Raw genomic sequence first — 286,054 nt, 5'->3', positions numbered from 1 at the left:
ACTTAGTTGGGTGATGCAGTAAACGCATGCAATTACAGCAGCTCTCTGATTGAGGCTTTCTCCTTTAAACATTTTTTTTTTAAGAGCCAAACAACCTTTAAGCTGATATGTCACTCATTTGTAGAATATTATACTGTATATGTGACCAGGTGTTACAATTTAAAATCAATATTGCGGAACTTAATGTTCTCGAAAGTTAGTTGAGGCCATCCTTTTTTTTTTTTTGAAGGAATGTGTCACCTTGACTCACATGGTATATCTTTAGTCATTTAAAAAAAAATGGTATCATATAAACGTAAAAGCATGCATTAGGTATGCGGCTGTAGAGGCTCACATAAAACCCATATTTTTGATGGACTGCAGACTTTACGCAGTGCTTAAATGCAGTAGCGTATGTAGATACGTAGTTACAGGTTTGGCCCGAGCTGTTGCGGCTCAATGGCGGAAATGACACGGAGAAAGGAATTTACAGGTCAGCAGGGATCACAGCTGAGATTTTATGGTAAGATTTACACCCTGTGAGATTTTACAAGCAGGAGATGATTTGTTAACCCTTAGTTGAACAAAATGGAATAGGCTATTCCTCTCTCTCTCTCTCTCTCTCTTCCTTCCTCTCTGTCCAAATGCATACTGAGGTAATCCAGAATCCACGCCTCTATTACACCAGGAGGAACATGTTTGCCCAGTGCACAAGGCAATTAATCTTGACAATGTCAAGTGCATTGGGAGGGAGGATGAAACAAAGATTTGGCCTGATTGGCTATGAAAAGGTCTCACATTTGAGTCCAGTAGGAAAAGAGGAGGGTCATAGAAGGATGTTTTTGGCCCATGCAAGGACAGATTCACATAGCTTTGATTTATCTGATGGACTCTTGTATTGTCCAGAGAGCTCCCAGTATGGTTACATCAAAGGGTGTCCAGAACAAACACACATTAACCAGCCACTTAATTACAGCAATGAATGCAGGGGGCAAGACTTTGAGCGCGCTGCTTTGATCACACATTGTTCACTGGCTTTTATAATTACTGTGTTCATTTCTGTAAGTTGCAAACATTTAAAAAGCCTGCGTTCAGCAAAGGGTAATGTAGGTCAACACATCCTCTGAGGATCAAGCGAGGTACATAGTGGGCCGGAATATGAACCTCATTCTCACATCTCCACCCTCATGACTTTCTCAGGAGACAGAGCTGCGCTAGGTCAACAGTATATGTGACAATGATGCTGCAGCATTAAAAATCATCAGGGCCTGCCGTCCACTTTAACTGTCTCAACGCGTGAAAATGTTCCAGCAGTGTTATGTCGCTCATAGGGTAGAGGACCGAAAGTCTCTTGTCTCTTTGAGTTATGTCAGTAGAGTGGCTTTGGTGACTGTTATTAGCTTCAAAGCCCACAACACTGGCCTCAGGCATCCGCACATTGGCTCCAACGGTCTGTTAATCTACAGAGATACTCGGATGGCTATTTTATGTTATTTTAAGATGGAGACAGTGGTAGAGCAATGCTGAGCATGCATATACCTTCAAATGGCCATTTTAGGTCCATGATGCTTGGTTGGAGGCTTGCCCCCCCCCGCCCCCCCTGAGTAAGCTTGATTGATGTCTGCTTCGTCCTTGGTTGAGGAGAGGCACAAGAGGCCAGGAAGGCGAAAGCTGGTCAGGAAGGTTGTCTTTAAAGGAGAAGATCACCAAAAAAGGAATGTTTTGCTCTCCATGTCGATCAAAAAGGTTTGGTGAAGTGTCTTAAGTCGTTTTCACACTTAACCAAGAGAACTCCGGTTTGATTGGGGAGCTGAAAGTCGCAACATTGTTGCATTTATCACTTGTTTCGGTTTTGCTTTCACACTCTAATTTCTAAAGCGGACCGAACATTCTGAGCAGCATTGCATGGTTGAAAGGGACGCTCGTTGATTGGACAAAGTAGGAGGGGAAATCCCTCCCTCTCCCATGTTTGTTTTGATTTGGAGTGCTTCCTCCACCCAAGATGCACTGTGTATAGTGTTACTACATACATTTGGCCCTGTGTTTGGTCCGGTGAGCTTTCACACCGTATACGAACCGAACCAGGGCTCCCTTGTTTGGTCCGCACCAGAGTCCAGATGAGCTTTCACACCTGCCCAAACAAAGCGGACTATCCGAGGAAACAAACTCTCGTCTGTTTAAAGCGGTCCAAACAGTGCTGGTGTGAAAGCGACTTTATTCTGCAGAACAAACTGTAGGAACTCTAACATTCTCCTCAACAACTGAAGAATATTGCTTTAAAAGATTTGAAAAAAAATAAAAATAACTCCATACATTTATACTTCAGCAGCCCTGAGATCCTAAGTTGTTAAGTTGTTGTTGTTAAAGCCCACATCTTTACTATAACTTCTTAAAGTGCAGCCAACATCTTTGGTGATGATGCACAACCTTGAATGTGCATCATGTAATAGTTAAGGGAATACATTTTTTTGTTTTTCTTTATATCCTTGCAGTCTGAGATAAATTTGGAAGAACACTGTAACAGCGGTTTGCTGGGTACTTCCACGGCTGTTTGACAGATTCAGAAATATTGCATGGCATTCCATTGTCATTGAGTAGACTGAAATTTAGAAACATTTGAACGAACTGTTCCTTTAACAGCAAACCTTTAAAGCCTGTGATCCATATTCTGATTCTTCACACCGTCATCTGGCCTGCAACCAGTTTAGATACATTCATCTGTGTCCACTTTAATGGCATGCCAGCAAGCAGCACATTTAAAGTGGCCTGATATGCAGATGGTAATGTGTGAGACCTCAGTGTAATCTGTTATGCATGGTGAGTGATATGAAGCACAAGACTTGCCGAGGGCTGCAAGCGCTCAGTATGTGCACCCTTATGGATCATACCAGAGTATCCTCTCTGACCTCAAATATTTGGTTTGGAAAATGAACCAGGGTTTATTATAAAGTAGATTTTCTGCCTTTCCTTTTCACTCGTTGGATAATGCATTAATGAAACGCTCTATCAGTAAACACACGGCAGGAGCAATCTGCTCTGGATGAATAATATGGCCAACAGTCCAGATGAGACTGTGAAATTTCCAAGAGCCAAGACTAATAGCGTCATCCATTAGGAGATGAGAACATTCAAGAGGCAACGCCAACCTAGAGAGGAGCCAAAGCAATAGCTGGCTTAGGCTACATGCAGACACTGCAGAGACATGCAGCTGATGGGTGAGAGCTGCGCACTTGGTTTAATATAGATTTATCTTCTTCACCACATAAAAATGCAAATTCCAATCATATCATGAGCCCCTTTTCCTCTCCTTAGGAGTTGTTAAAGTCAATGAGCTCTTAAAACTCATGGCTGAAGTTGTGGTAGAGACGTGGCTGTTGTAAAGAGCTACTCTCAGGCTCTCCTGGGACCGCCTTGGCTTAGTTTCCAAAGACATCCCCTGCATGAATCCCCCCCCCATGTTTGCCTTTGCCTCTAGAATTTTTATACTGTGTGGATGTATGATTTTGATATTTGCTGAAATAGCTCCATAATGGTCCTTCGACGCGTTTATCTGCTGCATCGTACATCTGGCTTCCCTTGTGATGCCACCTGTGTGCCTTTTTGTATTGTTTAGCTGTTGAAAGGAGGCATAATGTGGTGTTAAAAATGTTGCCTCTCTCCTCACTCTCATACAGCGCCTTCTACTCATCGTTGTAAGCCCTCAACAGAAAAATCTCCATCGCGGTATTCGGTGCCTAATTGCCAGATTGCCTAATTAGGAATGTTACCCAACACACATCATATATTCATGCACTTAGAACATCTTTCTCCTCTCATGGAGAGCTTACAGTTGCCTCATTCTGCGCCCCCCTACACATGCAGAAATTTGCGATGAAGCTAGTTTGCCATCTAGTGGCATGTGAACAAATCACCATTGAGGCACAGGGGATCCGTGTTTGAGTCTCAGCGAGCAAGGTTTTCATGGAAAGCTTCAGCCAAGAGACTATAGGTGCAACCTTGGCCAGCTGAGCTGTGTCTGAAGTCAACTGCGGTGTCAGCCTTCTCTTTGTACGTCCCTGAATATTTAGATGGCTTGGAGTTAAAGAGAGCACTGTGTGCAAGTCAGAATGGGAAAAAATACTAAGCTGCATTTGAGCCCCCGCCAGGCAGCTGTCGGCTTTGCTGTTCTCTTCCTGCCCCGGCCGCTCCTCTTAACCCTCAGTAAACAACTGGAACAAATCCTATTTTATTGAGGCTTTTACCAAGTGCAAGGGATCTCTGCAAGCTCTGATGCGCAGGCATTTTTATTTAATTTTTTTTTAGCTTGCACCGTGTCCTAAGATGGCATCCAGCGGGGGCAGTCAGATGTAGGGAATCTGCACTCTCTCTAATTGGATGCTTAATCAGAAGCAGGTGAGGCTGCAGTCTCTGCAGTGTCTTTTATGACTTCTCCAGCAGGCAGTATAATCGATATTGACCTCTGACATCTTGATGGATGATTTGACATGCTGGAAACAGATTTAGTGAGAATTTATTTATCTGCAGTATATAAAACTGCATAGCTGATTTAAATCTGCTAAATGTTTGTCCCCTTTCCCTGCTAGCCCAGAAACAGCCGGGCTAATATGTGAGCGAACGTGCCTCTAAGGTTGATGGGGGAAGGATGACTCACAATTAATTACATAATAAATGAGCTTTTGCTGCCAGAGTGACTCATTTCCTGTGGGTTGTCTGAATCTGGACCCCGTAAATGTTCCACGGTGACTTTAGCCTTGACCGAAGGACCAAAGGGATCAAATGTGTCTGCTAGGAATGTCCTTTATTCCATTAATCACAAGCTGGAAGTAGACACGCATTTTTCTCGGTGTCCATGTGTATTTTTAGAATGTGTCCATATCATTATTTTAAAACTTTTCTGTCTTTGGCCTCATCACTATACCACCAGGGTACACCTTGGACACAACAACTTTAGGATTATTATTTGCTGTGTGAGTTGTTAGGCGGCGTGCAGTCATTGTGATGGTGCACCTATTTGCCATGCAAATACAGAGCAGCTTCTCGCAAGCTACAATCTCAGTCCCAGTTAAATGCAGCGCATCAGTTTGACAAAGGGCTCAGGTGACATGAGTGCATGTCCCCCACAAGGAGACAGGACTCATCTCAGCCAGAAAGAGGGGGAGTGGCAAAGTGAGTTTTTCCGTCAGGAAAAGGTCGGGCCTCCCGTGAGCCGAATGACATTGTTGCAGACCAACTTGGTAATGTCATGTAGTTCTCCCTTCAGGATGTCAGTGTCACACAAGCAAAAGAAAAGAAGCAGTGCACCATAGATTAATGGCTACCATTGGTTCCAACAGTGAAACAGAATGCATCTGGTGTCGTGGCCAGAAACTCATGAAAATGATTGTGGCTCATAAGTCAAAATCTGAACAAAATCGGGATGCATTCACAGTCAAGTAGAGAATCGAAGAAAAAAAATAGGAAGAATGGATTTGATGTTGTTGGATCTCCAGTGGCCCTTATCTTTTGAGAGAAGTGGATTAACAGAAGTCGCAGATGAGATATCATCTTTTTATGCGATAAAAAAATTATCTCTGCAAGTAAAAGGAGAAAAATATATATACTCCATGTTGTGCTGTGTGTGTGTCAGGTTTGAGTCGGTTCATGCTGTGATTTCTTTCGGCTTATCCATTGACCCCTCTTGACAGGGACTTATGTTTTGTGGCAGCGTATCAGCTTTATTGTGAAGAATTTGTCGCATTTTCTTTGCCACCCTCTTGTCCCTGTATTGGAAGCCGGACATGGAATGTCTCGGGGAACGTGTTGACATTTGGCCTAAGGATTATGGAGTCATCATACATGAGTGACTCTGCTGTGTGTCACTGTCGCTGTTGACTCTGCTCTCAGATAGGGATTGTGTTGCAGGATTGAACCCACCTTCTGTGGGTTGACACCAGTAAAGGCTGGGATTCATCTGGATTAAACTGGAAGTTCAAAAAAGTGCTGTCAGTCTCCTTACTTTATCTGACATGTGTTCTCTCTCTAACTGTAATAACATTTTTATTGAATTAATGTGCTTTTCAGCCATCTGGTGAATAGTTTGCAGGCTTTAGAATGGATCAGAGAAATACAAGTGGTGAATATGTGTCTGATCTTTCTGCCCCATCTTTCATTTAGCAGTGAAGCTAGTTCATCTTTTACTCCCACTCTCTGCTAATAAATCCCTTCATCTTTTCTCTGTCTCCTTCCTTCCCTCCTGTCCCGCATTTCCTACCTCACCTACCCCTCCAAATCTTGTGCAATGACCTGAAGGATGGATCCATACTGCAGCGCTCAAAAAATAATCAAACACTAGGATGTTGTCAAATTTATAGGACACTGAGGGTTGCATAGCAACAGAGATAGCTGAGGTGATCCAAAAAGGAGCCGAAAGTTGGATGACGGAGAAACGGGGCAAATGACAGGAAGCATGAGAAGGCAGGAGAGATGACAAGAAAAAAAGGACCGCTGAGAGGAAAGGGAGGAGAGTAATAGAGGTTTGATGTGATACGCAATAGAAATTAAAGCTTAGCGATGGAGAAAGATTACAAAAGTTGAAAGAAAAGATCTGTAGATACTGTTTGCCAACATGTGTTGTCTTTCTTTCTTTCTATGTTTTTTCTTTCTTCTCTCTTTCATTTTTCTGATGCTGAAATCCTCCATATTCATTTATCCTTGTTGCCTAGAGACTGCATGCCACCTCTGGTACTAATCTGTGTTCTGGTGTTGTGTCTATAGCATCGTTATCAGAAAAAAAGTCAAATGAAATATCTGCAATAAAGCTATGGAAAAGTCCCAAATGCATGACATTAAAAGCATGCTAGAAACTATCATTATCTTTCTATGAATATTTCTACTAAATGTTTGACTCTAAGGTTAAGCTATGAATTAGAAAGAGTGTTTAGTGAATCGAGGTCTCAGAAAGGAGCATGTGTTATATGCAATTCAATTCTTTAGCTTGTTCAGCACTTCAATATTCATATTTTGAAGTGGCTATTAATGCATGACTAGTAATGCTTGATAAGTTAGTTTATTTATTCATAAACACATTTAAGGTCACTTTTGCATTGACAATCAGAGATTTGTGGTTGCAGCAGTATTTGCCAGCATCTCAATAATCTAAACGTTTCACAGCCAGGGTTATTCTGAGGCAGTAATCGCTGGCAATTGTTTCATTTTGGGAAGTCAACTGAGTGCAAATTGGGATGATTGCTTTGCTCTGGAGTAATTATTTCTTGTCACTGTGAAGACATTTGATGGGGATGGTGTACTAAGTGGCCAGGGTCATCTGGTGTTTTTTATTTGGATAGAGAGAATATGTTTGGCACATTTATTCCTATGAATCTTAAAGTTCCTTTGCAAATTAACACACAATCTCCTCTAATAGCTTTGCTAGCCAGCTGTATAAGGTAAAATAAATAAGTAAACAAAAGACGAAGTAAATTAGAAAAGCACTCAGGGAGTGCAGACCTCCGCCGAGCAGCTCATTCCCCTCCTAATTAGATTTACACTGTCCACATGGTGATCTGGATCATCATCAAAAGGTTATAAATTGTTCTTGGTATCTTTATTCACCAACCATGAAAAGTAAAAATGAATCAGAGTTTGTGTATTTTTAAGTGGTTTTTGAATCCATAAATTGATATGTCAATGTTAAAATCAAATATTTTTTCTGGATCCAATCCGGATAAAATTCGGTGGTGAGAGAGGTCCCCACCCTACATGACTATCAAATTCCACAAACATCAGTCAATAATCAACCGAGATATTGAGAGACAAATTGTGAAGCTCCATTGACTGCAATGTTAGGTCAAATTTCAAACTGATCCATAATCTCTTCTGGGAAAGAATGAACATCATCCATCATCAAAGGAGACGATGTTAATCTACACTAAGATACAAAAAGTTCATACTGAGAGGTGCATCCACCTAATTTATGTAAATTAGAGATAGTTGAATAGAAATAAAAAGCACTTCTAAATTCAGCAACACAAACTGTCGTCTCCAAATAATAATAACGTTGATTTAGCACCCTTCCAACGAAGCCTTATTATCACCTTAACATTAGGATTTATACTAGGGCTTTTGTTCAAGCATGTATTTTAAAGGGCCGTATATAATAAACAGACAAGTGGGTGTAAATCCACGAATAAAGGCAGCAGTCGAAGGCTAAAATATGTTTCTAGTGTTTCTATAGTGAATATATGACACAATTATAGTTTTTGAAATGGTAGGAAAGGAAATGCTAATAAAAAATAATAATTTGGGAACTTGTATGCAGTTATGAAAATAATCTTCAGGCCTACGTTTAGCAACGTGGAGTTAACTCCAGATTGCCAGTTAGCTGTTCTGAACTCAAATCCACTTTTTCATTTGCAATTTGCCGACGCCCGGAGGGTTAAAAGATATTTAGGTAGAAATGTGTAGAAATAATTTTGAGAACTGCATAATTAATGACCTGCTTGGAATGATAGCAAATTAAATATTAATTAGCTAAATTACTTATCTATGTAATCTTCTTTTGTTGTCTACTTCAGGGGAGAAAGGGCTGAGGCTAAAACAAACACTCTGATCTATTTTTCAGTAGGTAATAATTCAAAGTCAGTCTATTCATTATCAGGGAAAGAGGAAAAAGTAAGGAAAAAAGTGAAGGAACAATAACTGTCCATGTTCCTCGAAATTAAACATTGCAGCCACAGTGAATACTTTGTATTCAACATCAAACAGATTTCAATAAGTTACTCTTACTTTATCAGGATGTCAGAAAACTGAAGGTAAATATTACAAAGTTTTAAGGTGTTGCTCCTGCACATCAACACATTTGACATTGTGCACCTCTTCTCTACGTAGTGCTCAATCATTGCCATTAAAACCATGTGCAGCCTCCGAGCTACATTAACAACGATGATCAAAAGATGCCGACCGAGGCAATGCCAGTGTATCAAACAGCAGCACATAGCTCCCATGAGGAAGCACACACTGAATCCACTGTGTCATTAATAAGGTTCATATTTACGATACCACACTTTGCTTTCTTCTGTTGTCGTAATCCTCTATTCTGTTGACTAGAAACAGAGAAATGCACACGGCGCTATCTTATAAGCAACATCTCTCAGTGACGTACTTCTTGGTCTTCCTTACACATGTCAAATTCGACCCAGTTAATCAAAGCCTGCAAACATGGAGTGTCAGAGGGAGGAATCGGAGGCGTTGCGTTGTGATGTTCTGCGTTTCTCTTGGCAACCACTGATTCTTTCCTCTCCACAGATCTGCACAGCCGCTAGTTCAGTGGAGGCAAGAAGTATAATTTCTGTTTCACCCATACTGACATACAGTAGGAGAAAATATTTCAATATGGAAAATGTGTCGGATGATAAAACTCCTATTAGAATGAGGTAATCACATTTAGCCGAAATAGAGATATCCCCTTTGTCTCGTGCCTCTGCCGTTGATTACGGTTCTGTACAGTGAATTGATATTGGCCAGAGTATTAGAATCTCTTAATTGAGCCGATTTTGCAGCCGCCGTGTGTGTGTGCGTGTGTGTGAATGCCAGTTAATACCAGACACTACTTATAACACATAGCCAGAGATGCTTTTGCCAATTTATCGCTGTAAGGATATCCAAAGAGCTTCATCCTCATCTCTCCAGAGGACCTAAACCCTCTTGATGTAAATTATACAAGTTCGGCTTGGTTCAGATAGCATTACATCTCATGAAGATGTCAGATTTTTTTAAGCAGTGAGGCAATTCAAAAAATGTCCAAAAAAGAATTGAGATAGTTGCATCGCTGTGACCTGGATTTGCAAAGCTGGACAGCAAGTGAGTGGCCTGCCCTGTTTGCTGCTATACTGCCTCTCTGGGTTGATTAACGCACTGAGGGACTCACACAGCTGGAAAGGAGGCAGTAAACCAGAGGAGGGAACAAAGACTAGTGGGCCACACGGGGGGCAGCAATTAAGCTGTTTTCTTGTTGTTAATTAAAAGCAAATTAGAGACAGCGACAGGAGTCGCTATCTCGCCTTAATTGCTGACAGGATGTATGTCTAGATACACCTTGCATCCTCACTCATCTTAATCTTGTCTCTCTGTGTGTGTGTGTCTTCCGTAGGGGCGACGAGGAAAGACTGGGGAGCCTGGACCAAGAGGCCCACCTGTAAATGATGCTCACACTCAAACACACACCCACACACCTTGCACAGACGGTTTACTTGTTGATTTAAGGCGAAGAGGTGAACTCTAAAGAGCTTGGAGAGAACAAGACAGCAACACCTTTCTTTTTCTGGCTTTTTCTCCATTCCGAATCAATTTAAATTTAACTTTATTTCACTGCGACTTTCCCTTTGATTGGCAATGCATCTTTTTCAGTGCCTTCATTTGCTTAAGAAAGTTGCAAAGTTATCTTGATTATAAAAGGATATTAAAACCCAACCATCATGGCAGACATGCAACGCAGTTTAAATAGAGCAATCAAAAAGGCTTCATTGATCTCCTTTAAAATCTTCTCCCATTCCAACACACTGCTGCAAGCAAGCTGTGTTATTAGCACGAAACCACAAGGGGCATATTAAGGTAGCACTTGAGAATTCTTGTATTGATGAGGAGGATAAGTTTGCCTTTCAGGCCAATTGACTCTTTGAGTTATTGTCTTTTTCCTCAGGAGTCCAAACCAATCCTGGACACTGATTGTGTGTTTGTGTAGTGACCCGTGCGCTAAAGGGCACAGACGCCATGATGCCTTAACGGAGACAGCTTGTCAGACTCAACCGTTCGATGTCAGGACAAAAGAAATCGTCTTGCTCTGACACTTTCTCCAATTATTTTCATGCCCTACTACCCTGATTATACCCTTAATCAAGACGGTCTTTATCTTTATTTCATTCCCTTCAAAAATACCAAAACAATTTGGTAAATAATAGGCTTAATTATCATTAGTATAATAAACTACTGCCCCACACCACTACCACCACCAATCCTGTAGAGCAAATGAAGACAAGATAGTGAAGGTGTGACATTTCTAAATGTCCTGATGTGTGAGAGAATGAGGCAGCTTCGCCTCGATCCCCTGGCATTGGCATTTATGAGTCACCTGTTTTTCTGAGGTAGATCTCGGGGGCAAAATGTATCTATTCAAAACGCATACCAGGCCATCACTCTCTCTTGTCCACCGGCAGAAATACAGTGCTCGCAATTGAGAGAGGATGGGTGATTTTTCAAAGTCAAATTTGCTTTGCAGTCTGTGAAAGCTACCTCACAGAGAAACGCTCTGAGATCATCTATAGAGTGCTGAGGGAGGCCCATGTCCACATGAGAGTTAGTGCAAAAGTTAAATAAAAAATATATAATGGGGGGGGGGGACTTCAAATCCGTTTATCATCTGGCTGCATGAAAATACCGTTTTTTCCTTTTATTTGCAAAATTAATTTGTATTAATTAATTTACTGTTGATGGAGTAAGACTCAAGGTATCACTGCTAGTCAGTTAACATTATTGTCAAGATGGCTGAACTCTTTGTCATCCATCGACACAAAGGATTTTGTCCCCAGAGAACCTGCACGACACGTGACCAGACTTGCTGTTCTTGACTGCCGTTTTTGAGCGCCATGGGGCTGATCTCACTCGTTGGAAATGGAACCCTTCAGTCAATAGTAACCTATCTCCTGCGCAAGTCAAAAAGCACTTCCTACTCTGCACCTCCTGCAGCGTGGCACAGCGTGGCTCGGTGCTCACACTCCAAACAGGCAGATGGCCATCACGTACAGTGCTTTGGCAAAATGAAAAAAACAAAACTCAGCAGTCATTCTCATGAAGCCCGTGGGTGCTGTAGCTCGCTAGGGGCACATGAGATATGTGGTTTAAAAAAAAAACCTCTCTCAAGCATGGACCTCTAGCAGGCCTCCCACCGTCTGCTGCCTGCTCCCTTCACAAACCTAACCTCAGCCCCCCCATCTGCCACCCACCAAGCCTCCAGTGGCCCGTTTGCCATCATGCCGAGAGTGAAAGCTATTGTGTTGCGGGCAACCTCTTGACTGCGGCTGTTCATTTGATGTATGAGCACATTGTTTACTTGTGTGTCATCTCAGGCCACAGCCTTCCTACTGCGTCCTCTGTCCAAAGGAAGGAGACGTGTCAACTAAACAACCTTGAAAAAGAACGTTGTCTGAATGAGAACACAATTATTGTGTCAGAAACCAAATGTGGAGGTGTACCGTAAAGGGGGTGGCTCAGGGGAAATAGTTTTATTTTAATACAGAATGACATACCTGTCCACTTAGAAGGTTTTGCCGTATTTTCGTGCGGGAAATTCAGATTTTTGAGCTCTACGGCGTACTGTTGATATTAGTATGGCGTAAATCCGTCAATACCGGAGCAAAATTTTAAACGCAGCCGCGACGGATATTAGACTTGTATGCGCAGAAGCAGATTTAGCCACTATAGCCCCCCCCCCCCCCCCGCTCTCATATAGGGCCGCTAGTTTCTCCCACATACAGGCAACAGTTGATTTGTACGTTTTTTTGTGTTATTAGTACGGCAGACGGTGAGTGAGGGTTGACAGGTATGTGATTTTTATGATAAATTATATTAGGGGCTCAGTATCTTTGCAAGTGTTACTTTTCCACTTTCAAAGCAGGTTTAATTCTACAATGGTTTCATGTTTTAACCCTAACACTAAGCTGCATCAATAACCACACTTTCCTGGCAGAGAATGGGGCAGTTTAAACAAGCTTTGAATCCTTTATTTCCCTCCCATTCTCTCGTTCTTCAGAGTGATGAAACATGGTGGGCCTAAGCTATTGCCTGCGGACTCCTCTTGTCCCTTTCATTTTTGTTCTTTATTTTTCTTCTGTCAATTCGTGTCTCTTTCTCTGGTTCCTCAAAATCAACCTGAGCCACAAAATGTAATACCAGAAATACAATTCTCTGGAGGAAAATCTCCTCTTGCTTCCTTTTAATTCTTTAACACACGACTACATTCAAACTGCGAATAATTTGAACGCAGCTTCATCAGGTCTGCATGCTTTTAATTATCTTGTATTCTTATTTTTTTAACTTTAATTTTTTGCATATCAGAAAAAATATTACAATGAAGATGTGCTTTTACATCCATTCCATCCATTTTCATCCACTTATCCGGGGCCGGGTTGCGGGGGCAGCAGCCCAAGCAGGGAAGCCCAGACTTCCCTCTCCCTTTTACATCTAATATTATAATAATTTTATAATTTCATATTTCATAAATGTTGTTACAACATTACCGTGAATTTAGAAATACTGTTAGCCTCATAGCATAATTGCCTAAGTCTTAGGACTTAGGCAATTATGCTATGAGGCTAACGATATGAAAATTATACTAATGCCTGCAGGAGCTAAAAACCTAGATTAGAGTTTAGATGATAGTTTTAGAATATGACGGAATATTTTTTTAGACCTCTGATTCATACTGAGGTTGTTTGTCCTGACAGAAATGTTGTTTGCAATGCTTTCATGCAAAGGCATTAAATGTGCATGACAGTCTGACGTTCCATGAATCTAGTCCCTTACATTACAGATCTTCACTTTGTCATTTGTCAGAGGATGACAACAAAACAATTTTGCCTTTGAGAATCCATTCACATTTGCACCTGCTAGTGAAACAAGTGTGGCCCTCCCTTCAAAAGAATTTACACTATCCATTATAAGTGAGAGAGGCTGATCTGTCACACCTCAAAGAGAACTGGAAAGTAACGGTTTCCACATGCGGCAATAATTGAGTGGCGTGAGGGATTCTTGCTGCTTCTCAGCAGTAGTCCTTGTGCATTTTTCTTAGCTCAAACAAAATAGTTCCTGGTTAGACTAAACTGCAGCTTGTGAAACGTCTGTGTTAGCTGAGCCCCTCGCACTCACTCAGCGGTGTGAAAGTCTTATAGAGGAGAAAAAAGGATGTGTTCTCATGAATCACGTCTCAATAGCTGTGTCTCCCACTGACAGTCTGGAAATGGGCTCTGACAAAACGCTGCACTGATGTTGATGGAGAGGGGCGCAGACAATCTTAATTGCAGTTTGATGACTCGAGGCGTCTCAAAGTCAACACCACCCCTTGATTTCCACAGGTGGACTGGGGTCCCTGTCGTATGAATCATCCTGTACTTTTTCCATGGTAATCTGGATAAATACGGAACCTGCTGCAGTTAATCTCATTAAAACGCTTATTCAACTCCCACGTGTCATTCTGCAAAATAAATCGACTTTGAAAGATCTAACAATGGTAACGTCAAAAATGCTCTGCAGAATATTTTATAAAGCGCAATTTACAACGGATTTCACTGAAAGCTTCACAATATTGGAGTGTCGCCTACGAACTCATTGAGGCAGAAGGAGTGAGCGTGAACACAACATGACGTGCCGCATTCTCCTCAAACATCATCAATACACCCTCCCACTCTGGAGGTTTATTTATTAAGGTTTATTTATTACCTTCTATGTGCCCCTACCTTTAGCCCCACTACCATGACGATTCTCATCACTACCCAATAGATTCGTGCAAACTAATCTGCAGGGATTGATGAGGGCCGATTCAAACGGGTTCTGCTTTTGTCATTGTAAACATTTCAAACTCCGTATTTGTCTAACTGGACTCTTTGGTAAGATGATGCTGATAAACTCATAAGGACAAATGCGTTTGATAAAGCTGTCGAGAATTAGCTTCATACTCAAAGTCAGTTTTGGTATAGTCTGTCATCCGCGCCTAAAATAATAATAGGACAATCCATCTGTTCCTACATGGCAGCAGTCTGCTGACTTAATAGCAACTCACAATTTGGACAAGGAAACAGTCACTGTCTTATTAAATGAATCACAGCGGCTGTCGTTAGCGAGTCGAGAGACCGGGGGAGGCGCTGGAGTCTCTGGCTGTCGGTTGAAGTCCAGATGCTGTTAAGGAGTGTGCAAATCTGCCGCAGCCTTTCTGCTCAGATGTCCCTTTGTCTGCTCAGATTTGCTGAGCAGTTACTGCAGTGTTCTCGGCACATCCTCACATCTGTCACAAAAATAATGATTATTGAATCCTGCTCTGTGTCAATTTGGTTAATTGGTTGCCATGCTGGGCTAAAATGTCTAAAAATGACAAGTTGGGAAGTGCATTGAATATGAAAAAGTCTCCTGTGTGAATTTTTTTTTTTTTTACACATTACTGTTCTAACACAAATCTTTCTAATTATTCATTCACTGTGTGTCTTGACCAAGGCGCTAGTACATTTGTTTTACAGTTATGTTTGCTCAGAGTATTCTTCACATTACTGACAGGAAGAAATCCTATTTATACAAAAACAAAAAAAACAAAAACAATATAAGAGCAGCTCAGACGCAGTCATAAAGTGCCATCTATTGGCAGACAGGGGAATGGTTTTCACATGGAAATGTGGAAAAGTGCTGCAATGCAACAGGGCTTGATTTTTTTTTTGCTTCTTTTCTCATTATTCTGCTAGACTTCCCACAGTCTCATGAAGCCACAGTTCTCAGCCATTCTTTAGTCCTAGCACAGTTACAAGCGGTTATTTTCCTGAACACTTATTCTTACCATTTGCCCTTGCCTGAACTTCCTTCTCTGAGCTCTCTGTCATTTCACCCTGCCTTTGCTGTCAATCACTGTCAGTGATGAGCTCTGTTCACATACAGGGCGGCACTGGAGGCCCAGTGGAAAAGGGAGAGAGGGGAGATCCTGTACGTATTTTCCTGCAGTGACATTTCCAGTGCCTTCATGTTATGGAGTCATTAACTAAGGCCTCCTCCCACAGGGTCAGCCAGGTGCTGAGGGGACCGACGGAGGGAAAGGACAAAAAGTAAGTCATGTCAATGTCAAGTGTAATACTTCCTTCTGTCTTTGCGCGTCCATTGTGAATATCCAGCAGAGAAAAAGGTGGTGGAGGTTGGGCAGCTGACATTTTATAAGGGAATAGCAGATTCACAGGATGTACTCTTTTATGAGTTGATTATGTATTTATTTTTACTCAGTGATGAAGCATAGAACCCTCAGCTATGGTCATTTAGTTACATAACTTCTGATTAACTTCACTCTGCAAATTCCGTAGAAATAACCAAAAAGGATTTTGTTACACTAATTAAAATTAATATATATTTTATAAATGATTAGGAAAGGTAGGGGATGTGTCAATAAATAATATACCGGCAGTATTGTTCAGGCAAAATACCCCCGTTTTTTTTTTTTTTGTACTTGTGCATTTATCATCATAAGTAATATATAGTTGCAATCAAAATGCTACTGTGCAGAATAGATTAGCAAAAAAAATTGTTGATTAAAAAATAATTTCCTTACAAATTGATCAAAATCCAGAGAAAGAAGTAGCAGTGCTAACCACATTTAATGTCAACACATTCAATAATAATTCCTAATATATGTGTAAGAATGAAAACGTCATTGTGGTGCTAGTGGAAAATATAAGGTATCATCAAAGTCATTAGAATAAATCATCAGATACTATGCACGTGTACTAATCTATCTCATAGATCTTGAGTTTCCCAAGTTTAGTGACCTTTTTGATGAAACGTCAGAGCATCACCAAAGTCGGCGGGATTCATCCTCTGGGAACCAAGAATGCCTTTATAAAATGTCATGGCAATTCATCAAAGAGTAATATTTCCATCTGTATCAAAGTGATTGAATGGCTGATGCTGTCTTTCCCCGAGTGAGGCTGCTGTTTGTGTAACATGTGATTTAAGCCCAGTATATGGGAGGCAATGATGGCAAGGTAAAAAATAAAAATAAAAAAGACAACCTCAATGGTCCATCTTATTTGTATTTATTCACATGGAGATGGAGATTATATTCTTCCAAACCTCTTCTTCCTCTTTCGGCGAGTCTGGTTGTATTGTTGTTTCTTACATCGTTGCTGCAAACTCTATGGATGTAGCTGTTTCAGGTCATCATTTGAAAGATGCTTTCACAGATACCTTGTCAAAAAGGTATATTTATTTTCTGTCTTTCATTACCTTATTTTCTATTATTTGAAGCATGTCTGTCTGTCTGCCAGTTACTTGTGACTGATCTTTTATTATTTTTTTTTGTCTCTGGTATTTTCAGGGTGATGTTGGCCCGCCTGGTCCTCCTGGTCCTGTAAGTACAAGACAGTAATCAAATTCAACCTTAAACAACAGTATTCAATGACAATAAGTAGTTTTTACATCAAGGACACCACATTGATTATTTTCGTGTTCTTTATTAAACCAGACAGTTAGTTATCTGCATTTAAACAGTTGCATTCATTTTCCCAGACAAAAACAATCTAGTTTAAATGTAATTAACTCACCAATACATTTGGGAACATGCTCAGACTGTTTACGTACACCATAAGGGCAATAGTCTCGACTGGACTGGAGTCATACATTTTTCAGGTTTTCTTCCTTTCCATTCCAGAAACATGAAGAATGATATTCATATGTATTTATGTAATTTGACTCAAGGATGAACTGATTAATATTTTATGACAGGTCAGAGGTCATGTAATACAATAATACATATGCTAATTCTGAAAATTTACACAAATGACTAGTTAAACAAAAAGATCAAGCGATGAAATTTTATGTTCAAAAGGTCAAAGGTCAACATTTTGTCATTTTAATGATCAGAACTATTTTCTGGCAGTTTTTCCACACTTCTGAAAATATATCAACGACACCCCACATCTAGCTGGCTCCTGAAGTGACGACGATAATCCTGGGTATCCACCTTGAAACTGTAGTAGACAGCAGCTGCTCGTGGCTGGTTAGCTCTGACTACCAGCTGGGTGTCCCTGCTACACTGAGTGCTGGTCATTCTGTCACACTGCCTCTCTGGCAGGTGTCTCCTTACATCTTGCATCACAGTCATCCCCACAAGGCTTTCAGCAGTTGTCCTCTGATGCTTATTTTTTTTTTTTTTTTTGCATGAAGGGTTGGAGCAAGCTGTATTTGGGTGTGCAGAATTGAACGTTCTTCAAAGCCTACTGGATACCATATATAATATGAGTCTGGACAGACATGCAGGCTGCAACTCTGACTGGTAGATGGAGGCATGCAACGTCAAGGAATTAATTCTATTTTAGCCTTTATCGCTGCGGGAACATTCAACTCAAACTTCTCTGGTATTAATTCAAAATATGATGTGATTTAACACTGTTAAATTAATGGGGAAAGCAGCTCATGACCTGTTATCATGTTCATGACTATGAGTTCTACTTTGCAGTGGTGCTGCTTTCAGTGGAGAAGCAGACATAAACAGAGCAAATCTGGCATCACTGTGGTTTGTCTGATATAATGGAGGTGACACAGAGTGGCTGTGACATCGAGATGGCTCTGTCCTAATGGGTTTGTTTTAAATAGTGGCCGCCTGTTGCACTTTCAAAGGCATCAGACATCAACTTGCAAACAAAGTCTGATAGTTTTCCTTTCGTATTCCCTATTCTTTGCTTGATACAAAGTGATCCGTATGGAACATAGACATCTGAATTATATGGTGAACAAATATCAGTCACAGTTCACTGGTTTATACTGGTTTCTGTCCTACCAACAAAAAGAGTCCTCTCCTATAATATATCATTGTAAAAAGGTGTTGCTTCTCCATCCATTCTGAGAAGCTGTCTCTTTTCCCTATATTTCATTTCAGCTAGCGGAAGTAGCTAAAGAAACATTCTATCAAAACTGAATACTCATTTGTGTTCATTGTTGTGCAGTGAGGTATGGGCCACAGGATATAGGAGTTGCATACTGTGGTACACAGCAGAGTGGAAACATTAGTCATTTGATAAATGAGGCTGTTTGAATTTTAGTGGCAGCCTCTGTCTGTGCTCTTCTACTTTCCTATGGCAGATAATTTTGCCAGTTAAGCAATGATTTCCCTTACACAGCAGAAGCAAGTGTTCAGATCATTACCTTCTCTTCATAAACCTTCTTAGGCCTCTGTTTAGGTGGGTTTAACTGATGGGATGAAACTAAGTGTCCAGTTGACTAACGATAGTCATCTGGGACCGTTGTCATTTAGGTCCCCAATGAAGCCTAATATGCCGTAGTGTTAAAAGTTGGACAACTAAAAGTTTGAAATATTGTTAAATAGGAATCCTAAAATGTTGAAACTGATAGCAAGGTGCAAAATGTTTATCCACCAGGATGTGACTTTCACTTCCGATGCTTGGTTTATCTCACTTCTTTTATCATCAGACTGCAACTGCCCAAGACTGTATAGTCTAAAATGCCATCAATCGTTCTTATAGCTCAATTTTATTTGTTTTCTTTGACAGTGGTGTGTGTGGGGGGGGGGGCATTTTAATAACCATTAGTCCTCAGGGTGTTTTATAGAATTTAATTTAATTTGTTTAGTTAGGCTGTAGGATTTTTCGGATCCACTCTCATATGGATTAATTCTAGGTGGAAATAAGACCTTTTATTTTATGAGCTACCTGTGCAAAGAACAATATGAGGGTAGATTTATTTTTTCCTAGAAACACTTAAAATCTTTTGGTTTTATTTGAGTTTTTGAAACTTTTCTCTTCTTACTTTTGACCTTTTTCCTTTGATGTAATTTAACGTTATTGTAGAAGGTTCTGTCCATCCTCTATATGAGCTATATTTGAATATATAAAGCAACCATGAACATAAATAATGCTAGATTAATCCTACCTTAACTCCAATTGGTGAGAAGTGATTCACATCAGGTAAATTAGTTTGTAACTCAATACATTTTTACTTACCTAATGAAAAGACAATTCAGACACATTCATTCTGATGTCAAATTAGTAGAGACTGTTGTGAAAGCTGTGATTTCCATTACTTCCAGGTGATGACATCTCATGGATTAAGACAGCTCTCTGGAAATGTGAGCAGCTGGATACATCACAATTTGAGATGTTTGCATTCTCTGTAATGCTAATTCCACACGTGACAAGCATAAATCAGATTTCTTTCCTCGTGTTCCAGGATGATGCAAGGAAGGAGACTCAAAAGGGAGAGAAGGGAGATCTGGTGACTATTCTCAACCAACAGTATTACTACTACTACTACTACTACTGTACTTTCTGCTTGTCCCGTCGAGCTCCGCCTCCTGTCTTTTCCTCAGAGCCACTTTCTCTAAGCCGTATCATGGCTGGCCTCACCACTGTCTTGTAGACCTTTCCCTTCATCCTAGCTGACACTCTCCTATCACATAACACACCTGATACTTTCCTCCACCCGTTCCAGCCTGCCTGCACATGATTCTTCACTTCCTTTCCACATTCTCCATCACTCTGCACTGTTGACCCGAGGTACTGGAAGTCCTCTACCTTCTTTATGTCTATTCCTTGTAACCTCTCTGTTCCCCCTGAGCCCTTCTCATTTACACATATATACTCTGTTTAACTCCTGCTCACCTTTTCTAAAGCAGACCTCCACTTCTCTAAATTCTCCTCTGCTTGTTTCCTGCTCTCACTGCAGACCACAATGTCATCTGCAAACATCACATTCCAAGGAGCATCCTGTCTCACCTCATCTGTTAGTCTATTATGATCATGCCAAACAAAAAGGGGCTCAGACATGATCCCTGGTCCTGCTGTTGCCAAATTAAAAATATATATATATGAATTGCATACAGAACTATAAGGCTCTAAATAAAAAGCTCATCATTTGTAAAAGTGGGATGGAATAATAAAATGTTCATGTATGGCATTTCAGAAGGGAAGGTTTTTAGAAAAAGTTTCAGCTTTGATTTTACACACATTCTCAGAACAGAGAGGCGAACTTGTCAAAGAAAACACGGTGTTCGTAACCTTCATGCAATATGAAAGTCGACTTCATGAAGGTCCTTTAGAAAACCTTACCCCAGTCAGCAAGAGGAATGGCGTACTAAACTTTTTTTCCCCTTCACATCTTAGAAATAATGGTTGTCTGTCTTCTTTACTTTCTACAGGGAGAGAGAGGAGTTCAAGGACTACAGGGCTTCAAGGTAACTTCCTTATGACGAAGCACTCGCACAAAAGTTTCTATATCCTCCACCAGCAAAGTAGTGCTTAAATACATTTGTTTGTCAATGGGAGATGTTTTCTTGCCCTTCACAGTGCCTAGCACTAGTGTTTGTGACGTGATAGGGCTGTTAAGAACATTTAAAGAACATTTCTCAGACATGTACTGAGTATTATACTGAACTGTGGCCATGCATGCATGTTAACAGACCTGATCCCTTTCCTACAAATCACTGGAGCCATAGTTCTTCCACATCTTACGATGATATATAATTACATGTTCATATATTCATAAATACGCCAAGCCTTTTCTCTGTAGTATGCAGTTGTTGTTGTTTTTTTTAAGCATTTTTATTCACCCCTCCCTGTCACCTCTCACTCACCTCTGTGATTGTCGCAACAGGGAAACATAGGACCCCCAGGAGTAAAGGGAGAACAAGGGCCAGGGGTAAATATGTTCTGTTGTGAATGTCCTGTTTGCTGTGCCACTTGCAGTCAGTCAAAAGGAGAAGGCTAAAATCCTGCTGAGTACAATCAACAGTAAGATAAAAGCTGTAGAGTTGGATTTCGTCAGCAGCATATTACATAGTTTGACGTTGTCACGAGCGGAATTTGTTTGAATTGGTTTATGTTGTACAAAATGTTCTACAAACCTTCACACCATGCAAATGCCTGCAGAATCTCAGACATGGAAGAGCAAATATAAAGATAGCAGCCAAGATACTGGAGCTAGCTTAGTCCTTTCTCTGTTGGTATCATTCTGTGTAATGCTCAGTTTCCATGGCAATATTGTTCAGTTCATTCATATAATACAAAGACTGTAATGAGTCAAAAGGGTGTTTGTGTATAAGCAGCTGATCTAACAGCACCAGCAGAAAATAAGCTTTCATTTGAAATTCCACATGCACAGAAATCTGCAATAATATTCTTGAAATGAGCCCTGTTTTATTATAAAAGCAGCAGGGTTAGCACTTCAAAAACACTGCAATTTGAAATACTGTGTGCCAGTGTCTATAGTGTCAGTGGGTTATAAGATTTTTTTTTTTAACCGTTATTTAACAAAGTATGTTCTTTGAGAACTAATTCTGGCCTGGACCTAAGTTGCATGTTTTTGGGAGGAACCCGGAGAGAACCCACGCAGGCACGGGGAGAGCATGCAAAAACAGAAAGGCCCCAAGTCAGATTTGAACCTGCAAGCTTCTTGCTGTAAAGCAACAGTGCTATGCAGTGGATTTGAAAGCATTTCTGTCACCATACAAAGGGGGAGAATGGCCTACTACAGTATTGGTTTTCCTTTGTGTTTTTCCAGGGGAAACAGGGCCTGCCTGGACTCCTAGGACTCTCAGGCAAGCCTGTAAGTATATTGGCTCTTTATTCAAGAGATAAATGTTGTCGATAGGCAGAGACAGAAAGGAAGTGCAGAATATTTGCACATACGATCAGTAATCAAATTTAAGAATTAATTAGTGCAAAAGAGAAAATCTAAGTGCTTTATGCCAGTAACGGAGGCAGAGGCCCAATCTGTTCATCGCACCTGCTTTGGTAATGAGCATCTGTCTTTGCTCAAAAGCAGGGAGGGAAAAGAGGCATTTCATAAATCCTGGCTAAGGCAAACTATGTTGGAACACGGCAGCCCACTGAAGCAGTGAGGAGGGGGAGGTAAATGTGTGCGAGGAGATGAAGGCCTGGTGATAGATGTGTCTCTATTAACCACTATTTACAGGGCTCACCAGGAGCGGGCGGGGTGCCTGGGAAAGATGGCCTGAAAGGAGAAAAGGTTGGTAAACTTCAAAACTTGTTCCCACCTCAAAGAAAAACCTGTGACTTGTCTCTTTGAGTCGCATTTAAAAACTTTCGCCCTGCAGGCCATCCTCAATCTTGTTGTAATGTTGTTTTCTTGCCTTTTATTCATCTGACTTCTCTGGTACATGTGTATCCATTTCTTGCAGTGCAGTAGAATTCATTCCAAAGGAATTCCTGAAATAACACTGACGTTCATTTTTGAGGGGGTTTGTCGCTGGTACGACACGTACGACCAACCGTAGTCACTGTTACACTGTAGGGCAGAGCAAATCAACTGGAGGCGCTTTAGCGGCCTACATCATTCATATTTAGAACCATCCTTTGTCCTCTTTGCTGTGCAGATGCAAGAGGCAGTTCTGCTTGTATATACATGTGGTATTGTATGTCTTAATAAATGAGAATTACAAAAAACAGCTGTATGCTAAATACTGTATGAAGCTGAAGCCAAGATAAATCACTTGGCTTTAAAACTGGAGCCTAATGCAAGGGTAGATACATGAAAGTAATCTGACTCACAGCACATCTAAAACATTATAATTTATTTATTTTATGCTGGAAAAAAAACCCCAACAAGCTGCCAAGATGCTTGACCAGACTGCGCCCTAAAGTTTAAAAGCATAAAACATAACTTTAAAGCTAAATTTTTTTTAAAGATATTTATTCACAAACTGCAGTTTTGGCCAAATGTTTGTACAAAATTAGCAGAATTTGGGGTTTAAGTCAAGAGTTGCAAACACCGTGCCAAAAGAGTGATGGCATAAATAAAAGCCATCAATTTAGTCTGGCTATTATGTGTTTTTTTACAATGTTATGGTTTTAGCATTTATATTTATTTATCACATTATTTTACTCTCAGTCACAATTTATTTAATTTGAATGTTACTATTTATCCTACGCATTTGAAGACCAGAAGGCTGCCATTGTTTTATTGTTGTCTCTACTGTTTGTGTTTTCCCATATTATCATTCTTTTTCTAGCTCAGCTATTCTTTTGTTGTTTTAGTCTCTAAATGGTGAGCTTTGGTCTCTACATCTTTTTTAAAACGTCTTTTTTTTAAATCAATCACTCGTAAAGCTCTTTAAAAGGCTTGGAAATTGTTTGAAAGGTTCCATATAAATAAAGTCTTATTGATTGATATCCACAGAGTCACATTGCTATTGCTATTGTCACTAAAATACGACGACACAGAGGCTCTAAAAGTGCTAAGTGCAAGTATTTATAAATATTTATTTAAAAAGTGTTTGAATGAAACTTATCCCTGACTAGAGTCCCCAATTATTTTAGGCAGGAAGCAGAAAGACGCCACATTTGTCTCCGCTTCGTAAAGACACAAACTCGCTGTAGTAGTACTCAAACAAATAATGCGAATATTATTTCCATATTGATTTGCGGAAGGTTCCTGGTAAGCGGTGCCTGCACCTGATTTAACTTCCAGAATCTTGCAGGATATAATCTACAGATAACTTTTTGCGTCCTTCATTCGGCTTCTCTGTCTTCCTATCTGAAGGGCGACTCTGGTGGTGTTGCAGGAACGCAGGGACCTCCAGGTCCTAAGGGTGAGCCTGGAGAGCCTGGAGGAGGATATGTGGTGGGTACTATATTGAGTATTTCTCTGAAAACGAAAATCTTTTTGTGTATATTTGGAAAACACCTGAAGAAAATTCAAGCTTACCAGACAGAACACCTGCAGACTGCTGGGGAAGGCAGATAAATTTAACGCAACTCGCCCAGATGTGTAGCTGCATCCTAGATGCAACACCATTAAGTCACCCACCACAGATTAACCCTGGTGATGGGAAATCACCTATCCTCCCATTTTAGAGCTAATAGCTGTTGAAGAACTCTCTGTAAATGGGCGCGGCTTTAGATATAGAAATGTTCATTACAGCATCACCAAAAAAACATGTATGTGCAAGCGAGACCTCACACCCAGTTTACAGCGCTTGCACTCCTCAATCACCGGCGAGTGCTCTATGGCTTTCAACAATCATGTTTGTTTGCGTGTGGGAATGCTGAACTGAACATTCGGGCCGACAGCAGGCACCAGTCATCAAGCAGAGCGACTGTGTTCAGTTGAGCAGAGTAACAGAGGAAGATTGTGGTCAGGCACACATATTTAACCGGCTTTAATGTACTCCAGCGATGTGAAAATAGGGCTGGCTGCATGTTTGTGTCTCAAGTGGAGGTGTTTGCTGCAGCCCAATGACAAAGACTTAGCTAAAGAGAGACATCTAGTGTTGCTTGGATCCTATTCTAGTTGTTTAAGAATGGCATCCCTGCCTGGTGGCATTGTAGGAAATAGATTCCAAACATTTTATAGAGACAAAGCAATAAGCAATGCAGATGGTCAGGGCGTCTTTAATGAGTCCGCCTGCTAAAGCAGTTCATGTCACTCTACTGATTTTGCCTTTAAGTGAATAATGAGGCATTTACTCATTGATTTTTATTCTTGTCATGGATTTTCAGTCTCCCGCCACTCTTTGGTTGTGTTTTAAGGGTTTTGTTTGCATAATGTCCAATTTAACCGTTTACTTTTCTCTAGAAAATGCTGTCGCAAGATCAAATTCTTCATCTCAAAAAGTTCTGCTCCCCTCAAACATTTTCCATTTCAGTCAATTTGAATTGTTGCACTTCTGCTTGGTACTGTATTGCTGTGTTCGGACAAATCCAAGTTGTGTGCAGCTAATTTACATTGTGCAATGTAGGACTTGTAACACTAATACGTGCTGACTACGGAAATCAATGTCTCATCTAAACTGTACAGTAAATAATTCTTACCTTCCTCTTCATTTGCAGTCGTGGTTTTTCTCTGCAGTGTGGTATTATCAGTCTGCCCCTGCATATAAAAAGCAGGAGGTGAGCTTTTTTGGGCCTGTGAATCTCTATTGTGCTCCCTGTTGTTTTGCAGGCTGATGGGATATCTCTGACCAGAGCGTCTCGTGGGCCCAAGGTAGGAAGCAGTGTGGTCACCAACACAACAATCTATACAGCCCTTTATGTTACCTTCTGCAGATAGATCAGCATTCATGATTACCGTGTGTTTGATGTTAAACCGGATGGTTTTTCACCATTAATCTATTAGTAATCTACTACTAATGAACGTGTTGAGTTAGGGTTAGCTCAGATAAAACTGATCGTGTGCACGTTGGCCTTGAACATGTAGTTATGTTTCATATCCTTGAAGCCACTGAAGGCAGAAGGAAAAACCAGTCTACATACTGTACGAGTGCATCATGACCATGTCATGAAATTCCCTCTGACTGCTCGGTTGTCTCCTTGAAAGGGTGAGAGAGGTATTTCAGGATTGCCCGGAGACCATGGTGAAAAAGGTGAACCTGGAAAGAGTGTGATCGGCTCTCTTGTAAGTATGACTTGTTTTGATTGTTCCCTCTCCATCATTGTGCATTGTAACTTATTCAGATCCTCATCTTTCAGTGGTGGAATAAAGTAATCTTTGAATCAAGATCAGTGTTCAAATATACTTTCGATGATCTTTATTAATGTGAAGTCTTTGTATATTGCTCTCTGCCGATAGTTTGAACCTACAGATTTGATTGTGAGTGAGCCTGCATTCATTTTTGAGATACAGGATTGCTGAAGACAGAGAATCAATAGTGCAAAAGGTGTCTAACACTATTCCTTTATCAGATCCCGGGGGCTAGAGGGCAGATGGTGTTAACAAGATGTGTGATGTGTTCTTAGGGCCCAATGGGACCCCCCGGATTGCCAGGAATTGAGGTGTGTGAAAATGTATCTGAGTCTGCAAAACACAATGATCATTTTCCAAGTAAAGATTTGACTGATTGTCAGCGCAGCAACGCCATGTCCAACAGTCTAACAAGTATTTTACTATACAAATAGCACTCCTGTGTATTTAGTTGTTTGCTGATCGTACACTATTAAAACTGTAAAAACTGTTTTTCAGGGCCCTCGTGGACCTCCAGGTTTATCTGGCACTCCTGGAGGTGCAGGAAGAGAGGTGAGGGGAGATCAGTTTGTTTATTCACTTCCTTTCACAACTGCACATAAAAGATGGCTGCAAGCATAAAATAACATCAGCAACCCACTGTGGATGTACAAGTATGATATATCGCAGCTGCTGAGCACAGATCCCCAACAGCCGAGCCTTTCATGTCTGCTGGATGTCCAGGGGGGACATTCTTTTCTTCTCCGCTCTCTGTCTTTTACTCCTTTTTTAAAAATGTCTTAATTAAAGGGCCCCCCCGGTAGACCAGGCACCCCAGGCCCTCCTGGACCCCCAGGTGAACCAGTAAGTATCAAAATCTGTTTTCTGATTTGTGCAGTTCAGCATCACTGATCTGCATTGAGTAGTGATCTCACCATAAATTTCAGCTCACTCAAGTCAAGTCCAGTTTTAGAATAATTAGCCATCTTCTCTTTCAGGAAATGTTGAAACAAATCGTCAGCGCCCTGCTGTTGGAACATGTTTTTATGTTGTTCTTGTCTTTCTGTGGGCTTCAAGTTAGACGCGGACAGCATAGTTCCGCACTGAGATGGGCGTCAAACGCTCTTGATGTAGCAGCTGTTGCATCAAAGCCTTACAAATTTAGCATTTTAACCTATTTATATTCATGTGCTGTAAAGACCCAGGAAGCCCATTTATTTAGCATTTTATGGTTTTAAAAAATACATGAACTGCAATTCAACATGTTTCTCTCAGCATCAGAGAACAACAGTATTGAAGATGTGAGGATTCTGTCTTCCAGCAATAAAATCATTAAACCATTTCCTCAAGTGTTGCAGATAAAAGAGACACTGAAATGATGATGCCATTCTAAATTAACGTCTTGAATTGATGCAGTTGCACAAAACAAACCACAGCAAAACATTTCTAAAATCTGAAAGACGTGCCAGTTTAGCAATGGTTTTTCTCCCTCTGTTTTGACAGACCGCCCTGCCAATCGTTGGAGACATGGGTGCTTTACTCAAGGTATGTCATGCTCGTAATTAATTAGAATCAAAGCTTTTCACACATGATATCGCTTGGAAGGGTGTCTGGGTTAGTGTTTAGAAAGTATCAATAGTCCTGCGTTTGAAAGGATACTGTACAATGGATGCCATATTTTGGAAAGTTAAAGTCTTGAGTACCGCTTGAACGACCTCACGAGAAATCAAGGTTCACTCATTTGACACAAGTGGAGCACGTACCTGAGTCACACTGAACTCTAGCAATAATCGCACGGCAGTTGTGCAAATATTCAGAGACTCGTGGTTCAGAAAATAAAGATTCAACACTTCACATTGTTTCATTATGTCAAAATTAAAAAGTAGAAAAATACCAAATAGTCACAAAGCTGAGAACTCTGTGACAGATTATCTGGAAAATGTAAAATGCATTTCATGCAAATCTTTGATTAATTTGGCCTCTGATGCATTGGTTAATAATAGATTGTTTGATTAAACCCTGTGAAACCTGTTATGCACCACAGCTGCATACAGCTAAAATACAATTATATATTTTAGTAAATGAGAAAGGCTTTTGATAACAGTGCTCCTGCCTTATTCAGCTTCCTGACCGCTTTGTCCGTTACCGGGTCGTACTGGAGCCCACCTCAGCAGTCAACGGGCGAGAGGCGGAACCGCGGGGTACACCCTGGACAAGCCGCCAGTTCATTGCAGGGCGACACAAAGACAGACAATCATTCACACGTAATGGGCAATTTTAGCATAACCAATTCACCTAATTTGCATGTTTTTGGTGGTGGAAGAAAGTCAGAGAACCCGGAGAGAACCAACGCAGACACAGGGAGAACATGCAAACTCCTCACAGAAAGGCCACAAGTCAGATTCAAACCTGTGGCTGTGAGGCAACAGCGCTTACCACTGCGCCACCGTGCTGCCAGCTCCTGTCTTCATAAAAATATCTGTTATGATAATCAAGAATAATGCAGTGACATAAATTAACATTCAGGAATTCATTATGGATGATGATGCAAATGTCAAATTTGCTCTAGAACTTAAAGTTGAAATTTGAAGCACCTAAGATTACAGGTGAGGAGATTTATGAACCTGTTACCAGGTTCATAAAGGCTGTGGGATATAAGACTTCAAATATACAGCATTGGATTGTTGCATGTCAGCCCTGACAATAAATGTGATGACTTCTCAGTACTAATCACTGACTAGTAATAACCTGATGCCAGCATATCTGCCGCCCCATCCTTTACTGTGAACCTTTTTATCCGTGTTCCGTTCTGTGTCAGCTAACATTCACTCAGAATTAATTAGTGGCACTAATAATTACTTTCCGCAGCATAATGACGGCTCCATCAACAGTTAACATATGATTGGGTCTTTTTTTATCTTTAAAATATTGGCACGGTAGCAGAAGCACTCACTTCCTTTTTGTTTTAGTGATAAGTTGGTGTCTTATTAGTACATCAGATGGTCATACTGCATCGATTACATCCCATTTCATATTTCAGTTCTGAGAAGTTCCCATCTCTGTGTGGATTCTTTCCGACAGCTTCCCACAAAAAAATAAAATGCAGTATTGATGATTTTTTTTTGTTTGACGCTCATATGGCCTGGCGACTTGTCCAGAGCGTACCCTGCCTCCCTTCCAATGTCAGCTGTGATAGGTTCCATTCCCCCCCCATGACCCGAATCTGGTGAATGAAATTAAGTTCTGATGAGACTAATGGGGGGTGGCTGTAAGGCACTCTGGGCACCATGAAGGTATAGAAAAGGCATAGTGCAGTCCATTTACCACTTAATGAGAAGTCCTTATTAAATGCCATTTAATTGTGCACTATACCAGTTCCTGCTGCCTTCTTCCTACTTCTGGGAAGGTGCAAAGCCTATATCTAGAACAAATCATATTTAATATTCTCACCTAAATGTCACATGCAATGAGTTTGAAAAAGTTCACCACTCACACGTTTGGGAGACACTCCACATTTTTTACGCTCCGCAGACATTTAAAGAACTCCTTGTGTTAGTTGGGGTCTTGTCCTCCACCCAGGGGACGTGACATAATTGAGGACAAAAATGCGCCGCTCCGGTTCAGCTTAATGAAATCATATCTGTGCAACCATGTTTTGCTTCCTGCCTCTTCTGCACTGGCAGAATGCCTGCAGTGTGTGCCAGACAAGGGTCCCTGGGCTTCCTGGGCAGAAGGGAGAAAAGGGTTCCCCTGGAATGCTAGGAGTAGAAGGCATGGTGGGAGAAAAGGTAAAGGCAACTCATCAGCATGGCACCAATTTAGAACAGTCACTATAAACATGTTTATCTTATTATATTACCATGCTAAATATTCATACCCATATGTATTGTTCACTTCCACTGTAAACAGGGGGACCCAGGTGTTAGGGGTCCAATGGGTAACCCTGGAAAAGAGGGCCCAAAGGTAGGCAAAGAAAATCTGACCAAAAGCTCTAATCGTGTAATTGTTTAGATCAAAGTTAATTATTAAACTAAGCATTGCAAAATAATGTTTAAAATAGCATTATGTAATAATATGGTTTATTAGAATGTGCGTTTAAACTATTACACAGAAATCTATATTGACAAACTTGTTGCGTCCCGTGGGGCTAACGAGCAGAGGAGACCCCAAAAATGCGGAGACAGAGCCAGGAAACAGAATAGAGTCTTTAATCGCTCTTTAAACAAAAAACACTCAGTCTAAAGGTATACTGGTAATTAACTCAGACAACCAAAGATCAATGCAGGGGACTGACCGGCATTACGAAAGTACGGGAACAGGAACAGGAACGGGAACAGGGAACAGGAAACAGGAACAGGAACCGATCGGAGGAGACGGGAAACAAGCACGGGAAACATTCTGGTGATCCGGTAGTTGTAAAACTGGTGACCAAGGGATTCTAAACAGGTGGGTAATGGGGATGATGGGTTACAGGTGTGTCTGCTCTGCCAATCCGTTCCCTGCCACGCCCACTGCCGAGAGAGAGAGGGAGAGGGACGAATGAATACAAATCAAGCGAAACGCAGAACCCCAACAAATCTCGCTCCATAAATTATTTTTTGGATTATTTCTTGAAGCCTTACCAGTTGTTCTGCAACTCATATTATTCCGTGCACTCTTACTGTATGTGCTCCCAGTGGATGTTGTTACTATGGATACTGTTTTGTGCCAGGGTGTAAAAGAGCAAGGCAATTTCAAATGCATTTAGTGTGGCAGAGATATTTTCACATTTAGGCCCGTCAGGTTTTTAGTTGTTCTATTCCTTTATGTGAACAACACTCCCTTTTCCCTCCATCACTGGTTTGTGCTTTCCTTCAGGGGGTAAAAGGAGAGAGGGGGTTCCCTGGACCCACGGGGGATAAGGGTGATGAGGTGAGTGTGAGAAATGGACAAGTAAATTCAGTCGTTGTAAAGAAGTCATTAAAAAAAACCTGCCATGTCTAAAAGCCCATCTACGCTTCAAGTCTGTTTTCAAAAGGAGCCATAAGAAGCCATTCACAGCGCCTTCGTGAAGATCGTAGTCTGCTCTGCGTGTTTGTGTACTAATTGATAACCAAGGCGCTTTCATTCTAATTAGAAACCACTCTTTAGAGGAGCTTCAGAAGCATTTCATACAGTAGGTCGATTTCTAGCAACGAACTGAGATGGCAGGAGATTTTCCATTTTCAGAAACACTTGAAAGATGGTGAAAACATGTTCCATAATCTTGTTTTTCTTGCAAACATGCAATGAATTCAACCATAAAATACGACAAACACTTAAAATGAATGCCTTCAACAGTAGTGAATAAACATTTAGCAGTCCATTATTTCTCCTGTGAATGTTGTTGCCACAATATTCTTTTGAAACTGTTCAAGGCATGAAAAAAAAAAAACAGGTCTTGGATCGATGAATTATACGGTCATATTCCCAATTTCTTCCAGGGGTCTGCAGGAGTACCAGGCCTTCCTGGTGTGACTGGTCGTACAGGAGCCCCAGTAAGAATCATGTCATTGATTTGGTTTGATGTAGAGGATATATGTTACTGTTTAATTAAGGTGCACTGATTTTGTGAAGTGCCTAAAACAGATGTTGCTCCGTTTGCAGGGGCTTGTTGGGAGACTGGGGCCAATGGGCCAACCAGGAGTGAGAGGAGAAAAAGTACGTTGTTTTACCACTTAAGAAATTTCATTTATAGTGTCAGTAAGCGCTGATTCCCTCCCAGGTTTTAGATGTATTTGGATGAATGTGCTCACTATTGGACTTGACAAGTCTATTTCTGTTAATTTTGCCTGCAGGATGTTCATATATATTTTATTGAATATTGTGGCTTAATGCATCTAATATATTAATTATTTTGACAGGAGTGGTAAATAACCTTTTCCACTTTTCCCTATTACTGTGGTTTTATCATGCATTTTTAAGGGATATTGGTTAAAAATAAAATAATAATTAATTTACTGAATTATAAATTATACACAAAATTGTAAGTGCTCGAAAGTAAATTTCATGAAATAAATTCTCCTGGTTTGCATTTGTCAGGGAAGTGAAGGACCACCAGGCAGACCAGGACTCCCAGGACCTCCAGTAAGTTCCTTCAGGTGGCCATTAAAAAGTCTAAAACATGTTGGATTCGTCACAAATAGTGTTTTCATCAGCACTGTACAAAGGTCTTTTGTTCCTAAAAAAGGGGGTAGTAAATAAGGATCGGTCTCACGACCGGCGGGACGTAATTGGCCTATTTTCTTTTCATGAGCAAACCTATCATTTTATTTAGGCTTTCTTTTATCCTGCAACACTTTAGTTTTTAGTATTCCATTTTATATATGTTTTATGTTAGAAAAAGGAATGCATATGAATAGAATTAGCCTGGAAAAAAACATTATTAAGTCATAGAATAAAAAGTCACAAACACAAATCCAAATCTGTACATGTTTAATGTTTAAGAATAGTACAACTGGTAAGTTTTTGGGAGTTTCCTCATGTTTCTTCTTGCTGTAATATGCACCGAAGGGATTTGAAAATGCACCACTTTATCTATATGCAAATTTGCTTGAGTAGTTTGCAATGTATGAAAATAGCATATGTGTTGCATTTTGTTCCTTATTAACTTTTTATGATCGACATATTTTAATCAGCTATAAAAAAAAAACTAAGAGAACAACACTCAAAAAAGTAAGCAACATGAATTTCTGCAATGCCCCCCCATCAGCATTGATTACAGCAGTAATCAGCCTCTGGCACAGCCTCTGGACGTCATCGGGGCCTGGGCAGTTTGTCAATGTTTCTCTGGCTGCATAGTGTTGCTGTGGATGCATTTTTGTTGAGTGCTGAATATTCTTTGACCTGGCGACTCCTCTGGTGGGCAGCCCTGCCTTCAGCATCCCAATAGCACCGTGTAGGTCATGTACAGCCAATGTTATTTTCTCCCCTGTCTTAACGCCTGTTTGTAGAGATTAGTTAGTATATGGGAGACCGTATTTGGGGTTAGTTAAAGGGGCAGTTGCTTCAAAAACAAAAAATGAGTGGTGCTTTTTAAATCCATTTATTTTTTGTTTTTTTATTATCCAGGAATGGATACAAATGGTTTATAAAAAATGTATAAATCACAGTTGATTTTTTTTCCCCCTCTAGGGCCACCACTAGAAAATATTGAAAATCTAAAGACATGTAATTTTAATTTTAAGCAATGTCTTCTCTATATATTTTATTCCCTGAGGAGCTTTGTTTATGTTCCTTTAATGATGATGATGAATATATTTATTAGATAGAATGTTAGAGCAGTACAAGTACAGTCAACCAATAGTATGTATTACAGTACAAGTACAGTCCAACACCCTGTCTAAGAGGAGCATTTCTTGTTTCCGTTGAAAGTCCTTCGTACGTAATTGCCAGCAGAATAATTAGCAAGATTACGTAGGACTTTCCATGATTTACACATTTTCTATCATATCAAACCTTTCTGTTCCAGAAGACATTTTGCATGATAGTTCATATCGGACCCCTTTATGACTGTGATTTTTGGTGTTGGAATTGAATCCATGTTTTACAAGATGTTATTTCTTTTTACCGGTAAACACCTTCATTCTAAGTAAAAAAAAACCCGTTTTGTATCCAGATGACTATCCGGATCACGCTCAAAATTTAAAGGGATCTAAGTTGCACCAAAATCTGTCTCCAGATTTTATTTTTCATGAAGATCCATCCTGCTAACAGACAGACAAACACACTGGCAAAAACATATCCTCCTTAGTGGAGGTAACTATAATGTTGTTGTTTATACTTGTACAGTATTTATAGCAATAGCAATATATTTTTTTTAAATCCATCAAGTCTTTTGTAAAGGAATGTGCATATCAATTTGCCTGCTGTTGATATTTTAGTCTGAAGCCTTTTTCCATAGATACTGGGTGATATCCCAATATAAACCCCACTTTGGAACGATATGCTTATTTACTGTATATTTTAGTGATAACTTCGACAACAGAAAATGTTTAGATCTGTGCAGTGTTTGTATTAGGATACCCTCTATATTTATTACCATGTCTAAAGACATTAAATTTAAAATAGACAGACGCTGACTACCATAATAGCAACACGAATGCTGGGTTACAGTACTCGGGTCAAATTCCTACCAGAGACGGTCTAGCAGTATTTAGTGCAAGTAGAAAAACAAAAGTGACAAAAACATGAAGAAATTGTTACAACCTGCTCGCTGGCAGTGAATCATATTCCCTTCCATTCAAAGGCCAGTGAGTAAGCACGCCCAAAGGCAAATCTATAATTCATCTGCCATGTCCTTGAACCTGCCATGGCCCTTGGTCCTTACCCTGGTCTCATAAACTTCAGCCTGAGAACGGCAGATGGTTCCGCGGCCTGAAAAGGGCACAGGCATCCACTTGCTTCTAAATGAGAACCTTGACTCCTTCTACATTTCCGATAGCTGCCCTCTACCAATATATCAAGGGAGAAAACGTTCTTTTATGTCCTAATACTACCCAAGACGTTCTCAGACCCCAATCTTTTTTCATCGCTGTGCTCTTTGTATTTCTTTGTCTCAAGGATTACCAAGTCTACTTTTCTCTGGTTGCCTCGTCCTTCTCACCGCTCTCTCTCTCTCTCTCTCTCTCTCTCTCTCACCGTCTTCCCCTCCCATCGTATAATCACCAAATCAGCTATTGATCCCTGTCATGTCACTTTTAAAGGCTTGACCATGTAGAACGCTCCATGTACATGCAACAGTTTTCTGTTAAGCATCTTGGTGCCTAAAACACACTGAAAAGTGATTTAATGTGATTTAATTGTGTTTTAGGACAGTGGGATGAGCAGTCTGTACAAGCTGCAGGTAAAGAACTTAAAGTGACTTTAACTGGTGCTAATATTGTGATCCATTTGCTGTATGATGCGACACCTCAGTCTTATTGATCAGAGTCTGTGTGTGTGGTGACGCTGTTGTCGTTTTAGAGCGGTGGAGCTACCTTGGGATCTCCAGGTGCGCCGGTAAGCATAACCTCTGTTACACCTTAAGAAAATCTTTCCTGAGTGTACTAAAAGGAGAAATATCGAGTGCATGGGAATGTTGATACAGCAAGAAGCGTTAAAAATAACAACCTCGCCAGCCCTCCAGTGTTAGCTCGGCTTCTGAGTTTGCTGGTCGCTGGCGAAGGTCAGGACACTTCATGACTCTCAAACAAGAGTCTCTGACCTGCCGCCGGACACACGGTGCCATTGATGTCCAAAATGGAGTTAGAGGTTCTGTTGCTCTGTGCGCTGCCAAGCAGAAGTGACCCGATTAGCTTATCAGCTTCGAACTCTTCCGCTTATCAGATGTCTCGGAGACAGTCCCTCCCAGGCCTCACAGGGACCCATCCACCACAACAAGCATTCAAGGGACGGTCGTAAAAAAAAAAAAGATCCAATATCTCCTTTGCACAAAGCACATGAACCGGAGCTAGATCAGGAGACTGCTCCTCGCTGATCCGCAGCCATCAGGGCCCGTCAACTCCTCTGGAGCAATCAATGAGACGCCATCGTTATCGGTGTTAACGGAATGAGGGCCTGAAATTCATCAAATATTCCGCTGTTTTTATTGTGGAGAAGTGCTGAGATTTTCTGCTAAAGATCTAATATCCACATCTACACTGTTAAATATGTGTGATAACCACAATGTGCTATATCATCATCTTCAATCTTGCTTGAATGCGGAGAGGTGCACATTAAAGATTATGAAGATGATGTACAGACAGAAATTCTGCAAAAAGAGAACCAATAAAGAACGCTGTTCATTTTATTGACAATAGCCGTGTTATCATAGAGCGTATGATTTGTATGGTAGTGGTTGTCACATTCGTATTCATTTCTCTCTATCTTTCTCTCTCTTTAAGGGTCCCAAAGGAGATGAAGGCCCCTCTGTGAGTTGAGGCTTTACGTTCTGGAACATATTTTAATGAAATATTTGTCTTATTTTCTCTGCTGCCTCAAAAATAGAGAAGTAATAGTTGCCAGTTTCTTTCTATTATTGTCTCTGTGGATCTGTACTCCATGAGTCAATACACCTTACAGCCTGAGCACTTAGCTCTCAGCAGAACTCCAAAATACAGCAAAAGGAATGATCGTGTCTCCTACAGACTGTTCTACTATATTGTCTCATGTACCATATTGTCTTGCCTCTGGGTGCATGAACTGTCTCTGCGCCTCAAATGCCCCCCTCCCCATCCCATACTGATGCCTGAAGACAAGCCGCGCAGACGTGGAAACAATTCCACGCTTCTGCCATCAGCTTGAATTCTTTATTCTCGCCGGACCAATTGCATTTTTTATTGTTCTGTTGCACAGTGATTTTTCACCATGATGTTAATTTGACATCTTAATAAATTGTGTGAACGGCTCTACTGCTGCTGTGGAATTGCCCCAATCCGTCTCACAGCTGATCCTCCGGCTGGGCCGCTCTCCCCTTAGTCGCACTTGCTTATTCATGACAATCTACATGTGTGACAATTACCTGCACAATCTGTCTATGTCAGCACCGGTTGCCCCTGCATTCCGTGTAATGACATTACTCTATGTGGCTTGGGTAAGAAGAGGTAGATGGAGGCCATCACTTGCTAACACTGAGAATGGGGTCTATTTTTAGTGTAGAAAGTGAGTCTGCTTGTGCTTGTCAGTGTGGGCTCTTTTTCTCTCCCATCTGTTGTCTACAAGGTGTGACAGCAGATGCCATAGATGATATAATATAATGTACTTGGGTTGAAGTGTTGGCCTCATATGATTATCTTCTTATTGACACATGAATGTTTGTCTAATGCCTGACGGTGAATACGAAGACACAATTTAATTTACTTGTGTCCATATGGTTCTGATCTGTCCATGTTCATGTGTGAGGTTTTCTGACAATTTTTAGTCAGGTAGTTTATCACGAAACTCTCCTAACTGAGGGATGTGAGGCAAAAAGAAATCAACAACTGATCATTCTTAAATGGGTTAAGCAACATGCAGCTACAAGTCTGCATCAAGGGGATTTTTTTGTCTTGACAAAAGTGGTGCTTTTTTCTCTCGCAGGGGGAACCGGGGGCCATGGGATTACCCGGGCTTGAAGGCCTACCTGGTGCCAAGGTAAGCAGTAGTATCAACCCAGAGATGCATTACATCTGCTGATACAACCTGATTATAAAGTGCTTTCTCAGTAGTTCGCTCTCACTACAAAATATTTGAAGAGTAAATTAAAAACAATGCTGGCAAATATAAAAGCAAAACGCATGCTCCTGGTGATGCTGATGTAATTAAGCAATTTAATTTTATCCTTAAAGGATTTTATTTTTTTAATCGTTAAAGTAAAATAAACTCACTCACTCACTAATATTTCTTTGAACAACCTTTAACTTAGATTTCAGCACGTATCTGACATGGCTTCATTTTGATAAGCAATGTCACAACATTTATTTCTATCCAGAGTTGTAGTCAGGCCACTCTGTCAAGTCTCCTCCAGCAAATCCCAAAGGCTCTTAATGGGGTTAAGGCCTGGGCTCTGTGGTAGCCAGTCCATGTCTCATGCCCCGTGAACCATTCTTTCACAATGTGATGAATCATGGGACATTGTCATCTTTGAATATGCCCAAAGGGGAAAAAAAGCGTGTCCCTTTGGTTATTCATGTCGTCTGCTGACCTCATTTCTTTTGGGCTCATTACATTAGTTTTATCCAGGTGGTGACCATTTTTTGTGGGGGGGGCGAAACAGTGTAGTTTACCATGTGTGCCACCTTCACCTTCTGCTGGACACCTTTTCCTTGATGCAAACAAAACTAGCCCTGCATGCAACATTTCTCAACATCTGGCATCAAATTCTGAATGTAAACGTTGCCTCTGACCGAGGGTTGAGTTGTGTATTGTCTCGATCTCTGCAACCCCAACAGTAACCTTTAGAGGAGTGCTGCTGTTGAAATGTGAATACAAGTTCCTAAAGAAGTTGTTCATCATCATTATTCTCTATTTGTAATTTTTGTGAGTGCAAATGAATTCTCTTTTTAAGATGAACATTACATTTTTCCAGTAAAGGACCAGGAAGCACCAGGTTTAGGCTTATGATGTCAGTATTCATGTATCTGCTTGACATGACGGTGATTTATTTGTATTCTTCATGTAATGTATTGATTTATCTGACATCGCGCTGCTTTGTTTCCTTCAGGGTGATATTGGTTTGACTGGTCCTCCTGGAATACCAGGTCTTCCAGTAAGCAAGATTGTTCTCTCTTTTTTTTTGGAAATTAATTCCAACTGACTCATATTCTTCCATGATCAATCATCTTTGTTGTTTAAATCTGCTGCTGGCAACAATCGATGATGTTGAGTGCACAGAAAAGCAGCAATTAAAATGAAGTCCCATAACACAACAGTACTTTCATTAAGAACTCTGACTTAAACCTGTGGTCTGCTCATTGGATTTACTGTGCAGCTATAGTGGGCTGGTGTCTTTGGGTTTGCTGCAAAGGTGCTGCAGATATGACAACAGGAGGACCTGTCAAGCACTGCCTGTTCTCTTCCTGTGTTTCTGATTGACAGGGGAAGCCCGCCGCTCGCGGAGAGCCGGGGATCCCAGGAGAGCCAGTAAGATGCATCCTCCGACTCTCTTTGAACTGTCAATCCATGTGTCATTGCTTTGTCGCTGCTGCATGGCACACCGGCTGTCTCTGTTCTCTGATAGGGTGAGCGGGGGCCTCTCGGAGAGACAGGATTTCCAGGACCTGAGGGACCCCAAGGTGTTTCTGTAAGAATCCTACATGAATTTTCTTGCTCCTCCAATGGTAACCTGTTGGATGTTACCAAAGAGCCTTTCAGTAATGTCCAGTGTGGATACGGGGAATTGAACGCATTCATGTTCTTCCGCATCAGCAGTTTTTTTTCCATGGTTCTTTTACAATTACCGGTATATTGAAAAAGAAATCAGAACACCATTCAAGGACAATATGAGCAAAACATGTATGTTAGCAATCACTTCATCTTGTAGATGATTACATTTGTCTATGTAATTGCTACCAGAGAATGGTTGCTGTAATTTTTTGCTGTAAGCGCACAATGGAGCAATGTTCGCAGAGCAACGAGAATCATTATCCCTCGGTTGAGATATCTCATTAACTGTGGAAATTACGAGCAGTGCAACAGTGCTGATCCAATCGAAGGTGGAAGCTAATGCAAAATGTCTCTGTTTATGTTGCATTCTTTGAGCAGGGGAGATCTGGAAAAGATGGAACCCCTGCAATCAAGGTTAGTTGTGCAAACAGTGTGCAAATCCACTTAAAGAAGGTGCTTTACATCAGCCAAGCTACAGAAAGATGCCACAGCAGATTTTTATCCATCTTCCTCCAAGTAACGGCAACCAAAGTCTTGTTAAACCATTTGCATATTTGAGATGGCAATGATAAAAAGTAAATGAAATCCAGCAGATTTAAGGCTTTGTTGACTTGTAGACTTCTTTTTACCCAAATTATCCAGTTAATGCTTTCAGGCAATGATAAAATGTGTAAAAGAGAGGGCAGTAGACGGTTAGATTAAATATTAATATTTCTGCGTGATGAACCTGGCTATAATTTAACTGCAGCTAAGCCTGTTTTTGGGTTCCTAATCAAATATGGATCTAGTTAGTAATCACGCAAAATGGGCTCACAGCATGCGGAACGGATATGCTAGGAATACTCATTATGAACAAACAATACCCTAATAACATACCAAATTGGTTTAGATCTTGTATTTACATGATTCTTGTCAACCCACGTCTTAATGACAGCCACATCGGTTTATTGTCTTTTTTATTATTATTATTATTGGTTAATAATCTCACTCAAAACTCTCAGGATTGCATGGAACTGTACACAGTTTGATTCTCATGTTTTTCTGCTAATGGCGCCTGGCTTTTCAGTGAGGCAACAGTGCCATCTAGCAGGTGGTTTTTTTTTACCCCTCAGCCCAAACTGCTCGCACAGTCACACTGCTTTGAGGTTTAATGTAATGCTCATGGAAGCACATTTCAGTGGGCAAGATGATAGATTTAAGCCTCCCATCAGGCATTGGGGAATACAGAGTACTGCAGATTAAAGCAGGCTGGGGAGAAGGGCATCACAAAGAGATGCACGTTTTAAAGCCACATCATGCCAGATTGTCTTTTGCATGGCTCCAGTAATCCAGCAGGAAATTGATACAAAGCTCCCAGAGGTATCGGTGTGTAGTAAAGAGGAGCAGTGACAGGGAGGGATCGGAAGACATGGGATGTTGTGGCATGAAGTCGGAGACAGGTATTTTCTCTCTCGGCTCCTCTATACAGTCGAGACGGCTGGAGGGAAAGCATCGCAGATCAAAACAGTAGTGATGCAGAGAAGCCATGACATTGCAGGAGGTGAAAAGATATATGGAGACATGTTATACAAGCAATATGCCTGAGCTGAGTAAAAAGCAATCAATGCATGGTCATCTGGAAAGTCTGTATTTTTCAGTCGAGTCATTCAGTGGAAGGTTGTTGTTTTTCTTTTTCTTCTTTCTTTAGGCGAGACAACAGAAAGTTAAATAGTATAAATATATAAATACTGGTGACACTGTGATAATTCAAAATAAAACACTGATACCATCTTAATGGGAATGGATCTTAATAGACATGCAAATTATCCAGCACAGATGCTCGATGTTAGGTTTTTGGTTAGCAATTAATCTGCTTGCTTTTTCACTTGTTTAATTATTCTTTTTTATGTATTTGTACAGTTATGATCTCAGACTCTCTCATCCTCCCAGTACTTGACTAATATGACTACTATCAATAACCATGCTAAATAACATATAACTTATTTTTGAATCACAGTCTATACCTAATACATATGGAATAGAATAATGGAATATTGTGTATGCCCCTGGATGTTAGTGAACATCAGTAAAGCTGGTTCTTAGCATGCAGAGCTAAAATGTTATGAATACAAAATAAATTTGTAGTAGGAGCAAAGCTCCAAGGAGTCGCCATCATTTCTTTTTCCAATTATGGAACTTGTTTTTCTTCTATTTCTTTTATGGAAGCAAAGACTAAAATAGATTGTTTCTTCTTCTTCTTCTTTTTGTCTTCTAAGGGATCTACAGGTAGACCAGGGGACAGAGGATCCAAAGGGGAGCGTGTAAGTAGCATCGTTTCTCTTTTATGGCAAGAAGCTGTTTCATGATAGACTAAAATGCACAAAAATGTTTTGATGAATAGCAATGAAAGTCTTCATGTGACTAATCCCCATGAGCGCATAAGCTCTAGATATAAAGGCATTTTACTCTCGCTGCAGTTTCCTATTGTATTTCCGAGGGAGAATTAAAGAGCTCTGTCACACTTGGCCTCTAATGTATTGCAAATAGATGATGCAAAAGAAGGCTTTTAGCTGTATAGTTGGCAGCAGAACCTCTTGACAAGTAACTGAATAGTCACATTAGCAGAAACAGATCAGTGGACAGCATGTTAACTGATACATTTTTGATAGGAGTTCCTGAAAATACTGACCGTCGTCCAAATAATTTTAGCCAGGGAACACAGCTTTTATTATTACAATATAGATCTCTGATATAAACTGATCTGTCCTGCATCATGTGCAACAAAGAGAGACATGTTGGGGCTTCATCACTGCAGGGAGATCCAGGAATTCCTGGTGGAAGAGGTGTTCAAGGCGAGAGAGGTCGCACAGGAGATTATGGCCCTATTGGACCCATCGGACAAATTGGGCCAAAAGGTGATCCTGGTCCTCCGGGACAGCTGGGGAGCACACACTTCATGGTAAGAATTATCTTTGCAGGTACCCCAGAGTGAACAAAGACTATCCTCCCTGATGATTAATCATCCCACTTCCTTCCTCAGCTTTTATAACTCGCTCATTTTTTCATTCCCCATGTGGAAAACTTGCGTCTGCATGAAACATCAAACAAGACTGTGCAAAGGGAGGCTGCTGGGTTGTTTTTTTTTTTCTCTGCTCGACGCTTCCCACTCCTCTTCTTGGTGCTGCAGAAGGTCAGAGAGGGAGAGATATGGAGACACGGAAAGAGAAAAAACTGGGTGTGCCTCAAGCTCTGCAGCGCGGTGAAAACTCCTCCGTGTGTCTCGCACAGCAGTTATATAGCATTCACAGCAGAAAGGGAAAGTGTTTTACCGTATATGCAATAGCTCAAGGTCCGTGGCTACTGCTGTCGGACGCCAGTGTTAGAGCAGATAACGTTCATTTCTGGAAACGAGCACCAAAATATCATGCATTGTTTTGATAAAACCCACCTTGATCGCAGTCAAAGTGTGTTCAACAGGGGAATAACAGAACATAGTTATTGTAAAAATCTGATAAAGAGACTTTTATTATTGTAATGCACGACATGGCTGAGATTTATTTTAAATATTGACGTGTAAACTTGACTTTCTAGGCACGTATGTTGTGATGCAAAATAATCTCCACTTGATTTCAACACAGATGGTTTCAACAAACTGTGTGCTGCTGAGACACGTCGGGCATCCACTTGATTTTCATGCTGTGATTCACTATGAAGGAACGATGACTTACTGGTGCAACGTTATGCTCAAACTGTTCCAGTATAGTTTCTGTTCTTCCCTGAAAACGTACAGGCTGATCCAGGCTTCATGCAGGAGCTCAGAATGTTCATCAGAAACGAAGTTCTGAGGGTCTTTGAAGGTACAAATGGTTCCAAATTCATTTTTACATGTTCACTTGCCATCATTAGTCTCTTCTGGTTCTTCCCCTTTCTAAATGTGATTTTTTCTTACCCCTTAGAGAAGCTATCGAGCCCTGCCAGGTTGCAGAAGACACCTGCAGGCATCTTAGCATCACAATTCCAGGGACCTCCAGGACCTGCTGGCAAGGACGGATTTCCAGGTCCGCCGGGAGAGCCCGGGCCTCCTGGTCCTCAAGGTAGGAACACACTTTGCCAGACTGCACTGCTGGACATCAATAAAGCACGTCTGTTAAAATATGACTTAGAAATAAAGCCTATAACCTTCGATCGCTCAAAGCTACTGGTGAAACGTTATCCAACTCTTTAGTGTGTGGTGTAATTGCAAATTATTTATACAGCCATGCCATATGTTTACATCTTATTGTTGTTTAAAGAGAACAATAAGTCCAACCACCATATGCTATCCCATATATCTATATTAAAAAAAAGGGGCATCTGAGGGAAGTACAACAGCCTTCAGTCAAAAACGTTTCTCTCACTTTTAAGAGTTGGGATGGAAGAAACAGATTGGCTGTGCTGTGGTGGGGGCACCAATCGAGGATATGTCTTGCAGGGATTCATGGGTATTTTTCTCTCGCTCAGACCCATATATCAATGCAGACTGAGGGGCGGGAAGCAGAGGAAAGGCCAGGAGTGTGGTGCACAGCGTCTCTCTGGGAAATATGAAGACAAACTGAAGAATTGGGTGTGAATAACTGAAAGCATTATCATTGTGGACAGGAAAGCGCCCCAGTATTGATACCTCACTCCAGGAGAGAAGGAACAAAAGGAGCATAGTGAGGAAAGAAGGCGGAGGCTCTTTGTCAAACTGATAGAGCCTCCTGACTGCTCATACAACTCTCATGGTTTGCTGGTCAGGCTTTTCACCTCCAACTTGCTTCGATTTGTATCTTGCTCGCAGCAGAACTCGAGTATTTTAACGTTTGAAGAGGTGGAGTGCGTTACGCGCTGGTGCAGATTAAAGCACTGCTGCATTGGGCTTTCTCTTTGAGCTTTGTATCTACCTCACATTAAGACCATTTAACCCATTGCTAAATAATAAGATGCTGCTTCCATTCTTGAATAATGGACTTAGTTATAAGCCGCTACTTGCCTATAAATATTGCTGTGTTAACATGTTTGTCCACTTTGTTCTACTTCTTTGCTTCAAGTGTGAGTGTTTTGTAGCTGATTCCTGATGTGGGTTTACAATAAATATTTATTTAAAACAAAGAGGGAGGTTATTTCCCTTGGTGAATCAAGAATTGAGCAACATTAATTTTTTCTTTGTTGCCTCGTGACTCCGTGCTGCTGGGGAAAGTGTTTTAGGTAATATTTCCTCATTATTTCCTGTCATCCTCCGCTGGAGCCTCTGCTGCTCTGGAATATCCAATCTGACTTCCTCACCAAAGTGCCAAAATGAATTGTTTATGGAGAAAAATAACCCCCCTTTGTTGCATTCACAGTCCATTTTTTTTCTGCTTTCACAGTTTGATTTCATATGGGTGAAAGTCTCAAGCTGTTCGGGACGCATGTTGAAGAGCATAATTTCTTCTTTTGTTGTTACCCCCTTTGTCAGAGTAATTAAGTGCTCATTTGTCATTCTGTTCATCCTTTACTTAAAGTTAGCAGTAAAAAAAAATATGTGTTCATGTTTAAGGGCCTGTTTCAAAAATTCTTCATTTTGTTTGAGTATTAATTTTTAATTTTGTATCCTGGTGCATTCTGTATATTTATCAGTGCTCACTTTAACAAAGTGTATTTTCTTATATCTGGCTGTAAACTCTGTTTCAGAGCTGCTTTGGTTTGTTCTGTACAACATGAAAATAAACACGGAGCTGTGTACAGTAGTGTGCAACAGGTGCAGGGCAACAGTCCTATCAATCATGAAAAACCACTCTGTGGCAAAGTTATTTTATCCTGAACACATTTTGTCCATTAGTGCCCCCAGAAATATTGATTTTTTTTTTTCACAAGTACTGAAGCATCATGGTATTTTCCATTTACCAGAGTGCACTAACCCAGTGTGCCAGCCAAGCTTATTGCCCTCTGTGCTATTCAGTATAATTTTGCTCAAGGTACAGTGCTCTTATCTCCACGGAACGTCTCCTCCCTGAATGAATGCCCCAGGCTCTGTGAGTGTTGAAAGAAGTCTCATTATCGCGGCAATGTGTTGCTCGCCCCTCTCTCTTTGAGACTCATTTTTGGAGCATTCATAAGCCTTTTTTTTCTTGGATTATCTCCGACATGTAAGCATTGAAGCGTTTCCCCTTTGGGCCAGGCGTTGCAGTGCTTGATACTCCTGTCAATGTTTCTGATGCGACCCATGCAATCCCTGGTCCTGAGACTCCATTACTATTAGTGCCTCATGGGGAGATATTTTCACATCGCCTTGAATCCTTACTTGGTGTGTGGCTGTTTGGGACTGTAAACTCCTGTCGGCTCTGCATGGATTGAGAAAGCCTCGTGCATGTTGGTACAGACAACAGGCTTGCTGGCCTGACTGTTAGATTAATGCAAGCATTTTGCTTTTGTTTATTCTTCAGGCTTTATTCTTGACAGACTTCCGCATGTTCTTGTGTTCATCACTGCTTGTTTTTAAGGTTTTCTTTTTTTCCACATCTTAGACGTAGTCATGCACCAGTCAGTCACCATCATAGAAAAGACGGGGCCAAATTTCAGCATATAACTTTCCTTTAGTGGAACTGTGATGGACTAAATACTTGATACTGTATACGTACTTGAATATCCAGTTACTGTGAGCCCAAAAATATGCTGCAATTGCCAATCGCTTCATTGATCAAAAAGGGGGGGTAATAAACAAAGTAAGACAATAGCAAATGCATAACATTATCATGAACAAAATGCATACCCTGAGTTGCTTATGGGGTGAAGTCCATCGAGCGATGAACCCTCGTTGTGAATCAGTAGGAAGCTGGCATTAGTCCAGCTAGCCAGCCAGCTGAGCCCAATCCAGGGATCACCTGAAATGTATTCTCGGCTCATGTTAACGAAAGATGTTGCGATGTCCCCGAACGCCGACTCAATGTGCAGCTTTAAAATCCAAAAGCTACAGCCATCAACAGGTCAAGTGACAAAATACACAAACAAACAAATCACAAGGTCCTTAACGTGATCCTTTTCTGTGAGATGTCCTGAATGAATGTTCTCCACCCTTCCAGGCCCCTCCAGAAGATTCATAAATCATAGAGCTCTCCATACCCTTCTCAATGATCCATGATACTTCAGGCCTGACTAGTAATCATGAGCAAGCATGATTGTTTTTACATTTTATTCAGAAAATCCTACAATTTATCCTTATTCAAACACGTCTTTAATTGTTTTACTTTAGTATATACTTTAAATATTCAACAGTTTGGAATTGACAGGAGATCCAAATTAGCCTGTCTCAACTTCACTACCAAAGCTGCTCCTGATGTGGGTGTAGGCATGGTGTTTATCACCGTAGTGATGTTTCTACTGTCAGGTTGTTCATCTATGAGGTCTCTGCACAGATTTCAAATGTCTGTCCTCATGCTATGGCATCTGTACTAATCAAACTAACAGTATTACACATGCTACCACACAGTTGCATGTCATCTTTGCAGTATTTGTACTCAGTCAGAGCTTTGTGTCTGCCTTTAGGATACAGGGGTCAGAAAGGAGAACGCGGTCAGCTCGGTCTGGGGTTACCAGGAGATCCAGGACACATGGGATCACCGGGTGAGAACACACTATAAAGCTGCGTTCATCAACACCGCTGTGTTAAGAATGGAAAATACGACTGTGTGTGATGAGAAATGGCTCATAGACTCTCTGCACATCAGCAATAAAGCTAATTATTTTGGTTTATAGGAAGGGTCACTATATTTCAGATCCACTCTCATGACTGTTCAATCAGCATCACTTCAAAATGCAGCAGTTCAGCAGAAATGTGAGAAATATAAGATATGTTTCCTTCCCCTGCACAACACTGAAGGCAGTAGCAACTGTCAGATGGGTGTTGCACAGCAGCATCAAAGCAGGTTCTGTTCTCTGTGACCCCTTTGTTGCACCCAAACTGGACCAGCCCAAGGCGATCGCAGTGTGTGTTGTTCCACGATATCGAGCGGCGTGGAGTCCGATACGACAGGGAGCAAAGCTGACATATTTTCCGTTAGTGGTCATCTCCTGTGCTTGTTCTTCACGTAATGGACTTGTTGTTCCCATATAGTTAAATCCCCCGGGGGGGGCAGTAACACACTTCAACACATTGCTACAACGTGGACGCCTGTTTCCGTGCTGTTTCCTGCCTCCTGAGGCGTCGCAGGAGTAGAACAAACTTGCACTCCATTAGACCTTCACTGTGTTCATACAGATTATGACTGAGCAACACACAGTTTAGGACCCAAAAGGAAAAATCTAAATGTATCCTTAAAAACCATAAAAATGTATTTTCGGTACATTGGTAATCATCATAGCTCCAAGAAAACAGTCCAAAAGTAAAAGGTTGGAGCATGATTCAAAAATGATCGGTGGCAAAACGAGATGAAACCAGGAAGACTGATGTGACTGTCGCTGTCCATTCATCAGCTGGAGACGATTGTTATCTCGCTGTCGGTGCTCCTTCAAATCTTCATTCTCAACATTGAATTTTGACTGAATTTATTGTGATATTTTAATTAGCACATAACTGCTAAATAATGACCCAGTAGTCAAACGTGCTTCAAACGAGAAATACTTTTGGTCTTCAGGTCACTCAGTTATTCTAAACATTTTATTTATTTTTATTGACAGCTCACATTTACCGTTTATCCGGTTGTCTTACTGATATGAGGGACGTTTGGTGCATTATCATTATCATATGAAATGATATCCAAGCATGTTTTTAGATAAGCACCACTTTAGACATTTTGTTTTTCTAAAGCCACGGCCATGAAGTAAATGGAAGCCTAACAGAGTGGGGGGGTTATAACTCTCCATATGCTGATGGAGTGAGGAGAAATGGGATTACCTCCCTGACTTCCAGCCTGTGACAGTAGTTCATCACCGAACCTAAAGGTGCTCATCTGGCAAGCATCTATGCATGCCGATAACGTATGTGTCGCGCCAAGGTTACCTGGCTGTAGCGTTTCAGGAGATGACAAATCATCCTTTTCTCAGAATCTAATCTGGCTCTTACTACTACATCTGAATTTATGTAGCAAGTCCCTGAGAGGAGGATAGAAGAGTAAATAATAGTAAATGGTCAAAATCAGATGGAAATAGCTGTGAACCGGATCAGTGATGCTTTGAATAATATTCTGGATTTAATCTACAAGAAAGCACAAATAATTGCGAAGTTGATTAAGTTTCTCCTTGCTCAACAACTCACAGAATTAACTTTAATTATAAATTATTAAATTAGAAGTCATTAGTCAAATTTGCTTACTTTAGTTTACTTTACTTATGGAGTTATTGCAGCCATTATTTTTGATGATAAAATCACAATAAAGTGATTTAAAGATATTAATATCTTTGGAAGTGAGAGATAGTCAATATTGTTGGTTCTCATTACTACAGAGAACTGTCTGGGAACGTCTCAGGAAGTGGAAACTGCTCATGAACAGCTTTGCTCTGGCATCGACAGTAGGAAGCACCACTGCATGGTGGCAGGTTTTATGTGGGAGCGGTTAAGCAGGAGATGGATGTGGCAGTGACGAAAAGGGCAAGTTGTGTTTCCAGAGGGAGGAAAAGGACAAGGCAGTAATCATGATACCCTCTGGATGAAATGTAGAGGGGGGGGGGGGGGGGGGCAGGGCTCCCTTGAGCTGTGACTGCTCTGATGCCTCTGCTTTGACTGCAGCAGAGTTTTGTTTTTATTATTGTTTTCCAGTCATTGCAGGAATTCATATTTTCTCATTCTCTTCTAAGGCCCTCCTGGGGTCAGCTCTCGGGGCCATCCCGGTTCTCCTGGGCCCCGTGGCCCATCTGGGACCTGTGACCCCAGAGACTGTGTCCTTCACTCCTTTTGAGCCCAGCAGAGTCCAGCTCCAGGTTGAATACTGCAACCACAGAGCAGAGGAAGGGACAGCCTTACAGTGTCTGACTCACTGCTAACCTCTTTTGTTCCTTCACTGTAACTTTTGGGTGTAATCGGAATGGTTTTGTTTTCTGTTTTGTTTCAAATTCAACAGAGAACCTTGTTTTGTTTTTTTGCAGTCGTGTACTTTTAAGTTGTTTCTTGTTTTTATATCCCCTGCTGTGATGCAATGCATTCCTTGTCAGCTCTCATTGTGTCTTTTTAGACCATGAAATGACTTTGTTTCATGCAGTTCAGCCCTGGCTGATAACATGATCTTAATTATCTTTTTGCCTCCTTAATGGGAATGCCTACTTACTCTGCTGTTCTTATTCAGATAAACCATCGTGCTGGCAGGAGAAATATCTCATGTTTGCATGCGTGTGTTTGTGGGGGGCGGCGTGTGTGTTGAGTAAATATACTTTATGTATGGGTGTTAAAATATAACATTTTTAAAACTCCTTATGCAACCAAAGTGCAGCAGAAATGAAAATTATTTATTTTTAATTGTGTTCTCAAAGAATGTATTTTAATGATGGTCTAATTATTATAATAAATGTAGCACCAATATTCAGTCAATTCATTAATAGGAGGTGGATTAATAAATTTATTTATCATTGTGAGATAGGCTTTGGGTTGTAAAATGTATCACTCAATAATGATTATTATGACACATTTGCATTGTACATGAAAATCATTATTTAAAAAAACCATTGTGTGACCATTGATAAAGACGTCTTCCTATTTTCTCTAGATACGGTTTGCCATAGCTTTTGTAATTCATACCTACGTCTCATACGGTTTAACACAGATGTAAGATTTCAATCATGAAAAGAATGTACCTTAAATTATGTTTATTTAGTCAGTGTGACCTCGCGTTGACCTTTTCTTTTGTCAGTTTGACGTGTAAATGGGTTCGACAAGTGGTGGGACCTGACAAAATCATCATTGCGTAGTTGTAAAATCACATCTAGTTTTTTTTTTATGTCAGTAATACATTGCTGTAAACGACAATGACGTATGTGTGTCTGTGTGTAACTTGCATTTAGCGTTTCCATGGTGTCATGTATGATGATTCCTCTGGTTTTATTTGTATATTTTTGATTTTCAGCCGCATATAGGAAATCGGACTAATGCACTATGTCAGACGTTTCATTTTGATGCAACAGGCACTGATAAATGTACTTGAACTTTCTTGTTGTTTGTTTGTTTGTACAGGGGGTTGTTGACTTACAACCGCAATTGGTTCCGAGGGTTTTGTCATTGTAAGTTGTTAATTTACCCTAAGCATATTCTGCTGTGTCATGATACGGTAAATGTCAGAGTCGAAATACACGTTTTCCTCTCGGAAGACATCGTGGCTGAGACCGCAGAAACTGTCGCTCACTCGATTCGCTTGCTCATTTTCCGGTATGTCGTAAAAACACCATCAGACGCCAAACAAAACAGACAAATGTGGTTGTAAAGTCGCATAGGTCGTAAGTCGACGACCCTCCCTGTATCAGCATCATCGACATTGTGGCTTTATATTTGCTCACCAGCTCTGTGTCACTGTGTAGTTTTGGGTTTGTGTGATGTTATAAGACTGGAGATTTCATTTATTTATTTTCTATAACAAGTTTTGGAGTCATTTTAATGTTTTCACTTAATTTCTGATAGTTTTGAGTCAACTTTAATTAAAACGGCCATGCAAATGAGCAAAAGGCAGAATCCCTCACATTTACAGATACAAGTATTTTACTTAATGCCATCTTTGAATGATTTGAAGTAAATACATGTTTTCTTTGGCTAAACTGTCATCTTAAATTGCATAATTACATTAAATACTGAAAATTAGTGTTTTAGAAAAAGATAAATGGGTTTTACGGGAATATTATTTTCTTCAAGCTTTAATTTTGAGCGCAGTTTAATTAGTTTGACTCAAAGGCTGTAATTTTACTTTTAAATGTCCTCCTTTGATTAATGTTTGAAAGGTTCTGTGGGCATATCTGAAATTATGTGACAACACTTCAATCTGCAGCTCAGCTTTAAGATCTGCTTGACGTGTTCTTTTTCTTTTTTTGTTATTTACATTTCACATCATGCTTCTTTTACACGTGCAACTCGCATCTTTGAAGCTGCACAGCATATTTAAAAAATATTTTCCCCAGCTTTCAGGGACGGATTTATCTCTCCTAAATTTGATCTGTGTGTGGGAGTCTAATTTTAGTGTTGAATCAAACTTATTTCATTTGTGAGTTGAAAGAGCCCCCTGCTGGATGTTTATTTATTTTCTCACGCCTTCCCGTGTGAATAAAAAGCCGTCTTTCTCTGGTTTATAAAGCAACAGAAAATCCCTTCCCTCTTCTGGCGTCTGTCCTTTAAACACACTAAGTTTCAGGGTGTGTTTAATGGGATAATAACTCCAACCTTGACCAACTTCAAATGAGGCAACATTAGCAACGTTTTGGTGCACTGATGAAAGCAGCTCGGCACATATTGAATTATTTTGAATTGCTATTAACATGGGCTGTCCTGAAACTTCAATTTAGCGCAACAGTGATAACTATAGAAAGGACACAAAACTGTTGATGTGACGACGCGCTTCACTAGCAAAATTTGCTGCCAGACAAATTTAAAGTTACAATCCATTTATTCTAAGTAGGAAAGGATGATGGTTAAATTGTTACACATTTTGAATATGGGGATTTCATAAATCACCATATTTCATTCGTTTTCACAGTGATGAAACTTGATCTTGTTGCCACATATAATCTCATTTTGTAAATAAGATTGTAATGAGAGGGATTTGGGTCAGCCTCTCAGGATGGTCCCCTTGGGATTACAAATGTCTCTCTGCTGCTTTCATTTGAAAAGCCCAAATCACCCTGACTGACTTTTATTTGTTTATGAAAACCTTTGTTTTGTTGAATATCTACCTCAGTCTTGGTTTACCACATCTACACGATTAGCCAAATTGCAAAATACCAAAATAAATAAAAAATTAAATTAAATGGTTGCCTTTTACTAAAAATAACTTCTTGTAAAATCATAGATAAAACATTTGGTGCACTTGAAGATATTGACATCAGTGTTCCTCCAATAAAGATTCGGGGTGCTGCTGTTGTGGAGGATTATCTTGTGTGTTTGTGGTTACCAGCTATCAGAGGTAATATTTTACCAATTTCTTTGCATCATCTTCATCATTTACACTGACTAATGTCACCTGCCTTTCACTTGTGCAATAAATGTTATCCAGTGCTTTATTTTTGTGTTCCTGTGTCATATTTTAACACAATCTGACTCTTTTTTTATGTTGAGTCCCTGGTAGTTATGCTAACTGCTTAATGATATTATACATAATGAAAAAAATCACAAGAATTATTTCTCCAACTACATGAGTAATATTTGCTAGTTGTTCTGTAAATCAGTAGAATTTAAAATGAAAATGTGTTATATTTCATCGTAACATTAATGAGTGTCTACCTCATCCCTTTAGTTTATTTCCATCTATGCAAACTCTTGTCATTGTGCACAATGAGGCAAAATCTCACATTAGGTTGTTTTTTTGTAGGAAATATAATTAACCACAGTTCAAACATTTTTTACAGATTTACAACATAAACTGAAGTCAGCGTGACTTGATGATGTTTTCATCCTCTCTCCTTTTTATTTTGAGCTGTGGGGCTGAAAGGAAAAGTCAGATATGTCCAAATGTACAATAGAACAGGGGGCATTTGTCTTTGGTACACTAGCACACACAGAGCAAAGTAAAAGCAGAGGGCAATTAAGACAATGATTTGATACAGATTAATTTTTGCCGACGCTGTTAAATGTAGAGTGAGAAAACGGGGGGAGCTTTTATCTCCGGAAGCAAAGACGAAAATACAGGCGAGGTACTCGGAGAGTGGGATAAAAGCATTTCTCCTCATTTCGGAAATGTGGAGGACAGCTTCCCCCAAAAAAACATCTGTCAGGCAGGAAAACACTGCAGAATGAGCTGCATGTCTGCAGCACATGAAAGGTTTCTTTTGAACTGGAAGAAGCTGGCTCATTCTGGTGGAGAGGTGGATGGGTGGATGGCACAAACGCTCTCACAAGATAAGTGAACGAATCAAAGGTGGCTGACCAACCAAGACCATTTGGAAGTCAGTGTAAAAAAAAATGGTATGTGCTCAGGGAAGCTAATCAAAAAGTTTTTCTGTCACTGCATGCTCGAGTGGCTATTAGTTCCCTGCAGGTCCTTTCACATCCAGAGACTGGTGGGCGGCACCCGCCTGGAGGTTGCAAGCTGAAGGATCACAGTAACCATTAGGACCGGCTGCACCAGGAGGCCCAGGTACACCGGGCTGTCCAGGAATGCCAGGTGGTCCCCTCTGCCCGTCCCTGCCGTCCTGACCGTAGCCGGGTTTGCCCGGCTCACCTGTGATTACAACTCTGTTTCAGAATGGTCATTTCTACATTTAAAGGATTCAAGAGAGAAGGAGCGGTCTGAAGAGCAAATTATATCATAAGATGTTTGAAACATTTGGGTTTAAAAATGAGTGGATTTTACTCACCGGGAAGTCCGGGAGGTCCTGGCTGACCTTTATGTCCTCGAACAGTCGGCCCTCTGGAGCCTTTGTCTCCCATTTCACCTACAACATGTATTGGATAATTCAAACATTGTGTAGATTATATAAATGACATTATTTGTCATACTAAAAAGTGACAACTTCATTACCTTTTGGTCCTTTGACTCCTAAAGTTCCCAGTGGTCCTTTAAGTCCTGGGAGGCCTCTTGCTCCCGGCTGCCCATGGAAACCATTGTTGCCCGGGATTCCAGGAGGCCCCGGAGGTCCAGGTTTTCCAGGTAAACCTGCTGCCCCAGACTCGGGCCTCCTTAAACTTGCAGCTAACTGGCCAAGTTGTTCTGTTCAAGAATGACGAAAAGGTGATGTTAAACCTAGTGAAAAACTGTAAAAAATAAAACTGAAACAAAGGTGCTAAATGTTTCCAAGTAGTTGACGTTGCCTGTTATCAAGGTGTAGCACGAAAATACTTTTTTTTTTTACTTCTGAAAACCCAAACCAGCTACTGCGAAAAGATGTCCAACACCTCTTGTTCTGGAGTTCAGCGTGAAGCAGAGGTGAAACGGTGGTTACAGCTTATTCTCCTTTTTGGTCTTTTTCAATTGAATCTCACTGAAGTGAGCAGAGAGGAGATAATGCTCTTTGTTTCAAGCAATCAGCAATAGAAAATTTATGTTCATGGTGAAAAGGATCAAAAAAATGAATATCCTGTGGCTCCTCACTGGATAGCAGTGATTCCAGTTTTCTATCTCCTGATGAAAATTAATGCAGTTGCTGCTCAACTGCTTTTGTTTTTCCTTTTTCAGAGCAGATTCTTTACTATGAGAAGAGGATTGCAGGTCTGCTGAAGGTGAAATAATTTTTTCAGCACATTGGGTATAAAAAAAATCATGAGTGCAGGAGATGAGTTGCAAAGAGGTATGAGCAATAGAATGAAGAGAACAGAGGTTGTGACTACAGCGAGACATTTCCTAAAGCTCAGAGGAAGAATTATTCATCCATCAAATAAACAAAGGCTGAAGCTTATTTCATCTCTGGGCTATGAGACCTTTCTTTTTTTTTTAGCTACAGAGAATTCAGCAACCATCCAGATCAATGAGACAATGCAGGGGTGGCTCTGTATGTGGCTTGGTAATGAGGCATTTTGAAAAAGATTAAAGTCAAGGAATGAGGCACAAGGGAATGATAAATGGGGATCGTAGGTCTATTAGATCTTACCTTGCATGACTCGCATGCAAACTTGTTTGATGTGCTGATCGCTCGGCTCTTTCCCCTGGAAAGAAAAAGTTGTGAAAAGTTATCAAAAGAAATGTTGTTGCAGTTATCAATTGAAATCGTCACTTGTCACATTTTCTGACTTGCACTTGCAATAGTTGAGAGATTATGCTGTTCTCTTTGGGAGGAGAATATTCCGCTGTCGACCTTGTTTATTAACCAAAGTGCGCCGTAGTAAATCTGGGATTTAATCAGCCTTAATGAGGACATGTTCTCTTCCCTTGCCTCCTCTGCAGGGACGTCAGAATGCCGGTTAGCTATTCGGCGGCTGCTAACATAATAAATTCCCAACAACGTTTTCACAGCATGTTGCTCAGTTAGTTTTCTAGATCCCCTGCTACGGCACAATATTGAGATTTAGTGCTATATGTATTTAGACAAATTAAAATCAGTTCTATAGAATAGAAAAGGGTAAAAATAAAATAAAGAGATTTGTATAAAATGATACAAGGATAAATATTACGCCTAAAATTACTTTAATAACTGGCGTGATTCTTTTTCTTTTAGTTTTGCAGAACTCAAGGAATATAATATACTGCGTCAAACTGCTTCACAACGATCCATTATATCCTCAATTCTGTCTACAGTTTTAAAGTCATTTACATACCGCCGGACCTTGAGTCCCTCTGACTCCAGGTTGACCCCTGTCCCCCTGCATGCCCCGCTGCCCCGGTGTTCCGGGGGGGCCCTCGATGCCAGGCTGACCACGGCTGCCCTCTGGACCCTTTTTTCCAGTCTCTCCGGTAATACCAGTCTGAATGGGAAATTAATTAAAAGAACATTGAAAGAATATAAAAGTAATGTACTCCTTTGTGATTTGACCCCTCTAGAAAACACTGACTTATCAGGCTAAAGTAATCTGTTTGATCTCACCTCTCCTTTAGGTCCAGGTTCTCCAGTATCACCCTTGGACACAATTATAAGAACAAAAAAACAGAAGATGGAAACAAGGACAGTTGTGTTCTTGTGAATATGAATTTTAAATAGTTAGAACAATAGTTAGTGTCGGTGTCTTACAACATCTCCTTTGTCTCCAGGGTTTCCCTCGTCACCTTGTTCTCCCTATGAAAGCATGCTCTGTAAATTATTTACTTTTTAAACTCATTTATATAAATTTTTAAATTATATAGAATTTAATGTTTATAATCAGGATTACCTGATCTCCTTTGGACCCTGCCTCTCCACGCTCCCCCTGTAATAAAAAAAAATAAAAAATGAATGTGCTGACTCAACTATCGTGCAAAAAGAGCTTGCTCAAGTTCAGTTTGTCAACACCAGAGGGAAGTGATGAGCTTCTTGTTAGAATCATTAATTTCGTGAACTAGAGATGTGTCTGAATGTGACTGTGGTCATTTCTTACCCTGTCTCCCTTCACCCCGGGCAGACCAGGAGGACCTGGGAGACCAGGAAGGCCGGGGTCACCTTTGGGTCCCTATAACAAATGAACACATATTTAAAACTAGTATGGTATACTAAGATGCTCAGACGACTTTGAAAGACAAAATGATAAACCTTTCTTTTTGTTTTTAAATTAGCTCATGATGCAAAACACCTCTTAAAATTAAAATTTGTCGAGTAGTTATTTTGAATATCTCTTAAGGTTTTTGTTTGTTTTTTCTTGGAGATTTTTGCCATAATACAATTTTAATGCAGCTTTGCATTGTTGCTTATTCAGGAGGGGCTTTTTTTTTCTATCTTGCCTATTCAACCTTTGATCACTGACCGACTATCTGAGGAATGCCAGAGAACAAAGAGCTCATTCAGCCTGCTGCTGACAGGTCTCCTCTTACTGTGAAAATAGACCTTAGGTGAGATCCGGCCTCAGCCCATTCTTTAAGATATTCCAGTGGAACAACAGCTAGGACCATACACCTCAAGGCTTTCCTCATTTTCAGCATTTTTTCGCTCACAGTATCAAAATGCAAGCGGTGGCATATTGTTTGTTGATTATCTCTTTTTTCTATGTATTTCTATGTTGTTTTGTTTTAGTAAAACCTTATTTTCCCGCGAATAACCATACCTAAACATTAGAAATATGTATGTGAGAGCTGTACAACTCATGTTTATAACCCACCCTGGCACCTGGCTTGCCAGCTGGACCCACAGGGCCATGCTGTCCTACATCTCCCTGTTGAGAGTAAGAAAAAAAACATGAGAAAGTGACAAGGGTTGACAATTTGGTTCAAATTAAAACTGATGCAGACAAAATACTCACAGGTTCACCAATAGGTCCGACAGGTCCGACCTCTCCCTGTTCTCCACGCTCACCCTGCAGGGTGACAGCAAGAGGAAGCGCTGACGCAGCAAAGGTGACACAAATACATGACAGCGCTTCAACACATGTGGTTTGTAATTACCGTTTTGCCAGTAGATCCCATTGTTCCAGAAAGGCCTTGCTGACCAGCATCCCCCTGTGCAGAAACAGATAATTAAGGACAGGATTTAAGTAAATAAATAAATAAAGGTGAATAATAATAATAATAATAATAATATTGTTTAATGTTGAGCTGAAAAACAACCTTAAGTCCACTTGAACCTTTTTGTCCAGGTGAACCAGGCAAGCCCTAAAAACAGAGAGTCGTTTCAAGCAGGTAATGAAACATTTAAATATATGTAGCCATAAAATAAAAACAAACCTCCCTTTGAGAAAAGTCAGAACACAAATATGAAAGCCTTAGCAGATAAAAAATAAATGTATGTTTTGACCCAAGAAAGAATACCATGAAAGAAGTGCTCTGGATATCAAAATCATGATGGCATCTATAAAATCACTCTTAATGTTGCCATATTCAGGCTGTCCTTGTTGAGTAGCTTTAGCGTTAGACTAACAACAGATTAAACACCTGGAAAAGCCTTGCGATTCGACGAGTCAGAGTAATTTCCCCCTCACATCAAGGAGAGACAGAGCTGTAGCATTAGCATATGTTCAAAAATAGGTCAGTTTAATTATGCATTCAAAACTAAGAGAGGGAAAAGTATTCTTCTGATTCCTGATTGCAGACGGAATACTGCAGCGTGCATGATCTCCACCGCTTCAAACTAATGTTTATTCAGGTGCATCCAATCAGAGTCAATCTTCACAGTTTGGTTTGGTGCTCATACTCACATAAAGCCCCTGAGAGCCGACCTCTCCAGGAGAACCTGCCATCCCGATGCTTCCCTGTAAGAAGTTAGACAATGAGTTCAGAAGCTAATGCTGCTCCTAATTGTGAAGCATCATTAGCTGCAAGGTTAAAAGTTCTGCTAAAGGAAATGGTGATCCACCTTTGCTCCTGGCATCCCGGGAATGCCCTCACGTCCATCCACACCTGGTAGGCCCTGATGGTTATAAATAACATTCTTGCAGACAATAGATCATCAAAATTCAATTTGTTATCCCTGATCAGCCACTCACAGTTTCTCCCTTTGGTCCTGGAAGACCGTTGTTTCCTCTCCGCCCTTGAATACCCTTAAGAAAACAAGCAACATTATATTCAGTCCATTTGGTAAAATGTATTACACAAATTCCAGAATATCCCTGCATCTGAAAACGTCTGTGCTGTTGATGTACTGCTAACCTTTTCACCCGTAGGCCCGAGCTCACCCATCACACCTCTCTGGCCTTGGTCTCCCTAAAATAATGCAATGAATCAGACATCAGTCATTCAGACTTCACTTGTAGCACAAATAAATCCATTTTGAGCTGTTGGGCAAACTCACAGTTGCCCCTGCCACACCCTGGGGACCTAGGGCTCCATCAAGGCCTCTTGCTCCCTGCCAGAGAACAATATCAGTATTAGTATTTTAATCTGTTTCGAAGAATAAAAATTTCAATAGGCATTAATTGATTAATGTCATGTTAAAATTTAAAGTAATGAATTAATATAAAGTGATTATTACTTACCATCTCTCCCTTGAGGCCCATCATTCCCACGGCTCCTCGAATTCCCTGAGGACCCTAAAATAACAAAGAGCCAATAGGTGCCACATCTTATAAAGATCATGTTGTAACCTGAAATACTGTAATTAACGCAATGAACAGCGCCTCACTGTTGGTCCTTGGGATCCGACGTCCCCTGGGCCTCCCTGGTCTCCCTCTTCACCCTGAGGGAATGAAGCAAATGCAACATTAGTGGTAGAGAAACAGCATGTAGTCAATCAGACGAACAACTAATGCAACTACATTTAAAGAGGACAAACAGACGATGCTTCTCCAATCAACGCTTTGTTAATTACAAAATGAGGCAGCCAATCTACAATATGTTTAATACTCACTTTTTAATGGCTTGCAAGAGGGCAAACACAGACGATTTAACTCCAAATTACTATTCCCCTGCTTGCGAATTACAAATAATTTATATGCTGACTCTGTTAAACCTGAGGAGGCAACTCCATTAAGATTGATGGCCGTGCGAGACTGAGGCTGTGCACATTTTCTGCTGTTGCAAAGACAATATCTAAAATTATGTGTGTTGTAATTGGCCATTAAGGTGAGTAAACACCACATTGTTGACGCTAAAAATTCACTGAACAAAGACAAATGAACACGCTGACTTGTTTTCATGACCGAGACAAATGAGAACATTCTTTATTCTGTTTGATACGAGAAAACAGACTTTATGTTCCTCTAATGGACACAATGTCTCTGTTGTCCTGGAGGAGGAATATGAAACAACAGGAGAGAGACAAACTCTTCAGTCATTAAGAGAAACATCTTTGTTTATTGTTATAGATTTGTATGATATTGTTGCTATGTACTATGCAAATATATAAACATTGTGTAAGTCCTTCAGAATAGATCATGCTTTACTGGGCCATGCAACACTTTTCACAATGTTCCTAGCCGCAGACTATAAACTGAATACTTATTGTATATTTCACATCACTGTACTTTCATTGCCAGCACAGCATCTGATTTTATTGTTAACTGTAGTTCAAGGTTAGATTTAGGTATTTGTGCAGGGAAAACAAACAGAAGGGTTCTGAAAGCAAACTTCCAATGAGGGACGATGTCATTCTCGGAGCACAGGGTGGGAGACTGGGAGTGAATCACATCCTGGCATTGGGTGATAGAGGGACATGGTCCCAGGCTCATTTCCATTTATATAGTGTACAGACGCATTACAGTGCAGTTGTACCTGAGCATCATTTCAAATAAATCATCCTCCTTGCGTTACATGGAGTCAGAGGCATTACACAAAGGCTTGTATCATTACTCCCTCTTGAAATAGAGCATCGCACATAATACTTGTCTCGGTAAAATCCGTTTTCATGTTTAAATCACGCATAATTGTTTTCTGGCGTGGAACGTTGTGGCATGTGAAGGTAAATCTGTGTTTTTAAGTAGAATTTATCTCAATTGACGTGAGCATGAATTCACCTTGTTGCTGTTGCTGCTGTGCATAACATTTCACATGACTAGAAGTACAGAGGATTTCAGCTTCAAAAACAAAGGGTTTATAGATTTTACCTTGTGCCCTTGTTTCCCAGGTTCTCCTGCTTCACCTTTCACTCCTTTGTGACCCTTGAAGCATACAGAGAATAACCTGTTGACCACATTGTGTTACACTTTAATATGATTTTAAGATACCAAACACCTCAACACACCTTCATACCGGGAAGGCCGGGATGGCCGGCGGTTCCAGGCGGACAAGAATTTGGGCACTAAACAAAAAGATACATTTCAATAAATATTCCTGAAATTTAATAGTTACCCAAACAAATCTGGTTACTATTTTCTATTATCTCCAGGAAACCTTTACCAAATCGGCGCTGCCCAGCATTCCAGCTGCACCCTGAAGTGTAGCAATAAAAGAAGTTAACAGTTTAACACTGATATTAGCCAACATCATCAAACAATGAGCGGTACCTGCATAACAACTAACAAGGCATCTCATGCTAGCATCATCTGTAAATAATGTAGCTTCATGACTTACTCTGGGCCCTGTAGGTCCACGTGGTCCCGGCGGCCCCCTCACACCCATGGGTCCCTGTGAAAAGATGTTTAAATCTGTCAGAAACACAAAGAGAATAAATGTGCTGGGCTCTCCACAAGTGCTGAGCGCTGAAGCTTTCGTTCAAAAAGAGCTTTCAGCAGGAGCGCTGGCTTTGTCAAAACATTGCTTTGGTTCACTGTGAATTATTAACTATAGGATTGTCAAATGTGCTACAGCAGGATTGGACTAGAACAAGAAAAGATAATATTTGTATTAGAATTATGAAACTTTCATGTTTTAATTGTGACTGGTGTTTTTTTTTTTTCCAAAATAAAACATTGTTTCAAATCAGTGTCCTCAATGCTAAAAGTCACTCAGCACTTAAGAATCATCATAAAATTAACCGCAGAAATCATTTTCATTTTTACGTTGAATGTCCATATTTGTCAGTACAGCCAGAGGCATTTCTAATTTAAATATACTCCAACACATTGGGATTTAACACCCAGATAGTGATCTAACTTTTAATCAAAATGTTGTACTTTGATTTTAGGATGTACGATGATGCTGAAAACTATAGCTGAAGGGAAAAATTCAAATGAAACTACATTAAAATACAGCAATACTCTTAAAATAGTCTGAGAAAATATGTCAGATGAAGGGATGAATATTTGACTACTTGGCTTAATTTCTTCAGCCATAAATACATTTCCTAGATTTTTTTTAGAATGTGTTTGGAAGTCTATCTATCCTCAAATGTGTTACATTTATGTTCAAATAAAACGTACTTTGTGCAGAGACTTTCTGTTAATTTGAACGAATGTGTGCATAAATATGTTTTGTCATCGATTCTTAGATTCCTAATGTTCATTTGGGAGGCAGCACCTCTTACACTGACACTCCACATGAAGTTGAATGCATGAAATTATGACTTTGTAATAATGGAATATGCCTGAGAGCATCTGCAGGCTGATTTAACCACTAAACTTACATTGAACTATTAACTAAATGGCATTCTTCTATCCTTTCAGCCTTGAATGAAACATGTTCTGATTAAAGTAACAGTCTTTTCCTACTCACAGGTGCTCCAACTTTTCCCACTTCACCTAGAAGTCCTCCGGGTCCAGACGTTCCCTATTCAAAATCACATTTCAGGTTATCACGAATAGACAGTTTACTAAAATGTAACATATAATACCATATTTAAAAACAATTAAATGCTGATTATTATTGTTGTTGTTGTTGTTGTTATTACTTACATGAGGTCCATCTGTCCCAACGCCCTAAAGAGACACATAAAGAGTGCGACTCAGTGTGATTTTTGTGTGCTCAAATCAAGCAAGATGGTCATGGTTGATTTGTCAGGTCTAGAAAGAAGCCACCACTCACTGCTGCACCACGAGGCCCAGGTTTCCCGTGTTCGCCCTGAAGGACAAAGATGAGAACATAAGGTGCATGTAGAAATACTGAAATGATGTCCTCCGAAGCTCTGGATCCGAGTTTACATTCCTCCAGCTCATCACATGACTGTGCTCCACACAGTTGACCCAGCAATGTTTAGCCTAATGAGGGACGATTCCAGGGATCTGTTCCCCATGGAGATTACAGGGAAGACTTAAGTCTCATTTGTCATGAGGAATTGGTTTATGCACCATGGCTCCTGCTGCCATGCCAAAAGCCTGGACAGCAGCTTGGCACCATTTTCACTCTGAAGCAGGGGAAAGTGAAGGCTCATTAGTTACTCACTTTCTGTCCAGGAGGACCGTCGGGTCCAGGATCTCCAATCGAGCCGGTCAAACCCTGCAGAGAACAGACATCACCCCTAATTGTCAGGACATAGGAAACACGAAACATGCAAATACAAGGTTCATACTACCGCAGGAGGCAATGGCTCTGTAATTATTTAGAAATGTCATAATTTGATATCAACATTTTGCATCATCATAAAGCAGTCCTCCTCCAATGGGAGGAGTCTAACATATTGGCGCTGCAGTTTCCATCATATTGGCATTCCAGCTCAGTCTCCAAAAAGGTCACAATGTCCTCAAGAACCTGTTCAGCACAGCAGACTCAGAGGAAAACTCAGTGCCAGGGCAGAGGCCAAAAGTCTCGGACCGAGCAGACGGCAACATTCCTCATGCTCATTTCAAACAGGCTCACAGAAAGAAATCATTCCACACCGCTTTGAGGATTCTCAACAGAAGATACTAACAGCAGGCTGCTGACAAAGCTGCTATTGTTTTTAGACTACTTAGATGTGCATCAAGGTATATCTCATCACTATGGAAATTTGCATTTGTTCATCCTGTTTCATAAATTCCTCACATTTTTCACTCATATTGCAAAGATTTTCTGCTCAAATTTTAATGGACACTGTGCAGGCAAATAAGTGTGGACATAACTTAAAAGGTGGGAGGATCACACTTAGAACTCTTTGCTGGTTTGTGTAGGTTGCTGGCCTGAATGAAAACACCAAGTATATAAAATATAATAGATATATTATATAAAATGGAATAAAGTACTCACATCATTTCCTGGAATTCCAGGTAATCCTGAAGAGCCGGGTTTACCTGCATCTCCATCAGGTCCCTAATAACAAAGATTCCACATACACACTAATTATGGAAACAAATTCCACAATGAATTCCATCATTTTAAGTCATTATTAAATATTATAGTTACTGGAAGACCGTCGTCGCCATCGTCTCCCCTTTCCCCCTGAAAAAAACGAGATTTTATGTTTTCAGGTGGGTAAATCTTGACATACAAGGTAAATAATATCACTGAACAAAGACCACTCACAGCAACGCCATTAATTCCTGGGACACCTGCAGGTCCAGGAGGGCCAGCAGGTCCCTCGGTCCTCTAATTAAAATAAAGAGTAATCTGATCAGGGAAGTATCAGGTCTGAAAACGACCTGACAATATTTGTTATTTTTTGTGCTAACGTGCCTTTGTACAGTACAGGCAATGTGAAATAATGAGAACAGGTGCATATTTGATACAAGCATTGCAAAGCCTTACCAACTCCAGAATTAAAATATATTTAAAATACAAGATAGATACGATAGATCCTGCTATTTGGAATAAGCGAGGGAAAACACTCGCCTATGACTTTGTCACATCAAGCTATGGAGACAAATAGAGAGACAGGGGGTAGAGAAAAGCAGCTCATCTTACTTGAGCAGAGCAGATAAGGACAAGCTGGAGAAGAAGAACCAGGAGAGGCCCTCTAACCCTCGGGGCCCAAATCATAATCTCCTCGTGGGCAAGAAAAGAAAAGTTTTAAGTCCTTTCTCTGGGATTTGATGGGTTGGTGGACCCCCTGACAAAACAACTCAACTGATTCCACTCCAGCTATCTAGTTAATGTGATTTCCCATGGCCTTCAGAGGTTCATGCATATTCATAGATGGCTTGGTTAGAGGAAGGGGATTGGAGGGGCTTCAGTGGTGTCACAGAGGGGAGGGGCCACGGCACAGACACCATGCAGAGTCGGTGAGTTATTTGAGTTCCGCCTTGATCCAAGTCAACTTTACTGAGTCTATTTTTGCTGTGAAAAAAGTAATTTTGCTCAGCCAACAGTTTTGATGATGCTTAATTCTAGGTCCCTCCCCTTTATTAATAAATCACATGCAGCTAATCCAGTTCCTTAAACACAAATCTGTGCTTTAAAATACACACATGGACAAACTTAAACTTAAACTTAAAAATCATATAACAGCAACAAATAAATCGATGTATAGGCTCCAGAAACCTTTGTAACATGCAAAGTGGTAGAAGATGAATTAACGAATGAACTTGTTTTGTATTAACAATGATCTTTGCCCTTCATTATTTTTATACACTGATGAGAGACTTGAAAGCTTATTTATTTGGAAATTCTTTATTAGTGAAGACTCCCTGCAGTGCAAAATGACATGATCCAGACGAAAGAGTTATTGTTATTGGCAAAAATAAAAATAAAAATAAAATACCTTTGGAAAAACAACATAAGCACAAACAATGGACAACTACCTGTTTATATTTTTGTTATGAGGATACTTTACTGTTTATTGTTGTTTAAGTAATTTATTGTGTCTTGCACTTTATTGTGTTTAGAATGTTTAATTCATATATTCATGTAAAATGTGACATTTGTGTAATTTGTTTACGAAGGCATTTTATCAGCACCATGGAGAGGGTAAATGTGTTGTACCGTTTTAACCACTAGGTGTCAGTGTTCACCTATGCAACGCCATACACGTAGCTTTATTCTGAAATTGAACGCTGTACCCAAGTAATTAGTGACATTTTAACAGTTTGAACAGTTTAACAGTGGCCCCTCTCGCCTCAGCTCAGCAACGTGGGGCTGGTACATAATCTAAAAGCCAAAAGAGCAGAAGATGGATTACCACAGTGACTAATTTGCTGCTACTTATGCTGATTTTAGAGTGCTCGGACTATTCCAAATAAATAGCAACTTGAGTTCAAAATCACACAGCTGCAAGATGGAAACAGAGAGCACGCATTAACATTTGAAAATGGAGACACAGGAGTAAGTGTGTGTGTGTGTGTGTGTGTGTGTGTGTGTGTGTGTGTGTGTGAATAAAAGATCAGTGTTTGCTAAGGATTTCCTCTCTAATGATTAAGATCAATATTTCTCCTTTTTTTACACATCTAGAAAGGAAATAAAAGGTCTTTATCAAGTGTGGATAAATTATAATATTTTGTACACAAAAGATTATTCATCTCCATTCTCTATTAATTGTATTAATAAGAATCAGAATAATATAAGTGGTCAAATAAATTATGCTCAATGCTCCATTTACGGCGTAGCGATTTTGCGTGCGGCGCCCACTGCGCCTCTGGTATGTGCAGTGACGCGCAATTAAATGTTCGTAAACGTGTCGCTGGAGCGGCGCCTGCTGTCAGCGCTTCCGAGAGAACGATCAGCCCGACGGCTAGCAGAAAAACACCGTTCTGAGATATAGTTAGCCGGACTTCTCTGTGTACCATTGGGAGGATGTTTCTCTGATGAAGTTAAGCAGAATATGAAGTGAAAGAGTCGTCACAGTGTCAGAACCTCAGAGCGAAAGGACTGACATTAAAAGCTAACGGTTGTTAGCTAGCTAGCTAATGTTAGCTCTCCTACGCAATGGTAAGTGACGTTTACTAGCTTGCGCAGCTAATGTTTGTCCCGGTAGCATACGTAAGATGGGTGGCTAATGTACCGCTAGCCGCGGTTGACATTCGTTAGCTCGATGATTATTATCGTGTGAGTTTTTGTCTTTCTTCTGTTCGGGCATTTTATATCTTCGTCGTAGCGTCCCCAGCCTTTTTGTAGGCCCTTAGGAAAATGTTCGTTTCCCCCACCTGTAACTCAAAGGATGTCATTGCTGAGATTGTGCTCGAAAGGGCGAGACCTTTACCAGCCAGCTGACATTAGTGGTACGAGCAGAACGGTGTCGTCCAGGGTTCCGCTTCTATACTGCTCTGTTATTTGTTTTTATAAGTACGAAACAAGTGCAGCTGCTGTCTATCAGGCTGTCATGTATGATAACGCTATCTATTTAGTAAGTAGTACTTTGTATTTAATTTCACTTTCTCTGACATGTTAAGGCAAATTGTCTTCAGTGGCATTTTCATTTTTATTATTAGCATTTGCACGTTTTCAGCAAAAGAAATGTGTTTTTGCACGCTTTTCGAAATCACAGCTGTATACAGTATTACTCTTTGTACTACTCCGTATCCAGGAGTTGGAAAGTTTAAAACTTTTCTGCCTTTCTTGACTGTTCAACCAGTAATTTGTGTGATTGTTGTAAACAATTATAAATCTTTTGCTATTGTAGGTCTTAACTTTGGTAATTAAGATACAAGTAAAAGAATAAATGTGACCGAGTCTGCGCTGCAATTTAACTGTGACTGCCAGTGGCCTTGTTTGTCTCTTCTGTCATACAGCTCCTTTTTTTTGCCATAAAGAGAGGTTGAATATTTTAATTAACATAACCTGGAACTATTTGCTCTGTAGCAGGCTTCTGTGTCAACAGTCATATTCTTGGTCTCCTATCAGTTTTAAGTGGTCTGAACACATTCACGTTGTCTCTGACTGGCTGATTTATTCATTTCATTCATGACTAATTTATGGAGTGTCTATTGTTTTTGCCAGTGTTATTTTCCACAGCTTGCTAAAGCGAGCCTGCCCTTTTATTTAATTCTGTTTCGTTCATTCATTTTCCAACCCCTGTATCAGTAACCGGGTCGCGGGTAGTGCTGGAGCCGATCCCAGCAGTCTACAGGCGAGAAGCAGGGTGCAGCCTGGACAAGCTGCCTGTTCATCGCAGGGACACACACAGACTCACACCTATGGACGATTTAGTGTAACCAATTTGCCTATGTTGCATGTTTTTGGTGGTGGGAGGAAGCTGGAGAACATGCAAACTCCTCACAGAAAGGCCCCAAGCTGGATTCGACCTTCTTGCTGTGAGGCAACGGCGCTACCTGTTGAATTTAGTCTTTAGCTAAACATATTTTGCATTAATTAACTCCTTGTTTATTTCTAATAACCAATTGGGGACTTAGTTTCAGGCTTGATTTGTTACCACTATAATTGGCATGGCTGGTAAGTGGTTATACCGAGAAGACAAGGTGCCTCCTATGCTTAAAGTCTTGTCTGTTACATTACTAGCAGTTGCCCAGGAAGTTTAGCATCAGCAAGTTGTTAATTTCAGCCTTTTTTATTTTTAAATTCTATACAAATATGTCGGTCTGATGGTTTGTTTGGTTGTGTTTTCTACATGAATTGTTTTGCCCAGGTTCTTCAAGTTATTTCTGGAGATGAAATAATGAATTTGGTGACTCTAACCCACAGGCCGCCTGGTGTATCCTAGATGATGTAAGGCACTTCTGCCTGTAGAGACCAAGATGACTGAAGTCCAGGCAACAGTGGAGTTCTCTGTGGAGCTCCACAAGTTCTACAATGTGGACTTGTTCCAAAGAGGGTAGGTATTGTCTATAGATGGATGTCTATAGTGCCTGGCACAAAAGAAAATCTATAGAAAAGGTTTGACTGTAGCTTTCAAGGGGCTTGAGCAAGCTTTTGTTGGAGCCGCTTGTAGAGGGGCTGTGATGTACTCTGTGAGATTCCCAGCCAATCAGGAACAACTGCTGACCCTGTTCAGACATTCAGGAGACTCAAATGGTCTTTATGCTTTAAGCGTAGGACAGACTTAGCAGTGCTCGAGGATACTATTTGAATAGTATGTTATCTGTGTGTGTTTTCAGTGTTTCTATATGATTGCTGTTATTTCTCTTACATTAAACGGTGAATGTTAAGAGTAAATATTTGGTGGAACTGTGTTTTAGTGGTGCTCTGTAAAGAACCTATATGCATTCAAGAAAAACAATGTCAAAGCTACATGGACGGTGTTAAGAGGGAGTAGGTAGGAAGAACTATTTATATTTAGAGGAGACTTGAAAATGTGTTAAGACTGTCTCAATGTAGTAAACCTTACTTAATATTTACCCACTGTTTGCTAATGTTTTAGGTGGCCTGTTGTTTTTGAATATGAATCAACACAAAATAATTTGCTAAGGAAAGTGAGATTATGCCGCTTTATTAGAACAGCTGCTTGAGCCAAACTGTATGTGTGTGTTTAGTAACACCTATAGAGTCTAAACATTATCATATCATGATAGGTTGGTTGACGTCGCTGAGGTCACATTCCTGATTAGAATAACATATTACACTAAAGTATGCAGCTATCACTTTTTTTTTACTTTAGTAGTGTTTAAGCTCTTCATCTGAAATGCACTACAGCCTGGACTTCCTGCTCCCGTATTAAGGACCCGGTAGGTCCTTAATTGTCTGTTGTCTACCGGGTCCTTTGATTCTCTATCATCGTGACGATGATGCACCAAATAAAGATAAAAAAAAAAAAAAGATTTTTTTTTATAACAAAACTTCAGCATGATATCCCACAAATAGAATTGCCGTGTTTTGTGGAAATCAAAGGTAGAAAATGATTTGCATGCTTTGAACTGCACAGCGCACCTGAAAAATACCTTTCACAGCAGCAATGTAATGATACTGCTCAATATTCCCAGGTCATCAGCACTTTTAAGAGCTTAGCTTTACCGCACCAGTGACTACGAAAGAAAGTGTTCATTATTTATTTATGAAAGGTGTAGTGTCATTTTGCAGAGCCACTTGTAGATAACCTTTGTGGCTTGTTCTTATTTCACAGCATCTCCAATGAAGCTTTGGGCGAAGCTCATAGTGCTTGTTTTTCATAAGAATAATCGATTAAAACATATCTACATTTTCAGGTTCTACCAGATTCGTGCCAATCTGAAGGTTCCACCTCGGGTCCCACATAAAGTTGAGACCAGTCTCCTTTACCCAGCAGGTAAATATATTTTTAAACATGTGTAAGATATCTTCTTCTTTTTTTCTGACCAACCCCTCTCTTTTGATTCAATTAATTGTATCCACTAAACAGAACGGCACTTCTCTGCACTTCAAAATGATTCAGGGAACAGTTGTTTTTCCAGTTAGTCTGCTGGAAGCCCCCAAATTGTTGTAGTTGTTGCAGACTAGCGTTGCTTATTTTTGTGTAGGCCTGCCAGGTAGGCACCCACAACAATTCTTGTTCTATGCATTTCTCAACATGTCTCCCAAGACGTGTGTGTGTGTGCCACAGTCCTGCACTGTTGCAGTAACATTACTGTTTTGTTTTGCTTCATAAATATACAGTATCATTAACGTAATGTCTAATTGTGAAACTTAAATGTTTTATTTTCCTTGGTTTTTTGGCATGTAAATGAATTAGATCAGACATCTATACATTTATTAGTAATGCCGATCGAACAAGAGAAGCGTGGTCAAATCTGTGTGTGACCTATCACCTGGCATAGGAGTAAGCCTGTGTCTTCTCAGTACATGTTTTCAAAAGCTGTTTCAGAAAATATGAGAGGAAATTGTTATTTCTCATCCATGCGGTTTATAATATTTTTCTTTTCCTTTAGGCTCTGATCTTGCATTTCCTGCTTCAGTCCAAGATGATGTCATCTGCAGCAAAACCTTTCAAATCTTATACAAGAATGAAGAGATTGTGGTCAACGATGTCCTCCTCTTCAAAGTGATGATGCTGCTGGATGAGAAGAAGGTAAGAATGGGAGGTGCTGATTTTATTCGTTTTTCCTTCAGCCATATACATTTTGTTTTAAAAATGTGGCTGTAGATTTCAAAAAAGCACATTATCACCACAGTACATCTTGTAAATGTGACTAAAATGGAGACAAAGTTGTTTTACATAGCTGTCATGATGAAGGTGATTATTTCTTCATACTTTTCTTTCATTCCGCGGTTGACTTACTTGACGAGACTTGCTTTACGAATGTTTAAGCTCAACATATTTACACAGATTAAAGTGCTAACAGCTGTGTATTTAAAGCAACAGGTTACAACATGTAAACGCTTCATAACATTATCAGGCCTCTGCTGATCAGATTTGGGGGGGGGTTAAACACACATTGACATTACATGAAAGATCTTACAAAAGGAACTGACGTCACTTGCTTTTGCTTGGCGCGTGTAAATATGAATGTCTCCTGTGTTATTAAATATCCTCAGGTGGAGGAATCCCTCAATGATATGGATTTCCAGCTATTTCTAGATTTATATTTCACAGATGGCGATTACACGTAAGTGCAACTTGCTCTATGCTTTCATTTCTGTCAGTGTTGGAGAGTTAGATGTTCGCATGTCTTACAGAAACAAGGCAATAAGGGGCTTTTGTGTCTTCCTCTGATTTTCCACAGGCCAGATGATCCAAGCTCCCTACAGAATATCAGTGGCCGTACACTTCGTTTGCACTTTAGCCTTCAGCGAGGCATCCATCAACATGTCAATGTCATGTTTGACTACTTCCACCTGTCGGTCATCTCAGTAGCCGTCCATGCCTCTTTAGTGGCACTACATCAGCCCCTTATCAGGTCAGACTGCAACTGAACCCAAAACCTATGGAGACAATCACAGTCGAGCCTTAATTCTTGCACTGAATATAGATAGATTAAAAAAAATTCCTATTTAACAAAAAGGTCCTATGATCTTGTGGTCGTTACCTGAGTCTCTTTTCACTCCTTGTTTACATAGTTTGCCTCGGCCAGTGAAAACCACATGGCTTAACCGCAATGCACCAGTACAGAGCAAAGACTCCATCATCCCACCCCTCGAGAACGTGGTGTTCGGTAACAGCTACGTCAAGCAGGTCTCACCAGAAGTAAGTATAAGCCCTAGGATAATGTCTGTAAGTCAATTTCTTTTACAACCGCAATAGCTACAAAAATCCTGAGCTGATTATTATAAAGTCTGAAAGCTGCTTAATAAAAGTACTTAAATACTAATAAAATGTAAATTAAACTTGGAAAGACTTTTGCATCCTGTGGAAATCAGCTTTCTTTCTATAATGCAGAAATAAAGTTAAGAATTGAAGGAACCTGAAATGCAATGTGGAAAAAGTTGCCTGCCTCTGACAGGTATTCATTATGAGGTGGATATGTCTCGGGTAGAATGGTCTGGTACATTTTTTGCATGGGAACATCCGTGACCCTTTCTAGTGATGGCCAGTTAGATCTGTGGTGAATGAACCTTGGTCATCCAGGCAGAACAGAGATAATAACCCTCATCACTTCTGGGATGTGTCGGTAATGGGCAGTTTGTGAATGACAAACTTTAACCGTTTCATTTCACCACAGGGATCTGTGCAGCAGCAACTATGAAGCATTGCCTTGCAGTCATTGCACACATTTTAAGTAATTTATTATATTAAATTATGTATTTTCTTTTTTCTGTTATTGTAGTTTTAATGCAGCTCATGTCATTTAGAAATATGAACTTGAACAAGTTTTGGTTTGTGGTTACAAACTAAACATTTTACAATAACGTAAATGTTGATAAAGTCTAAAATGCTTATAGACGTGAATCACCTTCCCTCTGTGTGTGTGTGTGTGTGTGTGTGTGTATTTCTTTTTTTTTCTCCTCAGGGCAGGACGTTTCTGGTATCTGATCCTTGCCTCCAGCATGCCTTCAGTCTGCACCATGGTCTTTGCTCCAGTCTATTACTGGCCTACCAGGGTCTCTTTGACTACTTCACCTCTATTACTAAAGACCTGCCCCCCTCCTATCGTATGGAACTAGGTATGCTGCATCACATCTTCACATTAACTCATGTCAGAGTCTCATGTCATTTTTAGTAATGCACAGATACTGATAAATATTCATTTTGTGAGTATTTTTTGTGTGCTTTGGATTGTTTTATTGTTTCAGCATTGAGGTTTCGTTGTAAATTTTCAAGCTTGTTGTGTTCTCATTTCATTTCACCTGATCCCTACATGTTAGTAAATTTCACCCTTTAAACCGAAAACACAACCAGCAACATATAGGTTTGTTTCGTGAGGTTTGCTAATCATTGCAGTCACATTTGCATTCAATATATGAGACCTAACCATTAGACTAGATTAGCTGATCCAAGCATCTTCCAAACACAGCTCACCCTTGTAAATATGGCTCACCAAACCTAATTCACACAAGTGGCGAGCTATTAACCCATCCCAAAGGACCAAATAATAAGAAGGTTAAATATACCTATATGTGCAATCTTACTAGCGAAGCCCAGCATTCAAGTCCTATATGAGCGAGTACTCAGAAGACCCTATCCCCGAAGTCAACGGCACGTCTACATAGGTATGTCCCAACCATTGCAGCACCTCCAGTCAGCCTGACTCTCACCCTCTCCCTCTCCCTTTTGCTTTTCATTTCAGCTTCCTTCTTTTAGAAAACATAATGTCTTCTATGTTGCACTTACCAGAGACGATACACTACGTCTTATCTGTCACTGTATGTGCACCCCATTTTCTTTTCCACCTTTATAAACCGTCAGGGGGTTCTGCTGTCTCTGGTCATGTCATAAAACTACTCTCTAACACCAACACACAGATTCACACGCACATTTACATGCATATGAAACTTACTGGTAATCTTTCCCCTCAGAGCAACTCGACTTGGATGCCCGTCTGGCTGACTTGTGTGAACAAGTTAAGGTGAGTGAATTGCTGCTCTTATAATTACAAAGGCGAGGCAGAGGTTATGTAATCCCCGACATCTGTCTGTCTGTTAGCAAGATAACTCAAATCATTCTGGACAGATCTGGATTACATTTTCAGGACATGTTGGGAATGTTGTTGGGAATATCTTACTGCCAAATTTCATCCGGATCGGATCCAGAATGGAGTCAGGATAAAAATCTTAAAATTTAACATGGAAAACTCAATTTACGGATTCAGAAATTCAGTTACGAATACACATTAACGCTGATTCACTTTTACTTTTCGTGGTTGGTGTATAAAGATGCCAAGAACAATTTTCTAACCTTTTGATGATGACCCAGATCACCGTGTGGACGGTGTAAATCCAATTATGAGGGGAATGAGCTGCTTGGCGGAGGTCTGCGCTCTCGGAGTGCTTTTCTCGTTTTTAATCTACTCTATATACTCACTTGGGCCCTCTGGTGGTTGACTAGTTTTTTGTTTTTTATACTTTTAGGAGAAAGCAGAATCTCCAGATGAGCTAGCAGAACTGGTCAATATGAACCTGGCCCAGCTCTGCTCTCTGTTAATGGCACTCTGGGGACAATTTCTGGAAGTAGTCTCTCTGCAGGAACATGTTGCTGCCCTTCTAGCTATGGAGCACCATACGCTTAGAGTGAGTGATTAATTCATTTGTCTTTTACTATCAATCATTTATTGTTTTCGCATTGATAGTTTCTCCAAAATGTAATTAAAATCGTAGACATTTTAACAGTTATAATCGTGACTGTTTGCTCTTTTAATGTGGTGTTATTTTAGGTACGGCGGTTTGCTGAAGCTTTCTTCTGCCTCGAACATCCAAAACCATCTGCGCTGGCTTATCAGGAACTTCAGTATGTTTCAGTCCTGCTTGTAAATTATAGTGTTGTACTAGTATGCATTTATCTGAAATACCGTATGCCAACTACGGAACTTTGTTTTTTTTTTTTTTCCTTTTGTAAATCACGATCAACTCAACTCCACCACATCCCCACCCTTTAGTGCTCACAGTCACCAGCAGATGACTAATGCTATCAAAAGCTCCAGCTACTTCCTGTCTTTGCCTCCACTTCCAGTGGAATGTGCAGACCTAGATGGTGACGTGAGCTCCCTGCCGATAATCTTTGAGGATAGATACCTAGAGTCCATCACTGAAGGTCAGTAGCAATAGAATTGCCATTTATCTGCATAAGAGTGTTTTATTTTTAACACAACCATGTTTTTTTTTTTTTTTTATGTACACATGGATGTGATTCTGAAGATCGTGATGGACCCTGGCTGGGTTTGCACAATACAAGGACTTGCTCAATGTCCAACAGAACAGACAAACCTAACTTCAAGGACTGCAGTGCAGCAGCCAGCTCTATGCCTGAGTCTCAGTGTGCGCCAATCGATAACACTTGGACAGACGGCTATGATCCACCACCTAAATCTAAAGGCAAGTCAGTCAAACTGAAGAAAAGTTCAAAGACTGAGAACTCCAAGAAGTTGATTAGGCAGGGCTCCAAGGACTCTGTTGTTCTGGTGGGCTATAAGAACCTCAAAGCGCCTTTTGGTGACACCAGCACAAAATGCAAAGAAGGGGAAGCTTTCCTTAACCAAGAAGGGGATCGAGATGCCTTGCAGGAGGGCTCATGTAACGATTTAAGGACTAATACCAACTCTGGTGGGATATCAGCACGTCTTGAACTTTGTGCTGTTAATTCTCTTGCAGATACAGATACTACAACTACTCCTGCTTCACTTCTTGACACACAGAGTAATCCTCGGGCAGGTACTGGGGCTTTTGCTGCCTGTAGCCAACCACTTCATAAAGATGATCAAGTTGACCAAAGTAGGCAAAAGCCACTGCACTGGTCTGAAGAGCTGCCGCAAACTGAAGTGAACCCAAGTAGCAAGGGCCCATACCAAGGGGACGGAGTAACAGTTCTTCCATGTCGGACTGATGGAAGTCTACAGAGTAATATTCCTGAGATTGCAAAGACGGATCTATGTCTTTCAGAACAGTCTGTGGTGGATAATTTGTTTGAAAGCGCTGGTAAAGAGACAGCAAAGCATAGCAAGGGTTGTCCTGTCTCAGCGCAGGTGAAGACCGACTCTATCAGGCTACCGGATGCAGGAGCGCCCAGTGCCTCTTCCCGCCTCTCGGACTCTGGCATTGAAAGTGAGCCCAGCTCCTTCATTACTCAGCTTGTTCCTGGCCTGCAGACCTGTGCTGCACCAGGTTTCGCTGATTCGGTTGCCCCACAGTTTGAGAGGCCCATCCTAAATCCTGCACCCTGGCCTCTTAAGCAAACCACGGTGCAAAAACCCAGTGGAACACCAGATAATCTTTACCCAGAAAATACTAGTGTTGTTAGTGGAGTGCAGTCCTCCCTTACCTCCATCAATTCCTTGCCTTTGGATGATGAGGCCGAAGGTTCCTGCAGGGTGTCCAGAGGGGCTGAAGGCCAAAGCAGGAAGTCCAGTATCTTGGTACAGGAGCAGAGTGTAGTCTTCTCTGGAGATGCCACCAACAGACCATCCATCGAGGTGAAGTACACCCCTGACAGTGCTGCTAATGATTCCCAACTTACAAAACCTGCCTTTGATTTGGAAGCGTTCTCCAAAGTAATGGATATTTCTGAACTTGGATTAGAGGTAGCAGGTAGTTCTGGGGCTGTGAAAGAATCCCATAGTGAACCCCATATTGCCTGCCCCTCTAGTAACTCTGCCACCAGCAGCACTGATTTAGTAAAGCATGGGATGGTAGAGAACTACTTTGGTTCTCGCTCGAGCACAGATGTGTCAGAGATCAGCCCTTTAGACACGTCTGCTGTGACATTGGGAATCCAGACAGGACCACAGGTTGAAGAGGACGAGGATGAAGCGGAGCATGAAATGATCGAGAACGGTTACTATGAAGAAGGTGATGGCTACGCTTTTCTGAACGGTGTCACTGACGTGGAACAAAGTGGGCTTGGCGAGGCAGCGGCCCAAGAGACAAGTTGTCTGTTTGAGCAGCTTGGCATCGGCTACCTCCACGAAACAAAGGATTTATCAAAAGCTCCCATATGTCCCAGTTTAGCCTCCGGCAGTCTTGGGCATTCCGTTGGGCGACCTCCTTGTCCCTCCACTTCCCTTACCTGCAGCCTGCAGTGGTATGAATGTGCACCCACAACGCAGATGAAAGCGTGAGTTATCTTACACAGTTTCAGATCCCTCATAATGTTGTACTTTATGAGCCCGTCTCACACCAAACCACTCTCTTTTGTTTTGATGCAGGTTCATTAAGGCCAAAGAAGAAATGAAACAGCTAAAGCTACCTGGCTTTTTGTATAGTGAGGTACCTGAGCTGGCATCCACTGTGCCCTACTTCAGCTTAGAGGAAGATGAAAGCTGTGAAGAAGGCATTCATCTTATTGTCTGTGTCCATGGCCTGGATGGTAGGAAACAAGTTATCATGCGGTTTTTGATTTCAACTCCACGTGTGCATTGGTTTTTATCTCCCACCTAAAAGTAGTCAAATACTTGTATTTGATCTTGTGATTAGTCATTAAATGGTAATTTTTTGGCATCATTTGAAAGCATTAAAAAAAATAATGTTTCTCTCACTTGAATCAGGAAACAGTGCAGATTTGAGACTGGTGAAGACTTATTTGGAGCTTGGACTGCCAGGCGCTCGTATCGATTTTCTAATGTCGGAGAGGAACCAGGTGAAAGGAAACGCACACATTTCTCACAGTAGCTGTCATTTAATACTAGCTTCCAGGTGCTGCAATGACTGAGTGAATCATTTACAATCCAAGTTGTATTCTTTTCTTTGAACAGAACGACACCTTTGCTGACTTTGAGTCAATGACGGACCGATTACTGGATGAAATAGTCCAGTACATTCAGCTGTACAACCTCACAGTGTCAAAAATAAGGTAAAAATGTACTCCAAAATGTAATATATCGAAACACATTTCTGACTAAGAAACATTTATCAGTGATTCATCTCAAGCTTCATGTAAAATGACCCCAAAGAAAATATGTTGCCTGAGCAACATGTTCCAATTTCCATTTTGTTAACAGCATGACTTCGGTGTTAATTTTTGGTGTCTCTAAATCTTTGTGACTTTCAGTTTCGTAGGTCATTCCTTGGGGAACCTCATCGTGCGCTCAGTGCTAACTCGGCCTCGGTTCAAGTGTTACCTGAGCAGGCTGCACACCTTCCTTTCCCTATCTGGACCCCACCTGGGCACATTGTACAACAGCTCTGCTCTGGTCAACACAGGTATAATAGAATATAGCTCATCTCATAATCTTCAGCTATTTCAGTAACGCTACCACAGTCGGCTAGTTGCTATGCTCTGTTTTTCTACTGTGTTTTTAGGCTAAAACTATTAACTGTATTCTGTTTGTTGCCAGGCCTGTGGTTCATGCAGAAATGGAAGAAGTCAGGTTCACTCCTGCAGCTGACATGTCGCGATCACTCTGATCCTCGGCAAACTTTCCTCTACAAGCTCAGCAAGAAATCAGGTTAGCTTTACTGACTGCTTTTTTTTAAAGGCTTTTCGTGTGAGATATTAGATTGTTTAATAAACAACTTTTTTTCTGGATTTTCTTTCGAAGGTCTGCAATTTTTTAAGAATGTGGTGCTGGTCGGGTCACTGCAGGATCGCTATGTCCCCTATCATTCTGCCCGAATAGAAATGTGCAAAACTGCATTAAAGGATAAACAAACAGGTGAGTTGGAGCAGCAGTCTTCGTCGACACATTGCTTATCCTTTAACTGTTATGAAAAAGAGGACAAACGCAGTGTAGACTGAATTAGGATTGATTTATTACATCTACATTCTAACTGCTCATGTAGTTTTACACACAGTTTGGTACGTTGTCGTCAAAAAAAAAGACACTATGTCCTGTTCAGCGTGTCACTGTCGTCTGTCCCAGGTCCTGTGTATGCTGAGATGATTGAGAACCTGCTGCTACCTGTTCTTCAGAACGAGGACTGTAATCTCGTGAGATACGATGTCATCCACGCCCTGCCCAACACCGCCAACTCCCTCATTGGCCGGGCTGCCCACATTGCTGTCCTGGATTCTGAGATCTTCCTGGAGAAGTTTTTCCTCGTTGCAGGCCTCAAGTTCTTTCAGTAGAACTGTGACGGCATCAAACGCACGACTGGATGAGAGGAGTGTGGAGCTAACACCTCACTGCATTAAACCTTACACTTACTATGATATCTGTAGGATTTCTTCTTGTTTATTAAATATTCACATATCTATTGACTTTTCAAAGACATAGGAACAAAATCACAATTTCTTTAATTTCATCTTGCTCGTTTTAAATTCAAGGTAGACGCAGTTTGCCACATTTTATTTTTCTAATACCATTTCTTGGATTTGTGTTTGACGATATTTTCTTTGTTGTATGCTATATTTTCAGTGTTATTTATGTGATTCTATTTTACTTACAAGTGTTTTTTTTTTCTGCAAGTTATTCAATTCATTTTAGATACTGGAAATGTAACTGCTACAAAACTGAAGTGGCTGTTTTGGTGAGCTGGCCCAAGTAAAGTGTGCCCATCCTAATTGTGCTCACCATCGCTCTCCACCAATTTTAAAAGGCAATGCGTTGATTTGCACCACAATACATTTTACAAGCTTTTGTACTGAAAATGGTCATTTGTCCAAGTTACATTTATATCAACAATTTCCATCGTTTTTAAAGGCAAGGATTGCATTTCAAAAAGGATTGTTGCTTGGACGTCGCAGCCTTGGCTTCATTCTGTCCCATTGGAGCATTCTGCACAACATTTACCCAAACTGGTGTTGGGAGACTAAAGCTTTGCCTATGACATAACATTTATTACAAGGGTTTTAGGCAATGGTCACGATTCAGCTAAAGCACATGTTGGTAATATAAGCTAGATTTCTAAAGTATCAGTCTGGTTTCATCACTTGCTGATTTGTTTGTCCAAACTGGAAGGTGTTGGTTATAATTCAAAATGTTTCTTGGAAATGTTTGTATATTGTCATACCATTAAATATGCATATTTTGAAGTTCTGATAAAATGTGTATATTTCCTGAGAACTGGAAGACTAAACTTAACTCTTCATGAAAAATGTCTGGTATTTGGTCTAGTCTGCTAATGTAGTAAAAATATGGAAAATTATATTCTTGCAGTTTCTACAGAAACTGGTTAGACTAATATTGAATTGAACATGTTACACTGAGTTATGATTTTAGAAAGAGCTGTAATTTTGATTTAGATTTGTATAAATTTCTTCACTTCGGTGGATAATATCCACTGTGACTGAGCAAAAGTTAAAACTGAGGACAGTTCTGGGGTTTATTCATTATTGGTTTTATAGTTCTCTACTTTGATGCTTTATTTCAATGGTTCTTATATTCAAAGGGGTTTTTTGCTGTGCATCTCTGTGACCTGAAGATGGCAGTATCGAGTTAAAATGGTCAGTACTATTCAGTGTGCATTTTTTAAGGGAAGCAGAATAATTACACATGTCGCTGAAAGGAAATTTGACAGCCATAATATTTATGTTCTTTGTTGGATAGGGATTATTTCTAAGACTGAGACGAGGTAATGCCAAACATGTTTGGACAGAGGGGATATAGGATGTGGATTATTTCCACGATACTGTATAACAGAAGATCAAGATCTATAATCTTTTTCTAAATAAAAACCCCAGAAGAACAGTTCATGAATATTTAAATCAAAAAACAAGCAAGTCCAGGAGGAACGTTTCAATTTACTATTTAATAAGTAATCTGAAAGCAAAATAGTATTCGCGGTAAAGCTGCGATGATTTTTCAAAAAATATAATTATAAATCAATTATATTTAATAAAACAATGAAATCATTAGTCAAACAAAACGCTTTTTATTGCTGACAGTCTCAATCATGGTTTCATCGCACTTTATTTGAATCGCTAATTAGCCTGAGAACCCTCGACCAACACACTAACGAGGGCATATTCACAAATATTGTCTGGAACAATTGTAATGTTTTTATGAATAAATATGTGTTCTAATTTTTTGTAGTTAATAAGCATAAGAAATAAACTTGAATATCTATTCAAAAACAAGTGAAAATAGTTACAATATTTCCAAGAAAATTCCAATGACAGCATAGCACACCCCCACAATAATTCATAATGGTATAGCTCAGTCGCTCGAGCTTCACCTTCGTGAAAGAGGTTAGAACGCTCAGTCAGTAGAGGAGTGGAGCTGCCGTGGAGTCCGACTCTGTAATCGGTTTAAAGATAATCGTTATTTCTGTAAAAACAAGCTTTCAGAAAATCGTCAACCTTTTCCGCCTTGTACAGCGTGGTGAGTAACTTTATAGCTCGCAAAATAAGTAGCGAGACACTTGTTGCCATGAATTCTAAATTAATGTTATTGTTATCATTACATCCAACCAAATGCACTTTTTTTTTTTACAAAGGGAAAATGTAAATATTTCTATAATTAGGATGTTAAAAAAACAACAACAAAAAAACCAGAACGCTATTACTGTTGAAGCCCATGTGTTGGTGATGGCATCTCCTTATTAATCGAAGTATCTGGCTCCTGAACGTGAGACCGGCGGCTCCCTGCTTTCAGGTCAGAGCTTCTCTTTAAGTGGGAAATGATGCACGAGCAAAATAGTGCGTCAAAATATAGACGTGATCAAAGCATTAAAAAAGCATTTCCATTCTCGCCGCAGCCTGTTGTGTTCCCGTACTCCGCGAAACGCAGAGTTCCGTGCTCGCCTCTCGCTGATGGTTCGAGACCCTAACCCTAACCCCCCCCCCCCAGCTCGGGACATTGTTTTTCCAACAGTCAGCAGTGTGCTCAGATGTAGGATCATGACAGTCTTCAAGGGGAATTAAAGGCATCCAGATGGCTGCCCTCATGTGATCCCCGTCTGGCCCTGGGGACTGTCTTGCAGGCTCAGCCAGCACTGCTGGGTCGAGGTGGTTTATAGGAGGTGGAAGGCACTGAAGTCATGTTTGTAATCAAAAGGTTCTATATTGTTCTTATCTTTATACACCCACCACGGAAAGTAAAGGCGGGTCAGAGTTTGTGTATTTTTTAATCTAAATGGGTTTTTACCATGTTAACATTTCATATATTTTTCCTGACCTGATTCTGGATCAGATCCAGAAGACATTTTGCATGATAGTTCATTTCAGACTCCTTTATGACTGATTTTTGGAGAGTGAATTAAATGCATATTTTGCCACGATGTGATTTTTTTTTTTAAAGCCTCCATTATAAGTAAATGGGGGTGAAATCCAGAATAGTTTTATATCTAGACGGGTATCTGGATCGCTCTCAAAATTGAATGGGATCCAAGTTAGACCAAGACCCATCTTTAGATGTATTTCTTTTTCCAACAAGATCCATCCAGTCGTTTTTTCATGAATCTAACAAACAGACAAACCCTGTCAAAAACATAACCTCGTTGGCGTAGGTAATAATGTGTTGCAAGTACGGCTCAGATGTCTGACAAGGTTTGTACCTATTTTTGTACAGAAGTGTTTTTAGTCTTCAGAACAATCAAATCCCTGTCAAAGAATCTTTTCCCCTTTGTGATTGCATCGCGTGAGAATGGCCTAAAAATGGCTCTCAGATATCCGCAACATCTTCTCAAACTTTAAGATAAAATGCGTGATAATCAGTGAGACCGGAGTAAGAATCATTTCTGTATTTGAGTATCTGCTGAGTTTTTGTGCAGCTTGTTCTTGTCGGTGGGAACGTGCTGGATATAGTTCGGCTTTGTCATAAACAAGTCGGATGTTTAAGCCACTGGAATTTCAGGTTTTCTGCTCTGACAAACCGATAAACGCGAGGCTGTGTTTCAACACGTCCTCCAATCCTATTTGGTGAGACGAGCGTTTCACCCTCTGAGCCAAGAACGTTCGCTTTTTGAGAACCCAAAACTTGTTTTGTAGGAGGGGAAACATCTACCTTGTGTTTTTATCAAATAATTGATGGTTTCTGTTGTGTGTGTGTGTGTGTGTGTGTTTGTTGGCTGCTTTGTTTGTTTGGAAGACTTCATGAATTCTCTTCCATATGTAGAGCTTTATTCAACATTTGTAATTTGCACAAAAACTACTGACCTCCAAACCTTCTTGGGGGGGGGTGTGGCACGACTCAGACGATCTAAAGCCAACGTGTGCTGGATCGTTGAGCCCTGGCTGAGGTTTGTGCTCTGCAGCGTGCCACTTTTCTTGTCCATCTCAGCGGAGGCCTCTTCTGTGCTGTTCCAATACTGAATCTCTGAAGCGGTAACGGCAGTTTGTTTGCCAAAAAGATTTCGTATCTGGATGTTTGTTTTCTTCCCTTTTCTTAAAGGAGGTTGCCACAAGATGTGGGTGATTTAGTTCAGATTGTGTCCTCTCTATATTGGTTAATGTCCAGACCAGGATTTAAGGGGATCAGAGTCGGCGCGCTGCAGTAATTAACCAGATTAATGGCCGCTGAGACGTTAATCACATGAACCTTGTACCGGTTGGGGCCGAGGGTCAGCATGTTGGGTCGACTCTGTCCAGTGTCACTGCGGCTGCGGTTCTTCTTCTTTCTTTTCTTTTTGGTTTGAGCCGAGTCGGCAGCGATATTATTCCTGTTTAGAACTTGACTCTGTGCAATGTTTGATACATCAGAAAAGAAATGAACAAATACTTTCCGATTGTCTCAAGCTGACTATGAATAGAACTGCAGTATGATAAGATCACTGACTCTTGCAACATTTAATCCCAAGGTGACGATCGCTTTTAAACTCCCTTCTGACGTGTTGATCATTCACACTTGACTTTTGTTGGGTCCTGTATTAAAAGTAAAATAAAAAGTTCTCTCAATAATGCCATCTATTTTTCCAGATGCAGTATGGACAAACTGCCCTGGAACAGATAACGCGTGAGGGAGGAGAAGACTGAATCAGTTTGACAGTGAGCTTATCGCAGAGACGCAAGACGTGATGTCCGCCTCCGTGAAGCAGGAGAGAACTATATGTGTTCTCCTGCCCAACAAAGACCAGCTGGACGTTACCGTGGGGGTAGGTGTTCACAGGAACACGTCTCTCGCTGTTCCCTCAACCTCCACCCGGATGCTCTATTTGCCACCGCAGTGTTTCGGCTGTACCGCAAACCATTAGGACATTGTAAATACACACTAAACCAGACATGGGCAAACTAAGGCCCGGGGGCCATATGCGGCCCGTTAGGCTTCATAATACGGCCCGCCGAACTTGTCCAAATTATATCATAAAATTGTATTTAATTATAAACCTCATTCATTTTACCTTTCCCCCTGTAATGCTACCTGTAAAAGGCCAAATCCTTTCATGTCATAGCTTTTACATGTCATTTATATTAGTTCACATAAACACTCCGTCCATCTGTTCCTGGCCCGGCCCCTCTGTCAAATTTTAGAACCCATTGTGGCCCGCGAGTAAAAAGGTTTGCCCACCCCTGCACTAAACGCACTTCTTCTTTTTCCACCGGCTCCAGCCGAAGTCCACCGGGCAGGATGTTTTCCATCGCGTGGCACAGCATCTTGGAATCAAAGAGCTGCACTTCTTCGGCCTCACTCTAGTGAAGGGTAAGTGCGCTCCCCGATGAACCCTAAACCTGAATGGACTGCTAAATCCTGAGCGCAAAGGAATTTGAACAGAAGAGCAAAATGGCAGGGCAGGAGGTTTTGTGACGCATGTACAGCGCTTACGCCGGGAATTTGGGGGTTATTAAAACCATTTCCTCCCAGTCTGGATATGTGAATGGCGTAATCCACTTCAGCCACTGGGCAAAGGTTTGAACTTTCTGTTTCCTTGGCTACACCCAGTTCTCCTTCTTTGTGCAAATGCATAGAAAGAGCCGCGGCAGTCTCGTGTGGCTCGCCACGTCAACAAGCAGCCTTTTGTTTTTGTGCTGTTGGTTCAGCGATCAGTTCGGCCTACATTCCTCCAATATTAACTTCATTACGCCTGGAATGCACTCCTGCATTCCTCTTCTTCGCTGAGGGGAGGAATGGATTGATGATGGGAAGAGGAGGGAGGGAGTGAACTTGTAGGGGGGGGGGGGGGGGGGGGGGGGGCTTGTCATGACGTCACACGCTGCCTTACTCAGCTCAGCTTATTCAAAGGCCCTGGTGAAGGATGCGAGGTGAATGAGTTGGAATGAGAAGCTGAAAGGAGTGATGGATGGCTGGATGGTGTAAAGAAGTGGTGAAAGGACTCGGTGAGCATCATTTGGGTCACAAAATTGAGCCAAAGAGATAAGACATGTGAAATAAAGAATGCCCGTGCCATGACTCACAGGGCCAGGCTGGGAGTAATCCTCTCTGAGTACATTTTGAAATAGTCTTTGCATATTCAGGGGATTTGTAATGCTACCGGTATATTAAATGCATCGCCCCAGCCCTCACACATTTCCTGTCAGCATAGTTCATCATGGCACCATGCTACCAGTCAAATCAGGAAATGGTTAAATTAACAGTGTTGTCATTAGTTTCCCTCGTTCACAAGTGGAAGAACAGCCCCCCCTTCACCCTAATGAATGCCATTGTGGGCCAAATTTTCCGCTCTGCCGCATCAACGTTCTGTTTGTGTTCTTGTGTCCTGATTTGTCTTCCTCCGTTCCAGACAATGAACACACATTTTTAGACATGGAGGAGAAACTCATCAAGTACTTTGCCAAGGAGTGGAAACATGATTCGGGAAAGGTAAGGCAAGCTGGGGCTAACTTCAGTGTATGTAGATGCAGGAAACTGGAAGCCTCCATGCCAAACTATTGTCGGCTAATTGGGACTCAGTGCAGTGGCCTACATGGCACTACTTTTTATTCAGCAGTGAGAAAAAGAATCCCTTTTCTAACCTTTCTCTCTGCCTCTCTCTGCTTGCAGGGATTGCAAAAGCGATCGTTGCCTCTTCTGCTCTGCCTTAAAGTGCAGTTCTACATAGAAAACGGTCGACTCATTTGGTACGTGCTTCTTCTGTGTTCTGTGTGAACCTTCTTCACTACTGGTCAAGTTGAAATCATGGTCCTCCCATGTGACATCTTTTTCGTGCCCCTGTTCTCTTTGTTTTCTTTTTGCTGTGATGTTAAGTGAACGGAAGGCTCGGCACCTTTACTACTCTGACTTGCGGGAGCGGGTGCTTCGCTCTGAGTGCCGTCAGCAGGAGGAGGTGTACTTCCAGCTCGCAGGCTACGCCCTGCAGGCTGACCTTGGTGACCACCGGCCGCCGAGGGAGGATCTGGAGGTCACTCCTTACTTTGAGCCCAAGCAGTACTTTCCCCCCTGGGTAGGTGTGACATGTGGAAACGGCATTTATGAAGTTGGAATCTTATCTATCTTATGTTCTATTTTTGAAAGTTGAAGACGTTTGATTTTAATGCGCAGATGGTCCTCAAGAAGATTTTGTCGTTGACATTTTGTGTGGTCAAAAAGGTTTATATTTACATACGTATAGGCCATTTGTACTGTAAATATGTACACGCTCACAACTGCAGTGCATTCCGCTCATCGTAACAGCAATGCCTTGTCGCCGGCCTCAGACTGTTAGATCTCTGAAAGCCTGCCGTGACGCCGAGTCGTCATTAAGTGAGGACCGTCTGTATAATATTTTGAGGTGGTGCTGTGCTCTAGTGTCTCTGTACTGTCTTCGCTCTAGATTTTAGCTAAGCGTGGGGTAAACTACCTCCTCTGCCACGGACCCAAGGTTCACCAGGAGCTGTGGGGCGTGTCTAAGCGCGATGCCGTCCTTCTCTTCATCGGGGAGGCGTGTCGACTGGAGGATGTTCCTGTCACGTTTTACAAACTGCAAAAGGTGACTGGTCAAATTTCATCCTAAATCAAATATGCCACACTTGATCAGGATTTTGTAGCTTACAGCATGTGTGTGTACGCGAGATTGGTCTCTGCAGGACAAATGACTACGGGGTAGATTTGCAACCCATCCGTCCATTCCAGTATGTCATCCTCCCCATCTCCTAATCGCTCTCGCACAGAGTGATGTTTTGAAACCCGTCCCATCCATTGCATAATGTGCTATTTGTTGTTAGCAACAGCCCGGCGTACCACAGGGAACTAAGAGAGGGGCTAAATTGTGGAATGGCTATCTTATCTGAAGCGCTCAGATGCCTCTCTAACATCTCATCCTTCATTTGGCCAGGACAAAAAGGCAGAGAGAGGAACGGCACTGCTCGGTCTGACCCTCCGAGGAATGCAAGTTTATCAGGTACGTGCATGTGTTGTTGAAGTATAATATACGTCAACACGTACACACATCAGAGGAGTCTGCTTTTGCTCGCTGTGACAGTCTTTGTAACTGAAGTGTTATAAAGCCCCGACTAAATATGTGAGTAATGCTCGGGACTGGCCGGAGATAGAGCTGTCGGCAATGGCCGTTAGCTGTTTGATCTGTCCGTCGGGGGGGGGGGGGGGATTAGGGTTTCAGGCCTAGCTGATTAAAGAGCCAACAGACCGTGAGGTACCTCGAGAAGCCCCCATGGCCTCTTCGCCAAGACCAGATGGCTCCAGCACACAGAGACAGTTGATTATCGATTACTATTTTTAAAAGAAAGTAAGAAGATTACACATCATTGAAATAGGTTGTGTACGTCTAAGCACTAAAGGTCACAAATGGCAATGTCAGATGTTTTTTTTCTAATCGCAGGAGGTGGACAACATGCGGCAGCTGGTGTATAACTTCCCCTGGTCAAATGTGGGACGGCTCACCTTCCTGGTAAACACACGTCTCATTTCGGTTCTGTTAAGCTAGGGCGGAATGGCAATTATTTAATGCTCGTTGGCTATGTTACATCATGCATTATATGTTGGCGTATTCAGGGTAAGAAATTCGAGATCCAGCCAGATGGCTTGCCATCAGCCAGGAAGCTGGTTTACTACACCGGGTCGTCGTTCCGCTCTCGCCACCTCCTGCTGCACCTGAGCAACAGCCATCGCATCTACCGCAGCCTCCAGCCTGCCCTCAAACACCTTCGCCAGCTGGAAGAGAGCGAATGTAAGGGAATATAAGGAGGCCGTTATTATCACTGATAGTGGGAAATGTTTCGTTTTCTGTAATGCACGGATTTGAAACATTTCAAATTGACTTTTATCTGTGCATCACCATCAGCTTATTGCATTTTTCCATTACCAAGGGCAACTAGTATATTTGGTAAATGCACTTCTTGTCAAAAACAGCTTCTGTTAGTGTCTTTATAGGAGGGACAGATAAAGTCCACCACAGACTCAAAGTGCCTATTGAAACAATTATTACAAGTATTTCATACATAATATATTTTACTGTTTCATCTTTGTCAGGGACAGGATTATTCCTAACTCGTTTAGATACGTCTTGTGTCGGGAATTATTGCGCGAGAGGAATTTGCTTCCCATGTAATCATGTTTTAGCTCTGCCTCTGTTCATGTTGAGCTGTCCGTAGAAAGTTACGGGGTATACAGAAGAGGCCGGTGTAGGAGTGGAGTTGCTTTTGATCGCATTGCAGTCATGGTGTGACAGAATGTTATCACAGCTTACATGGCTTCAGATTCATTTCTACACTGAAAGCCCTTCTTGTCTTCAGCAACCAGCACCGAATTCGAAAGCGGTCATATTTGAAATGCCGGCGGGTGAAAGGAAGGATATTTTCCTTGCTGATCGAATATGGACTGTTACACATGGTTGTCTTCAATGGTGGATGCTTGTCACCTCACCCAGGTCGTGACTCAATCCACAAGAATCTCTTCAACGGTTGGTGATGTCAGTGGCAACTAACATTCAAGAGCTGTGTTCACCAGCACTATCGGTGGCAATGGAAAGCAGTGACCAAAATGTAATAGTCATAACTAGTACAGACACGAACAAGTCTGGAGTTGGTATTAATTACTGTAGATCATACGAAATGTATTTAAGGCTGACTCGGGGTGGACAAGCATATTCCTCAGAAAAAGATCTGTAAAGGTGAACAGTACGCAATGGGTTAATGAAGAGTTGGCCTTGTCAATGCTACAAAGGAATGCAACTGCTCTGAAATCAAGGTGTGTATTATAATCATTCTAGTGGCCATAAAAAAGCAACTGTAGGAAAGCGAATGAAATGAAGTAATACTCAGAAGTATGTGGAATGTGAGGTGTGAGTTCATCACCGGCCAAATTATTTCAATAACTTATTCATCAACAAGTCGGAGGTTCTCGGATCTCAAATGTAAGCAGATGGTGATGGTGTGAATGTATTCTTGGAGCGATTTCGCAACTTTGTCGACAGGATTGTGAGGAATGAATCGTGTTTTTTTCTTTTTTTTTTTTTTACATTTGACAATATGAGCCTAGATGGAGGAAAACATGAACTCTCTTAGAGGAGATTTCTCCGGGCGCTGATGATCTGTGTTTCTGTGTTTCAGTCCCATGAGACAATTTTCCAGACGTGTCATATTTTTAATAGATGTATACCTAGTGGCATAATAAGAAATTAGAGGTTACTTTTTAATCAGATTTTAACTTATTTTAGTACAAATGAATTGCTTATTAAATCCCATCATCCTTAGTTCACATGATTGATCAGTGGCGGGTGATAAGAAACTAGTAGGAGCTGCTCTTTTGGATTTTACTGCAGAATTTAAATGAGTTTATCCTTTTCACAAATGTCTCCGTACTTTCATTGTTGTTCGATTTGTTTTGTTTGATTGTTTCTCGCTGACCCCAGCAAGACTAGAAAGCCCTTTTGCGGAAGCATAGTGGGGGATCCGATTCAAGAACATGGTTTTTGTTCTTTTTCTTTGTAGACACAAAACGATACCGAGAGTCCTACATCAGCGATGACCTGGACTTGGACCCTCCAGGCAGTGAGAGCAGCCCGGGGCTATCCCGACACTCCACCAGCAGCTCTGGGATTGAAGCTGACGCCCGCCAGCACAGCTTCTCAGCAGAGATGGCTTCTACGGAGGAGGGAATTCAACGGCAGGCAGAAAAGTTGTTCAGCTCGTCTGTCAGCCACGACGGCTCATCCACCTCCATGTCTGATGCGGACACTAAGGCTGGATTGGAAGGTGAGAGTATGTGTATGTGTTGTGTATTTGGACACTTGTTTTTCTGATTTTCAGTGAAATCAGATGGTAGTCCTGACGACAGCTTTCTGTTACGCTGCTGTTGTTTTCAATCTGCAGCATTCAGATTCCTAGTGACGACATAGTTGCCCTTTTAGTCACTGCTTTGTCAAAACTGTGCAAAACATTTTGCCTGGTAAACAGTGTGATGTCGTTACACCTCATTTGTTTGTATTTGTGAGCAAATTGATTTTAACGTCTCCGTTCAGCAGACAGATGAGATCATTCTTGTATTTTTGATTGTTTACTTTTCTCCAGGAATCGAAACCAATATTGGAAGTCCGATGGAGGTACTTGTGGATTATCCTGCAGAGATGTTCCAGCTGGCGGATCTTCTTGAAGGTGTATCTGTGGATTTTGGAGCGCTCCCCTCAGAGACTCTCTCACCAGGTATTAATAATTTGATCGTTACATAGAAAATATTTTCTCTTTTTTTTTTTTTTAGTTCCTCTGATCCCATCAAATAAAACGGTAAACTCAAAAGTCAAACTTCTTTTGGCTCTACAGAAGACAAAGTGTGTTCCCCAGATAGTGATGAGGCTCTTGGGAAATTAAGTAACAAGGATATGTTAAAGCAGGTCTGTCATGCATCTTCTACCTACTTGTCTTTGCCTCCTTTGGATTCCCCTGCTGCTGTTTCTTACCTTTTTATTTCTCTCTCTCTTCCAGATTTTGAAATCGAGGACGCAGCTTTGTGTGGATTGTCACAGCCACAGTCTCGATGACGTCCGCCTCTTCCCACCTGCAGCGCCATTGGGAACGACACTGCCACCTGATTCCTCGCATAGCTATACCTTTGGGCTTCCAGATGCTTCAACAAACTCGAAGGGGGATGTTGAGCACAGCCATTATTACCCCTATTTGCACTGCCAAGCCAAGCCTTCCTTCTACGGTCACAGGTCTTCCGACTGTCTCTCCCTGGACATGTTGGGTGATGAGCAGTTCCTGGAATTCATACTTTGAGCACGTTGCATGTTTGTCGGGCTGTTCTCTTCCTCCATTTGCTGTGCAACCTGTGGGACGAAAGCACATGGACGTTTTTGTGGCGACGCTTACTACAACAAAGGATGAGTGTGTCACACAGCGGCGATGCAGTGAAAGTGACGGGACTATTCATCCTAATAGAAAAGCTGTGGATTATCATTCTACACTATTTCATTTAGTATACACAGCATATTTATTAATGTTGTATATTGTGTACATGACAGTTTTATAGCATTATTTTATCATTTCAACTTCTCTGAGCAACACTTCTGATCAATTTGTACTTTTTTATGTATGAATGTCCGTTAAATGTTGAAGGTAGCAGATTTGACATTTTTAAAAAGCATGCAGTTGTCCTGCATTGGACAATGAGATCGGTATTTCTCATCTTGCTGTTAGTGTATAGCAAATGTAAACAATGTGTTTTCATTCAAGACTTGCTGGAAGCAATAATTTGCTCTCCTTTATTTTAAATCGCATGTTATCATATGCTTTATTTTTGGATAGTGTGCTCTGTCGTGCTTTTCTGCCACAGCAGTGTTGCTCCTTTAAAGCTGGACATGTATTCATCCCAAGCATCCTTGTTCTTCACTCTACCCGCTGTTGTAATTATAACAGAAAAGTATCATCAGTAAGCACTATTTCTGTAATTGGTAAGTGTACAGAATCTGCAGTATTTTTGCATTATGTAACCATCAACAAAAAAAAGCCTTTCTGTATTTTTCTGAGACTGTTTTTCAAATAAGTGTTACACAAAAAGAGCTGATGTCTGGACAATTTTAATTCGCTTGGAAAGACGGTCAGTCATTAAATGGGAAAAACTTAAACTCTGCCAATAATGTATCGACAACTCTGTGTTACAAATACTGAACAACTTTTTTTTTATCAAATGTTATAATTTTTTATGATGGTGAAAATAAATTTTTTATACTCTTAAATGAAAATTGGCATTTTACTTTATGTACGGTTTTAGTTATTTTATGGAGCACAACTCACAAACTAGCTTTAACAAACATTGCAACTATATTAATCAGTATTTTTACCTGTTATTTTCATTCTCTGCTCTTGTGGTCATGATTTTTGGGAGATCCATTTTAAACTAGAGTCAAGCTTGACTAAACTTTACACACATACAACACCACATGATTTCGTAATGTAATTTTTAAAATCATTTTAACTTGTTGGGTGCGTCTAAAGGGGGGTCGTTTTGTCAGGATATCAAATTATAATAAACAATACAACATTCTGGGGCATATTCAGATAACTGTTATTTAAATTTGTGAAAAATGTGAGGAATATACCTTGTTTCTGAAGTGATATCCTACAAATGCAGTATATTTGTTTAGGCACCACTCTGTATTCAGAGAAATCTGTCAGAATCTCTGAAAATGCCTTTTCTCCTCAGTTCTCAAAACCCAAAGCAGCTTTTAAGTATTACAGTTTACATTTGATTTTTATCCTCACAAACTATTGTATTTGCATGGGTAGTAGTACACTTCTATATTTATTGTTTCTATTATGTAAAGTTTTATTCAAACAGTACTGTTACGTTCATACATCAATTAATAGACCTTGTCACGCCCACCTCTCGCGAGACTTTGGCATTACGTTTGCGGAAGTTTACGTTTCGGATGAAACAAGCGTGTGGTCCAGGCCGGACGCGAGTGTCTTTACTCTGCGTGCTCCCGGTGGTGTCGCCGCGGCTCTAGAATGTATTCGGTTTTAATCCGGGCGGTCTTGTCGAGCTCTCCTGACTGTGGGCTTCTGTTCGAGTCTCTCTCCTGGCCCAGCGACGCGTGGCCTGGCACGGAGCGGGTGGAGGCGCTGACGGCGTTCATTGAGGGGCTCGCTGCATTCATGGCCGACGCGGACGGGACTCGGTTGTCGGCTGCGAACCGGGCGTCCATTAAAGATAAAGCGGACTCGGTCATCTGGACGCAGTGTCTCCCTCTCCTATCCAGGGTGCCGTTAGAAGCCGGCGACGCCGCCGCTGTCTGCCGCCTGGTGGGCGTCTGCGTCCCGCTGTGTGACGCGGCGGTCCCGGGGCGGCTCGCTGCGTCCGTCCTCCCGTCGCTCCGGCTGTCGGACGAGGAGCTGCGCGCTCCGGGGCGCCTCCCTGTGGAGGTCGCAGCAGAGGTCATGGCTGTTCTCATCCCGTCGCTGTCTGACGATGAGCAGCTCACGCTCGCCACCCTGACGTCATCCGTGTCCTGCATCAGAACCCTGCCCGGCCCGCTGGTCTCTAAGGTCCCGGTCCGGATGCTGATGGCTCTCCTGAGCTGCTGCAGCGGTGCGCGGTTGGGCAGCATCCTGGCGTTGCTCCTGGATGACCTGTGCGGCTGGCACGCCGCCGATCACGCGCCCGCGGTCACGGAACGGGCGCTGCTGTGTTTGACGGCCCTGTCGGACCACCTGCTGGCGCCCCGCGGCGCCTCCTGTGACCCTCGGCTGTCCCTCCGGTTCTGGAGGATAGTTCAGGATGGGCTCACTCACTCGGACGGCGTGTCACGCAAGAGGGCGCTGTACCTGCTGAAGAAGTGCGTGTCCCTGTCGGAGGACGAAGGAGGGGAATGTCCTCCTGCGCCGTCTCTGGAGGGTAAAGACTCTCACGTTTGTTTTTCATCCGCCGGTGTGTTTCCTGACTGCCCTTTGAACCTGTTGCAGAGGAGATCTTGTTCCGGTGGACGCCTGACCGGAGCAAGCTGCTCAGGGAGTTCTGGGAGGATTACGTTCTGGTGATGGAGACGCTGGAGGAGAACCAGGTAAGGAACCCCGCGTGTGGTTCGGTTCAGAGTTTGGCATGACGATGTGCGGATTTGAATTTGTGCCGTTTCCCTTCGCAGGTTCATGTTGTCCGACCGGTTCTGAACAGAATAGACACTTTGATCCAAACGATGGTGAACAACAGTCAAGGCGACGCCAGAAATGGGCAATGTGATGCTTTTTAATTCATGTTCAGAAATATAATGTGTTTATTTATTCTGATTTTAATTTGTGCTGCGATACAGTTGTTAAAGGTGGATTATAAATCCGTTTCATTATTTGTCCGTGAATTATAAGGGCTAAAATGATATTTTAAGCTTCTCATCAAATATATTTGTTTGCTTCTTATCTCAACTACTTTTACAGAGACTTTTGAGTTGCATTTAAAAAATGCTAAATATACACTGAACAATCATCTAAAAAAAACAAGTGACATTTTTCATTTGCAAAATGTATTTTAGTTTAAATTGCAGCAGAGTTACAAGAGTAGCAAAGATAGAAAGCTAGTTTCCCGTTGTCTTTGTCAGTTGATAGAAGGTAGAAGGTAGATAGAAAGCCTTTATTGTCATTGCGTAGTGGACACACGACGAGATTAGGAAGTTCTCTCTCTCTCCGGTGCTGCAGCGCCGGCTCGGGGCCTCCTCCACCCCTCCTGGCTGCTCTGCGTCTACCAGCGCATATTCCACAGTGAGAATAAATCCTTAATGCGAGAGGGCGTTTGTCATCTTCTGGAGCTCCAAGTCCTTCAGCAGCCAGACTTCGCATTGGCCTTTTCCCAGGTACAGACTCGACTGCAACTCGGTTAAGGGTCACGTACACAGATTTGAGCCTTGACGGTTTCTCCTCCTCCTTGCTTTTGCTTCTCAGTTTATTGTTGGCCCATTTATGGCCGTTCTGTCTGAAGCGTCGCTCTTTCACAGGTGAGGGTTAACATCAAAGTACATGAACTATCAAGTCTTTTTTTTTTTTTTTCACCAGTCCTCACTAACCCACCTTCTGCCATTTGAAGGTCACTTAAGCAAAGGCTAGGAGAGTGTCCTGAACTTGGGGTCAAACTTCAGGTCTTCGTGGTGAACTTCTTCAGGAGCCTGCCATCAGATCACAGAGGTAGCCGCAGGGTTAAAGCAGCAACACACTCCTCTAAAGCAAAACATCCGTTCGCCTTTCACTATTGTTCTCGTCCCTGAAGGTCACATCCTGCTTCAGATGATCCAGCAGCTGTACCTGAAACACTGGTGTGCGGTGCCCCTCCTCTTTCTGGCTCGGGCTCTATCCAATCTCCCCTCAGGTCCGCTGCTGGGGGTCGAAGGGCTCGGAGCGCTCAGGTGCCTCATCACGCGCACGTCGAGACCGCGTCCTCGCCACCCGCGCTAACGTGCTCTGCTGTTTCACAGGGAGGTGCTGCGCTCCACCATGATCACTCATCAAGTTGTGCTGCGAGGCGCCGCTCAGTGCTTCTTGTTGAGTAGCGCCCTCTGTCTTACAGAAGTGGTAAGACGCAATAAGCTTTTCTAGCGCTAACAACTGTCAGTTTAGCGCCGCTCTTTACATTATTGCTTTATCGTTGGTTTTAATTTAATTTGATTACGTTTCTGTTGGTAAGTTGTGACTTCAGCGATGGTTGTTTGATTTGCAGCCGTGCGTCATTTATAAAGGCATGTTGGATTCAGTGAGTGGCTGAAGGGTGATTTTTGTATTGATTCACTAAACTCACGTTACAATAGTTGCACTGCACGGTCGGGTTGCTCTGTCCATCCCATTCGCTTCCATACAGAGCTCAGTGAGTTGAAATGTCTCCTCTGCAGAGCTCTGTGAGCCTGGATGATGTTTTCAGTTTCCTGATGGATTTTCGCGTGGATGAGTCTCTGTGTCGAGGCACACGGATCTGGAATCGGGTACGCTGCGTTAAATATATCGGAACGCGCGCACGTCAAAGTTTCAAATTGGCACAAAAGAGAGGTTGCGTGACGGAGATGCTACCGTGTTGGGGACGTTGCTGCAGGTCTGCGCCTGGCTATTGGACAATGAAAGCCGTTTCAAGCCAAAGATTACTGCTGCTACCGCCACAGAAAAGGAAACCGTAAGAAGCTACGTTCAGAATGAGATCTGCGCCTATCTTCGAGTCCCAGCCAGTACCGGTAAGTCGAAGATGGATTTGTTGCTGATCACTTTGGCCATACTTCCTGGGCTTTTTTTTGAAGTTGGTCTCCCTTTTCAGGTCAGACTGAGAGGTTACCTGACTCCAGAGAGGCTGATAAATTGGCAAGGGCTGTTCTGCTCTGCGTGGACATGGAGAAAAATCAACCTGAGAGAGAGATGGGCGACACGCTGGAGGATTTACTGGCTCCGCTGTTGGACACCTTGAACAGAGTCGGCCCCAGTATCTACTTACCAGTTCGTAAGAGTGACAAGAGCCTGCAACTCGTGCTTGCCCTACTCCAGCTCGGGAGAACACCAAGTTGTCAGTCTGCTGCAGAGAAGCAAGGTTTGAAAGGACGATAGTTATTCATTGTTGTAGCTGCCAAGTCAACCCTGTAGTAGTAGTTTGATGCTTTTGTTGTGCTCATATGATTCCCTCTAATATCATTCATTCATTTTTATGGATTTTGCTACCAAAATTACCTCAGTGACATAATTTGGTTCAGATTTTGGGTCAAGAAAGACTAAACACAGAACAATTTGGCATTCCTGAGCACCTTCTGGTATTCCGGAGATTAACTTGGGCTTCAGTATCCTGAGCCACAGCCGCCCACTCAGAATATCTTAGAATCTAAAATGTTTAGCTTCTAGTATTGTTCTCTATGGCGATAAGTGACTTTACGGTGTGCTGATTTTCCTCCTGTCACTCCTTTCACAGTGGATAACGTGATGATGGCCTTAGAGAAGCTGATGTTTAAAGTTGCTGATTCAGTCCAAGAGTTCATCCTAAGGTGGCTGTCCGAGGGGCAGCAGGAGGTAAACAGCAAGTCACCATCCCTTCAATTCAAAAGAAATGCCCCTTTGACGTACGCACGTGTCGTTCCGATACACAGTTGTTTGATGTGGAGCGAGCAGAACTGTATCTTTGCGTCCTGAGGCAGCTTGTGGTTATGTGCAGTCCCGCAATACAACGCCACAATGAAACTCGGCAGACGTATTTACCTAAAGTCGTCAAGAAAAGCCTCAAAGTCCTGCGAGAACCAAACCAGCAGGTACAGAGCGGCGCACCAACGCTTCCTTAGACGGGCAGAGAATCCAGACATCAGTTTGGCTGTTTGACAGCAGTGTTTGTTTCTTCCAGATCCATTCGGTGGCAAACCAGGTGACCAGAGCGGTTGCTATGGCATCCCTGGCAATGGTTTGTGGTCTTGTGGAGCAGGAAGTGATTGACATGAGATCAGAGACCTTTTGTGTCTTGAAATCACTCAATGACTACTTCTACAGCTTGACTTCACCCTCCTCCGTCAGTGCATCTTCTTTTACAAACTTCAACAAGCGCCTGCAGAGGCCGCAGACAGGAGGCGGTTCAATGTCAGTGCAAGTCTGTTTGCTCTGTAAGCTTTCAGATGTTCAGTAAAATCCTTTATCGAATAAAGATCAGAATCTAAAAACCCAGGCCTTACGGGGTTACAATGCTTTTTCTTTGTCTCCCTTTTCCCCTTTAGTGATGGCGTGCAGGGTCCTTGGCTGCAGGACTGGGGGCGCATTGCTGCCAGTTTCCTGCGAGACCAATGGATTTGTCTGAGCTTCCTGATTAAAGCCGTTGGGATTCCAAGGTCTGTAGAGAATTCCAGAGCATCCGAGACTCTCAAGGCCGCTCTGAGCTGCGGTGTGGAGGCTCTGGCTCTGCTGCCCAGTGACCTGGTGGTGCCTGTGCTGTCCTTTATGGAGACGGTGCTGCCACAAGTGAGTCAGATGTTTGGGTAATAGAAGTTCTGAGCGGTTATGAGAGGATGAATTTATTTAAAAAGGCTCATTTTAATACCAGCGTTGGCTAAACACCTTTATTCTGAATTAGCTCCTTGACGATCTTTTGATCCCAGTTGCTACCTCATGAGGAGACCCTCTGCGTGGAGGTTGTGACTCTGAGCTGGGAGCTGGTGCAGGGGCTTAGCACCAATGCTCATGACTTCTGGTTGGCCCTGAAGGCCTTCGTCTCCGTGGCGTTCCATCAGAAGCTGCTCGAGCTGACAGAGCTTGAGGCGCCAACACTCGTCGCCACCTTGAGACAGGTGAATGAATGTAGGCTGGGGTTAACCTGGTGTATTTTAGGTTTTAAACTTTTACGATGAATTTTCTATCAAGGATGTGATTGTTTTTTTTTAGATCGCCTCTGAGTTGATGGCGCTGTCTCAGTCGAAGAGCGGAGTGTTTGGCGTTCTGCTCCAACACTGCTGTCAGACGTGGCTGCCCACAGCTGACGCGTTCACGAGTGTCTTCAACCACCTCGACATTCTCACTGAGGCGTGCGTGTACGGGCCAGTGTTCAGGAGAGACCAGCGGTAACTCTCCTCAGCCTTGCTCCTATTCATATGATTGTTTTCTCGTTTCCATTGAACCGCTTTATCATCTATTCTATAAAGACTCATCCAAGATGTCCAAACATATGTGGAGCAACTCGGGGAAGAGTGTTCCACCAACGTGGCAGCCACAAGGTGAGCGTTCGCTCCGGTGGAGCACCCTTTTTCCTTTTTTTGGCTGTAATGCACACTAATAACACTGGAGGCCTCTATTTGCTGTGCAGATTATTGTTATTTTTAAACAGACTAAGGCATTTATTTTGCAGTGGCAGCAGAGACGATCAGTTCCCACGCAGGTGTGCGTTAGCTTTCCTCAGCCGCTTGGACTCCTCTAATCTGCAGCATCAAAGACTGATGGAGGAACTTGTCGTGGATTTGTTGAAAAAGGTGAAGTATAGCTCGGTTTGATAAGATGAAGTGAGTCACAAAATCAAACGTTTAAATATTGTCTTATGTTGTATCAAATGTAAAATAATTCCCCCCCCCCATCCCATCTCTCAGGATAATAATATATCAAAGTCAAAAGTGCGTTACTATAGCAACTCCTTGCAACATCGCATCAAAAACAGAGTTTGGCAAACACTGCTGCTGTTGATGCCCAAACTCAGAGAGGTGAGACAAAGATCAATCAATCAGCGTTTATTGTCAAAGGGATGATACGTTGGAGCGGCACTTACCTTTCGCATCACACAGGAAGTAAACACTCAGGAAACGGCAGCTTGTGTTTGTCTGTGTGTGCGTGATGCAGGAGTTTGTCACCTCCGTGGTGAGCCGCGTGTTTGAGGCTGGATTCTGTGCTAACCAGGCGTCCGTCAAATACCTGATTGAGTGGCTGATCGTCCTGATCCTCGTCTACTACCCACAGCACATAGACCACTTCTGGTCCTGTTTCAGCAGGGTGAGTTTCCACGCTGTTAGGCGATCACTGGGACTCCTTGGCGGTTCACCTGTTTTAGCTTTCACTATGTGTATACTGTAATCCTCCCTGTACTAGGCTGTAAAGGCCCCCCTATCAGGCCTTTGCTGCAAACCATCCCTTCTCTCCCCCCCATGTCTTTAATTTTTCTCCCTGATATCAGAATAAAGCATAAAAATACAATAAATTGATAGATTACACGTGAACTAGTTCAATATTTGGTTGATTTCTGTGTTTTCTCTGCAGGATCATGACAAGACCAAAACCAGCAGCTGCACCTTCTTGTCAGTGCTGGTACACTTCAGCGTCATCCTTCCTAATCTTAAGGATGAGGTGAAGCCCGTGAAGTCTTTTTTTATTTTCCTTCCAATCTTCTAACGTCGTTTCGCAGCATCTACAAGATCTCTCTCCTCACATTGTGTTCTTAAGGGCGTGCATTTAGGTAAAGCACTGGACGTCATCTTGCAGTGGTGCTTCAACCACAATTTCAGCGTGCGCTTGTATGCCTTGCTGGCCCTGAAAAGGGTGTGGCGCTTGGCAGAGGATGGGGCCGATGATCTTGGCGGGCTGTCCACCGTCATCAAAGCCTGTCTGCACCAGGCCGAAGCCATGCAGAGCACTGGGTGAGAGAGAGAAAGCTCCTGCAGCGTCTGCTAAATATTTCTGTGTGTAACGTACTTATGGATCGTCTATTTCACTATTCAGGAATGCCAACAAGAACTGGATGAGGATTCAGGAGCACTTCTTCTTCGGTGCCTTTCATCCCATCAGGGATTACAGTGTTGAGGTGTGTGAGTATGTTTCCTCTGAACGAAAGCCTAAAACACATTAGCACTGCCTAATAAGGTTCTTCTTAACTTTCCCCCGTTAGACTCTATTTTATACTCTCCCCAGTCTGTCCGAGCTGGCTGATGATGAGTGGATCCCACCTTGGAAGTTTGAGAAACTGTCAAATTTCTCAGAGACCCCGTCTTTTCCTTTGAGGAATCCTGTTGCAGACCTGAGCCAGCTCCAGCCCGGAGACTGGATCCAGCAAGACCAAGGTACAGAAGCAGCGGGACCGAAGACGTAATGCACCGTAATCTTAAATAATCCCCAGTTGTGCGATCGTGATGTTTGCATCTTCCAGATGAGCAGAATAAGGTGGACCGCTGGGCTGAGGTGCAGAAGAAGATCTCTCCCTGGAGGTTGGGGATCCAGGAGCAGGAACTTGAACTCCAGCTGGTTCCGCAGCAGAGGGCTGCTCGACTGGGCAAACTGCACAGCGCCCTGCTGGTTGTGGCCTCGCTTATTGACAAGCCCACAAATTTAGGAGGTCAGGAGCAAATACAGCATATGATGTCGCTTCACTTCCATAGCAGGAAGTACGAGCAAATGTCAGTGGTTTCCCCACTTTATTTGACATCGCACGCTTTTATTTGCTTTCACAATGATGAACTGGGGAAAGAGTTCAAACACAGCTGCAGTAAAAACCAATCACTCGAGTCCTGTTATCGGCATTCACAACAGACGCTCCTTTTTTAGTGAGTCTGCGATGCTTTTTTTCTCGCATGATAAGGAGGGGAATCAATCTGAATTTGTTGATAGAGCTTAAAACCCATTTACAAAGCCAAATATTGAACCTAGATGATGTAAGCGAGAACATTAGTTGGTCTGTAAACAAAAAGCTGTAGCCTTTTTATGTCTGTCTCTGTCCATAATGACAGATCGGTCGTCGTGACAGCTACATATGCAGAAGAAGGGCCCCTTCCCCCTTGAGGGTTACCAGTTGATGCGGTCTAAAGGTCATGTGTAGATAAGTTGCACTCTCAAGGCACTGATGCTATGTGTTTGCTGCTGTTCCAGGTCTGTGCAGGACCTGTGAGATCTTCGGCGCCAGCGCTCTGGTTCTGGAGAGCCTCCGCCATGTCAGCGACAAACAGTTTCAATCCCTGAGCGTCTCTTCTGAGCTGTGGCTTCCTCTGATAGAGGTGAAGAGCATAAATGAATTTAATGTAATCCCAGTGAAGCAGGATTTTTGTTTTATGACTGTCTGTTCTGTTGTGACTGAGAAGACTGTGAATGTCTTCATGATGATTTGGTGGGGATTTATAACTCTTCCACATTATTTTTTAAAGGTTATATTCGGTTGGATTTGAGAAAAATAGAAGATTTAAAAAAAAAAGAATCAATGGATTTTGAAATTGGAGAGAAACTTTCAAACTTGCTTGTTTTCAGTTTGAAACATACCAACAAGTGAATTTAGTTTTTTTATTTTTTAATCATCTTCCAGTGTCACCAGCTGCGTCAGAGTCTCACATGTGAAGTTTTATCCCTTGTTTAAAGTTGCACACTGTCCACATTCTTAAAAGTATATTGACTGGTTTTTTGCTGACATAATTAGGTGAAACGATCATTTGACTAACTTGTAGGATTCTGAACTATCCCTCAGGTGAAGCCCGCCGAGCTGACTGACTTCCTGCAGGTGAAGAGGAGTGAAGGCTACTGCGTCGTCGGGGTGGAGCAGACCGCAAACAGCCGGAGCCTCCAGGACTACCGGTTCCCTGAGAAGACCCTGCTTCTCCTGGGGTACGACTGCACTGACAGCCCTCCTCTTATCTCAGCCGTGTTCGCCCCCCCCCCCCCCCCCCCCCCCCCCGGTTGTGCATGAATGGTTCTCCTGTGTGACTGTTGTGGAGATAAAGGTGTGAGCCGACAAGGTAATTTAACGTCCCCCGGCGATGCGCGTCTCCCTCTGGAGCCCCAAGCCCTCTCCGTTGTGAACATGTTGGAGCATGTCGGCCTTTAATTGGTTTCCCCCAGAGGAGAAGCCCAAAACAAATAACTTAACCGAACCGGTTATCTTTCTGTTTCGTGAGTCGTGTTGTTGGTGTGAGGGTTGGTTGGGTCAGCGTACTTAGAAGTTTAATATGTTTCCACAGTAAACGAGGGAGGGGTTAACATTTGTTCCCCTCGCCGTGTCGCTGTTCTGCTCCGTTTCAGATGTTTCAGGGACGGAGGTCTGAGCTGTGTTGAGTTTAAACCCGCTGTTTGTCTGCTCAGCCGCTCACAGCGGCGTTCTCTCCAGCACAGCAGGGCTCGGCTATAATCTCTCATCGGGCCGCCGTTATCTCGCTAACGATAAGTGTTAAGCTCTTGAAATCACGCTTTCCGACTGCGTAGCAACGTCACGCTCATTACCGCTGCGTGTTTCCTCTGCGCGTGTCGCTGGATCCTTACTGGATATTTAATAGATTGAGCTCACAAGTCATCTGTGAAAACAAAAAAAAGAAAGGCGTGCGTCTCAATATCATAACCACGTTATAATATGGATTAGCATGATTTTTGTTGGCAAAGGTTCCTATATTAGTTATCCTGGATATCATTAAACCAAAGTAAAAAAAAAAGCTTATTATGGGATGTATGATAAACATGGTTGGACTGATGAAAGGTCTGGTGTCTTGAAACGGTTGTCAGATGTTTTAACAGATGCCTTTTTATTAATCTGATATTAATCTGACGTTACTACAGTTTGTTTTTGAATATGTTTAAACGGTTTTATCTTATCTTTCTCCACCCAGACTACAATGAATATGAGGTGAGGTGAGGTGGGTGGGTGGGGGCGGGGGGGGTTCCCCTATTGGGCAAGAAAGTGTTCAAATTTTAAGTCATTAAATTTTCGGGGAAATACACTCTCAAAGGCTGTGAATGGTGGGAACAGCTCTGTCCAGACACGAGAACTTCTCGCTCGAATTACCACGTTGTAGCTCTTTATTGAACCTGCTCAAACAGTAAAGGTTTTGCTGCTAACCCAAGCGAACAGCCGCCTCATCTAGCCTTGAATCAGAGTCGCGTCTGTCCCCTCAGAATCTCTGCAAGAAACAAAATGGATATATTTTTACAAGTGTTAATGTAAGTCTTAAACGATATCACATTTGAACTCCTGAAAGCAGCAAACATGAAAGCCTTTCCGATGTTCCCGCTCCACGTTCCTGTTACCTCATCCCGTTCTCCCGTTTGGTGTTTTGTCTTTGTCCCTTTATTACAGCAACGAACGAGAAGGCATACCTGCCAATTTGCTCCAAATGCTTGACGTGTGCGTGGAGATCCCCCAACGAGGCATCATCCGTTCTCTCAACGTGCATGTGAGCGCTGCCCTGCTGATATGGGAGTACACCCGACAGCACCTGAGATGTGGTTCTACGGGGGGGGGGGGGTCCAGTCACGGTGCAGCTGAAAGCAGCCCACAGCACCAAGGACGCCGCATCTGACCTCCAGACGTCGACCTTCCTCTGATAGCGATGTGCAGGGTGACACACTCAGTTTGGTGTTTGAACCTTTGAGGGTGTTCTGTCAGCAGGTCAGCTGTTATTACATCTAAATGTTCCACTGGGTGTGCTGTTATATTAATGGAGCCAGTTCCTGTGTTGGCAAAGCAGACGCACATGAGCACAGCTTTCCCCTTTGAGGAGGATGAGTCTTGTTTATGAGGGCAATGAGGGTTTTTTTTTTTTGGGGGGGGGGGGGGGGGGGTTACCTGAGAGTCAAGACTTTCTGTACATAAGCAATTAATTAAACAACGCTTGTGTCAAAGCGCATTTTAATCACAGTTCAAGATTTTAAGATGACATTTTTATTGAGATAAACAATTAAATAAAACTTCAGTTACCATTTTCTGTCTGTGTGTGTGTTGTTGTTGTTTTTTTACTTCATTTTGTTGAGCGGTTCAAACACTGGAGGCACCGAAAGGGTTAAATGAGCGCAGGTGTTCCGTGCGTCCTCCTCCCTCTCGTCAAAGACCGAAGGGGGTTGATCACCAGAAGTCCGTCCGACCTGACGGAGAGCCGGTAGATGCTCGTTGAATCGCGGCTGTGCGCGGCGCGTCATGTGAGGACGGGAGTTCCGGATGGAGCTGAGCGGCTCCTGGGCGTCCCTGCGCGCTGTGCTGCCGGTCAACGCGACCTGGACGCAGGCTGCAGAGCTCGGGGGGGCCGGGCGCGTCCAGCTGCTACTGGAGGTGCTCATGGTGCTGATGTGTCTGGGTGCCGTGACAGGTACACGATTACCTGTGTGTTTAACCTTTGAAGCATCAAAGACGCATCCGACTTGTTCTCGTTTCTATTCTGTCGTTGATTGAAGTAATGCGCGCTTTAGTTCGGTTGGTTATTGCCAAACGGGTAAAAGGCAATTGTACTTTTTTTTTTCTTTTTTTATCAGTGTTAAAAGTATTTTTAGATTTGAATTATGTTAATAATTTATTTTAAAAATGCGCCTTAAATAATGTAATGGATTTATGCTTCATAACGACATCCATTGTTAAGAACGATTTAATCTATTCCTTTAAAAGCTCTTGTGTGGGTTATATTTTCTGTAAGAAATAAAATAAGGCAAATATTTTGAAAAATAGATTCCATATGCGTGATTAACAGAGAGGGACTGAATTGTTTTCGGTTTTATTTTTATTTTTTCATATAACCAGAGGAAAATAAACTTCATGCAGTATAATTAGTCTGACTATGCCTTGCTGCAGGGACTTCAACTTGTTTAATTTACATTACATTGCATAACCTCTGCCTCCTCTTGTTTACCTTGATATGTAAAATATGGGTTTATAAAACAATAAGGCAAAGATAGGATGTAAACCGCATGAAAAACAGTTAGAGAAATCAACATGTCATTTTTAAGCAAAATTCCAATCATATAATGTGCTCTGATGTCAGATGCATCAGAATTCAATACATTCTAAATGATCTGAGTTACACTTGGATAAACTGACTTGGTTACATTTATTTCACAAACGGAATGACTTGACTGAAGGATAATGTGCTCAGAATGTTGTGTCGGGCAAAATGTCCATATTCAAAATTCAAAAGAATTAAAAGCTGATACTTGGTCAGGAGTCTGACCCGCTGACCTCTGTCATGGTGTATTTCTCTGTGTAGGTAATATTCTCGTCATTGTCATTGTGGCCGCGACCAAGACCTTCCACTGCGTGACGTCGGTGCTGATCATGAACCTGGCCGTCAGCGACCTCCTGGTGGGCGTCGGAGTGATGCCCTTTGTTGCCCGGTCTGTCATGAACCACGGATGGGTAGATCTAACTGTACGTCATGTTGCAGCCGTGTATGGCGGCATCATTGTGACCTGAACCGTAACTTCTCCCCCCCCCCCCCTTTGCTCCAGTAAGATTGCATGTGATGAGATCTTGTCTCCCTCCTGACAGAAGCTGTGTTTGTACGTTGGTTACACCTCCTGTGTGTACTGTACAGCTTCTGTGCTGACGTTGGCTGCGATTGCCCTCGACCGCTACCACTCCATCATGGACTGCCTGCGCTACAGCTCCCGCTGCACCGTAAGGAGGACCTGCGCTGTGGTCCTGTGGATCTGGCTGCAGGCTCTGGCCACCAGCTGCCCTCCCCTTCTGGGCTGGAGCTCTGTCAGCTACATGGATCCCATGTATATCTGCGCAGTCAACTGGGCCAGGAGCCCCAGCTACACAGCATTCATGGCCACCCTCTCCTACCTCATACCAGCGGTGGTCATCCTCTTCTGCTACGTGAACATTGTCAAGGTGGCCCGCGGCCACGCCAGGAGGATCCACACTTTGGAGGACTCTGTTCAACGCAGCAGCAATCCAACCGGTGGCTTCGATTCATCTCACCAACGCTGCGTGAGTCTGCATGGCCCCTCGAAACTGATCTATCACGTCAGTGGACAGTTTGTGTCTGAGGTCGGCTCCGCTCTGCCGCATTCTGAAGCAGAGCAGAACAGCCCTAGGTCCAGAGGTTTATTCTCCTTCCTGGCCCAGAGCACCTCCCAGCCTGCACCCCTGCAGAGCTCCCAGCAGCAGCAGCAGCAGCAGCAGCAGCAGCAGCATGGCGTGCGGCGTCTCTTTCTGGTCATCTCAGCCTTCTTCCTCTGCTGGACACCTTACATAGGAGTGGTCCTCATTCAGGCCACAGAGACTGCTATCTCAGGCCATGCCAGCCTCGTCCCCCCCTCCGCTGTTACCTTTTCTTATTGGCTGCTGCTGCTGAACTCCGACATCAACCCGCTGCTGTATGCTCTGCTTAGCAAGCGTTTCCAGGGTGCTCTGCTGGGACTGAGGCATAAAATAAGAGCACGCCTCGGGAGTGTGGTGGGTTTTGTCAGGTCAGATGGAGAGGACCGCAGGAGCAGGAACTCCTGCTCGCTGACTACTGCCCATCCTAGACCTCCTTCTACGGCTGAGATTTCAACCGGTGCTGATGTCGGCTATTCCTCCTCAATTTTTACTGTTAGCACTGAGTTCCAACATAATTCTGAGGAGCATTTATTTCACCGTGAAAACGCCTCCCCATCCTGCTCTGTGTTTCAAGGCGCTGCTTGTGACACAGGTTTGGACTTCCTTCGTGTTCCATCCGGGCCACCAGAGGGAAAGAGGCTGCCTTTCTCGGCTCTCACCAAGGAGCGCCAGGCCACCTTCTTCTACGGTCAGATTACAGTGAGAGTAGAGCATGACGTTTGCTAATGTTCATTGTCCACTCAGCTGTAGTAGTTAATTAGTAATAATTAAGAATTAAGTATTGTTTTATTACTTGGTACCTAAAATGTCAGAAATTCGGCCAAGCAAGAGTCCACAAGCCAAAAATGTTTAATCTAATACAAAAGGGAAGCAAATATTTGCATTTTAGGAAATGCAATAAGGGAATTTTGCCATTCTAAAAAAAGGAAGAATCAATCTTTAAAATAGTTGTTGGCTAATTTAAATGTTTTGCATATCAGTTAATGAAGTAATAATTTCAGCTGTAAAAACATAACACATGTTCATGCATATTATCTGACCTATATTCCAAATATCCAGTTTACTATCATGGAAGCCAGCAAAAAGATTCAGATTCTCATATTCGATAAGCAGAAACCAACAAATATTTCCCTCTCCTGAAACTGTTGCATCAGCAGAATAACGGTTCCACAAAAATATCTACTTTTATCATGCTGCCTGCTGTTATTTGCAGCGGCGCAGAGGAAAAACAAACCTGGACAAAGACAATATTGAAAAGAAATATTTTATATAGTACATGTGATTACACTCAAAGACACTCCACATTTGATCAAATAAAGCCGGCCTTCTTTCACCATCTATATACTTCGGCCTCAAATGTGATCATCATCTTTGTTTGCATCTCAGTGTAAAAATCATCAGTCCTTACAAAGGTTTACATTTATATCTAGCAATAATTCCAGAGGAATACCATATTATTATTTATTGTCATCGAGAATGACAATGGGAAACAGTGCCAGCGTGCTCTGTTGCAAAACAAAAGGCAGTGAAGTGTATGAGCTTGTATCTGCTGTTCATACCGTATGTGCATGCTCATCCTGCAGATGTCTCTGTCCGATCAAGGTTAGTAAGCAACCAGATGCAAAAATATTCATATAAATAAAAAGAGTTTCCTTCTAAACAAAAAACAAGGTGGAGCAGTCTGTGGAAGCGCTGTAAAAAAAAAAACAGAGAGCACATAGCGAGCATGTGGGTGATGTTCATACATTCACAACAAGGCAGAATTTCCAGCAGTCCCTCTACAAGGCGTGCGCCTCATCGGCTCACAGGGTCATCTCAGGTCATAACTTGCCTCAGAAATGTGGTTCATAAAAACAAAATCTAGAATTTGTTGTTGTTGTTTACAGATATAAGCCAGTCTTTTTCCAGAAAATTAATTACGGCTAACTGCTTCAGATTTCTTTATGGAAAGTCAAATGTGATAGGAAATCAAAGGGTGGCTCAGTTTTAACAACAGTAGGTGTGTCAGGGTTATTAAAGGGGTAGTTCAATGTTTGAATGAAACCTGTCCGTCTTAGTATAAGCTGTTAGTGTTTTTAGTCCATCCAAAGTGTTGGAAACCTGCAGCATTCCTTAAGTAGGTAGGCAATGTAATAGTTTAAACAGCTAGGTTAGTTAAAATATAAATTCTATATTATTTGAAGGGTAATGCATGTTTTACCTGCTTTGCTTGGATAATAAAATGTTGCTGCCAGAGTCACAGTAACAGAAAATGTGAATTTTAGATCTTTTTTTTTTTTAACCATCTCATATATTGAAATATTAGGCAACAGAGAACCCAATTTGAAATCTCTTGTGACTTAACTCTGTTAAGTCGTTAGGAGGTTCAAAAGGGGGCCGAGTCTCTCAGGGTGGGGAGAGTGATATGTTGTGAAAGCTTCTTCAGCTCAGATTGATCCTGAGGGCCCATCACAGCCGATGAGCCCGTTGGCTTCACGTCTCCAGGACATCCGAGGTGTCAAACATGGCTATGTACAGTGCATGAAAGGCGGACATGAAGTTTACACCTGAGGGACGCTGCTGTGGGCCTCCCCTTTCGTGTTCAGCATTTCAGGCAGAGTCTTCTTTGGATTTTAAAAGTGTGTCAATGTGTACGTGTTAAAAAAAACGTCAAGTCCACTCCAAAACTGTATCTTGTTTCTCAAAAATGAAAAGTATCAGGCAAGTTGGCAAGTCTTCCCAGGTATAAGAATGGAATGGAATGAGGTACAGCAAAAAAATAAAAAATAACAATACCTGATCATTTTGAAGGGCAATAAGGATCACAACTGTTGAGTCCTTGCACCAACTCAGACAACTTCTAAGAGGTGTGGACGCTAAATAAATACACAGTCTGTGCCTCCTCAATCGCCCAGTAGCCAAAAAATGAACTGATCAGATCGCAGGCTATAAATCCGTCTTTCATTTGGGAAGCTGCACAAAAGAGAAGGAATCGTGTGCCTGTCTCCCTGCGTCTGTGTCCATGGTAAAATGTCAATGTGCAAATGTCGACATGGAGGTCGTGGCCCTCCCTCTCCAGTTGAGCCCTGTGGCGGCCCCTGCCTCTCCGCTGCCCTCTGCTGGCTCGTCACGTTTGCGCAGCTTCGCGCTGAGCTGGATGAAGCACTGGTCCCAGTCCTCAGGGAGAAGCAGCATGAGGAAGCCCAGGCAGATGATGAGCACAGCGATGAGGCGCACTGTGTTGAAGTCAATTTCACACGTGTAGTGGTCCACCACTGCAAGAGTCCAAAGACGCATTCGTAAGAGCACGGGAAGGAATTGTTATTATTATAATTAATAAGAAATAAGTAGTAGGAATAACTGTAACAGTCGGCATCAGCATGAACAATCATTTTATGTTATTTAAATAAATCTCAGATCAGACAAAGAGAAAAAAGAAAAGTAGGAAATGTATATTAAATATAGATGCTGTCGGATATTAAATGGTGGGAAAATGCATGGAGGAGAACATGCTGAGACACTTACTGGCATTTACAGGGACACTCAAGACGATGCCAAGAGAGATTAATTTTGGATATGTTATTGCAATGCCAAAGTTCACCAGGATGTTAAAAGCTGTGAAAAGGGACAGAATAGAACAACAGAATGTCAAATGTAAAAAAAAAAAAAAAGTCAATAGTCATTTTCATCTTTATGCAACTTTTGGTTCATGTGTGTTCCATCCTACCAAAAAGCAGGCCTGCGACCCCACAGAGGTAGGCCCAGGGGATGTCTTCAAGTGAGCTGATGTACTCCACGTGTGTAAAATAGAGGATGACCGGCACAAAGCTGATGAATACAAAGTTGGCACTTCCAACGATGCTCAGAAAGAGTGCAGCTTCCCCAAATTTGGCACTGCCCAGGACCATTTTGAAGAGCACCTGAGAATAAACAGGAAGGACGGTGATGAGTAGAGGGATGCACCTGCAGAGCGTCCGTCACGTCGCTGGCTCAGGGTCACGGCTCTCTGTTTATAGCATTAGAGATTAGACAGCAGGGCTGAGGCAACCAGAGCCTCATAAAACCATTTGTCCCGTGACCTCCTTGATCAGGACACCACAGCTCACGTAGCACACATTTCTGTCATCTGAGTCTTATGTTTCATATAATCTCCTGTCTTCTGCAACCTGGCTATATCAGTACGAGGGAGGCATTTTTATATAAGACCAAGTTTATCTTGACGCATGTTGTAGGTCTCTGATGTAACAATGTTCTCAAATGCAAACACACACCTTGTAGAGCGCCGACATCGAGGCGGAGGCCACCACAAAAGTAATGCCGATGACTGAGTGGCTGTGGAATCCGTCAGCGTAGGTCATCATTACAATGCCTGCTATGGCCAAGATAGCAGCTACGATCTGTAGAGAGAGAGCGAAAATGAGTGAGAAGGGTTCACAGCGTGGTAATAAAAAAAAAAACACCTGAGACTTACCTGCTGTGCAGCTACTCACTCGCTGCAGAAATCACACGCCTCACATAACAGGGCTTGTAGTGGTTTAATTAGAATGTGCTCAGTTGATATCTATATTTACTCCCACACGGTCAAACTATAAGCGCATGCACGAATGAAACGCGCGCTCACATTCACAGCACGTGCAAACACAGGGCAGGCCGCCCCTTCTGCGTCGGCTTGACTGTCTGACATTGATTACTGTTGCACTTTCTTCACGTTTACAAATCACACACACCTCTCCATCCACTAACCCCCCCGCCCCCCACAAACACACTTCCATGCCTCTGGATGATTTATCACAGCTGAATAAAAAAAGCATCACCCTTCAAGAATCAGCACCCACATATGTCATCTCTGCTTCATTGCATTTTCGGAATTTGACTCTTTGCTGTATGTTTGACGCGGTCATAGCTGTGTGTGAAAAGGCTTTGGGCAGAATAGACAGGGTGCAGTCCAGCTGACGGGATCAGGCTGCATTAGGAGGGTGTCAGGATGATAAATGAGCATGTATTTTCCGCTGGGCTAATGCCCCCCCTCGGTACCTTTGGCAAAACGGCTGTTTCTGCACTGCAGCCCGCCTGTCAGTCAAAGCTACACCTTTCACTTCGAGAGACTTGCAAGCTTAGCAACCCCTGCCTGTGATGGTGTTTTCCGTTTCCTGAAAATGCAAGATATTCCAACAGCTGTGCACAGAGCAGTTTATGTTATTACGTAGTTATTACTGTTGTAGATTGATGTGACCTGAGCATTATCTAACCATCTATACAACTGAAAGATCCAAATGTTCTCGTCGATCAAAAGCAGAGGAAGCTTGTAAACCCCACATAGTCCATGACAGCGAAACCGAGCCAACACAGCAGAGCCTAAAACCCCATCCCCGAACAAGCACCTGCCATCTCTTCACTTTCATGACAAAGTCACCCAAGATCCCTGCATTGCTGCAGCTATCCAAGCACTGCCAACAAAAAACAGACAGAGAGCAAGAGAGAGCAAGAAAGAGCAAGAATAATTACTACAAGATTAGTCTCTTTAGAGGCCTTTCATTGCTGAAAATGCAGCAGGGAGACTTTACACTGTGACAGAAGAAGAGGAGAATCCGTACTGGAGGGTGTCTATAGACATGAAAGCAATCACTGGTGGGAAACACCACCGTCACGCAGGTGACATGCTCCCGTGTCGTGCGTGCACTTGTTCACATTTTGCCCTGGAGGATGGAAAATGCTGCATTATTGTTTTAATCTCTCCTGCTTGTCCCAGTGAATGCATATATGCAAAGGCTATGTTCCCATTGCCAGGCCGCAGTTATTCAATCCTTATTTTATTCTTTATTTTATAAAGCCGTAGGAACACAAAATAACATATTTTCAAATCAGATTTGAGTTACTTTGATTTGCATTTATATCCACCTTATTCAACAGATGCTGCAGCAACATATTCTCAACACAACAAGGACTCACCCTGACCCCCATGAAGCGGTCTCTGAGTACAATCCAAGACAGCAGGAAGACGAAGGCTTTGTTACAGCAGAAGAGCGCTGAGACGTCTGTCGTGTTGATCTTCCTCAGGGCCTGCAGATACAGGTAGTTGGTGAGGATCCACAGGAGGCCAAAGGGAGCCACCTTGGTGAAAAACACCTTGGGTGTCAAACCGTCATCCCCGAAAAATCTACAACATTCCCTGTGCGGAGAGAGACACAACGCAAAGCAAAGTGTTAGCATACCGAAAAACGCTCCTTGGCTGTTTACAGCTACAAACAAAGAGGTAAATAATTCTGTGTTAAAGTGAAGTCTCTTCATCATTTAGAGTATCTCCTCAGGTGTTTTAAGATCATCTGTCTTTGCTTCTCTCTCGTCGTGTGCTGGAGTGAAATCATGGAAATGTCTACACACCCTTAGAATGCAAGAAATTAAATCCAAAATGCAACAAGGTATGGGCAACACAACAACCTTTCCTGCATTTACTTTCTGGTCCATAGAATGTAATTCTGGAGACATGTCCGTATTGAAGCAAACACAGGAAGAGACTCTGTTTCTGGCCCTTGAGCATGTGCTGTATATCGATATCAAGGTTAGGTTGACGCAACACAGAGAGAGAGATTCACAGTCAGCTCAGAGTTGCTGAACATGGAAGGCAAAACTGAAACATTCTGACAGTTTGCTAAATGATTCAACTCGATGACCCAGTGGGAGTCTCAGTCATATATAATGGATGCGTTCCGTCTTCATTAAATCCTCTGGTCTTGATTCCCCGTTCGGGAAAAGCAAACCCAAGGAGCTGCAGTGTTTTATATGAATATTTGAAATGGATGAAAATGCCCTTAAATAAAAGCAGCTAGTCTCGGGCTATTACGGGCCTGACAGACAATGTGTCACCCTCAATGTACTGTGTGAGAAAAGCCAAAGCCGTGGCATCAAGATACTCTCCTGCTGTTTGCCGAGATGTCACCCGGTAACACGCCACACTGCAACCACTCTACTGTGTTGGACAGAATATTTACGGTTTAGGGTCTTGTTTTAATCACTTCCTATTTTATTTTGTAATTTCTCTCCTGGTCATATTTCTGGTTGCTTCCAGTAGTAATTCCACATTGCATGTTTCCACCTTCATTTCATCACTCACCTGCCTTACGTCAGGATGCCTGCTGCCGGTGTGCTTTCCCTCTATTGTGAGTGTCTGCCCCGCCCTGATTGAGTTTAACTGTGCCTTGGTTTCCTTCCAAAGAATATTTGGTCTCTATATTCCTCTCCTTATGTGACATTTGGTGATTTCAACTGTGTTTCACTGTTCAAACTTATAAGCATAAATGTCCATCGAGAGTTTTCCTGGTTTTGGACTCGGGTTCAGTTGTGTTTTTAACTTTGTCCTTATTTGGCCAATGTTTTGCTGAAAACTGTAATTTTTTATTTGCTGTTTTAAAAGGTTCTGCATTCCTTTTTTCTTACTGTAATATGTGAGCAACGGCAGCAGTTGATGGCGTAACTTTTCAAAATAAACAACACAGAATAAGATCAGGGGGTTAATAAGTGTGAGCAGTCATGTCTAAAACACTACTTGGATCATGCGTTACAGGCTGCTTGTATAACCTCTATCTCAGCCTCCTGGTTATGAACCATCTGCGTGTCTGTGGCGTAATATGCAAATTAGTTGAGGCAAGTCACACACACCTCTTTCCAGAAGTGGGTGTGGTTTGGTCTTGCTTGGGCATTGCTTTAGTGCGAATGCGGGCAAAGCAAATTCTGATTATCTGTTGCGTCTCCTCCCTCGATGAGGTGCAAAATCTCAAATCTGCAAAGTACTTTTCAGGATATATTTTCTGATAGGTGGAGCAAAGAAAGAAAGAGGCGGTTTTTTCCTCAGGTCTGGGATGTCTTTCGATAGGCCAGGACCAGATATATATGGTCAACAAATGTCAACTCTGAAACTCTGTTTCCACCTTTTATCTAAGGTTCAGCAGCGTGCACATTTTGAAAAAGCCTCCAGTCTTGTGTGTTTTTTTTTTTTAAACTCTCTTGCTTGCATTGCTGTGGGCTTCTCACCTGAATCTCTGCCGGGGCGTCTGCCTCTCTGTATTCTTGCACAAGTGGCCAATGTAATAGAGGGGGAAGAAGAAGCAGTTCCAGGTGGTGGCAAACCAGGTGAGGGTGAAGGGGGCATCAAAGTGCTTGAAGGTCAACTTTGCTAGCTGGGTCGTGCCGGCCCAGGAGGAACATACGCACATCACCATGGCGACTCCCCACAGGGCCTTGCGCACCTGTAGCGTTGTGACTCTGATGCAGCAGTGGATCCTCCGTCTGTTGGAGGCAGACTCCACCCCTGCAGCTCCGCCAGGCGCCTGCGATTCTGTGTTGCCCACCACATTCTCCCTGATGCGATCTTCTCCTAGAGATGGAAACACACGTCAAATTACAATTTGGACACACCAATATTGCAAATTTATTCTGTGAGAAGGTATATTTTTTGGGGGCTGTTGCCTAAAGCAACAGTATTTTGCTTTTTTATGTTTTTTATATCAAAAATATTTTGGTTTAAGCACATTTTAAAATAAACATGTAATATTTAAGGAAACAAGAGAGAGAGAGTGTGTGTGTGTGTTGACTCAAGCACACAAAGGTACAGACTTAACTTCTCAGTTCCTCCTGACCAAACCTGAGACCCAGCATGCCTCTTCAGTAATGTGTGAATTGAAGCAAAGTGTAGATCGACTGCTCTCTGTTTTTTACGTCAATACAGATTTATTTACCAAGGACATTTTGTTGCTCTGAGTCACTAACCTTTGTTCAGTCGGGCGAAGGCGAATAATTGAGGGAGAAATAATAGGAGCTCAAATGTGACAATCAGAATGATTTCCCACTTGCTCGGGTCCTTTAAATCATTTACTGTGCAGCTAACAACAGATGCATTATTCATGTAGCGGATCTTAACACAAACAGGTTATCTGTTGCCCTTCATGTCTCGGTGATACCGGCAGATGCGTTATCAAATCCTGGCTGAGATAAAACAGCAACAAAGAACACTAGCCTGATCATCAATAAAGCCTCAATCAACCACCGTGAAGAATGGAGAACGCATAGTTACAGCAAAAACCACTCAAAGTGCACCATAAATGTGTGTTTAGTTGAAAAAAAAACGAGCGATATCCCTGATGGTTGTTCCAGCGGTGCACGGGGAGCCGTTTGCCGATTTATCTGCACTGCACTCTACCCTCCTGACTAGAATACTTCAAAGGCCTGAATGAGACAAGAAAAAAAGTAGGTGTTCTGAAAATGAGCATCATCGAGGAACCAAACTTTCTCATGTCAGTTGTCCCGTGTTCATTTTTACCGTCTATGCAGCACAGTTGGCACGATTTATCTTCATGCCACTGTGATCTATGCTATCCGAGGAGCGACTCTCATTTAATATAAGTGGCTTGCTACATAAGAAGAATCCCATTATGGCCAGTGAGGAGAATATTCCTTGGAGAGCTGACTTTGACCTTGAAGTGGTCTCATTAACTTCGCTGATGAATAACGCCTCCCATGATAATGCCGTTGGCTGTTCCAGGGTCTCCTGCAAACACTCATTCTTGCATCACTTCATCAACAGCAGCAAAATACGCGCGTGAAAATGATGCTGCATTTATTTGAACATCCCGACCGATACTCCGCTCTTCTGAGAGTCCCTGAGGCAAAGGCGGCAGCAATGACAGATGATTAAAGATCATTGTCATATTGGTCACAGCCATGAAGTGGCGAATCAGCAAAGATCAAAAAGGATGCCTGTCAAAAGCCTGCGTGCGAGGGTGAGATTTAAGTTTCTCTATTCAGCGCTTTCAAGCCTCTTTGTCTAGTTTTGAAGGTCATGTCGTGTTTCTGCTGCTCAGTTCTTTCCTTCCTTGGCCTTCGTCCCATATCCTGTAGCTCTGGTCACGGCTACACACTGCTGCATAGTTTAATCTTCAAAGTGCAGCGCTGGCCAAGCCAATCAGTTCAGAAAGAGCAGCTGAGCATGCGCAACTCTGGCACGTGTGAACACACATACTGAAGTGTCAGGATAACATTAAACAACATGGTTATTCCTGTCACTCAGCCTGCGCTCAATGAGACCGTCCCCAGACTCCTCTCATTGATTAAAGGGAACACACTTGACTGCATAAAATATTGATTCTATGATGACATGCTCTGTATAAATATAGAGTCAAACACTGAAAGCTTACAGGATCTCACACGTAGTCTGATGGTGACTGATATGATGACATCATATATCACATCATGATGTATAATAATTGATAATGTATCAATCCTGCCTGCAGAAGAAGAACAATCTGGAGTGAAGCCAACCTGCTTGGTGAGAGAATGCTAAGTCAGCAGAGCATCCGATTGGGACTCCTGACATTGACTAATGACATTTGGATCCATTATGACTCAAACACCAACAAACCGTCTCCTCCTGTAACGACTACAGGATTAACTGGAAGCTCTTATCCTTTTCAGATGGTAAACAAAAGTCACCCGTCAAGGTCAGTTGATGCCAAGATGACTGCGGTGAGCAGCCTGTAACGCAGCTTGTGGTTTGATTCATTCATTTATTTTCCTGACCTTTTGATCTGAAATCCAGGTCGCAGGTAGTGCTGGAACCGAGATATTGAGGAACACATTTTGAAGCTCCATTGACTGCAATGTTAAAGAGAATTTCAAAGTGATCCAGAATCCAGAATCTCTTCTGGATCATCATCGACCAAAATGTAAGCATCCGTTCCTGGTTCCCAGCATTTCCTGAAAATGTCATCAAGATCTGTCCGGAAAGTTTTGAGTTAGGGTCAGGACGGACAGACAGACAGACAAACGCCGGCGATTACATAACCTCCGCCTCACCTCAGCGGAGGTAAAAATAGATGAATCAGTCTGTGAACTTCCACATCTTTCATGTGTTGAGAAACAGAAGACCTCAGTGTTTATTCAATGTTATACTTCCAGTGGGGTCAAAGCATCCTGCCTGTTACTGAGAGGTACCTCCTCATTTACGCAACAGGTTTCTAGTTTTTCCTCAATCTCAGTCCATGTCATCGCCCCCCCCCCCCCCCCACCCCACCCCACCTACACGCCTCCTCCAACCTGCCCCCCCCCCTCTGTAGACGCTGCAGTGCAGATCCCTCCTGCTGATAGCGGCCAATCCCAAATGTGAAATGTGCCAGCAGCAAACCCTGCCTGAATGCTGCTTCTCACACTTCACAGAAGATGGCCATGACCATCCGAGGCACTCCTGTTACTTCCCTCCATATCTCTCCAAACAGGCCACCGCCAGCGCTGTCCACTGCTCCGTCTGATTCCACTTCCCAGAGCGAGACCAAAAAGTCTCAGCAGTATCAGGCACAGGCTGGTCTGCCAGCGTGGCTACATAACTGTTTGAAGTTCTTCACGGTGACCTCAACTCCTCTGAAGACCCTGAGGAATGAGAGGTTGATCCGTTTGGCTGTCTGGTGACACCTCAATGGGACTAGCAATACGCTGCAGCGCGCCGCCTCAGTGATTCAAGACAGTAAACAGATCAATCATTGGTTCACACTTCAGAGGAACTCTTCTCTTTGCCTTACTGTCTGCTGGGTCTCTGCTCGCTGACGAATAAGATATGATGTGCACAACTCACTCATTCTGTCATACTCGTGATCAATACAGTGAGAAATCCTGGATTGACATTTTATTGTTTTTTTAATCCACTTTGACAAATACAAACATCAAATTTAATTGACTCAATGTATTGATTGGGATTGTATCCCTCAATCACATACCCAAGTAGGATTATAAGTATTATTATACCTGCAACAACAGCATCGATAATATATTCACAAATATAACTGAGGGAAACATAATCATCATATATCAGTGATATACTGAAGATTTAGAGGAGTCTTATATAACATTTATTTCTAGAATATGCCAACTATATGACAAACTCTGTCCACTTGTGGCTAAAAGGGTAAACAAATCTAAAGATAAGGGATGTATAACAAAGGGATTACAAAATGCATGCAAAAGGAAAACTGTGTTACATCAAGAATTCCTGCGGTTGAGAACCAAAGAGGCGGAAAACAAATACAAGACCTATAAAGCTAAACTAACCAGTACTATGAGAAAAACAAAAAGGCCTTATACTAAACTACTAGAAATAGAAAAGATATACCGGGTAATGATATCATTTCCAGGAATTTCCACTTTAACTATAAAGTTCGAATGACATGTTGGACAGAGGAATGGGCGTTCCATCAGTGGACGAATAATCAGCCGGACAGCCAGCCATCATTGTCTTTGTGATGTCTTTCCCTGATGGGCGGTGGGCGTCTGAGATACTTGGTGGTGGCAGCATGGTCGGGTCAAGCTGTCGGTCAGAGGCCTTTCCAGCACGCCCGAGCAGGCTCGCCTGACAAGTCTGTCTTCCTCAGGAACACAACAGAGACAGGCAGAAAACACACCGTGCTGCATCAACCTGATAGGTGAGACAAGTTGGGCTCGGAAGACGAAGGCCCAGGAGGGCAGACAAGGACGGGACGACTGTTACTGATCCTCGTCTCCTTCAAAGGAGAGACTTCCTCCCTGAGCAGCAGACCTGCTGTTCGTCCTGACCGGGCCAGGCGGTTCAACAGACGCCGTCCTCCAACGTCTCAGCGAAACTCTGCTGCAAGCTGGTCGGAGCTTCTCATTGTTATTACAGCAGAGCGACAACAGTTACTCATACTTGGCACCAATAGTATAACCCCCACCCCCCCGCCCCCCATCCCCACCCTCTTTCATTCCCCTATAACAGGGAATATAACGTGATGGACCTTCAGTTTAACACGCTGGCAGGAGTCCCAGCGCATTCCGTGACAAATCAATTCCTAAAAGATTGGCCACAACATTCCAACAACCGCAAAAGTGTGCTCATCTAAACAGCAGCTTTACTTCCACTCCCTGCACCACAAGACGACTGATGATTGCACCAGGTCTCTCACAAATATGACTCACAAATTCATCATTTTCAGATTTACATTACTTGTGAAGAAAAACGTGCCTCACAGTTAAACAGCTCATTAATTCTTTAAGGCTTCACACGCAGGAGCTGGAGTTAGCTGCCAGCTAAGTCCCTTTCACAGATGAAATGCTGCAAAGCACACTGCACACGTTTTTGCTGACGCTGCCCCGCAGGGTGATCACAATCAGTATGGCTGCTGTAGGCATAGTGAAAATATTTTGTTGGTTTTAAACTGTGTATAATTAGCCTTCTAGGCACACCACAGCTGTGGTGTACATGTGGAGAGGATATAAGACAGCGCACAATAAAAAGACATCTGCTCCCTCTTTTGACTTTCGAACTTTATCTTTTGTGGAATTGCGCTCAAATGAAATACACACTTAGAACAGAGGGGAATTTTCTTACACCAAATCCAAGTGAGATCAGCAGCATAGGCCTCGCGTCTCAGATAAATGAACCGCGAATCAATTCAACACTCAACTGCAGTCCATCTATTCAAATTTCACTCGTTACCGTGAAACTGAAAGCTTTGCACACACACTCGGTGTCTAAAATAAAAGCCCTGTCACTGTGTATTCATTCCTCGACTGAATAGAGAACGGTCTGTTTCACCTGCTTATGAAGCGATCCCTGACTGTTTTAACAAATCGGTCTAAAAACACAAGAATATACCTTCACTTTAAAATTAATTTAGACAAAAAAAAGCTTCACATTTACTGTTCTGGCTGCCCTAAAATGAATTATATTAAATGTTTGCCATCACTTGGGTGGGTGGAAGACGCTGAGGACACTATACTGAATCCTGTGAAACATACGTACAATGCTTGACCTGTCTTTCTGCTGTGTTATAGCCTCATCTCCATTCTGTCATGGCTGCTTTTTATAAAGGCCTGAATGTACATTTACATACAAATAGGGCTCATGCAAATATTACAAGGTACAAAATCCTATTTATGTTTTCCACCTCGAAAAGACAAATCCCTTCAGTTTTAACGTTGTTCATTTTAGAACTCACTCTGAGGTAAAGATGAAGATGTCCTCCACTGTGCACAGAGAGTGGTACTAACAACATAGACCAAACTCGAATCATCAAAACAGCACCCACAATGTATCCATCTAATAAGTGTCATTTTTAAACCATTACATTTTTTTTCCAAAAATCTTTCAAATCTTGAAGCAGATGAAGAGAAAACTGCTGGACCTTCTGTTATTAAATGATCATCATCTGTACAACCCCTTGCAAGGAAACCCTTTTCTTTTTTTTTACTTGTGATCCAAGGCACCCTGTCAGGATTTCTCATCAAATGATAGATCTGTGTTCAAGCTGCGTGGAGCCCCCGCGGAAATGTTCAGCGTGATCGCAATATCAGTGAGTGAATAATGACCATGCATGTGCTAAAATCGCTTTAAAGAGGTAGCTGTTCTTTTTTGAAGCGCACAATTAAATCACAGGGCTGAAGGGACTTCTGTAAACTTTAACAGAAAATAAATACACACATTCAACACAACTCATCAGCAGAGTAATCGATGACTGTGAGTTGAGTTCGTTTTTCAAGAGAACACATCGAGAAAGAACTTAACAGATGAAGACAGTGAATCAAACTCGTGGCTGCAAGCAGTAGCAGAAGTGAGCCTTTGTCACTGAACAAAAATCAAACAACGTTGAAGGAAAACACAGGTGCTGTTGTTACGGCACTGGCCTCAAGGTGATGATTACATTCAAGCCTGATGCCAAAAATGATGAGAAATTATGCACCAGATATCACAAATGCTGAATATCACAAACTAAATATTTGACTCCCCTCAACAATCCACCCACATCACACAGACAATTATTATTATTGTCTAAATATTTTTTTAAAAACAAATATTTTCAGCTAACATTCACACTAATAAGGTTAAAATTGTTGTTAATCCAGCAGCAGTTGTTATTCTGAGGTCAAAAAGCACATTTTAAGCAACTTCAGCATCTTTTTCACATTTCAATCATACAAAAATGCATCAAATAATGATGTTATAGAGACGAGTCTGTCCTACTAATGCAACTCTGTGAATGTCCATCATTTATTCATGCACCTCAATCCTTATTTTTTCTTACTTGCAAGGGTATAAGCGTTTAAGTAGGTGAACGCCTAGGACTCGCCAAAGCCACCAGGGGGGCCCCAAAGCTGCATGTTCAGCCTCTTCTGAGGATAATTAAAAATGTCGTGCTTTTATCTGTAGCTCTCTCGTGTGTTCATCATACCCCTGATATGCTTAAAATAAACTTTGGATATAAATAAAATAAACTGCAATGATAAGCCGTAGCTGGAGTTTTTGTGGCATTATTAGGTTTTTGGACCGCACCGTCACACATTTAGTGACGCCACGTAGCTGACAGGCATGACGGGAATGATTGACAACTATACCTGTCATTCCCGTCAGCGAGAGCATGAAGCACAACAAACCGTAATGGCATCAAAAAGAAAACTGACGAAGAAAAACATTCAAAGGATGAAGATAAGTCATTTGATGGTGATGTGGGCTGGAGAGGTGTCGGTGAAACGCTGTTTTTGTTGTTGTTGTTTTTTTTAGCATGATCAGGAATTGTGCAACCAGTGTGACAAACTCTGCAGGACATTCTAATCTAAAGGGTTAGGAATCTCTTAATCAGTTTGACAAACTAGGGGCCCCCCAAAGAGCATCTTGCCTAGGGCCCCCCCACGAAGCTAGAAACGGCCCTGTGTTTACTTCACAGGCAAGATGATGTGAAATGGTCAACAAACAAACAAACAAACAAACAAACACACACTCTCTCTTAGTCAGAGTAAACGGGTCCCTCAGTTATGCAGGTATTTCCTGTTTTGTAAATGAGCTCCTACAGAGCAGAGCCACCATGAAGCCTCTCCAGACTGAACGCTCGGTTAGGGGCCGATAAAGTGTTTGCTGCTGAGCATCCTGCAGCTGCTCTGGCGTGACTCCAGTGGTGCGTGTCAGGCAGAGATCAAGAGGGGAATCCCTGCTGCAGAAACTACAGCTGCAGAAACTACAGCAGCAGAAACTACAGCAGCAGAAACTGCAGCAGCAGAAACTACAGCAGCAGAAACTACAGCTGCAGAAACTACAGCAACAGAAACTACAGCTGCAGAAACTGCAGCAGCAGAAACTACAGCAGCAGAAACTACAGCTGCAGAAACTGCAGCAGCAGAAACTACAGCAACAGAAACTACAGTAACAGAAACTACAGCTGCAGAAACTACAGCAGCAGAAACTACAGCAGCAGAAACTGCAGCAGCAGAAACTACAGCAGCAGAAACTACAGCTGCAGAAACTGCAGCAGCAGAAACTATAGCAACAGAAACTACAGTAGCAGAAACTACAGCTGCAGAAACTACAGCAGCAGAAACTACAGCAGCAGAAACTACAGCAGCAGAAACTACAGCAGCAGAAACTGCAGCAGCAGAAACTACAGTAACAGAAACTACAGCTGCAGAAACTGCAGCAGCAGAAACTACAGCAGCAGAAACTACAGCTGCAGAAACTGCAGCAGCAGAAACTACAGCAACAGAAACTACAGTAACAGAAACTACAGCTGCAGAAACTACAGCAGCAGAAACTACAGCTGCAGAAACTACAGCAGCAGAAACTGCAGCAGCAGAAACTACAGCAGCAGAAACTACAGCAGCAGAAACTGCAGCAGCAGAAACTACAGCTGCAGAAACTGCAGCAGCAGAAACTACAGCAACAGAAACTACAGTAACAGAAACTACAGCAGCAGAAACTACAGCAACAGAAACTACAGTAACAGAAACTACAGCTGCAGAAACTACAGCAGCAGAAACTACAGCTGCAGAAACTGCAGCAGCAGAAACTACAGCAGCAGAAACTACAGCTGCAGAAACTACAGCAGCAGAAACTACAGCAGCAGAAACTACAGCAGCAGAAACTACAGCAGCAGAACTACAGCTGCAGAAACTGCAGCAGCAGAAACTACAGCAGCAGAAACTACAGCTGCAGAAACTACAGCAGCAGAAACTACAGCAACAGAAACTACAGCAGCAGAAACTACAGCAGCAGAAACTACAGCAGCCCACTCACAGCAGCAGCGATCTGCGGGTGGCGCTCATTAAAAAAAATAAAAGAAATCAATGCGTCAGTGCCAGGATGACGGCTTCGATTTTGTTTTTTCCTCCCCCCTTTGGGCAACATCATCCGATGAAAATATTAATGCACAATGCGATAAAATGCCCCCCCCCCATTTACCATCTTATTTGACGGATTTGATCACCGCGGTTGCGTTGCGTAAAAGTTGATCCATTCAGAGCCACGAGCCGCATCCCGCACGGAAACATTCCGTCTGAAACGGGATGCGTCTATTTCTGAGGACGCCTGTGAAGTGAACGCGCCCCGGTCCCGGTCCCGGTCCCGGTCCCGGCAGGCTCCCTACCTTCCACCCTGGTGAGGGTGAGCACCGGACTGTTGCAGGCGGACAGCGGGGCGACCCTCGCGGAGTGTTTCTTCATGCTGATGAGCTCCAGCGGGCTGAGCTCCGAGCCGCTTCGGCTACATCCCTGAAGCGGATTCGGTGCAGACACCAGAGCCGGTCTGCTCCCTGTCCCCTCACATCCATACAACTCCCTTTGTTTTTTAGAACCCCCCCCCCCCCCCCCACAAGCCCCCTTCCTCGTTCCTCCGCCTCCCCCCCCCCCCCCCCCCCTCCTCTAATCTGAGTGTGTCCGGTGCGTCCCGGCTGGTCTCTCCTCACGTACAGTTTGGCAATTGCTGCAATTCGCCAACGTCACACATCCATCAGTGCCCCACTTCAGCTTCACAACCATCTCGCACTCACCCGCCGGTCCCTCAGCCTGCCCCCCCTCCCACACACACACACACACACACACACACACAGGGTGAAGCACCTGTCAGGTGGGACCAGCTGCTGTGGAACTGTGCAGCTCATAAACGCTCTGATTGGGACTGTAACCAGTGACTTTAATGATATTGCAATTAACTAATATCTGCTTTATCTGGGGACCCCCCCCCCCCCCCGCCCCTCGATTAGAGTGATTTTCTCAACGCAGGGTTTTAATTTTAAAGTTGATACTTTTTAAGCTTTAATAACAATTTCAGAAGTTGCCTTTTAGGTTTTTATTTATTATGAAATTACAGGCGCTGTGATACGACTGTGGCGTTAAAGACAACACACCTACAAGCTGGTTTCACTGCATGCACATATTTGCATGTTGGTTGTTGGTTATTAAAATAATTTTAGTAATATTAGGCTCGTTATTTTCATGGCCTCAATTTGGAAAATAGATTTGTTTCATTTTTGATATACTGAGGCATGACGATGTATGATATCCTAATGCATTTATTATTTCATGTGACCCACTCTGCTTTAATTCTTCTTCTCCCTTTTTTTGTCAGGTTGAGTTTGATTAAGAGTGATATGAAAGGGAGTGATTTATTCTGCTCATTTTCTCTAATTGTCAGATATTTGTAATGAATGCATATTAGGTAGTGACACAGATTAGGCACGCAGCCAACAAGCCAATCCCATACCTGATGTAATCACTCAACTCATGGGGTAATGATCCAATACCTGTGCCTTCCTGTTCTACATTTAAAATCTGCACTGAGTAGAACTCACTGGAGACATTTTTATGTTAAGATTTTAATGTAGGGTAAAGCAGATGAAAAGAAACGGCTTGATTGCATAATGACATTAAGACAAAATGGAAAGGTTAAATGATTGATGGCCCATATTATAGCTCAATATGGTTAGATTGTGCTGCATTAGATTTATATAAATATCAACTGTCATGGAATTCAGCATGATCTATGTCAAATCTTGCTGTGCTCTGATTGGCTGCAGAGGGAACATCCTGCATTAACTGCCTTTTACAGACTCTAACAGCTTTTATTTGTTCTCAGGATCCTGCCAGATATTTTTCACTTAGTGACTAAGATCTAAATTCCAGCTGGCTGAGAGAATGCCTGAGCGAACAGTCTAACGGTCCTGATATTGTCCAATGCCACGCACACATTATAGATCAGTCTCTGTCACAGTCCTAATTCTATGGGTGGACGTGTTGAATGGGGTTAATTCTCATCCTCATCTGTGAGGCTATAGTGAGAGTGTCTCATTCCTCCTGTTTGTAAGACTTTTTCTGCCAAGAGCACAAATTGGGTGTGAAGCCTCCGGTACCCATGCATCAGTTTTTACTTCGTAGCCGTCCAGCTCAGTCTGCGGTAGCAGCTGGTCGGCTCCACTCGTGCAGGACACGCTTTCTGCGTGTCATTGCTGCACACGTCATCTGTGTTTTACTCAGAGAAGGCATCCCATTCAGCCAGATGATACACCAGGGGGAAGCTCATTGCTATTAGAGGTATGATTCTAATTGCCCACTATTGATCGAGCAATGTTTATCCTGGAACCCTGCACTGATATCTTTAAGGACATAAACGTGTGTGAGTCTGCAGTGGATCTCCATGTGTGTGTGTGTGTGTGTGTGTGTGTAAAAGCCGCTGAGTGTGAGCATGCCTACTGAATAATTAACTGCTTATACTCTACCTCAGAAGTAAAAATCCCCCCCACCCTGCCTAACTAGGACATGGGGCTCTAAAACACTCTACCCAATCACGCTCTATCATCAGCATCTGGATGGGTCATTATTTCCCATTGCTTCCCACTCCTTTGTGTTTATGTTTGAAGATGGGAAGTGCCAGGAAGAGTTGATGGGAGTGGATGAATGAGGTGAGGCTGAGCAGACTAAACAGCAGCGCAGGATATTTGATGTATAAACATCTTAAACACGTCACCCTTAATGAAACATGTATGTGTGTGTGACGATGAAAAACTCCGTCACTTATTCTGCAGAACCATTTGGGCTCAGCAGCTGCCAGCCGTGCTGAGGCGAACAAGGAGATTCAGTCGTGCTGTACATGCTATTATTTACTGAAAAGATTAGGGGGGGGGGGGGGGGGGGTGAGATCATTAAAGATCCCCAGTCAGTGACTCATAGATTTTAATCTGAAAACAGAGAGGGAGATCAAACCAGCGCATTGAAGACGCTGCAAGATGGCTTTCTCTTCAGCACGCATTCACAGGGATGAGTGTGTGTGTGTGTGTGTGTGTGTGTGTGTGTGTGTGTGTGTGTGTGTGTGTGTGTGTGTGTGTGTGTGTGTGTGTGTGTGTGTGTGTGTGTGTGTGTGTGTGTGAGGGCCATAAAAAAAGAGTATAGAAGAGTGAGTTCCTGCACATCTTTCGGAATCCCCATTTCTACAGATTGAGCAAAAGGAGTTTCTTCCTTGAAAATTGAAAAGTGTGCTCCAAGGAGATTCCTGTACTTTTCTTGAACTTGTATTCATTTTGAATGGAGGGGGGGTGCAGCCATTTTCTAGTTAAAGCAATCATTGGCTGCACCATTCAGTGATGAAGGTGGAATCAACCAAACATGGAGATATTTCATTTAAAACCTGTGCAACTATAAAATCTAGTGATCCTCATGCAAACCAAACTACATAAGACACACACACACTACACAAGACACACACAAAATGCCACGTAACCGGAGAGACGATGCGGCTCCTCCAGGGAATGAGTAATTGCCTTGTGTTGCTTAGTTAATGTATTTTCTGGAAAAGATTATCCTGCATTTAAGACTTTAATCAGATCTGACGTGTTTTTTAGTTTTCAATCAACAATTCTGAATGTGTACATTGTAAACAATAGTAATAGTAATAATAGAGAACAATATGACTATTTGTTCCTTCGAAGTCTTTGGATTTTTGTTGTTGACATTTGTGATCACCCTCTCCCTCAAAATATACTACGTTAACTGAATATCAAAAGCGAGCACGTTGGAACGCGATGGATTGCTCGATAGCTTTTCTCTAACTGAATTATTACTTATCAGCTGATGTAAATGAATTTCTTCTCAGAAATGTTTCAGCTCTGGTTTTTACTAAATATATTCAAGGGGTGCGGGTGAATACATAAATTGCTGAGTCATTGCAACATTGCTGTATGTTTAAAATTGAATGTGCTACTATACTGAACTCACCACTCAGCGCATTGATCTTTTCATAAGCAGCTTTTTTGTGAAAGCGAAAACTAGTTGAAATGTGTATATTCGTACATACGAGTATCTACGAAACAATCTACCAATTTGGTGCTTCAAACAGTAGTCAAATTAGATGACAGAAACATCTTCTGTTGTATCGTAGAGTGTGTTGTTTAAGCACTCAGAGAGCGCAGACCTCCGTCATAATTGGATTTACACCGTCCACATGGTGATCTTGATGATCATCAAAAGGTTCTAAATTGTTCTTGGTATCTTTATACACCAACCATGACAAGTAAAAGTGAATCAGAGTTCATGTGTATTTTTAACTGATTTATGAATCTTAAATGGAGTTTTCAATGTTAAAATTCAATATTTTTTTCCTAACCTCATTCTGGATCCGATCCAGATGAAATTCGGTGGTGAGATAGAGATCCCCACCCTACATGACTGTGTCAAATTCCATAAACATCAATCAATAATCAACCGAGATATTGAGGAACAAGTTTTGGACCTCAATTAACTGCAATGTTAACACAAATTTCAAACTGATCCATAATCCAGGATCTCTTCTGGATCATCACCAAATTTAATCAACAATTTTGACTTAATGATGGCGCTGGAGTTCAAAAACACAAAACCGTTCAATGGAACAACTCTGACACACAATAAATAAAAACAGAAGTCTACACGATTAATTGATCAAATGTAGTTTAACTAACGGAAATTGACATTAACAGCATCCGGTATTTTCATCCACTGAATTCAAACGGCATTTGCTGCTTTCACAATTACCTATTTAGTGAATTCCCACAAAGCGGGACGAGCAAGAAGGAAAACAGGCTGATCTGTTTTATTGATTTTGCATAAAAGTGCTGTGAATCAGACTGTTCAGAGAGTAGAGGGTAATTGACTCCTTGTGTAAAACGGAACGATTTCTTGTTGTCTGTTCTAAACTAACTAATGTTCCAAATGTGGCTAAATGTGGATTCAATTGGTAAATTGTGGCACTGCTGTTGTAGCTCTTCTAGCCATTGTATATCCTATTGCACAGATAATCCTGGTTAAACACCAGCAGAAACTACTGAAAATGAACCAGAAATTAAAAGCAAATAAATAACATTAAAAAGAACGGAATATCTGCACAACAGATATTGTGGAAGTTGGTCAGTTTTATTTAGCTTAAACTGTCAATACAGGGAAAACACAGATATAACATACATAACAGCCTTTCAGCATACTTCACATCTTCACATCTGTGTTGTCGGTCTGACAATGCCCAAATTCTGCTAGGCTACTGGCCATGCTTGCAACACTTTGCCCAAAATGAAAATATCGGATTGCAATCACATTAGGTACAAACGGTACCTTCAGGGACCACTCAGAATGAAACCGGCCACATTCCTCCTCGTGTGCTGCCGTCAGGTTGAGATTGTCAGATTTGAGAACTAGTTGGGCTTGGTTCATGGAACCCAGAATATATAATGTTGCAGGAATCCTATTATGACTTATCAGGTGACAAATCTCAAAACTTTCTCATCTGGCAGAAATATTTGTCCATGCATTTAAGTTTTAAATGGTTTTTGGTTAGGACCATGATTGTCTTGTCAACTGAATGGACTTTAAAAGATTCACATCCTCTCTGAAAATGAATAGCATCAGCAATCCAAATTTTTAATTTGTCATTTAGGCCCAAATACTGAAATATTCTCATCTGTAGGCCACCCAGTGTTTCCTGGTGATTAGGAGCTGTAAGCATGACAACAACATTTCCTTTATCTCTGACAAAATAGCAGCATACAGTTCAAGGCAGAGCCCACAGAGATACGAGCTGTGGACTTGCTCAATTCAACTTTCAATGAAGGAATTAGCTTGAGCAGTTTTCTTTTTGCAAACTTTTTCCACCAAAATATTCTCAACAGATGATTATGCACACAAAGAAAAATAGGCCAATTCATTTTAATGATGCTGTTAATATTAATGGTGCTGTGATTTAATATTAATATAAAACACAATCAGACATCTTATAATTAAACGGAAGATGTCAGCATTTTCTTTGTTTGGGGGGGGAGAACGTTTACCGAAGGAGCTTGGGCTGCCCTCACACCCATTTCTGAGGGACTGGAGAATAACATCCTGTTTCACGAAACAGAAAGGTCATGTCAAATTGACTTTCCCTTCTCGGGGCCAAAGCTTCCTTATGGCAGACAGATACAGCGCGTCTGTGGAGGTGAGCGGCTGTCACGGCGCTTATGGGAATAAAATCCTCAGTGGGTTCTGGGACGACTTTCCTTCAAGTTTTAAAATGCTGCCAATAGGGATTCCATTATTCAACAATTAAATCAACAACAGTAGGTTTTCTTCATCTATATGTGTAATATTCTATGCTTAATGTTCATTTTGTTAATGTTAATAAATTCTGAATATTAATAAATAAATGCTATCTTCATTGGAAGTCTGATATGGAACCAAGATACAAGTAAATTCTGTGGAATGTTTCTATTTCATTTTTGTTGCAAACGACTGACTGTCTCAGCTATGGATTAACTCTACAGCCTTCAACATGCACTGGCTGACGTTAACACTCAATAAATAGCCTGTTAGGGAACCTGGAGAAGAGACCACATGGGTCAGAGTGCTCTTAACCTCCCATTCAAAGCGCAGAAAGGTCCACAGGGAAGAGAGAAAGAATGGCTGCCGTGTAAAAGAAAGTCAGACTTACAACACAAGCTAATAAAGTCCAGCAGCATCGAGTAAATGCTGCTCAATGGAGGACCTGGTGATAACCCTTATAATCATGCTCTAGCCTGGTGGCCCACACTTAATCAGGAAGAGTAACATTTACATCCCACTGAGGGAACTCAGCTCCTGACAGCAGTCTCTCCCTTCCAACTAAGGTTGTTTCAGAGCTACAGCATGAAATGTGTAAAGCTTTTGTTTGTGGTTCAGAGGCTTTGGACGCTGTTACTGTGAGACATGCGGGTAAAGATGTTTAATCTGATGATTTTAACCAGTACCTGAAACAACAGTGCCACACAAGAAGGTTATAAAATTGGACTTGAGACCAGAGCCAAATTGGAGACAGCTGAAGAACTTCATGTGTATAATACGTTCAAGGAGCACTCCTTATAGTACTACTGGTAATAGTAGTGCTTGTAGCAGTAGTAGTATTAGTAGTTTATTTTTCTCAAGAAATTTAAAGATAATAAAAAAAAGATCCTACGTTTGATCATTGATTTTTTTGTGCTTTTTCTTAATTTTTTTAGCAAAGTCACAAATCAGTGAGCTTACTTCCATTAATGCCCAATGTAATTAAATTAATGTCACAAATAATCATTTATAATTATTCAGAGCTAAAGAAAGACCAAGAGGTCACTTTGTTCGAAGGTCGAAAAACATTATTATTTTCACAATTTTCCTTTGGACTATTATGACTCTAACTGAGTTAATAACGTAAATCAGTTATACTAGTTTGTGAACGTTAAGATAAATGCATGATTTTTTTTTTATTACAGGTTTTCACAGTAATGCCCAATGTTATAATAATAAAGTGATGAAGACAGAACAGGGCAGCACTTTATGCTTCACTGATCATTACAACTGATTAGTGTTGTAGTCGAGACCACACCAACCGAGACCAGAGAGCATCAAGCCCAAGACAAGCCCGAGACCTTTTGAGGTCGAGGCCGATACCAAGACAGTATAGCAAATAAAAATCACAACAAAACAGAACAAAACAAAAACAAATTCTTCTATTTTGTATTTAACCAGCAAAATGGAACAAAACTCAAATTTAAGCAAATTTGTTGTTTCACTTCTACAAATTAAACAATGCTATTTATTAAAACTGAACTGTCCTGACAAGCCACAATGTCATTTTACAAAGAAAATTTTAAAGAAGAAGTCAGGAATAGCGCTCAAGTATGAAGTGAGTGAAAACATTTCCAAAACATTTCTTGTGAAAAAAATTCCGAAACATTTCTTATAAGCTGCATGTTTTTAGTGGTTGGAGGAAGCTGGAGAGAACCCACACAGACACGGGGAGGACATGAAAACTCCTCACAGAAGGGCCGCAAGCCGAATTTGAACCTGCAACCTTCTTGCTGTGAGGCAACAGCGGATGAAGGCACGGTGTGCCAACATACTGCCGTGCTGCCCAAACTTCTAACATAATTTTCTTGAATATGAGTCTTGAACTTTGCATTTTGGTGCTTTGCCAGGCAACTTATGTGCACAAGACATGAACTTTCACTACTCACTTATCACAGTAGTGCCAGTCTGGTCTCGAGCAGTCTTGAACACAAATCCTGAGTCCACCCTGTCCGAGACCGAGTAAAAATGCCTTTGAGACCGAGACCTTTAAATAGTGGTCTCAAGACCGATCTTTTTATCCGGTTTTAATTCAAGTCTTGGTCCCGGTCTCGAGATCAAGACAGATCTTGAGTACTGTAACACTACAACTGATTGCGCTGCTTGAACTCTTATTTCAAGTGTCAACTTTCTGTGTGTTGCTGCCTCATAAGCTGTCATTTAATTATAATGACATTTAGATATGAATAGTTTTTAATTCAACATTAATTAATAATTTATATATAAAAAAACTGGATAGTATAATAATAAATTTGAACCAGATTACATTTTTAAAAAAGAAAACTGGCCCCAGATGTTGGTTAAAGTTTCTTTGAGATGAACAATGGCCACAGAACGAGACGTTTTCATTGCAGTACATGGCACTGGCTCCCTCTGGTGTCAAAGTGTGGAAAACTATTGAATCTTGTTTATTGGGCTGGAAACGCAGTCTGAGCAAATTTAGGATCATATAATGTAATGTGGTTCTGATTTTACAGCATCTCTCCAGCTTTGATTAGCTGAATATTTAACATTCAGATCTGTGTGTTTAATAGCCTGCATGCTGAGTTGATTTTACCCAAATGGTTCTCAATTGATGTAATTACTGTTTCCAAAAGCTTCTCTAGCAATTTGCATTTTTAGCAGGCTTTTACTTGTTCCAGAAAATGCGGCTCCAACCTATTATGTTATTTAATCTTTTCTACTCTATATTAAAACAGTTTTTGCAATGGCTCGTGGATTATGAATTTTGTTCCATCATTGATAAAGTCTTGCATAAAAACCAGACAAAAAACAAATCATGTTCATTTTACATTAGTGCTTGATTTGATACAAAAAATAATATACAGTATGTTGTTTTAATTTGCACGGGTGGCAAAAGTGCATACATTTATTATTCATTATACATTAATTATAAGTACAGTGACTTGTAATAAACAAAATCTGTTCAAGTGATACAATTTTAATTGCATAGCACCAGATGTCAACAAAGGTAATTTTAAGCCACTTTCCACTACGAGCACGTCAATAGCGACTCTTTATTCTACAGAGACCCAACAATCCCTCATGAGCAGGAACATTTGGACAACGGGTGGAAAAACTGACTTTTTCAACCAAACATTCTGCTTTGAGCAGTTGGTTAGAAAGTATTTGTAAGTAGTAAATGCAAAATTCTTGATTCAACTTCTTGAATGTAGAATCTTGAATCTATTCGACCATTCATAGGCAAAAAATGTAATTTGGATAAATCAAATCCTGACATGACCTTTTTGTTGTGGTCAAGTCTTGCGCATATGTTTATGTAACCAGCCTTGATGTTGGAAAAGTATGTAATAATGCAGAAACAGAAATGTCATGTCAAATTAACTTTCCCTTCTCGGGGCCAAAGCTTCCTTATGGCAGACAGATACAGCTGTCACGGCGCTGATGGGAATAAAATCCTCAGTGGGTTCTGGGACGACTTTCCTTCAAGTTTTAAAATGCTGCCAGCTCCATTAAAATAGGGATTCCATTGTTCAACAATTAAATCAATGACAGTAGGTTTTCTTCATCTATATGTGTAATATTTTATGCTTAATGTTCATTTTGTTAATGTTAATAAATTCTGAATATTAATAAATAAATGCTATCTTCATTGGACAGTCTGATAAGTCTGATAAGTCTGATAAGGAACCAAGATACAAGTCAATTCTGCAGAATAAATCTCCTACAGACAAAATATGAAAAGAAATTGACAGACAAAAATAAATAGATGAGTAAAATATTTGTACTTTCTTACTTTCCACCTTTAAAATCCGTTCTTAAAGAGACTTGTAGTGTCCCGTCGGTGCAAGTCCTCGGCTGTGCCTGTAGGGGGCACTGTGGTCACACGTGTTGACTGTGACAACACCAGCTCACACAGTTGATGACCAAAACACACAAAAGACACAGCTCAGCAGTGGAGTAAAAAAGTGGAACAGCAGCAATGAAAAAATGATGACCTGACCCACATGCACACCTGTACAGTACTCTGTTAGGAGCACGCAGCCCCACTGAGAGGCTGTAGGTGGATACACCGCCCCTGCCTCAGGACGCTGCTGGAGCTGCACTGAGATACACCCTCTTATTTTAAATAGAAAAGAAGGCCTCAGAGTCCAGAGTGGCCAGACAAACTGGTACCAGTAATAATAAAACAAAATTAAAACATAGTAAATAAATCAATAAAACAGAATTACTGCTACACAGGTGGAAGGTGAGCGTCAGTGATTTCAGTGTCTCGACATTGATATGACTGGCGTTGTGAGAAAACAGTCCTTCATTAACTGAGGTCCATTTTTCTACTGCTACATTAACAGAGGGAAATAGTGGAGTTTTGGGGGAGGAATATTTTCACCCATGGCTGAAAACACATTTGTTTATCAGATTAGTTTTTTTCTGTAGCAGAAGTAGGATGAATGTGGTGCCCATATTCATTCTGATGCAATATTGATGTTCTCAGTGTTTTTAGAGCTCTGACATAGAGAAATAAGATGTATCGTACGGTTGTCAGTCAAATTGTTTCATTTTTTTCCTATACGGTGTTGTTAAATATAGCCCTTGTTTTCTCTGAGGCATAGAAAGGAGTTGTGTTACTGAATATATAAGAGTAGCGGCAACATTCATGTACTTTTGCTCTGCAGGTTCATTCATCCAGGTAGTTAATGAAGGTCAATTAATAAGAGGTTCAATTAGACAATCTAGAATTTCCTCTTCCCTCAATTTTTGCTCCACTTTTTGCAATCCTTCAAGCAATAAATTATCTTTCCCTGTATCTAGTTGGGATGCAAACATTGCACACCATGAAATTTACTACTGATATAAAAGATTGCAGAGGAATTGAGGATATATTTATGCTGCTGCAGGATGCTTCAACACGTACGGCCACACAGGGGATCAGAGCAATAATTATTGTTTCCGACTGCCAACCTACTGCCAGACCAAATCAGGTGCTTCATTTAATTACCTAAATGGCACCAGAGTATTACCTGTGCCTGACTGGTGCACAGGTCCAAAATCTGCTGCTGCAGCAGATGGAAGAATAAAGAACAAAAATAAAAAAAATAAACATGTTTCCTCTTTTCCTTGTACCCCCTCCTGCAGAAGCAGCTGCTAGTGACGCAGGAGCTTAAATGAGGGATTCAATTGTTTTCCATATTTGTATATCTTTGCCATGGAGACTGCCTTCAAAAGCCTGAACATTCAGAGTACAAATGATGACAAATGATTATGACAGTGACATATTGCACCTGAGTGGCAAATCAGTTGAACAAAGCATTGGCAAAATGAATGAATCTGCGTGACTGTATTTTGTGGTGAATAATTTAAAGCTAGAGACTAGTTTCCAGACACCAGAAAAGAGGCTGGCAGTTAAATGCTGTTGGCAGTTCCGACAGTAGCGATATGACAGTCTTTATCAGGGAGGGTGGAATGGTATTTTATTGATTGCCAAGTGGGAAGAGATCAATTCAGGCCTGTATAATCACATTATTGTTAAGATCGGTCTTTGAAATGTTCAGATTGAATGTCAGGTCACTTTCATCACCGATCAGATGGTTGCTGCTCACTTGCGGCCAGCCCTTCGAAAGGCCAGGAGCAGGTGTGCCTGCTTTCAGTAATGCAAAATCCCCCCCCCCCCCTCCATCTCTGCTCCTCAAACAACAGAGGAGCAAGCAGGCAAATAGTCAGCCATCCACGCTGGACAAAAATAGAATGTGATGCTGTGGTGTTCACAAAGCTGTAAGCTTGTTATGGGGTTTATGGCAGCGCCTTTCTTTGTCATCGGGTGATGGAATCGTCATCATTAGACAAGTGAGACCGGTTATCATTAGAGGGAAGTCTCATTATAAGTGTGGTGTAAGCAACATGGATAATAAATGTCACCTAAAATCACACTCGATTCCTCACAGTAATTGTACTGAGTGAATTCGCACTGAGGAAAAGAAGATCGGTGAGCCGCATCTGAGCGTTGCATTGTCTGTTTCAGACCATTTGCGGTGGTTGGACAGGATATAAAAACCTACTAGCTACTAAATATTATTATACTAATAGATGTTCTCAGGTTCTTGATCCATAGCCATTATAAAATCTTCAGTGCATTTCATAAGATGGGGAGCTACTGTGTAAAGTAAAGCAAATACAGGGCTGAGTATTGCTTGATTTGAATAAGCGTTGTGGTTAAGTGGTTGTTCTGGGGGATGTGGACCAGTCAGCTCCCTGAGGGGGGAGAGGAGGTTCAAGTCTTCCTAACTCCTTCTGCACTACCCCATTGGCTGTCAGCTCTCATCCCCGTCTACAGCTCCCTTAATTGCCTGATTTCCTGACCCCCATGTTGAATGCTTTGTACGCTCGGTTTTATAATCATGACTTGCAGTGACAAGCGTGGGAAATAGCCGCTCCCTTGGCTATCAAAACTTTCACTGACAAACTGTAGCTACATCACAAACATTTGATTTTCGCCCCCACCAAGGAGATCATGTTTTTGCATTCAATTGTTTCTTTGTTTCTTTGTGTTTTTGGATTGTTAAACAGAATTCTCTAGAACTTGGTGGAAGGATGAACCTTGGCCTGGAATAAATTATGTTTCAGATCTGGATAAAGGGTTGGATTATATAAAGCACAAGGAGGTGAAGTCTATTTTCTACACATAGGCTATACATATTTATCGTTGCTTATTTCCAGTTAGATTTGTGTCTGTGTATCATCGCTTTGTGCATGTGATTTTATTCAGACAAAGCAAAACATTGGTGTGCAGCCATCGAACCATAAAAACCTGCAATGCACTTATCAATGTTTACAAAGGCAAAGCGCCTTCTTGCATGCAGTGAGGAGCAAGATTATGCACTTGCTCATAGTTTACGGCTTCTTGAGGAAAACAACAACTTGCACTCGCTCCGTGATTCGTGATGCTCCTGTGAACACACCAATAATCTATGAGATGAAATGAGAGACTAAACCCACAGTTTAGAAATGTGATTCTGTTATTATTGATAAATTGGTACAATTAAATAAATCCAGTAACAAAATACGATTTGAGCCTGCGGCGACTTTGTTAATTAAATTGATCTAAGTGGCCAACCAAAACAATATATGCAGTACGTTGGAGCCCAGACTCTTCAGTAAGGATTATTCTCCTTTAAACAGTCTCAGAGAAAAAGGAATGGCTGTCAAACATTCTCTGAAGGTCTATTTTTTGATGCACTGACAGCGAGCAGCTATCCTATCACAGTCGAACCACAACAGAGGCAGCGCGGGACCTACTATCATCTAAGGATGGCTTCATCCGGCTGAAGCTCTTTAAAGTTGTTCCTCATCCTCTTTCTGACAGGCCTGTTCAGACTTATTGCTGTTTTATGATCTCCCTCAGGAAGCAACTTGTTCTTGCACACACACATCAGGCTGTGCGTATGCAATCTGCATCCAGAAAAAGCATCACCTGCCTCACCTTACTGTTTTATTATTTCTAAACTGGTCAGCATTCACTTTCTTATGGAGATTTAGATGAGAGGATTAATATCACTGGAATAGATTTGTTTGAGGCTGTAATATCACGACCACGTTGATCATCCAGCACACAGGGAAAAAAACGAACAAACTGTGTTCCTGTAGGATGGCCTGGAACACCCAGATGTGAATAACTTTTAATAACGTGCAGTGAAACCACATACGGCACCTATAGCACCGTATTTAAGCAATAAATTCTGCTGTCTTCCGAATGTGTACAGTTCAAATGTTTAATAGTGACTTTAATTAAGCAAACACTAGAGAGGAGCGTGTCTTTATCCATTATGCATGGCTGCTCCCGTTTATTTCTCCCTTGCCCCGCAGTCAACAGAAACTCTCTGTCACGACACTCTCACTTTAGCAGCCTGCTCTCGCTTCCTTTTGTTATCTCTGTGTTTATTTGTTGTTGCCTCGTAACGAGTGTGACGGCGAGCAAGTGGCCAGTCTTCTGTTCACAGCCTTGCTTTCTCTCCTCACGTCTTGGTCACTCACAGCAGCATAAAACTCATGCCTGTTATCACTTGGACATTTGCATGTCACCACTGTCCGCCACACATCATGACCTCAGTGTCTGTTTTTGGGGGGTTACTATGTCGTGTCGGACATTTGTAAACCTTTTAGCTTTAAACCACCTACCTACTGTTTTTGTTTTTTTGCCATGGTTCATGATGCCCACTCTAAATTCATGTCAAGTGGCACATGCTGAGCTCATTTGATTTTTGCTGCAGCGGTGGCAGAAACGTGTTTCTCCTCCATTTCCAAGACTGAGAAAAGAGGGTCACCAAGGAAAGAGGGACTGAGACTGGGAGGGTTCAGCTGCAGAAGGGTTGATTGGTTTGATTAAAACTTTCCTTCTCTTGTAATAATGTATTGTGTGTCAGTAAAAAAAAAAGCAGAAATAGACAAATGGCAAAGAAAATAATAAGGTGGCATAGCAGATCATGCAGCATTTGCTTTCCGTTTCACAAAGGATTTGTAGAGAATCATACACATTATACTCCCTGAAAAAGTCCATAATACAGACAAAGGAGAGCGGCCTAAGGTTAAAAACTGTGGGTTTGTGCAGCTTTGCTACAAGCAAAGTCTTTTATTTCGACCGTGTATAATCCTAGTATGTCTGCCTGCTGGTACTTTATTCAGCACAGCAGCCGATATCAGCAGGTCAATGGATGTGCTTGCTTTCATGACGCACTTTTAATTTGTCTTTTTTTCCCCCAATATAATTGGTGCAGCATAAAACACTCCATGATCTGCAGCTTGGATGGGGCAAACTCTTCTGTTCACATTAACACAATTCTTTCTATGAATCTTAATTTTGACAGGAAGCACTATACTTCAGTGGGGTTGAGCTTTTTTCACCTCATCGTTGCAAAATATAAGATATCGCAGCGTCCCCTCAGTACTGTTGCACCTGCTCAATGCTGTCAGTCTTCTTGGCCACTCAACATTATTGCATTTGAGTTGTTTCCACATTTTATCTCCTTATAATCCCGTTTCACAGCATCTATCTGGTGCCGTCAGTGCCAGGCAAAATCTGCCAACAGCTTTCAGACTCTGTCACTCGCTTCCCCCAAACCAGCCGCCATCATCAATAAAATCATCTCTGCTTTCATAACGAACTTTTACTCGCATCCAGACCATGTGTCTGTGGTTTTGTTCGCATTGCCAGGCTGAAGACACTCAATTCAGACAAAAATCAGATTTGCGTTATGGAACACAGAAATCAGATCTTTTCAAACCAGATTCAAGTCATTTTCTATTGGTTCTATTGGTCATGAGTAAAAACAGAATTCATGTTTAAGGTTGCTCATCTATTTCAGATTGAATAGTATGATTTGTCTCATATATATGATGCTTTTTGCTGTCGGTCACGTAGATAACTCGCGCGCAAAAAAAATAAATAAAAAAAAATAAAGGACAGTTGGGAGGACAGTTGGGTTCCTAATAGAGCAAGATCCGCCTTAAGTTATGAATGCGAACCGACAAGAAACAAACACAAATTAACACTTGAATAATTGCTCATCATCTCTTTGCTAACGGCCTCTGGACACCATGAGTCAATGATGCTGATAATACTGATGAGAGCAGCTTTGGCAAGTGTGGATTAGAGTGTGTGTGTGTGTGTGTGTGTGTGTACGTGTGTGTGTATACGTGCGCGCAATGCATTTACTCACAGTTTACAGTCTGCTTGCTGCTCAGCCTTATAGGAAAATGGTTCATTTTGGTCACTGGGCCGTGAAGCTTTGACATTTTAATATTTTCTCTGATTTATGAAGGACTGCAAGATGTTCTGTTTGCATTGTACAATAAATGTGAAGCTGCCTTTTAATGCATCCACTGCACGGGCTTTAAAGAACGCATAAAAACCAATCACTGTCCAACCGAAGGAAAAGAGATTTTGAATCAAAACTATGTGCAATTTTGAGCCAAGTGGTACAATTTAAGGTCCCTGATGAACCGTTAAAACAACACTGGCATGCAGCAAATCACAACTTGCATGACTAACTAAACTGTCCTATGTGTTCTCTTTGCTATACGTACTTTCCCTTTGTGCCTGCTTAATCAGCTGACGAGGAAGCAGTGTGACTAAGACCTGTGGCTTAGTGCTGAATTCTGCCTGACACTCCCTGCATAACACTAAGAACAGCATTGAAAGGCAGCATCATTACAGTGAGCTTAAAGTGGTGTTGAAGCGTTATGTAAAAGAGGGAAGCTTATATTTTTCTGAGAATTTATTAAGATTGAAAGAATACACGGAGACGAGTAAAACAAGATGCATTTTCTTTGTGCTCGCTTTCTCTCCTGAGCTACAATTGGCTGATGAAGACAAAGGCTCAGATTCAGAGGTATCTGATTTAGACCATGTTTCTCTGTGTGCCTCGTGCATCTTAGCATATCGTGACCAGTCAAGCACTGAGCCACGCATGAATGTTGTGAGAGCAGCTTCATAATGTGTGTGCGGCACGTCATTTTTCTTGAGCAGCTACATAATTACCTCTGCCAAGGATGTTATGTTGTTGACGCCATTTGTCTGTCTGTTTGTTTGTTAGCAGGATTCCGGGAACAAATGGTGGATGGCTGTTGATGAAAAAGAATCAAAAGATACGTCTTGATTTTAGATTTTTTTTTAAGAAATTTTGAGAATCTGTATGGATCCAAAAATCCAGATTTTCCCATTCCCATTTCCCATCCTCCGTTTTAGCTAGAATTAAACTACTTTATAGAAAATGTGTTTGTGTGTATCAGCGCCACAGGCTGCCGTTGCTTCTTTTCCTCTCTTATCAAATTGGCATCCCAGTTACTGGAGCAGCCCCGTTTACACTTTTCCTCTTCCTGTTCCTGAGCATGCAGTCATGTGCAATCCCTAGAAATAATCACACAGAGGTGGGAGTGAACTCTTCACAACTTGTAATTAACATCAGATCAAAGGATTGAGGAGGAGAGAAGGTAGAGAGCAGGGACAGGATTTAGTCTTAAATTGGCAAGATTTACATTACAAGGAAGAGTGAGCACTAAGAATAGAGCACTGCAGCTGACATTCAGTTAACACAATTCTCTTCAGGATTAATTACGAGAAGCACAAGCACTACCTTATGAACCTTTTGTCTCTGATATTACATTACGTACACAACTTCAGGTTCATGCATGCAAAATGTTTGATCCTTCCATCAAATGAATGTCTCTTTTTGCTAGAAATTTAAAATGACTCTCCTAAATGAAATATCCAGCCCTGGATAGACTGAATCCCTTCAATACTGTTTAAGCCCCACTGAATTGGGGGTCTTATTAATTCCCCTTTATCCTCTCTTTGTACCATGATAATCTTCACCCCTGTGGATGGCACTTAGAGACAAGACGAGAGGGCTTCTTCTTCAGAGCTGGTCTGCAGCTCCTGCAGTCGGCTGAGCTCAAGCAGGGCTTCAGAAGCAGGTAATGATCTATGCATCCCTCTCAATTATTGATGCAACGTTACGTAACAGAAGCTACTTCTACTGTACTGAAGGAGATTAAAAAAGAGCCTAAAATCCACTTGCTTTCCTTGCACAACTTGTACAGAACATGCAACGCATTGGTTGGCTCAAGGGGTGTTTTTCAAACACAACAGCAAAATTATTTGGGGAGTGGTTGTCAGAGTGACCGCACTGGTGTCCTTTGCGATGTGGTAACGTGACAACCTTGAAGGCTTCTCCTGTGATGGGTCCGGCCCCACAGTTATTCATACTTCAATGTCGGCAAGTGGAAAAGGACCGTGTGAATTATCCTGTGAAGATAACATGACATTATGTCTGCTGTACATTTTGATTCTATCTGGGGACTCATGAATGAATATATGTCCCACCACCACTTACTCATTTACATAAAATATTAATTGCATGCAAATAATGAAATCTTCCTAGTACAAAATGTATTTTTATGTATTTCTCTCGGACATGCAACAATTTTTAAAACTGAATGCAAGAAAAAAGATGGATTAGACATGATTTACCACATACTGTAATGTATGTCATCTGTATTGCTGTTTGACTTGCATTGCTCTGTGCAGATGGCAGAATTGTGAGTTGATCTTATCTCTTGGCTGAACGTGAGCTTGCATGAGAGTGAGACTGGTCTGGGTGTGTGAGGTTGTTTGGTTATCAGCCTCTGATTACATTTAAAGCTCAGTGTAACTATGAAAAATAAATACATATCATTTACAAACCATCAGTTGATTAATAAACAGTGGATCTGAGTTTGGTTAAAAAAAAGTTTCAGTTTAACATTTATTTTGGGGCCACTATCTTTCGCCAAAATCCTCTTTTATTTGTTTACCAAATGGAGGACTACATTTCCCAGAGTGCCTTGGACCTTCCCTTAGTCTACATGTGCCAGGTTATTATTCTCAGCTTTGAATTATAATTGAAAGGGAGTGATCACCAACACAGAAATGTGCATGCTTTAATTCATCCACAACATTGCATTCTGGTTAATCAAATACTGTGTTTCTCTTATTAATGGCTGAGACCTGGTGTAGAAAAGGGACTTTTGGAAAATGTTCCTGTTCTCTGACTTTGAGAACTTATAGGCTCTGCAGGCAGGACGGATCCGTAAGGAGCTGAGTGAGTGACAGCGTGAATCTGCATAACTGATCCTGTCTTTCCCCTCACCACCAGCTGATGGCTGTCCCACTCTGGCCAACATAGAATATGCATGGGTCCTCCACAACCTCACCATGTCTCACCATGTCCAAACCCCAAGCTCAAAATAGAATCCGACCTAATTTCATGCCTCACGGAGCTTTAAATTTGCACCAGAGGGGACGTTACACTGGTGATAGATAGTAAGAGCAAATCAGAAAAAGAACAGAGTCTGTTTGTCTGACAAACATTAAGGGACAGGAAAGCTAGGCCTAATGTCAGAGGAAGGGGTTTCTAAAATAAAATGTTTCAGGGCATGGGCATTGTTGAACTCTACAGAAAACTGACTTCAACAAAATAATCTTACTTTTAATTATGCCTTTTAAAACTAGAATGGCACTCAGCAGATGCGTAGGCTGAACAATCCTGCATGTCACTTCATCTTGCCTGACCCATGCCTCACCATGCAGCATCAATCCCTCCATCTTCTGCCATTTTCAGGGGACAGCAAGTGTTTTCTCTCCACTAAAGTGTACGATGATTTGGCACCTCACGCACCAGGCACATGATACACAGCCAGCTGATCACAAAATAAGGTGCGTTCAATCATTCTAAGCACAGCATGAATGCAGAGCGATGAAACTGTGGGACGAAAAGGACAGGCCTGCAGTATAATTAACTAGCGTCTGCGTCATCAAGAGCAAAACTCTTGATTTAACTCCACTGTGAGATTGCAAATGGACCACTCAAGGGAAAGTGGATCACATGCGGGTTGGATTAATGAGGAGGGTTTTCATGTTTTATCAGACATGCTATAAAAGCACCTCGCTTGTTTGCGATCTCCAGCCGTTTCATAACCGTTTAGAACTTTAGATGAACCATTAAATCGCAAAGAAAAGCTGAGTCATGCAGTCGTTGTCCATCTTCAGCCCAAATCCTACCCCCCTACCACGCAGCTCCATTTTCCCACTCAATCTGCTTACCGCTGCATGAACGAGCACACCTGCCAGATATGTTGCATGTTGGGTGTGAAACAAACAGGTGACTCTGTACTCCACTGAGAAGTATTCGGCTTCCTGCCTTCCTGGGATTGGCTGGCATTAACATCGCTCATCCTCTCTCCAGCCATTAGCATTGGCGTTCCGGTTTTCAGCGGCTCCTGAGCGGTTAGATGGCGCACGCTTTAGGGAACATGGGAGGCAACTGTGTGCAAAGTGAGATTAGTGGGACTTTTGTTCCCATGAAGCAACAACACGGTGTGTGTGTGTGTGTGTGTAAAATATATAGAAGTGACATTTTCCTGAATGTGATGCACGCAGAAAAATATCTGATGCAACAGTGTGATGAAACATGACACAATATTTTATTCACAGTATAACTGCAGTCCACAGAGTACTATTATGGAGTGCAGACTGCATTGGGCCTTGAGTGGGGACAGTCTTGACATGAACTTTGTGTTTCGGGACTGAACTCGGTTTATCTGCATGCTTTAGGACACACTCAGCTTGCTGCAAACACAACTGCTCTAGGAAGCAATTATTCCAATTAGGCGACACATGGAAAATTGACTGTTATATTGGGCACTCAAATCAGTTTCACGGTTTGCTCAAGGAGGCACTTAATTTGCCTGGATATAAAAATACATCTTAAAATTTGGGTTTGGGTAATTTATGCCAAATTAAAGATGGAAATCCCATTTGTCACTGTTACATCAATACATATGAGCAACAGCTATTGATCTCTGTGATATTAGCTGTAATCGAACCAGATCCCCCCCCCCCACACACACACTCAGTATGCATCTGCCAAGACTCCCACACATGTCTACTAAACTAGCCTGACCCAAGTTGGGAGGTGGAGGGTGGGGGGTTGGTGGCTGGACTTTTATCCAGATGAGTACTGATTAAATTAGTTATTTTCAATGATTATTGTCAACCTACCAGTAAAGCAACCAACTAACCAACAACCATCATCCAACATGCCTGTAAATCAAACAAGATGACCACCTCGGAGGGGGTGAATGTATACCAACAGATATAATACAGCGTACTTTAGCTATACTTGCTCAGATGATCCATCCTGCCATCCATTTTCTCGTAGATGAGACGATCACAATCGTCTCGTCGTACAGTCACTTACTGCTGAAAGGCGGGGTACAATGAATGCACCCCGTACGTACCCCAATCGATCAACCTATATTACAGAATAGCACCTTACTTTTATCCCTGGCTTTGCAACAGAGCAAGTATAAAAGTAGACAATCTCTGTGAAATCTGCAGCATTCAGCTGTTATCTATAGGCCTATGAATTTGGAAGTAGGCTTGCAGCTGTTTAATATTGCAGTTTCATATGAAATGGACAAAGTTTTCCATGCAGCAGCTACTAGCTAAAGGCCACCCGTCAACAAAATCATATTGAATATACATGTATTCACAGGAGCAACCATTTACCATTTAACCAAAAGCACATGCACATTAATTAAAAAGTTGTTGTTTATTGTGACACCACAACAACAGGACACAGAGCTGACTGAATGAAGCGAGAAGCCAAGATTACCAGCAGGTACAGCACAGATACTTAATGCTGTTTAATTGTAGTGAAGGGGCAGAGGGGGGGGGGGGGGAATGAAAGAAGCAAGTAAAAGCTGGCGGCTCTTTTCTTCAAAGCGCTGTCTGACTGCGAGCTCAACAAGCTCCAGTGAAGCAAACATCGCCTCCAGTGTCTGCGGCAACCAGCAGAAATACTGATGCTGCAAGAAGCAATTCTCACAATGCTTCAGAGTTAACGTTCAATACAATAAAGAAGGTGAGTAACCCACAGTTTAACTTTATTCCTTATATAGTTGAATCTCTTCCTCTGTGTGTGGGACACATCTCACTGTGCTACTGCTTTGACACCAAAATTATGTTGACTGTAAAAATATTAAATAATTGAACCCTTCGCTAATTTCACGAGCTCACTTCCTATACAACATATATATATATATATTTATTAAAAATGCCCCGTCTTTACTATGATCATCATTAAAGTTATTATATGAATGCATCAGTAATTTAATTAATGAGCTAGAATGTTATCCTGTATATCAAGCTTTTTTTAATATCAATATTTTGAAGCTTTGTAATTAAAATTCACCTTTACAGATAACTTTTTTTAATGTTATATTTTTTAATTGTCCAAAAAAATAAAATAATTAACAAGCTGTTTTAAACCCCAGTGTTCCCAATCCATTAACTCTATCCACCCACACTAATCATTATCCAAAGCTCCGTCTCTGTATGTAAAGTGACTCACTGTTGCAGCTCGGGCTCCAGGGCTGATATCCATAATAACCAGTGATTCTCAGTATCCTCTCCTCTATGGACGCGCTGTTGATGTCCTCCACCGAGCGGGAGGACTTGAGGTCTTCTTTGATGGCCTCGTCCACCACCAGGTACCTGAGCTGTCTGAGCTGAGGGCTGATGTCCGAAAGCCTTCTGGGGCTCACGTCGGGCGACTTGCGCATCCCGCTGAGGAAGGGAGAACAAGGGGCAAAGTGAGACGGCTCGGAAAGGAAAAAGGGGGCCAGCTTTAGACCCAACAAGACAGTCCTTCTTGGCTCCTAAGAGGGGAGCCGGTGATGTTTGATCCACAGGGACATGCGTTGAGGGGCCCCGCTACAGCAATACAGAAATCATCATCCTTCACTGGGCCCTGTGTCCGCCCCTGAGAAAGACACTAAATGAAAGTGACTGCGTGGCTTTGCGACTGTTGTATATGATGCAGCGTGCAAGTCCCATTAAAGGCTTAAGGAATTTGAAAACCAATCAATCGATCATGAGTGATTTGTGGAGACGCAGCAGGAACACTGGTGACAGATTCAGTGGTGCACAAAGCTGCAGCATCATATAGCACAAGAGATAAACGCTGCTTCATGTGAGTCCAGTGTATGATGTGTGTATAATAGTGCGTCAATAAACAAGGGTTTATTGGTGCACTTTTTTTTAATAGATGAAATAAAACCATCACAATGTGAAAACAAAACCTGATTAACTGTTCACTGAAAATCACAGGCTATAGTCAGATCCTGTTTCAACAATTACTGTTATCATTATATCAATAAGTTAGAATGACATCCTCAAACAAGAGGAGAGTACTTGACTGAATATTCTAACGCTTCTGCTCAATCCAGTCAGATTACTGGATCACTGATCAAGCGCACGCCAGGTGTGGCCCCGCCTCCTGTCGGTCGCCTTTGTAAAAGTTTAAACGTCTTACATGGGCATCAGAGTAATAGGAGGTCCAAGGTAGCACATGCAGTCCCGGTGGGGTCGTCCGACCCGGTCCCACACGGCGCCCGCTCCCTTCCCGTACATCCTGAAGGCCACTAAAAAGGGTCTCTAAGCTCCCATCAAGGTGGAGACAAGCGCCATCGTCCTGCTCCTTCACACCCTGCCAAGCATATGTCTGGTCTCTCCAGTGCAACAACCAGAAGGTACGCTTCTCTCCAGATGCTGCCTTGGACGCTGAGGCGCTGCAACAGCGCCATCTGCCGGTTTTAATGGAATCTTCAGCAGCAGCATTCTGCTGTGGAACCATTTACCTTTGGGTCTCAGGTCAGTGAGCAAGCTTTAGAAACTCTATTTAATATTAAACTCTTTTTACAGCGACTATTCTATTTATATTATTTATTTATATTGGGTTTTTAATCCACTTGCAACTATGTTGTTGTTGTTGTTGTTTTATCCTGACTTATTAAGACTTCTGATTGTCATTTATTCAAAGATAAAACAAAATATTAACTGTAATACAGAATAATGAATAATAATTATCCCTGAATTTCAGTCTGAACAGTTTTCAGTAGCTCCAAAAGGTCAGTTAGAGGAAGCACACATGCAAATCAGCTGCTCTAATGGGCTCTCTCCCACCACGTTTTCCCTTCAAAATGTCATTTTTAGACAGCAAGTCTCACAAAAACAAACATAAAATTGCCGTCCTCTGAATGATTGAGTATGTGTTTTATTTGTGATGTGTTGGTACCAGTGTTTTGTGCCTCAGAACAATGGTCTACTTGGTCTACTATTCATTGTCTACATTGAAAAGCCTCTATTTTACATGTCTGAGTGAGGAAAGGTGTAGAAAATGTTGTTTCTGTTCAACACCAGAGAATACGATTATGGTGATTGGATCCAAACAGAGTGCAAAATGTGCAACCGTAGCAGTACAAGTTGTAGGTTTTGAGAGTCTCTCTCTCTCTCCCATGTTTTTTGGGGTAAAAAAAAAGGAACCCTAAATGTCAACATATGGAATACATTTTTGTTGCACTTCTGAAGCCAAAGAAAACCTACCTTTAGGTTTGGCCGACCCCACAGATGAAATGTTTTCTGGCCCTAGACAGACCAAAGCAGCACATGTAGTTCCATCAATGAGGATGAGTGCAGCTCTATCTTGCATGTATGGGGTCACGCTGCCCGTAGGTCCCAGGTTTGTAGTCCACCTGCTGCATTGCGTCGGCATCCTGTGAGCACTGACTGCAGAGAGCAGCACAAGTACCCCAACGGACAGGTTTCGCATCGATCAATTACCAGCCACAGCTCACCCATCCACACAGTGTTGGGAGCAACCTGTGCTTACACGAGCAGAAAACGTCTGGAGTCCAGTCATCAATAAGGGGGTCAACACCTCCCGCAGAGACTCCCAGGGAGGGGAGGATCATGTTCATCTTCATGCTCCTCTCAACAAATGAATACCCTGACGGTGATACAAATTTTACTTTGCAGGCAAGACGAAAGAAACGGATGATTTGACAGTTAACAGGAAAGTATCAGAATTGTATCACTTTTAATATGACAAACCTTTATTGTTTTTGTAAGAATTAAAACCACAATACTTATTTGCATACCACACTCAAAATAACGTCAAAATATGTGTGTATTCTTGTGTAATGAAAGCATTTGTATAATATTTCTATTACTTGCTCTGTTAAGGATTATTTAATGAAATTATGGGATGGCTCCGTTCTGTTCAGAGTGTCCCAGTCAGTCTAAACAGCCTCAAAATGAGGCAGCATGCACAATATCAGGAGACTAAGAACAGCCATTGTTAATTTTAAGTATGTCAGTGATATTTATAATTCATCCTCCTTCATCATAACCTCCGTTTTAGCCCTTCCCTTACAGGTTTTTTTTTTTTTTTTTAGCATTCAGTCAGAGACAAAAGCCAGACACAAAGCAACATGTTCTTTTAGCCATTTCCATTATTTCTGTGTTCACTTTCATGCAGTTTAAAATAATATGATGCAAATCCTCTTGCGTCTCACCATCAATATTTGATGCACCTCTCAGCCTGGAAACGGTGTGATGCTCGCTGCTGATTGGCCAGTGCAGGAAGAGAGGTGAAACTCTCATCCAATGAAAAAAGGCACAATCCATCACTGTGAATTTAAGCACTTGGATGTTTTGTAAACATTTAAAGTCATTATTCAACTTTGATTAGTGCCTTTTGTATATTGCGTATTCCAACCTGAGGAATAATTGATAGCAGCGACACACACACATCGACTCCTCACCTACTGAAGATGCTACCCATTAAAAGGTGAAGTCAGAAAACATCACCTTTGGAATCAGCACCCTGTTGTTCCAAGGGACTCTGCTATTTCTTTAGGGTCTTTTTGTTATTCAGCTGCCATTGTAGGCAAGGCTGACACCTTGCTGGAGAGAGGCCAACTTCTCAGAGGATTAGAGAGCCTGGTGATGCTGATGTGGGAACACCATGAACTGGTTAGATTGGTATCTTTACCCTCGCCGAAGGGGAGGTGAGGGTATTGCAATTGGGTCTGTTTGTCTGTTTGTCTGTCTGTCTGTCCACGTGCATAACTCAAAAACTAATAACCCAATCGACTTGATGTTTGTACACAAGCAAGGTTCTGTCCGTGGCTCGGTCCTCCCCGAGAATGGCGTTGATCCGGATCTGGATCCAGATTCTAGAGTTTTTTAAAGGATTCTTTAACATTGTGAGATAGGGCACTTTTTAACAATGTTCTTAATTTCTTCAAAACGCATGGCGGTATGGATCTGAAAAAAAATCACACATAAGTACTACTTAAAGGTCTATGACCATGACTAATTTCGGCCGGATCCGGATCACAATCCGGATCTGAGAGCTAATTTTTGATCTAAAATCTGCATTTTTCAGGAGTCCATCCTGACCTCAATTTTGGAGCTAGAGACTTCAAATTTGGTGTGCACACTCATAGTTCATTCTAGTCTCATATATGTTACAGTTGTACTTGTATCTTTTCCCGTTTCGGAGCAGCAAGCTAGCGCCGGTTTGGCCCCTCTGATCCGGAAGCCCTGTTTACTGTCTCACAAGATCGAATAGTCTTTTGGAGGCGAGGGTCTGCAATCTCTGATTGTCTCTTGTCTTTACTTGGGAAACCATCACTGCCTTCACTCCATTTTTTCTTGTGTGTGTTTGTGTGTACTGTGTGCAAAAAAGAAGTACGTAGCCAAAATCGAAGACCATGGCTTCTCAGAGGGGCGGAAGTCTTCGGATCAAACAGAATGTGCTGCTGTAAATATTTTATTTAAGCTCTGCTCAGACTCATCCAAATAACTGCAATTAGTGACTGAACTGAGATACCTCTTGTCAGTTACAACCATTAGGCTGTCAACGTCATGATGAAATAATATAAATGGTGCATGTGTATGCAATGTGCAACGCTCTTCTTCTTGCTAATAGGCCTTCCATTTTAAGGTATTACTCATTGACTGAATGTGCACCTCTCCTACCGAAAATGCCTGCTTTAGTATTTTTCTCACCCATTCTGGAAAAATACATTTTGTTAGCAATTAGTCCACGTAGGAGAGAGAAATCTCACAGAGGCCTGAAGGTTGTCTGACATTTGACATACAAGTCATTGCTTCTTGTACATTTTTATATCCAATTATTCTTGCCGAGGTGGGAAGATTCTTGAGGACCAGCCTAAACAGGTTATAATAAAGAGACTCTGGCAGCATTTGATGACTGACATTGCAATTAAATTACTGTAACAAGATCTGTCCTCCTGTGTGTTTAATATTTTATCATGCTTTGGGAAAATGTATTCGCCTATTTGCCTTTTGTCCTCCAACATGTTGTCTGCATTTTCACATGCTTGCTCATCCAGACATGATACTGAGATCCAATTCACCCAGGCACCGACTTTAGTGGGACGACAGAGTGGAAAAGACAGAAAACTGTGCTCTGCGCTGCTGCATTCCCAGCAAGCGTTTCATATGCTTCAGCTTGACTGATGATGTTTCAACGTGTGACACTTTTCAGCAGAAGTCTGTGCCCAGTGGGGGGAAAAAGAAGCAGAATATTGTTTGGCTTTTTCTCTTCCTCTTTTTTGCATTTTCATGTTTGTTATCCAAGCACCTGAGCACGTGTCTTCGCTTTGTCTGAAACACGAGAAGACACAAACAGAACACTAAACATGGAGAAGATGAAGGATTCACTGTGGAGCAGCAGGGAGCATGGATATAGCATCTATTTATCCCTCCGTCCTTTCTCTTCGCTCTTCTTTTCTTGTTGCCAGTTTGTTTTACCTCCTCCATATTCACCCAGCAGCTTGCCTGCATCAAGCTGCGTTAGTGTTAGCTATATGCATGTTGGCAAATATATGCATAATGTGTTTGTGCTAAGAGAATGGGACTTCTGCAACTTCAAATGCACAATTCACAATTCACAATTCAATTATTTAGTAATTTCTTGCATTTTAATATAAGTAAATCTAAGTATATTCTTGACTCTCTTTACAAAATGAAAATATCATGTTTTAAGCACCAAGTGAGAGCAGTCAGAGAGCTGGTAGCGGGAAATGCTTGCGCTGGAGGCCTCCTGCATCCCCATGGTCCCAGTGTGTGTGTGTGTCAGGATATAAATAGAGCGGCTCCACCGTCAGAAAGCAGTGCTATAGGGTATATTGTCAGCAGTAGTCGCCTCAGTTCAAGCTTGATCCACCTTTTGTCCTGGATGATCTGAGAGTCCCTGCACGATGGGCGCACGAGGAGCAACAATGAATATGGCTTACACAACATCCTCCTGGGCAGCTCTGCCGAGCGTGGCACTCCTGGGCTTAGCTCGAATCATGCAGTGCAACTAAAGCCAAGTGTGTGTTCCTTAAAGAAGAACTTTAGATTCTGTATAATGATGGATTTCTTACTTTCAGCACAGAAATAAGAATAATTCAGGCTGCAAGATTTAAAAATAAAGATTTTTTTTATCCTCAAAACTCAGGTTTTATTTATTATTATTTTTTTTTATTACCAAGCAAGCAAGAAGATCAAACCGCAATGCTGATACCCAGAAGCATCGAGTATATTTCAGTTAGGTTTGTCAGATCAGTGTTCAAGGGAATGGTCCTAGCTGAAACAGAGTGGGTGTAGAGGAAATAAAATATGTCATATATTCACATTAAGCTGTTAATGATACAGGTTAGATCTTTTATTACCTGGAAACCACCTTACCTTCAAAAATAAACTGCAGCAGGCAACCAGAACTTTTCCCAACCTGCAAACCACTTATTTTACTGGCACAATTGTCAGGATGGAGAACCGAACGGAGACAAGAGACAGAAAGAACATGACAAACTGTCCATCACTCAAAAAGAAAGGGAGGGGGTGAGTATTTGAGTGCTATTCTTTCTTGCACCTGATCCTGTGCTATTTTCTGGTAAACTGGTCTGAACCCAGCCACCCTGCTGCAGGTCAAACCCCTTGGGACTCGTGTGCTTTGTCCCCTGCAGTGAGCACAATGAGAGATTTACCACAATGTGCCGCTTTCAGATAATTTATGCACAAGCCAGCCTGCACCACCTGCCGCATAGGAAAGTAAACAGCGGCTTATTGCACATGCAAAAGCGCAAATGGAAATGAAACTCCGACGGGGGAATGAGGCATTCACTGACAGTATGTTAGACTCTCGCCTGCAGGATTTGGATGTCTTCACACTATAATTTTTGATAAACAATTTGCACAGTGGCTGAGGACCATGAATGCGACATGAGGGAGTGAATTATTGATATGTTTACTATTATTTAAGTCCACTAAATGTTTGTTTGTTTTTGTCACCGCTGCATTTGTGTTTACTATTTACTACTGTATTTTTTTTTTCTCATTACTACTTTTGATTCTTCAATTGATGATATATTATGCCGTTTTGTATGACAGCATTTAAATCAAATGATGTTATTTGCAGCACCCCTTTCTGCAGATTAAATTATACTTACATTATGTTTTCTTATGAAGCAGGGGGTCTGATCTTAATACAGTTAGTTTCATTATGCAAATGAACAAATGCAATTTCTATGCAGTGCAGATTCTGAATTTGGCAGATTTGTACTATACCAAACTAATTTACCGCACACCCGAAGATAATTACGTTCGTACAATATGCATCAAATAAATATCCATGAGCTCAGTTTCCCCTCATCTTTATTCAGGTAGTTAAACTGGATGGACAAAGACGTGGGCTCCGTTGCTCTGCGGTGAGAGAAGCTTGCATGTCTTGGGTAATTGCACTTGTGTTCAATAAGAAACACGACTGATGACTAAAACCAAAGTGGTGCATTTCTTTTGGCACCCTGAGGAGACCCAATTGAATTCACTCTTTTCAGAGAGACATGGCCCGTGTCTGCAAGGAAGGCTACTGAAGCTAAATGAGAACTATTGATATAATAAAACCAAAATCCCAAATATACAAGTCTAATTGGCAAATAATTGCTTCTTATGCTTGCATAAAACATTTCCTGTGTCTGTGGCTGACGGAGACGAAGGCATGATTAATGCCCAGCTTCTATTCAAAGATGAGAGAAAAAAATCAAAATAGTGTTTTCAGAATAACCAATCAAATGTTTCAGTTACTGAAGAGAAGACACAGATTCATTTCCATCTGTCGGGCTCTTCTTTTTGTTTTATTCTGTATTGATCCTGCCGATGGCCCTCAGCTCTTATCCCTGTGTGTGTGTTTTCATTTGAAGTACTGTACACTTTTTATGCTCTTTCATGGGATCAGCTCTGATACCTTTTGAGGGGGGGGAAAAATCAGCAATAGAATCTGATTAAATATTAATAAACAACCAACTTTATTGAAGACACGCAGGCATTTTACAGTTCATGGACTTGCTTCCTATGCTGAAATGACTTTTACATAAAGCCCTGGTGCTGCGGAACAATCCAGGATTACAGTATTGGAATTGTAACACTAAAATGCTAACTGTACAGGTAAGTCAACACACCATACTGAATAACTGAGGAGCTATGTTCATTTTTTCAGCATGAACAAAACATGGGTTTGCGTCTCTCTGTAGTCCTTGACATAATATTTACTCCCTGGACACAATAAGAACTACATTACCCTGCCACTCTCACCAATGAGGACATTGCATGAGCACGGCAAACACAACAGACAATAGCAATGCTGAAGGGTTGAATCGGCATTTTAACTTATCTACTTAAAACTGAACATGAAATAGACGTCACACATAATTCAAGTTTGCCATTCATCTCAGCAGACAATATGAGCATGATCAATGTTTCACAGTTTACATGAAGAGCAATCCGACTGAGCTCGCGTACGTTATTAAACGTCAGACTTCAGCTCGTGACGCTTCGCCGCTGCTCTGCTGTTCAAACAGCTTGAAATGGGCTTATCACGACTAAACTAAGAGAGCCAGCAGAGCAGAAAGGTGCAGCACATCACCCTGTTCAGGCTATAGATGCCTCTGCTGTAAACAGTATCAGACACGGCACATTTCAGAATTACGATCTAGCAACAAGAGACGGCAGATGAGAACTTCAGCTCCTGAAAGTTTCTCTGTGCCTTCCATCAAGCGCTCCAGCAGTACGCTGCACTGCTTGTGTGAACATCTGTTTGCACCAAACAGATGTTCAAAAGACAGATGATGATCCTTTATTCAAATACCTTTAAAACACACATAGAGCAATGCAATGCCACATAAGTTCAAAGTGCGTATGTACAGTCCCAGTTTAAATTCTAATTACAGAATTCATCCTTAATGAAGAGTAAGTCAGATTAAACACTGATTCAGCACAACACTGGGATGTCAGTTCAATTTCTGCTGCTGTTAATATTTTCATTTTCAAGTAGTTCATTCAACAAATATGGATTTCTACACTCAAATTACAGAAATGAAGCTCAACATCTTGCCCTTTTCTTCCTGAGAGCGACTTTCAAGTCTTTTAGAGACATTGAGCATAATAATTTATCATAATTTGTAATCAGTTTTTCACAGATCAAGTGTTTATGGCTGAAATTCTCAGCTGAAATGAAGATTTCTGTGCCTGTGGGCTCCCAGAGCTGGCTGGCCCGATCTCTCTTTACTCGTATTAAAATGCAGAAGGCCAGCCAGCCCTCTGTGGTTCCCTTTTTAGCCCAGATTAAACTCACTTCCCTTTTTGAAGTCGAGCACACACACTGAGACGTCCACATAATCGAGGCATTACAGTGGTTATTTTCACACACAGACAGCTCTGATGTAACACTTCAACATGTCGAGAGGATACATGCATCCGCAGACAAACAACAAACTCTGGCGTCAGGAGAAGCCGCCATAAAGATGAAACAGAATTCAACAAATCGTAGAAATTAAACGGCACATTAGTGGGAAGTGCTTCTAATGGGCGATTTTGTGTGTCTGCAGTTTTAAATTAGTCGGATGTCGTCGTCTGCTGCTCATAAAACACAAGACGGATCTTTCAACTGATCTGAAATCTTTTTAACCTGGTAATGATTTAATACGTGAGTTTTTGAGACCTCTACGTAATACTTTTGATTTGTTGTTTTTTCCTGAAAACCCCTGATGTACATGTCAATCATCTCTTTATAAAATACTTATGTACCCTTTTAATACAGACACAGCAAAATGTTGCCTCAGCTCGATTTAGCTCGAATGTGCTGTACAGCATGTAATCACGGAGCGTGGCTCCTCTGACTCATAAATACAGAAGGCTTTTATTTTATATTATCACTAACCTTGACTTTACAGTCAATGTTAAAACATTAATGTTATGTTATCTCTTATTAATCTACACAATTATAACATCAACTTCCTAACAAGATTTTACTAACATAGTGTTTGGGTATAGGAGATTATTTGCTTGATCTGAATAGAAAATTCAGATATTTCTATCTATCTACTTACCAAACTTTCACAGTTTTAACTTTCAGATCATGCTTGTTGCTGAGACATTAATTCATTAATGGGAGAGAACCCAGTTGAGCTGGCAATGTACTGGCTTGTTTTATTCTCGTCATAATCGTCGGCTCTTTTGCAAACGGTGGTAAACGACAGATGGTCTTGCTCCAAAATGGCGAGACGGTCCTGTGGCTTCTCCTTCTTCAGGTAGAACATCTTTCTCAGCTGCTTCAGCTGCTGTAGCTCACACAGGGTCTCCAGCACCACCAGCATGGCTATCAGACCCAGGAGCAGGTAGACTGATGGCACAAACACGGTTAGAAGAAGAGGATTAAACTTATTGACAAATAACAACTCATCAACAGCAAGAGGATGTGCCGTGACTGGACAAAAAAAATATAAATTGCAATATGATTTTTGCAAGTTATGTTTGTTTAAAAAAAAAAATGCAAGCAATGGATTTTTACGTGATTGACCTGTAGACCTGTAGTTCGCGTACACTGACAGAAGAGGGCAGTAAATTGCGAGCTCTGTTGACAGTTGAGATACGAGGAAAGTGTTGAGAATGAGAGATCAGCTTTCTCTTCTCCGTTTGCTGCATCAACAATGAAAACCGAGTAAAACCCCCCCAAGAATGGGTGTAGCGTAATAGGACTATTAAAACTCAGAGAATTACTAGTATTATAAATAGTTTATTGATTAAGGATCTTGGAGAAGACGCTTGTTGAATTAGCTGACTTATAACATAACCACCATGACGCAAATACAAATCACATAAAAAGGCTCATCTGACTCACAGCTTCAGATCTGATAGTATCGATGTCGCTTCCATTAGAGAAGTGCTCTTTTTCATAGAGGAAGCTGGACTTTATTCGTTCCTTTTCTCCTCCTACAAACTGACGCATGACACTACTAAATGATGGCACGTACCAACCACCCACACACACATGCAGCTGACAGCTAGCTGGGGTAGCGTTTAGTGACACTTCACCCTGTCCTTTGCATCGTCCTCCCCAACACCAGCCAGAGCCACTGTCTCTAAGCCGTACATCATGGCTGGCCTCACCACTGTCTTGTAGACCTTTCCCTTCATCCTAGCTGACACTCTCCTATCACAGAGCACACCTGATACTTTCCTCCACCCGTTCCAGCCTGCCTGCACACGATTCTTCACTTCCTTTCCACATTCTCTCCATCACTCTGCACTGTTGACCCGAGGTACCTGAAGTCCTCAACCTTCTTTACATCTATTAATAGTAATATAATAATAATAATGAATGTTATTTATATAGCGCTTTTCTGGAACTCAAAGACGCTTGTAATGCTATTCCTTGCAACCTCTCTGTCCCCCCTGGGACCTTCTCATTTACAAACATGTACTCTGTTTAAATGCTGATCACCATCATTACGACTCTTTTCTGAAGCATGCATGCAGATTATCTGCAAACATTATAAAATGTTTCGCCCAACGTGGGGCTCGAACCCACGACCCTGAGATTAAGAGTCTCATGCTCTACCGACTGGGCTAGCCGGGCTGCCGAAGATACATGGTGCGATGCAGCGTGCCCCATGTACTGACCCTGTGTTCCCCCCCACTGTCAGCAATGGGCTCGCTCTCTCCACATTTCCTCTCTCCTCTACAGCTTTTTCCACCTCACAATAAAAAAATGTGCACAATCTCATTGTGTCACACCTGGTCAAAGTTCACCAAAACGAATCTATAATAAATGCTGCAAATATTTCCTCAGGAATAAATATTTACTCTGAGACTCAGAGAAAGTCACCTAAATGACATGTAGTAATATGCATGGGATTGTTATTCTTGGCTGTATTGTTTTATAACTCAAAGAATAAAGAGTACAGCCCCCCCTCCAGTGCAAACAAATCAAGCAGTAATATCCGCTTTTCAACAGGAACCGTTGGGGTTTACGAGAAACGTCGGGACACAACTGCTTGTCTCATCCACATCCTTTAAGTTACCACCCACTTGTCATGAAGAGTGCCAAATAAAAAGTCTCCAGCACTCACCAGTGATGCCCACTTTGTAGATCTCTCTGAACTTCTGATGTATTGCCTCTCCAGGTACATAGTCTCCCAGGCCAATTGTGCTCAAAGAAATAAAGCAAAAGTAGAAGGACTCCAGGAAGTTCCAGTTCTCCTCCAGTGACGAGAAGATGGCGGCTGGAATGAGGAAAAAGCAGCAGACGGCCAGCACAGCGAGAACAGCGGCGTGAACGATTGCAACGAGAGGCTTGGAGAAGCCCCACTGCCTGTGGACGTACATGATGGGCCTCCGTGTGCTGAACATCATGATTCGTTGCACCACAGCTGTGAGGAAGAGGAGGGTGAAGGGGATCCCAATGACAGAGTAGATGATGCAGAAGACCTTCCCACCATCTGACAGTGGTGCTGTATGACCATAGCCTGTAAGACAACGATCAGGGTGTCAAACAACAGTGAAAAGTTGCAGAAACAGGATAACAGAAATGTTTTTGAGAACAGAAATCGTTCTCAAAAAAAACATTTTCGAACAAGCATGAAATAGTCAAGATCAGGGAGTCCTTCATTTGCCCCTGTTCGTTGTAATTGTTAATGGTTGAATTTTAAAAGTTAAAAATAAAAATGTGTGGATGTATACCCATTGATATTTAACAGGATTTGATAGGATTATATCCCAGAAAATCCTGAGACAAATCCCATTCTAAATGAAGACTGTAACCAAGGAAACATAAGTAAATAAAGTCCTTCAAAAGATAAAGGCTCCACTTAATGGATGATTGATGAGTTCCAGATGAGTTCACCTTGAGCAGCTTTGAGTGGTGGGGAAATGAAACTCAACAGACTGGACTCATTCCTGTATTTATATTTAAACTTTCTACCATCTCAAATTCAGAAGAACAAAAACCAAAAATTATAGTAATAGTTGTACTACGAAATGCTATCTTATAAAGTTAATTTAAAAACATAGGTGTATCTTAATTATTGCATTTTATGGACATGAATTTTATTTAAAAAAGAATACACTTTTCAAAAAAATTATATTTTGCTGGAAAACACAACATGATGGCAAAATATTCAAGTGCTTACTGGCAAATAAAGTTCTCTTTAGAATGTTAGCTCTCTCGTCTTTATGTACTCGATACGGAAATGATGGAGCTCAGTTATTTTTCATTGAATCTTTAAGAAGGCAACCTTAATCACTAATGTGAAAACTGTTGAATCTAACATGATAACTACAAAAACAATGCGCTGCTTTTCATGTGGAGCCACTTCCTCTTCTTGAATATGAATATTCATGTGCACTCCATCTCATTTGACAAGTTTTGTAATTACCGGTAAGCTCGTCTCTGGCCTCACAGACGCACTCGCTGATAAATATAATTATAGCTCACTAAGATTAGTCTCATGCAACACAACACACTACTGTCATGGTACATTCTGTGGACAGCCAGGACAGGTCGCCAGTTCATCACTCCCATAGGGAACAGTTCATGTGTGCTCCATGTATTTGGACTGTGGGATGAAACCGGAGTGTCCGGCGAGAAATGGCATCAACATGTGTTTCCAAAAAGTTAGGACTTCAGGTCTGAATTAAAATCCAGAGCTTTCTTGTTGTGAGTTGTTGAGAGTTACGCCCAATAATCTAACATGTTCATAGGAAGCGCTCCTAACAACAGTGTGCAAATGAGGAGCATCAGCTTGTGGCGTGCGTTGTCAGAATGATCAAACAATTCACTTTTAGCATCTGCGTCTAAATATATGAAATAAAATACATCTTGAGAATGCCGTCAGGATTTCAGTCATAACTACTGAGTAACAAATTAAATCTAAAATGAACCATAACAATCACCGGTTTGATTTAGCGAGGCCAGTATTGATAAGTCCATCTGTCCAACCCAGAGAGCTGATGAGGATTTTGTCGAGTAAAGGAGAGTCTTATATTTGCTGCCAGGCAGTCAGACTTCAGGTGTAATGAGTGCAACTGGGTTGATTAATTGTAATGCTGGCTAAGAGAAAATAACTCCAGGCACCGCGGTAACCGTCTCCATGCCTGAAGACAAAGTATGTCAGAAGGTATTTGTTTTAGGTCTTTACCTAATTTAATATGGGGCTGCCTTGGAGGAAAACATGTTCGTGTTGTTGACACTGACTCATATTTGGGTGCTTCTCTGCAAACTCTGCCAGATGGCTGCACGATACCAACGCAAAACGTACAAACAAAAGATTAAACCCAAAAACATCTTGTAAGACTGACTGAAAGATTCTGTTTTCTAATGCCATTTCTAATGCCACAATTTACATTTACTGCAGTTACAATCGGCAGATTCCTGTGACCTAGTAGAGACAGGCAGACAGACAAATGTTTTTGTTTTTTTAATGTTCAGACGGAAAAACTAAACGTGAGGACTGAGGACTAATACTGGTTTAAGGTATATATTTTGTTTCTGTACACGTGCAGCATCATCCATCCGTCACCTGTTCTTACCTGTGGTCGAGAGCACGGTGCTCGCGAAAAACAGCGCCGAGGTGAAGTCCCAGTTCCAGTTGGAAGAGGCGTTATTGAGAATGGAAACGCCATAATTACTGGCCTCCAGGGCTTTCTTCAGAAAGCGCTCCAGGCGCTCCTCGGTCAGACACTGATTATCCTGCAGGAACTGCTTCTTCACGGACCGCAACTCCTGACGCAAGAGGTCCTCGTAAGGCAGCTCCACCGAGGAGAAGACCACAGCCCCGAATATGAGATAAAGGACGTAGCCCAGAAGTAGAAACGTGAAATACCACGTCGATTTGTGCGTCTGGATCAACCTCACGCACGAATTGCCGGCGAGAGACTGGAGCATTTTTCGAGATTGTTGGTGATATCACCACGGCGTTAAGACGCGTTCTTGCTTTATAAAAAATAAAAATAAAAATAAAACAATAGAACGGTAATTACTGACCCGCCTCAAGTGTAATGATGTCGCATTCTGTGCTGCAAGGATGGATGTTGTCAGAGACAAAGCTCCAGCCCAAGACTGTTACGTCTCTCTCCGCTGAACCTGCTGGGGCAGCTGATGCTTTCGAGTGTCGTCGGAAATATTAGCTCACGGTGAGAAGAGCAGGACTTTGAAATATGGGGGGGGCTTTCAAATACTTGTAACGTTATGCGTGATGTGGAACAATTAGGCAAACAAAAAAATAAGTTACAAAAAAAAAAAAAAAAAAACTACTTTCAAATAAAATAAAATATTTAAAATTGCACTTAAATGCTGGTATTCACCCCTTATTTCCGTGGCTATAGTCAGTTGGCAAAAAAAAGCGCATTCGCTCGTGATTTACACCAGAAAAATAACACTGTATTTATTTCCGTATTGATATAGTTGCACCAACTTAAACGCGCCATTCCACGGTTTCCTATTTTCCGAGCTTCAAATGACACCTGAAGCCAGCAGGTGATGTCGCGGCGACAGAGCCAGCGTGACGTCAGGATTTGCTCTCCTCCTGTGTTGTTGATGTCATAGATACCTGTGGTTGCTGCAGTTTCAAGATAAACCCTCTGTTCCATCGTTATCTATGGAGATATCTAAGGATGAGCACAAAGCAGGTCGAGTGTAGGGAATATGGAGATTTGTGTAAACTGGCCCAAATCGTCACGTATCTTTTATGAAACTGTGGAAATATTGTCAGGAAATCTAGTTTAATATATTTTGTGTCGTATTGCCTAATTCCAGTTAGATTTTTTCGTTTTTCCTTAAAAAATACAATTAAGTCCATGCCCTCTAATTATATGTAGCATTTATTTTTCTCAATGACACATATGTCTGATGTGTCATATGTGTATTAGATCATTAGAATCTAATCTAATTGTATCTAATCTAACCTTCATTGTATTGCTCTCACCAACACCCATAAACAGTCAGACTGCATGAACATGTAGTGTTCCATGCTGATCATTATTAGAACATACCTTACATTAGCCCTGAACCTTTGCATAAAATACAGGCCGCTGACTTATCCCAGTACAGGTACACTCCACATGATGAGCCCAGGTTAACTTTGAGGCCATTTAGAATCAAAATGAATAGCTAACTACTCGTACAGCTGTATCTTTAGAAAATCACATAATGTAATTTGTGTGTACTGCAGGGATCTACTTTCATCCGTATGCCTTATAAAAGAAGGGAGTAATTGAAGACTGCCTTGAGTTGAAAGTATGATTTAGCACCTCGCCTTGATGCTTCATAAAGGAAAGTCTGCAAGAGCAAGCAAATTGTTGGATGGAGGGATGGATAGATGCCCCCCCCCCCCCCCCCCCCCCATTTAGGGCTATGGCACATTACTCACTGATGATTAAAGCTATCTTACATTATTTCTCATTCACACTCACACGACTGCAAACTATGATGCCATGAATGATTAACTAGAATGATGATGATCCAAATCAGTCATTTATAACATGCACAGGATTTTCCCCACTTCGCTCGATAAACAAGTAAGTCACAACTGTCCTAATCTGTTTGGAGCCGCCCACGTAATCGATTAATCTCGAATGTACGAAGGGATTTCGTGAGGAATTGATGCAGAGTACAAACATGAGGCAGTTTTAAAATGCTGTATAAAAATATGATTTTCAAAAGTTATGAGAATGAGGGAGGTGTGGCCAATCACTAGGTGTTTTAGGGGCAAATGTCTAATTATTTATTTGTGTATGTTTCTTTTCTTTCCTTGCATTGGTTAGTTCTAGTCTCTTTGATGTATATTGTGCTTGTAATAGTATAGGTAGATTTATATGTGGGACTGTACTTGTGTTAATTGATGAATGTATTTGGTGATGTGTGTGTATGTTTATATGTATTAATACACATTGCGTGTGTATCTATAAGTGAGATGGAAGAAAGTTGATTATGCCGGGTGGGAGTAAATACTTTTTTATTTCTCACTCCTTTTCGAATATTTATTTCATTATTTTGTATTTTTTTATTTGAAATAAACAATTAAATTCAATGTACTCGTATGACAAAAAAAAAAAACAAACACGCGCAAGGGTCTCCCGGGCACTGTGACGACCGTACGTGTCCCGTGCGGGTTGCCGTAGTAATGCAAGAGCGTGTGGCACTCCTCAATGAACGTTGGGAAGATGGCGACAGCAAACGCACAAGCGAGAGTCAACCGTGCCGGCGAATAGAAAGTGCTCACAAGTAGAAACAAATCCGCCTCTCTTTGCAAGGATTCAGCGGTGCAAAGTCTGCGCGATATCGGCTAGGCATGGTTCGCTCCGTGCACGGCTAGGATCGAGCAGCCATTGCTTTGCTATGGAGCCTCCAGATCGCAACAAGCCCAGCAGGTATGTGGAGCAGAGACAGCGACGCTGACTACAACCATTAGGACATTCGCGCTTGCTAAATAGAGAGCTGAACGTGACGCTGCTTGTCGGCTTTACGGCGGCGCTCGCGCATCCCTTAGAAATCGACTTCCTGTCAAATAGTGCTACGCGTGGAGTTGCTGCATTTGCAACACACTGGAGTTGCAAACTTTTCGGAGACATTTTTTTTTTAGGCGTGCTTCGCTGCAAATATTAGGTTTTTATTTGTTTGTTTTTTATTGCTCCAGAAATAAGCAAGATGCTCGCCCAATGTTAAGGTACCATTCCAGATAATTGTCAACCGATGTAACATGCAGCATAGTGAACAAGCTAGCTAGTGTCTGCTGTTAGCCGCCGCTTGTCACTTTATTGTCCACTCTAAAGTTCACCAACAAGAACCGACCGACATGAAGCGAGATGGGATGCGCCATATTTGCGCATATGATGGACTCGAAAGTGTGTTGTTAATTATCTGACCTTACCTGACCATGCATTTTATCTTAAATGAGAAGCGCAAACTAGCTTTGGTCCGCTGTTGCTCCTCTGTTATTGTTAATCCTCCAAGCCGAGACTTGGCGCTGGTGTTTGATCATCTGCTGAATCATGACGCGGGGATCTTCGACTGTTACGGTTTCACGTACTGGTTTCTACTTGATGCATTTCGTGGAATCATTGCTGTGTTGTTGTTGTTTTTTTTGTCTATAACTGAGGCGACAATCTGTTGCAGATGTACATCCAAGCAGCTGCAACACGTTTCATCACGCTAGATGAGCTTGCAGTGCTCACGATGGCATGTTGAACGAACAATGGCTTTCTGCATTCTCACAGGGAATGCTTTTGTAGCATGAATGCATATTGTAATACAGATTCCGCAGAGTTTGCCCCTGACCGTCAACAGACCAAGCCCTGTGGAATCCGCTGTTATGTCTCCTCTGCTCCCTTCAACTATGCAGTTGTGTGCCTGCAGATCTAATGACTTTTGAGGACAGTTATCGCGTTGGATCAACTTCAATCTCCAAGATTTTTTTTTTTTTTACCATGTCAGTAATGATTGAGCAGCCTACCATTCACTTGGTATTTATCCTGTAGACCAGTGTGGAGACACAGAGTTTGCATGATTGTGCAACACTGGGCCTTGTGACTGTAATTGCTTGTCTTTGCCTTTGTTGCATAAAGAAAAGCACCAAGCCATTAAACATTCTTTATCTGGAAGTATGTCAGTGTCGCAAGCGTCTGTAAAATGTGTGTGGAAAGGTTTGTGTGAAAATGTACAGTAAACACTAGAAAGCTCTCTTATATTCCTTGGAAGACAAAGTAATGGGATCAGAAATATACCGGTACTAAATCCAGCCCATTGTAAACGTCGATGCTGCATAGATTTCAGTAGAGTAGAGTTCTGTTTTAGCCTGCAGCATACAGATCTGTCTCTGCAGCTCAATCAATGCTTGTGTATACTCTGGTGAGACGATCAACCAGTCACTATTCTGAGAAAGCGTTTGGAGTTTGCTTGGCAATCAGAGCCGTCTCTGTTGTTGTAGCCACAGAGGTCCTTTGTCCATAATGTCTCGTTCTTAAAGTAATTGTGACGATACTGTGAATCTCATGCATTCCTGAGATTTCAGGATATTGTGTGGATCGCTGCATGGAGAAGCAGCTCATCGGTGTGACTCATTAATACTTGGATATGTCAGGCTTGTTGAGTACAGATGGCCCACCCTGTAAAATTTCATGCACGCATCATGTTGCTGCACACAGCTGCTTGAGAAATAGCAGCGCCTTCTCACTTTGTTTCACTTTCATCCGTTTCCTTTTTTACAGTCTGGCCTCCGTAACTACTGAATCTTTTGCTGTGGCTGGTTTTCTGCAAGGATAAGATCACATTTCACAAAAAAACAAAAAACCAGCAGAGAAGGAACACAAATAGCGTGATCATCTATTTGATTTTTGAATAGAATGAACTCGCTTGACTGCAGGAAATTGAATTGAATGACGCCGAAACCGACAAAGGTGTTGCTTGTGACTTTACAGTTTCAAATTAAATCTCCCAGGGGAGGCAGACCACTGCCCACACTGCATTTATGATGCATGCAAGATAAGGTGAAAAACATGTCATTACACCACTTAGCTCACGCAGCAGCACCACAGTCTGCACGCTGTGTCTGCATTTAGATGCATTTCGGTCATGTCTTTTCTCAGATTGAGATTTCCCCTGCCATCGGAGTCATCCATAAAGCCAAACAAGCACCGTAGTGTTTAGGAAAGCGCTGACTTTCTGGCTCCTCGGTATCGTGTCTTACGTAAAAAGAAACTCTCTGTACTTTGCACTGTTCCATGTAGGAGAGGTCGGGAGGTCCACCCTTGGCAATGTCACTCTGTTCCAGAGCAGGGTGGGGTCAGGTATGTTGTGTGCATTGTTCCTGAATTCTGTCAGGCTACAGCACAAACTCTGATCCTACATCATCGCTGCCTGTCCCTCAGGGACTGGCTTGCAGGTCATACTATTCTACACGATTCTATACGTGAGCTGTTTTTCCATCAAGATCTGGGCCTAAGTGCACAGATAGCTTTTCTATTGTTATTGCACCACCAAATTAGTAATCAGCAGACATTGTTTTGTTTTTTACAGTGGGAGGGGGTTTCAAAATTTGGTTTTAGCCAATCAAGAGTTATTTATTATTGCCAGCATGGCCTCTCAGGGGCAGAAACTGACTACATCTCCTTTTTCTCTCTCTCTCAAAAGATCCCTTATTGTTTTGGCATCCTGAGCAAGCGTGCTCGCTATCCAGCTGTGTCCTATTCAGCCGGGGGGGGGGCCTCACAGGCCACGTGTCGCTGCTATACAATAGCGTGCTCCTTTCTGGTACAATAGTACGGCTGGCAGGGGTCAAAGGTCAGCCCCCCTCCCCTGACTCCCACTGCCCTTGGTATCACTGCTGCTGTCGCTCCGCTGAAAAGACTCGCGAGTCTGTGCTTTTATTTCACACTCAATGTTTCTGCCTCGGGGCTCCAGCATTCCACAGGCCTTTATTGGTGTCCCAAATGAGCCAACAGATGATCCATTGAGACCAGCCAGCCACCATCTGCAGTGATAACTCACTAGCAGCAGCCGCTAGGCAGGCGCAGCTTCATACAGCCGTGGTGAACTGCGGCGCATGAAATTCTGCAACTTCCTCTCTACCACTTGTGTGTAGATTTTGCAGGGGGGGGGGGGGGGGAGCAAAAGATATCTAACCAGGAATTTGCACCAAATTGTTACCGTAGTGGCGGAACAATCTGTGCTTGAAGCGTCTCATAGCAACCGAGCAATCATCCGGCAGCAATGGCGTCACTGGTTCAGCTGTCATTCCTTAATGATTTAGTCATGCCGTCCTGCATCGGGAAGTGTCTCTTCAAAACTTGACCCCGTTCTCGCTCGCATGCGTGCACTATTTCTGTCGACGGACACCACGCACCTTCGTAATGCTGGCAAATGCATGCCCAGCTCGCTTGTGATCAATGCAATGGAGCATTTCATTTACTTGCTTCTTTTTTATTGTTTTCTTAAAGTCGTTTTTATTTTATTTTTTGCTATGCAGGAGCACAACAATTTGCCCTTTATTTTGTTTTGCTAAATGCCTTCTTGCAACATGCAAAGTTGTTCGCCGTGTCTTCATGTCTGTTGTGTGTTGCTCCTGCGGTACAAGCTCCTTCACAGTTTCCTGTACAATGCACTAATAAAGGCACCAGTGTTCTTTCATGCAAGAGTCACTCCGTAATTCCCAGACTGCCGTGGTTACGATGGTTACACTGTTGATGTCATGCTTGCATTATGTTTTATTCATGAAGTCATGAATTATCGCAATGTGGAATCTTAGAACGCTGCAGGATTGGCAGAGAGCGCCTTTCAGTCTTCCTTCTGAGCTCAGTTCAGCGGGCGAGAATGTGCGTCTCGTTGAAAAGGAGTTTTCCTACCCGTGAAACACACATGCGCACACGCGCTCTCCACTGAGTGTGTGCGCACTCATTCAGCTCCATCTACAAAGACGCTATCAGGCGCGTGCTGGGGAACGCCTCCCAGTCTGATGTTCGATTGAAGAGGGGCACGGCGGCTGGCGTAGAGAATGCTTGGTTCACGCTCCTTCCTTCTGTCTCTTTGTTTTGGTTGGCGGGGTCAGACGTTCCAACCTTTCCCTCTAATCCTATTAAAAAAACCCCACAGAAGGCATTAAGCTCTGACGTTGTAATCTGGAAGGGCGTGCTGCTGGAACTCCCTGTTTTCTTTCATATTTCGGGTGATTGCAGAAATATTTGACTACGGCCTTTTATCGTCTGAAATTTGCAGCGAGAATGTTGTTAAGCTGGCATGACGTGACATTGGATTGTTACTGCTCAAGGTTGACGTTAAAGTCGTGCGAATCAGCAGGCGACTCATCAGGCTGCTGGAGGTAGCGGCAGACGTTCAGTCTGGTTAAGGGTTAGCAACGTATTCTCTGTAGCATAAGAGATCTGCTGTTCTGGCAACAAGCACAACCCAGCACCCTTTGACCTTCCTCCTGCAGTTCTTTGATGTAGCTTGCAATCGGTCTGGTTTCTTTTCAAAGCATTGACACACTTTCGTCTTCTCAATGGCATTCAAATGTCCGCAGAGAGGAAGATGCATCACAACAGAACTCTGTGGTGGGGAAATCCTGGGACTCTGCCAGTGAGGAAGAGGAAGTTCTGTATGGCACATCGCCCCCATATACCCCCCGGCAGATGAAGCGCATGTCTAGCAAACATCAGAGGAGCAGCCAGTCGAGGAGTGCTGGTCGTTCTCCAAACAAAGGTAAATTATTGTATCAGTTTTATTGCTCCATATGTGAAAGTCCCTTTTTTAGATGTTTTATGTGCACTGCACTGAGTCACTGACTGTATCTATTTTTTTTTTTTTTTTTGGGGGGGGGGGGGGTTTCATTGCAGACCTCAGCCCATCTGCCGTGAGAGAAAGCCCCAGGCCACCGGAACCCCCCGAGGAGCACAGCTACAAGCAGGGCAAGAAACAGAGGGCCACACTCCGCTCCACAGAGAGAGACCACAAGAAGACATTTGAAGGCTCATTCATGCTGGATCCACTCTCCAAATCGAGTCCTTTCGGCGCCCTCAGCATGGATCCCAGGAAGCCTTATTTGAGCTTGGGCTGCAGCAGTTGCAAACCTCCCATATCTATGCCCCATATTGCCCGGACCCACCGCCAGACCTCCAGAACCGACTGTCCCTCCGACCGCCTCAAATTCTTTGAAACCCTGCGGCTGCTGCTCAAGCTCACGTCTATGTCCTCAAAGAGGAAGGAGAAGGAGCAGAGGGGTCTGGAGAACATGGCCTTTATGGGGCACAACAATGAGGTCATTTGGTTGGAGCTGCAGGCTTGGCATGCTCGCCGCTCCACCAACGACCAAGATCTTTTTCTTTTCACTGCCCGGCAGGCAATTCCTGACATTATCAATGAGGTGCTGCACTTCAAGGTCAACTATGCCAGCTTGAGGGGGGCCCTGTTCTGTCAGACGCGCGACGGAGTCTTTCAGAATGTCCCAGATCTAGTCTGTGGAGAGGAGAGGAACCCTACTTTAGGAGTGACCAACCACTGTAGAGTGGATCACTGGGGCTTTAGTGCTTTTCCATCATCGGCAGTGAATGCGGCGGAACCTCTGGGCTCTGGCGATGATTGCCGGGAGCACCTTCAGCGCCAGCGGCTGGCATTTGAACAAGTCAAGCGCGTCATCGAGCTGCTGGAGTCGGTGGAAGCTTTGTACCCTTCTTTGCAGGCCCTGCAGAAGGATTATGAAAAGTACGCGGCGCGAGACTTTCAGGGCAGGGTGCAGGCGCTCTGCCTCTGGCTCAATATCACGCAAGACCTCAACCAGAAACTGCGCGTCATGGCCACTGTGCTCGGCCTTCACGATCTAGCCCGTATCGGGTGGCCGGTCTTTGAGATTCCGTCGCCTCGAGGCTCTCGTGGCAATGAAGAAGACGAGAATGAGGAGGATGAGAATGACTCGTCCGCCACTTTTACAGCTGAAAGTGATGGAGAAGGCAGGGACACTGAGGAGGAGGAGGAGGAGGAGGAAGGGGACGCAGAGGGAGATTCGTCTCCGTCACTGACTCCTAAGTTTGCCCGATTGTTGTCAGAAGAGTTTCTCCCCACTGCAAATGCAGTAAGTGCAGAGGTGATTGTAGGAGGGGGGGCTTTCTGTCCCACAGCCATCTACAGACCATTTGTGGATAAAGCCCTGAAACAGATGGGACTGCGTAAACTGATCCTCAGACTGCACAAACTGATGGACCGCTCTCTTCAGAGGACCCGAGCGGCGCTGCTCCGCCGCACCGTCTCCCTGGAGGTAAAGTTATAAACCGTAATCTGTAATGCAGAAAAACATCTATGAAAGTGGGTCTCTGAGAATGGGTGACAAAATTGAGATTAAAATATGCACCAAAGTGAGGTCTTTGAATTTTGTGGGGATTATTGATTAACTTATTGAGTAATTGCTTTAGTTAAAAGATAGAAAAATTGCAACCATTTTGACTAATAGTTAATAGTTTCTCCTGAAAATGCAAGTACTGGTAATTTAAAAGAAGTCATCTATGGCATGTTTTTCCACTGTTTTCTGACAGTTTTTTTAGCATTTAATTTTTTTATTTTTTAACAATCATAAATGAATATAAGAAAATATGAATTGGTTGAATCCCTACAGCACATCAGTATCTTCCAATTTGCTTTATGACATGAAACGTATACCTATTTATTGCATTGAGACCCATTGTATCCAGATCAGAATGAAAGTTCGCAGAAATCCCCCCCCCCCCATATATGTTTAATTTTGGGACTTCAGCTCCAATAACCTCTTCACACCAAGGAAGAGAGTGGAATATCACTGCCTGGAATTGGATAGAACACAAACCAAACCTGTGCATGCTTTGTGAAGTGGAAAAATGTCTCTGCTTTGGTGCTGCAAAGGTTTCCTGCAACACATAGATCTCTCTTTGTCTCAAGCATAATTGTTGGTGTGTTCGTCGGGGATGTGGAGTGAACAATCTTGTTATTACAGTGGCTCATAAAGATGAAATGAATACGGTATAAAGACATGAGAGGTGTAACATATTTCCTAATTAGTTGTGCATCCAGTTTTTCCATGAATTACGTTTGGCACAGATGTTGCCTCGTGCTGACTCGGCAGTTTTCAGGGCAAAAAAGAGACTCATGAATTTCTTCTTTTTTTCTGTCGCTGCTTGTTTGGGCCATGCAAGTGCCTTGCTCATAGGACCTATCGAACCTGTGAGACGGAAACTGGAAGCTGCATTCCGGCATCCAGGAAGCTGCAAATTAACTTGAGTGCCAAGAAAAGTTATTTAGAAACCGTTAAGTAGACATTAGATCCAAATTTCTTGAATGATTTTGATGACATTTGTGTTTCAAAACTTATAATAATAATTGTAACCATCAGCATCATATTAACACATAGTGTATGTATACCTTGGGGGGGGGGGGGGGGATTCTCAGCGAATTAATCACGTCAGAAAGGCTGATTTGGAGTGTGGGTCTAATTGTCGGGTTGCACCAGATCAATCACATTGTAATTGTAACTAACCCTTGAGGGAACAGCTTTTTGAACCTGGAGTCCAGGTGAATTCAGCGTGCCACAAACACCCAGTATCCTAAAAGCTGGTTAAAGATGGGGGGGGGGGGGTTGATAACTGTCATTATTGTAGTTGATCAGCTCGTCCTTTTGCACGTAAGGATTGTGATCTCTTGGATTGCTGATAGCGGAAAACAAAACAAAAAAGCAATATTGTGTTAATTATGCCTTTGACTCAGACAGCACATTAGCCCACTGTTTAGCCACGGTGCTCGTTCAGATAGTCTTTGTCTCCCATGTGCAGTTTGCAGACTTCCCAGATCCCATGCTGTACAGTGATTATCTCCCAGAGCTTTCCCGCTACGAGACCTTCAGTGATGCTGCACATCAGGATCTAGGGGCAGACCACGTTTCCTGGGAGGATTTACTGGATATGGACCTCCCGTCCTTCCGGCCAGCATTCCTCATACTGTGCCGAGTCCTCCTCAATGTCATTCATGAATGCCTTAAACTGCGACTGGAGCAGAGGCCTGCTGGAGAGCCTTCACTGCTCAGCATCAAACAGGCAAGTGACACCAGCGATGCGGTTTGGCCTTTAAAAACGTTCGCAGTTAGTTGATCCAGTAGCCTAAGAATACATAAAGGGGTATATGAGCATTTTCCATATGCGCAAATGTAAGTGGTTGACAGAAATGTAAATTTAATTCTGATATCTTGTATTTTTATATTAGATTTTCATGGATAGAGTTGGCTATTTTCCCATTTTACGGGTCAGAGGCTGTTTCTAATCTGTCTGTTGCCGTGCCGTTTCCTGCTCTGCAGTTGGTGCGTGAATGCAAAGAGGTTCTCAAAGGCGGCCTCTTGATGAAGCAGTATTATCAGTTCATGCTGCGAGGCGTCGTGACCGACGCTCAGGGCTTCCAGACAAACGCCAATATTGATGAGTTTGAAGACGATCTTCACAAAATGCTGATGGTAAAGACTCTCGGCTGTTTCCTCCGCTTGAAGGCACAGATTTCAAGAATTGCTTTCCGGCATACGCTAATTGCAGAGAACAGCTTGGGAAAAGAGTGCGTTAAGGAAATACATGTTCGTGTAAAAGATTTTGTGCTGCTTTTTTTGTTTTTTTAGGTCTACTTTGACTACATGCACAGTTGGATCCAGATGTTGCAGCAGCTGCCTCAGGCGTCTCACAGCTTAAAGAACCTCTTAGAAGAGGAGTGGCATTTCACCAAGGTCATCACTCCTTACATCCGCGGAGGGGAGGCCCAGTCGGGAAAGCTTTTCTGGTCGGTCACTCGCCTGCAAAACAAATATAAATGTGTTTCTTCTTGGCGTTCACATCAACCATTATGTAAATACGGGCCTTTTCATGTTGAAAATATCACTTCCATATTTCCATATTGTTAATTCAGTATAAACTCAAAAGTCCACTATACAAAGCGTATATATCTCTACCTAACACTGAAGAGGTTCCAGCGCCCACAATCGAGTTTTATTCCATAATTAATGGCTGCTATGAACACAGGATTATTGCAGAAAGCAAAGTTTTCAAATCTAAAAGTAATCTGAAGCCGTCATTTAGTGGTGTGTATGTTCATTTATATATATAGCTGAGTCTGATTCTGCTCTTTTCAGCGATATTGCCGGGATGCTGCTCAACTCCACGGGCCAGTTCCTTGACGCCGGTCTGCAAAAGAGTGGTAACGAAGAAAGCGCAGATGACAGCAGCGCCTCAGAGGAGATCAGGTAAAAAGATGGCAGACGTTTCGGTTGGCGTTTCTATTTTTTGTCCTTGTGGAGATGTGTTAACGTTCAGTCTTTTGTTTTCTTTGAGGCGGTCTGTTATTGAGACCAGTCGCTCACTTAAAGAGCTTTTCCACGAGGCCAGGGAGCGAGCGTCCAAAGCCCTGGGGTTTGCCAAGATGCTTCGCAAGGTGAGAATTGCTGGCAACTTGAAACAGAAAGGCGGCAACACGACTGACTTGGAGCTGGGACTGACAGACTCTTCGTTTGCTTCCTTCTCTTGCAGGACTTGGAAGTTGCTGCAGAGTTTATTTTCACCAATGGTGTGACGTGTCTTCTGGAGGCACTGAAGAAGAGAAATTATGTCAAGGTATGTCTGCCCCTTTCTGATCTCTCATTTCCATCCTCGGGTTATTTACGTATCGCTTTGACTTTGCATCCAGGTTCAGATTCTCGGCTTGGAGGAGCTCCACGTTTTTGTTCCTTGTGGCCTGATGGATCAGCGAGCGCTCATCCTGCAGCTTCTCGATGCCGCCGCCGGCAAAGACTGCTCCAAAGAGCCCGATGAATTGGCCGAGGATGAGGCCTACCTCCTCATGAGCAAGCACGGAGCTGGGGACTCCACTGCCGACGCTGACTGGGCTCAGTGGGACGGCGAGCTGCTCAAGTTGGTCCCCCAGATGGAGACCGTGGACACTTTACAGGCCATGAAGGTATGTGCTTCATTCATGTGCGTTATTTGTGTCGCGTTCACCAGCTACTCACTGGCCCAATGGTTCCTCTCAGGTGGAGAACATGCTCTTGATCGTGATGCAGTCGGCCCACCTCGTGACGCAGCGGAAGGCCTTTCAGCAGTCCATGGAGGACGCGCTGGCGCTCAGCCGAGAGCAAACGTCCAGCAAGCCTCTCATTGCCAGCGCGCTGCAGGAGCTCAAGGTTCTTACATAGTCGCACACTGGTGCTCTACGGAAGTTACAACTGAGCTGATGTCAGGCCACATTTCAGAATCGGCTCTCAAAAGGGAACACGCTAACGCTTTCACATCCGTGTTCAGAGCCACAATATCGATGTTGCACTGAACTTTTTCATTAGACAATGATGATAGTGAAACATAATGCTGATGGTACCCCCCCCCCCATATCCTGTCTTTCCCACAGGACGAGGCCCTGCAGCTATGCATTAAAATCAGCACTACCATTGACCGAGTGGAGTACATATTCACCACGGAGTTTGAGGCAGAGGTGGAGGAGTCAGAGTCAGCCACACTTCATCAGTACTACAGGGAGGCAATGATCCAGGGCTATAATTTTGCCTTTGAGGTAAATCGAATGTAATTTATCTTTATTTTATTTATTTTTTAAAGCAGGCTTCGCTTGGTGCACATAATCTGTCCCTTCTCTTCTGATTCTGACTGATTTTCCACAAATAGAGCTCACAGAACAAGTGTGTCCGCTGACATTTAGGCTAATGTGGGACACTTAAAGTCCTCAGAGGGCAAGTGATTGTCTTTAATATGCTCCCGTCGACTGTTTATTACCTCCAGTACCATAAGGAGGTGGTGCGCCTGATGTCCGGGGAGTTCAGGCAGAGGATTGGGGAGCGCTACATAGCTTTCGCCCGCAAATGGATGACTTATGTTCTGACCAAATGTGAGAGTGGCAGAGGCACCAAGCCCAGGTAAGGCTTCGCTTCCTTCCGTCTGTGCAGGCGCTGTTGTAGTTTGTTGTTCATGGATGCTTTCAGTCAGACCCTCTGTCTGGGACTGCAAGATCGATACAGTATCTGAGAAAATACATTTTATTGGTCTAAATTAAATAGATATCTGTCTGGTGTGTAACAGCCACAGCCTTGAAATGCATTTGTTTTCAGCCATTAAAAGCTAGCATGGCAGCACTGATATTAGCGCGGGGCCGTTGTTTCACGGGAGATCTCTGGTCTCAGTTTTCTGAAAACTGACAGCAGCAGAAAATGTTTCCCTTCCCCGACTGACCATCATGTTTCATCTACAGGTGGGCAACTCAGGGTTTTGATTTCCTTCAGGCCATTGAACCTGCCTTCATTTCTGCATTGCCAGAGGATGACTTCCTGGTAAAATGACGCCGCTTCTTCTTTGCATGCTTTGAATTTAATGCATTTACCATCTCTGACTGTGAGTTTACCATTTCATGTTTCTGCAGAACTTACAAGCGTTGATGAATGAATGTATAGGACATGTGATTGGAAAGCCTCATAGCCCAGTGACCGGCCTGTATATCGGTAAGATGCTCTGCTTTGTGATTAAAAACACTTACCGGCAGTGGTGCCACATCTGGAGAGTTAAGACCGTTCATGCATTCTGTTTCATGTTTATTAGATCTCTGAGCCCGCACAAACGCATCGAAATAACAAATCTGTTCCGCAGCGTAATGGGGAGGGTAAAGACGAAAGATGTGCTCTTGATAAGCCGAAGTTATTTTAAGGAACTGTCCTGGTTTCTCAGGCTCTGAGCATCTCTATTCGGATCCTCAGTGGGCAATAGTAGAACGTTGCAGTCGCCCAGGGCAAGTGGGAAGTCAGGACGTACTGGAAAATATGTTTGTTGAGCAAACACTTCCTGATTCAACAAGACTGGAAACAAAGATAGTGACCAGGCCAGATGTAGAATATCAATGTTGTTCTTATTGAAAGATAAATGAATGAGTGGAGACTAGAAAGTTTAAAAATAAAAATAAAATAAAAATGGAGCAAAGAAACACACCCCATTGACGGAGTTTATTCCATTCCGTTGGTCCATATAAAAGTGTGGGTGGAGGTGGGGGTCTGTATTTTTCTGCTGCTGAGAAGGATGCTGAGGATGGAACTGCCAGGGAACAGGGCTAGAGGTCGACCCAGGAGAAGATACATGGATGTAGTCAGGGAGGACATGAGAGTGGCTGGTGTTGGGGAGGACGATGCAAAGGACAGGGTGAAGTGGAGAAGGTTGATGATTTGCTGTGGCGACCACCCGTCATGGGACAAGCCCAAAGTACAGTAGTAGTACATGCAAGGAGGACTTCTGCATAAACATGAGGTGGACAGACAGGAAAGGGTATGTGTCATATTTCAACGTGTGATGTGTGCGACCCAAACCAGAAGGGTCTTCTGTGATCTCTGTAAATGAGACCCAAGATTCCTCTTAGGTGGCTTGACTCAAGTGAGCTTTGGCTGTTTTTCTTTTCAGCTCCCAGGAATAGTCCTCGTCCTGTGAAGGTCCCCCGCTCCCATAGTGACCCCCCAAATCCCAACCTGTTCATCCCCAACGCCGAAGGCTTCAGGTAAGCGGTCAAAGTTCTGTCTTTGGCATGATTCTCTTTCTTGCACGGCACATCACTTTGCTTTTCACTTTGCTTTGTCGTTCTGCTTGTGTGTGGCGTGAGCTTCTCTCTGTGTGTGTGTGTGTGTGTGTGTGTATGTATGCTCCAAGTATGTATCTCTCTCTTTTTTTTTTTGGTATCGAGTCTGTCTCTCCACCAGCCACCCAGTCACACTCTTATACGTAACTTAATTCACATCCCACACAAAGCCACCTGACCTCCCATGGCAGAGCTCCTCAGTTTGTTTTTTCACCACACAGCTCTCGAAGTCTTCCCTGCGACCTCCGGAACCAGCTGTTCCCCAATGGCCCTCGCCCTGTCCCTCAGGGCTCGGGGGAAAACAGCCACACCAAAGTACTCGGCAGCAGCCCCAATGACGTCAGGTAGTCATGTCCCAGAGTCTCAAAAGTCCCCTTGTAGGATCGGCTGTCAAAACACAGCGTCTGACACAAAGAGAGCAAATAGGGCAGCACTCTTGTCGATTTTTATTTATATTTCTTATTATCAAAATTATTTTCGTATTTTTTTGTTAATTCTGCCGTTCTTCGAGCATTTGCAAGCTCTGCTTGGCATCACGGATATAAATTTAGCAGATTTAATTTTAGTTTAGTTTATGTGCTGGAAGCCTTTTGAATGCGTTTATTTTGTGCTAATCACAGGTAAGGATACGATGCAATCTAAACCTGCAATGGCTTCAATGAAATTCTAGATGACGTGTATGGCATTGATGTGGGCTACATGAAAATGTTTATTTTAAAGTGAAGAAGGAATACAGAATTATACATATATATATATATATTTATTACCTCGGCGTCTCAGTGAATTTTCTAATCCCGAAATCGGAATAAATGGTGACCAATGGAAGAGGCTGGGTTTATTTTTGCATGGTGTGAAAATGATGAGAAGCTTTCTCTCTGTCATTGGAATAGTGGGCTACGATACTCTGCTTTTAGTGTCTTGCTGTGACATTAGATTTTTTTGTCTTATTTCTGTGTGCTTTGAAGTCTGAACATGCACCAGCACATCTGGACTTCCAGTGTGTTCACGCTGTATAATGACTGATTGCATGCCAAACTGGTTATGGGTTTCAGAACGTAGAGCGATGAGTTTTTTTTCATGAAAGGGCAAGAACTGAAATGTAACTGTAGAATGATCTTGTGTTTGATAGGTTGAATTTTGTGTTTGGTTTATGTAGCTTTCACGGTGAGCTCAAGATGATCCAATGGGTCAAATGTTTATAGGAATTCATGTAAAGTAAAGATTAGTCAGCGCATTAAATTTGATCGAGACTATACTGTGTTTAGCCTTTATGTAATACAACATGCCAACTTTCTTCCGTGTCCTTGCAGGGGATCCAGTTTCCACGAGAACGACCGTCTGTCATCGGTCGCCGCGGAGTTGCATTTTAAATCTCTGAGCCGCCACTCCAGCCCCACAGAGGACAGAGAAGGTGGGAACGTTCAGTGGGTGACAGAGCTGGATTTGTTGTGCGGATTAATCACACCGATGGGCTGAATTTTCTCTTCTGATTTTCTTCCCCCCCCCCCCAGAACCTTCCTATCCTAAGGGGGACGCTAACAGCACCGTACGTCGGAGCTGGGAGCTCCGCACCTTCATCAGCCAGTCTAAGGGTAAGGCTGTCCATTTAGAAAGAATGGATTAACTAAAACACGTGATCAGGAGTAAGTCTTTTTCTGTCTTGCGTCTCAGACACGGCAGCGAGGCAAAGCCCACTGGAGGCCGTCCGTCGCTCCATTCGCAAATTTGAGGAGAAGCGGTATGCTATGATGAAGCAGCGCAACATCATAGGTCAAGTGTGTCACACGCCCAAGTCCTACGACACTGTCATGCACGTAGGACTGAGGAAGGTGACCTTTAAGTGGCAGAGGGGCAACAAGATAGGTGAGCTGCAAGACTACTGGTCCTTGATGTGAAGTCACGGAGTTCCTGCACAGACAATCATCAAAGATAATGTGTGTGTGTGGCAGGTGAGGGCCAGTACGGGAAGGTGTACACCTGCATCAACGTCGACACTGGAGAACTAATGGCCATGAAGGAGGTATTCGCCACAGGAAGTGAATTTTAGTTTTTTTAAATTATACTCCGATCCGCAGGCGGAACTAAAATCTGTGTTTCTGTTTTACGACCAGATCCGATTCCAGCCGAATGATCACAAAACGATCAAGGAGACTGCAGACGAGCTGAAAATATTTGAAGGCATTAAACACAAGAACCTGGTGCGATACTTCGGAGTCGAGCTCCATCGGGTAAGACGCATCCGTGCAGCCGTTTTTACACAGAGGGACGCATGCCGAAACGGCTCTAAAGTTCGTGTGGTTTGCCCGTAGGAGGAGATGTACATCTTCATGGAGTACTGCGATGAAGGCACGCTAGAAGAGGTGTCCAGACTGGGCCTGCAGGAGCACGTCATCAGGCTCTATAGTAAACAGATCACCACAGCCATCAATGTCCTCCACGAGCACGGCATTGTCCACCGGGATATCAAGGGTCAGTGTCACATGCTTTAGTCTTGGGTTTCTCTTCTCAGCCCACTGTTAATGCTGTCTCTTTTTAATACACACTTTTCAGGAGCCAACATCTTTCTGACGTCGTCAGGCCTCATTAAGCTGGGCGACTTTGGCTGCTCTGTAAAATTGAGGAACAACACTCACACTATGCCCGGGGAGGTGAACAGCACTTTGGGAACAGCAGGTTAGATATTACGGTACATCTGGTGTTCAGGTTGCATGTCACCAGCTGGGGGCGCTGTGGTTTAACTTGTCATTTCCCACCCTCCTTGTACCCAAAAAAACTCTCATGCATGTCTTTATTTGTTGATGGCTTCAACAATATGTGATGCAAATATTAACATATTTTATTTATATTTGGATTGTGTTTTTATGGCAAACATGTTAACATGGATTAAAGGAAAAATAGACCTCAAACCTGAACGTGTATTATGTGACTTTCTTGTTTTCCAGCATACATGGCACCTGAAGTCATCACCCGAGCGAAGGGCGAGGGTCACGGACGAGCAGCAGACGTCTGGAGTTTGGGCTGCGTTCTCATTGAAATGGTGACGGGAAAGGTCAGGACCGACAGCGATGAGACCAGAAGTCAGATTTCTGATTGCGAAGTCTTGTTTGTCGACTTATTAAATTATTGCGATTTTATCAACACATTTCTGTGTGTACAAATAATGTCCTTGCTTTTTATCGCACCCTGCAGAGGCCCTGGCATGAGTATGAGCACAACTTCCAGATCATGTATAAAGTAGGAATGGGCCATAAGCCGCCCATCCCAGAGAAGCTGAGCACAGAGGGGAAGGACTTCCTTGATCACTGTTTGGAGAGTGAACCCAAACGCCGCTGGACAGCTAGCATGCTACTAGACCACCCGTTTGTCAAGGTGAGAGGCCGGCGGGGGTTGAAGCCCAGTGGGAATCACATTGCTGTTGCAGATGCAGAAATGGATCATTCAGCAGGTTCCCCATGTCACAGCCGGCGTCTCTCGTCTGTTTCAGGTCTGTACGGATGAAGAGTGAGTGCAACCTCTTCTGTGGCATTTGAGTTTACAATTCGAGGCATCGCTGACACGACCGTCGGCAAAAGGTTAAAGAACTGTGGACGTGGAGACGAGATGAAGGCACACGGAGCCAAACTGAGGAACGTACACAATATCATTTCAGAGGACCTATGGAGTTCTGGGTTGATGTGTCATGATGTGGGGGGGTAGGGGGTGTACATACTGTAATAATAGGGTTGGCTTAATTCTTGTATAAACAATATTGTAAAGTTAAAGTGACTATTTCCACGTGTGTTGTCACTGTTGATGAGGCCGCTGAAAAAGCTTCAAGGATTTCTTTTTTTAAAGGAAATGTTTTTATTTTTTGGAACAGGTTGGGGGGGGGGGGTATAATCTATGGCACTTTGAAACTGTTTACCCAAAGGGACAGTTGTGTAGAGGAGTCGTTTATCTGTTGAGGATGTGTTAAGTCTTTATGAGTGGATGGAGATACTGGTTTACCTTCATGAAAAGAAGATTTAAAAGAATGAATAATGTGTCATGTGTTAAGTACGGGCACGAGAGAGGACTTTTATTTTTAGTAGGAGCAACGTTCAAGTCTAATGGTCACTGGTGAAGAGCTGGTCATGTGACCAGTAACCAACCAAGGGGAGAAGCCTCTTCCCATCTCCTTCCCTGCTGCTGAACACGAAACATCCACACGACGAGACACACACTGACACACACACACACACCACAACTTCTGGTCCTCTGCTGCTCTTACAGTGTTTGCAATGTACAAAAAATATGAATAAATTCTTTTTTTTATATGAAATGTCTTTCTTCCTTTACCTTTTCTGACATCTTGAGTTCTTGAATCATTGGCTTAAGCCTTAAGGCAAATAAAATGCCTTTCGCATTTCATGCGGACGCCCAGAAGCAGAGCTACTTTGCTTTCTTTAGTTAGTGGAATCAGTCGAGAAATCCTCGAAAACATCTTGCGGTCTGTGAGGAAGATGAATCGTATACGTTGTTGGACCAAAGGATGGTCCCAAGAATCTCGGTTCACCCCAGGCTTGCTTCCTCTAGGTCCTGATTCATTCTAGAGTGGCCGGCACTAATTTCGCTAGAACATCTCTGATGGATTTTAGTAAGGCAGCTGCAGCATGTAAACGGATGACCGTTTTGTAGTAGAGACGTGTGATTCCAGAAGCAAACTTTTAGGGAGGAAACATACAGTGCAGCGTGCTCAGTAAAAAAAACCAAACAACCAATATATATATTGTGAATTAAAAATGGTACATGTTTTCAATCCCGTTTTTCAACCTAATTCAATTAGATTGTCCATGTTACTTCCAGAACCAAACCATTTACTTTAGACAATACAACTGCAGATTTTAATACACTGTATAAAACATTAACGTATCATATACAGCCCAGACATGGTCAAATCAAGATGCCCCTGCAGTCTGTGCACCTGGACAAGATGCCAACAGGTAAGAGAAAACGGAAATACTATTTCACAACCGGCAACAATAGGTGTGAGTCACAGTTTCTGAATGTTTCACCCATGATGGCAAGAATAGAAATTTACACTATAAAAAGTACATGACTTTTTTTTATTATAAACCAAACACTTTTGCAGACACATCACTGGATAATGTGTTTCATTAGAAGTACATTACTAAATATTTACAGTGATCCTAAACACTATAAGCCATCTGCTTGAACCACCTTTATGGTTTCCATTTCCCTATATATACATTTACTTGTTTTATTTTTTAAGTTCAATAGGTTTACACCACATACACAGATTTAATATACTACACTAAAACAGAGTTTTTGAGTTGCCTTGGAAAAGGGAACATTTAATCGTGAATTGCTTTATAAACTGATCCTCTCAGAGCAGACTCGTGTTTCCTTCGCGGTATACTGTATCCCGAATCCTTCCATAGCTAACCTACTGTGTGGAAGTATGGGGAAATAACTATAATTATTTATTTAATACTATCACTATTTCATCTACAAAAAAGGGCAATGCGAATTCTACACAAGGCTGATTATTTTGAACACACAAATCCTCTTTCTTGAAGCCAAATTACTAAATGTGAATGATCTTGAAAAAACTACACACTTTACTGTTCATGTTCAAAGCATTTCATTGCACATTAGCTGTTAATACATGAGAGGATTTGGGACCTTCATTATTCCAATGGCAAGATGATCCACCAGGAGAAGGTTTTCCTTGTCTGTGTGTGCAGTAAAGTTGTGGAACAGCCTGGGCCTTGAACTAAAGCAATGTCAAAACATTCAGCATTTTAAATCCCTGAATGTCTGGTCAAAATACAGAGACTGTGTTGTGGATAGGTGGTTTAGGTGTGGTTTATGGTTTATGGTTACTATTGTTGGTACTTGAAAAATAATGTTACCTGTGTTGTATTGATATCATTATGAACAGTATGTGTGGATCTTGCACATGTGCATTGATATATTATAAAAATAAATTATTTTTTTTCTGATCAGGAGATTGGAAAAGGAAGCTGCTTGTTGTTTTTGTATAAATGTATTTGACTGATTGGGGTGGGGTTCAATAAGTTTTACTTCTCACCTCATTTCGAGCATCATATAGGCCTAATTGTTTGTCTATTATGGGGTGTACATCTTTTTCTTTATAACCTATTTTATTTGTTTTTCTTTGGCCACAAAACTGCTCGAAATAAATAAATAAATCACTAAAATATAATATATGTCAATACCCCCAAGCACCGCAGAGTGGCGCTGCAGTCATTTTCAATCCAACGCGCGGGCGGAACACGACGTGGCAAAGGACAGGTCACTTCCGGTATTCTGTGTTGACAGCCTTCTCAGACTTTCTCCGACTGTATTGAAGCTAAGCTCCGATGCGTCGCTCGGACGGCCTTTCGGTGAAGTGAGCGGGCTGTAGGAGTTCAGCAGCCGCACAGGGGCGTCGATGGCGGGACTAATGATGGTGCTGCTCGGGGGGCTGGCGGAGGTCTGCAGCAGCGTCTCGGCAAATAGAGGAGGATATCCGTCTTTTACGGACGAAATATCTTTTAAAATCAACTGGCCAGGCCCTGAATTCACGCTGGTAAGCATCCTCGGGCAGTATTCTTATTTTATTTTTTATTTTTTTTGTCGTATACGAGACCAAAAGAGATGCTCTCGCCACACAGTCTCCTCTTTCTCTCCTCCATTCCTGGCTCTGTCATTAAAAGTGACGTTCATTTGAATCTGTGAATTCCAGCCAGCTTCCGGCGCGCTTTACAAAGAAGATGACTTTGTGATCATGACGACAGCAGAGAAGGAGAAGTACAAATGCTTGCTGCCCTCTCTGGCAACCGGAGATGAGGTAAACTATTTATAACCGAACACTGCTTCGTGAGGGTTTTTTTTTTTTTCCCACAGAAAGAAGAGTTTGATCTGTTTAGAATGTTCTGAACAACATTTCATGTCACATTTCAAAGAGTGAAGTTCTAAACAGAATTCCTTTGACATTTCCACCAGTTGTTTTTGAGCAAAGATGTATCATGAAATATTAATGCAGCATCGACACACAATTAATCCAAGAAATTCAGAGCTTTATTTAAATGTTATTATGGACAGTCACAGTCAAAGAATGGATTCAATGTGAATTAATGTTTCGAGAGAGAAAAAAATAATAATCTAAAGAATAAATACTCAAAGTATGGATACCTGAAAACTACTTAATGAAGAATTTGTATTTAGTTCCTTCCTATTTTCGGCTACAGTAGCAACGTAGTACTCAACAATCCATTGTACTGGTATAGTATGAGGAAAGAAAGTTTTTTAAATACATTTTTTTATTTTAATTGTATTATTAACAGTCATTTATGGCCATCATAAAAGGATCTACATGATGTGTAGCCAGTTTAAAAACATTGTAAAAATGCAACTCTTACTGTGGATGGCGCTGTCTATTCACTTCACATAAATTCAGAGTGGCGTTATGTTTTATTTAATCACACATTCATCTCTGTCATTTTCCGTGTTTTCTTTTATTGCCTTAGGATGATGGTAATGAGTATGGCGGGCCCAGTCCCCGTGAACTGCTTGAACCGCTCTTCAAACGAAACAGCTGCTCCCACAGGGTGAGACTTCACCCGACGTCTGCAAGACTGTGACCCGACCGTTAACACGATTAGATTTTAGGTCATGGTGCTGAGAAAAAAAAAAATCTAATGTTACTATCGTCTTGCTGACATCCCAGATTGAGTCGTACTGGACATATGAGGTGTGCCATGGGAAGCATGTAAAACAGTATCATGAAGAGAAGGAGGCCGGGCAGGTCAGTTTGCTCGAGTGGAGTCAATCGTTTCCAGATGACCCGAATGGAGAATGCAGCGTTGTCCTGATGGTAATCGTGCGTTTCCCCCCCCCCCAGAAAATGAATGTTCAGGAATACTTCCTGGGAAACATGGCGCAGAAGAAACAGTCATCGGAGACAGGCAAGGATGCTTTTGAGTGATTTACAACGTGGAATTAGTTTTACGCCTATTTTCCTTATTGTGTTAATTCGAGGAATTAATTTCTTCAGATAAAGACGAAGGCGTAGAAGATGTCAAATCAGACATAGAAACGGAGGTAAGCAAAGAAAGTGAAATATGCGAGCGGCGGTTTGTCACTTCTCACTTCCTGTTGTTATTCCTGCTGATTCCCAGGTGCCCACGAAGAATATAGAAGGTCAGCTGACTCCCTACTTCTCAATGGAGATGGGAAACGGGACTCCGTGCGTGCTGAAAGAGAACCAGGCCCGCACCTCGTCTGTGCTTTATGTTTGCCACCCAGAGGCCAACCACGTGATCCTGTCCATCGCCGAGGTAACCACCTGTGAATATGAGGTGGTGGTGTTGACGCCGCTGCTGTGTTCTCACCCAAACTACAGGTAGGTCGGCCAGAAAACACTTCAGGATGGGAAATTGTTCGTTCTGTTTCACCTCTATCCATTTCAGGTTCAAGTCCTCCCCAGTGAACGCCATCTTCTGCCAGGCTCTCGCAGGCTCTCCTCTTCGGCCTCAGCAGCTCGCCCAGCTGGACAAGGAACGGGAGGAGCAGCTCAAACCTCCTTTCAGCACAGCGCCGGAGATCAGAGAGGTGAGGCACGTGCAGAATTCACAGAAGAAGAACGAAAATGGCGCCGCGCTAAACACCTTGTTCAATTCTATTTCCTTTGACAGGAGGAGACGTCCCCAGTGAGAGAGGAGGCCTTCGCTTCCACTCACAAAGCCGTAACCATCGGAGGACAGGCTCAGGCCACTGTGGGCACCACTCACATCTCTCGTCTGACAGATGATCAGCTCATCCATGAGTTCCTCAGTGGCTCGTACTGCCTGCATGGGGTGAGGCGTTTCCTCCTGCAGCGCCGGCGCCGCGCTTCAACTCTTCAGCAGTTAACCCTCTGAATGTGTGTGGGTCCTTCTTCAGGGAGTTGGGTGGTGGAAATACGAATTCTGTTATGGAAAGTATGTCCATCAGTACCACGAGGTGAGGGCCCCTCTGCTAGGACAAAATATATCTATATCTACCACGCGATCGATTCCATATCGACTAATAATCAAAGAATTGTTTTTCACTGCAATCAGATTATCAGTAATTGTATAATTAGTTCATTTTAATAGTGTATGGAAGATTATGAGGTGTCATAACGTCAGCGTCTACAGCGAGGTGAAGATGTTGCTCTGTGCTGTGAAAGGATAAAGAGCAGGGAAAGAACACTGTGGTCGTCGGGAACTGGAACACCGAGGAGCACATCGACTGGGCCCGGAGGAACATCGCTCGATCCTACCATCTAAAAGACGATGGCGTCCAGAGAGTCAAGTAGGCCGTTTGCAACATGGCTAAAAAAATATTACACGGAATGTTCTTGATTTGTGTTATCATTTTCTCCGGATAGTTTGGTTTCCCATTTTTACGGCCACGGGGATGTGTGTGATCCGACGGGGAAGCCCAGGCAGGTTGTCGTCAAACTGAAGTGAGTAACGATGTCACTGCCCGGAGTCAAGACGAGCAACACGCCAGTGATTCCTCCTCTCCTTTGTCTTCCTTTCGTCAGATGCAAGGAGTCTGAGTCTCCTCATGCCGTCACTGTGTACATGCTGGAGCGTCAGACATGTCAGTACTTTCTCGGGGTGAGTCTGGAAGTAATGGATGACTTCCAGATATTTAAGGACACAAACATTTTCAGGTTAACGCCGAGGCTTCGGCTAGACTGCTAAGTGCTAACGGCCTAGATGGTCAGCTTAAGAGCTAAACATGTTTCATTTTGCACAAGGAAACGTGTTGTTTTTTTTCTCCTCCTCGTAGGTTGAGTCTCCAGTCATCTGCAGGATTCTCGACACCGCTGATGAACATGGACTTCTGTCGATCTCCAGTTAAACTAACCAACCGGCGACAAGTGCATCAAGGAGAGCGGCGGGAGAGAGGCCGCAAAGGAACAGGAGGAACATTTAGCCTGTTTGGCAGAGGGACAGAGATTCTGACGAGGTTGCACTAAAAGACAAAATCAACTTGAAATGGAGGATAAAGATGATCCTGAGGTTGGATTTCATGTAGCGGAGGAGCGTAGCCCTGATCCACCCTCTGATCTGTGCAGCGGGCAAAGCTGCGCCTTCCAACCTGATCAGGCGAGCTAGTTCAGACTGCAAACCGAGCCTCACACAATCTGTGCTTCACTGTGTGTCGATGACTCCAAAGCTAAAGGGTAACGAATCAAGGCATTTATAATTATTAGGAGAATCAAAATTATTCATGATCGGGGGGTTTTCTTCAAGGTGTGTGTTTGTTTGTGTGCGCGTGTGTAAGTGCCCAGACTGTGGCACTTGCAGAATGAGGTAAAAAGCGGCAGAATGTTTTGCTGCCCTGGGAATGTGTGCCGTGTTCATTTGCAGGAGGGACTGAGTGTAATTTATGCATCAGGCGGTGCAACACTAGTAAGTGCTAAAAAAAGATTGTAAGATGTTCAGGATGTCTGCGGCTTTGAACAGACTTTTTATCATATACTCTGGGAACATGATCACTGGGATGAAAATCAATGCATTTGCAGCAAAGAATAAAAGGAAAATATGAACAGCTGGTCAGTAGTTTTGGAATTCTCAGGGGAAAAAACTAAATCCAACGTGAGTGATAGAAGTTTATGATCGGTTTGGTTATTATTGGCGTTTATTTTCAGTGCCTTTAAAAAATAGAACTTTGTCAAGTTTCTCGTTTTTTTTATAATTGTTATTAATTAGTTGCCTATTTCTCCACCATGCGAAGAACAGCCAATCACGAAGAACACATGGAGTGACTTAGTTGCAATCATGTCCAGCAGAGGGCGCTGTCTATTGAGTGGATCTTTAGATACTTCACACATCGGGGGTTGTGTGGTGTTTCCATATATATTCCATATTTTTCAACAGATTGACATCCCGAGTTCACAACTGTGGCAGGATTATAATCTACAATTATTTTAATGATCCTTTATTGACTTTGTATAAATTATATCAGAAAGAGAGGCACCTTCAAATGTCATGTTTTGCCTCACAAAGAGTAAAACTCCCAAATAATATGTTTTCTATCACATATAGAAAAGAACAGGGAATAGATGCTTGCAATTAAAAATCTGACACCAGGGAAAGACATTTGCGAGAAGATCAATCATTTCTGAAACTGGCTGGCCATAAATTTGTACTTCTTCTAATTTAAAAAAGTGACAGCAGACATCCATTGCATTTGCTAAACATTTATTGTGTTGAAAAGTTTTTACGAGTTCATGATGATATTTATAAGAAGGCAAAAGGTCCACCGGAGAGCGGCCGTATTCCACCGACAGCCGTGTGTGTGTGTGTGTGTGTGTGGGCCCGCGCAAAGGTTTCACAGCAGGAGGTCGGACATAGAGCCGATATTGGAGCTCAGCAACTTCAGCCAGGAGGAGAGCAGCAGTGAAATCAATGACAACAGTCTGGCTTCAGCGAAATCCCACAGCCATGGTTACAACGGCACATGCGTGTGCAACACAGGGGCAGACTTAGGTGAGGCCGCAGTGTCCGTAAATCAAGTTAATAACAGTACAGAAAGTGTTTCCATGGCAATGCTTATAATTTACCCCCGACCAAAGAAAACTCAACATATAGATTAGAGAAAATGGTTGATCCAAACACGGGAAAAAGGCTGTTTTCCCTGTTTGTCTTTTAAATCACATCTAATCTAAAGTCCAGGTGAGATCGTCTCTTCACACTGAGGGGATGGGAATCTGGTGCACTGAGGTGCTCTCATACTCCTGGAGTGCGTCTTGGTGAGTGTGATAGTGCATGGCTACGTAAGACTTTGCAAAAGCAAATGTCTGAGAGCCGACGGGCTGCAGGCTGGTGGGGGAGCTGGGTCCCACAGAGGGGCTACTGTTGTATATGCTGTAGTAGGGCTCAATGCGGGTGTTGATGGGTGTCGACGTGCTGGGAGGGCGGGGTTTGCCGGCACCTGCGGCCTTCGGACTAGCCGCGCAATCCCTGGAGTGACTGGGCCCACAAGCCTGGTCCACCAGTCGCCTCTGAGGCTTGGGCGACAGTACGTAAGCCGAGTTGGTCTCATGATGGGAGGATTTATTGCGGTTGACTTCCAGGCTGCCTTTCCCCATCGCATGCAGGCGAGTCTTTTGTTTGCAGCAGAGGAAGCCCAGCGCCGACCACTGAAGGCAGCACAGCACACGGCGGCGGAGGCCTGCGCTGTTACGGGAGTACACAAACGGGTTGATGCCCGACTTGAGGAAAATGAGTACAAACCCACAAAGTTCAAACTGGTAACGTGCAAAGCTGCTTTCTGTTGACAAAACATCCCGTGCCAGAGAAACTCCCATCGGCAAACAGCAAAGCAGCACAGAGAACACGATGACCACGCAGGTGACCACTGCCTTGGAGTCCTTGGCTGTGGACAAGTTGATTTTAGAAACCAGCTGACAGCAGGTCGCTCCTTGGGCGGCGCCAGGAACCGGCGGTTGTCTGGCTTTGCTGGCACAAGGGTGCGTGGGAAGATTCTGCAGCTTGTTATAAGTCTGGTTACGGTGCAGAGAGGGGCCTTGAGCCGCACACCGCATGTTCTCAAAGCCTGCTGGGGTCAGTGGCGGGGGCGGGGGCGGGCGACACGCGGCGCCTACGGAGATGACGGGACATTTCCTCACTTGTGCATTCTTTCTCAGCGTCTGAGCAATCATCAGATACGAGACAGACACCACGGCGACGCAAAAGGCGAAGTCTGCCAGGTAGACGTACGACACTATCCTGGCCTGCCCACCTGCCGGGCCAAAGTGGGGCAAGCAAGGCCCGCCCCGACGCGCCTGCGCTCGCACGGTGAGGAGGGCCGCCATGGTGAAGCTGGACGTCCACAGCAAGGCGGCGAGCGCCAGCGTACACGGGAAGGAGGCAGTGCGGTTGGGCTGCTGCCCCAAAACCATGCGGAGTCTGTGCAAAGCGATGACTGCCACCGTCTCCAGGGACATGATGATGAAGCCCGAGCCGGTCAAGCGAAAGGCGAAGCAGAAGCTCTTCGACAGCCCGTCGTCTTCGCCCGCGTCCAGGAAGAGAACCAGCGCGAACATGGGGGCGGTCACGCAGCAAATGAACAGGTCGCAGAAGGACAGGTTGAGGATCATGAAGTCGAAGTTTGTGCGGAACTTGCGGAACACCGGGTCAAAACAGGAGAGGAACACCACGAGATTGCCGTAAGAGCCGAGGCAGAAGATGAGGAGGAGGAGGAGGGAGCAGAAGGTCAGGGTCGCGGTGTGGATTGCAGCCCAACCCGACGGGGGCACCCCACCCAGGGCGCCGCTGTGGTTCTGCTGCCTTGGCACATCCACCAGGTCAGGCGGCGTCACAGTGGAGTTCATTGTATTCTTATTTGTAACCATTTACCCCAAAGGTATTGATCCCGACATAATTCCTGTGCGATGGAGAACCTGAGGATCTGCTGGCCTGGTCGGATGCTGCAAAGGATGAAAGGAAAAGAGTCTCATCAGCTCTGAAGACAGGCAGCAGGCCACGCACGCCAACCTAAGCATTAAAATATTCAACAAGCATTTGATGTTCAACGCAATCTGCAGGAGGCTGCAGCTATGCACCACTGCATCCACAGCCCCCCCCCCCCCCCCCCCCATCCAAAACACAGACACCTGCCGGAAACCACAGGGATCAAAGGTTTGATCATTATTAGAAAATGCGACCTACCATCAACAAACGATCCTCCGTCGATCATCGTTATCCGTCCTGAACGCACCGCGGCCGGGCCAAAGAAAAGAAAAAGCCCGCAGCAAACCATTCGAACCGGAAAGATCCACGGACACGCGCCGACCGGAGAGATCCACGGACACGCGCCGACGCAAAGCGTGTTTGCTTATACATCGGCGTTAAACGTTAAACATCGTGGTACGTTGGTTTCCATTCTTCTGACGCAGCAGCGACGGCCACGGAACGTGCGCGCAGAAAGGACAATGACGTCACTGCCGACGTATCTGGGAACGGGCCGTGATCGCATCTCGCCCCTCTCTCGGGGGGGGGGGGGGGGGGGGGGGGGGGGGGGGGGTCACTCATTTCAGTCCGCTGTCGCTTCACTGCAGCAAAAGGCGTCTCCCCCACGCTGTGGCTTGTATTGATTTAATAATGATTTAATCCGGTGATCTCGTGTCAGGGGGGGGGGGGGGGGGGGGGTCCGCCTGCTTTCAACAGGCTTATATAAAAATAAACATGTAAAAGTGCAATACCTCTGTAGAATACACGGTTTGTAACGCGTCAATAATACTTCAAAATGTATTTTTTTTTTTTTTAAAGAAACAATTTATTGACATATTATAAGCAAACAGATCTAAAATACAAATCACTTTAGTTTTGGCACTACTCTAAGTAATTGAGGTACTAAATGCTTTAATGCAGGAATTCAAGTCATCAGGGGAAAACATACATGAACCAGTCGTTTCTTCTCATTTTGGCTTTAAAAAAAAAAAAAGAACACACAAAAACAACAACAGCATAAAGGTAAATGAGAAGCGTTCACAAACAGGTCTGGTTGTTTCCTTGTGATTGATTCTCACAGCAAACGTGTCGCGGAACGCGGCGGCAGGGGAGCGTTTCCTCTCCCTCCGTTTGCAAAGGTGGAGGAGAACAGCTTCCGTTCCGTCGCTACACGACGCTCAGACATCTAACCCGGAACTCATTTCTACGGAAACATTTAAATAAAAACACTTCAAAAAAATAATTAAATGAATAAATATGGCTGTGCGTGTTTGCTATGTCATGTCATATTCGTATACGATGCATATAAACGTATCTAGAGCCACAAACATTGTGTGTTGCGTGTGTGTGTGTGTATAATCTAAAGGGGCCGTCATCAATAATCAATCGCCTGTGGCTCACACACTGCTGCAAGACAGTAAAGAGTGTGTCCGACACTGAATCGTTGATACTTGGGATAGAAATCCTGAGAAATGTGTGGGACACCGTCAGACGACTTCCAGCATCCCATAAACATGCACGCACACGCACACGCACACGTGCCCTGCCATGTTGATCCTTAAATATTAAGTATAGTAAAAATGTAAATGAGCCAAATACATGAAGACACACTTTGTCTGTCCTTCCGTCTGCCTCTCTTCATCCAGGGCGGCGCCGCCTTTCAGTCAAGAACTGGAGTGTCCGCTGCAATGCAGGCTGGTTCCAGTCAATCTGGGTTTGTCCCAAACTGAAGGACATAAATACACACAAATATAAGCGTTAAACACAAGGCACCCCCCCCGTGTCTCATGAGAAACACCGGTCAAAATGATTTACCTGGCCTTAGGCGTAGTAACAGGGGGAGACCAGTAGGTCAGTCAGAACCAGCAGCTGGTCATCGGTGAACTGCTGCTTGTGCTGCTGCCAGTTGTCGTGGTGAGTCCGTCTGAAGTTCGACAGAGCTTTCTTCACGGTCATCTGCAAACGAGCACGAGTTACAGCAACGCTACCGATGTCAGTAACAATATGAGGAGAGGCGGTAAGCAATGACTGCACACACACACACACACACACACACACACACACACCTCGATGGGCTGTGTGTCATTCAGGTGAGCGCTGAGGTCCATCAGCAGCTGAGGCATCCATGTGGGCACATCGTACGGGCTGGAGAGGATGCACGCACTCAGCCCAAGAACGCCAGCATGGCGCCGCACGAGGTCTACAAAATCCCAGCCAGAGGGACTCCATCAAACCGCAAACCTTTTGGCGTCATTGCATGTTCCCTGCGTAGCCGCCTTGAGAGGTTCCTTACCAGCAGAGGGTATGGTGTCCACTGCAGAGCCCAGCTCCCTCTTCCTTCTCTTGGGCAGGCAAGTCTTGCAGAGCTCCTCAAAATATGCTTGCATGGGGGCGTCCATGGATAAGAAGTTACACTGGAGGAAGCCACTGAGTGTAGTAGCAGCCATTTCTCGTACCTTCAAAAGGCAGACAGAGTAGATGTGAGGTGGAAGTTCAGATGTGAAAAATACCTTAAAGAGGATGAGGAAATGCTACAGGGCTTCTTAGACATGTGGTCATCCCTCCCCCAAAAGTTACTCTACAATCTTGTCATCATGGAATAATTACAACAATGTAACAGAGCACAACAACCACCTTGTGTGAACTGGCCAGCTGGGGACCGAGAATGGAACTGTGTGTGTGTGTGTGTGTGTGCGTAAGCATCTACATTCTCAGCATAACTTTTAAACGGCTGTTATTAAAATATTCTCCAGAAGAACTATCTCCTTTGAATTCAACAGGATCGCCGCCACGGCGAATCAGCTATAAAAGAACTCGTTTTGTTTAAAAAAAAAAAAGTAATTTAGGTTATTTTTGTGTTATTTAAGATACCAAGTAATATAATTAAAGACAGAAGATATTGCAGGGATTAAAAAAGAAATGTGTTGGCAGCAGTCATAATTTTCCACATGCATATTTAATAACTGGGACTCTTTAAAAAAGACTCGTAGAGCCACAGCCTGTAGAATCATTCTGAAGTTACATTAAAAAAGGCTACATTCCATACATCCATCATCTCCCACTCCTCTCCGCTCATCCTCCTTCAATCTGGATGTTATCTCTATGGCAACAGATTACTGCAGCCTGTGGGTTTCCATAGCAACACAGCTAGAGGAGCAGTAGAAGAAAGAGTGGAGTGCCAGGAGAGCCAAGTGCTGAATCACATTAGTGAAGCAGAAAGACAGTGAGAGCGCCTGCTAGCATAGAAAGAACATCCCGATAGATTGGAGGACGTTCCATCATCACGCCACCGTGTTCCCTCATCTTCCAGTGACGCCGGTGCCAAAACTGATGTTCCGTGTCATTCCGCACTCTGCTTGTACCTCCAGCTGCTCATCCTCCAGCAGTTGGATCACCAGCCCCCGCGCATCATTCACCGCTTTCTGGTCATTCATGAAGGTGAACAGGTTGTAGAAAACCATAACCTGGAGGTAGGTTAGCACCGTGTAGCGAGCGTGCCAGGAGCTGCTGCGAGCAATCTGCAAAGACCGATAACAGATCCATCAGGCATCTCAGAGCCAATGTTACCCAAGAGGAGGAGGCCACACCCTGGATTAGTGCACCATCAGGTTTACTGCAATGCTTCTTTGGAAATTTATTAAAACATTTTCAAGAGAGGAATCAAAATTTCTGAAGAAAAACAAATCCAAGCCTTTGATATCTTTATCAATGAATTAAGATTTTTTTTTTTTTTTATTACCTCTGCCGCGGTGGGGGTTATGAAATCACAGGCGCCGGTTTGTTTGTATGTTAGCAACATAACTCAAAAAGGCTCTTGCTGAAATTTGTAGGAAATGTTGGGAATGTTACCAGGAACAAATGATAACATTTTGGTGATGGTCCAGAAGAGATCCTGGATTATGGATGACTGACATTTTTGTTAACATTGCAGTAAATGGAGGTTCAAAAGTGACTATATTGGTTGATTATTGACCGATGTTTATAGATGTATAGATGTTTATATTGATTCAGTCATGTTAGACTCTTTTTTCAAAAATCTTAAAAATACACATCAAGTCCGATTCACTTTTACTTTTCATGGTTGATGTTGATGTAAAGCACGTAGAAAACAATTTCCAAAATGACTGTTTTTTGTAATTATTGTATTATAGCATCACAAATAAAATCTTATAATCTGTTTAAAAATGCCCTATTGTTACATTTCCAAAATGTTTGTACCTGCTTTTAACTTTGTGTTGCTATGTAGCTCATGTATATTTTCTCATGTAATAACTGCCATTTTAGTATTTTATTACTATTTTGACAGAGAGCCACGTGTGCATGTTTGTAAGTGTGTTGTTTGAGTGTGTGGATGTGTGTTTGTGTGCAAGGAGAGAGTATTTGTTTTTGTTTTGTTTTTTGATTGAGGACCCACTTGAAAATGTGATATTTCATCAAGGGTTTTTATCCTTTCAAATAAATAAATTCAAATTCAAATCACAAAAACGTATTTACTTGTTCCTATACTTTAGATATTTGATCTTGGGGTTAAATAATAGAGAAACCACAGAAAGAACACAGAAGAAAACATCAGAGCTAAGGTGTAACATTATTTGAGGCTACGATGCACAGTTTGTGCAGTGAAAAAATGAGTACAGATTGACGGGTATGTTTACTCATTAGGACAGGTTTTCCTACACATGTACTGTGTGTATTATTTATCACTCACCTCCTGTAGGGCACTGAGGACCATGGGGATCTGCTCTGAGTAGAGGAGGCCCTGAGACATCAGAGAGAGGCAGGTCTTTGCATCCCTCTTCAGCTCGTCATAACTGTCGTCATTCTCAACAGGAGCGATCTAGAGCAGGACGGTTAAACAGGAACACAGCAATCATTTCAAGCCCTTCTACGATGTGTGCATTAAGAAACAAAAATCACAGCCACAGCTGTATGTCACCTTAAAGAGCAGGGGAAGCAGCCGTAGCTGTTCCGTGACAGCAGTGGAGAAGGAGCGACCAGCGCTTGCAATCAGCCACTTCAGCACTGCAGAAATGTAACACGTGTTTGAGGAATGATTTTATAATTTTAATAGCAGGGGATTTGAATTGAGATGATCGACCATTAACCCACCCGTTTTGAGTAGCTTGATGGCTTGTGTCCTCTCATCCTGCTCCTCCAGCCCATTCTCCTCAATCACGTGGTTCTGGATCTCCTCATCGCCCTCGGTGAGAGGCTTCAGCTGGAGCAGGATGCGCTCTGTGAAGTCTGAGATGCGTGGGGAGGTGGTAGGCTGAGTGTAATGCAAGTTGACGTCAATCATGAAGATGTAAGTGAGCACGCTGGAAGGACACCAAAATCAGAGAGGATGAGGCAGAATTCACAGTAAAACTGAAAACGACAAACTTTACGTTCACATTTTAAAAAGGGCTTGCACGCCTTCTAGCTCACCTCCCAATCCGTTCCCGTACGTTCTTGTAGACCTGTGTGAGTTTGGGCTCCAGGTATTGAAGCAGCCGGTGGAGGAGCTCTGGAACACGCCACTCCTGCTGAGCCAGCCCTCCTTGCAGCACATAGAGACGACTGAACGGCAAAGCACACTTTGTTTTCAGTTTTTCATTCACATCAACGTCGGTGCCAGGCACCAAACCTTTCTACTCACCAGGCATCGACAAAGGAGCCTCCCTCTCCATTGACGGGAGACTCCATCAGCATCTCATACAGCCAGTGAAGCTTGCGCGGGTCCCTGCTCTCCTGTTTTGTGATAGAAGAAACGGGGCGGTATGGAAGGACAGATGAGTGACACACATTTAAACAGAGGAGGGCATAATGCACAGAAAGGGCCGAGGACGTACACAAGCTGTGGCAATGCAGGTGCCCCAGTCTGCATACGTCTCAACCGTGATGTTAGACAGAGCAGTGCGGATCAGTGGGCACAGCAGCTCCCAAAGGCTCTCAACCTGTAAAAAGACAAGCACTGGTTTTTGTCCGTGTAGTGAAGTCACGGGACATGATAGTACTTCTTTCACATTTAGCCGATTCCTCCGGAGGTATAAGTCCAAACACAGAATCTGTAGCCCCCCCGTACTAAGAGAGAGCTTCAGATACAAACCTGCGAGTAGCTCCAGTGCTTGCAGCCTCTGATCAGTCCAGAGATGATCTCTGCAACACAACGCTGCTTGCTCTCGTGGGAATCCGTCACCAGGCGCTCCATGTGCGGCCACAGCAGAGGAAGAAAGGCATCGCTGAAGTTGCGAAAGAGTCCCTGGAAGAACAGAAGAAAGGGATGGATTCCTCCCAACTCCTTGACTCGAGACTGCTCTTGCACCACTGCACTCATCCTCCTGGAATCTCACCTTGAACAAACAGAACCTGCGAGGGCTGAACTTGTCTTTGCCCTTACGGCCCTCGAGAGACAGAAACTCAATGAACTGGTTGATGAATACTGGGTCTGAGAAATGGTCATAGATGATCTGCTCCCGCTGTTAGGAAGGAGAGGAAAATAACTTTTAGTAGGTGTTCGTCACACGATTGCACATATGCGTTCTGTATGTGCACAAACCTCTGCCATTTCATCTCGGGTCAGATTCTGTTTGGGTTGCTCCTCCAGCGGTGCATACATCAACATTTTTCTGTAGAACAATAATGAAGTGTGGTTTATCAGAACAGGCAAACGTTGTGACTAGACATACACAATAATAACAGAGCAGGTCTTCTACAAGGACAACCTTGGCCAGCAGTAGTATCCCCAGTGCGTCTTCTCCACAAACACGCAGCCATCCCAGTCCTGCTGTGTGCGTGGCAGCCTGCTGCTGTTGTACTGGAGCCACTGGTTGTCTTGACGATCCCCTGCTAATATGTCACTTGGCTCCTTCATTCCACCTACCCACGCAAAGTTTGAGACGAGCTTAAGAACTCTAGCAAAAAAACAACAACTAATATTTACAACAACAAAAAACTTACAAAGCTCTGAGACACTGATGTGGACTTTTTTATGGGGTCTCTTAATTTGCTTCATTATGCCTGCGATGGCTGATATCGCCACCTACAGGAGAAAATAAGACATTACAAAAGTCAAGATTGGAACGCATTCATACCGTTTGAGAGCTTTACTACACGTCTCATAAATTGGGCGTGGCGCACCTTGCGGACATAAAGAGAGTCGTGGTTGAGGCTTTTGACAAAGAAGGACACGGCAGCTGGTGGCAGCTGGTGATCGTCTCTCAGCAGTAATGACAGAAAGCCAATTGCAATGTGTTCAAACTTCCAAGGCCTGGATCAGGTAAAAGCAAGTGAGACAGACAGTGATTGGTAAACAAAGAAGGTCTGATGAAGCAAAAATGGATCATCGTTCGTTAAACCTACATGTTCCTGTTGTTAATGCAGTCCAGCAGATCACTAATGAGCTGTTTGTAATTCCTGCAATGCATAGAACACCATTAGTGTTGATACCAGTCACATATTAAAATGGTTAGCAGAGTAAGCATAGGTGGAGGAAAGTATCAGGTGTGCTCTGTGATAGGAGAGTGTCATCGAGGACGAAGGGAACTATCTACAAGACAGTGGTGAGGACAGCCATGATGGACGGCTCAGAAACGGTGGCTCTGAGGAAAAGACAGGAGGTCGAGCTAGAATTGGACATGTCCAGAGGAGAGACGGGGACTATATCGGTAGAAGGATGCTGAGGATGGAACTGCCAGGAAACAGGGCTAGAGGTCGACCCAGGAGAAGATACATGGACGTAGTGAGGGAGGACATGAGAGTGGCTGGAGTTGGGGAGGACAATGCAAAGGACGGGGTGAAGTGGAGAAGGTTGATTTGCTGTGGTGACCCCTCCCGGGACAAGCTGAAAGTACAGTAGCAGATCTTCCTCCCCTTTCATTTTTACTAATTTTCTATAAAGGACTTTGTATCAGTGATGTCAGAAAAATTAATAAAAGACTGTTACTCACATCTACAACAGAAAATGTTAATGAAATGTATCGCTTGAGATTATCATTCTAGAAATCAAAATTAAATGCTTTATCTTCATATTTTTAAGGCCAGTTTATTGCCCCGTTGATTGTAGGAACTTACTCTAGAGATTCAGAGTTCTTGAGCTGCTGATTCTTGAGACCCTCTTCTTCTTCTTCTTTTGAAGGAATGGGATCCGCAGGGAAAGGATTTCCAGTCGTCATGAGTTGTTTGGCCACAGCACAGCTCTCATCAGAGACCTAAAGGAATGAAAACGATAACGCATATTCTATCAGAATGAAATTATTTATAGTGCAAGAGTGGATGAGATTTGATTTAAGAGAATTTGTTACAATATTAAAAGTATAAGAGTGAACGCTGATAAAATATAGGCTTTTCAATGAATAGCAAGTTCAAGTAAATAATTTGAAGTGCTCTTAGTGGTTTTCTTACAGTAAAGTCGATGTGGATGGTCCCGAATTTGCGATGGATTTTGTCTGCAAGGTCGTCAAAGAGCCGCACAATGGAGGGCTTCTCCAGAGACATAGCTGAGCTGAGGCCAGAGCGAACTATGGCGGGCCATGTCAGAGCAATGCAATTCCAGTTATGCAAATTGGCCAGGGACACTCTGTGATTTCCCATAAGACAATACAAGGCACCCTGAGGAAAGAAACAGTTTGAGAAAAATGCAACTCTGGATCATTGAAAATGTAAAATATGCCCTACTTTGAACTGCTGCTGTGTAACACTGCTGTTGTTCGGGTCTAGAAACTCCAGAAAATGAGGGACCAGATCTCTGTAGCAGAAATTGTAGGTTCCCAGTGCAGTGAATAAAACATTTTGAGCTCTGCTCCGAACCTGAAAGGCAATACAAGTAATATTATTAGTAGATTATTATTTAATTCAAGCGTATTACACACACAAATTAGTACATCAGTGATGATATGGTAAAAACAAAACTCACTTGACTGTAGGTGCTTGTAGAAAGCCTCAACAGATCTCCCATCAGCTCCTGATGAATACTCCTGTACTGCCATCCTTCTATCGTCAGCTTTCGCAGCTGACAGAAATACAAGATTCAAAATAAGAAATGCTAAAATTACGATGACATGCAAAAACATAATTCCTCTAAAGACAACGTACCTCCTGCTGTAGCGTTACTCTTTCGATGAGGAGAGCTCTGATGTGTTGCTTTTTGCCATTAAGCTGCAAAAACAATAGGACGTCAGTAAAGGACGGCTCAGTAAGAAAGTGGAGCCACGCATTGTTTTCTCCTCTCTTTTTGTTTGTTAAGGAGTCAGTTTTGAAATGGAAGCTTTGTAACAAACTGCCGTTACATATTTAGTATGAAGACAACAACTATGGATTTTCTTATGTGAATTGGGAAAAAAGAATTTGTTGGAGCGTCAAGCTAGGGCTTCTTTAACTCTAAATCTACACCTGGTCAATATGCAATATACCGGTAAGAGAAAATAAATAAACGGAACCAAAGTACAATACAATGTCTCACCCTGTTTTCCATTGATTTCTTCACATGGTTGAAGCTCTTCCAGTGGGAGTCAAACTCAAATTTGTGACACCCTTTGAAGTGCAACAGGTCACTGATAATCTGAAAGATTCCGCAGACTCATTAGTGAATGTCGGAGAGAAACTTGCAAAGTTCAATGGAGAAAATGCGATTCAAATAAGGTGTTTAAGTCTAACAAGGAAATTTAGACTTTTGTCCCCAAAACAAAAACGAACAAATTAAGGTTAACACTTTAAAGTACACAGACTATTATGTTACAGCCTGCCCACCTTGATGATGGAGAAAAGAGACTTTGTGTCGTCTTCCGAGTGTTCCAAGATGTACTCTGCAAGAATAAAGATAGAACACAAGAGGGCAGGAAATATAACAGAGATATTAAGATTAATACAACCGCAACTTTGTTAAAGAAGACATGAAGACAATGCGCAACACTTACGCAGCAGCCGTCTCATCACACGACAGATAGCATCTCTGTAATTGTCTCTGGATTCATCTGGAGGTGAAGATACTACGGTGTCAGGTTACCGGTATGTTCCATTTACTTCCATATTGTACATGTATTGTGAGCAAAACTTTAACCGTTCAACTTAAAAAGAGCCGTACGCACCGTATTCAATGCCTGTGTAGAGAGTGGTGTCATCTAGATTCACCATGCTACGGACCCTGGGAAGGAAGTTGAAAGTCAATTTAATTAAAATGTTTGTAGAATTAAAAATGTCTATTTAAGTGTTTCTACTTAATACATGTCAGAATTAATTGTCAAACCCCTTCTCGAAACTATCCACACTTCTTCTACCGGTAATTATCTTTCCAAAGAAGATTTCAACTAAAATCTGTTCTCCAATAATTTGACTTTTGGTCAGGGCAGTCTTTATGGTGAGAAAGCAAATGCTCACAGCTCAGGAATGGGCTCTCCTTTCAGGATTGGCATCAGAGACCCAGCTCCCAGGAGGCAATGCTGAACAATGGTCAGGCTCTGCAGGACATCGTCTCTGAAAAACATCAAATCAACACCTATACTTAAAAAAAGAAAGACATTACAGAAAAATCCAAAACAACAACAAAAGACCAATCCAGCATAAAGTGAATGAGTTCAGTGGAAGTCAGAATGTAATTATCGTCAGGAGTGACGCTGAAGAGCTCGAACGGTTGCTACTCACCTGCTCATGTCCTGTTCTCCCATTGTAAATCTTTGAAGGCGCTCAAGTTCTGGCTGGAGGATCAGGTCCAGTAAATGAAAAGCAAAGGAGAGTTCCTCATCACTGGGCGTGTGCCACCTGATATCCAAGTTCCACAGGTCCCCAGGCCGACCCCAGTCCTACATGGGATTAATAAAACACGCAAAGTTTACACTTTAGTGTATCTGTCTTTCTTTAAATATTGAAAGGTACACAGAAGTAAGTAATTTCAGCATTAATCATAAAACACTTATCCACTGACACACCACAGAACATCCTTTTCTCAAGCCTGCTCTTCAGCTGCCAACTTCGGTAACCACAAGTGAGACTGAGCTCTCTCTCTGGTGTTTGTCCCGCTTCCATCAGGGAAGCGGTTCAGGACAAGAAGAAGCAGCACTGTAAGGCTCAGAAACAGCTTCTTCCCCAGAGCTGTGAAAGCAGTCGTTCCCTTGCAGTGAGCCAGGACGCTCTTTGCCTGTCTCACTGTGCTGCTGTTGCTGATTTGCACTATTGTTTGCCGATTCTCATTATCTAGTGTATATATATTGTTGCTTTAAGAGAGATTTTGTTTTTCGTTATGTTCCGACGAGTGCCTTAAGCCGTGGGCCTTCACACGATTTTATTATGTTTACATAATGATAATAAATTTTCTTGAATCTTTGGCACACAGGCAGTAATGATAGTGATCCATCATCCCTGCCTCTACCAAAGAAGAGACTTGATGGGCTCAAAGTACAGACCTCCTTTTTAGGCTAACAGTCTAAAGATGCGCAAGGGCAATCAATCAAGGTCATAGTTAAAGTATCATAGAGTTAGCTGGCTTGACCTGGATTATGGAAAATGTCAAGAGGTTTTATGACTGTTTAGATGAGGAGAATCAGAATATTTATTTGGTCGATTTGTGGCCTCAATTAAAGAAGCAAGAACATTACCGTTTATGGATTTAGAAACATTACTGATATTCTGACATGTACAACCAATCGATGCCAGTACCTTGATGGGTAAGTAGTCATTGATTGGCTGCTGGAAGCCTCCTGGCACACTGCAGAACTCCGTGGGATAGATGAGTGCCAAGGTGCGAAGGGTGTGGTAGAGCAGTTTGCTAGCAAGAGTGTAACCCTGCTTACACTTCAGGTGGAGCGTCAGCTGCAGAACCTGGACCAAGTCTAAGCGGTACGGCAGGATCTTGTCACCCTCCACCCGGATCACCTGGGAAAAGAACATGGTGAACAACAGCATTATGGTTTATAAAATTAAACTGCTGGGAATACACGGATTTAGGGATTAACCATAGAACCGTACGAGTGCTATTATATCACCTCTGACAGTAGCTGGAGATTCCACAGCAACTCCTTGTCAAGCTCTTCTTCATTCAACACCTCTTCATCTGTTAAAAAAAAAAAAGGTGACATATGACGCAGAAGAAAACATGAGTCGTTCATACAATAACCTCTCCTCATAGAAATGCTTCACCCCCCTGTGTGGTGAGCACTTACGAAAAGCAATTTGGTTTATGGCATTACAGCAGTGTGGCACGAAAAGCTTGAGCGCCTCAGCAGGGCGGCACTGCAAACAAAGGTACAGCAAGGATTCAGACAATAAAGAAGGAGGCCAGAAAAAGGTCCATGATAGCAGGACGCAGGAAGTCATTAAGGAGACAATAATTCACCTTGGAAGCAGCTCTGCACATGTCAGCCACCATTCTCCCCGAAACTCGTGTTTCAAAGATGTTGGTGGTGGCGAAGTTAAACACCTTTTCCAGAGCCACCTGTGCAAACATGATAGAGGAATTCGCATGTACAGATTAGGGTTGATCAGAAGCTTTCAATAATTATCAGTCTTGAAGAATCAGAGGTTTTGAGATGTTTCATCTCTTCATTTCTGTCTCAAATCGCGACAGTTTCCCTCATAATTAAGCCGAGAAGGCCACCAGATGTATTTATTAAAAACTGGCATCCAATTGTTTTTATCCATCTGTGATAAAGAAAACGATTGCACCAACGCTTGCTTATATATTAGCTGGTAGACAATGACTCATTCCGTTTACTGTAGCCCCATCTATCGCTGCCTTTATTTTATGCATTAGCATGTCATTTGCTGCCAAGTTGGCTTTGATATGCTACATCGTGTACGAGCCTCCCTGGCATGCAGTTTGTGATGTGAAAATGATGGTGCATTCTTTTCAATATCATCACAAAGATTGCAATTTAGAGTGAAACATATATTATATCAAGATATATATAGAAAACATAGAAAATGAGAAAAGTGTGCATTAACCGTGATGATTTCCAAGGAGCACTGTGTCAGGATGGTGCTGAAGGTGGAGGACAGGCCGAGCTCTAACAGACTCTCCAAGTGAGTCATTTTCTCTGTTTCTGTCTCCTCCCGGGTTTGTTCCAGAGTACTGGTATCTATCAGGGCAAAACATCTGCGTAGACAAAAACATCTTTGAAGCCAAAATGTTACTTTACTTCAACCCTGAATAGAGGAAAAGGCAGTTGGATATGAGGCTGGCTATATATGCAAGCAGAATTCATCCACTTACATACCTGGATATAAACATAACAAACGTGAAACTTTAAAATAAAATCCATCACGGTGATTTGTTGTTGAGAAGTGTTCCGTCTCTGTTTAGCAACATCATATCCAAATGTGTTCTACATGGTTCAACATTAACGGCTGCCCGGGGCATGTACCGGTAGACGCTCATTTCGGACAGGCATATTTGTGGGCAACCATCAAATGTTTTCGTTAAAAGTTGGAATGACAAGATGTGAATATAAACAAAGGATAAAAACAAAAATGGAAACATACATGAACCACTTAGGTTGAACTACAGAATGTGGAGACGTCATTGTTACCAAGTCTGCATTTCTGAGTGAAATGTTGCAGCTGAATGACTCGTCAGAGAAGCACGTACCGGTCCATGAACTGCAGCACAAAATCTTCAAACTCAGCTGAAGCTGAGCACATTTCCCTTTCCACCTGAAAGTTGAATAAAAGAAGTGAAAAAAAAGATGTAAACAATGACCATTTGATCATCCTGTGTTCAATAACAACAAAGGGAGCCAATCTAATAGTGAAGCACCTCCGTCAGGTCCGTTCTTTCGTGTAGGGCAGACGAACAGTCCACCAAAGGCACAAGAGTGACAAACGTAGCGATGAACTGGAATGTGATCTGCATGGACAGGAAGGAAGTTCACTTTATATTCAATAGGTTTTATCAAAACAAAAATCCTCAGACAGAATGTGAGGAAACGACTCTAAAAATGCAAGATGTTTCCAACACGTACACCTCTCTGGGCAGGTCACCGAGATGTTTTAATTATTCGTGTCCTGTATATTTGGATATATTTTAACATTCTTTTGAAAAATGTGAATATTGCTGGAGCATACCATGCACTTGCTGAAGTCATTTGGGTCGACGCCTGGCAGGGCTCTCATTAACAGGGGCAGCATATGAGTGGGCCCCTCAGGAAAGTGCTGTCCACCTGCCACTAGGCTCCGGGCCACACCAATCATGCAGCTCAAAGTGGCTGTCAGCTGGTGGGGCTCGGTTAGAGTCTCCAGAGCGGGGTACGTTCTATGAAAGAGATGAAGGACAATTATCCCTTTGTGTTCATCTCAAAGGGCGGCCTTGTGTATTATCTAAAGCGGAAAACTGCCAATGACATTTCCATTTCTAAAAAAAGCAGGACATGGTTTTCATCCTTGAGTTTCTCAAGGATGACCAATACGAACTTACTTCTCCAGCACAGGGGGAATGACCAACTCGGGCCTCATTAGAGCGAGATTTTGCAGAGCATGGGCTGCATCGAGACTTCCTGTCTTGCTGAACATAGCCAGCAGGACCGGTTCCATCATGCTCTTCACAAAGTCTGTGATGTCCTCCTCAGTGAGCTTATGGCTGTCGGGTACCGGCGTGCGCCACGTCGGCTTCTTGTAGCGCTCTCGGTGCAGCCGCCGTACCACACTGGCTGGGAGACGCTGGAGCAGCTTCATGAGCTTCATCTGGACATGAAGACATAGGTGCAGAAAAACACAGGTTGACAGTGTACCCCTACGTAGTCTGGACAAATGGATAGGAAGAGGCTATTTTAGGGACCATCTGGAGACACATGATGGTAACATACATACAAACAAACCAATACGCTGTGAGCACAGCTCCATGTGCAGGCATGCAAATTAACAGACCGTTTTAATTAAATACATTCACATTGATTTCATGACTTCCTGTGGCATGAACACTATTTTTTTTATACACAGTAAGATTTATAATATCCACTTTTCCTACACAGTGGTTGAGACAATGCAAAACTTTTGTTTTTTGTAAGGATCTGTGATGTCCAAATACCTTTTACCGGTATTCTAATCCGATTGCAAAACATTGTTTACATGAAATGAAACCACAGGCCGGCCAAACATCTCACCAGCCAAGAATACAAACAGAATCACACCTCCAAAAATAAAGGTTTGTGTATGAGGACGCACGGCTGCCGCTGCTGCTTCAAACTTAGCAGCAGGAGATCCTCAAAACAGAAAGGCATGTGGATCGCTGCCCAGTGACCTTCAATAGCCCTGCAACCGTCTCACTCGCATGTCCTTTCATCATTTCTGAAGTCAACACGGAACTGAATCTCCAGTAAATGCAACATTCTGGATGCTTCCTAGACATTTTGTAAGCATCTCTTATAACTTTGTCGTTAAAACACAGTTATGAAATAAGTACGAGTCACATTACTTATTTCTCTTTTTACATTAGTCATATATTTTTGTACAGTACAATCATACCCAAACTACACAGAATTTACATTTGCAACAATGTTTATTTTAAATTGTCTTTTTTAGACATTTTGTTTCTTTTTTGTATATTTTCCAATTTTATATTTATTTCTGGATTTAGTTTAACCGCCAACAAGATAAATTCACTCCTATAAGGAAGTTGATAACTAACAGGATCTGGAGCTTTTCATACCTTATCTCATACCGTAATACCCATCTACGCTTGTCAAGTCGGGCACAGTAGAGGAGATCTTTAAAACATGTGGAAATATAAAGATGTGTGGCTGTTCCTCATGGCAATACAAATACTACTTCTGCGTCCCACAGTACGCCGTCTCAACATAGTACTGCAATTATACTTCAAATGAGCTGGATGTCTGCTCTAAACTGGACATATGCAAATCCTCATGACTTGAATTGCTGCTGTAATTCTCATGATTCTTACACTCATTAAATTCTCATAAACACAGTCAGACAATACATGCAAAAAACTTTAGGATGTTTTTCTTTTGAAAATAATGGCAATTGTTTCTTTGAATAATTAATGCTATAGAGAAACACTAGTAAAAAAGTTAAGACAACAAGTTGGTAGGGGCTTTAAGATAGCCTAACATACTCTAAAAGGTAGATAAGTCACTAAAAAATGAAAGTAGTGGAGAACTGTTAATTATATGGAATTGCCTGTCCAGAATTACTTTAATTAAAATGCTAATGGTTGTTCCAACAAACCAATATGCACATTCTATTGGTTTAATCAGATTTGAAGAAATGCAAACAAGATATGACTCACCAACCAGCGGCCATGGTTTGATGGATGGAAGAAGGATGCGATACTGTTGAAAAGGCTGATGAGCTGTGCTTGAGCGTGTTTGCTGGGTCCTCCCTTAAAAAAAACAACAACAAAAAACACAGTAAGAGGAACAGAGACTAAAAATCTCAAATTAATTGTAGCTGCAATTGTTTTTTTTTGTTTGTTTTTAAAGATGAGAAAAGAAATGGTTGTACCAGGAGTGATGAAACCCAAAGCCCCACATGGCTGATGTCATAGGCATTGGTGATGTACCGTGGTACTATCATTTGACTGGTCCCCACTGGGAGATTCAAACTCCTCAAAATTCTTGTGAAAATCTGAAATGTGAAAAAAACAAGTATAGTCTAATATTCTCATATAAAAATGAACTAAAATACAATGTCATAATTCTTGCTCCTCGGTATTATGGTGTTGCTTAAAAGCATGGAGCAAAACAGTCATTGCAATGAGAGAAAAAAAAACATGACGCAAGTCTCATCCTGTCAGCGACAGAGCATCAGGGAAACCCGAGAGCTTGCTTCTCTGATGAGTAGTGATGGACATGAAATACACACCCTGACCCCAAATTGTGAGCATGACAACTTGTGCCACACAACTCTAAACAAACATGTACAAATGGCGTAATGGGTAGAAGAAAGGAAAAAAAGAAAAGAAGACAACAAACCATTGGGATGTAAGGATCCCAATCGATGTAGCCAATGTTGTCATTGGCCAGGCGAGCAAAGAGGCTGACCAAATTCTGCAAAGATATACGGCAGCATGTTATTATGGGAACAAGGAATCACTAACTATTCCACATTCAGTTCATAAACAAATGAATATATGATTGGTTCTGTGTTTGGTCAATGTTCTGGAATGGAAATCCGCATCTTAATTTCTTTGCAGTTGTATTCGTTGATGATGTGTCCTAAAATAGACATAAATCTGCTCCTGTCCTTCTGTGTGTCGAGTGTAAAACACAACATTTTGAAATCAAATGTTTGGCTGACGTTAGAAAAAGGAAGCTACTCACCACTTCCCAGCTTGGAAGATTTTGTACAGATACCCATAAGCCGACAAACTCATCGAACCACAACCTGTCAGACAAACAAATGGTAACAAAACCAAACCACAATTCCAACAACTACAGACGTGCCATTTGACAGACAGAATCGCAGAAACAGTGGCGTAGGAAAGGGCTCCAATTTTCCTTCTCATCTCTCCCGACTCATAAATGTACTCATAAATGCAGAACTTGTTGTTTATAACCAGTTAACATTTTAATCTAGCTCTGTTTATACAGTAGGTCAAAGATGCAAAATCTGTCTATGGGCTGCCAAAACACAGAACATGTACGGATAATTATATTTGCTTAAGCTTAAATGTGGAGTTAATAATGACTTAAATGCAAAATGGAGCACATTCTTTAAAAGAAAATCATATTTCTTCAACAACTAGTCTCAAAGCAAGTACTTCAGCTTCTTACTTGAATCCCTTGTTGTGCAGCTCTGGAGGCAGAGTTGTAGGTAGAAAGATCTCAAAGTAGCTTATTGCTCTTTGCATGGTGACATCAAATGGACAGAGGAGTGGTCGCCACTCATCCAGCATCTCCTGAGTAGCAGACACTGAAAAGTATCTGTAAGCACAAAAACACAATACCATTTTTTTTTTTTTTGCAACATTGAGCCACTGAAAAGTGATGATAACAATATTACTGATATGACTTATCAGCTTAGAATAGATATAAATGGAAACTTGAACCGTGACAACCAGCAGCTTATAGAGCGCTGGAAAGATGGACGAGCCTCTTAGATCCCCTACAAATCACATCTGAACACGCTCCAGAAATACTAAAACCAAACTTAAACGTCAATACTTTAGAGAAACTAAACTATATTAATTTCATTTACAAAGACCTTATTAAATAGGTTGATGGCAAACACATTGGTTTTCTATTCTTAATCTATACATGTGTTATGTTGACATTAAAGCCAATACATACATGAACCACCAGCTACTGAAATGTCAATGCTCAAGTGTAATATTACACAAACAGAAGTTTGCAAGTCATGCCCCTGGCACAGTTTAGCTGTTTGGCTAAATCCTGTGGTTAGCCTGGGCTCATGGTCCCTCAGGGGGATTTGTTTCGTTGGTTTTGTTGTTGTGTAAGCACTGCAGGCTATATCAGGCCACCTATCACTAGTGAATCCAAATTCACTGGAGACCATGATACACTGTTTCTTCTAACAAGGCCACTTCCCAAGGCCTCAACACAGACCCAGTATTGACGACTCGCTCCTCTCAAGAGATACAGGGAACTCTCACACCAGACAGAATTAGATGAGATAATAGGATTATCTGCCTAAGTATAAAGTGAGAGATGAGTCTCAGTGCTTCCTCAAATCACTTCACAAGTAGGGTGAACACATTCGGGGACGCACCGGTGATAGCGAAGACGTGGAAGGAGCGGAATTTAGTGATGCAAGAAACACGAGGAGTCAGTCTTATATAAATACTTATACACTACAGTGAGTGAAATATAAATCTAATTAAAAACAAATCACAGTATTTGATTAAAGCCCTCAGGGTTTAAATCAAAAATCAATTAAGATTTACTTACGGTCTGCAGCTCTTCACGAGTGTTTTTAGCAAATTTTCCACAGAGCTGTATTAAAAACAAAGAGAAATGTCAAAGCAACACTGAAACAGTGTTAGAGTTAAACAAGCTCCACACCAACGCGACCTGAATCTGATTGCATTCACACAGCAACGTTTTTACACACCTGACTGGTGCACAGTAAACAAAAGCCCTCATGGGCTGGTATGTAGAGAGGAAGATGTATGAATGAGACACTAACAGGTTATAATGCTTCAATGAAAGCAAACATAGTAATTGTATGCATATTTGTATGTTAATAATTCCACTAAATCTTCATTCATAGCATGTTGCCTCCTAATGTTTTAACAGGGTTTACATGCGATTTGGAATCCTTGGCTAAAAATAAACATCTCACACATCACAAACACCCGGCATGGTGATTATATCACATATAGGCAGCAAACGCTGGACTGCGGCCACACAACAGCGTTGGAGGGTCGGGACAAATACAACCACAGCTTTTGAGCCCCATGTCCACAATCCCACCAATTTGGTCACATGCAAGCCCAAGCCATGCCCTGTTGGAAATATACGGTCAATCCCAATCAAGTCACTTTGTAGTGGTCATAATTCATATTCAATTGTCTAACGGTGGTTGAAATATGGGTGACATGAGGCAATATCTGAATGCATGTTTCGAGTTTAATGTTGTGTACTGTTAGCATTACACACAAGGGCCCCTGACCAGGGTCAACATCATGCACTTCAAATCAGCAGGAACTGGGAAAAGCGAGTGTCATGTTACAAAATGCTTACATGCCCAAGGAAGAGGAACCCCAGACTGCACTATATGACCTTTATACTCGAGTTCAAGGGAACCCTCACGTTCACCTCGACAAATTTCAGAGACAAGATCTGGCACGCCTCTGTGTCTCCTAAAAATGCTGAGCGGTTGTGGCGCTATCGCCAAGTTTCAAGTGAGCTGAGAGGAGCATGGAATGGCATACATTCTCCTAACATGGGTTTTACATAAATACTCACACACATACATATATATATTAGCTGCAGTGCGACGGTCTCAAATATGACTGAAATGTTAACATTGATTCTGTCTTTTCTTTTATTACAAGTGCCATATGGGGTGTGTCCAGTTTGTTTTGTTTTCCACATGCACCGTACAAAATGCCTCAAAAAAATGTATTCCAAGTAAAACACAGAGAGAAGAATTTTCCTTACCACCTCTGAACCAATTTTAGCATTACGAGTTTAGAGGATGAACAAGGCCGTGGAGGACTGAATGTTGAAAGGAGACAAAGGCATAAAGGAAACCTTCAGCACACAACAAAGAGCCAATCACTCAAAAATATGAACACAGTATGCTTCAAATTCTGTAAATTATCATGAATTTATGTTTTGTGTGCGTAAGGATAGTTTAGAAAGGGGCAAGCAAGGAGTCTGCCAAAGCAACTTGCATTCTTCTGCTATAACATCAATGGATGCAGTAGCAAGGCATTTGTGTGGTTAGCATTCAATGTTCCCATTGAATCATAAGAGAGCACCTCGCACTGCTTGCACCAACTTCATAAGGAACTGATAAAGATGTTGTACACAGAGTCAAAAACCTTTGACATATTTTTTTATAACGTAAAGGTCCCAGTGTGTTGTTAAATGCATAATTATGAAGGATATATATTTAAACATAAATAAAATGAAGTATCTCGGTTTTTTCAGTAATTAGTTATTAGTGCTGGATTACATACAAAATAAGATTTTACTTAATTGAAAAATGGCTTAATTCTATTTGATTAAAGGCAAACAAATACATGTTTAAAGGCTGTGTGTCATATCGAGTTTGTACTTGATATTGAAGACTTGTGATGGTACATTCAAATAAATAAAAATCACATAATTCTATTTCCAAACGTTGCCACTAAGCATGATCTGTTGTAGCAACAATCAAAAAGAGTGTGCTCGTTAACGAGTGTACCCTTCTTGTTGGAATCATCAATGGTTTTGCTAAATTCTACAAATAAGCAGGCTTTTTTAAAATTATTATTAACAATATCAACAGAAAGAGTAAAGAATGGCGGCCTACTCAGGGAACCAGTTAAGGCCCAGGTGCTCGGTCTTGGAGAAAAGAATACGGTCATACAACTCGTACAGTGGTCTCCAACTCAACTCGAGGTCATCTCTCGACAGAAGTTCCCTTTTCCTGATGGACGAAGGACACATACATATCAGATAATTATGCAGAACTAGCCAACAGAAAATACATGATATTAATATAAATGTATTTTATATAAACCAACGTTTGTCCTCGAGTACAATAAAGAGTGCTACATAAACCAAATTATCATTGGTCCATGCCTCATTTCAAACCAGTCTTACTTGAGGAGGTTGATAAGAAGCCGAGCAAGGCTCTGCCTCATGCTGATCTCCAGTCTTGGGATGATCAGTAGCTCATATAGCAGTTTTATGAACAGCACATGGTCTTCTTTGCTAAACTTCCTCCCATATAGTCTCATGTACCTGAATAAAAAGGACAGATTTAAGGGCAATGGATTTAGTTTCAAAATGCGCGAGTTGTCAGCACCAGTGTAAACATATAAATATAAATATAATACATTTTAAGTTACTTTATGCTTAAAAAATTGAATACTATAATAAATACAGAAAAATAATGTTGACCAATACAAACTAAACACTGTTTAAATGCCTAAATACTGCTGAACAGCATCTGGGTAAGCTCACAGTAAACTTTCCATCTCTCAATGCATCGGCATTGGAGACCTGACCAAGCACAACAGAAGTGACAGTAATCCGTATATGCTATGATATTAATTACTATTAAACAGCTGGGAGATAAACAATCGGACAAAATACAATGCTGGACTGTATTGGTTTCAATGAGCATTGCTAAGTGTCATGAAACTTTTAATAGAGCAAAACAAGTGAAAACTTCAAATGCACCTAAATTAAAAACCTTCGGTCGTGTTTTCACACCCAACAAGTAACCCAGAACTCCAGCAAAGCAGCATGCTTTGATATGTGTTTGAGTTTGTGAATTTGCGTCGTTTTTGTAATCGAAACTTTTCTTTCTGAAGTGCGTTTTGGCCCTTGTCGGCCACCGTAGGAAACACTTTTGTAGACCGTACTTTAAAAGGCATAAACTACATTAGATGACCTGAAAAAATTCACAGATAAATTATGCGTAATAGGCTCTAAATTATTCATCTTAAATAGTATTTAATATTGAACATAGCAAGTAAGAAACAACTGATAATGTGGCGTCAGGCTACTAAACATGCACTTTAGCGTCACTTACGTTGAAAGGTTCCTGGTCCAGAACAACACGCCAGGCCAGATCTCTCTGAGCTGAACAGCTCTGCTCAAGTTCCCTTTGATTTTTCTCAACATGTCGTTTGATTCATCGTCAAGCCTGTCCGCGTACGGTAGAAGTCTGTTGTAAACGATGTCTTTTTGAGGAACAAATCCCAATTTGTCAGACCGTGTCTTGTCCATATTGTACATTTACTAGCTAGCTTAAAAATGCTAGCAATTTCTTTCTATTTAACTTGGTACGGGTTCCCGGTGCACGTCCGCTATGCTACCGGCACCGGGCTAATATGACGGCTCGCTATTCCCAGGCTAATCTTTTTAGCTAACCTCTCTTACGTTTAATCCTGGGTCTGATGTGACTAACTAACGGTAGATTATGATTCACAAGTTGACTAAAAATAGGTAAATAGTGTTATCAGAAAAAAAAAAAACATGACTAAAGGTCACCGTATAAAAATGATAAGGCTAACAAAAAACAACCCGCAGCTTGTCTGAGGAACGCGTCGGCGCTCGGAAGGCTCTATTTCAGTTAACGAAATGCTAAAAGCCCGACACGGAGCTAAATGTTTAGTTAAAGTTAGTCCTCTGCTACACGAGCAATCATTAACCAACGTCGAGTGATTCACCCAACTACAGCAAAGTGGCGAGCAGACACCGCCGAGCTACAACACGCGAAACACCACCGTCATATCCGCTCGATTAAGGCAGAACTACATTTCCCGGCGTCCCCTTGTCCAGCCATGCTTTTTATAAATGCTGATCCACTTACAGAGGATAGCTTGAAATCCACTTAGAAGTTCGTGTCCGCGGGTGTCCTTTTAACCACCAACACTATGCTTTTCATTTGAGTCAAATGTATTCTCAGAGTATAATTGTTGTAACCATGTATATTTGGTATTTCAAATCATAACAACATCAAACATTACTTACGAGGAGTAATTAAACAAATTCTCTTAAGCGATTATTTTCATAACTACTTTCCAAAATACAGTCATTAAAGGTGGGGAAGTGTTTTAAGGTAAAGGCTGGTTTAAGTTGTGTGAAAAAGGTCGGTCTTCTTTGACAATCTGTCGGCAGTGACGTGGCCGGTGTCCTAGCAACCTGCAAGGTTTGTCCACATGAATCATCTGGGTTGTAGAAACACCATCTCCTCCAAAGGCTAGGCCCTCATTCATTATTTTTACGTTTATTTGTTTTATTTTTTTGTATGACGTTTGTTTAAACGCGAATTCAAACGGAAATTACATAAAGGAGCAAAGATGATAAAGGAAAAACTCCGTTTCAGTTGTGATCCTCTCTTGTCACACCGGCAGCTCGCATGCTGTCCCTCTTATTGTGGCTTCCCACTGCACGGCAAAGAAATGCTCATTTACAGTAATGTGGACCCGGAGCTGAAGGTTTGTCAGTAGTGTGCAAGTAACACCTATGTGTTATTTAATTTAGATTATTATTTAGTTATCTACCAGGTAGTCACAATATAATACCGAGGGCTTTAAGATGCGTCTCATATGACTCACGATCGTGCATGATTTCTCTGCAATGTCTCTGTAGTATTGTTTCCCATTTGAAAATGTGTTTTTCTACATAATGTTTTTTTTCATACAACACCAAAATGTATATATTTTTAGGCCAGTTTGGTAAGATGAATTCAATTCCATGAAAAGTTGAGATGGTCTGTAAAATGAGACAGAATGTGAGAATCTCTAATTCCTTTTATTTGAAATCAGTAAACAATTTACTTTTGTAAATATATGCTTGTTTTGAATATTATACAAAAAATGACTAATAAATGTGGGACTTGGCCAAAGAAAGGACTGGAGACGTTGTAGAATGATCTGAAATATCTTATTGAGTCATTCCACAGGTAAAGAGATTATCAGCTGGACAAACAGCAAAAATTGAGGGGTTCACCACTTAAAACGATGCATGTGCAAATAGTACAACTTTTTAAGTTTCTCAACATGCATTTGCAGAGAATTTCACGATCTACAGTCCATAATATAATAATCAAAAAGCCAGAGAATCTGCATAAATCGTTGCAAGTAAGTGGACAGGAATGAACGGAATTGTTCTGTTAAATTGTCTATTACAGGTGTGCCGCCACTGTAATTAAGATTTATTTTTTCATTATATAGGACAATTTAACCTAAAAATCTTAATGTGGATATGTTGTCTTACTACTATGTTATATTATGTATCATGTGGACAAGAATACTGATATTAAATGCTCTGTTGCTGTTAAAAAATTGAAATAAAATCTAAGTGGAAAAAAAATTAAAAAATTGTCTATTACAGTCGAGTGAGTCTAATTTTTTTCCCCACAGGCCCTGTTACTAACTGGCCACCATGCTGAGATCAGTGCCATGACTTTTGGCAAAGGAGGGAGTCCTGTTCTGTGCTCTGCTTCTGCTGATTACATCATTGTCTGGGATATTGAACTGTGCCAGAGGCAAACACAGGAGGGTAACAAAAAACATATTTCTGTGTATGGTAAACTGTACACATTATTTTTTATTTAAATATAAGCAAATTCATTATTTGTTTGCAGGCAAAGTTGCAGCTGGAAGAGTTATTGGGACGTTACTTGGAGAAATTATTTACCTGTCATTCTGTTTCTCTGGGGAACGAGTGGCTGCATGCTCAGGAGTAACGGTGTTTGTTCTCAGCTCAAAGGTACAAAAGGATGCCCTCTTTCAGCTTCTTGAAACACAGTAAGAAATGAAAAACACGAGGGGCGGCAGGGGCCCAGTGGGTTAGGAACCCGAGCTTCACCAGCTCAAGTCATGCACTCAGATACGGTGTGGGGGCTGGTGGCTGGAGAGGGGCCAGTCTACCTCCAGGGCACTGCCGAAGTACCCTTGAGCAAGGCACTGATCCCTACCCTCTCCACATGCTACGGCTCCCCTATATATATATATAAAGTATATATACAAGTGATCTGTTTAAAGTGGCCCCCTCCTACTAGGCCCTAGGGTGACAACAATAAAAGCTTTCTGTCTTTCTTGCTGCTTCACTCAGATGCTTGTTACAACATATTTCTATAAATATATATGAATAACGTTTTATCCTACTGGTTCAGCAGACTTCGCATCTGCTTCATTGTTGTTCTCCTCGTTAGAGACAGGAAGTGATCTCCACCTTGACGAACCACCTTGGACCTTTGACATCTGCAGAGTTCTGTCCCTGGAATGAAGACATTCTTGTTACCACCTCTGAGGACCGCACATTTACGGTCCTGATGATGATGTATATTTATATGCACAACAAATTCAAAATACTGTACTCACTATTACAACTGTAACTGAATAACAAGAAAAGTCTTACTCTTGTGTCTTTTTAGGTATGGGACTTAATAACTGAAACTGTTAGCTTCCAGTCTTCTGTCCTTTCAGGTATGATATAAGCACAGTCTAATAGGTTTTTGCACAATGACAATAATATATTTCAGCAAGGTATTTCTACGACCTGAATCCACCCATCCGTCATGTCTAGCATATATGAACATGTTGGGTTATGCATGAGCTAAAAGTGTCCACAACATGTGAGTCAAAGCTCAGCTTAAAGCTCCGATGAGGGTCAGATTAAGGCACATACGTATTCCAAGAAATAAATTATTAAATGCATATTTATATTGTGATTACTGTAGAGGATTCTGGGTTTCCAAAATAACCGAAAATGTAAAAATGTCATTCTTTAGCCTCTCCACTGCTCAGTGTATTCTTCTCTGAGGAGAACAGGCACCTCATCACAGGCTCAACCGATGGGCAGGTTAGTGACTGAGACACAAAGTCCCAATTATTTTTGAGAGCGGCAATTCACCCCAGTGTCTGGTTGGTTTTAGGTATGGTGCTTCTTCCTCCGCGATGACTACAAGTGTCACCTGGTGACAAAAATGGACCTTGAGAGGATGCAAAAAAGATACGAAATGCAGAGAGGGACTGCGAGCCTTCAAGCAGGTGCTGTTACTAAGCTGCTTGATATTGTTGATGAGTTTTATCAAACGCCCTTTCATTCTGAATTCTATAGTTCAGCTGCCTGACTGGCATATTGAATTATACATTTTATATTTTCTTTCATGGAACACAGAACAATCAGCCGCACATAAAGTGGAGACTGCAAGACCTGTCCTAAAACTGTCTTCATGCCGCTCGTACAGTGACTCCAGTGGTGGACATAACACGTAAGGGAATAATCTCAAAATAATTTAAACAGAATGTCTGACCTTAACTTGCCAACCTGTGAGCACACTTGTTATTGGGTTGTTTGTTAGCACAATAGACTTCTGAATCAGTGTGACATGGGACAGGCTATGTTTTAATGGGGAAATCATAGAAGTATTCATCTCATGCCGAGAACCACCTCTTTTAATATTGTCTGTTTCCAGGTACATTTTCTTGATGGTGTCAACAATGGGGCCATTTTCAAGGCCTCCCATTCCAGTTTAAGTTATCATGTGAATGTGAAAATTAAATATGATCTAGAAAAGCAATTCAAACACAGCTGTCATGACAAACATATGATATCTTTTAGAACGTAGATGCCGCCCTGCCAAAACATTTAGGACAAACTAGGCACATCTTTTAGGATAATTGCTGCAGTGCACATTTCTGCGTAGTTATGGGAAACATCATACATTACACACGGTTTGCATGCTTGTAGCATAAACTGATACAGATGCATTGACAGGAAGAAGGCACTTCAAAAGCACAAACATAACTCTGTGTACCGTAGTTACATGGATGTTGATTATTTTACGTTCTAAGCAAAGTACATGATCACAGAGCATTTCATGATCCAAGTAGATGCTTTAAAGTATGCTTCATTAGTTCTGTAATGTACTTCTCCTTCCATGTAGCAGTGGTGGGCCATCAGGACCTGCAAGGCCATTTTACAGCGTAAATAATATGTGAATCACAGACAAATAATTCCAAGGGGGGCAGAATGGTTAGCACTGTTGTCTCACAGCAAGAAGGTACCGGGTACGAATCCTTTCTGTGTGGGGTTTGTACGTTCTCCCCGTGTCCGTGTCGGGTTTCTCCCACTTCCAAGAACATGCAATTTAAAATTGGAGCCACTCCTTTTTTTTTTTTTTTTTACATTTTAGTTGCTAAACCAAAGTAGCAACAAGACTTGCATGATGGCAGGCGAGGCCGTGTCTCCCCTGACTGCATGTCACTGAATCCTTTAAATACTAACAAGTTCATTGACGTTGGTGTGATAAAATTGAAATGTAGACTTTGACGCCATCTAGTGGTTACATGAAAATACCACAATACTATAATTACATGAAAATCTCCCACCATCCCACAGAACGCACATACCCTACATAAAAAGATTGATGTACTGAGATGTGCCAAATGCTGTAATCACAAAATCTCAGCTCAGTGCAGGATGTGACGAAAACGAAACCCGGAGTCCCAGTTCTGGTCTGTGGAGCAGTTCTTTTTCCATCTCACTGGGTGTAAATGGTTTAGGCTACATGAAGTCAAAGGAAACTGAATTATGAAAAGCCATTGTCCTCTGGTGTGCATGCCTGGATAGTCCATCATATTAGTGTGTTTTTCTTTAGTATATGGTTACACTATCTTCCCCAAATCTTTTAAAAAAAACTAAACAAAAGAGAGAGAGAGAGAGAGAGAGAGAGAAGGTTTAAAGGGAAATCCTCTGACATTGTTTTTCCATATGCTACTGTGTGCCCCCCTGCAGGGACAACAGCTGGTTATGTATTGGAAGCTCAGATGGCCTCTATGTGGTGAATCTGGCTACCTCAGAACTCCTAACAGTACACTATTTCAAAGGTAGGTTGTTGGTGGTGTGACTATAATATGGCTAATGGTTTAAGTAATTATCTAAATCTTTTGCTTGATAAAATACTGTGATTTCACTTTTTCCCCTTCAGCATACTGGTTTTTAATGATAAATGTTCTGGCAGGAGAATGATACACTACAAAAGCCAGCCCAGAGCCAGCCCAGCGTGTAGCATGAGTGATGTGAAAACGTTAAGACAGTTGTGACAGTACTGTGCACATGTGTTTTATAGCTTTCTGCTCAAATTGTCAACAGCAGCTCATCACTGAAATAAACACTCATATCAATTCTGATCCTCCTGAGCAGAATTTGTTGCTTCAGTTTGGTTTAAACACATACTTCATTGAATCTGAATGGCAACACCATGGCGCATAATTTCACATGCAAATCATTTCTGAAAGAACAAATCTTCATTTCAGATTTTAGACTGTCTTCAACTGTTTTCTTGATCTTCAGGATTTTATTGTATTTTTTAAAGCTTTGTGGGGAACTATTTTATTTTCAGACATGACGACAGTTTATGTGATAATTACATTCCAGTCTGTTTCCCTTACATAATTATGCAGCTGGACAAATCACGTCAAACAGATTTTAATTAGTCTTCCCTGTAATTGTTAAAGTGTTGTTTTTAAGTAGAAAATAAAATCACATCTGCTTTTACAGAACATATGTTGACTGACCATTGTTGCTGTTGTTGTTGTTGTTTTTAACTGTAATATAATTCACTGATGTCTTCTATTGTGCTATATTGTATGCTTGTATTTGCTTGTGTTATTTTCTCACCATACATTCAAATTACTTGCATTAACTGCAGAACCTGATACACTGTATCAACAAGAAATAGGACGCATCCAAACCTGTGACTGATGTTCATTTTTCTAGATTACCCTAACCTGAGCATTACAACGGCAGGCTCCTGGTCAGTGTCTACTGTAGGGGACAACTCTGTAAGTAATTCCAAAGATCTCTCAACTAACTACAGAGAGACTTTCTGTTGACTCGTTCTTTAACTTTCACCACAGTTAATCATTTGGTTTATGATCATTTTCACCCTGAAGATGTAGATGATAAATACGCTATCAGTTTGTTTCAAGTGGTCTGACCAGTTAATGAAGAAAAATCAGGCATGGCTATGTTTCTGACTTCTTTTCAATTCATGACAACAAAAGTCATTGAATATGATGTGCAATGAAATGAAACAAGTTTAACACAGAAACTAGAAAAGCACTCAGAGAGTGCAGACCTCAGGATCTGTGTATTTTCCCCCATTTTTAATAATTTGGAATTTTTACACTTCTTTACTGAAATTTTTGTTTTCACATTGTAATTTTGCTTTAATGTAATTTGATTGTGGCCTATCAATATAGGAAAAGTCTTTTTATTCTACTCTACGATGAGATGTGTAATAGTTCAGCATGGAAGAAAAAGGCTGTGACTGTGAAGAGTTTTTACAAATACACAGTTTATGATTCATTTCTTGTTTAAAAAATATATGAATTCCTTTGTCACACAGATGGTATGTTTGGTCAGCTCTTTGTTTACTTCATGTGTCGTCCTGTTGGAGTTTCGTCTCTGTGACCTGGGAAGCATCTGGGCTTGCGTCAAATGCTTTTCAGTGTTCCCGAGGTAAATCTGGAGTTAGAGAGAAATATGTGGTGAAAATGCAGGTGGAATTATTCAATGATAACCTCAGGACAAGTTGTCCTTTTTCCTCACTACCTTCAATGTATTTTGAGGAAAGAAATCAGCTCTGTAAAAAGTCTGTATGTCAAGGACATAGTGGTAGTCTTTTTTATGTCAGAGCTCGAAAACATGAATTCTTGTTAAAATACGTATTTATGTAAAATAATATATTTGTTTATTCACTGACAGCAGTACCGGTACTTAATACGTCATTAAACAGTCTATGAACGACACAACCAAGAGAAAACAAACGCTTTTCTGGAGCTTTTGTACTTATTTGGTTCCAACTGGATCTGCTCTCTGCAACCAATGACTGAGCGTCTAAGCTTTTTAATCCGTAAGAGCTTTTTTAAAGCTGCCTGTGCTGCACCCAGTCCTCATCCAGAAAATCAGACGTATTACTCTCCTGGTAACGTCAATTTAGAAATGCCAGAATTTCAGAATTGTCTGCAAGGGAATTGTTGAATTAAATCAGTCATTACCTTTACCTCACCACTAATAAATGGTGATAATTTGAACAATAATAATAAACATTTTGTTTTCTTGCTGCAATAAATTTCCAGTTTATGAGCCAAAGCATGTCAACTTGTAAAATTTGTGAAACTAATGGAGCTGCTTTCTCTCAGTCCTCATTAGAAATGCAGGCCTACAGCCTTCTGATGCTGACATTTCCATATAAACTTGGCCTGTCATAACTGCTTTTGCCATCTGTTTTTTTAATGAGTCAACAATGCCATGATCGTGAGAATAAGATGGACTAAAAATCCGCAATTGTGGAAAATATTGAGTTTCTTTTATTTCCAGTAACTTTCGACAGACACCCTCTCTTGTTTTGTAGTTCTCCACCGCTGCCTCAATCTCCTTTGAAGGCTACGTTCAAGAAGAAAGAGCCCAATCATTCTAACAAGAAAGGTCAGAGGTGCTCCTTCTTATCCTTGTGTAATAAAATAATAAAGGACTTACTGCTGTTTCATGACTGTAGGCTTTAAAACTATGACTCATTTTATAGCACACTCCTTGTCTTGACACATTGGCTGTTTTGCTTGGACGCACACAATCTCTTAAATTGTTCTTATTGTAGGTTTATTGAAAGTTTGGCTGTCGACAGAGCTGCTGAGAACCTCCTCATTATCTGTAAATATAGAGGATGGAAAAGATTCCATCATTTGCAATGTCGACGTGGCAGCTCAGTTTTCATTTCCCACATAGGCATTAACTTCAAACCGAGCGTGAACAACAACACTTTGTTATTGCATGCTTGTGCAACCGTAAACATGCTGCTCTGAGAAGGATAGATCCTCTCTAAACAGCTCAGTTTGTTCTATGGTTGCTTGCTTCCTGTCAGGTTCAGAAGAAAAGTGAGTTTATATGTGGTTCTTCAGTGTATCATTAGGATCTGGTAGCTTGAAATTATTTTGCTGGCAATCTACAGTATAGTACGTTGATGTTTAAATGTTGCCCGTACAGAGAGTAAGTGCTGAGAAAGCCGATATTAGCCAGACTCCCTGCAGCTGGAGTGAAAGGAGCTTTTGTGCCAGACTATGCAGGAGATCTTCAGGGGAGACGAGAGCTGCTCCGTGACGGCAACGTCAGACCAAAAACCACAAATAATTGAGGACTTGTAAAACCCACCATGCAGCCTTTCATGCGTCTCCTTTTTCTTGAAGATATCTGCAGAATTGTACACAAATTACTCTGAAACTCCTGGAAAGGAAAATCCTGTGCCTGGCATAGGTCTGACAGAGCTCTTTTTCGCAGAGCTGAGTGTGGATGAGATATCTGCTGTCAGGCTGTCATGCAACGTAATCATGAGCTGAACCAGGATGGTTGAAATGATTATCAGCTGCCATGACTTCTGGTGGCATTTCCAGAATGTTTTTTTTTTTTAAAGTTTGGACATTAGGACTATAAAAGTAACAATTTGCTATGAATTATTAGCTCAAAAATGATTTAAAATAGTTTTATTCATAGATATGTAAACATAAAAGTATAAATGAGTAAGGGTGTAATTCAACACGATCTACTTTACACTACATGGAACTTAAGATTTAAAGTCATTCAAGTCATTTTTTTTAGGTTTGGTTTTTGGGTAAAGTAAGATGGGAAAATGCGGAAAGTGTGTAGCTTTGACTTGATAAGCTTGGACCATAGACCAATCTTTAATGATTTTAATAGCTTTCCGTAATCATAATTCCTGCCAGTCTTCTTTGGGCTGCATTACCTTTATATTTTAGCCGCGTTCCTCTCTCCAACTGTGTGCCCCACTTCTCACTGGTCAGTAAGGCAATAACTCATACCGTAGAGTTTGGTGACAGTCAAAATAATATTGCAGAGACATAAATACCTGCTATGGTTTAGGCACTTTTAGAAGCTTGAATTATTTATTCTTGCACCACACTCAACAGCTAACTCTGAGGGAGGTCTGCTCAGACTGTCCTCAGACTCAGATAAAGAGTCAGTTTGCTTCAGACCCTAATCTCTGAGGCTGTCCTGTACCTCAACCTTCTTGCACAGCAAAGCCAAACCGTAAAATAACTCATCGGCACATCTGAAGAATTAAGGAGTATGTAGCCCTGTTAATTCTATCATCCATCCAACCGTTGACAGTTTTTAATGATGTGCTACACCAAATATAGAAGACATGCCGTGACTGCAGACACTACCGCATTCATCATTTTTTGATCTTTTAGAAATAATTTCTTGAGCTGGAAGGAATTTCAAGAGTACAAAATCTTTTTATAGATCAGACTCTTCAAAAAAACAGACTCCGTGTAAAACATGAATAAAAACAAAACGGAATGAACTTTCTTTTTTTTTACAGTTTTATACAATACATTCTATTTATGATGCCTGCAACAAGACAGCATTGAGGACCCCAGCTTAATAAATAATTATTTTACTGACTTTTACTGAACATAGATTTATTTACAAATGGAAATAGAATAGAATCGAAAGCCGTTATTGTCCTTGCATAGTGGCTACACAATGAGATTATGATCTAATTCGATATTTATTGACAGGTGTACACAGCTTGGTCAGTAAAGGACACTTATGCTAAACTTAAATAATGAATTGTAAGGGATTTTACAGTAGTGATTATTGTGGAAATTTGTCTGAAACCCTTTGCTTGAAATAACATCCCGCCCCAAGTAAGTGTAAATTATGAGATTTTTACTGCCTCATAAATGTTTATGGCCGTTACATGTTAGCAGGGGCTTAAATAGGGCTGCTGAGCAATCCCAAGTTCCTGTGTCAGCAGGTAATGAAATGCAGCCTCATGTGTAGTACGGATAGTGCGGTTAGTGGGAGCTAATGTAGCATTGCCAGTTTTTCCCTCTGGAGGTCCCAAGCCCGGAAAAATGCAGAGGATTGCGCCAGGAATGGCATACGACTTAAAATTTGCAAAATTTAACATGCAACTCAATGTAAATAAGAAGGTCATGCCGGATCGGTCGAGGCCTGGGTTAACAACGACCGGACATTGGATTACTGTGAGTCAAAGACAGAGACGAAGAGGAGGAAAACGGCTGCTTCACAAGTGAGAGAAGAGAAAATGGAAGTTTAGGACTGAGAGTAGGGACTTTGAAAGTTGGGACAATAACATTGGAGCAGATGGAAAGAAGAATGCAGTCGGGGTTATCTTTAAGGAAGAGTTTGTGCAGAGTGTTCTAAAGGTGAATCGAGTGTCTGAGCAGTTTAAAGGAGGTTGGTGAAGGTCGTGGTAGGAGAGAGGGTAGCCAGCCAACATAGGCTGGTGGTGTGTAAGATGACTCTAGTGGTGAAGAAGAGGAAGAGGACTAAGGCAGAGCAGAGGACACAGTGGTGGAGGCTAAAGAACGAAGAGTGTTTTGTGGCTTTCAGGGGAGAGATGAAACAGGCTTTAGGTCGGCAAGGGCGGCTTCCAGAAGATTGGAATACAACAGCTAAGGTGATCAGGGAGACAGGTAGGATAGTACTGGGTGTGTCTTCTTCTGAAGGTTTAGCAGGAGTAAGAGAGAGTATATGTGTAAATGAGAAGGTCTCAGGGGGAACAGTGAGGTTACAAGGAATAGACATAAAGAAGGTAGAGGACTTCCAATACCTCGGGTCAACAGTGCAGAGTGATGGAGAATGTGGAAAGGAAGTGAAGAATCGTGTGCTGACAGGCTGGAATGGGTGGAGGAAAGTATCAGGTGTGCTCTGTGATAGGAGAGTGTCAGCTAGGATGAAGAGAAAGGTCTACAAGACAGTGGTGAGGCCAGCCATGATGTACGGCTTAGAGACAGTGGCCAAAGTGGCAGAGATAAAGATGCTGAGGTTCTCCTTGGGAGTGGTTGGATAGGATTAGAAATGAGACAATAAGAGGGACAGTGAAGGTTAGACATTTTGGAGATACGGTCAGAGTGAACAGAGTGAACTTCGATGGTTTGGACATAGGACAGAGGAGAGATAGAGACTACAGTCTATCAGAATAGAATAGAAAGCCTTTATTGTCTTGGCATAGTGGCTATGCAAAGAGATTAGGAGCGCTGCTCCGTCCGGTGCGTAGTACAACATACAGTTCACTAGTAACAGAAATTGCAGGTAAATGTAACAGAAAATTCACGGAATAAAAAAAAGACATATTTAAAGTGAGCAGTGCATGCAGTGCGATTGGCCAGTATCGATAGAAAGATGTTGAGGATGGAACTGCCAGGGAACAGGGCTAGAGGTCAACACTGAACATGCTCTGCTTTCATTTGTCTGTCTGTGAATAATGGATCAATCTATATCTTTTTCAAAGGAGTGATTAAAGAGCAACCTCTGGTTTTCCATTCAAAAGTGAAGTCGTCTGGATATACCAGTGCCCCAAGGTATGTTCACAGAGTAACATTTTCCTAATTGAGTATTTAGTCACATCTTATATTTTGATGAGTGCAATCAGCACCATTTTAAGTGAGAACAGGAGATTTGCAATCTTTTCTTGAATTTATCTTATCAGGTGGAATATTATATTAGGTTCATCTTTCAGACATTTGTCATGAACGCTGAGCAGGATGGTATTCAAATACAAGAATACAGACTAAAATGGCTAGCTCGTTTATTCCAGAAAGGGTTGGTACACAGGAAGTCAGTCCACGGTGGCTACAATATCAAAAACGTCAGGCAAAAGGCAAGGTCAAAATTCAGGCAAAGGTTCGATACAATGATCATGATGAATATGATGAATATATTTATTAGATAGAATGTTAGAGTACAAGTACAGTTAAACAGTAGCATGTATTACAGTACAAGTACAGTCAAACATCCTGTCTAAGAGGAGCATTTCAAAAAAGCCCTTGCGGTCTTGTTTCCGTTGAAAGTCCTTAGTACATAAACCATCGACATGTAACAATACCAATAAAATAAAAATAAATTACTCCACAGATGCAAAATAACAATAAATTAAAAAGACCATAATATGTACAACGTAGGTGGACAAAAAAGGGAGGGGCGGATTGACCCGGAGAGAGTCGTGATGACTATCTCCGTTTCTGTCCCCCTGAAAGGTGAATTTTTTGGGCCGTTTTGAAGGTGTCCAAAGAGGTGCATGTTTTGAGGGAAGGAGTCAAACAGTTCCACCCTTGGGTGGCAGTATTGAAAAAATATGATTTACCCATGTTTGTCTTATAGAAGGGGGTAATCAGGTTGTTGTTTGAGCGCCCTCTAGTGTTGTGGCTGTGGGTGTCACAAAATCTTTGAAGGTGTTTAGTCCGGTATGCAGGGATTGAGAGGACTGTGGGCAGAGCTGCATTGACTATTTTAAATGCCAATCCCATTTTGAGTTGTTTAACCCTGCCTTCTATCCTGAGCCATTTTGGGCTAGCAAAATGTCTAGGAAGAAGGTGGGTCATGGGCCCCAGATTGAGAAGTATGAGGCAAAGGAATCCAAAGTGGCAGGCAGAAGACAAGATCCGAAAAAACAGGCAAAGGTTCAAACACAAGGCTATGACTATGACTAGAGATAAAGACTGAGGTACAACGAACTGGCAGAGGAATGAAGACAGGGGAAGGGCTATGAAGGCAGACCAATGAAGGGAATGAGAAGCAGGAGTGGCAATCAGAGCAGGTCTGAAGGGCGGGAACCAAGGTCAGGCACAGAACACAGGAATTACAATAACTAGACAACACATGAAGACAGGACATGTAAGTGAAAATAATACAAGAAACACAAACAATTTTACTGTAAAACATTACCCAAAGTATTTATTTTATTTGTTTGTTTGTTCAGTATACACCCATGCCAGATGAAAGTACTCTGACTGCAATTCATTTCTTTATTTATTGTTTTTGGCTTTCTCTTCTTAGAAGTACTATGTTTTCACCCAAAACAAATATTCAGAAGAATCCTTCAGGCAAAAAGGTTATCAGAAATACGTAAGCAGTGCCACCATTAAATAAATAAATACAGAAGGTTGGAATTGTTATATATTGTGTAACAGTACTTTTCTTTTCATGTAGAGGTTTACTCCTCAGAGATTATCCAGCAGACAGTGCAGCACCCACTATTCCACATATTCATCTCAACACTGGTAGCAAACCAGTCTCCTGTCTTCAGTATTCAGGTGAGACAGTTTTGTTGCTGCAGCACCATCCACACCATGTAAAATGTTATTAATTTAAATAAGTGGCCTATCAGTAATGCCAAAGAAGCCTGTTGTATTACCTACTGCTCAGACTTTCAAATCAGAAATGATTACAGATAGCTCTCTGGCAGAGGAGTGGAAAAAAGACCCGAGAGTTGACAGGATTCTGAAGTGTTGTAGTGACAAATTCAGGGATTCAGGTATTAGTTTCAAGTATTATTGCATTCCCAAAACGAATCCCTTCATGACTGTTGGATAGTCCTCCATGATAAGAAAGTATGACTTAAAGCAGGGGTCACCAACCTTTTTGAAGCCGAGGGCTACTTCCTGGGCACCGATTCATGCAAAGGGCTACCAGTTTGATACACACTTCTGAAATAAAACAGAAACTCTTGAGAAACCATGGCTCACGGGCACCTCACAAGGTCCTCGCGGGCACCGCGTTGGTGACCCCTGACTTAAAGCATTGTACACTTATTTTGATTGACCTTTCTCAGCAGTAGCACAGTTTCAGTTTAAAGCCTTGCTTTGCAAACAGATAAATAATATGTTGTACTATCCATCCTAGAAGAGTGAATAAATCACCTGTTGACTGAAAATGTTGATGTAGGACTCCTTTTCTCCTCTAGGGGATGGAAAGCACATCCTGTGTGGTCCTGGGGACAACTCGGTGTTATTGTACAGATCCTCCCTCACTGTTGACCCAGCTGTCTACACAGGTGCATTAAGCAGACATGCTCCTGCCTGAAAGACTTCTTGGTTGTTGGGGTATTTTGTCCTCAGTCTACACAGTCAGCAATGTATTGAAATTGTTGTATTTAATTTAAGAGAAAGATTGATAATAATAATATTCTATTTTTTCCCCCCACATTGACTCCTCATAAATGATGTTCACATCTTGGATCACTTCAAGGTTAAGTTCTTACTCCTGATGTTTTTAAGAGACAGCGAGGAATTTAATACTGAAATGATCTTTTCAGCTTGGAGAGGAGGTGCTTGGCTCAAGATAAAAGACCCTAATGTTGACTTGCTCAGTGATTACGGTCACAACTTAAAGAGTTCATTATTACCAGAAAGACAAACTAAAGAAGGACTTCAGTTCAATTCATTTTGCTTGTGTCAGATGGTAAAACTTAGGCAATGACGAAAAACGTCTTTGGGACCAACTATGTTTGAACTAATAAAATATTTCACTCTATGTGCGCATGCGAAGAATTAAAGTAGCACTAAGAGCAGTCTCTTCTGTTTTCCACCCAGTTTTCACCTGCAGTGAACAATAAAGAAGGGATGGGAATGTATGTCAAGCTTCTGTTTCATGCTCGCCAGCTCAATTATAGCCAAGACAGAAGAGGGCAGCAGAGATAAAAGGGCAGACGCTGAGGTGACCGGGAGGTCACCCAGAGGCTCTTATTTTCACTCTACCTACATGTAAATGCTGCAGCCACACACTGCATTTTCAGGTTGGGTTCATCCCTCTCTTTATGTGCAGGGCATGACAAGCTAGTGAGCTGTGTCAGTTGGAGCCTCAGCAGAAGGTGGTGGTTGAGCGCATCAGAGGACCGGTCAGTCCGAATCTGGAGCCATGGCAGGTCAGAGCCTGCCATAATAATGGTCAGTGTCAGAGACACACACACACATTGGTATTTATTTATGATAAATAAGTGCCTATCATAGCAATCTTGGCCATCCTATCTCAAGATTTCATCAAACAATCCTAATCATAAAACACGCTAAAAAGAGAACCATTCAGAGTGACCTCACACTGCAAAAAATGTATTTGCTGGGAAGATGTAAAAAATGTAAATGGCTTTAGAAGTGAAACAAAATAACTACCGACCTGTGCAGCAAAATGATTCACCCTTGTCTGAGATGGCTGGGATTAGTGAAAGGAGTTTTCCCCCTCTGTTCTGTAAAAGAGGAGGTCACACTTGGGCACCACAGTGGCTCCTACTTTATCCACAAAGTTCTACTTCATTCATGTACTCCATTACTCTGTGTAGAAGTTAAGGAAAAATAAGTGCAATAGAAATTGCATTTTTATATTTAATTGTGACTCTTTAACAGATGATTCACCCTATAACATAATTAAATGAATTCCCTCTTACCTGGCGTGATTTAAATCCTTCTGCAGATATACTTTTAAAGTACAGTGACTCAGATTTAATTGCATGTTAAACAAGTGGCATTAAAGTGAAACGTAGGTAAAAGACGTGATAGACATGTTGTTTTTGTGTCATCTGTAACTCAAATGTATATGAACCCAGACGCATTGTGTAGTTAGAATATGACTGATTGTTATCATATTATAACATTGATCTCAGGGAGAGGCAATGATAAATCCTGTTCTTTTAAAGTGTTCCTTCTTTTGTTCTTCCTCCAGGGCAACAGTATGTTCTCCAATTCTATCCGAAGCGCTCAGTTTTATTATCTTGACAAATTTCTGCTTGTGGCATCTGGACCGTCTTTACACTTGTGCCTGTATAATGTGGATGTCAGACATGATGACATAAAGAGGTAATAGAAAATCTATTTCAAGTGGGCAAACATATCTCATCCAAGAAATATGGAATATGATTGTAATGTTTCATCCAGTATTTGTTAACTTATATGAATCATGAAGAGCAAAATACGTACAGTCAACTGGACTTGTTCAAGTTTGATTCTTTGTTTTTTGCCATTCGGGATTTACCATGACCTGGACAACTTAGAACCTACACAGACATGTCACTATGACCATTGTGAATATTCAAACCTTTTGTGTATTCCAATGCAAGACAATGGATGCTTCTCGGGAGAACATGCAGGGAACAAAGGGCGTTTTTCATAGATTTAAAATAATCATCTGCCAGTTTCAACTTCCTGTCTGCTAGATACTGTAACAATGACTATTACAAATACATCCACTGCAGCAGCATCATAACCAGAGAAGCAGACAAAAAGGAGAACAATATAAAACAGCAATAAAAACCTATATGTTCTCTAAGCAGTACACACTGCTTATTCACTCATTATTTGTTTGTGTCAGTAAATATTACATTTGAAAACAGTCATAAGGTAGTGCCTCTGGTGTGCAAAGCAATAATAATCACGTTTGCCTTTATTGATTTAATGGGAGATGCAACTTCCTTTTCTTCTTAGGTATGAACAACAGAGCTTTGTCAAACTGACGGGATCCTTTACAACAACATCAGCAACAAACATCACTGCTTTGTCTGCCGTCAATGATTTCTTCTCTCGTATCCTTTTCCAGGAACTATGATAACCCTAATTTCTGCTCATTGGTTTGGCTAAAGTTCTCCCAGAATCATGACCGACCTTTTCCTCTTACCTTACCTGGTCTGTTAATATTATTTCTTTAATGTGAGTTGTGGAATTTTATGAGCTATGGAGATGTCTACCCCTTGTCAAATATTATGACGCTACATGCCATTCAACGTGTGATGCTCAAAGAATACATTTAGCAAAGTTAGCGGCTTGTTCTGGGCAGTTTCGTGCAGGAACTCTTTTCCTTCTGATGAACTTCATCACATCACGGCTCAGAAGTAAAATATTTCCTCTATACATAGACTCAGATATTGTGCTGTTAACAAATAAGGAAAAATCGACAAACTTGATGACAAATGCTTGCAAGTTTTATACTGTACTTTTGTGCCACAGCATGGATTGAATAATTTTCCTCAAAGCCATTGTAGATGTTGTTCTTGCCTGCACCTCCGATCGCTCCATTCAAGTATTTGACATGAATGAGGGTGCAGTTGCCTCTCAGGTGCCTGATGCCCACAGCAGAGCCATCCATTGCATTACACAAAACAAGGTGAGACCATATAAAACAGAATGTCCATGTAGCAATTTATTCACTCTGTCATACATTATATCCTCTTTTGTATACCCCTGCCATAGGGGGCAATCATGCCTGTCTTTAATGGGGTTCAATAGAGGGTACAGTTTATCCACATTATGTGTAGGGCTTGGAATTTGTGCATCTCAAAATTGGACCTTAAATTTAATAACATTTATTTGTATTTGTTACATTTGTTAGCCATATTTGAAATTGTGATTTTCTTCATGTCACTCTGCTGGGATTCTGCTATAATGGGGTGTGATCTATGAACCTCCTCTTGGACAATGGCTGCTGAGCAGTGCAGAGTGTGTAACTATAGCATATAGCATAGCATAGCATACCATATTAATCCACATCAACATGGTTTTTACAGTAGAAAGACTATTCATGTTACTGGATATATATTTTCTAGCTCATAAAATATTTTTCCTGTTCAAAATGTTGTGCTTTATATACATATACAAATGATATTGAAGAATTAGATTCAAATGGCCTTCAGAGATTTTCTGTATTACACCTTGAAAAAGGGAAATTTTAATAAAAACGCCTGGACAGGATCCTTCCCCTATGGCAGCTTCATCAAGAACGAGCATCGTGACCGAGTATTGTCTTTAAGGGAGCAAATGTGTTATTGTGACGTGAACAGAGAAAGCCAAGTAAGAGTCATTATTTTCATTTGTTGAAAGTCTAGAATTTTTCCAAATGGATGCTGTGCAAACATCCATTCATCCATTTTCTTTTAGACAAGATGACCTCAATCGTCCCGTCTACAAACACTTTATCCGCCTTGCAGGTCATGGGTGTTACTGGAGCCTATCCCAGCTGACTATGGGCGAGAGGCGGGGTACTCCCTGGATGCGTCGCCAGCGCATCACAAGGCCACACATAGACAGAAATCTAGTCTCACCCACACTCACCCCTACGGACAATTTGAAGTGAGCAATTGACGTAATTTGCATATTTTTGGCAGTGGGAGGAAAACGGAGAACCCGGAGAAAACCCATGTGGACACGGGGAGAACATGATTAGATATGTTCAGCAAGAAAATCCGTGATACAGTGAATCCGCAGGAACTGAACTACGATATAGTGAGGGACAACTGTATATTCTGCATGCCGAATGATTTGGCATTCCGGATGTTGACCACAGGTTGCTAGTTGATCCCAGCTCTAAAGTTTCCATGAGAGGCAGACAGAACATACCATCATTAGTATCATTCATCTCTGTTTGAATGGGAATCCCTCGTGCATCAGGATCAAGACTGCCAAAGGAGAGGTCAGGATGAGATTTCATGCTGGATAATGGCTTTTGAGTAATGCTGTTCCATGATGCAGTATGGGTTTATGTGGTCTTTCTCCAGCGTCGCTGCAGTAAACCAAAATTGGCCCACTTTGCTCACATCTGACAAGTAGACAGCTGAACACATAACCATATCCATTATTAGGCAATGGGCAATAATGCAAACTGTCAAATTTAATTAATCAGTAGTAAATTTATGTATTGAATTCTATAATTTATTCATATTATCCACATTTATGTCTAGCTATCACTTTTTACATTTCCCTCCAAAGATTGTCCTATGAATATTCAGCAGCTTTTGCCATAGTAATGACTGTAATTATGGAGATTATTGTAATGTTGACCTTATTTTTCAAATTTCTTGCTGCTTTTTGAATACATGCTGACATGTGCATACTTCACGGTAGACAGTCTGGATTAGCTGGACACACTGCAGCTGGTGGCTTGGATTGTGCATTAGCCCATTCAAGTGTGAAGCACTCTTACACACAGCTGACTATACATCAACACAAAGGTGCCCGTTCGTTATCATGCCCGCTATTGTGTGTAGCACATTGTGGACAGCTTGTCATGCAGGGCTATTGCATCAATGTGGGGGCTCTCCGCCTGGGTTCCAAAGGGCCTTTTGAGGCCTGTAGGGTTAATGCCAGGGGATCAAAGGGATTGCCCCTGCCTTGAGACTGCACACATAAAAACACTTTCCTCTTGCTTTCCTTGTCATGATGTGGAACAAATAGCAGGAACTGCTGCACGCGAATCAGGTTTTCCCTCTTGAAATTTCCATCGCCTCCTCTGCAAAAGTCACCTGGAACTCATCAGAGCAGAGGACTTCTCGGAAAATGGAACTGGAAATGTGCTCTCATACTCCTGTTCTCACAGTCTTAATAAAAACCTAAATAAAAAACACCATCAGTGCTGCTCTCTCTTTCTCTCACTTGGTGTGAAAGTCATGTGTAGAATTTATCTTTATGTGCAGTGGAAACTTGTACATGAATTGTCTCTTAATGTGGTGCATACAAGATGGAAAATGAAATGCAAGGGTAAATGTACAATGATTTTGCTTCCTTTCCATCTAAGCCCACTGGGGCTTAGATGTTTCTAATATGACCTCCTACTTTTAGGTCTTAACTTTACCTGGAATAATAATAATAACATCTGCCAGTACAGGATATACAGCAATAAAATGTTCCAGTAAAGTACAATAAGAGAAGCTGATTTACATTATATTTCAGTCAAGAATGTGCTGACCAGACATATTGTTTCTGTGCATTTCGCAGGGGTCCATGTTCAGCACACAAGCGCTGGATTCATACAACCTCTTCCTCACGAGTGCAATCACAGATGGCGTGAAGATATGGGACCTCCGCAACCTTAGGTACTAATGATATATATGATCAGCTACTCTTTGAGATTTTTAATCAAGATACAGTACATAATGTGAAAATCAGGCCGGATAGCTACTTTTTTTGTTTTATCTTGTACTGTAGTCCTATTTGGAGTGATTGGCAAACCTTTTGAAATTACTTCTTCAGTATGACACAATCAAGTTCTGATATGAAGTCAGATTTTCTAGATTTTTAACACCACAATGTAATCTCTATGAAAAGTGTTTCATTTATTGCCTCTGCCGAGACGGAGGTTATGTAATCGTGAAACTCCGATTCACTTTTACTTTTCATGGTTGGTGTATAAAGATACAAAGAACAATTTCTAACCTTTTGGTGATGATCCAGATCAACATGTTGATGTGTAAATCTAATCATGAGGGGAATGAGCTGCTCAGCGGAGGGCTGCGCTCTCTTGAGTGTGTTTCTGAAATGTATAATTACGGTATTCCTTGATTCATTGCTTCCTGATAACTATTTAACTTTGTCCATTCCTTGGAAAAAGAGTCTTTGGTAAATGACAGTTACATTTCCCCCCCAAAATAATGATACTGCTCTTCTCAGGGTTTAAAATGGTATTTTCATGCATGCTAATATCAGACAATGTTTACTTCTGTTGTTGCTTGACCTAAGTTCATATTTCAATTCAGTAGGCTATTCTGTTTTCCTTATTTTAGGTTTAAACAATGGATTACTTTAATAAGGATTATCCTTAACTCATTTGCTTCTTACTTATCAAACAGCTATTCTGAATCTACTGATAATAAAGTCTACTGCATAGCTGGTTCAGACATTGGTCCTATTCTTTTTCTCTTTTTCATGATCTCCCAATTTTTTCATTAGTCGGTCAAAGGGTATTTCTTACGCCTGTTATATGGACAAATATTCATAGGTATTTCTCTCACAAGCTGGATGCCCTTGTTATGTTATTTTTCTTTTGTTGCAAGGCTGCCTAATAATTACCTAAAATTTAATACCTATAGAAGTACTCATTGGCCTGTAATCCACACAAAATTACCTGTAACTAGCAAAAGGAATACTAACATGTATTAAATAAACTTTAGATGCCATGCCATTTAGACTATCCATGTTAGATTGTTTAAATAAGTCCCTTAAATTTTGAACACAGACCTCAGTATGGCTGAAGAATGGCTGCATTGACTTAATCCCTATTATTACCGAAGGGCAATAAATTCATAAATCAATGCATTTTTCTTACACAGGCATTCTTCATTTGATGAGTGAATCAGCATCTGTTCAGTTTCCAAAGTACGTAACAATATTTTCCTTTGATTCTTAGTATTAGCTCCATATAAGGTGGGTGATTGAAGCAGGCAACCTTTCATTTCAAAGTGTTCATATTTGTGCATTAGAAGGCATTACTGAGTTTTTGTATTCTTTCATCTCTGAGGCTGTGCTCATGTGTAACTCCTCATCCCATCAAAACCTCATGGCAGTCTGATAACTATTTGCACCTGGTTTCCAGTTAAACTCCTGTTCTGAGAGCTGTCATCAATCGTCTGACCAGCGATACAATTCCTCTAAATGTACGAAAGCAATAAGTACACATATTTACTTTTCATCACACCTGCCGTATTAATTACCCCTCTTGAAAAATACTTTATTTTTGCAGCCAGTACGAACCACAAAAAGAGTAACAGTTCCCCTAAAGTAAATCTTTTTGTTATTTTTGTTGTTGTTATGTGTCTCTCTCAGTTATTGGAAGTACTTAAGTCAGCTCTATGTTATATGTTTCTCAGAATATTTTCATGATTTAATAAGGTAGTAAAAAACTCAGTGGAACAGTGTGTTCCATTAGGAAAACTATATTACTATTTAATTTTTTTTTGCAATTTTTCAGAAAAAATCTAATAAATTGTTTTGAAATTCATCGAATTTAGAAATTTGATGACTATATTGTGCTTGTCCATAAACCTAGCTGATGAATCACTGCCTTGGTAAAAGCCCAAGTTTTTCCTCTTGGCCAGTCCTAATAGACACACAACTCAATTGTTACAACTCAGTTATCAGGTGAGTTGGGACAAAATTTAAGACTCAATTTTGTCTCTAGGATCTGTAGACAAGATTCAAATGCAAATGTACATTACACTGAGTAGAAACTGTTATTTTATATGTCTGTTCTAGTCTGTGATACAACAATACAATAGTCCAGCCACCCTTATTCTTTTTCCTCCAAAACATAATGTACGTAATATAATTCTGTCTGAGGGTTTGGCACAAATAAAAACATTTTAATAACCAATCTAAAACCCTTGTCTGGTCACAGTTTACACTTTTAAGCCAAAACCCTTCACTGACCAATTGTATTTCCAAATAATATAGTTGGTGTATAGTTTAGGTTCATTTTAAGGATCTACACACCAGTATGTAGGATAAATTAGACCCTCTCAGATGTAGATGCTAAAGGTAGTGAACAGGTGGTGATGCTGCTTTCCTTTTTTCATGCATTCCGCTGGAATCTGTGCGAGTCGCCATCATCTGATAAATTATACAATGCAGTACTTTATCATCATGTATTGTAGTTCATGATTTCCACAGGCTTTGGGACTTCCCTCAATGTGGGATTATCTTATCTTAAATAATGTCCAGTACTGCAAGGGAAAATCAAGGATTCTGCTGAGGTTCAAAGGCAGAGGCTTGACCCAGATGCAGACACAGACAGATAGAATGTTCAGCACTTAATCTAAGCAGTAGTCAGTCTTTGGAGAAGAGGGCTGATGGTGGGGCATCAGAGTGGATCATAGTAGTCGGAGTTGAGAACCAGATTCAGAATTCAACTCAGCATCTCCTGTCCTCCCAGTCAAAATGTTGTTCATTTTCTGACTTAAAAACCAGATGAATGTGTACTCTATCTTAATACTGCAGAGTCAAACATCCAGATGTAATGATGACCATTCAAATAATGAGTTTGTCATTTATTTTCAAATCGTCAAAGTCTTTGTCGGCTTTATTTTCCTTTTAATATGATTTACTGTATGACAGGAGCTGACAGTCATGATCAATTTTCATTTTCACCTCATCTTATTTTCTCTCCCTAAAAAAGAGTCAAGAATAATCACAAGCCCTTGATCCGCATGCATTATTGAATGATGTTGTTAGGTCCAACCTACGCTCGCTCCCCTGATGAAATTAGCGTTCAGTATAATGATAATAATAATAATAATAATTTTTTATACTTCACCCCAAATAGATAAATTCTTTTTACACTTCTATAGAGATCTATGGAGTTTACTCTGATCTTATAAAAAGCGTAGTCTTAAATGCGTCATAAAGTTTATGTGGTATTGCTTAGTACGTATTTAAAACTTGCACATTGGTGCTTGAAATATTACATGACTTTATGGTTGCCAGTTAATATGACCCACTTTTAGCATGCTTAATGGCATTAGCATGTGACTCTGAAAGGCATACTCTCACCAGATTCTGTCCACAAGCCCTGCCTTGCCAACATGCCAGTCCATACAGTGTCAAAAATGTATATTGCGGGATGACGGTGGCGCAGAGGTTGGGGGTTCAATTCACATATGTACACTGTTGTGGTGTCCTTGGGCAAGACACCTCACCCACATGGCCTCTGTGAATGTTGTGAGCGAGTGAATGTCTGTGGTGGCCAGGAGGGCCGATGGCACAGCCTCGCTTCTGTCAGTCTACCCCAGGGCAATTGTGGCTACAATAATAGCCTCACCTCCACCAAGTATGGAATGAATAAATAACGCACAATGTAAATATTTTTTTTTATCGACGTATACATCTCTTCCTCAGGTGTGTGCGGCGCTATGACAACCATCTGAATCGTTGCCATCCATGCTTGTCAGCCATCTCGCCATGTGGCCGGTTCTTTGCCTCAGGCTCTGAAGATAACTGTGTAAGTTGTAACCGTGTGCTTCTGTCTTCTTATATAAAGTGCATATACACCGTACATAACTTTTCTTCTATCTTTAGCCTTGTGTGTTGAACTGTGGCTACACATTTCAGACATAGAAGCAGCAAAGTAAATTATTATATAATGGTTACTTGCTGCAGTCAGTTATTTGATACTTGGCTATATTTATGCCTTGTTGACTTTGTACATTTTTATGTCTTTATCAGTTAAAGTGAGGACTGATTGTGCTTAACTTAGATTTTTATTTGGAATCTATCCTTTTTCCACAGAAGCAAAATTCAGCATTCACCTTGAAGCATAACCATTTAATTACTTTTCCAGATTGGGCCTTCAACTTTCTTTCAAGTCTTTGTCAGAAGAATGCGGCCTACCCCTTCTTTATCCATCTCCCTTTTTCTGATGTATGTGCTTGTTGAATGCAGTAGAATAACATGCATGCTGCTGGCATATTATTAATTATGGGGATTCGGCACAGCATGGACATATGAGAGCGTCTCTGTCAGGATCAGATGTTTCTAATATTTCTTGGAAATTGGGAGTGTGCGAGGTGTAGTGAGCCACAATGCGTTTATTTGTAGCTGCCCCGAGACTTCCATAAGGTAGCCACATTTGTACTTGTCTGAGTACGGTGTATCAAAATGAAATCATTGGGAAAAAATGACTCCCTAGATCAAATTACAAGTTTTCCAAAAGGACAAGTAAATTGTGATCAATGATTAAATTAAGGAGTTACTGTCTCGCTAATGTCTGAAGGTTGGTGTTTAAAAAAATTAAATCATTTGGACAATATTTACATTAATTACAGATTTATGGAGTTCAGACTGCATAATTATTATTCCCACCGGCCAACCAATAAATATCACAGTATTGATGCTAGCGTCACAACTTGCATTAGTGTGAAGTTGCTGCTGGATGTCTTGTGTGTAAACTTTGTATTCAGTAGCATATATAATTTAATTAAAAAAAAAAGTATGGTTCCTGCTTTTTCTTATGTCTTTCATCGCATTCATTTCAGGCCTACGTGTACGACATTCGTAGCAGCAGCTACCTCCACAAACTTCAAAGACACTCTGACACTGTGCTCAGTGTTACGTTCAACCCTGCAACGTCAGAGGTAAAAACATTTCCTCAATGTTGTCTACATGGCTCTGTTAGTTCTTTTGCCTTGTTGCTCCTATAACACTGATTCAATTCTCCAGCTAAGAAGTCGGCGAACTCGTTGTAGATAGAGCAGTCATATTTCTCCACATAACCACTAGGCTATCATCCAAAGTACATTTTTCACACATGTTCTGTAGGTGTCTTACTGTTATCTACTGCTGTCTACCAAACTCACATCAGGTATCCGACTGCCAAAGAAAATGCTGACTTTTAGATTCCAAAATGTGAATGATAGAATGTTAAGTCTGCAGAAAAGCAAAAATAAAATGTTACTTTGAAAATCATTGACAGTTCTCACCACTTACCACCATTAATCAGAGGGTTGTGTTTGAATGACCATACATAATGATGCAATGTGGGTTGATTCAGAAACAGCTTTTGGCTTAGAAGATTTTCTATACATGCCTTGTTATTCAAATTTTTTGCTAACAAGACCTGAGAGCTCAGTCTCGTGTAGATAGGTTGCTGTAGAGGTCCTCAAAATTGCAATAAGATTAAAAAGGGAGAAAAAAAAAGAAATCCTGGATCAACTCCTTTCTTGGAATCCACACTAAAATTTAGTGTGGCCAGTTCTGGCCCAAGATCTACCCTCATCTTTGTGGAAATATGTTGCGTACTTTTGCATAATCCTGTTGACAACGCAAACAAACAAACAGAGGAAGTCACAAGAAACAACAGGAAATCTTTAATGATGAATGAGGTGCTTACATTTTACAAGTATACAAGTACTATTTAATTGTAAATTCCTTTTATCATCTTATTTTATTTGGTTGTTTAAATTGATCAATAAAGATTGTGAGATGTAGCAAACTCTCCGCCATTACGGACTCTGCTCTGAAACTCAGTGTAAGTTTGTTTAAAGGTCTGTCAGAAACAAGAACACCTGGATTAGAATTACAGATTTTCATTTGATGACTCAGCCTTGTAAATCGCTCAGACTGCGCCATACTGTTTATATCCAGCCAAATGTTCAAATTCATATGGTATGAATCACAATTACAAACCAGAGAGGAGCTTCTTCTTCTATCTACAAGTTTGAATGTTTCATTATGGATCTGAACTTTGTCATTACTTCAGCCGAGGAGGTTATGTTTTTGCCGGCGTTGGTTTGTTTGTCGGTTAGCAAGATAGCTCAAAACGTTCTGGATGGGTCTTAATGGAATTATCAGGAAATGTTGGGAATCTTATCAGAAATATTGGTGATGATCGACAAGAGATCCTCGATTCTGGATCACTTTGAAATTTTCAGTAATATTGCAGTCAATGGAGCTTCAAAATGTGTGCCTCAATATCTTGGTTGATTATTGACTGATCTTTATAGAATTTGACACAGTCATGTAGGGGGGGGGGGTCGCTGTCTTGCCACCAAATTTCATCCGGATGGGAACCGGAATGCGGATACTGTCACGATCCAGATTTTCCAATTTACTTATAATGGAGGCTTTAAAAAAAAATTCAATTCACTCAGCAAAAATCAGAGTCACAAAGGGGTCCGATATGCACTATGATGAAAAATGTTTTCTGGAAAAACAGACAACTTCTCAGACACCGTCATGCTATCAGTTTCTCCTGAAAGGCTGCTGGAATGAAATTTAAAATGGAGATATTTAAATAAATCAATAAGTCTTAGCTGGAACATAGAGCTTTGTCTTTTGGTATGCTGAATGGCCAAATATGAAACCGAGCAACAGACAGACGTCTATCTGTGAGCTCATCAAAGGTGACGCCTCCTCTGTTTTACATCTTCCTCTGCATTGTGCACAGCACGGAACATTCCGAAGTGCTGCCATTTGTCATGTCTGAATCAAAGAATTCTCTTGAGGAGGAACATGCATTACTCATTAAACATATTTTATTGTTCATACCACTTTGTGCAGACAGACAGGCTGCGTTATCCAGCATTGCAGAATTTATAAGAAGTGTCCACCCTCAAAAATCCAGCCCACATTTTTATTCCCGTTTGATCTAATGATTTGGGGCTTTTCTCCTTGATTTCGAGCCAGTGCGCCTGACTAGAACTTTGATTATGTAACACACTTCAAACACTCCCAAGTAGTATTGAAAGAGACTTTCAATATTTTTCACATAAAAACCAAAAAAGGAAAAGAAGTGTCTCAAATATGAGCCATACCTTTGCGATTATTATAGGCCAACTTAAACAATTTGCATTAGGTCAACAGCTATTGTGATCGGATCAAACATCAAACTTGGTTTCTTGAATGGCAAATGTTGAGGAAAAACCAAAACACTGATTTCTGATGGCCAAAGTTGGACATCTATATTAATCAGCCTGTAACAATGTTATGACTTCTTACCTTAAAAGGTCATCTAAAACCTTTAATCCTCATTAGATTTGGACGAAAGGCAGCTTTGCAAGCATTGATTGACCAGGAGGTCATGGTTAAAAAGATCAGTTAGCAAAAGGACCTCTCAAATGTTTATTTTGGGAATCTGTGAGCTTGATAGACATAAGAGCATCAGTAGAACAGACGCTTGTGAAAAATAATGAGTGTAGTTTCTTGTCTAATGTTTGGAAAAACATGGCTCCATTGCACTCCACTCAGTGTAAGAGTGTTGAAGAGAGGCTGCAGTGGTCACCAGTCAAAGGAAGGTTTGATCCACTCCAGTTTAGTCATTGTATGTTTGAGTCATTCATTCTCAGACCTCAACTGTTGTGGCTCCCTTTACCAGCACAAACATCTGCTTGCTGGTAAAAGATCATTTCTCCTGCTTAAAACAGCTTGAGCACATTGGAAACAATGTTGGACTATTATTATACTAAATGTGGTTCTTATCATGGCTTGGCAAATTGTTTTCATATTTGTTCAATGTTAGTATGGTTTAAAAGGATATATTTTATATATCTAAAATATTTGAAATCACCCTAAATGAGACTGATGCTCCACAGCAGATTGGGACATTCACACATGCCTTACCATGTATTTTCAATTGCAACTTATTTTTCATCAGGAAGGTTTTGCGAAGTGTTTCGAGACCTCATTGGATTTGCTAAAATAGTTTAGTACTCATCTGGTGTTAAAAAGTGGAAATAGAGCAATTTGTGAACCACTTTTGATCGTTCCATCACATCTTCGGCTCGACATGATCGAATATGCATCAGAAGCCACGGTGTGTTGAGGCTTCACATGGCCATTGGGGCTGATCGCTGTCAGAGCGTTGAGGTAATGCTGACAAAAACAGATGAGATAATCCTCCCTCCCGACACTGCAGACGGTTTACTATCCCAAAAAGGAAAAAATAAATAAATACTTGATTTGAGAAGATAGAAACTACAAACTAGTCAATATATATATATATATATATATATATATATATAATTACCTTTTCTGTCTTAAAAGAATGAAATCTGTCTCTCAGTAATACAGCTGTAAGATTCAAACAAGTTCAAACATTAGGTCACCTTGAAAATAGATCTAAGTAATTTAACCCCAGATCTACTGTCTGAATAAGATAAAGGAGGAAGTAGTAAACATTCAAGACTAAGATTTAAGATACTATATTTTACTTATAATTCAGGTTGTGTTGTAAGAAGTATAGTTAAGAAGTGATTGTGTACATTAGAGTGTGGGATGTGTTTACAGTGTTAACAGTATGTGTGCTTGTGCTATGAATGTATGGGCATCGCATTAATCTGGAAATACCGTGACTAACACTGTCAGAAACTCACTGGTTAAACGTAGAGTTACATAACAAAGTTAAGAGCATGTCACCTGTCTTTTTATTTAGCGTATTTATTTATTTTTTGACAAATGGCAGATATGGAAAATCACACCATATAAAGCTTAACTGCGGTGATGCTAGTCCTTTTTAAGGAAGCTGTCGTGCACTTGTTCAGCGTCTTCCTCTAATTAGAGAATGTGTGTGACATGGTTCAAGTTGAATGTGACATCATTGTTTCTTTGTCTGTGTCCTCAGCTGCTGACTGGGACCCTGGATGGGAAGCTGAGACTGTTTCGGTCCAACAGCGGGACCGGTCTGTCTCCTGACACTGCTGCTGCAGTGCACAGTGTCCCCAACATGACTGTGTAATTGTAACAGGCTGCTACAGAACCATGCAACTTTAATTAAAGCTGTTCGTCAAACTCCTGGACTCCTGGACTGTACTGAGACAGAGGAGTGTAAGGTGGTTTGTTTTTTTCCATTTAGCTGGTTGTTAAGTAAAGATCGAAACTTCCCAATTCCACTTCATCACCTTCTGAATGTGGGTTATTGTGATATTAGTGGTTTGATTCGATAAGTTCTTACGCAACATTTACTTGTTACAGACAAGCAGGGCTAGATTTGCTAAAACCCATCTCATCAGCCATTGTTCTCATCCGTATGGAACAGCTGCACTTTTCTATCACTGGTTTGATCATTACTTAACAGATCAGCACACAGGGCTATGACATCAGCTGGGTGCAACCTCTTTGGCTGCCAGACACACAGATGCTACTACTGTTCGCAGCGACATGCTCGTCCACAAAGTTAGGGTGTGCATTCATCCTCTTTACCAAATGTCACGAGCAACAGAGGCCATCAGAATCCATATTATCAAGAGTAGATAGTCATATTTACATCATTATATTTGCATGGTTCATTTTGTTTGTCCAAGGTGTTATAATTGATCAAGTCTGGTTATCAATGAGTTTCTTTGTTTTTTTCTTTCTATCATGTCTCATGTTGTATTGTGTGCATAAATGTGACAGTACATTACGGTAAATTGAAATAATTAGATCAGATATATTCATGTTTCTTCTTTTGGTTTTGGGTCGCACAAAAAAACAATGTTTTATGTCATGCTGAAGCAGCTCTCTCATTTTGTTGTGTGTTTGGGTTCAATATAAAGATTTTTGTTTCAAATCCACTACGGTAATACTTTGTTAATATGCACTGAGGACAATCATGGCAAGCAGTTCAATTGCTATGCAGCAATTATGGTATGCTATAACATGCAGCTGTCGCAGACTCGGTAGAGAGATTTGATTGAATCGCATTCATTGGTCGTTCAATCCATCAGTAACTGACAACCTATTAAAAGAGCTACAGTGATCGACTCTCTTTCTTTATAGTCAATTTAATAACTTTACAAATTGTTGCCGTAAGAGGTGCTCGGGGAACGATTTACCAATCTGCAATGGAAGGAAAGTTCAAGCATCTCTCATCCCCCTTTCATTCGGAAAAGGTTTTTTGACACGTTATCTGATGCAGACGTTGAGGATATAATGATAAATCCACTGCCTGGTCTTAACTCCCCCAGGTGAGGGCTGCTTCTGATTTATGGGGTGGCACCTATCCTTTGGTCGTATACTCCATGTGTGTGTTTTTCCTCTGCCCCAAAGATAGGTATTTACAGGCAAGGTTAAGTTTGCCCTATCACAGTAAGCTTTACTGTTCCTGCAAAGAGACTCTTCCTACTGAAACCAATAATATATTGTCTACATTTACGTAAGCATATTCTTTCTTCATTTTCATATGTGTGTATGTACATGTATGTTTAGAATTCCTTCTCGTCAATGAATCGACCTCCTACTCCAATATTCGGCGAGCACATGTTCTCAAATCAAAGTGTGCACGCACATTCCTCTTCTGCGTGAGGTTGTCTTTGGGTGCACTCCCTGTATTGATCTCACCAGTGAAGAAGCGCGTGTTTATACTTGCAAATAAAAGCATTTCAGTGATAACCACACCCAGGCACCATAATGCAATCTGGTTCAAGGTTTAAACTTCCACAATATATTGTAATTCATTTAGACAGAGAAGAGACTTTCTAACTACCAGAGATCTAGGACACCATATGATGACACAGAAGGAGAGAGTTTCTTGTTGCTGGAAGATGCCGTCGCAGATCTAAACATCCATTTCCTATTTCCACATCATCTGCAACTCAAATAGAGCCGGCGTTATGCCCATGGTCATACACCGGCTCTCTGGGATGAGGCCTGAACTCTGAATGCTTTTATTCACTTTCCCTCACGACTGCATGATGTAAAGAACATATGCATCGTGAGGCATGTGCACTTTACCACAGTTCATGTCCTCGCTACAACCTAAAATCAAAGGAGAGGAACATTTTTGCACATGTTAAAATCTGCTGTCACATAGCTGTGACTCATGCAAGCCTTGAACTCAGCTGTTCTGAATGTTGTGTAATGTCTGTGAATGATTGCAGAAGGTGAGAGACCATTAAAGTGGTAATCGTAGATGTGATTTATATACGCTTCTCATGGTTTTCAACACTGACAGGGAGAACGTTTGATTAGGGTCCAACATTAGATTCATCGATCATCATCCGTCAAGTAACATTTTATAGGCCTTTCATTTACTCACCTTACATAATGATCTTGACAGACAAGAAAATAATCACTTGGCCTAATATTCATGTATTATATGAAGGCATTAAAAACGCGGCTGTGCAAACATTTAGTCAAGTACTATACTCACTTGTATATATTATTAGCTACGTTTTGAATAATCTTTCTGCTACATTCGCTACATTTCAGGCAATACATGAATATAGTATAAAGTATATTGTAAAATATAATGCTCTAATGCTTTCAACACAAGCAATATTTTTACTTTTCATACATTTGTACTTCAACTAAAATAATTTTTCACTTTTAAACTAGTAGTTTGGACACTTTGAATGAGCAGCAGTAGCTGCTTCGTCTAAACATGGAGGACTGTATCAACTGAGAAACGCTGGACTGGGTTACCATACCATACAAACTTCCATCCCCGTCCATAATAGATTAGCCTACATTATTAGCAGGGAGATCAAGATTCACATTAATATACGAAAATATAACAATATGAAAACACTTTCCTCCTACTTCTCTGCATGTGTAACATTTTCCAACTTATCTTCTTGTCACTATTCACATACATTTCTTTGTGAGTACGTATGTTGAAAAAGCTTTAACATCTTGAAGTGTTGGCTGACCCACGTTTCTCCTTGTGGTTTACAAATTACAGTGTCATATTCTTGGCTTGAGTGAATCACCACATGTTCCAGTGTTCAGTAACTACACTATACAATATAACTGTAAAGGAAGAAAATGGATTGCATGTTATACAGCAATCATAAATATCTAGTTGGAGTCACGCATTTAAGGAATATTAGTGTCTTTGCACTTGAATCTGTCCTGAGATGCTCTGTGCTGGTGTTGGTGTGTGCTGAAGGCCTGAAGGCAAAAACATTCAGGTGCTTAGTACTCAGATAAATCAGCACGAGGTCCTCATGGAGTCTGAAAATGGGGGAAACGGGTGCATGTACGATGAGGTGCCATATCGCAGAACAAGACCAGAGCCACCAGTCAGTTTTTTCAAGTAGGGTTAGCTTCAAATTATAATTCTTTAAACAAAGTTGATATTCAAAAATGGAAAATTTCAATAAAATGTTTTTTTGTTTCTGTCTTTATTTCCTTATTCTTGTTCTAACCTGTCCAGCAAATACCTTCAGGGTCATATCTGAGTGTTATTCTGAGCTCTTATTTGAACTGAAGAACAGGTTTAAGTGCATATTCTGTATTCATCAGGTTAAAATACTTCCTCAGCTCCATTAAGACAAGGCGCATGGTTGAAATGATATGATAGTTTGTCATTTGAGTATAAACTATCAAGCCTCTGCACATTTCTCAGATTTATTAACTCATTCCTTCAAACTAAATTCCAGTCTTTCACAAAAGTAAAGATAATAATGAAGACTTCCACCATTAGCAAATTCCTTTGTTTTTATGGCTGAATGTATTCCCTCAAATAAGCAATTTAGTGTTTTCATCTTGAATCTGTTTAACCATGCTGGGTTGAACTACCCTTTAGAGTATTTGTGTCACTGGCATGACTGCTATAGCTCATTAATCTACGTCACTGTTAAAAACAATATAGCTCTATTCCTAATAAAGTCGTGCTCAGAGGAGAATGCTGCCATCTAAGCAACTGCTCAGGATCTGCAGGTGTCACAGTGAGTAATCTGAAGAGCCAAATGATTCATCTGTGCACTCTGGGCTTGATATCAGTTTTCAGGTTGTGTGGTTGCCAGCCAACCATGCCTAACACCTGCCTGACTAACTTAGCTTTGAGCAATAACTTAAGGTTATGGCGTTGCCTATTTCTTATTATGCCAAGTTGTCGTTACCCACAGATAAACTCCAATTCAGCAATGAGGAAATATCTTCAGAATTGAAAACTCGAAATGTAGGCAAATGTTAATTCTTTCTCCATGGCTGCATCACACTCATTCATCCCAAATGCTTCAAACTTGTCATACAGCAGGGAGCCAAATCAGGAAATTCTCCCCTGGAACATTTTGATTGACAGGGTATCATTCCTGCTAGCTATTTTGCTAAATACCTGCAGTGTGGTTTTAGTAAAAGTACTAATTCAACGTACGGGACATTCTCAGTATGTAAAATCATTACACAACCATGCTAGCTCAAATGATCATACTTGACTGTATAAATGATGTCAAAATCACTTGGATTCATGATCAACTCTTCCTGTGAGGATCTGGTGGTATTCCATTTTTTTTTCATTGTCAACATCTTCCATGAAAAGACAGAAATAATATGCTGATCCTACTAAAAAGTATTGCATGCTCAACCAAAGCCTGATAAGAACCATCACTGTGAGTCATGTCAGTGATTGAACTTGTTCATTATGAGAAGACTGTTTGTTTTCCAACATCCCCACGTTTAGCAATCTGGTTAAATACTCACTCCAATATCAATCTGTGTGTTTTTATTTTCTGTGATTTTTATAGATTGGTTGGACTGGAATGCTTTGTTCACTAACAGATGGAAAATAACATATTCATAACATTAATCACGGCAGCATTCAATGTTGAGACTCTGTGGAAACAGTCGCAAGTAGAGGCAAAACATCGGAGGAAAATTATCTTTATGTTTTGAGCGATTCAAGCGATCGCGTCCTCAGCATAACCAGTTGGTCTCCTGTGTTCATTTGTTCTATTATTCTGTTTTACCCTCTACTCTAACACTGCTGTTTATTGCCCTGTTTGCTTGTCTTCTTGATTAGGACTCACTTCATTACTGTTTCTGCCTACAAACCCTGCGTCAAGACTTGTTTCCTGTCATTATTGGTTTGGACACTTTTATCTTGAGCCCAGACTACAGAACAGCTGACAACGCTCTAAAATAATCCACGAGGTGCTTTAAAAGTAATCAGTAAAATCTTAATTAAATTAGAAAGCTAACAGGCAACCAAAGAAAATATACTGAAAATGTCAGATTTTAGTGTCCCCATCACAACAGCTACAAAGATATACAGTATGTATATTGGCCCGTATCCTGATATGGGCCAATGGCTGGCCAGAGGATCGATATTGAATGAAAGAATGAGTCAATTATTGATTGTTCATATGCATACCTCAATGATAGAGGCTGCATGGAAATAGCAGTGGGTTTTTGATGTAACCGAAGCCCCCCTTTTGGTAGTCCATGGACCCAAATATCGCTGCTGAACTGGCCTTGTGTCATTAAAAATGCCTTTGATGACAAAAGTTAAAAATTATTTTTTCTCACAATATATCAAAAGACCAAACTATTTACTACTGCAGTTTTAAGGAAAAAGTACTGACCTTAAACGGCAAAATGTACTGTAACAATCCAACTGAACGTATCCTGGAGACAGAGACAGGCTAAACTTTGTCTGTGACGCTATACACAGTACAAGTATATTATATCATTATACACAGAATTGTAAGCAGCATTTTAATGGCTTAGTTGTCTGAGGTGACATTTGTTTTATAACATTATATAACAGTCTCAGTGTAATCTATTTTCTTTTTTTATTATTAATGGTTCACGTTTAAATTGAAACAAAATGCAACAGCTTAGAAAGCACAAATACCTCTGAAATGTAAGGAAGTACAAATTATAGTGCAATAATATAAATATTTAAGCTTTGCTATGATGTTGTGCCTTGATATAATTATAAATGTGAACATTAAATGGTTTGTTTTGTCTCCATAAGCGACAACAATGTTGGATGAGTTTGTACAGGCAGTGAAGCTTCAGCTATGCAGCAGCACCTTCTGTGCCCAGGGACCCAAGGCCAGAGCTCCTCCTCTTCCTCCTCCTCCTCCTCCTCCTCCCCACCAGAGAAGCGATCTCACTCTCTGTTCTCTCTGACAAAGCTATTCACAGTGCTCCCTTTCACTCTGCGTACACATCAGTCCTTCTCTTGCTCCCACGTTGTTGTCCTCCTAGATTTCTCAACAATGCTTGCACATTTTTTTTTTGCCTCTGTAGAATGTGGCTTGTGTTTCCCAACCTTCTAAGGTCTCTTAAATTAACTCATTTTGCATTTTGCTGCTCAACTCATCCCATATGCTCAAGGAGGAAACTTGGATCTGGAAGTTATTACTACATGATTTCATCTCAGAAAAGAAAATGCAATTATGAGAAAAGAGGGTGGAATCGATTTTGATCATTCTTATGTAATCCCCTGCCCGTTCACCTAACTACTGATAGGAAAGAGTCAAACTATTTAAAGACTCATTTTAGTTTGAGTCTTTAGTTAACTGCGTTGACTGATCGCATCATTAGGAAAAGCAATGTATCAACCAGCAGGCAACTGAAAGGATTCTCACACCGTGATGTTCTCCAACGGGCCTGCAGTCCAAGGAGGCGCGTGAGATTCACTCCGCTCTTGGGTGTGCATGCAAAGGTTTTGGCATTTTGAGCAGCGTCATCTGATAAAGTGCTTTCTGTGTTCCTCTAATGCTGTTATGATCACAGGCGTAATGTGAAGCAGGAATATTGTGACTAGTTGCACTGAATTTGCAAATCATCTATCAAAAATCCCACCCACATAGTTATGTCAAACACAAATCTTTGAGAAGCAAACTTATCTCATCTCAGTGAAATGTCAGTTCTAAGCCAAGGCAAGCGAGGCATTTTTATATGACTACTGGAATTAGCTGATTCGAACGCAAACATGTGCTGTCCTGAAAAGCAACGCCTAATGGATTTTACATACGCAACAATACTGCATGCATTTTCAAGTACAATATTCTCGCACCGTTGTAATGTAATGTAATGATAACAGAAAAACAGATCAGTGTAAAATCCTCAATAACAGTTAGTCAGATAACAAATATTGTGTGTATTTAACACACAATATTTGCTGCAATAATGGAAATACTTAAATACACAATATTTGTGTTAAATACATGATTAAAAAAAATGCCTAAACCCAGAAAGTAAAAGTGGCAATCTATCTTTTAACCTAAAATGTGTCAAAATCAGCTCACACAGAGATGATTATTTTTCGAGCGTATTTCTTTCCAAGAACTAAGTCGTAGCTTTCTGCAGCTCAGAGGAGTTGATTGGTGGCTCCTCTGATGCAACTCCATACATAAGCTATAAACAATAAATCATTCATTAACAATTTGTTTAAAGTCTGCAAAAGTACACAAATGTATAAACTGAGGCAAGAAATACTATAATATTGTGACAGTGGAAATTACTATTGTCGAAACATCTTAATTTTTAATCCCTTTTTTTCATTCTCTAAACAACTGCCTGCAGCTGCCCTTGGATCTATGTGAGGCTGTACTTATACATACATGAAATGCTATAAGCTTATCATGACAATGCTAATATGCTAATGCGGTGTAATGACATCGTAAGCATCTGAGTTTAGCAAGTTAACTTTTGCTGTGTTTTTGTCATAATGCAAGGAATGGGCCAAATGAAAACACTCACCTGATATCTCTCCCAGATTCAGTTAGAACAGTTTATCCTGGGAGGACAACATCATCAGCATGCTCCACTAAAAGCCCAACCTGCCAGTCAAGTTTGCTTTGGTGCAATCAAGAATCATTTCATTCCATTGCTGTAACCGCATGCAAACTATGAATCAGTAGTGATTAGGAGCAGAATGATTAAGCAGCAAGGACAGAAACATACAAAAGAAAGGGTGGCTTGCCCATCCATCCATCCATCCATCCATCCATCCATCATCCACCACTTATCTGGGGCCAGGTCATGATTGGGTGGTGGCTTTCCCATGATATTTAAATGTACGCTTTATCCTTGCATCGCTTTGGCATTATTTAATTATTGGAGGACGCACTGAAAATGGTGGCGAGACAATCTGAGATGGATTTATGATGGCTTTATTTTATTTTGTTCACTCCTTTTTGTTTCCTTGCTAACGTGACTTGATCCTCCATTATATCATTTCTTTAATCTCATTTGCCATGACTGTCGTCTTCTTTAAAAACGTACTCATCATAAGTTTTATTGCTTTAACTCTATGACCTCAGTTGTTAAATACGGGTCGTGGCTTATGCAGCTGGCCACAGAAGGGGGAGTACAGCCTGGATGAGTCGCCAACTCATCGCAGGGCCACTCATGCTCCATAATCAGACAAAATGGACTCGATGCTGAAGCAAAGACACAGAAGTATGAAAAGAGCGCCGAGGACTGCGTCAATATGGTAAAGTTAGGGAGGGGGTCTCGACTAATAATTAAAAAAAGAAAAGTGGATGGGACTTATATAACGTCTGTGACAGCCATGAGTCATTCCATGTGGGAGATTATACAACAATATTTTACAATGCCAACTATTCTGGCCAAATTTGCTTCACTGGCATTACTCAGCTTCTGGAATGATTAACATAAAGAGGCTGTTTGAAGTCAAATCTTCAATAAAACAGTCATTAGTAACTATGGTCCTTATTTTCTCCATTCCCAAAACGATGTTATTTTACAGATGGTGTGAGATTTGCATGTTACATGTGTCGCTCGCTCCACTTCCAAGTACTTTAAAGATTTCAGGTGCCAGAATTTGAGACTTTGCTCCTGAGTCACACTGAGCCTTTTGGAGAAAGAGACTGGAAACTTGTTGTGTATCAACCTAACAGACATTCATCACCTTCCTCTCAGGGCTCCTCCAGATCTGTGGTATTTGTAGCATTAATAAAGGAGTCCATGTTTATCTGTGGATCTCTGGTAAGTACTAGGCAAATTTTGGATCAAGGTTCGGTGCAAATGTTCCAGAACGTACTCTAAAAATATTTGCTCAATGATGGTAACTCTAATAAATTGTGATATTAGAGCAGGATGTTCTTGACTGTCTTTGTCTGGGTTGGGTTTGTCACAATTTTAATCCCCTCTTTCATAAACATTAAATAGCATTGATAAAATTAGAGTTTCACTTAGACTGTCTCACACTTACTGTGGTTGCAGCTGTGCATTTTGAAAGTCATACTACTACTACTACTACTACTACTACTACTACTACTACTACTACTACTACTACTACTACTACTACTACTACTACCGGGTTCGCCACAGAGAATCAACCTTCTCCACTTCACCCTGTCCTTTGCATCGTCCTCCACAACACCAGCCACTCTCATGTCCTCCCTCACTACGTCCATGTATCTTCTCCTGGGTCGACCTCTAGCCCTGTTCCCTGGCAGCTCCATCCTTCTACCGATGCTGAGGATGCCAAATTCTACTCTTTGTTCCATAGGTACAGTATATATACATAAATATATACATAACTATCATAGAAATGAAAACGACTAGTGGAGGCATTTTATTAACAGCAATTACATACTTTTTATAATACCGGTAATATATATATTTTTTAAACATGACCTGTGCAAGATGCTTGAGGGTCTATTTTGTTTTTATGTGATATGAACTTGTTCAAACTGATTAAAACCCATTTTGAGAAACTAAAGCTGACAGACAGCACTACTACATTCCATCAGTGCAAGCCTGGGGAGTATTTTAACTTTTTCCACCCCTGACAGATTTAATCTGATCACTGCAGAATGCTTTTCACTGAGCGTTGTCATATGCTTGAGCTCCGACTAACTGTTCACTACTGTTTCTAATTTCTGTCAGCCTAGTGTATCTGTGTTGTTGCAATGCAGTAGCCCCATTCGGTAAGAAAATGTCTGCTCTCAACCCCAGTTGCTCCTTATGAGTGGAATGCATGTTTCCATTTGATGCAAACCATCCATATTGGTGCACGGAGGTCTGCCCAAAGCTACCATCCTGCTCACGGGCTACAGATGAGTCAGCCTTGGCAAAACTCATCAGTCCCCAGACACGAGACATTGCCTGCCAGGAGAGTGGACTGAAGGTCATTTGATGTCCAGCATGCCTTTCAGGGACTTTCACTGAATTATTGATATTGTGAAAGTTGATCATTAAAGTTTGAGATCAAATCCAGTCCCATTTCAAAATCGTATATATATATATATATTTGGCTTGCATATAGTTATTATTTCTATAAAAGTGACCTAAAACATTCAAATGTGGGGATTTCTCTATCATCATCCACGCCACATATTATTAAATTGATCAGTGACTAATTACATTTGTCACTGTACATTTCTTCATCACGACAACCTCCTCCGGACTGAGACTCACTCTTCCTGTTCCTCCCGGTGAAGGTGACCTGGCTCAGACGCAAATGCAAGGGGGAGAGGATGCGGGGCATCACGGTGAGTGATGCCCCCCCCACACACACACACTAGTCGACTGCATGTGTGCGAGCGTGGATAAGAAAAATTACGCCATCAGAAGTTAATTACGCAACGCTGTCTCTTAACAACCCAGCGCGCATTCCCAAAATATTTAGATTGACAGCCTCTCCGCCAGCCTCTATATAAGTGGGAGGGCGTCGCGTCCCTCAGTCACTGCTGTGCCTGAAGTCCTCCAGACTGGATGTAGAGAATCAAGGTGGACTTTACGGTTTTACGCACGGGGTTTAAAGGACATGCCACTTCATTAATCCAACCATCGGCGCCAACCGGCATTTACGTTTCTTTCCGTCGCCCCCCCCCCCCCCTCCTCAATTTTCTGGTTGACGGATCTGACTGAGAAAAAAAAAAAAAAAACGGCAATCGTCAGGTAAGTTATGCGGATGGCTCTCTAAATCATTCATCGGTGAACTTGTCTGTGTGGAGACAGAGGATGAAGCGCAAGACAAAGGAAATCATTCATTACTAGTGAAAGCTGATGCCCATAAAAAATAGAATGTGCGAATGTGACGTCTTGACAAACTTGAGGATTTAGGGTTGAGCTATTTAATCACTTTATTTTTTGTCTTTAAAAAAAAGAAATACATTACAGGGTAATTGAGAGTTCAAATGACACATTTATAGTGGATCCAGAATATGTGTAAGAGATTAAAAAGGACACAAAAGTTATTCTAAAACATCTCTGCTGTTTGTTGAAGGAGATATGACACCCCGGAGAAGCCTCTTCTTGCTGCTCTTATCGTTTCATTTCCTCCACGCGGTATCTCAAGGTATGTGGAAGACTTTAACGCTGAATAATACTAATGATGATAATAACACAAATCATTTCCATTTATATGATAATGATAATTGCTGAAACAAACTTGAGGCTTATGAAATCTTCTTTTTCTTGTCTGATTCGTAGATGGTGAGCAGGAGGACGAGACGTCGTTCGACTTGTTTGAAATCAGCCACATCACACGCAAGACTCTAGGGGCCAAACAGTTCCGGGGCCAAAACTCAGACGCCCCTACTTACCGCTTCATCCGCTTTGACCACCTGCCCCCAGTGAAACCCCCCATACTAAAACAAATGCTACAGCAGATGCAAAATAACGAGGGCTTTGTCTTTATAGCCAGCATACGCCAGGACCGTGCCTCGCGGGGCACCCTCATCGGTTTGGAGGGCCCAGATGGCCAGCGACAGTTTGAGATTGTGGCCAACGGACGGGCCAACAGTCTGGACCTGGTTTACTGGGTGGACGGCTCCCAGAACATAGTCCAGTTTGAGGATGTGGATCTGTCTGACTCACAGTGGAAGAATATCACCCTTCATGTTCATGGAGAAAATGCAAACCTATTTGTGGGCTGCAGCCTGATAGACAGCTTCACCCTGGATGAGCCTTTCTATGAGCACTTACACGCTGAGGGAAGCCGCATGTATGTGGCAAAGGGAACCAGCCGGGAGAGCCACTTCAGGGTGAGTTAGTCTCTTATGGAGGGATTTCCCAGAATTTGGGAATTCCTGTGGCCTTTTTCCTTCAGTGCCTTGTGAATGTTCCAGATGTGCTGGTAGTAAAATGGCCCTTGGACATTTTGTTGCCACGCAATTAAGGCCAAGAAACTCAATAGTGGGCCGAACAAAGTTTCCAGAAAAAGGAACTAAATGCTCCCAGGCTGGCAAGCGCGGCTCAACCCTGTTCTCTTTGAGAAGAAACGACTCTTAAATTAGATTCTAAATTGCCCGTTGTGTGCTAAAAAGTCATTTGAATGTGTGTGACAAGATTAAGCGCGAACCTCCGTGCTAGACTGTGAAGAAGGCAGCGAGTGCAGAAGCATGCATGCGCCAAAGCAGACAGAATACGTCAACACTCACCATCTTCTTCCCAAACAGGGCCTTCTGCAGAATGTACGTTTCATCTTTGACACCACGATGGAAGACGTCCTGCAGAGCAGAGACTGTGAGGTCGCCAAACCAGGTAGGACTGAATATTTTTGGGAAGTGTTTAAGAGTGCCAGAATTCAATCATTCAATCAGTGAGAATTAATTCTGTAGTTGTGAGATTTATATGAGCCCAATAATGAGTCAAAATAATCACATTTGCAAACAGTTTCAGGCTCAATATCCTGCAGATGTGATTGGGAAACACTTTCACATGCAATCCTCCAAAATCATGGTGTCTGTGTTTTGTTAAGTGCCTCTATCAGCCTCAGCTACTTTCCAAAGCAAACAGTTTCACAATCTCCATTCTTGATTTCCTCTGAATGAATGTAAAGTCATTGTAATGAAAACAAAACAGTCGGTCAGATGTACTATGTTGCAAAGATCTTGCGCATTACTTCATCTTTAAAGGAACAGCAGTGTCAAATCAGTGGAATAAGGTCACGCGGTGCACATGGTGAACAAAAGGGGATACTATGGAGATTTCCATGGACTCGGGTTAATGCCCTGAGAGACAAAAGAGAAAAGAGAAAGTGAATTTTACACGGCACACTTACACGCTATCCTCAGTGGGGCTCACGCGAAGAGAGGCGGTAACTCAAAAGAGACAGACAACTGACATGTGCGGATAATAATTCTTTACAGGAGACATCTGATCAGGAAACAAAATCTTTGGTGACAAAGCAAATCCATATGCTGTGTGTGTCTTTTTCATAATAGAGAGGTCGCTGCGTTTCTGTTTCTGTGTTGAAACCCCCCCACACACACAATCCAGGCTCATAAGAACTCTAATACTGGACATTACTTAGCAGTATTAAAACTACCAGTGCTTTTCCCTCATTTTTAATTCTTTCCTCTATTTTTTATTTTTTTAACTTTCTGCGAGGGAGTGAAGAATGTGCAAAGGCTTTCACAGACGCGCTAGCAGTCGCTCCACATGCACTCGCGGCGTGGAGCCCCGCTGAGATTTGAATGGATCCAGCAGACTGAAAAGGAAAGAAAACACAACACTGGCTGCAGCGTGGCATCAGTGGCCAATTGGGATGGCTTCTTGATTTAGAATTTCCAAACTTGCAATTAATCTTTGCCAATTTGCATTGCAAGATCCAAAGCAGTTGCAGATAAATGCTGCGGTTTTTGGCTGAACATTGGTTTTCGTGAAGCTTGTTTGTGTGTTTGCTTGCAGCCTCATGCTTTTGTGAGCTTCAGGGGATGGACATTGAGGGAATTTAATACAGGCTAACGAGTCGTGTAGTTTAAAGTTTAAACAACATGTAAACTCCATCTGAAAAGCTCCTGTTCTGTTCTGTGTGTTGTATTTTTGCACTGAAGGAGCTTCCAGTGTAAAACGCTCTGTGGGCCAAAATCTAGTGGCCGTCCAACTGGTCAGCTCTCGGGACGAGACTGCGAGCTTCACAGACGTCTTGTAAATCTGTGTGGTCTCTCCGGTCGGTTATGTTTAGATTGGAAGTGACCACTTGACTTGCAGGTTATGGGGATTTTTGACAACAGTGTGGTTTCACAGACGGAACACCCAGATTTCGATGCCACAATTACCCATTCTCCCACAGTCATTCCTGCTGTCATCTCCGGTCGGAAAGATTTACTGTCACCCTTTCAGACAGATTCGCTTTTCAAAACACGCACGCACATCTCTGACTGAACATCTGTTTTTGGTAACACAATAAACACTGCAAACAACACGTTATTTTTGATCTGTTGACATGCAGATCCTTCACCAGTATGTGTTGCTCATTTAATTCTTGCTTTGCCGCTTGCCCATTTACCCTGATATCTCCTTTGCTGCCCCTTCAGATGATGCTAATATTGTGAGTGAGAGTGCAGAACTTGTCGACGTGAGTCCATCCATCAATACAAACGTCATAGGGCAGAAGACGGACGAGGCAGGCACAGATATGTGCGAACGCTCCTGCGAGGAACTGAGCACCATGTTCCAAGAGCTTAACGGCCTCCGTGTTGTCGTCAGCAACCTCATTGACGGCTTGCAAAGAGTGGTAAGTGGTGACATAGTATGAATCGACATAATCCTGACTTGTGTTTGTTTTAAAAGTGCCGCCTTTCTGCTTCTCTGTACTTTGGAGACCTATTTTAGTGATGGATGGGAAATTTCCGTTCAGTTTTTGTGTGACCGAAGGAAATTAACGCTTTTGACAGGTCAGACAAATAAATGATACAATCCTCAGCACAGCTGCCAGGATGTGAGGCGTTTGATTTGGGTTACTAGGTAACCCACATGAGAATGAAAGCAAACATCAAGTAGCCACGGGACTGTTTATAGAGTCGCCTGTGTTGGCTGAAGCCATTTGACTCTTGCTATCTGTGACATCCTGAGCCAGACAGACTTTATGACATGTAACATGTGGATATAGGAAGTGTTTCCCTGGCAGCGATGGGGTCCAGTTTAATGTCTGGCTGTGTTTAAACAGCCCGTGGGTTTCCTCTGGGAGCCTCGCAGCAATAAGAGTCTGGGCATGAACCTTGGGGGGAAAAGAAATGTCTTAGATGAGAAGGGTCCCTGAGGCTCTTCCAGACCGAGTGGTGTCTTGGATTTTACTGCTGCCTCCCTTTTCCAAATGGGAGTGCATACACACACACACGCACACACACACACACACGCACACACTTCGGATGTAACAAAGCATTTCATTCATATACTGGAGGAGCTTTTTCAATTGTTGTATTTATTTAAATTTTATAGATTCGGTCATTCTTTTCTCTGGACTTTTCCATCATAAGGCTGAAATAAGTTAAAAGGCCAAAGTATTAAAAACACGATCTGTCTCTGTGTTTGAGGATTTATGTTGTAGGATGGGCTCACAGAAAAGCTTCATTTTGATGATTTAAATGGTAGAATAATGTTTTTGCTAAGAGACCTCATCCATTGAATCTTCTATATTGATAATATTTATTTATCCTGCCTGCCCTTACCTTCCACGTGGTGAAAGGTAACCCCCACCTGTATGACCTTACAGGCAGAACGGAACACAGTGTAGCTCTCTCCTGACTTTGACTCATTTCTGACCGGGTTGCTTTCAAACCTATCTGTGGTTGAATGTTAGACAGAGGAGAACACGGTCATGAAGGAGGCCCTCGGGAAGATCAAGAACTCTAAAGAAAAAAACATGTGCTGGCAAGATGGCCGTCTGTTTGATGATAAGGAGGACTGGATTGTGGACAGCTGCACCAAGTGTACCTGCCAGGTATCACCAACACATGAGGAAATATGCACGAGTTTATTACGAGTGTTTTATAGACATAATACATCTTTAATATTCTCTGATGACAGGAAGCCAAGATTGTGTGTCACCAAATCACATGCCCACCAGTCGCCTGTGCCAGCCCCACATTTGTTGATGGCGAGTGCTGCCCAGTGTGTATGCGTAAGTGATTTTTACCATAGTTATATGGAATAAAAAAACACAATTTTATGCATGTATACTATTATAAAATGCGACAATGTTATGGCACATATATGGGAGAGTCTGTTATGCAAAAAGGGAATAAAACGTTGATGCAGTGGTTTTATATCTTCCAGCCCTAGAGAGTGAGGATGGCTGGTCGCCCTGGTCGGAGTGGACAGAGTGCACCGTCACCTGTGGTACAGGAACGCAGCAGAGGGGTCGGTCATGTGATGCAACCAGTAACCCATGCACCGGACCTTCCATTCAGACCCGCAAATGCAGCCTGGTCAAGTGTGATAGTCGTGGTGAGGAGATGTTCTGAACAGGTTCTCTCTAATCACAGTTACCTATAAATGTATGGCACGCAGTAGGAACCAAACCCATGACATTATCCCTTTAAAAGTAGACCACTGCCATTCCCACAGTTATGAGATGATCTCAATCAGTTTGGCATTTGGATGGGAGGCACGTAATAAACCTGTTTGAGATGAGATCCTCCAAAGTTAAAAAGACAGAATTCACGCCCAGATAAATCTTCTGAAATGGGATCCATTTAGATGAAGATGAATAGCATTGACGAGCTGGATGTCATGACTGAGTTTCAGGACATGCCCATTCAAGTTTACTCCACATAAATCACTTGGTGAGAGGGTATTTCCTATTATAATGACTCGTCCCACCTGCCATGCAAGAATAAAACATATTAATCAACTTCATCACTGCGTTCTAAATCAGAGGTTGGCTGGCGGGAGATTTTGCTGGATATGAAACTGATAAATGTGTTATTTGATCAAGTTTAGTATGTGCACATGTTGCAGCTTGCGGCCAATGTTGCGCTGCATCTGGGTGACTGACTGAATTAGTCGAACTGCCGAAGGATCATTTCCCCAGAATGACATAAATCCTGGCACAAGAATCCTAGAACATGTTTGAAAATCATTGCCAGCGTTACACACATAATGTCTGCTCGTATGAAATGTGTTCTCCATTTTTATTCTTTGGTAGATTATATGCACGCCTGTAACCATTACGCTGAGTGACAACCCAAATAAAAACACATGACGTGTGTTTTTCGTGATCTTGGGCTCATGTTTTGTGTTTGATACCCAGTTCGCCAGGATGGAGGTTGGAGTTTGTGGTCGCCATGGTCATCTTGCTCAGTGACCTGTGGAGAAGGGCAGATAACCAGGATACGTCACTGCAATGCTCCTGTACCACAACTGGGGGGTAAAGACTGTAATGGAAATGGCAGAGAGACTCAGCGTTGCACTGCCAAGCCATGTCCCAGTGAGTTTTTCACCCACACTGACAAACAGCATCTTCATTATTGCTGCCATGTCTATCTATCAAAATGTGGAACATCCAGACTTCCGCATGCCTCATGGCTCCCTTGAGACAACATTCTCCATGTGCTTTGGACAGGACCTTCTTTTCTGACTTTCAGGAAATGTTTGATTCAAATCACCTCAATGTGTTTTGTCTTTTTGTGTTCTGTTCTGGGCTTCGGATTCTGTAGCTGCTTAGTGTTGACATGTTTATTATATTATTATTATTAGATAATATTATTATATAATAATATTTGTGATATAAAAAAAAAAACATTGCCAGAGGTTAACTGCTAAATAACCATCTTCTGTATCTTTTTTAGTTGATGGTGGGTGGGGTCCTTGGTCTCCATGGGCAACCTGCTCAGCAACATGTGCAGGAGGGGTCAAAAGTCGGATGCGTGAGTGTAACAGTCCTCAACCTCAGTATGGCGGCAGGAAATGCATCGGGGAAACTAACGACAGTGACATCTGTAACAAAAAAGACTGTCCTATTGGTGAGCATACGTCACTCTCCATTATATTTGAGCTCAACCGGTAGCGATGGAAATGTCTGTTGATCAGAACTGGAATTGTCATTTTTAATATTATTATGGTTCCACCTCAGTAGCACAACGACCATGGCTGTAAACTTGCATTTAACAGTAGCTTTTGGTTGGGTGTTGCCCTATTTTTTCTTTACTACAAACTGTGTGTGCTGCCACTGAATTCTTAAATAAACTTAACATGCACTTTGCATCATTTAAGACTTACAAAACGGGAATGCATTTGTCTTTCTAGAGCAACGTATGTTCCTCATAGTCAGGCAAATGGGCAAAGCTTTTGGTGTCCATCTTATTCCAGGATACAGTAAGGTGTCTTTCACACTGCCTATGGCAGGAACCATATACGGCTTGCTAGCATAACAACTACGGCATTGGCCAGTCACTTCTGCACAAAGATAACTTTTACTAGGCTATTGCAACTTAACTTTCTGGTTTTTAGCAGAACTGTTTTCATGTAGAAAACCCAATGGGCTCAAATAACAAGATAATTAATCTTGTTTAATATTTTTTTTTACTTGTGACTGATAATTTTCCCATTGTTATGACTGAATGGAAAATTTGAAGGTTTTTTGAAACTAATTGTGAAAATTAAACGTTTATCACTCATCACTATGCATTGTATAGAAACACAAACTGTACTATGCACAATTTTATAATATAAAAATCCAAACCTTGACAAATAAAACCAAAGTTTTCTGCATTGCTTCAAATAGTTAGAGAAAACATATTCTTCTTTTGTCATTCAGGTTAATATCCCATCTCATCAGGCTTAAAGGTGTCATTATTGACCTTATTTTAATCCATTTTTGTCACTAATATCTCTTGTAGACGGATGTCTGTCTAACCCATGCTTCGGGGGAGTTGTTTGCAACAACGCTCCAGATGGCTCCTGGGAGTGTGGCCCATGCCCTGTTGGTTTCCGTGGGAATGGCGTCTACTGTGAAGATATTAATGAGGTAAAGGCTTCTTCTTCTTTTCTTTCTTCTTTTTTTTTTACATCCGCTGTTGCGGCCCTTTCCTGGCTCACAGTCTAACTGAGAATAAAGTCTTTCAAACAGAATCAATGGTCATAAGACGTGTTTTATTTGAAGCTTCAAAGGTACAGTGTCGCCCAGAGTGCTATGCACATCTGCATGAGAGTATGAGGAATAAAAACTAACATAGAATTTATATGCCATAATGAGATGAGGTGTGTGTTTGTCATGAGAACAGCACAGAGTGGAAAAGGAAGGGTTGTGTGGGAAACAAAGCATCTTCTAGTTCACTCTCCAACAGGTGCAGACAAACTATGCTCGTAGACAAACTATTGTGCCACATGGAAGTATCAAGGCTAGATGAGCAGACCGTATCAGCAGTATGAGCTTTCAGAGATTACCATACCATCAGTGCATAGACTAGATTGTATTTAAAACTTCACCAATATACTTGTTATTTTACTGAATCGCCTTACCCGCAGTGTGACATGGTGTCAGACGCTTGCTTCATGACGAGTGGGATGCAGCGTTGCGTCAACACCGATCCGGGTTTCCACTGCCTGCCCTGTCCGAAGCGCTACAAGGGTACCCAGCCTTTCGGTGTGGGTGTGGAGGCTGCCAAGAAGAACAAACAGGTGAGTTGAAATTGCATTTATTCAGATGCAATGAGAGATGAGAAGAATGGCTGCCTTAAAAAGAGAGGACAATTCTGAAGAAAACCAAAAGCGACGTGTGTCTTTTGTTTAGGCAATGGTTGTTTGGATTTTTGCATGTCGAATCCAAATGTATAAATAATGGTTCCATCAGCTCGTATGATTAATGACCTCAGTTCTTGCAATAAGACGACGTTAGCGGGGTGGCCCTGGAATACCATGCTTTAATTATTCTCACCTTGACCAATAGGAACCGAAGGCAGAACGAGAGGGAGGAGAGTCGGGCAGCGGTTTATGATAAACATGTGTTTCACATCTCTGGCACAACGGCAGTGAGATCACAGGTTTTTTAACGTTGTAATATTTTTTATACTGTTGTTTCTGTAGATCAATCAAAGCAAGACTTTTTGACTTTATGCAAGACTCTTAACTCATATCCGCTGACATATTTCATATTAATGACTTGAATGGTGCACATTTTTGTGCTCCCTTGTAATTGCTGAATTTCTGTTGAACTGAAAACGTTTGCCATGCCACTCTGGCTAGCGCTTCCACAACATCCCATGCAGATCATTTCATCATCATATGACGTCTGTAGCTGTAGACCTCTTTGATATGATGGCCCAGTTTCACTAACTGATTTGGGGAAAGGGGGCATTTTCTCATCGTTGGCATTCAGGAACTCCAAGTCACAGCTTTGAACATTGGCCCGCTCATGCTGTCACTCTCTGTATGAGCTCATGGAGTGGCATACAAACTGATCCTGGTAATGAGTGCCAGTTCTGAGTACCTCATGTTGCAATAGAGGGTCAGCAGTGGGTCATCGCGGGATGTGTGATGTGCTGTGTGGGATTTCATAAAATCAAAAATAGAGGCCCTCAGTTTAGAATCACTGTCCAAAAAATAGGGGCAGAGGTAAAGCCAGTGCTCTTGACCCGAGAGCGTGTGATTAGAAACTGATGACGAAAGTAAAACTATTTAAAAAGAGAGATGCCAAGGGCTTAGATGGCCATCCTTCTCCTTTTCAAGTGCCCTGTGTTGGATATGGTTTGACTAGGATCGTACTACAGTTCTGCCTTTCCTGTTCTTCTTTAGATCTGTGAGCCAGAGAACCCGTGCAAAGACAAAACCCACAACTGTCACAAATACGCTGAATGCATCTATATCAGCCATTTCAGTGACCCTATGTACAAGTGTGAGTGCAGGACTGGTTACGCCGGAGATGGCTTCTTTTGTGGAGAGGACTCTGACTTGGATGGCTGGCCCAATCAGAATCTTGTGTGTGGTGCCAATGCCACTTATCATTGCAAGAAGGTATTTTGTTGAACGACGTCATTTTACTTGCTATAGTATATCATAAGTCTTTGCACCTGTAAAGATTTTGAACTATCCTCTACTATTCCAGGATAACTGCCCCAGCCTTCCTAATTCTGGACAAGAAGACTTTGACAAAGATGGCCAAGGAGATGCTTGTGACAAAGATGATGACAATGATGGAATTTTAGATGAGAGGGTACAGAAAGGTTTTTTGTTTAATACGCCAGAACAGTTTATTATGTGATCCAAGAAGTCCATATAACAACTGCATACTTTCTGCAACAGGACAACTGCGCCCTCCTTTACAATCCACGGCAGTTTGACTTCGACAAGGATGAAGTTGGCGATCGCTGTGACAACTGTCCCTATGAACACAACCCTGCTCAAATAGACACCGACCACAATGGAGAAGGCGACGCCTGCGCGGTGGACATTGATGGAGATGGTAAAAATAGATAGTCTGAAACGATAAGCTTCTGTAATCGGTCCTTTTTTGACCACTAAAGTCAGTTAATGTTTTACCTGAATTTCTCAAAAATATGGTATCAAATGCCTTTTATCCTCAGAAATTCTGAATGACGAAGACAATTGCCCCTATGTGTACAACACTGACCAGAAGGATACTGACACGGATGGCGTTGGCGACCAGTGTGACAACTGTCCTTTGCTACACAACCCTGACCAGGTACTGCATGAAATGATGACTTCTAGCATGTAAAGGAGGAGTCAGTAGTTGACCTCTGTCTGTATGTGTCCAACAGACTGACGTAGACAATGACCTGGTTGGAGATCAGTGTGATAACAACCAGGACATTGATGAAGATGGCCATCAGAACAACCTGGACAACTGCCCCTATGTACCCAATGCCAACCAGGCTGACCATGACAAGGATGGTAAAGGAGACGCATGTGACTATGATGATGATAATGATGGTATACCTGACGACAGGGACAATTGCAGGTTGACACCCAACGCAGACCAGCTGGACTCTGATGGTGAGAGAATCACATTTTAATCCAATAAATCTACAGCAGTCCAATGCGAGTTTTGTTTTAAACTGTAAAATAATATATATTTTTTAATTAAATGCTCTCTCGCTCTCTCTCTCTCTCTCTCTAACTCATTTCAGTGACTGTTCACTGTGTATCGTACACAATCACCACTGATTACGCACTTTTTCTCGCGCTTTTACTTTCTGTCTGTGTTAAAATTCCAGATTAAGAGTCCATGCTTGACCGTGGAAACAGCTGCTGACAAAAGTTTTTGTCATCAATAAAGTCATCATTATTTATTTACCATTAGTTCATTACCACCTTTAATCTCAAATTGCATTCGTATGACCTTTATCAGCATGTGCTGTCCAGCAGGTAGAGTTATAGCTCATATGCTTATCCAGGATTTCGGTAGCATTTGTCCCATGACCCCCACGTGATCGTACTAAGCACTCATCACTTTGAAACAGTTTTCCTTTGTACGTTTTGTCGCAGATGTTTTCGCAGTTAGTCATTACCTTCAGTCTAGCAGGTGTGGAGTCTGGTGGCTGTGGAAAGAGTTGGTGACCAGGTTGGCATGGGTGATGTCATCCTGCAGGACAGCAGTGACTCACGCTTTTTATTGCCTTTAGGTTTTACTCGTGATTAGTTCACGGTGCCCAATTTAAGCATGGCTACCTGGAGTTTGTACAGCTGTCTGTCTGTAACTGGAAACAGACTGCAGTGGAGGAAGGCCCTGGACACTTTCTTTGCAGCTCCTCAGATACTGTTTATTTGATTTGAATCACTTCAGCCCCTTGTGAAATAACAAATATGATGACAGAAAGCAGCCAGCTCATTAGCCTCTGGCATCCTTTTTAGTTCCTGGCCTACAGTCAGGCTCTAATAGACTTCAGCCTCCATATAGTTACAAGTATCATTGGAAGTTGTCACTGCATGAAAAAATGACTGATTTTTCTTAGTATACTTGGCAAAGGTATGAAAGTCATATTCCTGGGAGGGATTACGATTTTCCCCTTTCATTTTGTCAGAGCTCCTCAGTGCTCACTGCAGTGGGAGTATTATGACAAAATTAGCTGCCAAAGCATTTTTTTACAACCTATGGAAAAATAGGAAAAAGTCAAGATGTGTCATGCAAGTCTAATTCAAACTGGGTCAAACCCATTCATTGATATCTTTTCCTAACAGGTGATGGAAGAGGGGATGCCTGCAAAGACGATTTTGACAATGACAGTATCCCAGATATTCTGGATGTGTGCCCGGAGAACAATGCCATCAGTGTCACAGACTTCAGGAAGTTCCAGATGGTCCATTTGGATCCCAAGGGAACCACACAGATTGATCCCAACTGGGTGGTCAGACATCAAGGCAAAGAGCTGGTTCAGACAGCCAACTCTGACCCAGGCATTGCAGTAGGTGAGCGGCCATGTTCATTTACCACCGGCCATTCCTTGCTCTATAAAAGATCTGAAATTCCAGAAAAGCCCCCGGATTTCACATTCCTTTCACGCCATCACAGGTTTTGATGACTTCAACGCTGTTGACTTCAGTGGAACAATGTATGTGAACACAGACAGAGATGATGACTACGCAGGCTTTGTGTTTGGCTACCAATCAAGCGGCCGCTTTTATGTAGTCATGTGGAAGCAGATCACACAAACCTACTGGGAAGACAAGCCCTCCAAGGCCTTTGGTATTTCTGGTGTTTCTCTCAAGGTTGTCAACTCGACCACAGGCACTGGGGAACGCCTCAGGAATGCTTTGTGGCACACGGGCAACACTCCGGGACAGGTGGGCAGCAGTGTAAATACAAAATGATCCGTCTTGAAAGATGTAGCAATGTTTAATGCTGTAAATAATTTCACGTAGGTGCGTACTCTGTGGCATGACCCTAAAAACATTGGTTGGAAGGATTACACGGCTTACAGGTGGCATCTTATCCACAGACCTAAGACTGGCTTTATAAGGTAAGCCACATATTCTGAATGATCAGGAGGGATCTGAAGAAAAAAGTGTTTTCTGCTATGTTGCCTTCAATAAAGACACGATAAAGCCAGAATATAGAGAAAATATATGACGGAAAGGTTCACGAAAGGAAATGTGAATTGTAGTTTAGCCTTAGACTCATTTATATATATAAAGCTGTACAGCTTCCGATTAACATAGTGATGTGTGTATTCACCTATGTCATTATAATTAGTAACAGAAAGTAAGCATATGAATGTTTGTTTGTCTTTTTGCAGGGTCGTGGTCTATGAAGGTAAACAGATCATGGCCGACTCGGGACCGATTTATGACAAAACATTCGCTGGAGGAAGGCTAGGTTTGTTTGTCTTCTCTCAAGAGTTGGTGTTCTTCTCCGACCTCAAATACGAGTGCAGAGGTTAGTTCGAGCTTCAACCTCTCCAAAGGTTTACCAAAAGATGTTTGTCTTTCTACTGTCAGATGCAAAAAATGATACCCAATTAAAAGCACTGAAGGGATGAGGCTGAAGAATCAACCTTTAATCAGTGCAGCTTCAGTACAAATAAACTCCCGGTAATCCATTTACTGGGTTGGGAAAAGAAGGTTACATTGAACCTTAAGCAGGGGTTAGCAGTTTTAAGAATGCAGATAAACACACACACACACACAGACACACACATATCAGCATTTTGAATATGTGACCGTGCAAATAGAACAATGATTCTGATGCTGTGCAGTTTAAGGGTAATGCAGCAATATTTCTAATTATAATTGAAGTAGTTATCACTTATTTGTAGCAGAAAGTGTGCATTTGTTTCTATGGTGTATGTTGCATTGACTGTATGTGACGAGGACACATTTATGGCCAATATATGTCAATGAGCATAGAGTACACAGATCAGAAAATGTTCGAGAAATGATGTGGGAAAAAATGTAAATCTTTAACATCTTTTTCAAACCTCAGATAATCTGGACTTGCCAACAGTGTCAACAAGGTAACGCTGATGGCGGCTGTATGTTGTTTGTTGACTGAAGCAAGCAATAAAGTCACGCTTTGTGTCTGCTTGCCAATTTACAATGTGTCATGCATTGTGAAAGCCCTTGTGTGTTGGCCCAAGGACTTCGGACCTCCTATTTGAGCGCTGCTGAGCAGCGCCAAATGAGCCTGCAGACTTTTTCACAATCACTGCCATGTGAATGGAGACACACTTTTTAAAGCACACTGTGCACATGCTGTTGTCGCATTTCGACTGTGTGAATGTCGTTGAGTGCCCCAGTTTTTAATGATGAATGTGGCGGTAATGGAAACTGCTTTTTCAATCTTTCCACAGATAACTGAATCAAGCCCGATGGGAAAACTTCAGGAGGCAACAGACGGCGATCTTTCAAAGTTAACAGCAACTTTAATGAGACTTTCCATACTTTTAAATTGTTTTTCTTTTTTTTTCTTTGTATCATTGATTCATCCACTGGAGAGGAAACCCAGGCCCATTTCAGTTTTTCCTGATGAGAGTGGACGTGTTTGTAACAAGCCTTAGCAAATTATCTCTTGATAGTCAGCGTACCTACATCCACATTTTAAAGGAGTCCTTTTACAATCACTTACATGTTGTTTGTGCTTTCCTGCGAGTTATTTTCCTTAATGATGCTGTCGCTATCTTTTGGCTCATTCATGTGATTTTCCAAACCGGTCATGAAATGTCAACCATAATCCATAATCCATAAACCATTTCCACTCGTCATTTTCATCCTGGATGTGCTCTGGTTTTAGTTTTTTAAGGAGAGTGTGAGTGAAAAAGAAAAAAAAAAAAGCCATTTTAATAACCGCCAAAGATGTTTATACTAAGTCTGTATTATAATTCCTCTTGTAAATTATTTATGCTTAGCTTGTTTTTTCATTTGCATTTTTCTGGAGTTTGTAAATAATTATTTATTTGTATACACTGACAAAAAATGCATAATTGAATATCACAAATATAAAGTTAACAATTTGTACGATTACAATGTTTTGTTTCTATGTTGTCACACACTTCTTTTACTTGTCAGTTTTTAAAAAATATTTTGCATAAACTGTGGTCATAAGCGTCAGACAGCTGGATTTAAGACATTACAAAACCTAACTAATGCTATGTTTGTGATAGATGTCAAAAAGGTAAATTTATTTAGTATGTGTATGTACAAAACCCATTGTTTTCTCTGAGTCCAGATAGGGCCTCATTGTACCCAAAGTAATCTATTACTCTGGTAAATGTGGAACATTTCCTTTGTTCATATATTTTATTTCTATCAAAGCTTATAAATTATCCATCTCCCAACTTGGCTGAAAATTGGGCTACTGTTACTGCATAAAATACTTTTTTCATGCTATTGAACCCCATAATGCAAAAAAGAAGGAGAAGTAGTTCAATTTAGTAACAAAAATAAATCTACATTTGATTTAAGTGCCTTCTCGTGGACCTCATGTCTGTAAAAAGTACCAAACACAACAGTCAGGTATTATGAGTGATGGATTCATGAACAAATAAATACTGTTGAGAGTTTGCAATGCACAAAATGTAAAAGGTTTTGTATACTTCTGTTGGATATACATTTTCTGCAAGCATGAGTGTAAAATTGTTCCGTTTCATAAATAAATTGTTTGAACACACATTTTTCCATTGATCGTGAAATGAGGGGGGTACACGAATGGGTTCCAAGGTTTTGCATGGAAACATTTTAAATGACGGCATAATGGAAGCGCTTTTGAAACATTCGGAGGCTACCTGAGGTTCAAAACTAGTTAACTGTGTGAAACCTGTTTCAAGCCATGTGATAGTCTCTTCACCACACTGTATTCTCTCAACAATGATGTGCTAAACTGGTGCATTTTAGTATTTAGGAATGTTCAAGTGATTTTCATTCTTTGAGTATTATTATAATTGTTATTATTGATTTATTTTATTTTTATTTCACATTACTTGTGCCAGAGAGGTTCATTTAAAAATGTAGTTTTGCAGTTATAGCAGTGAATGAGTATTTCAATAAATATCATAAATCTAGATGATAGTACACTCATGGCAGGAAATCCCAAGTGTTTCATGTTCTCTTAAACAAATGTATTTGTTTTTCTGACATCACTGAGACACATAGTCCTTTATAGAAAATTAGTACAATTTAATGGGGAGGAAGAGCTAATCACTAAAATGTGGGCAATAATGTCATGATCACCCAATGAAGGGTGAACAAACATTAGAGACGCAACAGTTAAACATCAAATTCCCCTCATTTAATACAGAGGTCAGAGGTCTGGGATATCTGCAGACCCCAACTTAGAGAAATGAAGAGGTTTGATCTGTGGTTTGCTCCAGAACATTTGTCTTAATATGTGGAAGGGAGTGAACGGGTTAAGTAAATGACGGTGAAGGCAGGGGAAAAATGTGCTATTAGGGAAAATGTTGAAGTGAAATCCTAGCTCGCACAGCGCTGCATCGAGCTTCTTGGAATAGTCCACGTGGCGATACAGTTTGGCTACGGGTCTGGCACTGATGACTGGTTCCAGGGTGGTTTATAAGGCGTTGCCAGAGGATGTCAATGGATGACACAGTAAAAACCAGCATTTTCTGCTGAGGCGCGTATTAATCAGAAAACATTTTGCACACACTGAACCGGGGAAAAGTAGCTTTCAACATTTTGTAAGAAACTGTTGAATTGATGAGATCATAATTTCTGAATGAGTTGCTGATAGATATTTATCTTGGAAATGCAGAGCGTGGCACCAGATTTAGCTGCACATAGGGACGCTCTGAAAGCTGAGCGTGGTTAGAGGAGCCTCTTATCCAAACACAAGGTCAAAAGGAGAATTACTCTGTGAGTGACGTTCCCTTTAGTCATAGGAGTGTGAAATACCAGCCTGTCCAACGCTGCACTACCGTTAGAAGAGGAAACTTCTACTCAGTGTCTTTCTGCCATCCATATCAACTCTACTTCCTCTGCATTCGTCGTTGCCCTATGCTTGTATTATTATATCATGTATGAATGTGTCTGTGAAAATATGGTACTTTTACATATACAGATACAGCAGGATAAATAGATTAGTTTCTGGTTGAATGAAAAGCTTTGGCGCAAAAAAACTAAACACAAAACATGTACTCAGAAAGTTTTTAAAAGCAAAACAGATTTTTATTTAAACATAAGGAAGACATTCATGGATGCACTTAAGGTCACAACCAGGATAAAATCAGGGTTTCCCCACATTCAAGGGAAATAATTACCCCAGTGAGCCACCAGGGAGGTTTCCCTATTTAATGTTAAAGCCCTTTGGAAACTAGAGTATTTCTCATGTCTTCTTCACCACTCCATTTAGGATCATGCTGTACTTTCTGGTCTGTGAGGATCAGCAAAGATAGATTAAAAACATGGAACAGCATGTCGATAACTGTAGGCCTGGACAATTTGACAATTGATTTTTCTTTTTTATATAAAAATATTGACTTTTTTTGTTGAGAAATATTGTAAATAGAGAAAATTTAATATTTTAAGAAATATATTTTCTCTTTTCCTGCCAAGACTTAGGTGAGACGATTTATGTCGTTGTCTGTTTGGAGTGAAGCTATAGACAGACAGTCTAAAATCCCCCACATATCCACCTCTCAGTGCTTTTAGTTCATCCTGAATTATAGATATATTTTTTGAAGAAAATCTAAATCTTTGTCAAACTCAGCCGCTCCACCGGGTGTACCAACAGAAACATCTATTCGATCAGTAGATTTGACTCTAGAGACATTTATTTATTCTGCCCAGAATCAAGGGAAATCCAAATTTCTTCAGTGTTCTTGCTGGATCTCACTCATTGCTTCCAGAACACAAAGGTGTCAGAAGCGTTAGGCTGCAAGTCTCAAGCAGGACACGGCAGGGCTCCAAGCTTGTCGGCAGGAATCCACATATTTGATATATTACTCATGGCTTTGGGATGCTCCGCTTCATATTCCTTAAATGATTGACATCTGAGACGTTCCACAGGCAAGAAGCTAAGAATGAAGGAGTAGAGAGAAGCACAAGAGGAAATTTTCCCAGGAAGCGCTGATTATATGTTTGGATGATGGCTTGACTGGAAACAGCAACCATCTTTCGGAATGTACATTCAACCCGTGCGCAACTGCAGCATTCATAGATAGTTAGGTGTCCGAGTGTGATCCTCTACAAAAGTCCAGGGTTTTATAGCAAAGGCTTGTTTCCCTAGAAATCCTGATGGCACTGGTGTGAAAATGGGAACAGCTGCATTGGGTCTCCTTAAATCATGTTATGAAGTCTTGGCCTGGTAGTAACCTTGCAGAAAGCAAAAAGCCAGACAGTCCATATACTGTAGCTGCAGCCCCTCAAACGCCTGATTTATCTGACATGCAAAAAAAAAAAAAAGAACTCAGCTCAAATACACCTCTCATATCTTTGTGGAAAGCAGAGTCAAGTGAGGAATCCCTCACTCCCCTTTTCTTTTGAGTAAATCGCTTCTCTCTTTGTTTTTAATGCCCAAGAATGTAAACTGCCATGAAATTGTTTACAAATTTTGGAAAATCCACATTGGCTTTGCATTGTTGCGTTGGAACAAGGAAGCATTCATCTTGGACCCAGAAGACTTCCAAAACTCCCCACTCCCGAAAGTAACGCGAGAGGTGTTGAAAGGTTTGGAAAATCTGAATGACGATTCAATCGGAACTACTTGAGTGTCCTTGAGCAATAGATGGGTTCAAAAGACAACTGATCTATTGTGAAATGAGACACAATCTGACATCACCGGAATAAAAAGGCCACTCGGGTTGCTCAGTGTGGAGCTAAAACGCTGCATCTGCCTGAGAGTTGAAATGCAAGACTGTGTTTGTGACAGACGCATGACCACACATGTCCTGCGCCATGCTCGGTGATGGGTGCAGAGTGTGCTGCCCACAGGAGGCATGTGTGTGTGTGGGGAGGGGGTCAAAGCCTCAGGCACGTGTAAAGGCCTCACGCAATCCAGACGCTTTTCATTCAAACTGCACCTGAAATAACAGTGAAGACGAGGCCGCACATTTCTGAGTCATCACAAGGTCGACAAAGATTCATCAGAGGAAGTCACAACTGATTAATTTTATATGTGTGTGTGTGTGTGTGTGTGCATTGTTTTGATTTTTTAGACGGCCCGTTGTAGGGTGTAAAGGATATTTTATTGTCTGTGCGTAATGTGAGCTGCATAGTCTTCTTCTTCTTCCTCTTCTTTTTCTTCTACTGCTACCCTGTTCCTGGCATCTGTCATCAGAGACAGGAGTGAAACGTGAAAATAAAGATGGCTTGCTATTGCATAACCCGGCAGTATTTTGTTCTGCTCCAGCTCGGTGACGTCATTACGTCAGATAGATTCAACGGAGCCAGAACGTCTTGGCTCAAGTCAGGCCTGCGAGCACCAGAGACCAGTGAAGAAGGTCCCCCAGGGTTTCACTGACAGTCGGATGTGTCGGTGGGGCCCACAGTTTGTCTGGTACTGGGATACCAAATAGAAACAGTCCGACACTGCATACATCAGGACCTCATTACTGGATTACTTCATCAATGTACTGTGTCACATTAACTTTTTGTCCCATGATATTTTTCTTTTTTTTGGAATACATAAATTAAATATCCAAGAGGATAATGATAGAAAATGAAAGCACATTTTCTCTCTTTTAGGACATTCCAAGACATCAATAATAATGTAATCACATTTACTGCTGTAATTACTAAAGCCTGTACAAAAATCTAAATGAATACAGCTTTAAGGAGGTCAGAGTTCTTCTTGGTTTATTCAAACCATTTGCACTCATGGAGTCACATTCCAGTCAGCTTGGCTGTGCTGTCTGGTCAAAACATTTGCACCAGATTTGTTGTGGAACTGTGCGACTGCTCTTCCCCCCCCCCCCTCACACTTTAGATCACATGCATGGCTGTTACCGAGCCACATGATACTTCAGTAAATAAATCTAGTGCAAAATGTGGAATAAGCACGTCGGCTTTGTCGTGGTGAGACTCGAAGCCTAGCGAGCGAAGTTTTTTGAAATGTCTTCTGACCTTAAAGAGGCGTGCTAAGGGGTTGACTGTTTTTGCTCCAGATTAAAAAGAAAAACGACTCATGAATCACACTTGTGACGTGATTTTGCTTGATCCTCGGTGCATTCTTCTTAAAGAATGTTTGTCCAAATCGCCCCTGTGTTGCTGAGCCAAGCGTAGAGTTCTTCCTCGCTGAAAGCTGTTGGCTTTGGCAGCGGCAATCTGATTTAATCTTGGCTAACATATATCAGGTGCCGACTGGTTTTCATACGGGTGGCTAATTACTTTCTATAAGTAATAAAGTAAAAGCTGAATCCGTTACTTAAAGGCTGCTCTGCACAGCAAAATAAAAGCTGATGTTTTGGTGTTTGTTGGAGAGCATTCCCAAATGTCAAAGAAGCATGTAGCCCTGGTTCGTTACGTCCGCTCTTCGGTTTGACCCAGCTCGGAGGATTTTTCTTCTTTTTTTCCAATTATTATTACAGCCATTAATCCTGTTTTAACAGTGGACAATAAATAAATGTATGGGGGAGGTTGCACAACAACAATTATCAAGAGCAAAACTCAAATGTTCACTAATATTTTTAAAGGCCTGAACTATAGCAGATGACAAAACTCTTTTTTGAGAGATGACATTTCTTGGAACAAGGTAATTCCTTGTGGTAAGATGCCGACCCCCCCCCAACAAATCCAGTAAAACCCTCGCATCAACTAGACTTTTCCACAAACGAGACTTCTCTCCTGCCTGGCCACCCTCTATGGGTAAGGAGGCATGCTGAGTGTTAGTCTTTCCAGTTTAGCAATCAACCTCAAGACAGATGTTTTTATCATGATTTATGTTTTCCATTTAAGTTAATTTATAGGGATACGTGAACAATATTTTTTCCATATTAATATCACACTGGGACATGCTGTACGCCATCTGGGAGGCATAATACTATGATTGCAGGCCGAGTACCGACGTTCCAACAACCAGATAACAAAGGCAAAAAGGCGTAGCGTTGTCGCAACCTAAATACCGGTAGTGTTTGGTTTAGCAGGACTGTTCCATATAAATAGCAGCTTAACTTTTTGCAGGTAAAACAGCAAAAGGCCTCCAAACAATGGTAGTGAAAAACAGGACGTTTATTTTGTTTATCTCATCTAACTCGGCCGCCTCCAATGCTTCTTTACTTCCGTCCAGGGCTGGCAAGAGGGAAAAGTCTGAGATAGTCTTTTTGGTCAAAATGAAATGACGATTAAAGTCAAATGTAGTGGGATTAACATCGGTCAGGAAAAATATTGTGGGTAAATGTTTCCATTTCAACTCTGTGTTGCTTTCAGCTGAAGAATTATATTTTCTGTGAGAGGGAGAGAAAGTGTATCTCAGTCAGGGTTTCCTTTTTAACTGTGAAAAACCTGAGTGATGCCTGAATGCTTGCTTCACAAAACATTTTTAGGTGGAGTTTTTAAGTTATATGCTATGAAAACATCAATGAACTCCTGTTGCTTTTCTCAAACTTTGCAGCTGGAAAGGCAGAAATATATCATAAGGCAGGGAAACTATCACAGCACTGAGCTACAAAATAAAATGATTTCAGGAGTCTCTCAGACGAACATGAAAGGAAATAAATATCCCAGAAGACATTCGTTAATTAGCAATTTGAGTCAATTAGTTTGACCTCTACAAAGTGTTAGATATTTAAAGGGTTGAATCATTGTGAGACCATAGTAGACAGTAAAAGTAGAATTTTGGATTAAACTTTTATGTTGCATTGAGCAATTAAAAATGTTCCGTTTGAGTTTGGTTATTACAAATAACCAATTTAAAAATTATACATTGCCAATCAACCTAATTTACAGCCGAGTTCAATAATTTAGCTCCCACAGTTATAATAATTGCATTTTTCCTTCTAACTACTCCAGTGACATTAAATACTGACTGAAATCATTTTAAGATCCACGGTTTTCTGATGTTCATTTTGCACATACCATATGACACCAGCAGGGGGTGCTGTCCACCAAGAAACAGCGCTGTTCAGCCTGACTCAGAATCTCCGCCCATTCAAATGAATCAAGGAGATGATTGTTTTTTCTTCCTGAAAACAATCGCTCTTATGTTTCCCCACTGAGAATGGGACGCATAAACAGGAGGCCACACTCTCACACAATGTGCGGTGCCAAAATAGCATCAGGAAATATTGTGATATTATCGCTACTTAGTTAAAGCAGTTTATACTTTAAAAATAAATACTTATTCCAAATCATCCAAGAACTAAATATATATAAAATAAAATTGAATATCTACCTTGATAAACCTTAAAATTCGTGATATCGATCACCGTGCGTGCACGGGGAAAGTGGTCATGTGTTCTTGCAGCCCTGAGACGACCTTTTTTTTTTTTTTTTTTTTTTTTTGTGCATAGACGATCTTTGTAGCCAGGCTCCGCGGTTTCCACGAGGAAACGCCCGTCCCTGCTCGGCGTCGGTCGGAGACAGGAGCGGCTTGGTGGGCGTGGCTTCTCTCTATCTCATGAGTCAAGAGCTCAAATAGGGAAATCAAAACAACTGCTGACACGGACACATGAAGAAGCGCTTCGTCATTTGTTTTATTATTAGTATTTTATTATAGAGTAGTGTAATTGTTAAAGTTAACGTTTTCAGGGGGGCGACCTTTCCACCAAGGTAAACGCCACGTGCAGCTCACATTCATTTAAACGAATATTAACCCTTTGCTGAACGCATGCTCTGAGTCACCCCATCTAATGATAGACACACACAGGCCTGCATTTTACTTACTGCTACCGGGAAACGCCTGGAACATAGTGATAATTATATCTGCTTATATGCACAAAGTGTTTATTGAAACGGGGGGGTTTTCTCCAAGTTCTTGTCCCAGCATTCTATCCCACTCATACAGTACCACCCAGCACAGATGCTCCATTCAATAGATAAAATGAGTTTAGTCACCTTTCTAGTCGATTGCATGCTTAATTCTGGCAAAGTTTTACGCTGGATGCCGTTCCTGCTGAAACCCTCTGCTTTTATCCGGGCTTGGCACCGGCTCAAGGGCGGCGCCACCTATGAGGGCTGCATTAGTCATGTTTATGATTGAGGATTACATGTGTAGTAATGTGTAACGAATGACTGTTTTTGCAAATGTTGCAGAACAATGGGCCTCCTGCAGCTGCTAAAATCACAGTTCCTGTTCCAGCTCCTCATCTGCTACGTGTTTCTGGCCAGCGGCCTCATTGTTAACACGCTGCAGCTCTGCACTTTACCCCTGTGGCTGGTCAACAAGCAGCTGGCCCGCAGGATCAACGTCAGGCTGGGCTACTGCATCGCTAGCCGTGAGTACTGCGCCTACTCTACGTCACTTACATGATGCTGGCGCTGATTGTGTTGTGTTAGCGATACTGCAAGGAAAGCGATCATCCCCGTGGTAACTTGCCTCGGATAGCACTGAGGATTGAAGCTCTGCGAGCGTACGGTTGAGTTGCTATTTAGCCTGCATGAAGCCTGATCCCTTTTAACATATCTTTTATATGTTGTTGTGTCGTAATAATAAAATAATAATAATAAAAATTTAGGGGGACAGAAACGGAGATAGTCATCGCGACTCACTCCGGATCACCCCCCCCCCTCCCACCCCCTTTTTTGTCCACCTACGTTGCACATATTAAGTGTCTTGGTAATTTATTGAAATTTATGTAATTTATTGTCATTCATTGTCATTTTACATCTGTGGTGTGATTTATTGTAAGTTTGCATCTGTGGTGTAAAATTATTATTATTATTTTATTTTCTAATGTTATTTTGCATAAATTGAGTAATTTAATATTGGTTTTATTTTTATTTGTATTGCAAAAATTGTACTGTTAAATGTCGATGATTTATGTACTAAGGACTTTCAACGGAAACAAGACCGCAAGGGCTTTTTTGAAATGCTCCTCTTAGACAGGATGTTTGACTTTATTCGTACTGTAATACATTCTACTGTGTGACTGTACTTGTACTTGTACGCTAACATTCTATCTAATAAATATATTCATCATCATCATCATCCTCAGAGATGGTAGCGGTCCTGGAGTGGTGGTCTGGGACGGAATGCACGCTCTACACAGACCCAAAAAGTGTTCACCTGTATGGGAACGAGAATGGGATTGTGGTTATGAACCACACTTTTGATATCGACTTCCTGTGTGGATGGGCTTTTTGTGATAAGTTTGGAGTTCTCGGGGTAAGAGAGATTGGCCTTTTTGTACACACCTCAAAATATTTGTTTCTTTTTTTTTTTACATTAGTTCTGTCCTTCATTTATTTATTTTTTCATGCTTTAATTCTGATACTTTTCCAGAGCTCCAAAGTGTTGGCTAAAAAAGAATTGTCCTATGTACCAATTATTGGCTGGATGTGGTACTTCCTGGAGATAGTTTTCTGTAAGAGGAAGTGGGAGGAGGACCGGAGGACGGTGGCGCAGAGTCTGCAGAACCTGCGGGATTACCCAGAAAAATTCTGGGTACATTTCAGATTTGTTCTAAAAGCAATATGAAAGTAAAATTCATACTTGACATCACGCTCATTTGCATTTTCAAATCTACTTTCCCTGGGGGATAGTTTTTGCTTTACTGTGAAGGGACACGCATGACACCGAAGAAGCACCAGATCAGCATGCAGGTGGCTGAGAGCAAAGGCTTACCCAAACTCAAGTATCACCTTCTGCCTCGGACCAAAGGATTCTGGGTAACTGTCCAAAACCTCAGAGGAGTAGGTGAGTGTCCGTCACTGGTAAAGACGGATCACCTGCAGACGTCTGGCTCTGTGTGCTGGATGTCTGTGGAAGAGAACATCCAATGGGGTTGACGGCTCCCTGTAACCGCTGCTTTGCCTCTTCCAGTCGCCGCTGTTTATGATTCCACGCTGAACTTCAGAGGCAATGAAACGCCCACCTTACTTGGAGTTCTAAGTGGCAGGAAATATCACGCAGACTTATATGTGAGGTACAAAGACGCCTCTTGCTGTGACAATTCCACGACATTTACCGGTGCAGCCGTCGATCTGAGAGGTTTGATTTCCACTTTTCCTTGTAGGAGAATCCCTCTCGAGCTCATCCCAGAAGACGAAGCGGCGTGCGGCGCCTGGCTCCACAAACTGTACCAAGAAAAGGTGAGAGCGTTTCGAAGCTTGAAGTTTCTAGTGGATTCGGCATCCCCCACAGGATTCTGTCATGCAGCGGCGGGAAGCGCCTTGAAGCCTGAATCATGAACATGAAGCATTTATGAAGGCCGTCCTCTTTTTAAAGACACTGCGGGGAGACCCTTAGGTTTAAGATGTTCATCCTTCTTCCATCGCTTAAGATGAATTTACCTCAAGTTCTAAGCTCCTCATTTCATTTGAACTGGCTTATGTTAAATATCTCAGAAGGCTGTATATATTTGCCATTTTTGACCATTTCTAAAGATATTCAAAGTGCTCTAACTTAGAACAAACTTCTGTTCCTCTTTCAATGACTTTGCTACTGTGTTTACGTTCCTCTCTGAACAGGATAGTTTTCAGGCGGACTATGCGAGGACAGAACGTTTCCCTGGTCCCACTGTGAGTCATCCATGTCCACCCTGGGCCCTGATGAACTGGCTGTTCTGGATCTGCTTGCTCAGCTACCCGTTGGGCCTGTTCGTCTGGCAGCTAGTCAGCTCTGGATCAGTTTTGACAGTTGTGGCTTCTATGGCTTTGTGCTCTGCAGGTTAGTTTAATGCTTGAGATCATTGCCCTGATCGACACCCTGGGTTTCACAGTCCTTCCCTCATTTTAACCAGCTCCTTTCTGTTTTAAATGTTCCATAAAGCAGCAGATTTGACAACTCGAAAGTAAGTCCCCCCCCTTCTTAGTAGCATGTCCTTAACAACATTCAGGAATGTTATCACTTTTTAGTTAACATTTGCCTAAACTAAACAGTAAACTGAGGTGTTACATGGATAAATATTTTATTCAATAGCATGTCACAGTTTTCATAATGTGTCACATGCTGTTATTTTGAGGGAGATGAGCTCTATTCTAAAAATGTATTATTGATTGTCCCTTAAATTCGAACAAAATTCTTTATTTTTTCCAGATGTGGTTGTTGACAGATCATAGTCATTACCTACAATTTCAAAGTGACAAATTGATCCATGTCGTGAAAATCTAACTGCAAAATGTCATCTCATACTTTAAGGGGAGATTTTCTAAGATATAAAGATATTTTTCAAAGAAAAACCCCAAACATATTCTGTACATGATCTCAAAGCCTGTCATTGTTTTTTTGTTCAAATGCTGTTCTTACATCTTTTCTGACTCTTTCCTTCTCAGCTTCAGTCGGGGCTCGCTGGATGATTGGCCAGACTGAGATCAACAGAGGTTCAAACTATGGGATTAAGGAGGCTCCTCTAAACAACAACTAACTGCTAAACCAACCAGGGCCGCTGCTTTCGTGCACAGCAAGGCTGCAGGCAGTATAATATGCACTTCTCCCTCTGACAGGACTCCCCCCCCCCCGGTCTCACAAGTTCAGACTTGAGTGGAAAGGTTTGCTGCAGAAGCTCATGATGTGAGAATGAGGAAGTCGAGTGGGGTGGGAAATATCCACTCTCACTCAGATATTTCCCACCCCACTCGACTTCCTCATTCCCATTTACTTATAATGGAGGCTTTTTCCAAAAATATGCATTCAATTCACTCACCACAAATCAGTCAAAAAGGGGTCCGATATGCACGATTATGTAAAATGTCTTCTGGATCAGATCCAGAATGAGGTCAGGAAAAAATATTACATTTTAACATTGAAAACCCCATTTATGATTAAAAAATCTGTTAAAAATACACATGAACTCTGATTCACTTTCACTTTTCATGGTTGGTGTGTAAAGATACCAAGAACAATGTAGAACCTTTTGATGATGATCCAGATCACCATGTGGACGGTGTAAATCCAATTAGGAGGGAAACGAGCTGCTTGGCGGAGGTCTGCGCTCTCGGAATGCTTTTTTGGTTTTCACTGAATTGTAGTCTTTTTGAGCCTACTGAGCATGTCACAGACTCCAAAGTGGGGATGAACGCTAAAGCGATCGCCGATGATGATGTCAAAATGTTTTCATGGATGCACTTTTATTGATCTCCAGACGTCTCCAGGGATCTTGATTATTATACATACGGGAGACAACCAAACCAACACTTGAATTTAGAATTTTAGGTGTGAGTGTGTGTGTAAGTGGTTGCTTGTCTTTTGTGTGGCCCCGCGATGAGCTGGGGTCTCATCATGTACCCCGCCCGCCTGACTGTCACCCGGAGCCAGCTGGGATAGGCTCCAGTAACACATGTGACCCTCAAGGTGGATAAAGCAGCTGAGAAGTTTGAGGTCATCATCTACAAGAAAATGGATGGATGGAAAGATGACTGGATGGACGGAAAAACAGAACAGACAGTTCCTCCCTCAGGTTGTTATCTGAAGACACATGAAGTGTGATGAACAAATGAACAAATGACCAAAGTTCCTAAACAACTGTTTGTGTGGGTGTCTGTTTATTTAATGCCTGGTCTTTTGTGTGAGGGTTAAATCTCTCTTTTGTTCTTTCTTTTTTACAGTTATAATTTGAATAGCCAACTACATAAAGCCAAACAAGCGTGTTTTATGTTCTTTTGAAGAAGAGTTCAAAATGTTGTAAAATACTAAATATAAGAGGGCATCGTTGATTGAAAAAGGATTTTAACATCCATGAAGCTAAAATGTGAAAATTAATAACGTTGAATATGGACTTGTTGTAGGCTTTAAAGTGTCACTGCCGATATTTCCTAGCATCCTTGGATATTCAAAGCGTGCGTAAAAATGTATTTCATGTGGATTTGCTTGGAGCATTTGTCTATTTGACATGAAAAGCTATTGAGAGATTTCAGATCATCCAGGATTCAAAGAAAGGCAGGGTACCTCAGCTCTTCTTCCCAGTGGATGGATATGGAAGTTTTCATGTACAGTACCAAAGTATTTTACTCACCTCATGAATATTTCATAGCCTCCATGTAGAAATGAAATTAAAAGACAGTATTTCATCCCAAACGTTGACTAAATTCTTGTGATAGCTTTGCACCAATGTACAGTATATAATTTATCTTTATCTTCCAACACACACGCACACACACACACACGTTGTTATTGCAGTCAGTTTACTGATTTCAACCTGAGGTAGTCTTTTTTTTCCCCCACCTGTTGGTGGAGCTGTTGGTGTGAGAATGTGCAGCTTAGGAGTCAGGACTGAGAAAATTACAACAAGGTTTTTATAAATAAATAAAGACACAGGATAGGGAGAAGAAAGGGATGTGGTAAACATGCAAGAGAACAACCGGCCATCCGCTGTCTGTAAGCCCGTCTTCTGTTATGTACACACAGCTTCGACTTACACCTTTTTGACTTTGAACATGCGACACATGAATGTAAATATCCATCTTTAGTCGAACCTCTGTTTTTATTTAATGTGGAGTGAATCTGAGATGCAAAATATATATCAGATGCATGAGAGGACAGTCAATCTATATTTGTTTCCATGGTAATTCAGCTCTTGATTTACAACGTGTTCTAATGGAGGCATATGATGGGCAAAATAGGTGAGAGTTTCTTTGAGACGGAGCTTTAAATTTAAAATGATTTAGTATGAAAAATTCCTGATAATGTTTTGAGGGAAAACAAATCTTGACACCAGGAGCTTGCAAAAGCATCCCACAATTGTTCTTGTCTATTTGACAAATATGAAGCTACTGTCTGCATCTGACTATCTTAGCAAAATACAGGAAGAAGGTGAAAACAATTAGCCTAGCTTTGTCACACAGCACAGTTTTATATGTTGTTGCACTAATGTTAAGTCCGAGTGCAGCCAAGAAGATTTATGTATGTTTTGGACAAAGCCAGAACAGTCAGTTTATGCTAAACTATGCCACGCAGTCGTGAATGGAACACTGATCTACTGATGACTCACGGATAAATGAATTTCCAAAAACCTCCTGAGACTTTACATGAAGAGATGTGTGCACCACATAAAAATGAAATAATAAGAAATAGAGGGAACATTTTGTTGCATGTTTTCATATAGAGCACGCTTAAACCTCTCCATTTTGTCAGCTTGTACTCAGAAATTGCCCTTCAAAATAGCAAAAAAAATTAGATTGCTGAGATCTGAGATGTAAGCAGTCACAGCGATCCAGAGCTTTATTGTAGGTGGATGGTCACAGACCTTCAGAGCCCGACTGTAAATGAGCATTTTCATTTATTTCACAGCCATCCATGGGGTGGGCTTGATTTGCATAGATGCCTTCCTCACACTCTCACCTTATGCATAATTGATATGAACCATAATAACATCACTCCAAGGGGAGCACAGAGAAATGAATCTTGAGATTTGAAGGTCTCAAGCAAGATTAAAAACCATCCTGAGCTGTCACCCAAAAACTCACATATGTATATTAGGCATCAGATCAATATTGTTACTTTTGCGAGATTTGCTTTTAAATCACATTAAGTATTGATTTGTGCAAAGCATTTTCCCCTGCTATATTTATCTTGCAATTGAATTACAAGTAGTTTTCCCTTGCCAAAAGTTATTTTCCAACATTCAGTTGGCCCCGAAGTGCAAATCACAACACTGAAGAAGAAACCACAGTTGCATATTCAAACAATGCGACAACAAATAGAAAATCAAATGAGCAAAAGATAATCTATGACAAAGATATCAAATATCACAACCACAAAATATAAAAGACTATGACTGGAGGAACAGATATCATCATTGATTTTCTAGGAAATTTGACAAAGGCTAAGAATCCAGTAGAAAGGAATTAAAAAAAAACACTGAGATATCAAATCAGTGGGGGAAAAAAAAGTTTAAAACAGACCAAACTTATTTAAACAAGTTATTGAACAAGGCTTTGCATGGTGCAGTAAAGGAATGTGGCACATTTCCTTCCTGATAAAAATTTGCTCTGTTATTTGCTGTTTGAACGTTATTGTTGCATTTCCATATTGATTTGTACTTCAGGGCCGCTGCACATTACTGTCCAGACGCAGACTTCCGTTCACATGAGATGTCTAATTCATTGTGGTTCATCGTCTTACACACTTTTTTTCTGCATCCTAGGGGAGCATTAGCATTCACCTTATGGATTAACATTCTTAAACCTCTCCATTTTGTCAGCGTGTACTCAGTGTAACTGCTGTAAACCAAATTGCCCTCCGAGGGACAAATAAATAAAAAGTATTTAGTATTTAGTATTTAAAGGAAATGCTAATACTCCTGGGGAGTCTGATTGCCTTGGTGATTTCTTCCCTTCTTTGTTTTCTGCTCCAACAAGAATATAAGTATCTAAACTCTCTACTAGTCTCTCAGAACTGAAGAAGGCTCTTGGATGAGAGGTGAAACGTCTTCGATCTAACTTGAACAAGTCCAGTTGATGCTTCTTTTCTGCTCATCGTGATCTGCAATCTATGTCACGCAAACTTAATTTGTTTTTTCAGACTCTTTTCGAGTGATGACATGGCACTAAAAGCTCAAACTGTCAAAATGCTTTTAATAATTTTGGAAAGTGTTAGAACATACTACTTGATATGCATTTAAATCATGCTGGGAAAAACTGTCCTCATCTCTCTGCTCTTTATGCACACAATTGTCCCTCAAGTACCTGTTGTGTATGAGTCAAACTAAAACACTGTGCTACAGGATAAAGGAATCTTGTAAGGGAGTTAACGCTGGAATAAATGCTGTAAATAAGCAAAGCAGTCTCAACAAAACCAGTGAATCATGAAAGAAATTGATTTGACCATGCCCATAGATCAGAGTGCAGCTCTTTACTTCCCTGCAGAGAACGTAATTAGAGTGTTTTTGTTTGGAATGATCAGCAGCGTAAGTTGAAGTGTTTCACAGTGCCAGGCATTGCTTTATTTGTTTGTACTTTAAACGTTGGTCATAAAGGATCATTTTAGACAGCAGTCAGTTAGACAGAATATAAACCATACCCTGAATGCATCCTAATGGCAAAGGCCTTAACAAAAGCACTATGACCAGTTGTTTTTTTCTGAAGGTATAAGCTACAAATTAATACATTATGCCATTTTATATTGTAAGATATTCACTTTCTCATTTTTAACTTGCTATTTTATTAAATCAATGAGAAAATGACACAATCTGAGGATTTGGCTTCAGGTGGGGATTGTATTCATTCATTCATCTTCTTACCACTTTTCCGCTCTGCTGGAGCCTATCCCACCTTACTATGGTTCACCCCGGATGTGTTACCAGCACATCACGGGGCCACAGAGACAGGCAACCGTTCATGCACACACTCATACACTATGGACAATTTGGGGTAACCAATGCACCTAAATTGCATGTTTTTGAGCTATTTAGTCTAATAATGAACTTAGGTAATGATAGTGCATTGAAGTGTAGTAGTAATTGGTGATAGTAATAGTATTTGCTTATTGTACTATTGTAAATTAACATCTTCTAATGTTTCTGTCACTCATGTAGCCATTGCTCAGCAGCACATTTCTGGCTTGTGCCTTGCAATTTAGTGATTGAGCTGACTCACCATGTTCCTATTTAAAGGAGCTGCCCCATAGAGCCGACTTTTTTGTGACCGACACGTCACTACACTACTGTGCATCACTGAGCCTGAGGTGGTGAGCATCGCTACATGGCCAACAGCAAAAGTTTAGTAGGCAGGTGAGAAGTGAGTTAGTTACACTTCATTATAAATTCACCACTGTCAGAAAAATTCAATGTTGGACAAAACACATGAAAGCATGGAAGCAGTTGACAATGCATGTGGTTTTAATACTTACATAATGTTTGTTTGAGGATTCATGACATGACTCACGTCTTACAGCAATACAAATATGCTCTCTTTTTATACGGATGTGATATTTGGTATTATTTACTGCTGTTTGTTCTTACTTACAGAAAGCTGCCAGCTTGGGAAATCCTCCAATTACACCCTCGTTTGTAACTGAAGCAGCCCATATGCTCCATTCTCCAAAATGACCATTGCTAGTTATGTAAATACTGTAAGAGCTTTAAGCTGTTTCAGAGCATTCTGGGATGCTAAAGCTCAAAACAAAATTGAGTGAGACCTCAGCAGTAACATTTTGCCTACAAATACAAAGAGGAAATGAGTCAACAATTTGTGTCAAGATAGCATGCATTCTAAGTAGTGAGCCTAGGATGAGAAAGCCCAGAGATGCTTGGGAGATATTTGAAATCTTTTGAATCTGTGTGATTGCCACACATTCTGCAAATACGATGAGGAGCACAGCCTGTAGAACTGGATGGAGAATAGATGGAGTTGAACAAAGAATCAATATCAGCTTTTCAGTAGCTTTGCCATACTAGAAGCATCTGCAGCGAGCAGCAAGATCCATTCCCTCTGTGAGTCCAGATGTTGGTGGTGGCTGATGACTCTGCTGGGACTGAAGGGGCTGGCCAATTTGTAAAAACTGTGTGGAGATGTCAGCATCGAGGATTCACACAACATCAGAAAATAACTAGAGGTACAGAGATAATAATACTTAAAAATATTGCAGAATGATGATTGGTTAACAATGAAGGCGTGTTAGTGTCGAATTGGTTCATGTGACCATCATCTGGTGAGAAAAGCTGATAGACAGCAACATATTAAGACTGGGAATAATGTGTTCCCTAGTTTCTATGTGTTCCCTAGTTTCTATTCTTAGTAGCAAGTATGGTGCACAAAATAAAAGCCCGAAGTATACTAACTAAACAACCTACACATAATACACATAATGCCTGTAGGTATTTGCTTAATCAATACACAAATTACAATAATAAAAAACAAATTAATTCTTTATAGTTTTCTATCAGAAGTACAAAACGGAGTGCTTTTATTTAGCCACTTGTTTCATTAGTATTTCTGTTGCAAAGAAACCCTCCATAATCCATCATCATTTCAGCAGAGTCATAGGATCTAAACTCTCCACATCTGACCACAAATGGGATTAATTGGTTGCGACATGTGAGAGATGATGACTTGTTCCAGTACCCTTTCGTCCCTGATGGTCTGAGCGCACCCTATCGCCTTTACGGCCGTAGCACCAGCACCACCTGCTGGTCAAAATCGGTCTCTGCGACCGGAGCACCAGCATTTTACCCTAAAAAACCGGGCAAGGAAAAAAGGATCGCCGGCCCAAGTGTAGAAATGGAAAATGTTTGGATAAGACTTTCTGTTCAAAGTAATCGAAGTTGATTAAATTATAGTATATATATTAGAAGAAAACCTTTCAGCACTGGACTGAAAGTAGCTTTGCAGCTGCAATAGTTGCAGAATTGGATTATTCTTATACTAATGGCATAATTATCCAATTCTTCCAAGTGTTTATTTAAGTCAGTAAAAGTTATAACATCTGACTTGCACTTGTTTCGGTATAGTTATTTAATGTCTACCCCAAGGGACCCAAAAGTCCCCGATTCTTTGTCTCTCGCCTAATGCATTGTTTACTTTCCAAATCATTTTTTTACTTGCTTTCTCTTCAGCAGAACACAAGACACAGAAACTGCATGGTTCAGTCACACCTAATGTTTGCAACTATTGCAGCTGCAAAGCTACTTTCAGTCCATTTTTATTCAGTGCTGCAAGGTTTTCTTCTCAAGCGCCAAAGTTTTTCTAACTTCATCTAGTTTGCCAGCAGTCCACGCAAGCTATTCAGTAAACAATGTATGGCGTTAACACTCAGATGAAAAAGGCATGCTGAAATTATATTGGCAGGTTGGTATCGCACTGCCTCTTTTCCAAATGGCACAAGGAATCTGACCTTTTCATGGTCTCAGCTCTGTCAAAAGATGACCTTTTTGCACAACATCACACAGTCGATGTGTATCAGTTAGTCTTTAGACAAGCACAAGCCTTCACTTTTCAAATCACTTCTTATTAGCAACATTGCGAGAACAATTATATATAATTATATTATGCACAAGTCCGATTTGTTTGATAAATTGGTGCACAGAAGTAAAACGGGGAATCTTTTTACAAATTTACTCCCACTTATTTGTCATCAATAGAGGCACTGGCCAACTCTCTGAATAAAAGAAAATTCAATTCAGACACCCGTTTAAAATCCGTTATTTTTCAAGACACTCTCACACGTCTTTTTTTCAGAGAGTCGACAAAACCTCCTAAATCAATAAACTTCTGTCATGGTTCTAGGTTTGTGGGTGGAGCCCGGGGGAAATGCAGGAGGAGGAATAGGCAGCTTGGCTTTTCCTGTGGGTCAAGGTGAGTTTGTTAGCCTGATGGCTGGTTCATTCTGCAGATGTCACCTGGTCATTACTCTGAGGCTGCCATCTGCCAGCCGGCCCTGCAGGGCCTGGACATTCGGTCTTCAGGGCCCTATTTGACTGGCAGGATCCATGCTGCTTCCTCTTCTAACTTTCTCTTAATTTGTACCTTCCATGAAAGAGTAGCCCCGATAAGAAATAAAGCACGGTTTAAAGTCTCTGCTGCGACCTGAGCTGTTGTACGTTCATGACGCGTCTGCATGTTTTAGCCAGGCACTCCTCACAGACGACTGCTTGACTCATCACCCATAGATGAAAGGGTTACGTTATCAAAGCAAACTCTGGCATCACTTCTCACTGAGTTCACTTGCTGATGGCTTCCACTGAAAAGATGTTACTGCGATTCAACTCAAAATCATCCATTCAGAGAATCCTCGGATAGCGACTAAAGATAATGAGCGAAGTCATCACAAAGTTAATTATCAGCTCGGCAGCTGTTACCTCTAGATTATTGAAATCAACTCAACATGCAGCCAGGACTTTGGAATAAATTACTGTTGGCAAACTCATGATCAACTCACCTCCTCCAAGATTTCAGCATTAGAGTTTTTCAGAAGTGATACTTGTATTTGTGGTTTTTGCTATTTAACAAAATAGCAAAAATAGTCATGTTTTCAATGGTAAACTGGACAGTCAGAGTTCAGTCAGAGCCTTTAGTGTCGTCATCGGAGTCATACTTGACTAATACAAACATTTTGGTTTAGGTTAGGTTGAACATTATTGTCATTACACATGTACAAGCACAAGCCTACATGTGAAGCTCTTCCCCCAGTCTGTAAGTTAAGCCACACTAGTGGCACCCTGAACAAAATGTACCGCGATGTGAGTGATATTTAAATTATCATTTAACTCTGAAAAAGAAAAACAGAAAATCCAAATAAAGAAATAACGCTTGTTTCTGGTTATATATCAAGGGGGTGCATAAGTACCTTGTACTTGATGAGCTGGAATTTAAGATATTGAGCACTGCTCGGGGGTGATTTTCATTTGCTTTCCCTGGGGAAAAAATACGTAGTCGACTATCAAATGGCACTGTGTGTATATATTCAGAAGCTTATCTCAACATAAATGGTTTATATGCTTTCAAAGACAAGCAGCAAACCTCAACCCTACTTCTAATCCAATGCCTTCATTGTTTTCTGGGTCTTTTATTCTCAATAGGGATCACAGGTCCTCTTAAAAATGTAATTTCCTATCCTTTGCCGACACTAACAGACAACACACTCCACCGGACACAGTAGTGAGACGGACAATTGAACCTTTGGCATGGGATTTGTGAACTAATGGGTGATTTTTCATAGTTGACCCTTTGACCCTATCTCTCACACGTACACATTCATGCAAATTACTTTGTAGTCTCTACATTTCTGCTACCATCTTTGCCCCAGTTTGAACTGAGGACCTGTGGTATTGTTCTGGACATGACTGGCTGACTGAGCAATCTGCTCCTCCTTTCCTTCTGTTTCTCTTTTCCTTTTTTTGTTGGATCGGTCGTGTTGTTGTTCCAGAGGACATTACACTACATCCTGAAGCTTGGCTGTGTTTCACCTGTAATAAAAATGGAGAGGTGCGGTTGTGGGAGGCCCGCCCTCTAACCTGCTTGTGCCCCTGGCAGCCAGAACAGGCCAGCTGGTACTGTCAGCAACCCCGCTAGCTGACCTGCGGAGGTGATACTTTTAGCTCATGACTCACCCCATCAGATGTACTGGAGAATGTGAGCTCTCACCCTGTTGCTGCATGCTCTTGCTTTC

General features: G+C 41.7%; 14 protein-coding genes and 1 non-coding gene across 16 annotated transcripts in view; 9 read left to right on the top strand and 6 right to left on the bottom strand.

The window, feature by feature from the left end:
- Window positions 1-48,986, top strand: part of col19a1 (collagen type XIX alpha 1 chain) — a 79,445-nt gene extending 30,459 nt beyond the window's left edge. The window contains exons 15-51 of the mRNA XM_068741175.1: window positions 10,106-10,150; window positions 15,646-15,690; window positions 15,765-15,809; window positions 17,069-17,101; window positions 19,796-19,834; window positions 19,936-19,980; window positions 20,903-20,938; window positions 21,358-21,402; window positions 22,264-22,308; window positions 22,678-22,731; window positions 24,265-24,345; window positions 25,666-25,707; window positions 26,041-26,118; window positions 26,460-26,495; window positions 26,683-26,736; window positions 26,974-27,027; window positions 27,667-27,708; window positions 29,847-29,951; window positions 30,073-30,126; window positions 31,021-31,074; window positions 31,626-31,679; window positions 31,789-31,842; window positions 32,224-32,268; window positions 34,994-35,026; window positions 35,146-35,181; window positions 36,066-36,092; window positions 37,240-37,293; window positions 38,363-38,407; window positions 38,737-38,781; window positions 38,879-38,941; window positions 39,403-39,438; window positions 41,280-41,324; window positions 41,819-41,962; window positions 42,794-42,860; window positions 42,960-43,097; window positions 46,546-46,623; window positions 48,793-48,986. Of these exons, the coding sequence (XP_068597276.1) occupies window positions 10,106-10,150; window positions 15,646-15,690; window positions 15,765-15,809; window positions 17,069-17,101; window positions 19,796-19,834; window positions 19,936-19,980; window positions 20,903-20,938; window positions 21,358-21,402; window positions 22,264-22,308; window positions 22,678-22,731; window positions 24,265-24,345; window positions 25,666-25,707; window positions 26,041-26,118; window positions 26,460-26,495; window positions 26,683-26,736; window positions 26,974-27,027; window positions 27,667-27,708; window positions 29,847-29,951; window positions 30,073-30,126; window positions 31,021-31,074; window positions 31,626-31,679; window positions 31,789-31,842; window positions 32,224-32,268; window positions 34,994-35,026; window positions 35,146-35,181; window positions 36,066-36,092; window positions 37,240-37,293; window positions 38,363-38,407; window positions 38,737-38,781; window positions 38,879-38,941; window positions 39,403-39,438; window positions 41,280-41,324; window positions 41,819-41,962; window positions 42,794-42,860; window positions 42,960-43,097; window positions 46,546-46,623; window positions 48,793-48,893 (2,097 nt within the window). The 3' untranslated portion in view covers window positions 48,894-48,986. The remainder of the gene's footprint in view (window positions 1-10,105; window positions 10,151-15,645; window positions 15,691-15,764; window positions 15,810-17,068; window positions 17,102-19,795; window positions 19,835-19,935; window positions 19,981-20,902; window positions 20,939-21,357; window positions 21,403-22,263; window positions 22,309-22,677; window positions 22,732-24,264; window positions 24,346-25,665; window positions 25,708-26,040; window positions 26,119-26,459; window positions 26,496-26,682; window positions 26,737-26,973; window positions 27,028-27,666; window positions 27,709-29,846; window positions 29,952-30,072; window positions 30,127-31,020; window positions 31,075-31,625; window positions 31,680-31,788; window positions 31,843-32,223; window positions 32,269-34,993; window positions 35,027-35,145; window positions 35,182-36,065; window positions 36,093-37,239; window positions 37,294-38,362; window positions 38,408-38,736; window positions 38,782-38,878; window positions 38,942-39,402; window positions 39,439-41,279; window positions 41,325-41,818; window positions 41,963-42,793; window positions 42,861-42,959; window positions 43,098-46,545; window positions 46,624-48,792) is intronic.
- Window positions 48,987-53,145: 4,159 nt separating this feature from the next.
- Window positions 53,146-63,935, bottom strand: col9a1b (collagen, type IX, alpha 1b). Its single transcript, XM_068741603.1, has 32 exons — window positions 63,861-63,935; window positions 63,483-63,545; window positions 63,363-63,398; window positions 63,207-63,269; window positions 62,427-62,480; window positions 62,070-62,105; window positions 61,940-61,963; window positions 61,761-61,814; window positions 60,681-60,734; window positions 60,507-60,539; window positions 60,352-60,408; window positions 60,215-60,268; window positions 58,795-58,848; window positions 58,649-58,702; window positions 58,465-58,518; window positions 58,323-58,376; window positions 58,160-58,213; window positions 58,030-58,083; window positions 57,872-57,925; window positions 57,285-57,329; window positions 57,123-57,176; window positions 56,981-57,034; window positions 56,840-56,893; window positions 56,126-56,197; window positions 55,922-55,957; window positions 55,783-55,827; window positions 55,639-55,671; window positions 55,373-55,519; window positions 54,709-54,763; window positions 53,643-53,831; window positions 53,479-53,556; window positions 53,146-53,342 (listed from the first exon to the last, which is right to left on the bottom strand). The coding sequence occupies exons 1-32, from the start codon at window positions 63,933-63,935 to the stop codon at window positions 53,146-53,148; spliced, it is 2,040 nt and encodes a 679-aa protein (XP_068597704.1).
- A 3,635-nt stretch (window positions 63,936-67,570) lies between these two features.
- Window positions 67,571-78,806, top strand: fam135a (family with sequence similarity 135 member A). Its single transcript, XM_068741003.1, has 20 exons — window positions 67,571-67,659; window positions 68,987-69,066; window positions 69,686-69,825; window positions 70,293-70,363; window positions 70,481-70,654; window positions 70,815-70,941; window positions 71,705-71,858; window positions 72,327-72,404; window positions 72,711-72,760; window positions 73,263-73,421; window positions 73,565-73,638; window positions 73,787-73,941; window positions 74,046-75,957; window positions 76,049-76,209; window positions 76,388-76,479; window positions 76,595-76,692; window positions 76,891-77,042; window positions 77,177-77,287; window positions 77,381-77,494; window positions 77,702-78,806. The coding sequence occupies exons 1-20, from the start codon at window positions 67,583-67,585 to the stop codon at window positions 77,905-77,907; spliced, it is 4,185 nt and encodes a 1,394-aa protein (XP_068597104.1). The 5' UTR covers window positions 67,571-67,582; the 3' UTR covers window positions 77,908-78,806.
- Window positions 78,807-82,503: 3,697 nt separating this feature from the next.
- Window positions 82,504-91,084, top strand: zgc:172136 (uncharacterized protein LOC566376 homolog). The gene is made up of 15 exons (XM_068741301.1): window positions 82,504-82,517; window positions 82,636-82,811; window positions 83,266-83,356; window positions 84,396-84,475; window positions 84,656-84,732; window positions 84,860-85,055; window positions 85,425-85,580; window positions 85,926-85,991; window positions 86,430-86,498; window positions 86,603-86,777; window positions 88,540-88,803; window positions 88,858-88,872; window positions 89,119-89,250; window positions 89,368-89,438; window positions 89,530-91,084. The coding sequence occupies exons 2-15, from the start codon at window positions 82,734-82,736 to the stop codon at window positions 89,821-89,823; spliced, it is 1,764 nt and encodes a 587-aa protein (XP_068597402.1). The 5' UTR covers window positions 82,504-82,517; window positions 82,636-82,733; the 3' UTR covers window positions 89,824-91,084.
- Window positions 91,085-91,554: 470 nt separating this feature from the next.
- tarbp1 (TAR (HIV-1) RNA binding protein 1) lies at window positions 91,555-105,511 on the top strand. The gene is made up of 33 exons (XM_068741602.1): window positions 91,555-92,440; window positions 92,509-92,606; window positions 92,688-92,757; window positions 93,232-93,386; window positions 93,475-93,527; window positions 93,617-93,714; window positions 93,797-93,932; window positions 94,002-94,098; window positions 94,413-94,502; window positions 94,610-94,745; window positions 94,826-95,092; window positions 95,465-95,562; window positions 95,640-95,798; window positions 95,888-96,117; window positions 96,252-96,492; window positions 96,630-96,818; window positions 96,913-97,088; window positions 97,170-97,241; window positions 97,373-97,493; window positions 97,608-97,718; window positions 97,855-98,004; window positions 98,269-98,355; window positions 98,452-98,645; window positions 98,728-98,809; window positions 98,894-99,065; window positions 99,152-99,337; window positions 99,868-99,992; window positions 100,454-100,590; window positions 102,050-102,205; window positions 102,927-102,948; window positions 102,983-103,055; window positions 103,944-104,104; window positions 104,225-105,511. Exons 1-33 carry the CDS (start codon window positions 91,555-91,557, stop codon window positions 105,509-105,511), a joined length of 6,315 nt encoding a protein of 2,104 aa, XP_068597703.1.
- Window positions 105,512-107,797: 2,286 nt separating this feature from the next.
- Window positions 107,798-145,124, bottom strand: slc35f3b (solute carrier family 35 member F3b). The gene is made up of 8 exons (XM_068741360.1): window positions 145,027-145,124; window positions 144,064-144,278; window positions 112,793-113,135; window positions 110,714-110,933; window positions 109,036-109,161; window positions 108,492-108,684; window positions 108,290-108,379; window positions 107,798-108,039 (listed from the first exon to the last, which is right to left on the bottom strand). The coding sequence occupies exons 1-8, from the start codon at window positions 145,122-145,124 to the stop codon at window positions 107,798-107,800; spliced, it is 1,527 nt and encodes a 508-aa protein (XP_068597461.1).
- Window positions 145,125-153,979: 8,855 nt separating this feature from the next.
- On the bottom strand, window positions 153,980-158,787 carry kcnk1b (potassium channel, subfamily K, member 1b). Its single transcript, XM_068741601.1, has 3 exons — window positions 158,433-158,787; window positions 155,975-156,370; window positions 153,980-154,245 (listed from the first exon to the last, which is right to left on the bottom strand). Exons 1-3 carry the CDS (start codon window positions 158,785-158,787, stop codon window positions 153,980-153,982), a joined length of 1,017 nt encoding a protein of 338 aa, XP_068597702.1.
- Window positions 155,409-155,481, bottom strand: trnak-cuu (transfer RNA lysine (anticodon CUU)). Its single transcript has one exon. It is a non-coding gene; the product is annotated as a tRNA-Lys (tRNA).
- Window positions 158,788-161,238: 2,451 nt separating the features above from the next.
- Window positions 161,239-178,263, top strand: map3k4 (mitogen-activated protein kinase kinase kinase 4). The gene is made up of 28 exons (XM_068741006.1): window positions 161,239-161,270; window positions 164,055-164,076; window positions 165,918-166,092; window positions 166,227-167,641; window positions 169,182-169,442; window positions 169,700-169,852; window positions 170,009-170,166; window positions 170,516-170,626; window positions 170,715-170,814; window positions 170,910-170,993; window positions 171,067-171,336; window positions 171,410-171,559; window positions 171,781-171,942; window positions 172,167-172,300; window positions 172,633-172,711; window positions 172,801-172,879; window positions 173,823-173,916; window positions 174,216-174,338; window positions 175,305-175,405; window positions 175,506-175,586; window positions 175,666-175,857; window positions 175,944-176,014; window positions 176,106-176,222; window positions 176,304-176,463; window positions 176,545-176,667; window positions 176,937-177,043; window positions 177,184-177,363; window positions 177,479-178,263. Exons 1-28 carry the CDS (start codon window positions 161,239-161,241, stop codon window positions 177,497-177,499), a joined length of 4,755 nt encoding a protein of 1,584 aa, XP_068597107.1. The 3' UTR covers window positions 177,500-178,263.
- A 2,051-nt stretch (window positions 178,264-180,314) lies between these two features.
- erlec1 (endoplasmic reticulum lectin 1) lies at window positions 180,315-184,661 on the top strand. Of its 2 annotated transcripts, none has more exons than XM_068741245.1 (14): window positions 180,315-180,568; window positions 180,725-180,829; window positions 181,509-181,589; window positions 181,709-181,786; window positions 181,883-181,946; window positions 182,036-182,082; window positions 182,160-182,383; window positions 182,451-182,592; window positions 182,676-182,837; window positions 182,923-182,982; window positions 183,191-183,315; window positions 183,392-183,469; window positions 183,551-183,609; window positions 183,802-184,661. In XM_068741245.1, the coding sequence occupies exons 1-14, from the start codon at window positions 180,431-180,433 to the stop codon at window positions 183,804-183,806; spliced, it is 1,368 nt and encodes a 455-aa protein (XP_068597346.1). In that variant the 5' UTR covers window positions 180,315-180,430; the 3' UTR covers window positions 183,807-184,661. The 2 variants fall into 2 exon arrangements, with proteins under 2 accessions (XP_068597346.1, XP_068597345.1); XM_068741244.1 differs by having other exon boundaries at window positions 183,551-183,626.
- Window positions 184,662-185,707: 1,046 nt separating this feature from the next.
- On the bottom strand, window positions 185,708-187,354 carry gpr75 (G protein-coupled receptor 75). Its single transcript, XM_068741758.1, has one exon. The coding sequence runs from the start codon at window positions 187,352-187,354 to the stop codon at window positions 185,708-185,710; it is 1,647 nt and encodes a 548-aa protein (XP_068597859.1).
- Window positions 187,355-188,456: 1,102 nt separating this feature from the next.
- psme4a (proteasome activator subunit 4a) lies at window positions 188,457-209,800 on the bottom strand. Its single transcript, XM_068740892.1, has 48 exons — window positions 209,604-209,800; window positions 208,667-208,807; window positions 208,374-208,490; window positions 207,515-207,571; window positions 206,300-206,344; window positions 205,166-205,315; window positions 204,713-204,776; window positions 204,365-204,439; window positions 203,895-204,017; window positions 203,680-203,772; window positions 201,853-202,118; window positions 201,504-201,690; window positions 201,196-201,285; window positions 201,028-201,092; window positions 200,385-200,535; window positions 199,777-199,875; window positions 199,604-199,673; window positions 199,427-199,494; window positions 199,101-199,316; window positions 198,090-198,247; window positions 197,826-197,921; window positions 197,537-197,592; window positions 197,366-197,422; window positions 197,199-197,254; window positions 196,912-197,010; window positions 196,545-196,607; window positions 196,366-196,461; window positions 196,128-196,259; window positions 195,855-196,061; window positions 195,525-195,661; window positions 194,814-194,867; window positions 194,592-194,721; window positions 194,385-194,493; window positions 194,177-194,330; window positions 194,011-194,080; window positions 193,805-193,930; window positions 193,561-193,713; window positions 193,304-193,408; window positions 193,111-193,202; window positions 192,900-193,031; window positions 192,582-192,790; window positions 192,409-192,494; window positions 192,181-192,309; window positions 190,835-190,990; window positions 189,766-189,928; window positions 189,539-189,672; window positions 189,288-189,428; window positions 188,457-189,198 (listed from the first exon to the last, which is right to left on the bottom strand). The coding sequence occupies exons 1-47, from the start codon at window positions 209,798-209,800 to the stop codon at window positions 189,294-189,296; spliced, it is 5,568 nt and encodes a 1,855-aa protein (XP_068596993.1). The 3' UTR covers window positions 188,457-189,198; window positions 189,288-189,293.
- Window positions 209,801-210,876: 1,076 nt separating this feature from the next.
- Window positions 210,877-239,332, top strand: wdr27 (WD repeat domain 27). The gene is made up of 24 exons (XM_068741600.1): window positions 210,877-211,014; window positions 211,942-212,080; window positions 212,166-212,290; window positions 212,736-212,849; window positions 212,958-213,009; window positions 213,315-213,385; window positions 213,459-213,573; window positions 213,704-213,797; window positions 215,324-215,415; window positions 216,308-216,372; window positions 216,939-217,051; window positions 217,947-218,020; window positions 221,871-221,940; window positions 223,415-223,483; window positions 223,568-223,671; window positions 224,322-224,411; window positions 225,182-225,303; window positions 226,073-226,206; window positions 226,831-226,928; window positions 227,385-227,506; window positions 230,110-230,207; window positions 234,001-234,103; window positions 235,137-235,235; window positions 239,219-239,332. Exons 1-24 carry the CDS (start codon window positions 210,877-210,879, stop codon window positions 239,330-239,332), a joined length of 2,415 nt encoding a protein of 804 aa, XP_068597701.1.
- Window positions 239,333-250,895: 11,563 nt separating this feature from the next.
- Window positions 250,896-265,573, top strand: thbs2a (thrombospondin 2a). The gene is made up of 21 exons (XM_068741329.1): window positions 250,896-251,270; window positions 251,685-251,769; window positions 253,548-253,747; window positions 254,813-254,953; window positions 255,040-255,133; window positions 255,289-255,459; window positions 256,265-256,441; window positions 256,803-256,976; window positions 257,853-257,980; window positions 258,481-258,633; window positions 259,747-259,965; window positions 260,057-260,164; window positions 260,254-260,413; window positions 260,535-260,653; window positions 260,730-260,964; window positions 262,150-262,377; window positions 262,481-262,752; window positions 262,831-262,928; window positions 263,205-263,344; window positions 263,891-263,921; window positions 264,258-265,573. Exons 1-21 carry the CDS (start codon window positions 250,896-250,898, stop codon window positions 264,259-264,261), a joined length of 3,312 nt encoding a protein of 1,103 aa, XP_068597430.1. The 3' UTR covers window positions 264,262-265,573.
- A 7,536-nt stretch (window positions 265,574-273,109) lies between these two features.
- agpat4 (1-acylglycerol-3-phosphate O-acyltransferase 4 (lysophosphatidic acid acyltransferase, delta)) lies at window positions 273,110-276,442 on the top strand. The gene is made up of 8 exons (XM_068741331.1): window positions 273,110-273,287; window positions 274,008-274,177; window positions 274,295-274,456; window positions 274,555-274,708; window positions 274,835-274,937; window positions 275,028-275,103; window positions 275,482-275,680; window positions 276,286-276,442. The coding sequence occupies exons 1-8, from the start codon at window positions 273,110-273,112 to the stop codon at window positions 276,375-276,377; spliced, it is 1,134 nt and encodes a 377-aa protein (XP_068597432.1). The 3' UTR covers window positions 276,378-276,442.
- Window positions 276,443-286,054: the final 9,612 nt, after the last annotated feature.

This window comes from Brachionichthys hirsutus, chromosome 7 (assembly GCF_040956055.1).
Source record: "Brachionichthys hirsutus isolate HB-005 chromosome 7, CSIRO-AGI_Bhir_v1, whole genome shotgun sequence".
NCBI classification, from domain to species: domain Eukaryota; kingdom Metazoa; phylum Chordata; class Actinopteri; order Lophiiformes; family Brachionichthyidae; genus Brachionichthys; species Brachionichthys hirsutus.
The sequence above is the reverse complement of the archived record's forward strand: the minus strand, read 5'-3'. Positions and strand labels throughout refer to the sequence as shown.

Bases quoted from the DNA above. Each gene is read 5' to 3' on its own strand.
- col9a1b (XM_068741603.1), bottom strand. From the start codon at position 63,935: ATGATTTGGGCCCCGAGGGTTAGAGGGCCTCTCCTGGTTCTTCTTCTC. The intron at 60,269-60,351 runs GTGTGTTGAGGT...GTATGCTTCAAG, and splicing joins CCGGCCTTCCCGGTATGAAG to GGTCACAAAGGAGTGAAAGG. The intron at 58,703-58,794 runs GTGAGGCGCTGT...TTGTTATTTTAG, and splicing joins TCGGATCCCAAGGACCAACA to GGTCCTCAGGGAATTCGAGG.
- fam135a (XM_068741003.1), top strand. From the start codon at position 67,583: ATGACTGAAGTCCAGGCAACAGTGGAGTTCTCTGTGGAGCTCCACAAG. The intron at 67,660-68,986 runs GTAGGTATTGTC...CTACATTTTCAG, and splicing joins GTGGACTTGTTCCAAAGAGG to GTTCTACCAGATTCGTGCCA. The intron at 70,655-70,814 runs GTCAGACTGCAA...TTGTTTACATAG, and splicing joins CTACATCAGCCCCTTATCAG to TTTGCCTCGGCCAGTGAAAA.
- zgc:172136 (XM_068741301.1), top strand. From the start codon at position 82,734: ATGTCCGCCTCCGTGAAGCAGGAGAGAACTATATGTGTTCTCCTGCCC. The intron at 84,476-84,655 runs GTAAGGCAAGCT...CTCTGCTTGCAG, and splicing joins GGAAACATGATTCGGGAAAG to GGATTGCAAAAGCGATCGTT. The intron at 85,056-85,424 runs GTAGGTGTGACA...TCTTCGCTCTAG, and splicing joins AGCAGTACTTTCCCCCCTGG to ATTTTAGCTAAGCGTGGGGT.
- tarbp1 (XM_068741602.1), top strand. From the start codon at position 91,555: ATGTATTCGGTTTTAATCCGGGCGGTCTTGTCGAGCTCTCCTGACTGT. The intron at 94,503-94,609 runs GTACGCTGCGTT...ACGTTGCTGCAG, and splicing joins GCACACGGATCTGGAATCGG to GTCTGCGCCTGGCTATTGGA. The intron at 104,105-104,224 runs GTACGTCATGTT...CCCTCCTGACAG, and splicing joins ACGGATGGGTAGATCTAACT to AAGCTGTGTTTGTACGTTGG.
- slc35f3b (XM_068741360.1), bottom strand. From the start codon at position 145,124: ATGTACGGGAAGGGAGCGGGCGCCGTGTGGGACCGGGTCGGACGACCC. The intron at 113,136-144,063 runs GTGAGTCACTTT...TTCCATCTCTAG, and splicing joins CTGGAGCCCGAGCTGCAACA to GAGAAGATCGCATCAGGGAG. The intron at 108,380-108,491 runs GTAGGATGGAAC...CCCTTTTCACAG, and splicing joins GGTCGCAGGCCTGCTTTTTG to CTTTTAACATCCTGGTGAAC.
- kcnk1b (XM_068741601.1), bottom strand. From the start codon at position 158,787: ATGCTCCAGTCTCTCGCCGGCAATTCGTGCGTGAGGTTGATCCAGACG. The intron at 156,371-158,432 runs GTAAGAACAGGT...GTTGTCTTACAG, and splicing joins CACCGTGCTCTCGACCACAG to GCTATGGTCATACAGCACCA. The intron at 154,246-155,974 runs GTGAGTGCTGGA...TTGTGCCATCAG, and splicing joins CTACAAAGTGGGCATCACTG to TCTACCTGCTCCTGGGTCTG.
- map3k4 (XM_068741006.1), top strand. From the start codon at position 161,239: ATGGAGCCTCCAGATCGCAACAAGCCCAGCAG. The intron at 167,642-169,181 runs GTAAAGTTATAA...TCCCATGTGCAG, and splicing joins GCCGCACCGTCTCCCTGGAG to TTTGCAGACTTCCCAGATCC. The intron at 170,167-170,515 runs GTCGGTCACTCG...TGCTCTTTTCAG, and splicing joins CAGTCGGGAAAGCTTTTCTG to CGATATTGCCGGGATGCTGC.
- erlec1 (XM_068741244.1), top strand. From the start codon at position 180,431: ATGGCGGGACTAATGATGGTGCTGCTCGGGGGGCTGGCGGAGGTCTGC. The intron at 181,590-181,708 runs GTGAGACTTCAC...CTGACATCCCAG, and splicing joins GAAACAGCTGCTCCCACAGG to ATTGAGTCGTACTGGACATA. The intron at 181,947-182,035 runs GCAAGGATGCTT...TAATTTCTTCAG, and splicing joins GAAACAGTCATCGGAGACAG to ATAAAGACGAAGGCGTAGAA.
- gpr75 (XM_068741758.1), bottom strand. From the start codon at position 187,354: ATGAACTCCACTGTGACGCCGCCTGACCTGGTGGATGTGCCAAGGCAG.
- psme4a (XM_068740892.1), bottom strand. From the start codon at position 209,800: ATGGACAAGACACGGTCTGACAAATTGGGATTTGTTCCTCAAAAAGAC. The intron at 207,572-208,373 runs GTAGGCCGCCAT...TTCAACATTCAG, and splicing joins GGCCTTAACTGGTTCCCTGA to TCCTCCACGGCCTTGTTCAT. The intron at 199,317-199,426 runs GTGATATAATAG...TTCTTTTCCCAG, and splicing joins ATCTCCAGCTACTGTCAGAG to GTGATCCGGGTGGAGGGTGA.
- wdr27 (XM_068741600.1), top strand. From the start codon at position 210,877: ATGATAAAGGAAAAACTCCGTTTCAGTTGTGATCCTCTCTTGTCACAC. The intron at 217,052-217,946 runs GTAAATCTGGAG...CTTGTTTTGTAG, and splicing joins TGCTTTTCAGTGTTCCCGAG to TTCTCCACCGCTGCCTCAAT. The intron at 234,104-235,136 runs GTAAGTTGTAAC...CATTCATTTCAG, and splicing joins CAGGCTCTGAAGATAACTGT to GCCTACGTGTACGACATTCG.
- thbs2a (XM_068741329.1), top strand. From the start codon at position 250,896: ATGCAAAATAACGAGGGCTTTGTCTTTATAGCCAGCATACGCCAGGAC. The intron at 258,634-259,746 runs GTGAGTTGAAAT...GTTCTTCTTTAG, and splicing joins CTGCCAAGAAGAACAAACAG to ATCTGTGAGCCAGAGAACCC. The intron at 260,165-260,253 runs GTACAGAAAGGT...TTTCTGCAACAG, and splicing joins ATGGAATTTTAGATGAGAGG to GACAACTGCGCCCTCCTTTA.
- agpat4 (XM_068741331.1), top strand. From the start codon at position 273,110: ATGGGCCTCCTGCAGCTGCTAAAATCACAGTTCCTGTTCCAGCTCCTC. The intron at 274,178-274,294 runs GTAAGAGAGATT...ATACTTTTCCAG, and splicing joins ATAAGTTTGGAGTTCTCGGG to AGCTCCAAAGTGTTGGCTAA. The intron at 274,457-274,554 runs GTACATTTCAGA...CCTGGGGGATAG, and splicing joins ATTACCCAGAAAAATTCTGG to TTTTTGCTTTACTGTGAAGG.